Consider the following 288358-nt stretch of genomic DNA (forward strand, 5'->3'; position numbering starts at 1 on the left):
CACAGGGTCTTGCTGGGTCTAGCTCTAGAGTAACAATCCAGGCTATAACTCGCTCTTTGAAGAGCTTCCCTTCCTCCTGTGCTGAAGCTGAGGCTCAGTCTACTTATGCTGCAGCCTGTGGTCTACCATTATTTCTCTTTCCCCTTTGCCCATGCCTAATTGGTAAAGGAGTCAGGAGTTGTTTTCCTTCACTACTGTGGCAAGTACCTTTAAACTTCCTCTCATCTGTCTTTGGCTGAAAGAGCAGTCTACTACCTTCTTGTGGACTGGAGAGACCATGATGATATGGTTAGGCTTTGTGTCCCCACCCAAATCTCATTTTGAATTGTAACCCTTTCCCCACAATCCCCATAATCCCCACGTGTCAAGGGAGAGACCAGGTGGAGGTAATTAAATCATGGGGTCAGTTACCCTCATGCTGTTCTGGTGATAGAGAGTGAGTTCTCATGAGAGTCGACGGTTTTATAAGGGGCTCTTCCCCCCACCTTTGCTCTGCACTTCTCCTTGCTGCCACTATGTGAAGAAGGATGTGTTTGCTTCCCCTTCTGCCATGATTGTAAGTTTCCTTAGGCCTCCCCAGCCATGCAGAACTGTGAGTCAATTAAATCTCTTTCCTTTATGAATCACCCAGTCTCAGACAGTTCTTTATGGCAGCGTGAGAACAGACTAATACACATGGGTTCCTTAGAGCAGGGTCTATTCCTAAAAATCAACCTTCCTTTAAGAACAGGACCAATCTCCTGCTCCACCCCAGTCCATTTTTCTTTCTTTCTATTTTTTTTTTTTTTTTTAGATGGAGTCTCGCTCTGTTGCCAAGGCTGAAGTGCAGTGGCACGATCTTGGCTCACTGCAACCTCCACGTCCCGGGTTCAAGCGATTCTCCTGCCTCAGCCTCCTGAGTAGCTGGGATTACAGGCAAGTGCCAACATGCTCCGCTAATTTTTTTTTTTTTTTTTTTTGTATTTTTAGTAGAGATGGGATTTCACCATGTTGGCCAAGCTGGTCTCCAACTCCTGACCTCAAGTGATTCACCCACCTCAGCCTCCCAAAGTGCTGGGATTACAGGCATGAGCCACTGCGTCCAGCCAGACAGGTATTATTATTACTCCCATTTCGATTTCACAGGTGTGGTCTAGAGTAGTTTGTTAACATACTCAAAGTTACATCATTAAATAAGTTGTGGATCCAGAATTTGAAACCAAGACTAAGCAAAAACTGAAGATCAATTGTAGTCCCTGTGGGGTCTACTTAAAATGCAGATGCTGATTCAATGGGTCTGAGGTGGGCCTAAGATTTGGATTTCTGAAAAGCTCTCAGGAGATGCTGATTCTGCAATCCTCAGACCACAGTCAAGGCTCTGGAGTTTTCTGTATCCCAGAGGAAAAACACAATAATTATAGTTCTACTGTCTTAGAATCATAAAGACTTTTAGCCTATAGATCTTCTGTGATCCACCAGTCAGTGATGTCATGTATCAAAAGCTATGATGGGCAAGAAATGGGCATGATTCCCCCAACTTTCCTAGGAAATAACACAGAGAAGAAGCTAACAGGAAAGGAACCACCTCCAACACCGCCCCCCACCCCCAATTTATGGCCATTCAATGTTTCTTTCATCTCCCTCAAGCAAATCTCTTACCTCTGCTCTAAGTCACAGTGAAACCAGGACTAAGAATGAAGTTATAAGTAATCCTCTCTTTGAGCTGCAAAGCAAGCACTCGGATAGCTTACTCCTTTCACTCACAGCTGCTTAGATGGCCGCAGAGTACACACCAGAGGAATGTTAGGCTCTATATCGTAAAGAGCTCAGACCGACACAAAATTCCACTGAGACAAATCATCTTGCTAGCAAGGCCCATTTATACAAGTCTGGAAATCAGTGAATAACCAGGCAATTGCTATAAATGTGCCTTTCTTGAATGCGGTCTTAGAAAATGTCAGATGAACAAAGTAAGTACTTTCACGGTAGCAGAAGGTCAGGTGAATGTTCAGCTTCACAAGAGTATTCACCATGACCTTCAAAGTTTTCTTAGCTAGTTTACGTACAGGTGAGCACCAAATCCTTCTTTAAAAAGTATGTCTCTTAACTTCTAGAGGTCACACTTCCAAACTGGAAGTTAACAATAGAGCCCAGTCATCTTTTTGTGGGTCTTTTTCTTTAGAAAACATAAAATAACCTTTCAAATGTTTCAGAGACATATGGACAATGAAACACTCCCATTTCTTACCCAGCCATTATGCAAGGAGCAAACCATAGATAAAGGCACTTCAATGTGAAATCTCAATAAACCCATTGCTGCCAGCAGAGGCAAGTATGCAAGGGTTTCAGCAGACTTTGATAATTAAGGGTATTTTATTTCCTCTAAACAATGTTTTTGTAATATCTCTAAAGGAAGGATTCTACAACTTGCCTGAATCTTCCAACGAGTCTCTGAGTTGACAACTAATAATTAACAAACAACGAATAGTGTCTTGCTGTCCATCACAGTGACTGGTACTGTCATCTCTGAGAAGAGGAAGATGTGCTAATGTGGCATGCTTCATAATACCCAACTTTTAGCTCAGCACCTGATGTGCTGGGCAGTCCATTCTCAGGAAAATTTGGCAAGTGGGGGTTGGAGGGACAAGTGACAATTCTCTGGAGCCATTCCAGAGAAGCCACTTGCCAAGAGAACAGAAATTCATGGCCCAGAAGCTCCTTTAATTCAGTTATTTCATCATCTTTCTTTGCAGTGCTACTCTCACTAACTTGGATCAATTCTACTCATACTTACTGAGCACCTGCATGTGCAAAGCCAGGAGAACTCTGGAGACTAACAGGCCAAGTGCTTCAAGGGATCTTGGCTGCTGAGCTGGGCTGTGATCAGTGGACACAGAAAACTAGTCCTGTTAAGTGTCACTAAGCTGTATGGCCCTAGTCCTGGCAGGATCATTTTCTATTCTCCCCTCTTAAGACATTACCCACCTCATTTCAAGATCTATGAGCTCAAATATACATACACATGTGGGCAGACCTATTGCAGTCTTTCCAGGTAACTAATATCCAGAGTTATCTACCTACCTGGCATGGAACCTGGCTTTTTTTAGGATGAGAGGAGAGGGAGCTGGGGAAATTTGCTCAAGTCACTTAGGGGAATCTGTCCAACCATGGGTATAACACAATCATGGATAACAGCAGAGTTAAGACACAAATGACTGCTATCTGGGGACCAGGAGCCTTGGGTTCTAGCCTCACCCTGCCATGGATTGCGTGACCTTGAGAAAGCCCCTCCTGTCTTTGAGGAAGCTGAAGTGCCTATCTGCTAAGAGAGGGAATTAGACTGGATGATGTATGCTCTTCGCTGCATTCCTAACCCTCAGCTCAGTACCTGAAAATGTTTATTGCCTGAATGATCTGCCACATGCTCTTCCATTGCTGACATGCCAGAACACTGTGGAATCATCCCCCCTGGTACTCTGAATCTGCCTTCACAGCTAGGCTATCTAATGACAGAATCTGCACTTGAATGGGGATTTAAAAAAATAATAAAGTGACAATCATCTGAGTTTCTCTTTTACTTTTTAAATCATTCCTCAGCTCACAGTTGCTTCCTCCCATCACCCAGGAGACAGAAGCTCACACCAATCATGCTCCCTTCACTGGTGGTACGTGCCACTGTACACAGAAATTGGTAAGGTCTGTGAACATAAGGAAAGCATTAGAGACAAAACCCTGAGTCCCATAATCCCCAGCTCAGACAACACAGCGCATAGCCTTGCTGCCAATTCGTACAAGGAAAGAAGGGAGCAGACAGAAGAATATTAACACTGTCAATCTGAATATGAGGGTTTAAAATTAGTAAAGGGAAAAATATGTCATTCATGATTCAGGCGGCATTGCCTATTGCTTTGCACATTCAATTCAACCAACAAACCACTTGGAATTCTTCATATCCAAAATGTCTACTGACAAAAATCAGTGCTAAGATCAAGCTTCAGTGAACCAAAAAGCTCACAGAGAAAATGGGGAGGAGAGGCTGAAAGGAGAAATTGAAATCACAGATTAAATTGGTGATTTCTGTAATTCTGTTTACTGATTACCAGATAATTCTGGATGTATTGGAAAGTGGCCAAAAACAAAAGGAAGAAAAGAAAAAAGAACCATGGCAAAATATGCCAAGGAGAACACCAAGCAGGCAGATTTTGTGACATTAAAAATTCTTGAGGCTGCTGTCACATCTGTTCTGAAAATATAGCTGGAGGCTGGGATATAGCAGCAAGAGAGAAATCCATCACTTACATGACAGCCACCACCCCATGCCTTAGTCTTGTTGGGAGTGGAAATGGAACACCTGAGGGAGTCCAGTGAGCAAGACCAGGGCAGGCAGGCTAGTCATCACTCTGGGGGCTATGGGGAGGGGAAGGAGAAGGGAGAGAGGGGAGCAAGTTCTGGCACTTCACTGGGATGAAAGGATAAGAGTGAAAAGAGCATGCACTTGAAACCTATCCACTCACTCTCCTCAATACTCAGAATGTGGCAGGGTGCCAGGGAAGAAACCACAACACTGACCATGAGCAACGGAGCCCCAAAGGCTATAGGAGCTCCCTGACCACGGCCCCACCCCCCAAAACACACACATACACATTTTTTACATTAGGTGCAGCACAAATATTTGGAACAGAATCAAGTTTGTGAAGCTCAGTCCTACCTCTACCATGTGTTCTTTCTTGAGCAAATACCAGCTCCTCCCTAAATTCAGTGTCCTTAATTAGGGGCTACAGCAGCTGATCTCATAGGACCATCTGGATCTGTCATGACAAGGCTAAAACAAGCTCAGGGGGCATGGGAACACAAGAAGAGCCCCCTAATCCTTGCCTGGGCCAGGTGAAATTGAGGATAAGTACACCAAGCAGAGGGCCCAGCAAGTATCAGCAGGGTTGTCGTGCAATTGCAGTGGGCATGACAGAAGTTTCTAGTAGTCCTGGCCTTAGAGATACTTGATTAGCCCTGAACAAAGTGCGCATTACCCAAGTGACCAAAGGCATTCTTGCCTCAATCATGACAGTAATGTCCTAGCCGATGCAGGCTCACTCTGTCATTCCACAGACAGCCTGTCAGCATCTCATAATTAGGAAAAAATCTGTTTCTCCCATCATCAAGAAGCTTAGTTTTTCAGATAGCTGCCACAAGAGAGACAGTATTTCAAACAAAAAGGTTTTAAATATCAAAATCCAGATACTCCAGCAAGTCGCATCTCAACATCATGGCCTTAGATAACCCAATATTCTTAAACTTCCCCTCTTTGTGCTCAAGACAAGAAATTGCCCTTCTTTTTCCAAGATCAGAACCATGCAAACTTTTAAAATAACACATGTCAATCTGGCTAGAAAGAACATTTTGCATTTAGCAAGAAATCCAACATAAAAGGCAAATATCTAATCAAAGTGAATGTCACTGAAATCATGACCAGCTACACACCTGTTCCTATAGGATATGCAGCAAATGGAAACCACTGTGACCTGCAAAATGAGTGGTAAAAGCTCTGGAATGGGTATTGGAGGTTTAAACAAGAACCATCAAAAGAGCAAAAGAAACTGCCCACCTGACTTTCATTTTTGGTCTATAAATCATTGCACAGATGAAACACTGAGGGCTTTCAGCTACTAATCTTTTCCAGTGAGATCTAGTCACATGATTTAATCTGCCATATCTAAATAGTGAGACATCTTAACCTAAGCTCTCAATATTCAAACTGGCTAATTAGAGAAAGGAGAGTGGAGGCAAATCAAAGGGAGCAATAATATTTTTCCATCTGAATATGAAAAACCATAGTATTGTTTGCCACTAAACTTTTCTTACAAGACTCCTGTGCACAGAAGTGATTACTTCCTCCTGCAAGGACTTGAAGGCAAACAACTAAAGTGCTTCATTTATTTCCTTTCCTTGTCCATGCTTACTATACACAAATGAGGCTTCTGGCTCACTAGTCAAAGGGAAATAAAATGGAGGCCACTTGGTTAGAAAAGATGAATGGGGTTTCCATTGGTGTTCCCATGTTTAATAACAATTCCATTGGCAGTGTTTCTACTCTAAGAGTAACAAATGCTCATTATGAAAAATTTGGAAAATCTAGAGTATTGTACAAAAAGAGAAATAAGTTCTATCCCAAAATGACTAATGTAAACATTGATACGGTTCTGCTATGGTCTGAATATTCATGTTCCCCAATTATTATGTTGAAGCTTAATCCCCAATGCAATGGTATTAGGGGATGGGGTCATTTGTCAGGTGATTGGGTCAAGAGGGTGGGGTCCTCATAAACGGAATTACTGTCCTTATGAAAAAGGCCCCAGGGAGTTTGTCTCTTCCACAGTGTGAGGACACAGCAAGAAGGCATCGTCTATGAGAAAGTGGGACCTCACCAGACATGGAAACTACTGGTGTCTTGATCTTGGACTCCACAGCCTCCCAAACTGTGAGAAATACATTTCTGTTGTTAAGTTACTCAGTGTATAGTATTTTGTTATAGCAGCCCAAGCTGACTAAGAGTAACAAATGCTCTGTCTTTTTGGTTATAAATAAGTCCTGTTTGTTTTATAATGTTGTAATTGAACCGTGTCCACAATTGTATTTAAAAAATACATACAACTTAAGTATCTTTACATGTTACAGCCATCATTTTGAGAGCCACACGAAATGGATGTGATAGAGACAAAAAAGTGCACCATAGGTGGTTAAGAGCATGTGTTCTGGGATTAGATGCAGCTGGAGTCAAATTGCAACTCTACTATTTACTGGTTCTGTGGTCTTACATGAGTGATTCAACCTCTAAGCTTCAGCTTCCTTCTCTATAAACTAGGGATGACAATAGCAGAGTACCCATTATCAGGTTGTTTTGAGGCTTAATGAGATAATGCCATAAAATACTTAACACGGTGCTGGGAGTAACTCCTTAGTACATGTAGCTGATATTACTACTCTTACCATTTTTTAACTTATCCATTCTCTTACTGTTTACCATTGGATTGCTTCCAAATTTTCCATTTGGATAAATTTGCAATGTGTACGTACACAGTTTGAATTTTTTTCCTTGGCATATATTTTCCAAAAGTGAAACTCCTGGACATTCTATGGTCATTAATATGTATTTTCAAATTTGTTGGTTAATGATTTTGTCCTACTGGGAATCAGTGTGAAGATACTGCCAAGGACTGGAGAACAGAGTGAGACTAAGGGACCCTTGAAGTCCTTAAATATCTTAAGATTATGAAGGCCCTTGAGGACCACCAAGTGCAATCCTGCTTAGACTACTAATGGGAGACAGCTGCCTGTATCAATGACTTTGGCCTCATTTAAGATAGGCATAAACCATCAGAGCAATGTGCATATGAAGCAGCATGCGGTCAGGCACTGCGGAGAGTTTGTATCATCCATGCACACAGGCAACTGAGCATTTAACATTGAATCCTGTTCCATGGGTTCTAGCCCTATCCTGAAAGTCAGGAGCATCTTCTCACATCATCATCATCTCACCTGTCATCATCAGGAAAATTTATAAGCATGGTAGTGGGGTAACCTGCCTGAAGTGCTTTTCTCCAACTTCTTGAATAGCCACCTCCTTCTCATCCTTTATGCCTCAACTCCCATGCCATCTCCTCCAAGAGTTGAGAACACCAAGTTTTGAGTAGCTATCTCACACACAATTCTGTGTAAATTAATTTCCTTCCAAGCATTCATCATGGCTTGTAATCATTTACTTGTTTGTTCACTTATTCGCAGTGCATCTCCCTAATTTGACTGTCTCCTTCAGGAGGGTTGGGACAATATTCAGTCTTGCTACTGTTGTACCCTTATTCCCCGGCTAGCAAAGGGCCTGGCACAAAGTAGGTACTCATGCTCCCATTACCTGTTTGTCTGATGCTCAGGGGCCTCTTGGCAACATAAGCAGCTTGACCTTGAGCTGGAAAGAGGGAATACAGAAATGAGGTACATATAATCCCTGCCTTTAAGGAGTGCCTATGGCAGGTTTCTTTTCACAGTCATCTTAGAAAGAACCAAGAAGCCCTTTTACAAGAGCTACATACTATAATGCTGAGGAGGCAGCTCGAAGCTGGAACTCAACAATCGATACCCAAACATAGGAATTGTTATTCTACCACCCCAACATGCGCACTTGGACTTTGCACCTGTGTAGATCTTTTCTGCTTTAGATAGCTCTCAAAAACATATTCCTCAGGAAGCCCTCACAACATCCCATAAGCCATGAGCTGAAAGGGCTGGTGAAGCAGAGCAAAAATAAAGAAAAAAATGGGGCAAGAGACACAGGGCCAGAGCCTCAAAACTGGGCTCTAATCCCAGTTGTGCCCCTTAGGATGAAGGATGGGTCATATCAACCCTGAGCTTCAGTTACCTCCTGAATAGTAGTAGATAGTACACTCTGCCCTGCCTTGTGGAAAGCCTCATTGACCATGTGTATGAAAAACAATAGTGCAACAGGGAGGTTAAGAGTTAGTAGAGAAAGCTGGAAAGATAAAGAATATGCCAGCCTGGTGACCCTCTGGGCCTCCTCTGGCACATATCAATGGTGAAAGCAGAGAAAGAACCACATCTTCTGTGCCTAGACCTGAACTTCCCTGGCAGAGGAATTTTTAGGCCTATTTAAATAGCCCACCTGACTTTCATTTTTGGTTGTACCTCCTCCTGAATGAACACCCAACAGCTACTTTGTTCTTCAAGGCAAGTTTTCTAACCAACTAGGCAGTATCTCCATAGCAGCCAAAAGAGATCTTTAACTGTTAAATACAAAAGCTCAGACAAACCACAAATGCCGTATTCACCTTGTCAGTCCTACAAAAAGAAGTTGGGGTTCTGTCAATTTCCCCTGCCACATACAGCTGCAACACTGGCTTATATTATTAGTTACATGCAGTATGTGTGTCTCTGGTTATAACAGATGGTGTTTGCACTGCACGCAAAAGCTCCGGATAGTCCAATAGTACAGCTATGGAGATTTTCCAAAGAGAAGACAAAACAACAACAGAAAATACTCCCACCAGTGAAAATCTGAAAAGTGTTTATCTTGCTTTCTACTTTGGCAAAATAGAGAACATCCGATTTCTGCAATAGCTTTACTGACTGAGAAAAACCAGCCTAGCACAGAGAGAGTGATGCCAATAGAAGACTACCTAAGCAGCATGCTGTCACCCTTCTAGAAGGGCTATTAGTTAAAAGAGGTGAAAGTACACAGTCTAGGCCTCCTTGCCCTGCCAATAGATCTGCAAGCTGCCAAGATTGCCAGCTCCGTGAATGGACTTTTCTAGATGGGAGAAAACTCTGTTTTAGTAGAATTCCCAGTGTTTCTTTCCTGCTAACTTTTAAACTAGAGCTTAAGGGATGCTGGAAACTCATTTTCTTCAACCTCCTTAATTCCCATTTGAGGCAACTGAGGCTTAATTATGAGAGGATATTTAGCCAAGTTTATGGCTGAATAATGACTTAGCTCTCTAAGCTGGTGCACCTCACCAGGCTCCTTACACACTTGGAAAAAAACAAAAAGAGCCTATTCATGTTTTACCAATTTCTCAAGACCCATCTGCTCCCACTTTTTCCTGACCTGCTCTTGTTCCAATACCCTTGCGACTCTTGCCTTCCTTGTGACTATAACCTTGGGCCTGTCTCTGGACCTTCGACTGGGGTCTGGATTTTGCCTCAAGCTTTCTGTAAAACACTAAGGCTTGCCTCCCCATCATGACCCACAACTTTGGCTCCACTGACTCCACCCCACAATCCCAGCAATCTCATCTGAACCATGGCCCAGCCAGTTCAAGCCATGGCTGAACAAACTCCAACAAGGAGGAGATTCAGATAGAGGCAAAACCAAGTCAAAGCCCAGGTCTTCTGACCCTGAAACCAATGAACTTTCTACTACTTTCTACTACCTACTCCTTGCCTCTGCTTTACTGTTAGTTTTACATTCTGTATTAGCCAGTAAATCTAGCCCCTCTCCATTATATGAAGACAGTTTTCACGTCCCTGTACCACCCCAACCAATTTTCCTGAGCCTTCTCTCCTCTACATGAATCATCCACAGCTTCTTAAAACTGACCTCATAATTCATGGTTTCCAGACCTTCAGAGGGCTCATAAACTCAATCATCATCCTCTTTGAAAGAAAAAGTGATAATACTTTGGATCACCACATCCTTTGCTTTAGACAATCTGCTCATATCAATGCAGCTCTGATCATGGTCACATTTGCATCAGCTGCAAGTCATATTATACCAAGTTGTGGCCAATTAATACCCCAGGTTTACATTCAAAGTCAGAATTCTCCTTGGATATTGTTCAAATCACAATAAGAGAACAAAGGTGCATTCTCTTTTCTCTGGGGCCTCTATGCTGGGATTTTGTAAATCCAAGGATGCCAGAATCTATGTTTTCCACCAAGTGAAAAAAGCTCAACTGCAGTAGAAGAGTTTGAAGCCAGGAATAAATGAGCAGAGCTCTCTCTCTCTCTCTCTCTCTGTGTGTGTGTGTGCATGTGCGTGCGTGTGTGTGTGTTTGAAAGAGAGAGAGAGAGAACTAGTCCATACTAGCATATGAGCACACAGTCACTGGTGTTATCAGGTCTCCAATTCCCCAAATCACTGAGGTCTCCTGAGCTGCTTTAGTTCCTGAAGCTCTTCCACTTGTTCTGGGAGCTACACCAGTATTCTGCCAATACATTTTCTTGCATGCTTAAACAAGAAAGGAAGATTGCTGTCACTTACAACCAAAAGAAATTTGATCCTGAATTTCCTAAAATCTTCACATTACAGGCTTCTTCTTGTCCATTATTCATTGTTTTATGGCCCCAGTGTGAAGCAGTTCCCTGTTGAATGAAACTTGAGATCAGGAATCTGGACAGCCAGAGGGGTCGAGAGAAGAGGGGGCACAGTAATGCTACAGACCAAGTATTCTGCTTACCACTTTGCTGAGCACCAGCCCAAGCCTTCTCTAGGATGCTCCAGTGATCCCTCCCATCCCATAAAGCTCAGATGAGAATGCGCAGGAGTCTATAATCTTGCTGTTTCCTGAAATCTTTTCTCCAGAAGGCAGGCTTTGCGGAAGATGGGTTCCTGGGATAGACAAGAAGTTATTGGGAAAATTATAAGTCTGTGACACAGTGTGAATCTGTTTTGTTCCTGGGCCCTTTATGATGCCATTCTACCCATTTGTATTCTGCCATGGAGAATCTAAGAAATCTTGAGCTGAAGGTAGCAAAACTCATCATAATCAAGTTGAATCTCAAAACTGCCTTGGACTCCTCCTTTTAAAAAGTGTTCTGCGCACACATAAGAAAGGGATTTAGCTTAAGGCCCAGCAGCTAAAAAGTAAAACAAACAAACAAGAAATCCACAAAACTTCCAAGCCAGCTATTTGCTTATATGGGCAATATTGTACAGGAAGATCATTAATATGATGTTGGTTAGAGAGCAACGTTCCTGGCATTACTCTCCTCAGTGTGGCTAAGAGGCTCTCCAGCATGTACTATTAGTATCTGGAGGAACCATGGCCAGTTAATAGCCTTGCAGATGTAAACTCACTCAGAAGGAATTATGTGCTTCTACTAACACAGTACTGTTGGAGCGAGCTTTGCTTGGTTACGTACTTGGCCACAAGCCTTCAATTCAAGGCATTACAACAGCACCTCACAAATTCACCTACCAGTAAATCTGTGTATTCTCTTATAATAATAGTAAAAAAACTACTAAAGAAAGATTTTATTGGCTTACTGGTTTCCACTCTCCTGCTTTATTTTAGGAAATAATGATGTTTCTGGAACCACAAAAGTATGAAAGCATGGGAACAAAATGTCACCTGTTTAACTATGGAAAACATAGTTCATATATTTAATATATATATAAAATAATATATATGTATTTTATAAATGTAATAGTGTACATTTATGTAATATGTATGTGTACATATATGTGTATATACACATATATGTACACATTTAGCACAGTAATTGATTACTAATCTTTTGGAGGAAATGCAAACTGTCCAGATGGCAATAATCTGAAGGAGTGAGAGCTACTAAATGGCTTTCGATTAAGCTGCTAAGTAAGAATGAAGAGGGACTTACAAACACATTTGGGTATACACCTAGAGTGAAAGAAAGAATTTCTCAGTAGATTTTTGGCCACTACCTTCCCCCTAAATAACCTTTGATGAAGCAGCCTGCTCACCTAGTTACAGATCATCTTAGAGCCCATTCTTAGCCCCTTGAAGCTATTTTAAAAAGCACAGAAAATAAATGGGTAGTGCTTATTAAATTAGCATTGATTTTGGAATGAGGCATTTTATAACTCCTTCAAAAATGGTGTCCCAAGAAAAGTGTGAGACAGTCACAGATAGGGACTGGGACTTTGACAAGTGTTCTAAGCATTGTCCTTCATATCATTGGTGCTGTACAACCAAAGCCACTTAAAGAATGGATTTGAAACTGCTTGAGCAAATAAGTTGCAGGAATAGATTAACACTGAGGTCTTCTGGTGCTAGATTGTGTAGTTTGCTTCACATCCAAAAGACAAGTTGTAGATCTCTGCTTTCAAGGCAGATAACAACTACCCTTAATAAATGTGCAGTCATCCTAGAAACAGAACGCAGCCAAGTACGTGAGAAAGTGCGTTGGAAGAATGTGAGCCCTTGCTAAATAAGCAGTACAGACACAGCAAATGTCTGTCTCCCTCTTTCCGGAACTGTCCTGGCCTTAAATAACCTAGTAGATGGTATCCACATAAACCCCTGAAGTGTCCTAGAAATACCAACATTTCAGCAAATAGTGACAAAATTAAGTCAGTAATTGTAGCAACACCAACTTCAACAGGTTACAGAGATCACATCACAGATCACGTGTCCCTGGTCCTCTATTGATATTGATAACACAGTACTACGAATTTAAGAGGCATTTCTATAGTTTGTTGTTTTAGGTGGAGGTCTTTGATTATAAACCACCACAAGGAATTCTTGGTAACTTAAGCAAAACTGAGAAAGTATTAGATGGCCATGGGGAATTTTTATCAGATCATAGAAAACTGAAGAACTAGACTTGAAACAGACAGGAACCAGGAGCTCCAGAGGGTTTGGGAACACCCAGCAGCTTCAATCAAGTATATGCCACCACTGGAATTCATTCACTCATCCAACACATATTTGCAAGTACTTATCATGTGCCAGGCACATGATAACAGATAGAGGATGCTGTTATATCCTCTACATGGTGAGGATATAGCATTAAACAAAACAGACAACATTCCTCATTCTCAAGGAACATTCCTTCTGGTAGTGGGAGATATAAAATAGCAAAAACTGATAACAGTAGTAATATCTCCAACTTTTAAGCATCTACTGTGTGACTGGCACTGTGCTAAGTGTTTTACATATTCATACATTTATTCAAAAAATATTTACTGAGTCCTAGTATGCAAGAGAACATCCTAAGTAAGGGAAATACAACCATGAACAAAACTGATAAGAATCCTTGCCTTTGTGAAGCTGATATTGTGGTGAAACAAATAAATTCAAAACCCTCAAAGATTAAAATCTTAGGAAACAGCACACAATTGGCCGTGCTGAGGTTATGTATCTGCCCCCAGCTTCATAAGGGCAGTGAGGGGGATGATCTGATAGAAGGAATCTCCATACACCCTGTCCAGCCTTGAAAGTGGGAGAACTGTCCCATATCTACTGCCCAACCAAGGCTGAACACGGTGAGAGAAGAGTCCTCAAAAAGAAATCAAGGATCCTGAGCAAAGGAAATGGAATGCAAGGCAGAAAAAACAAACCCATTCCTTTGCATAAGGCATGGGACAATGAAGACTACTTCATCTAGGCCTTATTAATGTGTCTTGGTGAAAAAAAAAAAACAGAAACTAGATTATATCTAGAACACAAAGTGAAACTATGTTTTAGACCACTTGAGCTTAATTTCAGCTCCATTATTTACAAGGCTATCTCTAGGACCATGGGCAATTACTTAACTACTCTGTATCTCAGTGTCCTCTTCCATGCAAAGGGGGATGTTATTAGTATTTACCTAATAGTGATGTCATGAGGAATAAATAAGTTAATATTTGTAAAATGCTTAGAACAATGCCTGAAATACAGTAAGCATTATATACATGACTGTTAAGCAAATAAAGTAGAATGCTTAATTGATAGAAAGACATTCATGGCATATTATGTGAAAAAGCAGGTTGCTCAATAAGTACACAGCATAATCCCAATTCTTATATTAAAAATTAACAGTTATTAGAAATACCATTTGACCCAGCCATCCCATTACTGGGTATATACCCAAAGGACTATAAATCATGCTGCTATAAAGACACATGTACACGTATGTTTATTGTGGCATTATTCACAATAGCAAAGACTTGGAGCCAACCCAAATGTCCAACAATGATAGACTGGATTAAGAAAATGTGGCACATATACACCCTGGAATACTATGCAGCCATAAAAAATGATGATTTCATGTCCTTTGTAGGGACATGGATGAAATTGGAAATCATCATTCTCAGTAAACTATCGCAAGAACAAAAAACCAAACACCGCATATTCTCACTCATAGGTGGGAATTGAACAATGAGAACACATGGACACGGGAAGGGGAACATCACACTCTGGGGACTGTTGTGGGGTGGCGGAAAGGAGGAGGGATAGCATTGGGAGATGTACCTAATGCTAGATGATGAGTTAGTGGGTGCAGCGCACCAGCATGGCACATGTATACGTATGTAACTAACCTGCACATTGTGCACATGTACCCTAAAACTTAAAGTATAATAATAATAAATTTTAAAAAAAAACACAATAAGAAATGAAACTTTCATTTTAGCTAATCCTGTAATACCTGCTACAGTAAAATGCTCTTTGCAGTTTTGTATGCATGTGTTTCCATTTATTGAAATTACTTTATATATAAGCATATATGTAAATGTTTACACTTATTTTATTAAAATCAAATCTATCAGGCTGGAAAAAAAATAAAAATAAAAAAATAAAAATTAACAGTTATTATAGAAGGTTATATATATAAGAAATATGTGTATCAAATAGTTCAAAGTATTTATCTCTGACTGGGGTTGGGTGATATGAATAATTTGTATTTTCTCATTTTTTCTTGTCTGCTTTTTTCAAATTATTAACTATGAATATGTATCACTATTGTAATTTTTAAATTATTAAAATATCATATTCAAACATGTATAAACACCTAAATATCACTAAAAGGGGATGTGTTGGCAGAAGGGGAAGTGACCAATTACAAGCATGTCTTAAACTGTTAAAAAATTAATGTTACGTAGTAAGTCACACTGAAATAATATAAAACTCAGGAAAATTCCTTCTCAAAAATAATTATAATGAAGACCCTGTAGTTATTACTTGGAGGCGAATATTACATTGGAAGAAAAGCAATCACTAAGAAGAACCACACCTGAGTACTGGGCTTGACAAAAGGCTACTGAAGACTCTCCTGCTTAAGTGGAAAAAGCCTAACACTCTTTAAAGAAACACAGAGTTCCTGGTAACCTGAGAGAGAATATCAAATGATTCAACATATATGTAATTGGGATCACAGAAATAGAAGGGAAGAAATAATTAGATAAATAGATAGATCTATAAAAGAAATAATGTCTGAAAATTTTCCAAATTTGATGAAAACAATAAACAAGAATCTAAAATCTCAAACAAAATAAACACACAAAAATTTACACTAATACATACCATAATCAAATTTTAAAATTTAATGATGAAAAAAATCTTAGCAGCCAGAGAAACAGACATACAGTTATTACATACAAAAGAACAAACATAAGAACGACAATAACTTCTCATCAGAAGCTATGCAAGCCAGAAGGCAATGGAACAAAATCTTTAAAGCACTGAAGAAATTGTTTACTTAGAATTTCAATCTTGAGAAAATATCTTTCAGAAATAAAGGCAAAATAAAGAATTCTCCAGTCAAGCAATATCTAATATAATTAATTATCATCAGACCTGTGCTACAAGAAATATTGAAGGAATTTCACCAAGCAGGAGGAAAATAATACCAGATGGGAAAATATGGATTTATACACAGAAATAAAGAGAATTGGAAAGTTTAAATATATGGGTAAATATTTTTTAAATGTCTTCACACTTTATTGTTAATTTACTTAAAAGCTAAGTGACTGTTTAAAGCAACAATAATAACTATGGATTGTGTGGTTAATAACATATGTAGAGGGAAATCTATGAAAATAATAGTGTAAAATAGAAGAGAAAATGGAAAAGTATTGTTGTAAGGTTTTTACAGTTTACATGAAGGGATATAACATCTTTTGAGGAAAGACCATGATAAGATAAAGATGCATATTGGAAATATTAGGGCAACTTGTGATAAGATAAAACAAAGAGGTAGAGCTAATAAGTCAAGAAAAGAGATTAAATGGAATGTTAATGAAATACCTAAATAATGCCAAGAAAGGCAGTAAAGCAAAAGCTGCACAAAGAACACATGGGGAAAACAGAAAACAAACAACAATGTATTTAATTCCAAACAAATTGAAAATACATTAAATGAAAATGATGTATTATAAGATGCTATCACACTGCAAAAATAATTAAATGCTCCATATAAAATATACAATTTAAATATGAAGACAGAGATAGAAGAATGGAAAAAGATGTAGCATTCAAGCACTGATCATAAGAAAGCTGGATTTTTATATTAACATCAGATAAACAAGACTTCAGAACAAAGAATATTGCTCAGGCTAGTGAGGAACATTTACATTTTATAATTATAAAAGAGCCAATTGATCAAAAATATAATAATTCTAAACATATAAATGTGTATAACAGATCTTCAAAATGCATGAAGCACTGACACAAAGAAAATGAAAAATAGGCAATTTCACAATTACATTTACAGATTTTGATATTCTATCTTCTGTAATTGATACAAGTATACCCTAAACATTAGTAAATATATAGAAGAATGGAACAACGCTGTCAACCAATTTTACCTAAATGGCATTTATAAAGCATTCCATCCATTCCCTAACAGCACAAAGCACATTATTTTAAAAGTCATATTGGACATTTCACCAAGATAGACCACATATTTGGGCCATAAATCATATCTGCATATATTTAAAAGAATTGAAACCATACAGAGAAGGTTCTGTGATGCTTAATATTAGGTGTCAACTTAACTGGATCAAGGGATTTCAAGATGGCTGCTGAAGCATTGTTTCTGGGTGTGTTTGTGGGGGTGTTTCCAGAGAAGACTGACATGTGAGTTACTGGACTGAAAGAAGAAGACCTGACCTCCATATGGGCAGGTACCATCTAATGACCGCTGGTGCAGCTACAAAAAAGCACATAGAAGAAGGGGGGACATTTGGTTTGCTTGCTCTTTTTTCTTTGTTCACTTTCTCTCTTTCTCTATCTTCCAGAGCAATATGCCCTTTTCATCCTTCCACCTTTGGATATCAGACTCCAGGTTCTTTGGCTTTTGGTCTCTGGGACTGGCACCAGTGGCTCTCAGGCCTTTGGCTTCAGACTGGAGGCTGCACTTTCGGCTTCTCTGGTTTTGAGGCTTTAGGACTTGGATTGATCCATACTAACACCTTCCCTGGGAGTCATGCTACTGGCTTCTCTAGGAGCCATGCTACCAGCTTCTATATTTCTCTAGTTTGCAGACAGCCTATTGAGGGACTTAGTCTCTATGATCCTGTGAGCCAATTCTTCCTAGTGAATTCCCATACACACACACACACACATGTGTGTGTGTAAATATATATATATAATATACATAAAATGTTTACACACACATGTATTTATCCCCTATTAGTTCTGTCCTTATGGAAAATCCTAACTAAAACAGGTTTCATGGCCACAGTGGAGTTGAATTAGAAATAAATAGCAAAAATACAAAAATATCTGGAAATGTCTCAAATATTTGAAAAATTTTAAAACCTACTAAATGTTACTTTTACTTCAAATCAAGACAAAGTATCATGGAGAGGAGTTATCCTCCTTTCTAAAACAACTAAAAGGCTAGACTGAACATGCAAATAATGGCACTCAAGACATTGGACATCAGGCAATGAAAAATAATTATCCTTGAAAAAAATGAAAAACAAATGAAGTGAACCCTAATATTGGCCCAGACTACTATTTGGAGAAAGTTTCAGAGTGCAACACAGAAAGGGGTAACTTAGGAAGCCTCCTTTAATTAAGTAGACACAGGTGGGAATCTGAGAAAATTAAGGTGGTTAGAGTTCATATGAGAGGGTACCAAAGAGGAGAGAGATGCACAGAGAAAAATTTCAGAGATCTGCAGTGGTCTCCCTCAAGTAATCAAGAGAGTGCTACTCTGTGTATGCAAGTGAAGAAACCGTGCAAGGCTAGGGAAATAACCACCCACAAGGATTGTAAAGAACAGTGCTCAGAGATCATACATATTCAGAAAAATTATCTACTGTCAATAGTCAATGTGTAACATCTTACAATTCAGGCAGCATTGGTTAGAACAGTAGTTCCCAAAGGAAGGCAATTTTGGCCCCAAGGGGACATTTGGCAATGACTGGAGAAATTTTTGGTTGTCACAACTGGGAGCATGCTACTGATATCTAGTCTGAAAGTTAAACAATGCACAGGAAAGCTCCCACCACTAAAAGTTATCTGTACCAAAATGTCAGTAGTGATGCAATTGAGAAGTCCTAGGTTAAAGTACTAAAAAGGTCTTGCCTCAGTAATAGTCAAAAATTAACCCTAATCCAGGCATGGTGGCTCAGGCCTGTAATTTCAGCACTTTGGGAGGCTGAGGCAAGAGGATCACTTGAGGCCAGAAGTTCAAAATCAGCCTGGTCAACATAATGAGACCCTATTTCTACAAAAGAAAAGTTAAAAAAAATAGACAGTCCTGGTGGTGCATGCCTGTTGCCTCACCTACTGGGGAGGCTGAGGCAGGACGATCCCTTGAGTCCAGGAATTTGAGGCTGCCATGAGCCATGATCTCACCACTGCATTCCAGCCCGGATGACAGAGTGACACCCTGCCTCAAAAAAAAAAAAAAAAAAAATATTAACCCTAAACTAAACTCTGTTCTTGTTCTTGTCCCAACTAAGAAAACTTTTGTTTCTGTAAGACCTGAAAACAAACAAACAAGCAAACCAACAATTTCCACAGAACTGAATCCCAGAGCAAAGATCAAAAACAAGCTCAATTTGTAGAAATGTAAACATATTAGTAACTAGTAAGGCAAAATATGCAATGCCTGGTAGCCAATAAAAATTTACCAGACAGGCAAAGAAGCAGAAAGCACAACCTACAAAACCTATTTTTCTTTTCATCAAAAGAAAAATCAATCAAAATTGACAGAAAAATTAAAAATATGATAGATTGATAGAAAAAGATATTAAACTATTATTATAACTATATTCTATATATTCAAGAAGCTGGAGGAAAGATTAAACATGTTAAGTAGCAAAATGGAACATATGAAAAGATCCAAACCAACTTCTAGACATGAACACTAAAATCTCTGAGATTTTTTAAAAAGTTAGTGGATGTGGTTAATGACAGATGACTCACTGGAGATGAAAAGATTATGAAGACATACCAACACACACAAATACACACAGAGTAAAAAACACTCTAAAATAAACCATGGAGTGAAAACTAACTAAAACATAAATAAATAATTAATAAACGATGGTGCAAACTGCCAGCAACAAAATATACATTCAATTGATGTCTACGAAAGACAGAGGAGAGAGGGGAAGTCCAAAAATATTTGAAGAAAAAATTGGCAAAATTTTTCAAAAGTTGATGTAAACTGTAAACCCACAGATCTATGCAGCTCAACAAACTGCAGCACAAGGAGCATGAAGAAAGCTATACTAAGACATAATCAAATGGCTTAAAACCAATGATAAAAAGAAAATCTTAGAAGCAGCCAGAAGGGGAAAATTTGACATATAGAGGAACAAAGACGAAGATAATAGAAAATTTCCTAATAGAAACAGGGAAACTAGAAAAGAGTAAAGTGAGATATTTAAAGTATTGAAATAAAAATAATTCAACCTAAAATTGTTTATACTATCTTAAACTATCTTTCAGAAATAAAGGCAAAATAAAGCTTTCTCTGACAGAAAAGTTGAACAGCAGATGTGTACTACAAGGAAGAAAAACAAAACCAGACAGAAACTTAGAATCTAAATAAAGGAATAAAGAGTCCTGGAGCTGGTAACTGCATAAGTAAATATAAGTAATTTTTCTCATTATTTAAATCTCTTTAAAAGATCACTGGAATCATGAGATACCACTTCGTGATCCCCAGGATGGCTACCATCAAAAAGTCAGATACCATCAAGTGTTGGTGAGGATATGAAAAAATTCCAAGCTTCATAAACTGCAGGTAAGACTGTAAAGTGGTGCAGCCACGTTGAAAAATACTCTTGCACTTCCTCAAATAATTAAACGTGGTTACCACATAATCCAGCAATTCCACTACGAGGTGTATAACCAAAAGAAATGAAAACACATGTCCACCTGTATATAAGTTTATATACAGATTGTTATAGCAGCATTATTCATAATAGTAAAAAAAGCTGGAAACAACACAAATGTCAGTCAATGGATGAATAAACAAAATGTTGTAGAGCTAGACAATGGGATATTAATTCATTCTTAATAAAAAGTGAAGCACTGATATGTGCTACAATATGGATGAACCTTGAAAACATCATGCCAAGTTAAATAAGTCAATCACAAAAGACTACATACTGTATGATTCCATTCTTATAAATGTCCAGAATAGGGATCTAAAGAGACAAATAATAGAATAATTGTTGCTTAGGACTAGGTATGGGGAATAGGGATGGGGACGGGGTATAGAGGGGTGACAGATAAAGGATACAGGTTTTTTCCTTGAAGTGATGAAAACATTTTCAATTGACTGTGGTAATAAGTATATATTTCTGAATATAGCAAAAAACAGAATTTTACACTTTAAATGAGTGGACTGTGTAGTATATCAAAGACATCTCAATAAAGTAATTAGAAAAAGAGAATTGGCTCTTTTAAAGAAAAAATAAAATGTATCGTAGGATTTATAACATATTGAAATAAAATGAGATCACAAAGGCCAAAAGGGGAGAAATAGAAGTATACTATGTATGGTTCTCATATTTCATGTGAAACAGTATAATGTCACTTGAAGATAGATTGTGATAAGTTAAAGATGCATATTATAAAACTTACAGGAAATACTAAGTAACAAAACACTTGTTATAATTAACAAGCCCACAAAGGAGATAAAATAGAATCATAAAAAACTCAGTTAATCCAAAAATGACATGAAAGAGGAACAAAGAACAGATGGGACAAATAGAAAACAAATATAAAAATGGTAGATTTAAACTCAGCCATATCAAAAATTAGATGAAATATAAATATTCTAAACACCACACAAAAGGGCAGATAAATCAGATTAATAATGCAGCAAAACCTAAATATATGCTACTTAAAAGAAAGCCACTTTAAATATGAAGACACAAATAGGTTCAAAAATGAAAGAGTGAAAAATGATATTTCATGCTGACGTCCAGCTGTCCAAAGAAAGCTGGAACAGCTATATTAGTATCAGGCAAAGTGGATTTCAGAGGAAATAATATTGCCAGAAGTAAAAAACGATCATTTTCTGATGTTAAAGGTATTGATTAATCAATATAATGTAACAATCTAAGAATTTATGAACTTAAAAACAGAGCTTCCAAATATATGAAACAAAAACTAATAAAAACTAAAATTAATGAGAAAAATCTGCCATTAAAATAGGAGATTTCAATATTCCTCTACTAATAACTAATAGAAAATATAAACAGAAAGTCAGCAATGATATAGAAGACTTGAACAACAAAATTAGTCAACTTAATCTAATTGCATTCATAGAACACTCCACCCCACAACATTAGAATACACATTTTTTTTTCAAATGCACATGACACGTTTACCAAAATAGGCCATATTCTGGGTTGTAAACAAGTCACATTAAATTTAAAAGGATTCAAGTTATACAAGCTATGTTCTCTGACACCTATAGAATTAAATTAGAAATTAATAAGCGGTGTGTACTTTTAGAAACTAGTAAATAATACACCCATGACTAGATATCTCTTTCAAATAAAAAAATCAAGAAGAGAAAGGTATCTGAAAAAATTCCAAACATTTGTAAACTAATAAAAAAAATAAAAAATAAGAAAATTTTAAAAAATAAAAAAAATAAATAACTCATGGATCAAAGAAAAAAAATTAAAAGGGATATGTAAAAGTATGTTAAACTAAATGAAAAGAAAACACAATATAACAAAATTTGTGGAACACAAAGTAGAATTTGGAAGAATATTTATAGCATTATAGACCTCTATTAGACGAAAAGAAAGGTCTCTAATCAATGATATTAGCCTATTCCCTAACAAACTAGAAAAGAAAGAGAAAATGAAAAATAAGCAGAAAAAACTAACAAAGAACAGAGCAGAATCAATGAAATAGAAAATAGAAAAACAAAACAATAGAGAAAATCAGTAAAACCAAAATCCAGCTCTTTGGATCAATCAATAAAATTGATAAACATCTAGTCATGTTGATCAGGGAAAAAAGAGACAAGACACAAATTACCAATATCAGGAATGAGAAAGGTGACATCACTAAAGATTCTACAGATATTAAAATACTAATAAGAGGATATCATGTTTCATCATATGTAAATAAATCAATGTAATATGCCACATTAACAGAGTGAAGGGAAAATACGTGATCATCTTAATTGATGCAGAAAATTCATTTGACAAAACTCAACACGCTTTCATGATAAAGACATTCAACAAACTAGGAATAGAAGGAAACTACCTGAATATAATAAAGGTCATAAATAACCCACAGTTAACATCACATTCAGTAATGAAAGACTGAAAGATCTTTCTTGAAGATCAAGCACAAGACAAGGATGCACTCTTTTGAAATTTCTAGTCAACATAATACTAGAATTCCTAGCCAGAATAATTAGGCAAGAAAAAATAAAATAAATCCAAAATGGAGGGGAGGAAGTTGAATTGTCTTTGGTCGCAGACAACATGATGTTATATGTAAAAACTCCTAAAGATTCCACAAAATACTGTTACAACTAATAAATCTAGCAAAGATGCAAGATGCAAAATTAACATGCGAAAATCAGTGCATTTCTCAACACTAACAATGAACAATCTGAAAAGGAAGGTTAAAAACTAATTCCATTTACAATAGCATGGAAAATAATAGAATACGTAGGAATAAATTTATCCATTGAGCCAAAAGTCTTGTACACTGAAAACTACAATACACTGGTGAAAGAAATTAAGGACAGCAAAAATAAATTTTAAAAAATCTCTTGTTCATGGATTAGAAGACTAATATTGTTAAAATATTCATACTGTCCAAAGCAATCTACAGATTCAATGCAAACCTTATAGAATCCCAACAACACTTTTTGCAGAAATAGAAAAATCCACCATAAAATGCCTATGGAATAGGAAGGAACCAAGAATAGCCACAATAGTCTTGAAAAAGAACAGAATTGAAGGTCTCACACCTCCAGATTTCAAAACTTAGTATAAAACTACAGTAATTGCCAGGCACAATGGCTCACACCTATAATCTCAGCACTTTGAGAGGCTGAAATAGGAGGATTACTTGACCCCAGGAGTTTGAGACCAGCCTGAGCAACATAGGGGGACCCCATCTCTACAAAATATTTGAAAGTTAATTGGATGTGGTGGCATGCTCCTGTGGTCCCAGCTGCACTCCAGCCTGGGCAACAGAGCAAAACTCAGTCTCAAAACAACAACAACAACAACAACAAAAAAGCTACAATAATCAAAGCAATGTAGTACTGGTACAAAGACAGACATATAGACCAATGGAATAGAATAGAAATCCCAGAAACAATTCCTCACATACATAGTCAAACGATTTTCAACAAGGATGCCAAGACCATTGGATGGGGAAGGACGATCTTTTCAACACATGGTACTGGGAAACCTGAGAAAAAATTAAGTTGGACCCATACCTTACAACATATACAAAAATTACCTCAAAATGGATCAAAGGCCAAAAGAGCTAAAAACCTTTAGGAGTAAACATAATGGGAAAATTTCATGACATTGGATTTAACAATAATTCCTTGGATATGACACCAAAGGCACAGGAAACTAAAGGAAAAATAGGCAAATTGAACTACATTAAATTGTAAAGACTTTTGTGCATCAAAGGACGCTATCATCAGAGAGAAAATATAACCCACAGAATGGGAGGAAATATTTGCAAGCTATATATCGGAGTTAATATCCAGAATATATAAAGAACACGTATAACTCAACAACAAAAAATACATAAATAAATAGTAAACACTTTTGCCAATAAAAAATGGGCAAAATATTTGAATAAACATTTCTCCATAGGATATATACAAGTGGCCAGCAAGAATATAAAAAGATCCTCAAATCATCAATTATTAAAGAAATGCAAAGCAAGACCACAATGGGCTATCACTTTGCACACAGTAGGATAGCTATTTTTAACAAAGAAGAAGAAAAGAAAATGCTAAATATTACAGGATATGTAGAAATTACAGTCCTTGTACAAGCATTACTGGTAGGAATGTAAAACAGTGCAGTTTCTTTGGAAAATAGTATGACAGCTCCTAAATAATTTAAAAATAGTATTACCTTATGATTCAGCAATTTTAATTCTGACTATATTCTAAAAGAATTGAAAGAAGGCACTTAGAAAGATATTTGTGTACCCATGTACATAAAAGCATTATTTACATTAGCCAAAAGTTGGAAGTAACCCAAGTGCTTCTTGATAGATGAAGAGATATGTGTAATGTGATACTGTATACATAGAATGGGATACTGCTCAGCCTTAAAATGGGAAAAAATTCTGACACACTTTAAAACTTGGACAAACTGAAGACATTATGAAATAAGCAAGTCACAGAATGACAAATACAATATGATTTGACTTATATAAGTGACTTAGAGTAGTCAAATTCATAGAGACAGAAAGTAGAAAGGTTGTTGCCAGAGGCTGGAGAAAGGAGGAGTTGTTTAATGGGTACAGAGTTTCAGTTGTGCAAGATAAAAAGATTTCTGGAGATGGATGATGGTGATGGTTGCACAACAATATGAATTTACTGTATCTCACTGAACTTCACACCTATAAATGGTTAAAATCATTTGTTTCAAGAAACTTTTTCATTTCCTTCTTAATGTCTTCATTGACCCACTGGTTATTCAGAAGCATATTGTTTAATTTCTGTTTGTACAGTTTCCAAAATTCCTCGTTATTGATTTCTAGTTTTATTCCATTGTGGTCAGAGAAGATGCTTGATGTTATTTCCATTTTTGAATGTTTTAAGACTTGTTTTGTGACCTAACATATGGTCTATCCTTGAGAATGACCCATGTGCTGAGGAAAAGAATGTGTATTCTGGAGTTCTTGGATGAAATGTTCTGTAAATATTAGATCCATTTAGTCTACAGTGCAGATTAAGTCTGATGTTTCTTTGTTGATTGTCTGTATTAAAGATCTGGTCAATGATGAAAGTGCAGTGTTAAATTATCCAGCTATTATTGTATTGGGGTCTATTTCTTTAGCTGTTGTAATATTTGCTTTATATATCTGGATGCTCCAGTGTTGGGTGCATATATTTTTACAGATATATATTTACAGATCTGTGGGAGCAAGGTTTTGGAAATGACTGGAAAGAGACAGAAGGTAATCTTGTAGAGTGATGGAAATGTTTTATATCTTGATGGTGGTTGTGGTTACACAGGTGTACACATTTGTCAAAACTCATACAACTGTACAATAAAATGCACTAATGTTTAATTTATGTAAAATACATTTCAATACATTTAAGGGTTTTCAAAAAAGTACATGTATTAGAATGGCCAAATATTAAAAACTGACAATACCAATTCTTGGTGAGGCTGTAAAACAACAATAACTCTCATCCATTGCTGGTTGGGAATACAAAATGATATAACCACTTTAGAAAGTTTGGCAGTTGCTTACAAAGCTGAACACAGTTTTACTATACAGTTCAGTAGTCATGCTCCTATGTATTTACTCAACTGATTTGAAAACTTGCATCCACACAAAAACCTGCATTTCAATGTCTATAGCAGCTTTACTCATAATCACCCAAAACTGGAAACAAGCAAGATGTCCTTCAATAGGAGAATGGATAAACATACTGTAATATATCCATACAGGTGGAATATTATTTAGTAATAAAATGAATGAGCCAAGAAACCATGCAAAGATATGCATGAATATTAAATAAATATTTCTAACTGAAAGAAGCCAGCCTGAAAGGCTATACTGTATGATTCTATTTATGTGACATTCTGAAAAAGGCAAAATTGTAGAGATAACAAATAAATCATGATTGTCAGGGGCTTGTGATGAGATCGGGGCAGTTGAATAGGTGAATACAGGGGAATTTTCAGGGCAGCAAAACTGTTCTGAATGATATTGCAATGGTGGATATATGACGCTATTTTTTCAAAATCCACAGAACTTTATATTACAAAGAGTGAGTCAATGTACACAAATTTAAAAAATCATTTGAGGTCAGTGGATCCCAAGATGAAATACAGAATGTGAAATAAAGAATTGAACTGTGATATCGTTTGGCTCTGTTGACCTAAAAGTTATGATACCTCAGTAGTAAGAAGCACCCAAATCTCATCTCAAATTATAATCCCCATAATCCACACATATTGAGGGAGAAACCAGGTGGGAGGTGATTGTATCATGGGGTTAGTTTCTCCTATGCTGTTCTCATGATAGTAAGTGGGTTCTCATGAGATCTTATGGTTTTATAAGGGGATCTTCCCCCTTGGCTCCTTATTCTTCTCTCTCCTGCTGCCATGTGAAGAAGGCCCTCGCTTCCCCTTCACCTTCTGCCATATAGTAAGTTTCCTGAGGCCTCCCCTGCCATGCAGGATTGTGAGTAAATTAAACCTCTTTTCTTTAAAAATTACCCAGTCTTGGATATTTCTTTATATCAGTGTGAGAATGGACTAATACAAACCGTATTACAAATGTGTGATGAAAGGAGATGGGAGAAAAGTTACCAACTTAAGTAACTTTGGAAATGAGTGTTTTTTGCTTTAGATTGTAGGACTAAAGACAGTAAGAACTGCACATAAGCCTTGTACTCTAGTTGATACATTTGTTTTCCACAGGGATATGGGTTAGCAAATTTGATACTACCATACATGTTTACTGGAATTCAACAATCAGGTAAATGGAGGCATATGGTGGGAGCCAGATTTCTCACAATTGGAGTGGGTAGGTACACATATGTAAAAGGACAAGGCTAGAATGACCTATGTGGTAATGAAGACTTGAAGACATCAGTAGGAGCTTATCTTCAGCTTAAATTATATAAATGTGGTTATATAGAGAAATATGGAAAGATATGTGCATGTAAATACTCAAGTTAGTGTATATACATATATTTTGTTGTTCTGTCGGCCTAAAAGCTATGATACCTCAGTAGTAACAAGTACACTTAGTGCCCAGATCTTGGTCTCTAATACCATTTTTCAATTAAAAGAACCAGTGCTCCCTGAAAAAATGTCTGATTCTAGGAATGAGTCAAGATATATTCAAGATGATCCTTGGGCATCCCATAGTACAACAACATAAGAAAGTACTAAGAAAAAAACCCACTACATTATACGGGTATGTCAAAGGGATAGACATGTCAACTGAAAGAGCTTCTGATAGGCAGAGATAGAACAAGTTAAAGAACAAAATAAATAACTTATTATTGGATTATAACCTTGTAAGATACAATTAATTTTAGCCTACTAACTTCCTTGTCTTTTGTTCTCAAACTCAACTTTCCTGTTCCTCCTTGCCCCTAGTTACTGTAAAACAGCCTATCCTTTCCCATCAGCTCCAATGAATAACTCACATCTGTTCCCTTGGTTACCTTCCCCCACCCACTGTTCTCCCGAAACTACATATCTCACATGCTCCACCTCTGTACCACACATCCCTCTCCCCTTCTATATTTAGAAAAATATGTACAAGTAGCCAATCGGGTCAGCTCAGATTGTGCAGTCTGACCCCAGCCCATGGGGGAGGGACACAGAAGTAGGGATTGTGTTAAGGATATAAAAAACTCCTAGTCTCCTTTGTTCCGTGTGCTCTTATGATCTTGACTGACGCAGGTAGCATGCTTCTGCAGAAGTAAATTGCCTTGCTGAGAGAATTAAACTTTTGCTTGAGTGCTGGTTTCACTTTGCAGCACCAAGCATTTATTCATAGAGGATTTTTATAGCCAACAACCTGAAGTATAACATACATGTGCATGAGTCCATACTTATGAAATCAAATAAGTGTAATAATAAATAAGAGAAAAGACACAAATCTTTCATGTAGAAGAACTAGAACTGATTCATACAGGTACTTTCCTCTCGATGAAGTGCAGCATAACTCCCCACTCCTTAAAAGTGACTTCCTTCCAAAGAGTACAGTGTGGAAAAGGAGGAAATAGAGTAACTTTATGGTAGACAAACCTAATAAACACTATTGCAACCATGTCAGCATCAAAAATTATGAGTCGTGTTGATAGTATGAACTTTTGATGTGACATGAGGAGAATGCCACTTCATCTCTGTAGTCTTCCTCCCCAAACCCATAATCTCAGTCTAATAATGAGAAAAATATCAGGCAAACCACAATTGAGGGTCATTAAGCAGAATACCTGACAATTATTTTTCAAAACTGTCAAGGTCATGAAAAATAATGAAACTGTTAGAAACTGACACAGCCAAGAGGAGCCTAAGGAGACATGTTGACTAAATGTAATGTGTTATCTATTCTGAATAGGATCCTGAGACCCAAAAAATGGCATTAGGTAAAAAGTAAGGAAATCTGAATGAAGTATAAACCTGAGTAATAATAATGTATCATATTGATTTATTAATTGTGACAAGTGCACCAAACTAATGTGAGATGTTAATAATAGAGGAAACTGGATATGAAATATATAAGAACTTTGTGGTATCTTTGCAATTTTTCTGTAGTACTAAAAGTATTATAAAATAAAGTTTATTTTTTAAAAATCTGATAACTGCCCCCATCACCTGAGATTCTGATTTAATTGATCAGTTTTGTGGCCTTAGCATTGGGATTTTTAAAGACTCCCTAGGTTATACTAGGATAGGCTTGCAGCCAGGTTTGAGAAATAGTGGATGAGTGCCTGAGGCTGAGGACACTGAGCAAGTGCCAGGAACCACTTGCATATTGACAATGCTTATTGGCCGTAATTTAATCTCATAAAATCATATTCCCTCAACAGATACCATCTCCCTGCTTCTTAGGATAAGTGAATGGCACCATACAAAATACACTGATGCCTTTAATATTGTTTTAGATTAAAGAGCACTATTCAAAAGAACTTTTGTGATGAAAATGTTCTACATATACACTCTCCAATATGGTAACCACTAGTTACATGTGGCTATTGAGCGCTTGAAATGTGGCTAGTGTGACTGAAAAAGTGAAGTTTTAATTTTATTTAATGTTAATTAATGCAAATTTAAATATCAACATATGACTAGTGGCTACCATATTGGACAGCATTGCTCTATAAAAATGCAATCAGGTTCCTAAGAGACTTCTTAATGTTCTTTTTTGGGATATGGACTAATTTTTCTCATTCCGACTTTTTTCTTCCTACAAATTGGAGTCTCCTACTTTCTAGGAGACATTTTTACTTTAAAACAGCAGTACAAATGCTATGCCACTCCCCCAGATTTGCAATAGAAGGGTCTGGCATCATCCCTGGGTCACCCCCACCTGCAGTGCCTGCTGCTGGCTGCAGAAAGCAACCATTGTGCCCTCGGAGAAGAACGTTTCTTGTGAGCCCCTGCCCTGCCTCCCTTTCTTGAGTATTTTGGTTCCTTCTAATGCTAATTTTTCAACTGCTCTCTCTAGAGTTAATTCCAAACTCCTAAAGTTAAAAGGAAAACAGTTTCTCCTGATGGAGAGATGCAGCTGTTCTATTATTTGTCTTCATTTAAAAAATAGCTATCCCCCAGCCCATTACCATATCCATGCATTTCTACTATGCTGCACAGCTAATGACTACATTAAGCATTTGGAAGGTCTGCATTATTGTATTGCTGATAGCTCAGTGGCTGAATACAATTATACTATGGATTGCTTAGGCTGTTGGGGTGATGGGAAGAAATAAACTTTCTGGAGGGGCAGTGTAGATTCAGTGTTACCACGGTGGTGGGGTGCCACCGGAACTGCCAGATCTACATCCCTATTATTGAAAGCGAAAACCAAAGATGAGATTTTAGAAATACTGCTTCCATGTTGGGGCTACACGCATTATCACTTACACACTATAGAGGAAGTTCAGCTGTCTTTGTTTTTTAGTAGATATGGGGTTGTGTGGTTTTAATGATGCAAAGAAATGGAGGAATTATGGATTTTCCTAAAATGTAACAGCTTCAGCAGTCGAAGGCTGTCCCAAGGTCATTTCACTGATCAGGAAAAAATCTAAGTTATCATGAACAATTAGCAGACGACAAGAAATTGAGATTAGCATTAAAATTAGAAATTCTAAATTGGGAACTGATGGCCAGCAAGGCCTCACTTCCCCAGTTTTGCCGTATCCCTAGAACCAAGTTCAGGGTCCACAGCTTTAGGATTTTGTGTGTTTGCTTATTTTAACAGCTTCATTGAGATATAATTTACATACTATGAAATTTATTAATTTTAAATGTACAATTCAATTGTTTTTATTAAATTCACAATTGTGCAACCATCACCACCCTCCAGTTTTAGAAGATTTCTTTCACCACAGAGAGATCCCTGGTGTGCCCATTTATAGTCACTACCTATTTCCCCCAACCTCTCCCAAGACTTAAGCAACCACTAATCTACTTTCTGTCTCTACAGATTTCTCTCTTTTGGATAGTTTATACAAATGGAATCACTCAGATGCAGTATGTATAATAGTATTTTGTGACTGGTTTCTTTCACTCAGCATAATGTTTTCAGGGTTCATCCATGTTGTAGCATTTATTGGTATTTCATGTCTTTTTATGGATGAGTAATATCCCATTGTATGGATACAACACATTTTGTTTATCTATTAATCAGTTGTTGGATATTTATAGCTTGTTTACATTTTTTATATGTTATAAATAATACTGCTATGAACACTTGTGCTGGGATATTGACAGAGATATGTTGAATCTACAGATCAATTTGGGGAAAATTGTCCCCTTACCAATCCATGAACATGGAATATTTCTCTATTTAATGTTCTTTATTTCCTGTGAACTGTGTTTTGTATTTGCCAGTCCACAAGTCTTGTACTTCTTTTGTTAAATTTATTTCTAAGTTTTTTATTTTCTGGATGCTATTATCAAGTAGATTATTTTCTTAATTATTTTTACATTGCTGATTGCTAGTGTTTAGAAATACAACTGATATTTTTATACTGATCTCTCATCCTTTAATATTGCTAAACTCATTAATTAGTTCTAATAATTTTATTGTATGTGAATTCAGAGGATTTTTGTAAAAAGAATTATGTCATCTGTGAATGAACATATTTTTATTTTTTCTTTTCCAAGCTTGAAGCCTTTTATTTCTTTTCCTTGCCTAATTGGACTGGCTAGAACCTCCAGTATGTTGTTGAATAGAAGTGGGGAGAACAGACATCCTCACCTTGTTTCCAGTATTTTCCTGACATGCAGACAAAGCATTCAGTATTCACCTTAAGTATAATGTTAGCTGTACGTTTTTCATAGAAGTTCTCTCCTATTCCTAGCTTCTTGAGAATTTCAATCATGAATGGTTTTTGGGTTTTATCAAGTTTTTAATCCTTCCATTAAGATGATCATGTGATAAAATGGGGAAAGGACACCTGATTCAACAAATAGTGCTGGGATAATTGGCAGGCCACATGTAGAAGAATAAAACTGGATTCTCATATCTCACCTGATACAAAAATAAACTCAAGAGGGATCAAGGACGTAAATCTGAGACCTGAAACCATAAAAATTCTAGAAGACAACATCATAAAAACCTTTCTAGACATTGGCTTAGGCGCAGACTTCATGACCAAGAACCCAAAAGCAAATGCAACAAAAACAAAGATAAATAGATGGGACTTAATTAAACTCAAAAGCTTCTGCATAGCCAAAAAAAAAAAAAAAAAAAACAGCAGAGTAAACAGACAACTCACCAACTCACACAGTGGGAGAAAATCTTTACAATCTGTACATCCAGCAAAGGAATAATATCCAGAATCTACAAGGAACTCAAACAAATTAGCAAGAAATAAACAAATAATTCCATTCAAAAAGTGGGCTAAGGACATGAATACACAACTCTCAAAAGAAGATATACAAATGGTCAACAAACATATGAAAAAATGTTCAACATCACTAATGATCAGGGAAATGCAAATCAAAACCACAATGTGATATCACCTTACTCCTGTAAGAATGGCCATAATCAAAAAAAAAAAAAAAATAGATGTTGGCATGGATGTAGTGGAAAGGGAACACTTTTACACTGCTTGTGGGAATCTAAACTAGTACAACCACCAGGAAAAACAGTGTGGAGATTCCTTAAAGAACTAAAAGTAGAACAACCATTTGATCCAGCAATGCCACTACTGGGTATCTACCCAGAGGAAAAGAAGTTATTATACGAAAAAAGATACTTGCACATGCATGTTTATAGCAGTAAAATTTGCAATTGCAAAAAAATGAACCAAGCCCAAATGCCCATCAATCAATGAGTGAGTGGATAAATAAATTGTGATATATACATTATATATATATACTATACACCATGGAATACTACTCAGCCATAAAAAGGAATGAAATAATGGCATTTACAGCGACCTGGATGGAATTGGAGATCATTATTCTGAGGGAAGTAACTCAGGAATAGAAAACCAAACACTGTATTTCTCACTTATAAGTGGGAGCTAAGCTATGAGGATGCAAAGGCATAAGAATGATACGATGGACTTTGGGGACTTGGGGGAAAGAGTGGGAATGGAGTGAAGGATAAAAGACTACAAATCGGGTACAGTGTAAACTGCTCAGGTGATGGGTGCACCAAAATCTCAGAAATCACCACTAAAGAACTTATTCATGTAACAAAACACCACCTGTTCCCTCAAAAACCTGTGGATATAAAAAATAAAAAAAAGATGATAATGTGAGTTTTGTCCTTCATTCTATTGATACGGTGTATTACTTCAATTGATTCTCATATGTTTAACCAACCTTGCATTTCTGGAATAAATCCCACTCATTCATTGTGTTATAATTCTTTCTATATGTTGCTGGATTAATTTTGTAATATGTTGAGAATTTTGCATTTATGTTTATAAGGGTTGTTGGTCTGTAGTTTTTTTTCCTTAATATTTCATTGTCTGGCTTTGGTATAAGAATAAAACTGGACTTTTAGAATGCGTTGGGAAGTCTTCCCTCAGCTTCTATCTTTTTTTTTTTTTTTGGAAGAATTTTTATTAACTCATCTTTAAATGTTAGGTTAAATTCACTAGTGAAGCCTTCTGGGCCTGGGCCTTTGTGTGGGATTTTTTAAAAATGCTAATTTGATCTCTTCACTTATTATAGGCTTATTCACATTTTTTATTTTCTATTCAGTCAGTTTTCATAGTATGTCTTTCTCGGAACTTTTCTATTTTATTTAACTTATCTAATTTATTAGCAAAATTATTCAAAACAATTAGTAACCTTGTTTTTGTTTTGTTTTGTTTTGTTGGTTTGTTTTGCTTTGTTTTGTTTTTGAGACAGAGTCTAGCTCCGTTGCCCAGGCTGCTGTGCAGTGGCGTGATCTTGGCTCACTGCAACCTCTGCCTCCCGGGTTCAAGCGATTCTCCTGCCTCAGCCTCCCGAGTAGCTGATTTTTATTTATTTATTTATTTTTGAGACAGAGTCTTACTCTGTCACCCAGGCTGGAGTGCGGTGGTAAAAGCACAGCTCACTACAGCCTCTACTTCATGGGCTCAAACAGTCACCACACTTCAGCCTCCCAAGTAGCTAGGACCACAGGTGTGTGCCTCCATGCCTGGCTAATTTTTAAAATTTTTCTGTAGAGATGGGGGTCTCCCTACATTGCCTAGGCTGCTCTTGAATTCCTGGGCTCAAGCAGTCCTCCCACGTCAGCCTCCCAAAATGCTGAGATTACAGGTGTCAGCCACTGCACCCAGTCCTTATTTTCGTAAGATCAATATTGATGTTCCCTTTTTCGTTCCTGATTTTAGTCTTTCTTTTCTCTTTTTATTTGTCAGCCTGTCTAAAGATTTTTCAGTATTGTTGATCTTTTCAGAGAATCAACTATTAATTTTGTTGATTTTTTTCTGTTTGTCTATATTCTCATTACTTTCCACTCTAGTCTTTATTTATTTCCTCTTGCTGGTTTTGGAATGTTTATGGATTTTTTTTTTTTTTAGTTTTTTTTTTTAAATGAAAGGTAGGTTATTGATTTGAGATCTTTCTTGGTTTTTAATATAGGCTTTTAAAGCTATAAATTTCCTTCTAAGCACTGCTTTATAGCTGCTTCTCACACATTTTTATATGTTATGCCTTCTTTTCACTCATCTTAATTTGTTTTCTAGTTCTTGTGATTTCTTCTTTGAATCGTGAGTTGTTTAGGAGTGTGTTGTTTAATATCTGCATATTTAGGGATTTCCAAATTGTTTTCTGTTAATGATTTCTGATTTAATTCCGCTGTTGTCAGATACTTTGTATGATTTAAATCATCTTAAAATTATTGAGGTTTGTTTTATAGACTAACATACGCCTCTCCTGGAGAACATACCATGTGTAGTTGAGAAAAATGTATATTCTCCTGATTTTAGATGGTGTGTTCTATAGATGTCTAAAAGATCTAGTTGGTTTATAGTGTTGTTCAAGTCTTAAATCACATTGTTAGTTTTCCATCTAGTTGTTCTTAGAGCTTCAGACTTAACTGATGACTATGAGTGACCTCTATTTGCTGTCATGTACACTTTCTCCAAAATTCATCACAACAAACCTCTATAGTGGGTAGTATTATGACTATTTTTACACATAAGAAAATTGAGGCTAAGAGTTTAAAATGGCTTCTCAAGGACAGTCATGATAAGTGGCAGAGCCAAGAATCAATCTGACATCTTCTGAACTGACATCCATTGTTCATTCTACTGTATCATGTTGCTCTTCATGCACACCTTCCCTGTTTATGAACTGAGTGGTCTCCAGTTCTGACTTTCTCCTGACATACTGGGAATCCCACTTGACTCTGGAAGACTGAAATATTCTGTGTAGACAGAGACAATCCTGAGGGCCTGGAGTAGCCATGAGGACCTCTTCTTGAAGGAAATGAAAGGTAAAACTGGTATAGAGAGTACCACCTTTAAAAAAAAAAATCCCAGCCTGTTTTCCTGAGGTTTTTCACAGTGACTATCATTTTTAAAGAAGAGGCCACTTACACTTTCACCGGACATGAGGCTTGGGAAGAATTTAGAAAACTGGTCTGATCTGACAAGACCCTAAGGCAGAAGAGCATATGGTGGCAGTGAAAGGTGAATCTGCTTAGGTCAGCTCCTAGCATTTGCAGGATGTGACAGTTGATTTTGTGTCAACTTGGCTAGGCTATGGTGCCAAGTTGTTGGGTAAAACATCAGTCTATATATTCCTCTGAATGGATCTTTTAGATTTAATATTTATATCAATAGACTTTGAGTAAAGCAGAGTACTCTTCATAATGTGGGTGAGCTTCATCCAGTAAGTTGAAGGCCTTAAGAAAAAAAGACTGAGGTCCTCTGTGGAAGAAAGAATTTGCCTTCAGATTGCCTTAAGATTCAAGCTCCAATATCAACTCTTCTTTACCAACCTACAAGCCTACCCTGCAGATTTCAAACATGCCAGTCCCCACAAGTGCATGAGCTAATTTCTTAAACTAAACCTCTTGGGAGAAACTTGACTAATCCACAGGGCTCCAGATAAGATTATAAATGCAGGCTCAGACACCATATCTAAATATTTAAAATTTGTACTAAATATTTAAAATTTGTAAATCAAGCTAACAAACTGTTCTATATTTCTACCTAAACAAATATATGTGTACAACAACCTGGAAAGCCACATTCAAATTTAAAATCCTTGGATTCCTTAGAGTTCTGTACCAAAATATGGTGACATGAAGAGGACCAGACCCCAGCAACTGGCCCACCTGTCCCTCTTCTCTTCCTACTCTGGGTTCACCCTTCATTGTGAGGGGCCTTACACATGTTTATATGGGCCCCTATAGCCCATGCTTCTAAGTTTCATCCACACTCTCCCCAAATAACAAACAGCTGCCTCCTAGAAACCCCTTAAATATACAGGTAATCATACAAATGTGTGTGTGTGTGTGTGTGTGTGTCCCCAGGAATACAGAACCAGGAATGGAGTCTGTGAACTCTCTGGAAATAGGAATGGGCTTGTGAACATTTAGGCAGGGAATTCCAGCTTCCCAGGTGCCCACTCAGATCTAGAAGGTGAACCAAGGATTCTGTGTGGTTACATCTCCTCAGGTCCACTGTCTCCTTTTCAAAGTAAAGTTCTTTAAAGCACAGAGACCATATAGGGGTTATTTTTGCATGTGTCTAAATGTGGTGCTAAACCTTCAAATCCTCAGGGGAGAAAGATAAGGTAGAGCAAATGGCTAGTGGTTCCAGGGCCTTGCCCACAGGAGGCGTTGCTCTTCCAAGGGCTCCTATCCAATCCTGAAAATAGAAACGGGAAGTCTGGGCAGTTTGTGCCAACAGGATAACCAATTAAACCATTTCCAGTGAGGCAAGGAGGGGAAACAATCTCAGAGGGAATAACTCATTCGTAGGCTTGGCAAACCTAGACTACTAGTACTATGATTTGAATATGTCCTCCAATTTTTATGTGTTTGAAAACTTAATACCCTAATTCACATGTTTATTGGAGGTGAGACATTTGGGAGTTACTTAGGATTACATAAAATCATCATGGTAGCTTTATAAGAAGAGCAAGAGAGACCTGGTATGACGTGCATGCTCTTGCCCTCTCACCATGTGATATCCTACACCATGTTTTGACACAGCAAGAAGGCCCTCACAAGATGCCAGTGCCATGCTCTTGGACTGTTCAGCCTGCAGAACTGTAACAAATAAATTTCTTTTCTTTATAAATTACCCATTCTTGGGTATTCTGTTATAGTTACAGAAAATAAAATGAGACAACTAGTTACCTCCACTTTCCTGTCTTATTTTCTCCAGTCAGGTTGCAACCTGCATCCCAAAAATTTCATCCATAGACCTATGGTTTAATAGGTCTACAGGTCTCCAAGATCCTGTGGCTGGGACAAAAAGAAACCTATTCTGAGTCAAGGACTTCCTGGCTCAAGGATCTCCTCACTGGTTTATCCAAAGGTAATTCCCATTTAAATGGTTAGTGAACACCAAGACAACTGCTTAGTAGCTGTTCCCCTACTGGTATAGATTACCTAAAGTCTCTCCCAGAATAGAGTTCCAGCACATTTCCACCTTTCCAATGAGCTGCCAGGTTTGACTGGAGCCAGTAACTGTTTATTCATGCATGACCAGGCTGCTGATAGAGAAGTAGTGCAATGCAGAAAGGCATTCAGCACTGGACCACTCATGAATGAGTGTGCTTATGTGTTGTAATTCCCTTGGTGCAGGTGGGCATCTGATACTCATTCATTCAGCACCAAGGGCTAGGCCAGGGCTCAGGACCAACTCAGCAGCAGCAATCTGTCATCTGTCACACACCTTCTTGTGTTGCCTTTCTCAGGTTGGCTGCAGCCTCTGAGCCATGACCCCGTAACCATTTCAAAGATAGCCATGGACACTAGAACTCTGTTTCAGAAGCTTTAAGATGTCTCTAGGAGAGGGGTGGCAACCAAGTTATTTTATGCATGCTAACACCAGGTAGCACAGTATAAACAGGCACAAATTAGAAATATTTTGAAGAAAGAGAAGGGATTGAGTTAACCTATGAACAGTGATGTGGACAGTTGCTTTCATGAAAAAAGAAACATACAGCAAATGAGGCCCCAGCTAACTACCTATTGTATGTGTCTACATTACAAAGAGAGAGACAGAAAGGATTGAATTTGAGAGTGTGAAAATAAATAGGGAAGAAATGTGTTGGGCCACAGCTTCCCAGAGAGTGGCTCCCTAGGTCCCATTCACAGCACTGATTTAACTTCCTTCAGGATTTTTTTCAATGCCTATTTTCCTTTCCACTGCTCTGTTTAAAAAGAAATGTAATAACATTTCTTTTTAATAACAGAAAGGAGGTTATTTTTGATAAGTTTGGGGCTTTTAAACCACTAGTTCATTTAACAAACACTTCCTGAGTTATACTGTGTGCTAATCCATATGCCAGAGGTTGAGACTATCTTGCTGAATAGAATAATCATGGCTCCTGCTCTCATAGGGTTTACCTTCTATTGGATGAGAGTGAGAAAAACAAAAATAAACACATAAGTATAATAAAAATGTTATCAAATAATAATAATGCCTATGAAGACAAAGTGGTAAAATGGCCAGCAACTGTGATGAGGTAGTCAGAGAAGGCTTCTCTCAAAAGATAACCTGTGATCTGAGAATTGAATGATGAGAAGAAGAAATCTGTGTAAATACCTGGGGGAAAAGCATTGCAGGTAGAGGGAACAGCAGATAAAAATGCCCTGAGGCATAAATGACCTTAAAGTGTCCAAGGAGATGCAAAAAGAAGAAGGAGAAGAAAGAGAAGAGAATGAAATTGGAGAGGCAGGTGAAAATGGGCCATCTAGGGCCTAGTAGTCTATGGTAACATATTAGGATTTTATTGTAAGTAAAATTATAATTTACTGGAGGAGTTTATACATTCGCCCCACCTTCTTTTAATAATAGCACCTCAGTTTTTTATTGTAAATATCTTATTTCCTCCATTGAAAACAGTCCAGTGGGACTAACAGTCTCAATGCTCTGCTAGATCCTAGCCAAAGCAGAAGCCTAAATCAATATGTATTTTGTCTAGACATGTTTTTCTTTTGATTTTATGACAGCTTTATTGAGATATAACTCACATATCATCCAATTTATTTATTTAAAATGGACAACTTCATGGTTTGTAATATGTTCACAGATATGTGCAATCCTCACTCCAGTTAAGAACATTTTAATTACCTCAAAAAAAAACCCTGAACTCTTTAGTTATCATCCTTCTACTCTCTTTCCTCTCCCTCTCCCATTCTAATCAACAACTAATCTACTTTCTGCCTCTGTAGTCTTGATTTGATGGACATCAAATATAAATGGAATCATATGCGATCTTTTTTGACTGGCTTCTTGCACTTACCATAATGCTTTCAAGGCTCATCAACACTGTAGCTTGTATCAGTACATTGTTGCTTTTATGGCTGAATAATATTCCATTGTATGTATACCACATTTTGTTTATCCATTCTTCAGTTGATGAACATTTGGAATGTTTCTATCTTTTAACTGTTACAAATAATGCTTTGTGGACATTTGTGTATAAGTCTTTGTGTGGCCATGTTTTAAATTATCTTGAGTGAAAACCAGATTTGCTATCATATGGCCACTTTGTGTTGAACATTTTGAGGAACTACCAAACTGGTTTTCACAGTGGCTGTGTCAATTTAAATTCTCAACAAAAATGCATGAGGACTCCAATTGCTCTATATCCTCACCAACACTTGTGCAGGATGGACTGAATGTTTATGTCTCCCCAGAATTTTTATGTTGAAGCCTAATCATCAATGTGATAGTATTAAAAGTTGGGGCCTTTGGCAGGTGTTTAGCTGATAAGGGCTCTGCCTTTATGAATGAGATTAGTGCCTTTACAATAATAACTCTGGGGAACTAGCTAGCCCCCTTCCACTATGTGAGGATACAGTGGGAAGTCATGAACTATGAACCACAGAGTGAGCCCTCAACAGACACAAAATCTGACAGAGCCTTATTCTTGGACTTCCTAGCCTCCAAAACTGTGAGCAATAAATTTTTCTTGTTTATAAGTTACCCAATCAAAAGTATTTTGTCATAGCAGACCAAACAGACTAACACAACTTATTTTCCTCTTTTTTCAAAAATTACAGCCATCCCAGGAGTTGCAAAGTTGTACCTAATTGTGGTTTTGATTTGTGTTTCCCTGACGGCTAATTATGTTGAGCATTCTTTCATGTACTTACTGGCCCCTGTGTATTCTTTTTGGAGACATGTCTATTGAAATCCTTTGCCCATTTTTAATTGCCTTGCCTTTTAATTGTTTTTCAATTGTTTAACTGTTAAATTCATCAAGTATTGTTTCCAATCATAACAGTATGAAACTACAAATCAATAACAAGAAATTTTGGAAAATTGACAAATATATATAAAGTAAACAGTATGCTCCTGAACAACCAATGAATCAAAGAAGAAATTAAAAAGGAAATTTAGAAATATATTGAGACAAATGATAATGAAAACAACATATCAATCCTATGATGTGCAGCAAAAGCAGTTCTAGGAGGAAAGTTCATATCAATAAATGCCTACATTATAAAAAGAAAGATTACAAATACAGAGCCTAACATTATGCCTCAAGGAGCTAGAAAGGGAAGGAAAAAACTAAACTCAAATTTAGCAGAAGGAAAGCAATCAAGATAAGAGTAAATATGAAAACAAATATATTGTGGGTGCTATATTATTATCAGATATACAATTTGCAAAAATTTTCTTCAAAGACTTTAATTATGATATGCCAAAGATTTTACTCATGATGAATTCCAATTTACTTTTTTTAGTTGCTTGTGCTTTTGGTGTCATATACAGGAAACTATTACATAGTTCAAGGTCACAAAGATGTATACCTTTGTTTTCTTCTAAGAGTTATATAATGTTAGTGCTTATATTTAGGTTTTAATATATTTTGAGTTAATTTTTTTATATGGTGTGAGGGAGGAATTCAAATCCTTCTTTGCATGTGGATGTCCAGTTGTCTCAGCACCATTCACTGAAAAAAACTAGTTGATAGATCATAGATACAATTTTTACCATAGACTTCTCAATTCGGTTCCATTGATCTATATGTCTATCTTTAAGACAGTACCATATCTGTTGATTACTGGAGATTTATAGTAAGTCTTAAAATAAAGAAGGGTGTATCCTTCAACTTCCTTCTCTTCCAAAATAGTTTAAATTATTCTTTGTTCCTTGCATTTCCATGTGAATTTTAGGATCAGCTTATCCATGTCTAGGAGTATCTTTTTCATTCTTTTACTTTCAATGAATTAATGTTTTTGAACCTAAAGTGTCTCTTATAGACAGCTTATAGCTTGATAAAGTTTTGAACTAAGTTCTGCAAATCTCTGCCTTTTAATTGCAATGTTTAATCTGTTTACATTTAATGTAATTATTGATAAGGCAAGATTTATGTCTGCTATTTTGCTATTTATTTTCTATATGTAATTTATTTTTGTTTCTCAATTCCTCCATTACTGCTTTGTATTGTGTTAAATATATATTTCATAGTGTACAATTTTTATTTGCTGTCATTTCTTTTACTGTATATGTTTTAGTTATTTTCTTAGTGTTTTTCCTGAGGATTACCCTTAACATATCAATTTATAAAATTCTAGTGCAAATTAATTCCAACTTAATTTCAATAGTGTACAAAGACCTTACTCCTTTATGGAACTTTTCCTTCTTATACTAATATAGTCAAAAATTATATCTTTATATTTGTGTGACTCTCAACTAGATTTATAATTATCACATCATGCAGTAGTCTTTTAAGTCAAATAGAATAGAAATGGTATTATACTGAAAAATGCACTTATACTGGTTTAGATCACCTACATAGTTATCTTTAACAGTTTTTTAAATTTCTTTATATGGATCTAGGTTGCAATCTAGTTTTCTTTTATTTCTGTCTGAAGGTCTGCCAGTTACAAATTCTCTCAACTTCTTGTTTACCTGGGAGTGTCTTACTTTCTTGTCTTTTAATGACAGTTTTTCTGTGTACAGAATTCTTGGTTGACAGTAGTTTTTATTTTTTCTCAGCATTTTGAAAATGTTATCACAGTTTTCTGCCTCCATGGTCTCTAATAAGAAATCAGCTGTTGATCTCATTAAAGCTCACTTGTAAGTGATGAGTCACTTCTCTCCTGCTGTTTTCAAGATTCTTTCTTTGTCTTTGGATAATTTTATTATGCTGTGTACTGGTGAAGATCTATTTGTGTTTCTCATATTTGGAGTTCATTGAGCTTCTTGGATGGGCAGATTAATTTCATCAAATTTGGGATGTTTTTTCATTGCATCTTCAAATACTATATTAACATCTTTCTTTCACTCCTCTTCTGGGACTTCCATTATGCATATTTTGGCACACTTGCTATTATTGCACAAGTCACTGAAGCCTTGTTCATTTTTCTTCATCTTTTTTCTTTCTGTTCCTCAGACTAGAAAATCTCAATTGAACTAATTTCAGGTTACTTATTCTTCTGCCCACTCATATGTGCTGTTGAGCCTTCCTTATGAATTTTTCATTTCAATTATTTCAATTCAATTATTTCACACCCCAGAATTTTTATTTGGCTCTTTTTAACTTATATTTCTTTACTGATGGTCTCTATTTGTTGTGACATTGTTCTTATACTGCTCTTTAGTGATTTAGACATGGCAAAGTTTAGCTTTATGAATATATGTAAATAGGAGATCTAAAGCTTTTGCCTAGTAAGTCCAATTTTGGGGCTTCTTCAAGGATTATTTCCATTGATTGCTTTTATACTTGTATATGGGTCATACATTCTTATTTCTTTTATGTCACATAACTTTTTGTTGAAAACACAAGAGTTCAAGTAATAATATAGTTTAGATATTTGCTCTGCTCAAATCTCATGTTGAAATTTAATCCCCAGTGTTAGAGATTGAGTCTTGTGGGAGTTGTTTGGATCAAAGGGGCGAATCCTTAATTAATGGTTTGGGCTATCCCCTTGGTGATAAGTGAGCTCTCTCTCTGAGTTCACACAAAATCTAGTCACTTAAGAGTTTGTGGCACCTCCTCCTCAACTCTCTTTCACTCTTGCTTTCACCATGTATGATGCCTGCTCCCCCTTCATTGTCTACCAGGATTGTAAGCTTCTTGAGGTCCCCCTAGAAGCTGAGCTGATGCCAGCACCATGCTTTGTGTAAAGCTTGATGGGCTGTGACTCAATTAAGCCTCCTTCCTTTGTAAATTATCCAGTCTCAGTTATTTCTTTATAGCGATGTAAGAACAGCCTAACACATACAAAAAGTTGGTAATGAGGAGTAGGGCATTGCTACAAAGATACCTGAAAATGTGGACACTACTTTGGAACTGGATAAAAAAACAGACGTTTGAAGAGTTTGGAGGGCCCAGAAGCAGACAGGAAGATGATGGAAAGTTTGAGACTTATTAAAGACTGATTAAATAGTTATGACTAAAATGCTGATAGAGATACAGACAGTGAAGGACAGGCTTATGATGTCTTAGAAGGAAACGAGAAATTTATTGGGAACTGGAGCAAAGGTCAAGCATGTTATGCTTTAGTAAAGAGCTTGGCTGGATTTTTCCCATGGCCTGTGGACTATGAAAGTTTAAACTTGAAAGCAATGACCTACAGGATCTGGTGGAAGAAATTTCTAAGTGGCAAAGTGTTCAAGATGTGGCCTGGGTGCTTCTAACAACCTATGCTCAAATGTGGGAGCAAAGAAAAGACTTAAAATTGGAACTTATATTTAACAGGGAAGCAGAGCATAAAAGTTTGAAAAATTTGCAGCCTAGTCATGTGCCAAAGAAAAAGCTTTTTCAGGAGAGGAATTGAAGCAGGCTGAGGAGCAACCACTTGATAGAGAAATTTGCATACCTAAAAAGGAGCCAAGTGTTAATAACTAAGACAATGGGGAAAAAGCCTCTAAGGCATTCAGAAATCTTTCAGGCAGCCCCTCTTATCACAGGCTCTGAAGCCTCGGAGGACTGAATAGTTTCATGGGCCAGACCCAGGTTCCTGCTACACTGCACAGCCTTGGACACTGCTACTTGCATCCAGGCTGCTCTAGCTCCAGTCATAGCTCAAAGGGACCCAGATGCAGCTCAGGCTGCCACTTTGGAGAATGCAAGCCATAGGCCTTTGTGGTTTCCACATGGTGTTAATCCTGACGGTGCACAGAGGGCTAGAGTGAATGAAGCTTGGGAACCTCTGCCTAGATTTCAGGAAATGTATGAGTAATCCTGGGTGCCCATGCAGAAGTCTGCTGCAGGAGTGGAACCCCAGAGAGAACCTCTACTAGGGGAGTGTAAAGGGAAAATATGAGGTTGAAACATCCACACAGAGTCCTCAATGGGGCCCTGCCTTGTGAAGCTGTGGGAAGGGTGCCAACTGCTCTTTAGACCCAAGAATTGTAGGTCTTCTGGGAGCTTGTACCCTCAGCATGGAAAAGCTACAGTCAGTCAACTCCAGGCCTTGAAAGCTGCCTCAGGGACTGAACCCTACAAAGCCATGGGGCAGAGCTGCCCAAGTCCTTGGGAGCCCACTCTTTGCACTAGTGTGCCCTATATGTGGAACATGGAGTCAAAGACAATTATTTTGGAACATTAAGGTTTAATGACTGCCCTGCTGAGTTTTGAACTTGCATAGGGCCTGCAGCTTTTCTTTTGGCTTATTTCTCCATTTTGGAACAGGAATGCTTACCCGATGCTTGTACTTCCATTGTATCTTGGAAGTAAAGAGCTTGTTTTTGATTTTACAAGCTCATAGGTGGAAGGGACTTGCCTTCTCTCAGATGAGATTTTGGACTTTGGATTTTTGAGTTAATGCTGGAATTAGTTAAGACATTGGGGGGACTATTTCTCAATAGCTAAGTATACTTTAAAATGTGAGAATGACATGAGATTTAGGACGAGCTGGGGTGAAATGATATAGTCTAGATATTCTACCCACCCAAATCTCAAGTTGAAATATAATCCCCAACGTTGGAGGTGGTGCCTGGTGGGAGGTGTTTGGATCACGGAAGCAGATCCCTCATGAATGGCTTGGGCTATCCCTTTGCTGATAAATGAGCTCTCATTCTGAGTTCACACAAGATCTGGTCTGTGGCCTCACATGTGACATTAAAAGTGTGTGGAGGCCTGCACAGTGGCTCATGCCTGTAATCCCAGCACTTTGGGAGGCCGAGGCAAGAGGATCACCTGAGGTCAGGAGTTCGAGACCAGCCTGGCCAATGTGGTGAAACCCCATTTCTACTAAAAATGCAAAAATTAGCTGGGCATGGTGGTGGGTGCCTGTAATCCTAGCTACTCAGGAGGCTGAGGTAGGAGAATTGCTTAAACCCAGGAGACGGAGGTTGCAGTGAGCCAAGATCGCACCACTGCATTCCACCCTGGGTGACAGAGCGAGACTCCGTCTCAAAAAAAACAAAAAAAGTGTGTGGCATCTGTTCCTCCCCCTACTCTCTCTCTCTCTTGCTCCTGCTTTCACCATATGTCTTCCTTGCCCCCCACTTCACCTTCCGCCATGATTGTAAGATTCCTGAGGCCTTCCTAGAAGCCTAGCAGATGCCAGCACCATGCTTTCTGTGAAGCTTGCAGAACTGTGAGCCAACTAAAGCCCCTTTTCTTTATAAATTACCCAGTCTCAGTTATTTTTATAGCGTTTCAAGAACGGCCTAACACAAATGATATAATGTGGCAATTCTTGAAATCAAATTATCCCTATTTCCTTGGCGGTTTTTGGTGTTGCTTAATGTTTGTTTGCTTGTTTAGTGACTTTTCTTAACTATTTCTGTAGTCAGTAGTTTTTCTTGTATGTAGCCACCACAAAAGTATCTATTCTTTTAGTTTAACAGTTGGCTAGTGATTGGACAGATATTTTCTTAACCATAGTAAGATACTGCTGCATCCCAAATTTTCTTAGCAAAAAATATGGCATATTCCATATTGGGGCTGTGGCATTTAAACACCATTATTTCCGTGTTTGGAAGTTTTGTCAAATTTTATTAGGGTTAGTTTTGGGTCCTTTCTTAGATCATTTAATTGCTTGTTACATAGTCTGAAGGAAAGCAAACACCACTATGAAATAGGTGGCCTGGAGATGGTTTCTTTGTCCACCTTTTATAGGAAGTGATACTGTCACCCAACACACATTACACTTCTCCCCATTTGTGTTCTGGCAACCTAAACCCTAATGTTATCCCCATGCACATATGCACAAATAGAAACACCAAGCCCATTTCTCTTCTTGCCTATGGGTTATAATGTTAAGAATGGAAATTTTTCTTCAGTGCTCAATCCTCACCTAGTCCTTATCCCCAATGTTTGGCTCATGGTAGGCCTGCAAATATGTCTACCTGTCAGTATATAAACCTACTGGCAGGTCAACCCCCTCCAATTCTCCTGGACCTCACTTTGCTTCTGTCTCACAAACTTGCCTCTTCCCTTCCTTCTCTCTTTTCCCACAATCAGATAACTTACAGAGATACATACACATGTTCTGAAATAAAGGGTTTTTCATAACATGTTGATTTTGTTTTAATTACCACCATCGCTGTTTCATTATGCTGTTGTATCTTGTAGGAGTGTCATTTTTTTTTTACAGCATCTTGGGCCTGGCCTGAGTGCTTTGGCTCCTACTCAATCTTTGCTAGTGGCCGAAACTTCTTGGCTCTTTTCACTCTTTTTACCTTTTGTGGAATTTCTGTACTAGTACTAGACGATTTTTTTCTTGAACTCCCATGATGCAGTCGTTTTATCACCCTCTGTATCTTCTTCACCTGAAAGGGCAATAGAGTGATCACAAAAGGACCTTGTGTTCGAGGAAGGAGATAGGCACTGAATGAGAAGAGGAGCTTTGTAAAAAGGGACATGGGCTAATGAGGGGGTTTGTGCCAGGCAGGTAAAGCGTAGGAGACATAGGGGAGGGTGGATCAAGAGAAAAGCTTGAGTGAGGTGGTCTCACCTTGCCCCCTTTTCTGGCCCTGGGTTGACAGGATTTCTTCATCTTGTTCTTCCCTTTTGTGCTTGAGATTAATTGTTCTGTGCTTGGGTTTGATTGTTCCATAACTTTGCTAGATCCCTTCAATTTTCTGGTAACTTTAGCCATGTTGAAACCCCACAGTAGTCTTCTCTACAAGCATATAAAATGCCCATCATCAGGACAATGAGGAGCCACACCCTTTAGCTTTATTTGTTCATCTAGGCACTTCCCCTGGCCAGTAGGGGTTAAAGGAGCTGTAGACATCACAAAGCACTCTTGGCTTCTGCCTAATGGTGGGGATGCTGGGGAGATCCATGTGCTCTGGTTGGAGACAGGGGCATTTCCTTCACATCCCACTAAAAAGCCTTCCGAAAATGACCTGTAATCCCTTCTCATCACTTGTACAGATGGCAAGAAAAAAGTGATGCCTCCAAGTCTTTCTCCATAGCCACTCCCATTCCATTTTTATTTTGTTCTCTCCCATCCTTCATCATGACCTAATATTTTGGATATCTTACCTAAAATCTCTCCAAGAAAATGTGATTATATTTAAGTTTCTGTGTAGATATAAATCACCTCATTCCCCTTCAAAAGATTTATCTTATGCACCTTGAAGACAATTTCATTCTTGGCTACTACACAAAACTTCCCATCTCACCTTCTTTTTCCAATGTCTGTATAGACCTCTTCAGTTTTCTAGTTTCAGATTGACATAGCAGCTCTTATCAGTCATGAAAATATTGTGATACTGGCATAAGGACAGACATATAGACTAATAGAATAGAAGTAAGAGGCCAGAAATAAACCCACATATCTATGAAAAATTGATTTCTAACAAGAGTTCAAAGACAAGTCAGTGGAGAAAGAATAGTTATTTCAACAAATGATATTGTGGCAACTGGATATTCACATGCAAAATAGTGAATTTGGACCCTAAATCACATCATATACACAAATTAATTTAAACTGGATCAAAGAGCTTAATATAAGACCTAAAACTATAAAATTATTTGAAGAAAACATAGGCAAAATTCTTCATGACCCTTCATTCAGCAATAGTGTCTTATAGTATAACACCAAAGGCACAAGTAACAAAAGAAAAATTTGATAAGTTGACATCATCAAAATCAAAACCTTGTGATTCAACAGTTAAAATTAAGAAAGTGATAGACAATGCACAGAATGGGAAAAAAATTTTGCAGATCACACATCAGTAAGTGAAATTCATGTAAAATGTATAATATAAAGAACTCTTACAATTCAATAATAATAATGTTACCCAACTTAAAAAGTGGACAAGGGGTAGGAAAAACATATCTCAAATGGCCAATAAGCAGATAACGATATAGTCAGCATCAGTAGCCATCATGAAAATGCAAATCAAAACCACAATGAGATACTGCTTTACATGCACTAGGATGGTAATAACAAAAAAACGGCAGATAATAAGATTTGGTAAAGTTGTGAAAAACATTAGCCCTCATATCTAGTTTGTGGGAACATAAAGTGGTACAGAAGTTTTAAAATATAGTCAGCCAGGTACCCAAAAAAAGCTAAACATAGAATTATCATATGATCCTGAATTCCCACTCCTAGGTATGTACCAAGAAAAATGAAAATTATATTCTCACAAAAACTTGTACAGGAATGGTCATAGCAGCATTATTCCTAATGGCCAAAAGGTGGAAACAACCCAAATGCCCATCAACTTGAAAAATGGATAAATAAAATGTGGTATAGGAATATAACAGAATATTGTTCGGTCATAGAAAAAATGAAATACAGATATATGCTGCAACATGCATAAATGTGAAAATATTATGCTAAGTGAAAGAAGCCAGTCACAAAGGATTACATATTGTATGTTTCCATGGGTGCAGCACATCAACATGGCACATGCATACATATGTAACAAACCTGCATGTGGTGCACATGTACCCTAGAATTTAAAGTATAATTAAAAAGTATATATATAAAAGAAATATTCACAATAGGCAAATTTATAGACAGAAAAGAGATTAGTAGTGCCTTAAGGTGATCAAGTAATGAGGAAATTTAGAGGTGACAACAAAGGGATGAAGTGGTGTTGTTTGGAATTATGAAAATATTCTAAAATTGATTGAAGAGATGGCTGCCTAACTCTGTGCATATATTAAAAGCCATTGAATTGTCCACTTTAAATGATTGCATTGTATAATATGTAAATTATATTTTAACAAAGCTGTTAAAATTAATATGAATTTTCCTCATGAAAGGAATTCAATAGGCTTCAGGCTGGATGTGGTGGCTCACGCCTGTAATCCCAGCACTTTGGGAGATCGAGGTGGGCAGATCACTTGAGGTCAGGAGTTCAAGACCTTCCTGGCCAACATGATGAAACCCCATCTCTACTAAAAATACAAAAATTAGCCAGATGTGGTGGCACATTTCTGTAGTCCCAGCTACTCGGGAGGCTGAGGCAGGAGAATCTCTTGAACCCTGGACGTGGAGGTTGCAGTGAGCTGAGATTGCACCACTGCGCTCCAGTATGGGCAACAGAGCAAGACGCCATCTCAAAAAATAAACAAACAAACAAACAGAAAGTAATTCAATAGGGTTTGAATCTCGGCTCTTCCACTTACAAGCTGTGTGACCTTAGGCAAATTAGTTTCCTTATCTGTAAAAGGGAGTTAATAACACCTACCTTATAAAGTTATTGTAAGGGTTAAATTAAATATTTTCAAACGTGAAAATATGAAGACCCTAAAAATAAATCTGTGGACTCTTGAGAACATGTCTTTTGGACTCAAGTTGGAAAAACACTGCCACTTTAGTTCATAACGATCACAAATACCAGTGGTAAAGCAGACGCTGAAGTCATGTGTCACAATTCATTTATGAAGTGGTGCCCCAAATAATCCAGAACCCATGTATGCATTAAAATGTAAATAGAACATTTTATACTTACCATAGAGAACTCACTGACCCTAACATTCCCCTTAAGAATATATGCACAACAATTGAAATTTTTATATACTGCTGGAGGAGGGAGTGTAATGTGTTATAATTACTTTGGACAACTGGTTGAGCCAGTATCTACTAAAGTTAAAAATATCCATGCATTGTTATCAAATAATTCCACTCCTAGGGGGAAGACATATATATATATGTCATATATATATTATATATATTATATTATTATATATTAAATATATTATTATATATAACATATTATATAATATATATAATATATATTATATATTATATATGTCTTATATATATTATATATATTATATATGTCTTATATATAATATATATAAGACATATATATTATATACATCACATATTCTGATATATATATATCGCATATTCTGATATATATATATCAGAATAATAGATACATATTAACCTGAAAATGTATGAAGACAAAAGTATAAAAGTGCATAAATCATAAGTCAACACTCGTATGTAACCATGACCCTGGTTGACACTGCCAGCATCCCAGAAACCACCCTCACACCCTCAGATGTCTCCAAATCACTACTTCTCCTTCCTCCCCCAAAAAAATCAATCTTAACTTCTACAACATAGAGTAGTTGTGCTTTCTTTTAAACTTTATATATATGGAATTGTACAGCATATATATTTTTTATGCTTGGCTTCCTTTGTGCAATACAATGTCTATGAGGTTGATTGATACTGTGTGTATACTGGAGTTCAGTTTTGTCATTGCTGAATAGAATTAATTTTCATGTGACTGTATATGCATTTATTTATTCTACTATTGATGAACATTGAGTTTGTTTTCAAACGTCATGCAAAAACAAAATTGAAAAAAAGACATGTGCTGATAAAAGACCATGAAAATACTTCATTGCCAACAAATCAGCACTACAAAAACTACTTTTGAAAAAGTTCTCGTCATTAATCATTAGAAAAATGCTTAAATCAAAACCACAATAAGATATCACCTCAATTAAGTGGATTAAATTATCTAATCAAAAGATAGAGTGGTTAAATGGACCCCCCCAAAAAATAAGAGCCAATTATATGCTCCCTGCAAGAGACCCACTCTACCTTAAGGACACATATAGGTGAAGGAATGGACAAAGGTATTCCATGCAAATGGTAACCAAAATAGAGCATAGGTGGCTATACTTATGTCCAATAAAATATACTTCAAGTCAAAAACTGTCACAAGTGACAGATAAAATCATTATTTAATGATAAAGGGCTCAATTCATCAAGAGGACATAATAATTATAAATACGTATGCACAGAACATTGGAGCACCAGCACCTAAATATATAAAGCAAATATTAATGAACATTAATTAATAGATAACAATACAATAATAGTAGGGGATTTTGGTACCCAACTTTCAACAATGGACAGAAAAACTAGACAAAAAATTAACAAGAAAATACTGGAATTGAACTGCACTTTAGACAAAATAAACCTAACAGATATATACAGAACTTTCCATCCAATGGCAGCAGAATACACCTTCTTCTCTAGTCCACATGGATCATTCTTCAGGATAGAACACATGTGAGGCCACAAAATAAGTCTTAACAAATTTAAGATCAAATTCATCAAGTATTGTTTCCAACCATAATGGTACGAAACTAGCAATCAATAACATAAAATTTTAGAAATTTGACAAATATGTATAAACAGTATGCTCCTGAACAGCCAATGAGTCAAAGAAGAAATCAAAAGGGAAATTTAGAAATATATTGAGATAAATGACAATGAAAACAGCATATCAAATCCTATGATATGCAGCAAAAGTAGTTCTAGGATGAAAGTTCATATTAATAAATGCCTACATTATAAAAAGAAAGATTACAAATACAGAGCCTAACATTATGCCTCAAGGAACTAGAAAGGGAAGAAAAAGCTAAACTCAAATTTAGCAGAAGGAAAGCAATAAAGACAAGAATAAATATGAAAAATAGAAAATATAAAACCATAGAAAAAAGCAATAAAATTAAAAGTATTTTTCCTAGCTAAACTAGAAAAAAGAGAAGTCTTAGATATATAAAATCAGAAAACAAAGTGGTGATATTACAATAAACATCTCTGAAATAAAAAGAATCATAAAAAACTATTATAAACAATTATATGCCAACAAATTTGATAGCCCAAAGAATGGATAAACTCCTAGAAACACATAACTTCCAAGATTGAATCAAGAAGAAATAGAAGGCCTGAATAGACCACTAGCAAAAAAAATGAGGTAGTAATTTAAAACCTCCAGACAAAGAAAAGCTTAGAACCAGATAGCTTAACAGGTGAATACTACCAATCTTCAAAGAAGAATTAATACCGATACTTCTTAGATTCTTCAAAATAATAGGATGCATGGACTATTTCCTAACATATTTTATGAGACCAGGGTCACCTTGAAAGCTAAGAATACAAAGACAATGCAAGAAAACAATGCTACAAGCCAACATATCTCATTAACATTGATGCAAAAATCCCTAATAAAATATTAGCAATTGTATTTCAACATCACATGAAAAAGATTATACTTCATAGTAAAGTGGGATTTATCCCTGAGATCCAAGACTGATTTAACATTCTTGAATCAGTATGATACATCACATTAACCAACGTAAGACAAACCCACATGATTATATCAGTTGATGCAAAAAAGTATTTGAGATATGGGAGGAAAATGGCAGATAGAAGACAGGACTAACATGCAGCTCCCATTTTGATGGACAAAACAGCATATGGAGAATCACACTGTGAATTTTTGATCCAAGAACCACTGCAGGAATATACCAGGACAACTGAAAGAATTCACAGATGCTTTGAAAGAAGTGGCTTGCCACGGCAAACTCCATGAGACAGCTGAAAAACTGTAAGTTCCCAAAGTGTGAGGGGTGGGGGGATGTATGCCTCCAAAACACACATCCCCACTGGAGAACCTGAAAATCCAAATCACAGGAAAGGATTTAACCTTACTTAGAGATGAAACGGATTTAGGGAGCCAAGCAAAATATAAAAGTAGAAGAAGCAGTGAGAAGAGTCCTGTAGGCCCTTCCAGTCCCCAGCTCAAGCCCAGGGAAGCCATTTCTGACATTATCTCACAGGTGTCCTTGGGGAGGGCAGCCAGTATAATCTGGGAGGGGACATAGGGTGAAGGAAGCTTCTAGTTTAACTTTGTAATGATTTCAACTGAGCATGAATTTTCCTAAGCAGGATACAGGAATGGTGCAAATGAGAAGTGCAGATATGAGTGCAGAAGCTGCAGCTGATGGTGCAGGCAAGTGGGGAGGGGTGAAGCCTGAGAGGCCTGCTTGCTTTCTCAGCAGGGTGGCTTGTAGCCTGGGGCAAGATCTTAGCCCTGCTCACCAGCTGCCTGGATATAAACTCAGTGCTATTGATGGAGCATGGCAGGAGTGAGACTGGCCTTGCTAGATGCATAGGAGCTGGGTGAGGCCTGTCACTGCCAGCTTTCCCCTACTTCCTTGGTGACTTATATTACACAGCACAGGCAGCCATAATTCCCCTGGGATCATAACTCCATTGGCCTGAGAACCATGCCCCCATCCCCCACAGTGGCCACAGCTAGCCCCACCCAAGGAGAGTCTGAGCTCAGACCCACCTACCCTGTCCCACCTGATCATTTTTCTCTATCTACCCTGATAGCCAAAAACAAAAGACATAAATGCTTGGCAGCTCTAAACTCATAAACTATGGTTCCACCCATTGCCCAAGAAACCCGATTACTTATCCTGACCAATGTAGTGTAAGCTCATATCCCCTTCTACTACCACAGCTGGTGCTCTCTTGAGAGTACCACCTCCTGGCTGGTGGCCAACAAATTCAAGCCATTATGGCAACTCATAACAGTACAACCCTGCTCCAAAGAAGGAGTAAACAACAGCTAATTCAACTGCCTGCAACACCATGGTATGGCTAACCAGGGCTTCTGAGTCTGTTTAGGTGACAACATCACTGCTAGCATAATCAGCATTCCAGAACAACAGTTCACTGAACAAAACTACAGCCAAGGACTCCCACTGAGTCCACTTCACTCCCCTGCCACCTTCACCAGAACAGGTGCTGGTATCCGTGGCTGAGAGACTGGAAGACAGATCACAACACAGGACTTTTTGGATATATTCCCCAGCAGCAGCTGGGAGCCCAGTAGCCCTACTGGGTGGCTAGACCCAGTAGGACAAAAACAATCACTGCAGTCTGGCTCTTAGGCAGCCCCACCCCAAGGGGAAAGGGGAGAGCACCACATCAAGGGATCACCCCATGAGACAAAAGAATTTGAACAGCAGCCCTTCAGTTTGATATCTTTCCATTGAAAACAGTCTCCCAAATGAGAAGGAACCAGAAAAGTAATTCTTGTCATATGACAAAACAAAGTTCTATAACACCCCCAAAAGATCACACTAGTTCTCCAGCAATGAATCTAAACCAAGAATAAATCTCTGAATTGCCAGATAAAGAATTCAGAAGGTGGATTATTAAGCTACTCAAGGAGCTACCAGAGAAAGGTGGAAACCAACTTAAGGACACAAAAAACAATACAGGATATGGATGAAAAAGTCTCCAGAGAAATAGATTTCCCAAAGAAAAGACATGCACAACTTCTGGAAATGAAAGATACACTTTAGAGAAATGCAAAATACACTGGAAAGGTTTGATAATACAATTCAAAAAGTAGATGAAAGAACTTCAGAACTTGAAGACAAGGCTTTCAAATTAACCCAAGCCAACAAAGATAAAGAAAAAAGAATTTAAGAAAATGAACAAGGCCTCCAAGAAATTTGGGATTATGTTAAATGACCAAACATAAAAATAATTGGTGTTCCTGAGGAACAAGAGAAATTTAAAAGTTTGAAAACCTTATTTGAGGAAATAATGGAGGAAAATGTCCCTGGTCTTTCTAGGGATCTAGACATTCAAATAGAAGAAGCACAAAGAATACCTGGAAAACTCATCACAAAAAGATCATCACCTAGGCACATAGTCATCAGGTTATCTAAAGTCAAGACAAAGGAAAGGATCGTAAGTGTTGTGAGGCAAAAACATCAGGTAATCTATGGAAAAAAAAAAACCTATCAGATTGACAGCAGATTTCTCAGCAGAAACCCTACATGCCAGAAGGAATTGGGGTCTTGTCCTAAACCTTCTTAAGGAAAATAATTATCAGCCAAAAATGCTGTATCCAGCAAAACTAAGCATCATAAATGAAGGAAAGATAGTCTTTCAGACAAACAAATGCTGAGAGAATTCACCACTATCAAGCAAGCACTACAAAAAAAAAATGCTAAAAGGAGTTAAAAATCTCGAAACAAAACCTCAAAATACACCAAAATAGAACCTCCTTAAAGCATAAATCTCACAGGGCCTGTAAGATGATAATACAATGGAAAAACAAAACAAAACAAAACAAGGTATTCAGGCAACAAGCAGCATGATGAATAAAACAGTGCCTCCCATCTTAACATTAAGTTTGGAAGTAAAGGGCCTAAATGTTCCACTTAAAAGACACAAAATGGCAGAATGGATAAAATCCACCAACCAAGTATCTGCTGTCTTCAAGAGACTCACCTAACACATAAGGACTCACATAAACTTAAGATATAGAGGTGGAAAAAGATATTTCATGTAAATGGAAACCAAAAGCGAGCAGGAGTAGCTTTGCTTATATCAGGCAAAACAGACTTTAAAGCAACAACAGTTAAAAAACAAAAAGAGGGACATTATATAATGATAAAAGGATTAGTCCAACAGGAAAATATTACAATTCTAAATATACATGCACCTAATACTGGAGCTCCCAAATTTATAAAGCAATTACTACTAGACATAAGAAATGAAATAGACAACAACGCAATAATAGTGGAAGAATTCAATACTCTTCTGACAGCACTAGTTAGGTCATCAAGACAGAAAGTCAACAAAGAAACAATAGACTTAAACTACACCCTAGAACAAATTGACTTAACAGATATTTACTGAGCATTCTAGCCAACAACTGCAGAATATACATACTTATTCCCCAAGACAGACCATATGAGAGTCCACAAAACAAGTCTCAATAAATTTAAAAAATTTGAAATTTTATCAAGTACTCTCTCAGACCACAGTGGAGTAAAATTGGAAATTAACTCCAAAAGGAACGCTCAAAACTATACAAATACATGGAAATTAAATAACCTGATCATGAATGATCTTAGGGTCAACAATGAAATCAAGATGGAAATTTAAAAATTCTTTGAACCGAATGATAATATGACACAGTCTATCAAAATCTCTGGGATACAGCAAAAGAGGACTACAAGGAAAGTTCATAGCATTAAATGCCTACATCAAAAAGTCTGAAAGAGCACGAATAGAAAATCTAAGCTCAAATCTTAAGGAACTAGAGAAATAAGAACAAACCAAACCCAAACCCAGCAGAAGAAAAGAAATTACAAAAATCAGAGCAGAACTAAATGAAATTGAAACAAACAAAAATAAATACAAAAGATAAATGAAACAAAAAACTGGTTCTTTGAAAAGATAAACAAAATCGATAGACTGCTAGTGAGATTAGATTAACCAAGAAAAGATGAGAGAAGATCCAAATAAGCTCAACTAGAAATGAAATGGGAGATATTGCAACCAATACCACAGAAATACAAAAGATCATTCAAGGCTACTATGAACACTTTTATGCACAAAAACTAGAAAACCTAGAGGAGGTGGATAATTTCCTAGAAATATACAACCCTCCTAGATTAAAACAGGAAGAAATAGAAACTCTGAATAGACCAAAAACAAGTAGCAAGATTGAAACAGTAAGAAAAAAAAATTGCCAACAAAAAAAAAAGTCCAGGACCAGATGGATTCACAGCTGAATTTTATCAGACATTCCAAGAAGAATTTGTACCAATCCTACTGAAGCTATTCCAAAAGATAGAGAAAGGGGAAATCCTCCCTAAATCATTCTACAAATCCAGTATTACCCTAATACCAAAACCAGGAAAGGACATAACAACAAAAAAAGAAAATTGCAGACCAATATCCCCAATGAACATAGATGCAAAAATCCTCAACAAAATATTAGCTAACTGAATTCAACTGCATATCCAAAAAAATAATACACCATGATCAAGTGGGTTTCATACCAGGGACACAGGGATGATTTAACATACACAAGTCAGTAAATGTGATACACCACATAAACAGAATTAAAAACCAAAATTCTATGATCATCTCAATAGATGCAAAAAAAGCATTGACAAAACCCAGCATCCCTTTATGATTAAAACACTCAGCGAAATAGGTATAGATGAGAAATATCTTAAGGTAATAAAAGCCATCTATGACAAGCCCACAGTCAACATTATACCAAATGGGGAAAAGTTGAAACATTCCCCCTGAGAACTGGAACAAGACAAGGGTGCTAATTTTCACCACATGATGAATAGAACCATACCTCACATAGTACTGGAAGTCCTAGCCAGAGCAGTCAGACAAGAGAAAGAAATAAAGGGCATCCAAATTAGTAAACAGGAAGTCTAAGAGTAACTGATTACTGATGATATGACTATATACCTAGAAAACCCTAAAGACTCATTCAAAAAGCTCCTAGATCTGATAAATGAACTCAGTAAAGTTTCAGAATACAAAATCAATGTAAAAAATCAATAGCACTGCTATACACTAACAGTGTCCAAGCTGAGAATCAAATTAAGAATTCAATCCCTTTTACGATAGCTGCAAAATAAAATAAAATACTTAGGAATATACCTAACCAAGGAGATGAAAGATCTTTACAAGGAAAACTATAAAACACTGCTAAAAGAAATCATAGACAACATGAACAAATGAAAACACATCCTATGCTCATGGATAAATAGAATCAATATTGTGAAAATGACCATATTACCTAAAGGAATGTATAAATTTAATGCAATTCTCATCAAAATGCTATCATCAATCTTCACAGAACTAGGAAAAACAATCCTAAAATTCATATGGAACAAAGAAAGAGCCCACATATTCACAAGACTAAGCAAAAAGAACAAATCTGGAAGCATCACATTACCTGACTTCAACCTATACATGGCTATAGTTACCAAAACATCATGGCACTGTTATAAAAACAGGCAAGTAGACCAATGGAACAGAATAGAGAAACCAGAAATAAAGCCAAATACTTATAGTCAACTGATCTTTGACAAAGCAAACAAAACATAAAGTGGGAAAAGGACTCCCTATTAAGCAATGGTGCTGGGATAATTGGCAAGCCACACGTAATAGAATAAAGCTGTATCCTCATCTCTCACCTTATACAAAAAGCAACTCAAGATTGATCAAAGACTTAAATCTAAGACATGAAAACATAAAAATTCTAAAAGACAACATCAGAAAAACTCTTGCAGACACTGGCTTAGGCAAAGAGTTCATGACCAAAAAACCAAAAGCATATGCAACAGAAACAAAGATTTAAAAAGGGGAGACTTAATTAAACTCAAAAGCTTCTGCACAGCAAAAGAAATTATCAGTAGAGTAAACAGACAACCCACAGGGTGGGAGAAAATCTTCACAAGCTATGCATCCAACAAAGGAATAATATCCAGAATCCACAAGGAACTCAAATAAATTAGCAAGAAATAAACAAATAATTTTATCAAAAAGTGGACTAAGGACATGAATACACAATTCTCAAAAGAAGGTATACAAATGGTCAACAAACATGAAAAAATGCTCAACATCAGTAATGATCAGGAAAATGCAAATCAAAACCACAATGTGATAGCACCTTACTCCTGTAAGAATGGCCATAATTTAAAAATAGATAAATAGATGTTGCCATGGATGTGATGAAAAGGGAACACTTTTACACTGCTGGTGGGAATGTAAACTGGTACAACCACTATGGAAAACAGTGTGGAGATTCCTTAAAGAACTAAAAGTGGAACTACCATTTGGTCCAGCAATCCCACTACTTGGTATCTACCCAGAGGAAAAGCAGTCATTATAAGAAAAAGACATGTGCACATGCATGTTTATAGCAGCACAATTCTCAATTGCAAAAATATGGAACCAGCCTATATGCCCATCAACCAATGAGTGGATAAAGAAAATGTGGTGTACATATATGCCATGGAATACTACTCAGCCACAAAAAGAAATGAAATAATGGCATTAGCAGCAACCTGGACAGAGTTGGAGACTATTATTATAAGTGAAATAACTCAGGAATGGAAACCCAAATATCATATGTTCTCACTTATAAGTGGGAGCTAAGCTATGAGGACACAAAAGTGTAAGAGTGATATAATGAACTGTGGGGAATTGGGGGGAAGGGGCTGAGGGATTAAAGACTACACATTGGATGCAGTGTACACTGCTTGGATGATGGGTGCACCAAAATCTCAGAAATCACCATTAAGGAACTTATCTGTGTATCCGAACACCAGCTGTTCCCCCAAAACTATCAATATAATAATAAGAAGAGAAACAAAAAATATTTGACCAAGTTCAACATTCATTCTTGATTAAAAAAAAACTTTTAACAATTTAGATAAAGAATAAAAGGTCATCAAAATAACAAAAGTCAATTATGAAAAACCCACAGTTAACATCACAATCAATGTTGAGAAACTGTAAACTTTTTCTCTAAGAACTACTACAAGGCAGGGTGCCCATTCTTGAAACTTTCATTCAACACAGTACCAGAAGTACTATCATGAGCAATTAGACAAGAGAAAGAATTAAAAGATATACAAATTGGGTAGGAAGAAATAAAATTATCTCTATTTGCAGATGACATGATACTATATGTAGAAAAACACAAAGACTCTGCCAAAAAACTGTTAGGCCTAATAAATGAATTCAGTAATGTTGCAAGTTATAAAATTAACAAACAAAAATTTATGGCATTTCAAGCTACAGTGATCAAAACAGCATGCTACTTGCATAAAAGCAGACACATAGACCAATGGAACAAAATAGAGTAACCCAGAAACAAATCCACACACCTACAGTGAACTCATTTTCAACAAAGGTGACAAGGACATACATTGGGGAAAAGACAATCTCTTCAATAAATAGTGCTGGCAAAATTAGATATCCATATGCAGAAAAAGGGATCTAGACCCTTATCTCTTACCGTATACAAAAATCAAATCAAAATGCATTAAATACTTAAATCTAAGACCTCAAACCAAGAAGCTCCCACAAGAAAACATTGGGGAAAATCTCTAGGACATTGGTCTGGGCAAAAAATAGTTGAATAATACCCCACAAGCAGACAACCAAACCAAAAATGGACAAATGTGGTCATAACAAGTTAAAAAGACTCTGCACAGCAAAAGAAACAATCAACAAAGTGAAGAAGCAAACCACAGAATGGAATAAAATATTTGCAAAGTACCCATCTGACAAGAGATTAATAACTAGAATATTTATGGAGCTAAAACAATTATATAGGAAAAAACCTACTAATCCAATCAAAAATGGGCAAAAGATTTGAATAGACATTTCTCAAAAGAAGACATACAAATGGCATATGACCTAAAACCATAAAACTCCAAAAAGAAAATAAAGGGGAAAATATTGAGATTGGCCTTGGCAATGATTTCTTGAGTATCACAACTTAAGCTCAGGCTACAAAAGAAAAAATAAATAAATGAGACCACATCAAACTAAAAAGCTTCTTCACAGCAAAGAAAACAATTACCAAAATAAAAAGGCAACCTACAGACTGGGAAAAATATTCACAAACCATGTATCAGATAAGAGGTTAATATCCAAGCTATATAAGGAACTCATACAACTCAATAAGAAGAAAATATATTACCTGATTTAAAAATGGGCAAATGGCTGGGCTCTGTGCTGGGTGCCTGTAATCCCAGCTACTGGGGAGGTTGAAGCAGGAGAATGGCTTAACCCCGAACCCAGGAGGTGGAGGTTGCAGTGAGCCAAGGTCGTGCAACTGCATTTCAGCCTGGGCGACAGAGTGAGACTTTGTCTCTAAATAAATAAATAAATAAAACCTGGCAATGGACTTGAATAGACTTTTCTCCAAAGATGACATTAAAATGGCCAACAGGTACGTGAAAAGGTGCCCAACACCACTAACCATCAATAAAATGCATATCAAAATCACTAAGAGATACCACCTTACACCTGTGAGGATAGTTATTCTCAAAGACACAAGCGATAACAAGTGTTGGCAAAAATCTGGAGAAAATAGGAACCTTGTACACTGTTGGTAGAAAGGTACATTGGTGCAGTCACTATAAAAAAAACAGCATGGAGTTTCCTAAAGTTCATCTCCTCTGTTGACGCATTGTGTCCAGCTTCTCACCTGAAGTCCAACACAGTGGGCCTCCACCTTGGTTGCATATTGGAATTACCAGAGGCTTAAAAATTACTGATGTCTGAGCTTCATCTCTGGATATCCTAACAGACTTTGTCTGGTAATCAGAAGAAAAGAAAACAGTTGATTCTAATGTATACACAAGATGGACAACCACTAATCTAGAGAGATTCAGAGTGGGGGACTTTGATGAAGTCTGCCAACAAAAGGGGCTAAGATAAGGGGTGCATTTTAAGGGGCTGAAATAAAGTGGCTGGCGAGATTGGAGAGGACATTGAATCAGCTGAGCTTGGTGATGATGGGGGTCAGGGCAGGGAGTCCAGCGTAGCTTCCAGGGTCCTGGCTTAGACAGCAGGAAGGATGAGGCAGGGAAGACTGGAGATAGGAAAAGTACTTGCAAGGGGAGACATATTACACTTGAGATGCCTGTTAGAGTTCCATATAAAGATGGTGAGTATGGAGTTGGACACAGTAGTCTGGAGCTTGGGGAAAGAGCCACTGCGCAGGTAAATTTGCATATCATTTAAAGGCTGAGGGATTGGTGAAACCACCCTAGGGAGGAAGTATAGAAAAGAAGAAAGCTCAGAAACAAACCTTTTGAGTACTCCAATACTGGCTTGGGAAACTAAAACACAAAGTGATTTTTAAAAGCAGCCAATATTTATTAGACAATTTGGGCCAAGCACTGTTCTAAAGGTTTTACTTGCTTTAACGCATTTAATCCTCTCAACAGGTCTATGAGTTAGGTCATAACTAACTCTAAAAGTTAATTTTAGAGAGAGAACGTTCTCCACTGAGAACTTTCAAGTTCAGTCCCTATTCCTTTCCCTTTGCCCCATATCTGAGCAAGACAGGTGCTTTGTCCCTTGGTACCAGTAGAAATCGCAAACCATTAAAAGACCAACCCCATGCGTAAACCTTCACCCCAGCTCCACCCTTAACCACAATAAAAACCCAAAGCCACCCACCACTACTTCACTCCTAATTCACTCCAGACAGAGCCTAAGGCTTTCTCTTTGGGGAATACTTTTGCTGTTTACTATGTGAGTAATAAACCGTATGCTTTTCCTATGGCTGCTGTAAATTACCACAAAATTAATGTCTTAAAACAACAAAAAAATTATTTTCTCGCAATTCTAGAAGGCAGGAGTCCAAAATGAGTTTCACTTGTCTGAAATCAAGGTGTTGACAGGACTATACTCCATGCAGAGGCTCTATGGGAGGACCTGTTCTTTGCCACTTCAAGCCTCTGATGGCTGCTTGTATCCCTTGGCTTGTGACTGCATCACTCTAATCCTCAAAACCAGCATCTTCAAGTCTCTATCTGCTCGTCTTTATATTGGTGTCTCTTCCGTGTGTTTGTAAAATCTTTCTCTGCCTCCTTCTTATAAGGATACAAGTCATTGCATTTCTGTGTCACTCAGATAATCCAGGATAATCTCCCTATCTCAAGATCCTTAATCACAGAAAAATCCACAAAGACTCTATTTTCAAATATGTTGACGTTTTCAGTTTCCAAGGATTAGAATCTGACGTATTCTGGGGCTCTATTTCAGCCTACTGCAACATCTATTGGTGCCTATGTGTCATTTGTCCCAACATCCATAAACCTTTGGGGTGAACATTACATAGTGTCCAGCAGGGGATTCTAAGCCCTCAAACAAAACAATAATATTAGCAGTTCCCAGATGATTGAACTGAAGGAACACTGGAGGTTGGGGAATTGGAGAAAGATGGGTTTGGTTTTGTTTTCTTTCAACAGGACTACTCCCTCATTTCCTAGAAAACTCTTGAGTCCTTAACGGCAAGCCCAGAAGAAGTGAAAAGGCTATCTGGGGTACAATACGCTGGCTTGGAAGTGTTGGGGGGAACTAAATAAAGAGATGTCTAGACTCAAAGGAGCATACCAATTCATAATTATAGAATTAGCTGATTGCACTGTGACCAGAGAAAATACTCTGAATGCATTCAGGGAACTAGCAACTGTCTACAAAGCTGGAGTGGATTTTCAGGTCTATTTGTATGGAATTAAAGCTACAGTTGTTCTATATCATCCTACTTTTAAGAAGCAGCAGATATTCAATTTACATCAGTAGTTACCTTGACAGTAGTTACTTTTGAGTTCTGTTTTTCCTAATTATTAGGCTTACTCTGACATTTTGTTCTTTATAATTCTTTATCAGCACCTCCTGCAGTTTCCTGTGACAGTTTATCTAGTGCATATGATTAGTTGTATCCTTCAACAGTTTTCAATGAGTTTAGATTAAGTTCACTTTCCCCACGAAGTCAGAATACTGGGTCCACACTGCCACTAACTTACTATGTGACATAGAATAATCCCTTCTTCTATTCAGGTTTCAAGTTTTGCATCTGAACAGCAAGGGAAGTGTACGGCCCTGTTTGAAAGTGTACTGTCCTTTATGGCTGCTGAAGCATCCTAGACTCACCCCAGAGAGAGATAATTATAAACAAGCGTCATGATGCAAACGGAAACGTAAGCATGCCTCTTAAACCACAGTACTGCTGACCAACATAGGAGGCTGGTGCCTCTGCAAGGTCTCAAGGTGATCCTAAATTCTACTACATGGCATTAGGCATAGAAAGGCAGTCATTCTTGGAAGGACTGTAACAGATCTCATTCTTGGCAATTACTGTAGGTGGGAATGAGAAAATTCTTTTATGTTGAACAAAAGCCTTTAGGTCTTTTCCAAGCAGTGGAAAACTGCCTAGATGGACACACCAAACCACCCTGATGGAAGAATTTGGAATGTCTAATTTAAAAAACAGGCACATGGCAATGCAATGAAGGCCTCTGCCTCTTTTCCATTTCTTTTCCTCTACCCTGCTTGCTCCACTGTGTTTAAACAATGTTCTCTGGAAATTTGAAAGCTTCACTGTAATCATTTTTATTAGGTTTAAGCAAGTATTAAATTAATTAGCAAAATACAGCAGTCAAATAACCAGCTTAATGTGCTCATGGGGTATACAGCCTTTAAAGAGTCTCTTTATTCCACTTGAATTAAGCCACCTCCCTCTAGCATAGGACAGTAAGGAGAGCATGGGTTTTGAGCCTGATAATGCTGGGCTGGAATCTCAGCTCTATTGCTTTCTATGTGACCTTGGGCAAGTTGCTTAACCTTTCTGGGCCTCCATTTTCTCATTTATAAAATCAGCTACTCACTATGTTAAGTGGTTTACATGAATTGTATCATTTAATCTCACAGTAACTTCTGAGTTGAGTGTCATCTGCTTTTTGCAACAATTAAGTGAGATCACTCAGGTGAGCATATACTCAGGTGAGATACTCAGGTGAGTACATAGTAGGTATTCAAGAAAATTGTAGCCAGTTGTTACTATATGCTCAGCTTTATGCTGTGGAAAAAAATCATGAAGTATTTACTCATCAAGTATAAATTGAACACATCATATGTGCTTATTTAAAAAGCAGAGAAGCAATGTCCAAAGGAAGACCATGACTCAGTTTCTGAATCTTGACTGGTTCTCTTTTTGGAAGGGTTTGAATGAGGTTGGATTAAACACCCCTGCTGGACAGATGAGCCCCAAGAGTCACAGGGCTAAATATAAACCAAATGAAAGGCAGACAAGACTTGAGACATTCAAGTAGTCTCTGCAAGAGAAGACAGGGGCTTGCATTCCTCTCCCACAAAATCTTTACAGCATGATCTCCCCTCAAGTTGGCCTCGATTGATTGACCACATCCCTCCCCTCTCACTGTCTGTCTCAAATGCTCCTTGCAGAGCTTGCCAACCACCTACTCTTTGATCTTCCTGGCCTTCTTCAGGTTATTCCCCAGTTCTGACGGAAGACTTACATTTACATTGAAATTCAACTCATCCTACAAGTTTGAATGGCACCCCCCTGAGGATGGTATCAAGATTGAAGATTGAGGCTTTATATGGCATATGGTGAAAATAATTGCTCTTTAATATAATGAGAACTGATTGGAGTAGTCTGATCCCTATTAAAAGCATCACAAATGTATGGTTAATTTTCTAAATAAAAGCAAGAGTGATACGTATGTAGTATGCATAAACCAATTATAAACACAAAGCAATTAATAAAATGTTAGCACTACCCATCAAATGTCAGCTTATTGCCAGATACCAATAATGTGTAACCTTAGGTATCTATATAATATACATACTGTGCTGCATAGATTAACATACAAATACTTTTTAATTACATGATTACCTGTGACTTATAGATTTATATATGAAGAAAACACAGTTAACCAATGAAAAAACTATAAAGATGGCTGAGGCACTAAATAGCCTAAATAATAAAGGAATGTCAGAGGCTAAAATATGGTACCAATAGCATCAGTAATTTAAAATGAGAAATGCAGGACTGCAGCCAAGATGGCCGAATAGGAACAGCTCAGGTCTACAGCTCCCAGCGTGAGCGACGCAGAAGAGGGTGATTTCTGCATTTCCATCTGGGGTACTGGGTTCATCTCACTAGGGAGTGCCAGACAGTGGGCGCAGGTCAGTGGGTGTGCACACCATACGCGAGCCGAAGCAGGGCGAGGCATTGCCTCACTCGGGAAGCGCAAGGGGTCAGGGAGTTCCCTTTCCCAGTCAAAGAAAGGGGTGACGGACGCACCTGGAAAATCGGGTCACTCCCACTCGAATACTGCGCTTTTCCGACGGGCTTAAAAAACGGCGCCCCACGGGATTATATCCGGCACCTGGCTCGGAGGGTCCTACGCCCACGGAGTCTCGCTGATTGCTAGCACAGCAGTCTGAGATCAAACTGCAAGGCGGCAGCGAGGCTGGGGGAGGGGCGCCCGCCATTGCCCAGGCTTGATGAGGTAAACAAAGCAGCCAGGAAGCTCGAACTGGGTGGAGCCCACCACAGCTCAAGGAGGCCTGCCTGCCTCTGTAGGCTCCACCTCTGGGGGCAGGGCACAGACAAACAAAAAGACAGCAGTAACCTCTGCAGACCTAAATGTCCCTGTCTGACAGCTTTGAAGAGAGCAGTGGTTCTCCCAGCTCGCAGCTGGAGATCTGAGAACGGGCAGACTGCCTCCTCAAGTGGGTCCCTGACCCCTGACCCCCGAGCAGCCTAACTGGGAGGCACCCCTCAGCAGGGGCACACTGACACCTCACACGGCAGAGTATTCCAACAGACCTGCAGCTGAGGGTCCTGTCTGTTAGAAGGAAAACTAACAAACAGAAAGGACATCCACACCAAAAACCCATCTGTACATCACCATCATCAAAGACCAAAAGTAGATAAAACCACAAAGATGGGGAAAAAACAGAATAGAAAAACTGGAAACTCTAAAAAGCAGAGCGCCTCTCCTCCTCCAAAGGAACGCAGTTCCTCACCAGCAACGGAACAAAGCTGGATGGAGAATGACTTTGACGAGCTGAGAGAAGAAGGCTTCAGACGATCAAATTACTCTGGGCTACGGGAGGACATTCAAACCAAAGGCAAAGAAGTTGAAAACTTTGAAAAAAATTTAGAAGAATGTATAACTAGAATAACCAATACAGAGAAGTGCTTAAAGGAGCTGATGGAGCTGAAAACCAAGGCTCGAGAACTATGTGAAGAATGCAGAAGCCTCAGGAGCCGATGCGATCAACTGGAAGAAAGGGTATCAGCGATGGAAGATGAAATGAATGAAATGAAGCGAGAAGGGAAGTTTAGAGAAAAAAGAATAAAAGGAAATGAGCAAAGCCTCCAAGAAATGTGGGACTATGTGAAAAGACCAAATCTACGTCTGATTGGTGTACCTGAAAGTGATGGGGAGAATGGAAACAAGTTGGAAAACACTCTGCAGGATATTATCCAGGAGAACTTCCCCAATCCACCAAGGCAGGCCAACGTTCAGATTCAGGAAATACAGAGAACTCCACAAAGATACTCCTCGAGAAGAGCAACTCCAAGACACATAATTGTCAGATTCACCAAAGTTGAAACGAAGGAAAAAATGTTAAGGGCAGCCAGAGAGAAAGATCGGGTTACCCTCAAAGGGAAGCCCATCAGACTAACAGCGGATCTCTCGGCAGAAACCCTACAAGCCAGAAGAGAGTGGGGGCCAATATTCAACATTCTTAAAGAAAAGAATTTTCAACCCAGAATTTCATATCCAGCCAAACTAAGCTTCATAAGCGAAGGAGAAATAAAATACTTTACAGACAAGCAAATGCTGAGAGATTTTGTCACCACTAGGCCTGCCCTAAAAGAGCTCCTGAAGGAAGAGCTAAACATGGAAAGGAACAACCAGAACCAGCCGCTGCAAAATCATGCCAAAATGTAAAGACCGTCGAGACTAGGAAGAAACTGCATCAACTAACGAGCAAAATAACCAGCTAACATCATAATGACAGGATCAAATTCACACATAACAATATTAACTTTAAATGTAAACGGACTAAATGCTCCAATTAAGAGACACAGACTGGCAAATTGGATAGCGTCAAGACCCATCAGTGTGCTGTATTCAGGAAACCCATCTCACATGCAGAGACACAAATAGGCTCAAAATAAAAGGATGGAGGAAGATCTACCAAGCAAATGGAAAATAAAAAAAGGCAGGGGTTGCAATCCTAGTCTCTGATAAAACAGACTTTAAACCACCAAAGATCAAAAGAGACAAAGAAGGCCATTACATAATGGTAAAGGGATCAATTCAACAAGAAGAGTTAACTATCCTAAATATATATGCACCCAATACAGGAGCACCAAGATTCATAAAGCAAGTCCTGAGTGACCTACAAAGAGACTTAGACTCCTACACATTAATAATGGGAGACTTTAACACCCCACTGTCAACATTAGACAGATCAACGAGAAAGAAAGTCAACAAGGATACCCAGGAATTGAACTCAGCTCTGCACCAAGTGGACCTAATAGACATCTACAGAACTCTCCACCCCAAATCAACAGAATATACATTTTTTTCAGCACCACACCACACCTATTCCAAAATTGACCACATAGTTGGAAGTAAAGCTCTCCTCAGCAAATGTAAAAGAACAGAAATTATAACAAACTATCTCTCAGAGCACAGTGCAATCAAACTAGAACTCAGGATTAAGAATCTCACTCAAAACTGCTCAACTACATGGAAACTGAACAACCTGCTCCTGAATGACTACTGGGTACATAACGAAATGAAGGCAGAAATAAAGATGTTCTTTGAAACCAACGAGAACAAAGACACAACATACCAGAATCTCTGGGACGCATTCAAAGCAGTGTGTAGAGGGAAATTTATAGCACTAAATGCCCACAAGAGAAAGCAGGAAAGATCCAAAATTGACACCCTAACATCACAATTAAAAGAACTAGAAAAGCAAGAGCAAACACATTCAAAAGCTAGCAGAAGGAAAGAAATAACTAAAATCAGAGCAGAACTGAAGGAAATAGAGACACCAAAAACCCTTCAAAAAATTAATCCAGGAGCTGGTTTTTTGAAAGGATCAACAAAATTGAGAGACCACTAGCAAGACTAATAAAGAAAAAAAGAGAGAAGAATCAAATAGATGCAATAAAAAATGATAAAGGGGATATCACCACTGATCCCACAGAAATACAAACTACCATCAGAGAATACTACAAACACCTCTACGCAAATAAACTAGAAAATCTAGAAGAAATGGATAAATTCCTCGACACATACACTCTCCCAAGACTAAACCAGGAAGAAGTTAAATCTCTGAATAGACCAATAACAGGATCTGAAATTGTGGCAATAATCAATAGCTTACCAACCAAAAAGAGTCCAGGACCAGATGGATTCACAGCCGAATTCTACCAGAGGTACAAGGAGGAACTGGTGCCATTCCTTCTGAAACTATTCCAATCAATAGAAAAAGAGGGAATCCTCCCTAACTCTTTTTACGAGGCCAGCATCATTCTGATACCAAAGCCAGGCAGAGACACAACCAAAAAAGAGAATTTTAGACCAATATCCTTGATGAACATTGATGCAAAAATCCTCAATAAAATACTGGCAAACCAAATCCAGCAGCACATCAAAAAGCTTATCCACCATGATCAAGTGGGCTTCATCCCTGGGATGCAAGGCTGGTTCAATATATGCAAATCAATAAATGTAATCCAGCATATAAACAGAGCCAAAGACAAAAACCACATGATTATCTCAATAGATGCAGAAAAGGCCTTTGACAAAATTCAACAACTCTTCATGCTAAAAACTCTCAATAAATTAGGTATTGATGGGACATATTTCAAAATAATAAGAGCTATCTATGACAAACCCACAGCCAATATCATACTGAATGGGCAAAAACTGGAAGCATTCCCTTTGAAAACTGGCACAAGACAGGGATGCCCTCTCTCACCACTCCTATTCAACATAGTGTTGGAAGTTCTGGCCAGGGCAATTAGGCAGGAGAAGGAAATAAAAGGTATTCAATTAGGAAGAGAGGAAGTCGAATTGTCCCTGTTTGCAGACGACATGATTGTATATCTAGAAAACCCCATCGTCTCAGCCCAAAATCTCCTTAAGCTGATAAGCAACTTCAGCAAAGTCTCAGGATATAAAATCAATGTACAAAAATCACAAGCATTCTTATACACCAACAACAGACAAACAGAGAGCCAAATCATGAGTGAATTCCCATTCACAATTGCTTCAAAAAGAATAAAATACCTAGGAATCCAACTTACAAGGGATGCGAAGGACCTCTTCAAGGAGAACTACAAACCACTGCTCAAGGAAATAAAAGAGGATACAAACAAATGGAAGAACATTCCATGCTCATGGGTAGGAAGAATCAATATCGTGAAAATGGCCATACTGCCCAAGGTAATTTACAGATTCAATGCCACCCCCATCAAGCTACCAATGCCTTTCTTCACAGAATTGGAAAAAACTACTTTAAAGTTCATATGGAACCAAAAAAGAGCCCGCATCACCAAGTCAATCCTAAGCTGAAAGAACAAAGCTGGAGGCATCACACTACCTGACTTCAAACTATACTACAAGGCTACAGTAACCAAAACAGCATGGTACTGGTACCAAAACAGAGATATAGATCAATGGAACAGAACAGAGCCCTCAGAAATAATGCCGCATATCTACAACTATCTGATCTTTGACTAACCTGAGAAAAACAAGCAATGGGGAAAGGATTCCCTATTTAATAAATGGGAAAACTGGCTAGCCATATGTAGAAAGCTGAAACTGGATCCCTTCCTTACACCTTATACAAAAATCAATTCAAGATGGATTAAAGACTTAAACGTTTGACCTGAGACCATAAAAACCCTAGAAGAAAACCTAGGCATTACCATTCAGGACATGGGCATGGGCAAGGACTTCATGTCTAAAACACCAAAAGCAATGGCAACAAAAGCCAAAATTGACAAATGGGATCTAATTAAACTAAAGAGCTTCTGCACAGCAAAAGAAACTACCATCAGAGTGAACAGGCAACCTACAAAATGGGAGAAAATTTTCGCAACCTACTCATCTGACAAAGGGCTAATATCCAGAATCTACAATGAACTCAAACAAATTTACAAGAAAAAAACAAACAACCCCATCAAAAAGTGGGCGAAGGACATGAACAGACACTTCTCAAAAGAAGACATTTATGCAGCCAAAAAACACATGAAAAAATGCTCACCATCACTGGCCATCAGAGAAATGCAAATCAAAACCACAATGACATACCATCTCACAGCAGTTAGAATGGCAATCATTAAAAAGTCAGGAAACAACAGGTGCTGGAGAGGCTGTGGAGAAATAGAAACACTTTTACACTGTTGGTGGGACTGTAAACTAGTTCAACCATTGTGGAAGTCAGTGTGGCGATTCCTCAGGGATCTCGATTCAGAAATACCATTTGACCCAGCCATCCCATTACTGGGTATATACCCAAAGGACTATAAATCATTCTGCTATAAAGACACATGCACACGTATGTTTATTGCGGCATTATTCACAATAGCAAAGACTTGGAACCAAGCCAAATGTCCAACAATGATAGACTGGATTAAGAAAATGTGGCACATATACACCATGGAATACTGTGCAGCCATAAAAAATGATGATTTCATGTCCTTTGTAGGGACATGGATGAAATTGGAAATCATCATTCTCAGTAAACTATCGCAAGAACAAAAAACCAAACACCGCATATTCTCACTCATAGGTGGGAATTGAACAATGAGAACACTTGGACACAGGAAGGGGAATATCACACTCTGGGGACTGTTGTGGGGTGGGGAGAGGGGGGAGGGATAGCATTGGGAGATATACCTAATGCTAGATGAGGAGTTAGTGGGTGCAGTGCACCAGCATGGCACATGTATACATATGTAACTAACCTGCACAATGTGCACATGTACCCTAAAACTTAAAGTATAATTAAAAAAAACAAACAAAAGATTATAGAACTAAAAACCGAAAAAAAATAATTTAAAAAAATAAAATAAAATGAGAAAAGCAGTGCATAAGACCTGACACTCAGGTTTCAGATTACCATGACTAAAACAGGTTCCAAATTACAAAAATAAAATAAAATAAATAATAATCTGCTTAATTTTAATGAGCCACTGTACTGGGTTGAAGAGTGTCTACCCAAAATTCATTTCTACCTGGAAGCTCAAACTGTGATCTTATTTGGAAATAGAGTCTTTGCAAATGTAACTAGTTGAGGAGCATATGGTGAAATCATTTTGGATTTAGGGTGGGCCCTAAACCCGATGACTTCCTTATAAGAAGAATAGAGGACACAGAGACACACAGGGAAAAAGCCATGTGAAGATGGAAGCAGAAATTGGAGTGATGCATCTATAAGTCAAGGAACAAGTCAAGAATCTTAAGAACCACCAGAATCTAGGAAAGAGGCATGGAACAGATTTTCCCTCTGAGCCCCCAGAAGGAATCAACCCTGCTGACACCGTTATTTCAGACTCCTGGCTTTCTGAATTATGAGAGAATACGTTTCTATTGTTTTAAGCTACCCAATTTGTGATAATTTGTTACAGCAGCCCCAGGAAACTAGTACAACCACCTTAACTTTGATATCAAAACCTGACAAAGTACCAAAAATAGAACTGAAAACCAATATAATTTGAAAATATGGATGCATAGCAGCATAAATTCTAAATAAAATACTAGCAATGCAATTACTGAAGAATAAAAAGTATTAAAAGACTAGTTCACCATGACTAGGTAGGTTTTATGTTAGGCATGCATAGGTGTTCGATTGTTAGGAAATCTATGAATAGCACTCATCACATCAGTATCAAAGGGATAAAGTCATCTTGATATATGTCAGGAGGACATTTGTTAAAATCCACAAGTTCGTAAGAAATATTCTTAATAAAATGTGTTATAAAAACATTTCCTTAGCAAGACATATAATATGCATCTGAATGTGTATATGTTTGTGTGTATATACACATATACTTTGCAGCTCTGCTCACTAAGAAGACCCCAGAAGCAATGGCCCTGGTAGCAACTAACACACCTAGTTCCCAGATTTTGATTTCAAAATACCGTTCTCCTTGGAGAAGTGGACTGGATCAGGGAATGGACAAGATGAGCCTGAAGCATCTCATAGTACCAGAAAGTAAAGAAATGCTCAAAGAATGAAGGGATGGGGACATGCCAAAAGGACTCAAGAGCTAACCTGAAAAGGCACCCAATGGTTACAGTTCAAACAATTTGTGTGACAAAACAAATAACATAGTATTGAATTATAACCCAAAGTATGAAATATACATGAGTCCATACAAAACGTAATTGAAATAAATAAATGAGGGAGAAAGGAAAGCTCTTTCATTTAATAAATATAGAAGGAGTAACGGAAACAGAAAAGCACCATTTGCAAACACCACAGTGATACTTGTTTCAAGAAAAACCATCAATGGATGCTAAAATTAGTGGATAAAAGCATGATGAAAAACAGGATGTTTACATATTCTCAAAATATCTCCCCACAGGATACTTATACTTACGAAGGGAAAATAGTACCTTGACAGTGGAGAAAGCAGGCAAACAACAATCAAAGTTGTCATCAATATTGGAACATATCGACATCATATCTCTCCAGACAGGATGCCCTATGAAGCCTCAGACAAACTCAAGTTGAACAACATTCTACAAAATAAATGGCTAGTTTTCTTCAAAAGTCTCAGAATCACTAAAAATAAAGACTAAAGAAGTGTCTCGGATTACAGGAGACTAAGGAGACCTGACAACTAGATGCAATGTGTGGTGATGGATTGGATCCTGGATCCCCCTCAAAAAAGATATTAGTGGGATAATTGAAGTCTGTATAATGTCTGTAGATTTATTAATAGTACAGATGGTCCTTGACTTAACAAAGGTTCAACTTATAATTTATTTTACTTTACATATGGTGTGAAAGTGATGATATACATTAAATAAAAACTGGTATGAAAGTGACAATATGCATTAAATAGAAACTGTACTTGGAACATTGAGTTTTGGTCTTTTCCTAGGCTAGTGATATGTAGTGCAATGCTCTGAGGATGCTGGGCAGCAGCCGTGAGCTGCAGCTTCCAGCCAGCCACGTGATCACGAAGGTAAACAACCCATATTCTACAGTGTATTAAATGCATTTTGTACATATATTTTCAATGTATGATGGGTTTATCAGGAGGTAACCCCATTGAAAGTTGAGGAGCATCTGTATTGCATCAATGATAATAAGCTGGTTTTGATAATTTTACTGTGGTTATATAAGATGTTAATATTTGAGGGAACTGGATGAAGGGCATATGAGAATGCTATGCATTCTTTTTTGAATTTTTGTAAATCTGAAATTATTTTAAAATCAAAAGTTAAATAAATATTTAAAAATGAAAAATAATGTAAAAATAAATTATAGTGCACCTTATACAATGCAATTTTATGCAAATATTAAAATTAGGATTTTCTCAAAATAGTAGAGTGCCAATGAGGAAATTCTCACACTATATTAAATTATCATACTATATTTAAATTATATTAAATCCTACATATATTACATTATATATGTGCATTGTGTGAATTTTATGTTCTATATAATCCCAAATTTATAGAATATATTTACAAACATGCATATAGCAAATCAAGAAGAAGAAATTAGGTAATATTGGAAATTAGAAGACAAAATCATCTTTGCAGATGCTGTCGCACTCTACTTAAGACATGTAAGAGAATCAACTATAAGAACTACTAAGACAATTCAGTAGGTGGTTACAAAATAAATGTATAAGATTTATAGTACTCTATATGCCCGCAATAACATGTTAGAAAATACAATTTTAAAACGAGATCCCATTTAGAAACAAAACCTATAGAACACTAGAAATAATACTTCCATTTTATTTATTTATTTATTTTATTCATTTTATTTATTTTAGAAATAATACTTCCATTTTAGCAAGAGGGATTTGAAATCCAAGTTAGTAAGGAGCTTGTATGGAGCTAGTACGATTGGTTAAATATGGGGAAAAATGAAGTGAATAGGTTTATTGCAATGCATGTCATTATAAATAATCTATGAATTAAATAGTTAAATGTGAAATATTTCAATACTGGAGGCAAATAAGCTAGAAATAAAATAGGTGAATTTTTAATCTCAGAGGAAGGAATAATTCTTTGAGCATAAATAAGAAGTTACGAAGGAAAAGACTATATCAAAAATTTTAAATTTATTTCAACAAGACCATAAATAAGAATAAAACATAAATGACAAATTTGAAAAAAAATATGGTTGTAATATTTCTGATAAGCAAGAATCAATACCTTAATGTATAAAGAGGTCTTAAAAATAAGCAGAAGGAAAGATCCCAACAGACCAAAAAATGGTACATACAATTTTATTTTATTTCTCTAAAACTGGCAAAAAGGAAGTATAGTATGTGAAGTGAGTTTGGTGATGATACAGAGAGATAAGGCCATTTGCATAATATGTCATGGATGATGATATAAATTAATACAATTTCTCTGAAGTGCCTACAGTGTTACTGTAGCACTGTGGCATAGTTTGAAGTGGGGTAGCATGATGCCTCCAGCTTTGTTCTTTTGTTTAGGATTGTCTTGGCTATTCAGGCTCTTTTTTGGTTCCATATGAAGCGAAATTTGGCAATATAACAAGAGCCTTAAAGAACTGCATTCACTGTGATCCAATAATTTCCAATTATCCTAAGCATGTATCAGAACTGTTCCCAGAAATATGGATAACACACCCTACTATTTATAAGAGCAAAATATTGAAGATAGTATAAATATCCAAAAGTAAGGAAATGGTTAAATAAACTCTGATCTATCTATTTATAAGACAGCATACAGCCATGAAAAATTATGTCAGAATTAGTAATAAATGTACTTAGGAAATATAGTAAAATACAATATAATGTAAAGTAATAAAAATCATGCTGTAAAATAGTAATAAAGTATGATCTCAACTTTTTAAAAATATATATTTACAATATATAAATACCCCTAACATTTGGCCTACTTTGAATGTAACAAGAAAGTCTATTTTGAATATACTGGGAACCTGCTAAGAAGAAAAGAAATGTAAATATAATTTAAATTGAAATGCTGTGATATTTTAACAAAAGAAAATTCAATTATATGACTTGGAATCATGTTCGTGTGCATGTGTGCGTGTGTGTCTGTGTGTGTATGATTAATTCATTTATTCAATAAATATATGTTTTCTGATTTTTAAATTTTAAGTTCTGGGGTACATGTGCAAGTTATGTACGTTTGTTACATAGGCAAATGCACGCCATGGTGGTTTGCTGCACAGATCATTCCGTCACTTAAGTATTAAGCCCAGCATCCACTAGCTATTCTTCCTGATGTTCTCCCTCCTCCCCACCCACCCTCCAACAGGCATCAGTGTGTATGGTTCCCCTCCATGTGTCCATGTGTTCTCATTGTTCAGCTCCCACTTGTAAGTGAGAACATGCAGTATTTGATTTTCTGTTCCTGCATTAGTTTGCTGAGGATAATGGCATCATCCATGTCCCTGCAAAAGGACATGATCTTGTTCCTTTTTATGGCTTCATAGTATTCCATGGTGCATATGTACCATATTTTTTTATCCAATCTATCATTGATGGGCATTTAAGTTGATTCCATGTCTTTGCTATTGTGAATAGTGCTGCAATGAATATACGTGTGCATGTATTTTTATAATAGAATGATATATAGATTTATATTCCTGTGGCTATATACCCAGTAAGGGGATTTCTGGGGCAAATGGTATTTCTACCTCTGGGTCTTTGAGGAATCACCACACTATCTGCCACAATGGTTGAACTAATTTACACTCCCAGCAACAGTGTAAAAGGGTTCCTTTTTCTCCACAATCTCACCAGCATCAGTTGCTTTTTGACTTTTTAATCATAGCCATTCTGACTGGTGTAAGATAGTATCTCATTGAGGTTTTGACTTGCATTTCTCTAATGATTAGAGATGTAGAGCTTTTTTCATAGGTTTGTTGGCCACATGTATGTCTTCTTTTGAGAAGTGTCTGTTCATGTCCTTTGCCCACTTTTTAATGCGTGTTTTTTTCTTGTAAATTTAAGTTCCTTGTAGAAGCTGGATATTAGACCTTTGTCAGATGGACAGATTGCAAAAATTTTCTCCCATTCTGTATGTCATCTGTTCACTCTGATGACAGTTTCTTCTGAGGTGGAGAAACTCTTTAATTAGAACCCATTTGTCAATTTTTGCTTTCGTTGCAATTGCTTTTGGCATCTTCATCATGAAATCTTTGCCCATGTCTATGTCCTGACTGGTATTGCCTAGATTTTCTTCTAGAGTTTTTATAGTTTTGGGTTTTACATTTAAGTATTTAATACATCTTGAGTTAATTTTTGTATATGGTGTAAGGAAGGGGTCCAGTTTAAATTTTCTGCATATGGCTAGCCAGTTCTCCCAGCACCATTTATTAAATAGGAAATCATTTCCTCACTGTTTGTTTTTGTCAGTTTTGTTGAAGATCAGATGGTAGAAGGTGTGTGATCTTATTTCTGGGTTCTCTATTCTGTTCTGTTGGTCTGTGTGCCTGTTCTTGTACCAGTACCAAGATGTTTTGGTAACTGTAGCTTTCTAGTATAGTTTGAAGTCATGGCATGTGATGCCTCCAGCTCTGTTCTTTTTGCTTAAGATTGTCTTGGCAAAGACTATACTTTCAGGAATCATTTCTATAGTTCGTTACTAGAGAAGTTTCTCTGAACGTGTAGAGCACCGCTTCCTTACACCTTATACAAAAATCAATTCAAGATGGATTAAAGATTTAAACATTAGACCTAAAACCATAAAAACCCTAGAAGAAAACCTAGGCATTACCATTCAGGACATAGGCGTGGGCAAGGACTTCATGTCCAAAACACCAAAAGCAATGGCAACAAAAGCCAAAATTGACAAATGGGATCTAATTAAACTAAAGAGCTTCTGCACAGCAAAAGAAACTACCATCAGAGTGAACAGGCAACCTACAAAATGGGAGAAAATTTTCGCAACCTACTCATCTGACAAAGGGCTAATATCCAGAATCTACAATGAACTCAAACAAATTTACAAGAAAAAAACAAACAACCCCATCAAAAAGTGGGCAAGGGACATGAACAGACACTTCTCAAAAGAAGACATTTATGCAGCCAAAAAACACATGAAAAAATGCTCATCATCACTGGCCATCAGAGAAATGCAAATCAAAACCACTATGAGATATCATCTCACACCAGTTAGAATGGCAATCATTAAAAAGTCAGGAAACAACAGGTGCTGGAGAGGATGTGGAGAAATAGGAACACTTTTACACTGTTGGTGGGACTGTAAACTAGTTCAACCATTGTGGAAGTCAGTGTGGTGATTCCTCAGGGATCTAGAACTAGAAATACCATTTGACCCAGCCATCCCATTACTGGGTATATACCCAAATGACTATAAATCATGCTGCTATAAAGACACATGCACACGTATGTTTATTGCGGCATTATTCACAATAGCAAAGACTTGGAACCAAGCCAAATGTCCAACAATGATAGACTGGATTAAGAAAATGTGGCACATATACACCATGGAATACTATGCAGCCATAAAAAATGATGAGTTCATGTCCTTTGTAGGGACATGGATGAAACTGGAAACCATCATTCTCAGTAAACTATCGCAAGAACAAAAAACCAAACACCGCATATTCTCACTCATAGGTGGGAATTGAACAATGAGATCACATGGACACAGGAAGGGGAATATCACATGCTGGGGACTGTGTTGGGGTGGGGGGAGGGGGGAGGGATAGCACTGAGAGATATACCTAATGCTAGATGACGAGTTAGTGAGTGCAGTGCACCAGCATGGCACATGTATACATATGTAACTAACCTGCACAATGTGCACATGTACCCTAAAACTTAAAGTATAATTAAAAAAAAAAAAAAAAAAAAAGATTGTCTTGGCAATTTGGGCTCTTTTATTGGTTCCAAATGAATTTTTAAATAGTTTCTTTTAATTCTATGAAGAATGTCAATGGTAGTTTAATGGAAATAACATTGAATCTATAAACTACTTTGGGCAGTAAAACCAGTATCTTTTTTTGTTTGTTTCTTTCTTTCTTTTTTGTTTGTTTGTTTGTTTGTTTGTTTGAGACGGAGTTTCGCTCTTGTTGCCCAGGCTGGAGTACAACGGCATGATCCCAGCTCACTGCAACCTCTGCCTCCCGGGTTCAAGTGATTCTCCTGCCTCAGACTTCCAAGTAGCTGGGATTACAGGCATGCACCACCACGCCCAGCTAATTTTGTATTTTTAGTAGAGACAGGGTTTCTCCATGTTAGTCAGGCTGGTCTCGAACTCCTGACCTCAGGTGATCCACCCGCCTCGGCCTCCCAAAGTTCTGGGATTACAGGCATGAGCCACCGTGCCTGGCCTCAGTAGGACCATTTTCACAATATTGATTTCTCCTGTCCATGAGCATGGAATGTTTTTCCATTTGTTTGTGTCCTCTCTGATCAGTGGTTTATAGTTCTCCTTAAAGAAGTCCTTCACTTCCCTTGTTAGCTGTATTCCTAGGTATTTATTCTTTTTGTGGCAATTGTGAATGGGAGCTCATTCATGATTTGGCTCTCTGCTTGTCTGTTGTGGTGTATTGGAATGCTACCGATTTTTTGCACATTGATTTTGTATCCTGATACTTTGCTGAAGTGCTTATCAGCTTAAGAAGCTTTTGGGCTGAGACAATGGGGTTTTCTATATATTGGATCATGTCATCTGCAAACAGAGATAGTTTGAATTTCTCTCTTCCTATTTAAATACCCTTAATTTCTTTCTCTTGCCTGATTGCCCTGGCTAGAACTTCCAATGCTACATTGAATAGGAGTGGTGAGAGAGGGCATCCTTGTCTTGTGCCAGTTTTCAAGGAGAACGGGCTTTTGTCCATTCAGTATGATATTGTCTGTGGGTTTGTCAGAGATGGCTCTTATTATTTTGAGGCATGTTCCTTCAATATCTAATTTATTGAGAGTTTTTAACATGAAGGGATGTTAAATTTTATCAAAGGCCTTTCCTGCATCTATTGAGATAATCATGTGTTTTTGTCTTTAGTCCTGTTAATGTGATGAGTCACATTTATTGATTTGCTTATTTTGAACCAACCTTGCATCCTGGGAATGAAGCCTACTTGATCATGATGGATAAGCTGTTTGATATGCTGGTGGATTCGGTTTGCCAATATTTTGTCGAGAATTTTGCAGTGATGTTCATCAAGAATATTGGCCTGAAGTTTTCCTTTTTTGTTGTTATCTGCCAGGTTTTGGTATGAGGATGATGCTGGTCTCATAGAACGAGTTAGGGAGGAGTCTCTCCTTTTCAGTTGTTTGGAATAGTTTCAGTAGAAATAATACCAGCTTTTCTTTGTACCTCTGGTAGCATTCAGCTGTGAATCTGTCTGGTCCTGGGCTTTTTTTGGCCAGTAGGTTATGTATTTCTTTCTCAATTTCAGAACTTGTTATTGATCTATTCACGGATTCAATTTCTTCCTGGTTCAGTCTTGGGAGGGTGTATGTATCCAGGAATTTATCCATTTCTTCTAGATTTTCTAGTTTATGTGCATAGAGGTGTTTATAGCATTCTCTGATTATTGTTTATATTTCTGTGGAGTCAGTAGTGATATCCCCCTTATCATTTCTGATTGTGTTTATTTGGATCTTCTATCTTTTCTTCTTTATTAGTCTAGCTATCTAGCTAGCAGTCTATTTTGTTAATTTTTTCAAAAAACCAGCTCCTGGATTTACTGATTTTTGAAGGGTTTTTCATGTCCCTATCTCGTTCAGTTCAACTCTAATCTTGGTTATTCCTTATCTTCTGCTAGCTTTAGGGTTTGTTTGCTCTTGGTTCTCTAGTTCTTTTACTTGTGATGTTAGGTTGTTAACTTGAGATCTTTCAAGCTTTTGAATGTAGGCCTTTAGTGCTATAAATTTCCCTCTTGACACTGCTTTAGCTGCACTCCAGAGATTCTGATATGTCATTTCTTTTTTCTCCTTAGTTTCAAAGAACTTCTTAATTTCTGCCTTAATTTAATTATTTACCCAAGAGTCATTTAGAAGCAGGTTGTTCAGTTTCCATGTAGTTGTGTGGTTCTTAGTGAGTTGCTTATTCTTGAGTTCTAATTTGATTATGTTGTGGTCTGAGAGGCTGTTTGTTATGACTTCAGTTATTTTGCATTTGCTGAGGAGTGTTTTATTTCCAATTATGTGATCAATTTTAAAGTGCCATATGGTGATGAGAAAAATGTATAGTCTGTTGTTTTTGGGTGGAGAGTTCTATAGATATCTATCAGGTCTGCTTGACCCAGAGCTGAGTTCAGGCCTTAAATATCTTTGTTAATTTTCTATCTTGATGACCTGTCTAATATTGTCAGTGTGGTGTTAAAGTCTCTGATTATTATTGTGTGGGAGTCTAAGTCTCTTTGAAAGTCTCTAAGAACTTGCTTTCTAAATCTGGGTGCTCCTGTATTGGGTGCACATATATTTAGGATAGTTAGCTCTTCTTGTTGAATTGAACCCTTTCTCAGAGGTTTTGTTCATTCCTTTTCATTCTTTTTTCTCTATTCTTGTCTGCCTGTCTTATTTCAGAAAGATAGTCTTCAAGATCTGAGACTCTTTCCTCCACTTGGTTTATTCTGCTATTAATACTTGTGATTGCATTGTGAAGTTCTTGTACTGTGTTTTTAAGCTCTAATAGGTCAGTTGTGTTCCTCTCTAAATGGGCTATTTTTGGCTGCCAGCTCCTGTATTGTTTTATCGTAATTCTTAGCTTCTTTGCATTGTGTTACCACATGTTCATTTAGCCTCAGCAAAGTTCATTATTACCCCCCTTTTGAAGCCTACTTCTGTCATTTCAGCCATCTCAGCCTCAACCCAGTCCTGAGCCCTTGCTGGAGAGGTGTTGCAGTCATTTAGAGGAAAAGGGGCATTCTGGTTTTTTGAGTTTTCAGCGTTTTCATGTTTTTTTTCTCATTTTTGTGGGCTTATCTAACTTCAATCTTTGAGGTTGCTGACCTTTGGATGGGGTTTTTTTGTTTTGTTTTGTTTTGTTTTCTTGTTTTCTATTTGTTTCTTTGTTTGTTTGAATAGTCAGGCCACTCTTCCATAGGGCTGCTGTAGTTTGCTGGGGGTCTGCTCCAGATGCTGGTTGCCTTAATTTTTCCCGTGCCTGGAGGTATCACCAATGAAGGTTATGAAACAGCAAAGACGGCAGCCTGCCCCTTCCTCTGGAAGCTTCATGCCAGGGGGGATGAAGGAGGTGGCTGGAGACCCTGGTTGGCAGGTCTCAGCCATTCAGGAGAAATGGGATCAGGCATCTGCTTAAAGAAGCAGTCTGGCTGCTTTTTGGTAGAGCAGCTCTGTTGTGTTGGAGATCCCTTGAGCCCTTGAATTGGGCTTTCCAAGGCCCACAGATTGGAGCAGCTGAGAAGCTCAAATGGTCAAGGTAGTGGCCTGCTCTGCCCTCAGCCACTCCGTCCCAGGGAGAACACTAGCCGAGGTAGCCGGTGGCCCCCACTGGGAGGACTCCCCTTCTCGCCCCCCCACCACCCCCGCAAGGAGGAGTGGGATTGGGATCCCGCTTAAAGAAGCAGCCTGGCCATGCCTCCACGAAACAGCTGCGTCGTGGTGGGGAACCACCTCTGCCCCTGTTGGCTCGGACTCTCCATAGCCTGAAGGCTGGAACAGCTGAGTTGTACAACCAGCCCAGGTGGCAGCCCTCCCCTTCCCCGGGCAGTCCGTTCCATCTATTTAATAAATATTTATCAGATGCCTATTGTGTGGTAAGCACTCTGATAGGCTCTAGAGATACATGTTATCTCAGTCTGTTTGTGCTGCTATAACAGAGCACCACAGACAGTAATTTATAAAGAACAGGAATTTTATTTTCTCACAGGCCAGGAAGTCCAAGATCAAGGTGCCAGCATCTGGCACAAGAACACAAAATTCTCTTCATGGTATTTACATTCCGGTGCAGCAGATATATTAAACATATAAATACCAAAATAAGTACTGTTTAAAATTACAGACTTAAGTACTTTGAAGAAATATTACAGGTTTACTACTACAGTACAAAATGGGCTACTGATTTGTTGGGAGGGTGAGAGTGATAGGCAGAACATACAGAAAGTATTAAAAGTTATTTTCCAAAATTGTAAAAGTGGTTGTTATTTTAATATAATCATTAATGATTATTAGCAATTCTTCCTTTTTATCATTTTTGCTATATTTTCCAAAATTTTAGCAATTAACATATGCTATGGTTTAAATGTGTCCCCCAAAATTTATGTGTTAGAAACTTAGCCCTCAATCCAACAGTGTCAGAAGATAGGACCTAATGGAAGATATTTAAGTCATGAGGGCTCTGCCCTCATGAATAGATCAATGCCATTATTAAAGAGAAAGTTTGGCTCCCTTTGGCCTCTTTGCCCTTCCACCACATGAGTACACAGTGTTATGGAGCATACAGCAGGGAGACCCTCAAAAGATGCCAGCACCTTGATCTTGGACTTTCTAGCCTCCAGAACTGTGAGAAAATACGTTTCTATTCTTTATAAATTACGCAGTCTGTGGTACTCTGGCACAAACAGATTAATACAACATGTATTACTTTTATAATCTTAGAAATAAACAGTAAATGTAAAAGAAAACATAACAAAAATAAACTAGATATTTTAAATATTGCTGAATAGTTTGCCAAGGCCCCAAAAGTCATACTGTCTAACAAGGGCAAGCTGACCTTTGGGTCCTTGAGTACACTCACCCTAGTGGCCTGATGAAGTGGCCGCCAACATGAAGGAACACCTAAACAATAGCTTTGTCCAAACTACTCTTCGAGTTCTCTTGTAAAGTTGATGTCAGGACATAAATACCTTCATCATTTATTTACCTCAAATGCAAAAATGAAGTCTATTTTGAATATAATAGGGACCTGTTAAAAACAAAAATTTTAAAACATAATTGAAATTGAAATACTATGACATAGACCAAAAGGAAAATTCAGTTATATTATACTATCTGAAATCATCTTTGGAGCAACCTCCAATTGGATGAAAAAGATACTGGGATGATTTGTGTACACCGGTGTCTTCCTATGTTTATAGAACATAGATTCAAAAGAGAAATGTGACACATGCTAGATAGAAAGGAGTCTGGTTCAAATAAGGTGTGATTCTTAAAGATCAGTTAATGCCACCAGACAAAAATATATTGTAGCCCAGGCAATGCAAAAGTATGGTGTAGGACCATTTATCATAATCTCAAATTGAAAAATGCACAGTGAAAAAAGGACCAGAAATCAGAAGGCTTTTAATCAACTGATCTAGTTGCTGCAGTAACTAGGGGTAGGCCCAAATATTGTGGTTCTCCTGCTGGATGCACATATAAAATTGAAATTTCCTAGCCCATTTAGAAAAATTAACTTTAATCTTCCAATTTGGATTGATCAAGTCCTTGCTTCGGCCAGTGAAATGTGCGAGGAAGTGAGGAGTGGCCAGTATCACTGTGATCATGGAAGCCTGGGTAGGGATGGAGGCTCCAGCAATGAGTCATCACAATGAGCAGAGTTCCCGTGACCTGAGTCAGGCATGCCGCATGGCCAGTAAATATGTTTTGTTTTTTGTTTTTTGTTTTTTTCTTTTTGGGCAAGCCATTGAGATTTAGGGTTATTTGTAACTACAGCAAAACCTGACCCATACTGTTATTAATGCAAACCACCAGCTGTCCTTGATCAAATTTACTTAAACCTTTATTTCTAGAGATAGGAAGTTTAGTAGCTGGTATCCAGCTAGTTACAAAAGACAGACTGTTCCAAGCTTCACAGGACAGTGAGAAAGAATAGCTCATAAAGAATAGCACAGGCTTTGAAGTCAGAAAAAAATTTTAAAAAGAAAAGAAAACTGTGTTCAGGTGCTGGCTACTACTACCTCAGCACAGGGACATGTCATTAACCTCTCTGAGCACCAATTCTTTTTCATCTGTAAACAGTATAATATTGGCAAGTATTTATCAGGGTCGTTGTAAAAATAAAATAAGTCAATGCATGTAAAACATTTGACACATTAGGTGGAAGATAGCGAGTGGTCAATACATGACTATCAATATCATTATTATTATTATTACTTCTCAGTATGTATTTATAACCTTACTTTTTAAAATACCATAAAGCCAATAACTTGTTAACTTTATGGCTCTCCACATGGTAGGGATGCACATTTTTTGCATACAAATATACATTTCTTGATTCCTCTGTCCCTCCTCAATGGAAGAAAATAGTGTTGGTAGAAACAAAGTATCAGCCTCAATTTGTACATATACTCAAGTTCATGTAAGTCATTACAATGTGTTTTTGAGAGTTGCCACTTCACTGCTCTATAAAAAGCTTCCTGGAAAAAGTATTAACAGATGGCCTCTTACTCTCGGAGACTGTTAGTAGCACACCAGATGGCAACCCAAATGAGAAGATTCAACTTAAATTCTCCAAACTGAAGGAAATGTGACACTAGCTTTTTTAATAGGTGTGCAGCAATAGAGGTAGCAAAGAAATTATCGGTTAAAATAGAAACTCATTTTCTTGCCTTATTTCAATGTGGAATCCAGCCTTCATTGTCTTATCAGTTTGCAGACAGTTCACGTGAAACACTGGAAATAGTTTTCACAACATAAACAGAAATTTTATTTGAAATGACTGACAGATTTATGAGGTGTAAGGCTAGTCTAAAGAATGAGAATGCAAGGCAGTGCCCCAGGGATGAGTGCTCTATGCTGCGGACATTCCTTTCTCTCCAGGATCAGTCATTAGTTTGCAACATTTTGGAATTATTGTTAGAAATATTAGGTTTCAGCTCAACTGTCAAACTTTTGACAGGGAAGTAATAACTGTTTTAAGATACTTGTCATCCTTCCAGAAGTCCAACTCACCCACTGATGAATAAAAGCCTGGACTGGGTGTGGTTCCCTTCCCAGGCATTGGTACAGTACAAATTCTACCAGATGCCTTTGCATTCTGAAATAATGTTGTCCCATTAGGGTTTAAGAGAGGCCAACAGTTTTCATGTTAGGGTAGAGACGTGTCCTTCTGCCGTATTAGATTATATGAGTCAATGAGGATGTTTTGGCCATCAGAGAACTCCTAAATATAAACATTTTAAGAGGATTATGAACCAACTTTGGGGACAAAGTTGACATTCAACTATTCCATTCAAACCCCCTTGGATCTTCAGACATTTACACCAATGGGGGCACATTGTAAAGATAGTTTTTTGGCAAAGTGGCTGGAAATATGGTCCAATGCATGAATACACAACATTAAAATATGCATATACACTCTGAACCAGTCTTTTGGGAAATGTGAATCACAGCCTCCCTGACTACACAAAACTTTAACCGGGAGTTAAACCTGGGAATTTTTCAGCCTGGACCACTGCTGTCTTCTCCTGTCCAAGTTCTAGCTCAGGGCTGGGGTAGACACAAACAAAACATGACTGCCACAAACCAAATCAAATTTACAGGAACTCCTTCAACTTTTCTTGTGAGTTCCTGGAACAACTAGAGTCAATGAAAAGCACAGATTGGGTCCATCTCTGCTCTCATGAATCCTCCATACCTGTGGAGCTAAGATTGCAGCATCTTAAAATTAGAAGAAACACACGTGGCTCCAGGGCTTAAGGGAACAGGTACTGTCTAAAGAAAGAACGTATCAATTGAGCGGGCTAACCAGCATGGAAAACTGAATTCAAAGAAGCACAAGTTGTCATGTGTATATCCAGCACTGTCTAAGGGAGAGAGATCCTGGATCTGGAGGCCACTGAGAAGAGGATCTTTACTCTAGGACAGGGACAGATCACTGAGTTCCCTCATTGATGGAGTAAAAAGTTCACCCTCAGGCCACTCACCTCTCCAAGTAATATTTGGCTAAATGATTCTATTTCCCATATCTCTGGATATTGAGAAGTGAACACAAAAGCATTCTGGTTATTGGAAAGAAGGAAGCCCTGTTATAAATTATTTTGCCTTATTCATCGCTTCTGTCTGGTATTTCAGTTAGCATGAGTCTATCCTCATCTCTGGCACCCCAAGACGGTTTAAAACTAAGAACCAGGCCTGAGAACTGGAGTTTTTAACCTGGAATCCATGGTCCTTTAGGACAAGTCTTTGGAAGCTCAGTGGACGCCCCACTTAAACTATATGTATAAATGTGTGTAGATGAGCATATAAGCATGTGGGAGTGTGGGGCAAACCATAGGTTCTCTCAGATTTCCAAATTGGTCCAAGACTCAAGAAAGATTAAACCCACTTCTCTAGAATGTGGTGACCTAACCAAGAAGGTTACTCAAGAAAGGTTAAACCCACTTCTCTAGAATGTGGTGACCTAACCAAGAAGGTTACTCAAGAAAGGTTAAACCCACATTCTCTAGAATGTAGTGATCTAACCAAGAAGCTGCTCTTAAGAAACCTTTCTTACCACCAACCATAACCCTTAGATGGCACCTATGTGCCTAAATGGCATCATCATTGCATCCCCCAAATTGCAACAATGCAATACCTAAACCAAGCCAGTCATGATAATTTTGATTATGTCTAAACATTGTCATAAAAGATTTTACCACTTTCCTCAGTTATTCTTCCTCAAACTCAAATAATTATCCTTTTATGTGCTACCAATTCCTTGCCTTACAGATGAGTTTGTGGTTTTTGTACTGCTAAGTCTTGGTATAATTGGCTGATATTTCAGGAATTAGAAGAGAGGTCTGGTGGCAGGCTAGTTCTGTTCAACCCAAAAATGTCTGAGTTTTATTTGCCATGTGATGTATTAGGGCTCAAAAAGAGGTTACATTAATCTCATAAAATTAAATAAAAACATGATTGCCAATTAACAGCGTAGGATAATGTATAAACATGCAAACAGATATCCTCTTAGACAAAGAAAGCATTTCATTAGAGCCAAATACACTGATGACAACATCACGTGCTTACCACGGTGGTGGATGCAAGCAACATCCCACAGAGACAGCCTTCCTCTTGGCTTCAGCATTGGCTGCCATCCAAAATTCACAGACTATAAACAATTAAAAAAAAAAACTTTCCATAGAGAAAAGTTAGGGATAGAACTCACTTGGGGTCCCCAACTTTCTGAGGAAGTGCTCATGTCATAAGTCAAAGCAACATTTTCATCAGCCCAAGGTGGCAGGCAGGATAAACGACCTGGCCGTGAATGCACACGTTGAGAGGGAACAGTGAAAAGGGCCCTCAGGAAATACCTGTCGAATGCTGACTCCTAACCCAACAGGGCTGGGCTGGAGAGGAAGGCCCCATTGAAGGTGTTAAACCACAGTGGGAAGCTTAGCTCCTCCAATCCTGTCTCACTCCAATGAAACACAACGGCTTCATTGTTGACTTTCTGTTGAAACAAGTCTCTGGTTTTACCAGCAGCCTAGTTCAGGGAATGTGCTGGCTGGACTTTTATGTTATATAGAACTAAGAAGGTTGAGGATGGCCCTAAGTCAGGTCCTAGGCACTAAAGCCTAATGCTGGTCTAGTCCAGGGGATTACAATTTTCTCTGTGATTACTGCTGCTTCAGGTGAGCAGATGTCCACATATTTTACACCATATTTTTCTGAGGTGTTGATATTTTCTAGCTTTTGAAGATGTAAATTTGTGATGTGTGAAATGAAAAGTACAGTACCAGCTTCTTTGAAAACCTGAAAAAAAAATCATTTCAGAAATTCTTTCCTCTTGAGGTCACTGGGTTGAATCCACCTCAGTCTGGTTGTTACCAAACCGCATTACTAAGGTTTAATTTCTAAATACCAAAGTTTCAGGGCATCGAGAGAAGAGGGGAGAAAGTGGTACTGAGGCACTGAATGGAGACAGAGGGGAGATGGGTTGACCAGAACTCTCAGCAGCTAGGCCAATTGGGTTCTAGATTCCAAAGAAAGAGGTCCATTATTGCTGGGATGCGCAGAATTATTGTCCCAAATCCACTAGAAGCTTGTGGGAATTAACACTCTTTATTCTTTTTTTAAGCTGTGAAATATCTGCAGCGTGTTCTTGGGATAAAGAAGGAGAAAGAGTCACCTCCTCCTCCCCAGTGAATCACAGTCATGCCCTGCGCAAGAATGTATTCAGAGGTCTGGTCTCTGGGAGCAGAGTGGAGAGTGGAGAGTTAGAGGTAATGATGGGAACCCATTCGTAATGATAGAGTTAGGGATTAAAGAAGGCTATACATAATACAGATCTCCCCATGAAAGGAAGTATTTCTGGAAAATTTCATGGGCACTTTTGGATCCCAAATTAGAACTTCTTCTGTGGCAGTGATGGATGGAGAAGATCAAAACCATGTGAATCTGCAGATACTGGGTATTGGGCTATAGACTTTTTCCCACACGCCAACCTCCAGTGCCTCCATCAGTTACAAATGGCTACGTGTTATTAAACAGTCGCTGAAACCACATATTAAATAAATACATATGCAAAGGACAAAGGGCTACTGAATATGTAAAGTGGCTGGCACAGTATAAAGAGTCAACACATGGTTGATTGATATTGCTATTATTGAATAATCGATTGAAACTGTGAACAAGTTCTAACACTGCACTGAGCTCCCTGAGAGCAGAAACCTCTTGGTATCTCCTACAGTACAGAGCACAGTTCCTGAAAGATCCCATTAATATAGTCAGTGTTCAGTGAATGTATTTCAGTGAATACATGGATTGAAAAGAAAGAATAAATAAATGAATAAAAGAAAAAACACTGCATCAGCATAACATGAAAAGAACATTCATCCCCCTTATTGAATCAATGCTGTTGATTTTACCTCCTGAAATTTTAAAAGACATTCTTCTACTTTTCTTTAACATCACTGCCACCATCCTATCATCAAGTCAAGCCTGGCCTCTTCAAAACTTTCTTAACTGGTCTCTCTTCCACCTATCTCAATTCTCCTTCCAATTTATGCTCCACTCTGAAGCTAAAGAGATATATTTAAAATTTATCTGATCATCCTGTCACCCTCATTCTAAAAACACCACAATAAGTTCATTGCACTTGGGACAAATACAAAACTCTTTATCGTGGTGTGACAGAATAAAGATGGATGCAAATTCTTTGCAACCTCACCCCCACGCAACCTCATTGAGAGGTGGAATCTACTTTCCCTCCCCTTTTATCTGGCCTGGACTTATTGACTTGCTGAATTAATAGAATGTGGCAGAAGTGATGTTCTGGGACTTCTGAAGCTATGTCACCATCTGCCCAGCTTTCTTAGAGAGCTCACTCTGGAGAAAGCCAGCTGTCATATAAAGAGGCCAAATGTCCTGAGATGGCCATACCGCAGGGTAAAATGCAGTGTGGAGACAGAGGTCAAAGAATCCTGAAATTTCAGATATGTAAGCAAAGAAGCCAACTGAAAAGTGGATTCTCCAGCCCTATCCCCCACAAGATGATGCCATGTGGATCACAGGCAAACCAACCAGCCACCCTTCCGAGATTTCTGACTCATAAAATTATGAGCAAAATAAAATGGCTGCTTTAAGCCACTAAGTTTGGGGGTAGTTTGTTATACAGTGATAGATAACTAGAACGAATGTCTTAAAAGATCACACATGACCCAGCCCCTGTTCTTTATCCCCAGACTTGTTGCATGCCATTATTCCCTCACTCCACATCCACCCGTACTGGTTATCTGTGATATCTTCTGTCTCAAGGCTTTGCACACACAATGTCTCACTGCCACATAACCACCGTTGTCCTCCACCATTTGTCTGACTTTTTCTTCCAGGTCTTAATATTATTTCAGGGAAGCAAGCCCTCCCTAAACCCCAAGACTATGTCAGGTCTCACTGTTCTACTCCCATAATAGCACTTGCCACACTATCTTGTCATCATTTATAGGTCTGCCTTCCTCTCTCAGATGAAAGTTCTTCAAGAACAAAAATTGTCTTCTTCATTAACCCAGCATTGAGCATACTGCTTAATACACATAGCTGCTCAACAAATGTTGATTAGTTAGCTGATTTGAGGAATGAATTAATGTACAGATGCATGATGTAATTCCTGGAGAAACAGAGGAACAAATGTCAGAAAATGCCAGGATCTAATCTGAGCTCAGTGATCCCTTTCTGGTGGACCTGGAGGAAATTATCAGCCTCCTCATGTGCACAGCACTTTAATGTTTGTAAGTCACTATTCCATCCATCATTTCATTTCCTTTAAGTTAGCCTCTTTGGCCTGTTTATCTCTCAAATGGAAACAATACTTACAAATTATCTGTCATATGGGAGGAATATTATAGAATTGGTATGAAAATGAAGTAAGATTATGAAAATGAATATGATTTTCTTTAAAAATACAATATTTTCTAATGGATGTGGAATATCTCCACAAATATATCCCATAGGCACCTCAAACTCAATGTATCCAAAACATCATCTTCCCACTAAACCTCCTCCTTCTTTTTCCTCTGTCTCAGAGATTGGCCCCACCACGTACCTAGTCACCTGAACCAAAAAGATGAGCATAATCTTAGAATCTTCTCCCTATTCTTCAGGATGGAAAAAATTGATAAACTCCATCCATAATTGAAAAACTCCAGCAGATAGCTCTCCATAATGGGATCTGTACAAAGGCATATCATCTAAGGCTGAAGTCTTTGTTGTATTTGAATCCTAAGTAAAATGGACTTTGAAGATTCACCTATCCTAAAAGTTCTCTAGACCAGGCAGAATTTGTAGTGTCTCCATGAGCAAAGTCTGGCTAGCAAGGGTTTTTTTTTGTTTGTTGGTTGGTTTGCTTGTTTTTGTAAATATCAGGCCAACCCCTGGAACACTAGGACTACAGAGACTTTCCAAGATCAGCCAGTGCAACCCCTTCTCCATTTTACATATGGCAAATGAGGGCCAAAGAGGTGGAATGACTTGTTCAGGATCATTGCACAAGTCAGTGGCTGCCAATCCAGTGGCTTTCTTCCCATTGCACTAACATAGAAACAATAGCATTAAGTTACCACTTTAGTCATTTAAAATGGAAGTCTGGCTGAACAAGAGAAGGCAAAGGTGTATTTAGCAGAAACAGGATAATAAAACATATTGAAGGGGAGGAATGGATCGTCTAGGAATGTTATTATTCCTTTGTCCTTAAAAAGGGAATCACTGGCCATCTCTTCTAGAGAGTCAGCCACCTGAAGGCAGGCCCTCACTGGATGATCACCGATATCCCTTCTATCTATGTGATTTTAGTGAAGACTTGGTATACCTGAGTCATCAGTGCCAAGTCTCCCCTCTCACAAGAAGTAAACCGACTAATGTTTCCAAATGTGTAATACAATTTGGGGTCTGTTTTTCAGGTTCTGTTTCTGTGGTTGTTCTGGAATCTGATATCTGTATGTGGGTTGGAGGTGGGTCTGAGGGGTGAACAGTTGTTGACAGGGCAGGGAACCATCCTCTTTGTCTGTGCGATGCTGATGTCATTTACTTAAATAAGGGCTGAGAAGTGTCCACTGTATGTTGTGACAAGGTCATTTGGAGTGGAGCAGAGTGCAGTGATGGGAGTTGATGGCAATGGTCCGAAGGCTGAGTCTCAGCTATGGGGAAGTAGAAGACCAGCATAGCCACATGAGAGACTCATTCGGCTCCTGAGGAATAAGACAACCCAGGCAGTTGCTGCTGAAGAAGGCCACACTGTGCCCAGATGTTGAGAATCCCTGTGGCTAAGACAGAGGAGAATACAGCATTATAATACATTTTGGACTTTAATTTCTCTGGATATAGAAATTCTAAGCTTTTGACTTTCACTTACAAGGAGAAGATATTTCAGTTTTGAACCTTAACTTCTTTAGGTCTTAACTCTAAAAAATAAGAAGATTTAATTGTGAGCTTTAATTTCCCTCCATGAATTAGATCATGGGGGAGGAGGATTACATGCAAATTCAGGACATCTCAATGTTGCCAGCACTTCACTGTTAGAGAATCTTTACTTTGCCATTTGACACCAATAAAGAATCTCTAAAGAGCTCTCCTAGATAAGATGAATGAACATAATTTGTAATGGAAAATAGGCAGTTAATTTTCATCCTTGACTATCCAGCAGTCTTGAAGTGAAGTTAATTTGCCTATTGTTCTGACCCATTCTAGAGCCTTCTGAAAGCAAAAATCTACATTGCTCCCCAAGAATCCTAGGAGGTTACTCAAAGGACCAATGGTTGGTATTGGGGGAGTGTGAGCTCAGGACTACTGAGAGACTACTAATCTGCCCTTCCTGACTGAGGAGGACAGCTGCACCTCAGATGACCTCAACAATAACACAAACTTGTTAAGAGAGCAAAAGCCAGGAAGGATTAACAGGGAATAAGAAGGAGTAAGAAACGGCGACAAGTAACTCAGTCTGTCAAGGAGATGAAACTAAGGGTTAAGGAATCGTCAAGAGGTGAGAAGGGGCAGTTATTATCCTAGTTTCTCCTGCTTTGCAATGTCTGTAGCAGTCTCTCTCTCCTTCCTTCCTCCAGACACCCCATGCACTGGAATACTCTATGTAACAGACTTACTTAAGGCTTGGGGATAGTGGAGGGGAATTACTGCACAGAACAGAAAAGGGAACAATGCAGAATTGAAGATTAGACATCTCAAAGTTCCTTGGTTTCCCTACCACAATGTTTGTCCTTGGGTATCTTTCTTCTTAGACTCCAATCTCCTCTCTTGTTGCTTGTGTCTGTTCTCTCTATAGAAATCATTTTCCTACCTCTCCTCTTGTACAAATTTCAGAGCCCCATCTCATCCACTCTCTATGACATTTGTCAGCAAACTTTTTCTGTAAAGGGCAAAACAGTAAATATTCTATGTTTTGCACACCATAAGATCTTTGTCATCACTGCTGAACTCTGCTTTTATGGAGCAAAAGCAGCCAAAGATAATGCATAAATGAATCGACCTGGCTGTGTTCCAATAAAGCCTCATTTACCGAAGCAAGTGGTGGGCTACATTTGGCCCTTGGGCCATAGTTTACCATCCCGTGCTCCAGCAGAAAATTGAAAATTGAAAATTCTCCTCAAGTTCTTCAGTTCCTTTATTACACATGGTGATTGAACTCTTCTTTATCTCAACTCCTCTCATTACGTTCTTCCTTCTGGGGCCTCCCTGTGTGTACTAAAGGGGAGTATAAAAAGCTTTCCTAGACCAAAGATCCTTTTATTTTTTGTTGAGGCACCTTCATTCCTTAGTGTGTTGGTCAGCTTTTCTGCAGTAACAAACAACCCCAAAATCTCAGTGGCTTACAAAGGAAACATTTATTTCTCATATACAGTATAGGTCACTGGTTTGGGTCAATTCTGCTCCATGTGTCTTCTCATTCCAGAACCCAGCCTGAATGATGCAATCTCCCTTTGGGAGATGATGTTCTTATTTCTGGCAGAAGGAAAGAGAAAGAATGCTGGCAGAAATCCACAATGGCTCTTAAAGCTTCTACTGGGATGTAGTCGGTTATATCCACTCACATTCTTTAGCTAAAGGAATGGACATGGCAGGTTAAAACTCCATGGGACAGGAGTTTATGGTCCTTCCATATGGGGAGGAGTTTACTGCAGGTAACATGACAATCATAGATGATGTTTCATCCCCTTACAGGTAATTAAGAAGAGAGAATAAATAATACACTCTACCAGAGGTGTGGTAGAGTGTATTATTCTCTCTTCTTAATTACCTGTAAGGGGATGAAATGCAGAAGTTGTTTCACTTGTTCCATTTATAAAATAGCTTTTTTTTTAATATAATGCGGCACTGAGGAAAAACTCTTGTCGCCCTCATTACACCCAGTGCTTTCTGAAGCCTTTATCAGCAGCACATTTACAGGTCCTGTGAGAGGATGGGACACTTCTGCAGATGGCTCAGTTCCTCCAACATGCGTTGATTCTTATGAGCTCTACTTACAGAAAGAGATCTTATCTCTGATTGGGAGACTCTGATATACTGATGAAATCAGCCAAACTTCATTTACGTATATTCTATGATTTTGGAACTTGTGATATAAGATACAGCCTAGCCTGGAATTTACCTTTGGAGTCTATGCCATTAAGGCTATTCACTAAATATTTCTGGTACTCCTTCTGGGAACCTGATCTCCAGAAGTTAAGTATGGATAACCGCATGACCATGTCACTCTCTGGCAGAAAATTGAAAAGGCAGCACATAATTCTCCATGTTCCTTGTTCCCACCATGGTGATTGTGAAAGCAAATTTTGACAAGAGGGCCTCTACCAGCCTGAATTCCTGAATGAGTGTGAGGAATGAAGCCCCCTGCTGATCTGCTTTGGAGAAATCATGTGAATAAGAAGTAGAACTTTGTCATGTTACACCACTAAGATGTGTGGGGTTGTTTGTTACCACAGCATAATGTAACTGATACCGACTAATAGACTATGATGAAAGAGTTTCCCACTGAAATTAGTAGTGTAAACATAATTTCAGAGGTCAGACAATCTACTTAAGAAAGTACTTTTCCTCAAGTGCTTTAAAAGCACCTATTTACTTATGAATAATTGCCATATTGATAAAAAATCATTCTTTTCTCTTCATTAAGGCAGTTAGGTTCCTAAAGATACTTTCTCAATGTAGTATGAGTCATAGTATGAATTTAGTTTACAGTATTCAGTAATTCATTATGGATTTCAAGAAAGGTTTTCGGCCATATCTCTTTAATTTTTTAATCAAATATTTATTGAGCACCTACTAGGTGTTCTATATGTTTAGGTACTCTGCTAGATGTTGGGGAATTATTAATAAACAAGAAATATATGGTCCTTTCCTTCAGGGAGCTGGGAAACGTTCTGAAGGAAAATAAAAGAACATGGGGCTTTGAGAGTGTATAACATAGAACCTGACATGGCTAGAGGTGACAGAGAAAGCTTCCTGGAAAATATGACATCCTCACTAAGATTGGAAAGATGAATAGAAATTAGCCTCACATGGCATTTGTCAGCAAAATCTTGATTAAATGGAATATTCATGAATTAGGGTATTTATGTTAATTTGAAATTATAGCTTTTGAAATAGTCTTTTTTATTTAAATGGTTAATATCTCATTTATAAAAACTAAAATTCCAGTATTTTCATGTCTATTTTTCTCATCTTACCATTAGAAATGAAATAATAAAGTTTGAGAATGCATGTTTTTCTCTATTTTGTAGACACTTTCTGTGTCCCACCCATGTCCCTTAGCCCTTGCCATTTCCATATACATTGGCCCAATTTCTGACTGTCAGTATGTGAGTCTCTGCCTAGACACTGTCTCTGACCACTAGTGTCAGCTTCACCTGCCCACATAGCATCCCTGTAGGATGAGGAATTGACCTCCACACTGTAAGCAGCTCTGGAACATTGACTGATGGAAATTAGTATATTAATGGCCCAATTCTTTCCTACTGTGGGCAGGGTGACTCTGAGGGATGTATTCTACTCTGGTACTGTATTCGTCCATTTTCATGCTGCTGATAAAGACACAACCAAGACTGGACAACTTACAAAAGAAAAAGGTTTATTGGACTTACAGTTCCATGTGGCTGGGGAGGTCTCACAATCATGGCAGAAGGTGAAAGGCATGTCTCACATGATGGCAGACAAGAGAAGAAAAGAGAGCTTGTGCAGGGAAACTCCCCTTTTTAAAACCATCAGATCTCATGAGACTCATTCACTATCATGAGAACAGTGCAGGAAAGACCCTCCCCAGTAATTCAATCACCTCCCACTGGGTTCCTCCCATGACATGTGGGAATTACAATTCAAGATGAGATTTGTGGTGGGGAACTGTGGGAATTACAATTCAAGATGAGATTTGGGTGGAGAAACAGCCAAACTGTATCAGGTACCCAGAGGTCTCCACAAGGATTCAGCTCTAGTTGTCCACAGTAGTAACTCACTTGACAACACACCCTTTATTGTCTACTTTCCCTTCCCTTTATCACTTCTTCGCCTTCTACCAATGTTTCCTGAGGTCACCTCTGTAAGGGTTGTTTTTATGTTTCAACTTGGCTAGGCAAACACCAGTATAGATGCTTTTGGTCAAACACCAGTCTAGATGTTGCTGTGAAAGTTTATTTTGAATGCAATTAACATTTAAATCAGTAGGCTTTCCTTGAATAAAGCAGATTCCCCTCCATAATGTGGGTGAGCCTCATCCAATCGGTCGAAGGCCTTAAGAGAAAAAGACTGAGGTCCCCCAAGAAAGTAGGAATTCTGCCTCCTAGCTGCCTTTGGACTTGAGCTGCAACATCATTTCTTCTCTGGGTTTCCAGCTGACCTGCACTTCAGATTTTTGACTTTCCAGCCCCCAAGGCCTTGCATAAGTTAATTCCTTAAAATAAATCTCACTCTCTCTCTCTCTCACATATACACACATGTATATACATATACATATACATATCTACACACACACACATATACGTATGTGTGTGTATGTGTGTGTATATATATAGTTGTGTATATACCATGTGGTGTGTATGTGTGTGTGTGCATATATAGATGCACACACACAGTTTACCCTTGAATAACATGGGTTTCGAGTGCACAGGTCCACTTATATAAGGATAAATTGACACCAATAAAATTTACACCAAGTGTGCCTGCCTCCCTTTCCACCTCCTCCACCTTTTCTACCTCTTTTACCCCTGAGACAGCAAAGTCAACTCCTCATCTTCCTCCTCCTTCTCAGCCTACTCAACATGAAGACAATAAGGATGAAAATCTTTATGACAATCCACTTCCACTTAATGAATAGTAAATTAATTTTATCATCCATACGATTTCCTTAATAACATTTTCTTTTCTCTAGCTTACTTTGTTGTAAGAATACAGTATATAATATATATAACCTATAAAGTATGTGTTAATTGACTGTTAATGTTAACCATAAACCTTCCAGTCAACAGTAGGCTATTGGTAATTAAGTTGTTGAGGAGTCAAAAGTTATACATGGATTTCTGACTATATGCAGGGTCAGCGCCCCAACTGCATCATTGTTCAAAGGTCAACTACATACACACATATGTGTATATACATACATATATGTGTATATGTGTATATACATACATATATGTGTATATGTGTATATACATACATATATGTGTATATGTGTATATACATACATATATGTGTATATGTGTATATACATACATATATGTGTATATGTGTATATACATACATATATGTGTATATGTGTATATACATACATATATGTGTATATGTGTATATACATACATATATGTGTATATGTGTATATACATACATATATGTGTATATGTGTATATACATACATATATGTGTATATGTGTATATACATACATATATGTGTATATGTGTATATACATACATATATGTGTATATGTGTATATACATACATATATGTGTATATGTGTATATACATACATATATGTGTATATGTGTATATACATACATATATGTGTATATGTGTATATACATACATATATGTGTATATGTGTATATACATACATATATGTGTATATGTGTATATACATACATATATGTGTATATGTGTATATACATACATATATGTGTATATGTGTATATACATACATATATGTGTATATGTGTATATACATACATATATGTGTATATGTGTATATACATACATATATGTGTATATGTGTATATACATACATATATGTGTGTATATACACACAATATATACATATGTGTGTATATACATATATGTGTATATATGTATATATACACACATACACACATATATACATATACACATATCTGTATATATACATATATACACACATATATGTATATATGTATATATGTGTGTATGTGTGTATATGTGTATATACACATATGTGTGTGTGTGTGTGTGTATATATATATTTTCCTATTGGTTCTGTTTCTCTGGAGAATCCTGACTAATAAAACCTCCCAAATAAACTTCTTGTATCTGAATCCTTGTCAGGGTCTGCTGCTAGGGGAGCTGAACGAAGACATCATCTTATAGATGAAGATTCAGATTCCACAGCAGAGAACAGGTAGGTGACTTGCTGAGGTCACAAGACTACTTAGATGTAAACCTCAGACTAGAAACCCTATCTCTTGACCTGCACTGCTTCCACCTATAAAGATCAGGCCAACACTTGCCTACTGATCCCCCACCCGGGTCCATGACAGCCTTTGTGGATTGGCCTTTTCCTCTGGGCCCAGTTGCATCCTCTGAATACACTGTCAGCAGTCTTTTGCAGTCAACAGGGCTTGGCATGCAAGAAGAAATCTACTTGCCATCCCTCTTCTGGACTGTATTCCAGTCCAGACTGAATTCAATTATGCTTTCCAAGCCTGCTCCACCTTATCCTACCCCACACATACTTACATGCTGATTGAAGCCTATTCCATTTCCTGATAGAGGTCCCCTCCCCAGCCCCATCAAAAATAAATAAATAAAACCCACACACATCAAAGGGACTGGAGCTTGAAATTAAGTATCACTCCTAGAGCCCAGATCTGATGATGCATTCACAGCTGAGGATCTTGCCCCAGGCTCCTTTGAAGCCTTTCAGCCTAGTGTGTGCATGGCCAAGAGTAGGTGGTACTCTGTGTTGATGGATTAAGAAAATGAGCAAATGAATGAATGTACATCTTTAGGTAAAGTGAGTTATTTTGAAGTCTCTTATTCCAGTGGCCTTTAGGGGAACTGGCCAAGAAAAGAACAAAAAAATCACAATACTCGTTATTCCTGAGTCCTCACACGTGAGCTCCGAGCTCATTCAAATATTTGCCAAAGTGCTTACAGATGCTGCAACTTCTCTTGTTACAGAATCTAACTAAAGCCATTGATTTAGGAAAGTGGATTGGCAAGATAAACTTGGCAAAGATGGCAAACCCTAGCAGGTTAGTAGCAGCAAAACTAGCTGGTGCAGGGACTTCTGGCCCAGTCAGGTTTCTTTGGACTGTCTCCTGGGACAAAGCTGTCTACATTGGTCTGGGCAGCTCCTAGAAGAGAGAGCCTTGGACAGGGTCTGCATTTAGCCTTAGCAAACGTGTACCCCTATCCCCATGAATGCTGCAGCTCGGCAGCATACACAGCTGCAGCCCATCAAAAGAAGGATGAAAACCAAAGGGGCCTGGGCTGCATGTTGAGTGGGAAATGCTGACAGAGACAGTGGAGCCTTCAACAGAGGAAACGTTTTAGCAAACAAGTCTTGGCCTCTGCTCCCTCACCCCCACCTTTGACCCATCATCCTGTGAGAAGAGTGGCTCAGGGCCAGCTGGGGAAGCAAGGATGCTGGGAACTAGAAAATCTGAGTCCGGTTTTTCTTCTACATGAGTACGGACAGTTTGCCAAGGTCACTCAGATGGGGTCATTAACTGTGAATCAAAAGTCGTCTGGGCCAGGGATGAGGGGACCAGATTCCTAGTGTCAACATCACCACTAACCCCTAAGTGCCTCACCCAAGGTCAAGGGCTATCCAAATGCATGACAATATTGCAGTAGTATAACCGTTCTAATACCTTGAGTTTAGTCTGAACAGTTCACATAGTCTGATCATATCCCAACAACAACTCAGTGAGATAGATAGTACTATCATGCCCTTTTACACATGAGGAAACTAATTAAGGCTCAGAGAGGTTCATGCACTTACCCAAAGCCACACGGCCAGTCAGGGTTGGAGTCAGAATTCACACTCCAAATTCAGGGCACATTCTCATATGCCACCGTTTCTCTCACGAGCTTTCAAATGAACATTAAAAAGTGATGAAATACATATTTTTCACACATTTGTCAGGACCTATTCTAAGTGTTGAGAATACAGTGGTAAGTAAGATGCCACAAGGTCCTTGCTCTCTGGACTTGACATTCTAGCAGGGAAGTGTACAATGACCCATTAACAAGAACAGAACTCAAGTTCAGAAAACGGTGGATGCTATGAAGGAAATGAAGCAAGGTAATCAGAGGGAGATGTGGCAGGTCTAAAGACTTGATGGCCAGGGAATGAGGCAGATGGTGCTTTCCACAACCCAGCATCTTTGGAGGAAATCCTGCTCCCCTAGGCTGTATTTGTGTGAGTGTAAGAGCAGGTCCAGCTGTCCAGATCAAGGTCTGGCCGCTGAAGGTGATAACCTGTGGGGTGATCCCACATCTCCATACCTTCTGCCAGGAAGTGTTCCCCAGGCCTGGTCCTCATCATCCTGGAAGTGGCTGTCAAGCTACAGGCTGCCCTGGTACCACATAAGTCTGGGATTCTCTGCCCCTGAGGATGTCAGGAAATGTATATGTCTATGAGGTTGGAGGTGGAAGATCCTTCAAAGCCTAGTGTCTATAAAAAGAAGGAAAGTAAATGCATAAGACGTATATTGCTGCTCACAATGAACACAGCTCCTATGTCCAGAACAGCTGGCTTCTTACAGGACTGTAGAGTATGACAGCTGGGAAGGATGGCCCCTAGATGGGAAGACCCAAGCCCAGAAAGGAGGCTTATCCAGGGTCACCCACATGGCAGGGTCAGGATCAGGGTCACTTTCAGGTGGATCACACCCTTCTCCACGGCTCATGAACAAGGAAAAAGAGGAGAAGGCACACTTATGGAACAGATGCCAGACACTGCTCAGGCATCGTATGTTCTCAATACCCGCTCACTGAGGGCTCAAAAACCCACTCAAGAGGAGCACCTACTTTCCCCAATCCACTGAACAAACAGGCCCAGAGAAGGGAAGTGGCTTGCACAATGTTGTCCAGCTCTCAAGTGGCAGAACAGGATCAATCTGGGGCCACGAGGGCTCTTCCCTTGCTGTTGCTCTTGAGATCCCCCGGCATTTTTTTCTGGGCTGCCTGAATTGCCAAGCAGACCCCCAAAAGGGAGCCAGAGATTGGAGGCTCTTCAGTTGCTCTTGTTTATCCACCAAGCCATAAAATAGAAATTCCAGGGATGCAGGTCACCACCGACTCATGGAGAGCTCCACCCAGAGTGGAGAGCCTTGTGAGGAGTTGGGGGAGGTGAACATTAATATGTTGGGACCTCGGGAACTTAAGGAGCCCCAGGTCCGAAATGCTTGTTGTGCCACCTATGATACAATGAAAATCCCCCTCTGCTGCCCTCCACTTCCTTCTCTGGCTTCCCAGAATGAAGTCTACTGCTGGCCCAGTAGTCTAGGAAGTCTACCTGCAGACCCAGGTTCACTCTGGGACCTGGGGTGATCACACCAGGGGCAAGGCCTACATCAGCGCAGTGTGTGTGTGCTCCACCTTCCAGAACCAGGGCATGGTGGCGCTTGGTTGAACTCAATAGAACTGAACTCTGCCTTTCAGTGAAGCTTGGACTAATGCTACTCGAAGCTCGTGTGCCTATGTAGGTATTAGGGTGAAGGCAATAACCAAAAAGTGAAAAATGGAACATTACCTCCAGTTACTGTACAGATCTCTTCCTCTGAGACCCCTTCCCAACAGGCAGGTCTAAGAGCCTATTTGTTCTCTGTGAGAACATGTGACACACATTACCACCCACATTGGAATAGAACTCTGTGCTCAGCTTCAGTTCTGACCACTTCCCAGCTCTGAGTGCCCTCAGGGCACCAGGGTACCTCCTTGCTACCTCACCGGAGTCACGCTTTCTGTGAAGGGAGGCCAGATTTTACAGATAAAAACACAGGACTCCCAATTAAATTTGAATTTGAGATAAACAATGAATAATTATGTCGTATAAATATGATCCATGTACTACGTGGGACATACTTATATTAAGCAATTATTTATTGTTCATCTGAAATTCATATTTAACTGGGCATCCTGCATTTTATCCAGCAGCTGTATTCCTGCGGCCCACGTGGTGGTTGGCACCTGCCGCCAATACTGCTTGATGGAGAAAATAGCATAATATTTTGCAGTAGTATTTGGGGATGAATACTATAGGCTGCAAGGGTAACATTTGTGCATTTGTGTCATTTTTGGAAGACGTTTCCATCATGTATAAAGCCTGTGCCTCGTGGATTGCAAATGAGACCCAGTTCCAGAGGGGGGTGGGAATGAGAAAGCAGTTAGAAAACAACCCCAGGGGATCTGAGACCCGAGCTTCATCTGCCGAGTATTTTATTCTCGTTAATTCATAACAGTGTCTTTAAAATCCTGGACTAGAATTTGAGAACAGTCAGTGTGTGCGACAGTCATTACTCCTTGGAGACACCCACTCCGCCAGCCGGGCGCCCTTCGTGCTTTCTTGGTGCCACAGCGGCCTCCAGTGGTTCTCTGAGGAACCACACGCTGTCTCCACCGCCAGGCTCCAGCTTGTCCCTAAAGCCAGGGCGGAAGGCGGCGGCGCCCTGTGGCTGCCCAGGGGCCTGGGCTGTGTGGCCGGATCAGAGCTGGAAGGCACAAATCCAAGTGCGCGCCGCCGTGGAAACAAAGCCCTTCCCTGTTGCTGTGAAGCTCAGACCAGACAGGGTTCTATTTCATCTTCCACGCCAACGTGTAACGTATCTGCTGACCCAATTTTACAGATATTCTCTTCAAAACGGACTCGGCTTTGTGAATATTTTTCTCTATCAAGCTGTGGTGATAGAAATGTCAAAAAGCGGGTTGAGGGGGGGCTTGAAATAGAATGAGACACTGTTCTGCTCAGAATTGATTCTTATTCTATCAATTGGTTGGACTGGAATGAATAGTGGGAAAGGTAAAACCACTGGAATTAGGACCCCCTACCCCTGCCCAGTGCCTCTTACCGCCAACCTAGCAACAGCCTCGCTTCATTTCCTAGAAAGGGCGGCACCAGCGATCCATTATTGAAAACACGCGACTCCCATAACCTTGTTCATTTTCATATGTGTAGCTCAGGGCAAGAGGTTCTCTGCTACGGCTTCCCTTTGATTTGAAAGCAATACAAAGAATAAAGGAAAATCAAAACTGTGGCCATAGCAAGGCTGACGCTTGATCCTTCCACACACATGTGTGCCCCCCAGTTACTACAAAGGCAATTTTCCAAACGGGTGGTCGCCAGCCTTCTTCCTTTCACAAAGTGATTTTCTGGCGGTTTCATAGCTTTGAGGTGGCTCCTTTGCACATCATTTCAGCTGAAATCTACTCCCTGGATCGGGAGACCCAAGAAGAGAAACCTTGTGGAAGCAGCAGACTCCTTGCAGAAGACTGGACTTGGAGGTGGGCTGAAAATAGACTTGGTGGACTTGGATCTGAGGCTGCTTCCACTTGGCTAGCTGTGTCTCCTTGGTGGAGCTGCTTGCCTCCTCTGGGCTTTAAGCTCCCACCTCAGAATAAGGAGCTGCAGTGGTGCATGCCTGTAGTCCCAGCGACTTGGGAGGCTGAGGTAGGAGAATCGCTTGAGCCCAGGAAATCGAGGCTAGCTTGGGCAACATAGGGAGATCCTGTCTCTAAAAAAGCAAAAGGAAAATAAACAAATAAGGAGGTGGATGAGTGTCCTTCCAACTCCCAGTCTCTGATTCAAGCTACGGTACCTTTGGTCTTTCTCAAACTCTTTAAAGACAATTATTTTCATTCATTCATTTAGCAAACAAGTGCCTAAATTTGCCAGGCCCTAGGTTAGAGGCTTAGTCTAGAAAAATGAATAAGAAATGTCCCCTTCCTTAGAAATAGGTCATTGCAAAGCAACGTAAGAAGTACTAGAGGGAAGATAGGAACTCAGGTTCTGTGCACTCTGCTGATGGGAGTGTGAATTTGTGCTACCTCTCTGGAGGAAATTTGGCACTAACTTCCAGATTTTCAAATGCAGACACTTCATCAATCAGGAGCCCTGGTTGTTTTACTGACTAGTTAATTTAAGCAGAAAGAAAGGTTTTTTCTTTTTTGTCTGTTTGTTTTTGAAAGGCTTGAGTAGCTCATAGAATCCCAGAGAAGGCCAAAGTCTCAAACCTAAAAAACAGGTAAGGACAAAGGTGACCAGGCAAGCTGCCATAACCACACAAAAACAGTTTGGTAACCATAGTGACACTACCAGTGCTGGACACTGGTGGTTAACATCACCGCAGAGCCTTCCTCTGGGGGAAGATGAATTCACACTGGTTCCTGCTTTACCAACTCAAGGAGGAAAGCATCTTGCGGAGTTGAGTCAAAGTCATATGCCTGCTCTCTAGCCACAAGGAAGTCATGGGAAAATGAGCTCCTGGCACTTTGCACCTCTGCAGTGGCAAGAGGGCTCTCCCTGCCTGCCACTCAAAATAATTGAGTGCAGAATTTCCCAAGTAGAGAAAGGCACTTAGGATGCTGGTGTCCAACATCATGTCAAATGTCCTCTACACATGCTTTTGACCCAAGAATTCTATTTCTACAATTTTATCCTTTAGAGATACATTAATACACAAGTGCACAAAGATGGCTGCATGGTGATGTTCTCTGCATCATAGTTTGTAATAGAAATGACACTGGAAACAACCTAAAGAGTCAGCAATAGGAGCTTAGGGAAATGACAGAAAACAATGCGGCCATTATGAACACTGTATTCATTCATTCCACAAACATTTGTTGTGGGTGTTACTGTGTACTGGGCACTAGGAGGCAATGATGCAAAAATAGACACTCTCTACCCCCATGGAGCTTTCTGGGGAAACAGATACAAATGAAATAATTACACAAACCAGTGAAAAAGTACAACCAAGCTGAGGACTATGAAGAAGTGGTATGTGTGTGATGCAAGCTGCTATGCAACCTAGTCAAAGGCATCAGGGAAGGATGCCCTTGGAAAGGAAGGGTTAAGTTGGCCATGAAGATGGAGTAGGAGTTAAAACAAGGAGGTGTGGCAGGTCAGCAGGGGGCAAACCATGAATGGTCTACACAAAGGGCAGGTTCAGGTGTTTTCTGCTTGTCCTCATAGTAATGGGAAGCCATTGGGAGGGAGGGAGAGCAGGGAGGTACAAGCGGTAGGCAGAGACACAATCAGGTCTGCATTTTGCAAAGATCATATTCAGAACTGTGTGAACTTGTTTGCAGTGTAGCAAGAGTAGGAGATCAGTTAGGAAGTGGTTGCATGTCCAAGTGATAGGAGATGGCTTCAGAATGGTACCCGGTGGAGGTAGAAACCTGGATGGATACACTGATACACAAAGTATCAGTGGATGCATGTATCAGATGGATACATGGATACACAAAGAGGTAAAATCCACAAGGCCTGGTGATGGATGTCTCTATTCCATAGAGTTTCTGGGCTATCCAGGGCACTCTGTGAGCAAACAGAGTCATGAAACTCAAGGCTAGGAAAAGCAGCATCCTCAGTATTATCTTTTGTGGAAACACTCACATTTATTAGACGTCATGGGAGAGGAAGGAAACTCAGAGGTTTCTAGTTTTGTCCTCCAGGAAATGGCCTCACATGTTTATATGGAAATTCTTCCAATTTGTGTGTCACAGAAATTTGGAATTGGGGAAGCCCTTAGAAATCACACAGTGTGAAAAGCAGACTAGAGGTGCCATGCCACCACACACCCAGGTTGTAAAACAGGATGTAGAAAAACCAATAGGAGATAGAGTATGAACCATTTTTTTATATATGTATTATTCAGGGGAAGGACTATGCCAAGTAAACAGTGGTGTTAGATTATTTTCTTTGCTTTTGTATATTTTTCTAATTTTTCTGTGATGAATATGTAATACTTTTTCAACTGAGAAAAAATGCAATATTATTTTTTAAAAGAAATCACCTATTTAACATCTTTCCTATGAGTGAGGAAACTCAGATGGGAGGGTCTCTCCACTGAACAGGAAGAAAGAGAAATCCAATCTACTACTACTACATGAAATGGTTTGTTATTAAATCTTCATCTTGATTTGAAAGCTCCTTGCAATCTTTAAAAATGTATTCAAGGCTATATGCAAAGGGCCAATCACCTGATATAGTCAGCATGCTATTTTAATAATTGAGCATGCATTCTCCAATCACAGAAGTCTCAGAGAAAGAGGGGATTTTAGTAGTTTTTCTTTCTGTAGCAAATGTTTGCCTATGTTAGAGTTTCTCAGCCTTGGAACTATTGCCATTTGGGCCAGATAGTTCTTTATTGTTCTGGGGGAGGGGGTGCTGTCTGTGTGTGATTCCTATCATCCCTGGCCTCTACACACTAGATGCTAGTAGCAGCCTTTCCCCAGTTGTGATAACCAAATATGACCCTAGACACTGACAAATGTCCCAAGAGGAGAACTGCTCTCTATTGAGAACCTCTTGCCTACGTGATGCTTACATACCTCAGATGACAGCTCACCACACTTAGGAGCAGGCTCCTTCAATGGTAAGCTGCTATGTTAGAAAGTTCAGCCTCTGTTTTTTAATTTTTTTTTTTTTTTTTTTTTTTTTTGGCGGAGTCTCACTCTGTCACCAGGCTGGAGTGCAGTGGCACGATCTCAGCTCACCACACCCTCCACCCCCCAGGTTCAAGCAATTCTCCTGCCTCAGCCACCCAAGTAGCTGGGACTACAGGTGCACGCCACCAAGCCTGGCTAATTTTTTTTTTTTTTTTTTGTATTTTAGTAGAGACAGGGTTTCACCAAGCTGCCCAGGCTGGTCTCGAACTCCTGAGCTCAGGCAATCCACCCGCCTTGGCCTCCCAAAGTGCTAGGATTACAGGCATGAGCCACCACACCCGGCCGAAAGTTCAACCTCTGGATGGCCATCTGTCTCCCTGCAGGGTCCAGTGCTGGATCTTCCCTTGGGGCTCTAGATATCATGTGTTTAATCTCTCTTGCCTCTGATGGTTCTTCAGAAATTTCAAGATAGTGCCATGCTCTCCCCCCAACCCCCTACTTTTACCCACCCGAGTCTTTTCTCTCCCCATTTGAACACTTCTTCAACTGTTCCTCACATGACATGCTGGGTCTCACCCATCTTAGGGCTGTCCTCTGAACAGGCTCCAGTTTGTCCACATTTCCATGACAGCTCCATGTTCGCAACTAAACACAATTCTCCAGGTGCTGGCTGACCGTGACACGTAGGCAGAGCAGCTTACCTCCTCCTTCCTCCTGGATATCCATTTATGTAGCCTGAGATGCCTTTCACTTCCTGGCAGCCACATCACACCGCATCCCCATTCTGAGCTGTTGGCCACAATGTAAAAGAGTTGCATGTGCAATACTGCTCCCTTGGGTCACCCCTCACTAGCACCTTGGTTCTGGGGCCTTCCTGTTAGGTCTCCATTTATCCTTTTCAAACTTCAGCAGTTTCCAAGAACTGGTAGGCATGCTTGCCTCTGAGGATAATAGGGTAGCTGGCAACAGAATGGAAGAGGAAATGACTCTTCATTGTATACATGTTTGTGCCTTTGTTTGAGACAAGGTCCCACTCTGTCACTCAGGCCAGAGTGCAGTGACATGATCAGAGCTCACTGCAGTCTTGAACTCCCAGGCTTAAGTGATCCTCCTGCCTGTGCCTCCCGAGTAGCTGGGACTAGAGGTGCCATGCCACCACACCCAGCTAATTTCTTTAAAAATTTGTGTAAAGATGGGTGTCTTGTTATGTTGCCCTGGCTAGTCTTGAGCTTCTGGCCTCAAGCAATCCTCCCTCATGTTTGTGCCTTTTAAACTTCGCACCATACATAATAAACAAGCCAGTAAATGAATACATTGAAGTTACTTCACCTGCTGAGATTTACTCAATCCTTCCAGCCTGCCTTTATCTATTTGGAAATGTATGTCTTCCAATGTCCTCACCAATATAAGAAGCACTGCCTTCCGAATTTTTAGTCGAAACCAGTAGGATAGGTAGAAAAAGATAAACTAAGGCTCATGAAGACACTAAGCCAAGACCACTAAACAGGCAAATTTCCAGTTGGAACCCCAAGAACCCACTAATTTGCTTCCTTTACCTTGTTGCTATTGCATATATGGTTTCCCTAAGCCTACCTAATTGGTCAGCCCACTTCCTCTTTCTTTCTGGGGAGTCTCTGTACTGTAACTGCAGGGCAAGCTGAGAGACATACCACTGCCCAGAGAAGTGTGTCTATGGTCAAGTGCAACTCACCATCTACCCTCAAGAATTCAACTCCCTAACAAAACCCACGCCACAGCTGCCTTGGCCCTCACATGGGGGGGGAACAGGTTGGATACTTTAAGGGGGCACACCTGTACCACGGTATCAAGATCTGTTAAATGGCTCCTTTTATTTTAAGGCAGCACCAAGCGGTCCCAAACCAGCAGCAAGAATTGCACACACGATAATGGCAAATTTAATGTGATTTATTCATATAATAACTCATGCTGCACTTAACACAATACAAAAGTATGTTTTTCAATAGTGTAGAAGATGTGAATTCATAAAACCTGTAAGTTAATGAGTACTGAATAAAAATCACCTGCAAAAGGTTCTTTCAGAAACACACCCAAAACTACAATAAATTAGGGCAAGGGTTTTGTAAATGGCAGCTTCAGTCCTACTCCAAACCTTCTTACCCATATAAATCATAGTCCCTGACTTTTATAGAGGAAAAACCAAAAGCAGTTAACCCCTGGCCTTTGCTCCTCTCCTTGTCCACGTCCCAACTCTTGTTTCCTAGCATGTGCTGAATACACTACTAGACCTTGAGCTTTTGTTCCTCATTGGCAGTGGGAGCCCTCTTGCCTGGGCCGTCACATTACTCAGAGCCAAGTACCTGAGGGTTGGCTCCCAGCCACCTCATCTGGAACCAACTTGTCAGGTTTGTTCTCTCCCACCCAAACTCTTCCCCCATCAGAGGATAAGGACTATCACCTAGAATCCAGAATCAAACAAGGGCATCCTTTGGTGATTAGCACCATACATGACAGTGATGTCAGGCAGGGCATGGAGTAATAGCCGGGAAACTCTGATCCCAAAGAAAACCCTTGAGTGTGGGCTCCCCACAACAGACTGTGTTTTATCAGACACTCAGAGGAAAGTGGCATCTGTCCCATCAGGTGAGTTAGTGGACAGGGACACCAATGGGAGCTTTCAGTAACATGTGGAAAGGCAAGACCCAAGAGCAGTGAGGGCTCTTGGCCATTATGGCCAAAGGATTGGTGATGTGAAGGCAACAACTGACAGTCCTCTCTGCTTGAAGTTCTCATGTGCAGAAGAGAGAAACTGTCCTGAAGTACCAGGGGACCACTGAGTGCAGTGGGGCTGATGGCAGGTTCCACCACAACGGGCTATGCCTAAGGCCCCAGGGGACACCCTGGGTTCTACTTTAATCCCAAATCCCAGGCCAGGATTCAAGAGATTCCTCTGAAGAGCTATAACCTGCAGGATGGACTTGGGAAAGGAAAAGGGGCTGAGCCTCTATTTGGGAGTTTATACCCAAAGCGCTTCACACAGTAAGGTATGGACAGCTTGGGAACCTGACAGGCGGCAAAAGATTGGGCAGAGAGGGAAGAGTCAGTTTCCCTCTGTAGCTAGGGTGAGGCTGCTCCAGAGTCACTTGGTTACCTCCCAGCACAAACCCCAACATCTTAAGTGATTAAAGATTAATGTAGGTTGGGTGTATACCCAAAACAATTAAGAGCAGGGACTCGAACAGATATTTGTACATCCTTGTTGACAGCAACATTATTGCAATGGCCAAAAGGTAGAAATGACCCAAGTGGTCATTGGTGGATGAATGGATAAGCAGAACGTGGTACATACATTTCAGTCCAAAAAAAAAAATTAATGAAGCAGGGCTGTGCAGCCATTACAGCTGTTAATCAAGAACTGTCAATGACATAAAAAACCAAGCTAATATTGTGTTAGATCAAAAAAACAAGATAGAGATTATATGTGGTAGTCTGCATGTATGTAAAGCTAAATATGTCCATATCTGCATATATGTCTTTAGGCAGGTAAAAGAATGAAAGGAAATATACAAATGTCAGCAGTGGGTATGTCTCAAATGCTGGGCTTCTTTTCATCTCCAGTTTTCACATGTTCCAGATTTTATGCAATGAGCATATATTACTCTGATAATGGGGTGGAGAGACACAGTAAGCATAAAACCAAACCCCAAACAATGCAAAGGAAAATGAATATTCAATCTCCAGATTGGGGAGGGGTCTGTGTGTTTAACAGGAAAAGATACAGAAAAAAACCTATCACACAGGAAAAGATAAATATGTTTGATTATTTTAAAAGGTGAAACCCATAACCAAAATTTAAAGGCAAATTCACACAAGTGGAAATACAGATGCCCAACTATCGTACAAAGAGAACCATGATCAAGGTCACTAACAAGCAAAGAATTTTAAGTTTTTTTTGTTTTTTGTTGTTTTTTATTTGAGACGGAGTCTCGCTCTGTCACCCAGGCTGGAGTGCAGTGGCGCGATCTTGGCTCACTGCAACCTCCGCCTCCTGGGTTCAAGCAGTTCTCTGCCTCAGCCTCCCAAGTAGCTGGGATTACAGGCGCCCGCCACCACGCCCGGCTAATTTTTGTATTTTTAGTAGAGACGGGATTTCACCATCTTGGCCAGGCTGGTCTTGAACTCCTGACCTCGTGATCCACCCGCCTCAGCCTCCCAAAGTGCTGGGATTACAGGCGTGAGCCACCGCGCCCGGCAAGAATTCAAAGTTAAAACAGGTTACCACTTTCACCTATTACCATCAGGTTGCTTATTTTTGTTCTATGTTTTTTATTTGTATGCATGTTTACTTTATGTTTCAGTTTACTACCCCCTAAGGCAGCAAGAGAGCAGGAAGATAAGCAAAATAGAGATGTTTTTGACAACTTGGCACTGAGAGACTATCCTAAGGGAATAATCTGAAATACATAAAAACATTTTATTCACAAAATTGGTCATCACAGCATTATTTACAATACTGAAAATCTGGAAATAGCCTAAATTTCTAACAATTGAAAGAAGGTTAAGTAAATTATAAGACTACACAATAAAATATATTACCAGCAATATATCTTTGTGAAAATCTATAATAACCACACATAATACTTAGTAAAAAAGAACATAAATTACATGATAAAGAATATGATCAGAACAATGCAAAAAATTCACACCCCCAAAAAAGACAAGATATTATATGGCAATTTTGTGGTAAAATATTCATGTATTTGTGCTGCATTTCTAATTTTTCCATAACTGACACATCAGTTTTATAATTAGGAAAAAAATACCTTTTTAAAGTAAAGCGAACACAAGATTCTTTAGCAATGTTCATTCCATCCCACAATAGAGTCTAGAGAGTCACAAAAACCTCAGCCTCCTTCGGGAGGGGGGGAGCTTGGTAGTGAAAAATGGTCATGAATGAATGGGTGAAGAGAGGGACGGGACAACCTAGTAGGAGGGAGGTACGGATAGGCAAGGGAAAGGTGGGGACCAGTAGTCATACTGGTCAGCCAAGGAAAGGGGCATTGTGGAGTCAGGGAAGACTCTGACTGCTCAACAGAGGTCTGTCTAGACCCAGTAGTAGGCACTGACGGTGTTATCAAAGGACAGGATCAAAGAGAGATTTTAGGAAGACACGTGGATTATTTTAGGGACAGGGGAGGAAAGAGGAGGGGTGGGTAAACTACTTGGAAAGAAAGGGAGAAGGACTGAGAAGATGGCAATGGGAGTGGGGAGGAAGGGGCTGATTGCCTTTGTGACCTCACTACCAAACATACTTTGCTCACCTCCAGATAAGTCTTTGTGGGGCAAATGCAGGATAAAGAAACAGCTCATAAGAGGCACTTGCCAACATCCAACAAATTCAGTTCAAAACCACAGAAAATCTAGGAGTCTCCAAAGAAAATCACAGTCCTGCTGTGTTGCCGAGGCTGGAATACAATGGCACGATCTTCATTCACTGAAACCTCCGTCTCCTGGTTCAAGCAATTCTTGTGCCTTGGCCTCCCAAGAAGCTGGGATTACAGGCATGCACCACCACACCTGGCTAACTTTTGTATTTTTAGTAGAGACGGGGTTTCACCATGTTGGCCAGGCTGGTCTTGAACTCCTAACCTCAAGTGATCCGCCTGCCTGGGCCTCCCAAAGTGCTGGGATTACAGGTGTGAGCCACCGCATCCGACTTCTAACGCACTGGGTTTTAACAAGCCCCTCAAGTAGTTCTCATGCTCCCTCATGTTTGTGAGCCACTGAATGAGGGCCATGCAAAATGTCTAGAATCACTAGTTCTGCTGTCAGCTAAACCACATGAAAGAACCCCTGCTCATGTGAAAGAGAGATTTCTACAAATAAAGTGACGGGAGGACCACTAATAAGTTATGTCCAGCTTAGTGGGGTTGGGGAAAGGTTATATGAAGCAACAAAGATACGGTTTCTCTAAGCCAAGTAAAGGTAAAGAACTGTGGAGCAGGCGATAAAGCCAAATGCACTGAACTATGTCATAAGGAATTTACAGGCTGTATTGTAAAAGCCACAGTGAACATGATGACAGCAACAACGAGGATGAAGAACAGCAAAGAAAAAGCTGAGGGAAACCATCGACCAAAGCAAGCGGAGGCTCAAAAGAGAGACGAGCTTCAGGATCAGGAAATGAACAGGGCCCTTCAGTCACGGAGAAGTCGTTGTTGCCAGAACAGTCAGTCACTTAACTGCTTAGAAGATCACCGTGTTACCGTATAACCTCTATTGTAGGCTAATTAATTTTAAAAATCTGTCTAAAATTTACTGATTTTAATATAATATCTTGTCATTTTTGGCAACAATACACTGAAGTAACTTAATGTAGTTTGCTGTATTTTGTTTCACAAATATTTACCTGGAAACACTGGAGACTTTGTAAAGAGAAAATTACTAAAAATTACTCCTTCACTACAGGACAGTAGATATTTAATATTTATTTAGAAAGCTATTGACACTTCTGATGACTACTGATAACTGAGAAGATTCAACATGTTATAAATATGAGTTGTAAATATTCCACCCCTTTTGAGATTATATACACTAAGCTTTTTACTACCACTGGCCTTTCTGGATACTTTCATATTTAGAGAATATAGAACTACATTCTGGGAGATTGACAATGACCTAATATTACACTAATGAAAAGTCTTCACAGTCCTCAAAATAATTTAGAATTTAATGTTTTCTTTAATAAGCAATTAAAATGGAATATTTTCTGCCTCCTGAATAAATACATGTCTGTAATCAACCATCCCTAAAGAAGGATACTAATATATTTTGAGTGATTCAATCCACCCATGGATATAGTCACATCTTTAAATGTTTTCCAGTGTGAACAACAGTCTTTTAATAGATGGCTATTGAGTTCAAGGGTCATATTATTTGCTAACAAATTATTATTTGGGCCAGAAAGTATCTGAAAAAAGTTTAACCAAATTTCCTACACATCTCATATCTCTACTTTATTAAGCATTATTTATTATTTGATGTAAAAATTCTACATTAATTACTTCATACATATTTTATCTTGAGATTTTGAAATCCCATGGTCTTAGAAACGAAAGATAGACTTTAAGACACTGGCTTCTGCTTTTTTTTTTAACTTTAGATTTGAAAAAGAAACATGGATTACATGTTAACATAATATTTTGAATATATAGGGCTCATAAGATATATTATTAAATTATAAACAAAATAATCAGGAACTTAGTGTGGTGCCTAGTTTGATATATGATTACTTTTTGAAATGCACTAAATTCCACAAATAATGAAAGTATTCTTTGTGTATAATGTTATGTTTGGTTATTATGTATGGTCTTCGTATCCAAAGGTATGACATAACTTGAGTTTGTTTGCTTTGTATTTATTCAGTAAATAAGCCGTAACTGTTTTAAAAAGAGGGAAATTAAAAAAAAAAACTGGTCCAATTACCAATTATAAATTTTAATAAAGACTAAACGAAAAGGTTTGGCTGTTACATATTCTCAGGCCAAATTGTTGATGCATGTCTGGATTAACTAGCCCTCAGGCTGCTTCCAATATTATGGGTAATCACAAAACGACCAGCTCTAACTCCTCCTCTCACCAGCTGGAAGGGAGCACATCACATTTGCCATCCATGGTTGGCAAAACTCAAGGCATCAACAACTGGAAAAGATCTCCACCTTGGGAATCATTATACATATTGTGATCCTGCAATGGGTCAGAATCCACAAAATACAGTTCCCCTGCATGGATGTCAGAAAAGTTAGCTAGAAATTCATCAGGATTGAAGCCAACCCACACAGTGTACCTATAGTCTATGGTGCGTATGGAATAGCCCATGATCTTTATATCTTTTAAACTCGGCTTGTCAGAATTCCACTGAGGGATGTCTGAAGGCCGGGGATACTGGCTATAGGCAATCAGTTCACGGGGATTACCAGGGAGGTACGGATCCTCTTCCAAGTCACGGAATCGAAAATGCTTCAGAAGGTTCTTGCCTTCTCTGCACAGCTCAACGTGAAATGAAGGAACGGGGCAGCGAGGTGGAACCTGCAGTCCTGCAAGTCCAGCCAGCGTGGGAAAAAGAGACACAAGTTCCACAAGGTCCATGGATTGCCTGCCTGAAACAGGAAGCGACAGAGCAGAATGGGTTACATTATAAAAGCCTGCCATGGCCAGGCAGGAGCAGTAAAGGAACCTGTCTGGGCTCCATATGTTTTCTTTTTTTAATTTACATTTATCTTTAGCAACAGACATTTAGAAACACCACCTCGGCACCTCACCCTGCATTAATTACTCATCCAATCAAATAGCAGGATGCAAAATTAGGGCCCCACGAGGCTGTTGGCGCTTTTTAAAACAACCTGAATTTTGGAACCACCGATTTAATAACTGACTCAGACAAGGATCATCAATTAAGGCTACAACCACTAGGTAAAAGAGTCTGTTGAAGAACAGGATATTCTGACTCCCACAGGATCACCTCACACATTACTCCCTTCTGGATGTCTGCATTAGAGTTATCTTTGCATTTTATTACGGTCAAATACACACACCATAACATTTACCATCGTAACCACTTTTTAGTATACAGTTCAGTGGAATTAAGTACACTTACACTGTTGTGCCATCATTACCACCATCTATCTCCAGAACTCCTCTTAATTTACACAACTGAAACTCTGTCCCCATTAAGTAACAACTCCCCTTTCTCCGTCTTCACCCAGCAACTGGAAACCACCATTCTACTTTCTATGTCTATGAACTGGACTACTCTAGATACCTCATAGGAGTGGGATTATACAGTATTTGTCCTTTTGTGACTGACTTTTTTCACTTAGCATAATGTCCTCAAGGTTCATCCATGATGTAGCATGTGTCAGTTTCCTTCCTTTTTAAGACTGAATAATATTCCATTGCATGGACGGACCACATTTTGTCTATTCTTCTGTCAATAGACATCTGAATTGCTTCCACTTTCTGGTTACTGTGAATAGTGCTGCTATGAACATTAATGTACAACCTTTGATTGAATACCTGTTTTCAGCTCTGTGGATATATACCTAGGAGTGGAACTTCTGGGCCATAGAGTAGTTCTATGTTTAACTCTGAGGATCCACCAAATTATTTTCCACAGTGGCTGCACCATTTTACATTCTTACCAGCAATGCACAAGTGTTCCAATTTTTCCATATAATCACTAACACTCTTAACACTTGTTTCATTCTTTTTTTTTAGACGGGGTCTAGCCCTGTCTCCAGGATGGAGTTCAGTGGCGCAATCTCAGCTCAGCTCACTGCAACCTCCGTCTCCCAGGTTCAAGTGATTCTCCTGCCTCAGCCTCCTGAGTAGCTGGGATTACAGGCATGCACCGCCACGCCCAGCTAATTTTTGTATTTTTAGTAGAGATGGGGTTTCTCCTTGTTGGCCAGGATGGTCTTGATCTCCTGACCTCCTTGATCCGCCCACCTTGGCCTCCCAAAGTGCTGGGATTATTGGCGTGAGCCACCACGCCCAGCCTTTCACAGCTTTTGTTGTTGTTTTTTATTAATAGCCATCCTAGTGGGTATGAAGTAGTATTTCATTGTGGTTCATCCATAAAGTCTAAATACTGTACTTTATATTGATTCCTGTTAAAATTGAAATTGGATTTGCACTATCATTCTGGCCCTTCTGGATCTTTAAGACAGTGCTTTATCATGCTTGATTTCATTTTCTAGACACTTAATTTTTAAGTAAAATAAAAAGAAAACAAGTAAAGAAAGTTGAAAAAGGTACCTTTACAATGGCAAGATCTGGCTGATGCTAGCTAGCTCTTTAACCGAGTGTTCAAACTTACAATACTAGTAACGCTGGCCATGAAGTGCCCCCACCATGTGACACAATGGGAGAATACAACAGCCCATGTAGCACACGTGTCAAAAATGTTACCCTGAATGTAGTCATGTGGAAGCAATCAGATAAATCCAGGCTGTGGAACACTGTTATAGGACAACTGGCCTGGATACTTATAAAAAGATGAGGTCAGGGAGATAATGGGGCCAGAACATGTAAGGCCACTGTGACGACTTTTACTCAGATCAAGAAGGGTACATAAGAGGCTCCTGTGCCGGGCTGTGACATGACTTGACTTGGGTTTTAATGGAATCACTGTGGCTGCTCTGAGGAGGAAAACCTCCAAGGGATCCAGGGCACAAGCAAGGTGACCATTTAGCAAGCTGTTGCAGTACTTCAGCACAAGACAGTGGCAGTCTGGTCCAAGACAGTGGCAGGCGAAGTGGTGGGAAGTGGTACACAGAGTCTGAATGGAGTGTGACAGGCTTTCTCATAGACTGAATATTGCATATGGAGTAAGAGAAGAACAGGGGTTGAGATTATTCCATGATTTTTTGGCATGAGTGACTATTCTCATTTCTTGAGGACAAGAAGAGTGTTGAAGGAAAAGCTGAAGATGAAAGATGTGAAGTCCAGCTTTGATATGTTAGGCTGGCTAAGTGGGAAAGACTATTGGAAACAAAAGTCTGAAGTTCAGGGAAAAGACACAGCTAGAGATAAAATTTGGAAATAAACTGAAAGGCCGTGCAGTTACATCAATTTCTAAATTGCTGAACACTTCCCAACAAAAGTTTCAGAAAAGATTCTCAACCAATCAGAAGATCTTTCCCAGCAAACAAAGGGCTAAAATCACGCCTTGAAACCGTTTAACCTTTCTATCAATGACATGAAAGAAGACAGGACATGCAGTGCACAAAAATCAAATGTGCAAAAAATAAAATTGGGTAGTATAAAGCAAGCTCAGAAAGATCCAGAAAGGCCCGAATGATGGTCCAGAACCAAGACAAATTTAAACAGGAATCAATATACAGTACAAGATTTAGATGTTAAGGATGGATTAAATGCTTAAGTCCAGAAAGGGGGCAATCTGGTTTAGCATAGTTCATAGAAGAGGCACTCCAAAAAGAGCAAACGTCATACGTCATTTCAGAGACAGTGTACAACCTGTCCCTGAAATGCACTGGGCAGATCAAGTCAGGATAGAACTCACAAGAACCCATACAGGTTGCCCACACATCCAGGAGGGGTATCTGGTCCAACTGGTATTCTGGAAGTGCTTTCTCAAACTGAAACTTTTTGGAAGACAGAGACCAGGACAACCACGGGTCTAAACACTACCTTGTGACGAATGGTTGAAGGGCTGGGGATTTCAGCCTAGAGAAGAGAAGATATTGGTGGATGGACAGGGTCGGGGGCATCAGTGCTGTTTTCAAAGCTTTGAAGGACTGGCACATGGAAGTCAAAGTAAACTTGCCCTTCACTGCTGGGGAGGGCAGAGTAGAATCACCTGGTAGATTTTACAGATCTAGTGGTTCACTAGATTGATGAGCTGTCAAAATGGAAAATGTGCCCCCCACAAAGAAGGCTGAGTCCCTACCAAAAGTGCACATCGAGGGAAAGGATTCTCCTCGTCTGTTACGGGGGCAGCCCCTTACTCTAAGCTCTGGAGCAGGCTCTTGTAGACTGTACCACAGCCCTCCCCATCTTGGGGATGCACCTGTTCCTTTGTCCATCGTCATCCCACAAGGCTCCTTGTGGACAGGGGCCATACTTGTCAATTCTGGTTCTGTCACTCTTTCCCCGCCCAGAGTATGGGAGATGCTCAGAAAGCGTGTGCTGACCACAAAATGTTGAGAAGAAATTCCAACACAAGGCAGGAAGGGGGGGTCTGTGTAACCCCCAAAGCCTATGATTCAATAAAGTGGTTCACATATAAACTAAAGGTGATCTTACTGTCAAGCAATATCATTTCAGCATATTTTATACCTGGCTCCATCAACTGTGAGGCGGAATCAAAAGGGTCGAGGTAAGGGAAAAGCTTCTCGCCTGCCTCCGGAAGTGAAGCCGTCCTTCCAGGAACATAGAACATCAGGGGAACATGGGTAGCAACATCAAAATTGCTGTATTTGGCCCATTCTCCATGTTCACCTAGAGCCCACCCTAGTTCATAAAAAGCACAGAATGACAGAAAATGAATAATCATCATACCACAGCTTGTTTATTTTAGATACCATTTCATTTCCTGTTGTAAAAACCAGAGGAAGTAGAAACTCATCACCTAGAAGAAAAATATTCACTTGGAATTACCACAGAAAGGGTTATTTCAACTGAATGCTGCTTTATTCAAAATCAGGTATTTGTCCTCATGAGGAAACCTTTAAAAAAGAAAAAATAATTAAATTCCCAAACTCAAATATCTTAACAAACTACTAGCAACATATACCTAACGTAGGACTCTGTGGCGGTTCCCACACATGCGTTCCTCCCCTGCTAAGACATGCTCATTGTTGACAGGCTGGGAACCCTGAAAGCTGTAGTGTCACCACTGCCCTGTCCTGTGCCTACCTGTCTTTTGACTCATGCCCTACGAGGTCAGGTTTTCAGTTTGGGGTATGTGCCACCTAACACTGAGCTGTGGAACTGCAACACACTCGGCAAATTCAAAAAAGACAAGGACATCTTCGTTGATTTTTAAGACATACCATAGATAGGGTAAACCAAAACCTCTCATTTCAGATCCTTAACCTCAATTAAAAACAACCCTTCATGCCTATTTAAAACATCCCTTGCAAAAGATGGTTTGAATATTCCAAGTTGGAAATACCCAGTCTTTTAAAGTTACAGCACCCTTTTTGATACAAAAAATGTGCATGACAGAAATTGTACAGTGAGTAGTGTTATAAAAATAACCAAACACACCAAAAGCTGCCACGGGTAAATTTGAGAAAGTGTTGAAATATACCGCACAGCATGAGACCTTGCTGGCTCCGTCTAATAGATGACGCTGGGGCTGCAAATGATGTCCCAGCCTTCCAGGGCCTGTGGTCTCCAGAACAGGGCTGAAACCTGTTCTGAGTTGACAGTGCTTTCCTAAGGAGACCCCAAGTTGAGAGGACCCTCTTACCCACTCATCAATAATCAAAGCAGACTTGATGCCCATCAGAGATGCCCAATGATTCCGGTGAGCCGTTCCTCCCTCTGGCTGTCAGTACTGGGGAGTATGGCGGGGACTTTCAGATAGCTCAGTGGAGCTCAGAAAGAGAGGGAGCTCCCCCTGACACCCGCCCCAGTCAGTAAGCCCCGGGGCCTGAGGGGCATCCCCACTGCTCGACCTCTCCACCCTCTCGGGGAGGACGAGGCAGCCTTGACCCACGAGGGCCGATGAATGGGTAGGTTATCGGCAGGCTCCTAGGCCACCAGCTGAGAGGTCACATTGTCCCTTTTAGATTCAGTGTGGCGGGAATCTAAAAGGTCGAGGATCGAGAAGCCTGCAGGATGGCAAAGTGAGGGACCCCGGCAGTGCGACCTCAGGAATCCACTCCCGGAACTCTGACTGGGGTGCCTGTGGAGGCTCTGAAGGTACAGCAGCCAGGCGCTCTGTGGCATTCTGAATACTGGCACGCAGCCTTCGGCCTCTGCCAGCTTTTGTGAGCTGCCCTGCACCAGGCAGAGGGGGCCCCCAGGCCTGGCACAGGGTCTGACACATGGCAAATGCTACAGAAATAGCTGTGGACCGCCTGACTGCAAGATCGTATTGAACATCTGGTGCCGGGCCTCAGCCTGTGCTGCTGCAGCCAGGAGCAAATACGGGGAAGTCTGGCTAAGGAGAACGCATGCCTGTGTGGGCCCCAAGGATCCATCTGCAGATCAGGAGGAAGAAGAGCCCAGTGACCTTGACAGCCAGCTCAGGAGGTTTCTGGCTCCTGCCCCAGAGGCCCAAGATGAGGACGTGGCAACATAGGGAGGCCCAGGGAATGATGAGCTCAGGGAGAGGTGGCCAGACCACCTGAGACACCTGTTAAAGTGCACTTTCCCATGCCCAGAACTGCGAGCTCCTGAGACCAGTTGCAGAAACCAGCATGTTTTACTGGCTCCCAGGCGGTTCTGATGGAGGATGTCCCAGGAGGGGACTCTGAGATGGGCTATTTGTCATCTACGGCAACTGCCTCACAACAGAGTGTGTTCGTGGAGAAGAGGAAACTGGGCACTGAGGGCTCAGAAGCAGATGGCAGATAATCAGGAATATGTGAAAAATTATGGCACCTCCATATATAATAAAATATTACAGACATTTCTAAGGGAAAAGGTAGGCTTCTGAGAAATGACACAGAGATTGCCTATGACATTAAGTGTACAAAACCAGGGAACGTTAACAGTACACACAGAACAAGAAATCACATCTTGTGACATACATGTTACAAACATACACATGTATAACATATATCCCTGTGTGCATATGTGCACAACTGATGGCTGGCAGATGGATCCCTAATCCGTTGGCATCTGTTAGCCCTGAGCAGGTGGGAGAAAAGGGCAGGATGTTCTGGCCCTGAATTACATGCTCTGTATCCTTTTTTCTTTTCATGATAAGCACATGTTATGATTTACTATTATCCTATTTCATATTTGATGATATGAAAATTATTTTCCTTTCTCTAAGTATAACAGTATTATGGTTATACTTCAAAAGAGGCAATATTTTTCAGAGACAGTGATCGGAAAATGGAACCATCTGGGATTTGCTTCGAAACAATTCAGAGATGGGGGAGTGGGTGAGGATGAGAGGAACAAGACTATGTGAGTGGGAAACGGGGGGAGCTGCTGTTTTATTCCCTGCTCTTGGAATGTTGAAGAATTTTAAAAATGCTTTTAAAAAGATAGTTTCATTTTTGGAAAAGTAGGAAACAGCCTTAGGAGGAGATAAAGACTTGAAAAGCCCAGGCTCTCGGCAGAGAAGACAGCGGGGATAGGGGTGGGAGGGCTGGAGCCAGGCGTGAAGAGCTTGCTGGGCTCTGCCAGGATTGTTCTGGATCCTCTCCACCCAAACTAAAAGTCCTCCAACCCTCCAGGTTAAAAATGGGGGTTACAAGAGCTCTGCCACACAAATGGAGGGTTCCTGCTGCATTCATCAAGAAAAAAAAAAAAAGTTGCTACAAGTCCCTCCCCCACCCACCCACACCTATCCGTCAAGCATCTAAGATAGAGGTCTCCGGACTAACAAGCTGATCATAAAAATGCCCCAGGATCCCACTTTGTTTGTGAACCACTGGTTCACAAAAGAGAACACACCCATGTTTATGTCAATGGCAATTTTGCAAAGCATGTTTCACAGGAAAGTTCAGATGTTTTGACTCACCAGGGAATTTCAAAATGCTTACCATGATCCGAGGTAAATGCAATGATGGTGCTGTTGGCCAGCTGAAGATCGTCCAAAGCACTCAAGAGGCGGCCGACCTGTGTATCCAAATATGACACAGAGGCAAAGTAGCTCTGGCGGATTTTCCGCTGCAAATTAAAAAAAAATAAAAATGACAGTGACTGCAATTTAAATTGCCAAGGCATAGAGATAATGCTTGCCTGTGCATCTCTCCCAATCCCTACCCCTTAGTTGATGCCCTTAATGATTTTCTCAGCCAAAATGTAACACTCCTTTCCCTACCATCAGCATCACTTCACCCACAGAGTCACAGCAAAATCTGTAGGTCTACAAATAAGATACATTTCTAAGCAAATCAGATTTCACTTTAGGGCACAGATCACAGTGGATGAATGTGTCACCTACTGCTCCTTTCTGTCTCCCTCACATATTCTGATGGGTTCCAAGAGATGAACATGTACACAGAAACTGATCCTTCAGTCCCTTGAAACACAGGCCCACACATGCTCTGATAAGGGCCACAAAGATACAATTCAGCTCTGTTAATTTCCTGTGGCTGCCATAACAAAATATCACAAACTGGGTGGCTTAAAACAACAGAAATGTATTGTCTCCTAGCTCTGGAGGCTAGAAGTCCAAGATCAAGGTGCTGGGAGGGCCATTCTCTCCCTGAAGGCTCTAAGTAGAAGAATCTTGCCTCTCCCTAGCTGGTGGTGGTGGCTGTCAGTCCCTGGCATTCCTCAGCTTGCAGCTGTATCACTGTGTCTCCATCTTCATGTGTTCTTCCCGTGTCTCTCTCCCCTCTTCTTAAAGAACACCGATCATATTGGATTAGGAGCCCACCTTACTCCAATATGACCTGATCTTAACTAATTACATCTGCAATAAACCCATTTCCAAATATGGTTACATTCAGCAGTACTGGGGGGTTAGGATGTCAACAGCCCTTTTCAGGGAAAAAAAAATTCATAATTTAACACATAACAGCAACCCTGACTGAGCCTTTCCCTCTGATCACTTTCTAACCCAACAGCAGATTACAACTGCATATCTTCATGAACTATGGCCGTTACGTGGAGCTCATTTCTAACAAACTGTCAGCAGGCAGGAGAAGAGCAAAGGAGATACCAGAGAGCAGCACGTCCTTCACAGTCCCTGAACCCAAGAGGCACTTTGGGAACAGCCAGATCATGCCCTGAAGTAAATGAGCCACCGGCCCCTCCTGGGCTGACTCTCATTCCCAACCTGGTTCACAAATGCTAAGGACAAAAATTAATCTTCCACCCCAAAGAGGGGTGAGAAGAGAGCCGTGACTTCTCAGACCAGCCCCTGACTTATCAGCTGGACCCACCAGCTTCTTCTCATCACTGCCAGGGTGAGGACAATCATGAGACTCACCCGTTCTCACTTGCAGTCAAGAGAAAAGATATACATCTAGCCTTCCAGCAGGATTATGCTGAACCCTGGCCTACTTATACTTTCTGGTAGATGAAGTCTTCAGTCTGAAACCTGTGGAACTTTGGTCCTCCTGGGGACGAAAGACACCTGTCAGGATGGCTATGTCCTATACAAAGGTATTCCCTCCTTCCTATGCTAGCCCCTGGACGTAAGGCAATAAGCAGACAAGGTCCTCACCCTTGATGAGCCACCCCATCCAGTGAGGACACAATCATGGAGATAAGAAAATGCTTAATTATCAGTGAGGCCTGCTGGGTCTGTCCTGCAGACCCTGGCCTATGGATGAAATGAGTACTCAGACACAGGTATGCAGCATAAGAGCAGCTAGGTGACTGCCTGGCTCTAGTGGCCAGAGAGCAGCCCCAAGAAGCCGGAGCTGCTGGCTTTTATTCAGTGCAGGCATAATGCCAAAAACCTAGAGCCAACCTGCAGGTAATTAACATTTATTGTTCCCCTTTCAGGGAACCTCACAAGCACAGACGATCAAAGGTCAGTTCCTGGTCAACATAAGTAAACAAGCCTGTTTAAGATAAATTCTCCCACACTCCCTTGTACCTACTCCTTGCCCTCTGCCTCAGGGTTATAGAACAGCTATTCTCCCCTGGGGCTCTGCAGAACCTTCTGACCTTTCAGAAGGTTTGCATCCTTTCCCTATAGTTTTTCCCACCACTCTGACCGATCCCCCACAGAGGCCCAGGGGTGACACAGGGGAATAAGCCCTCAAATCTGCCTGGGAGATTCAGGGAAGGCTTCACAGAGGAGTTAGAATTTGACAAGAAGCACCTGCAGTCAGACAAATGGGGCTCAGATGCTCCAAGCAGGGGCTGCAGGGCACGGAACAGTGTGGAGTTGTGACAGAGCAGGTTGCATTTGGGGCCAATGAAAGGCCCATGTGACTGGAGAATCAAATGGGAGGGCAGAGGGGTGACTAGAAAGTTAGGTCCAGGCCAGATAATATGGACCTGGTGGGTCTATCCAGGGAGTGGAGACTCCGAGTTCTAGGCCAATGGAGTCACTGAGGTCTTTCAAGGCGAGAAATTGACATGATCTGGGCTTCAAGTTATTAAGAGTCCTGTTGCAACAGGACACAGACACAGATTCCAGAGGCTTTAGACAAAATGGTACTAGGCCACTGCTGGGTACATAAGAGGTGCTCACTACACTTGCTGAATGAACAAAACAAAGCAAGGCCCACTGAGGTGGTCCAGAACAATGTGCTGAAGGATCCAGAGGACTGTGTGGATGTGAGAGGAATTCAGGGGCATCAAGCAGACATGGGGGCAGGGAGCAGAGGAGGAGGAGGTGTTGAGGAACCCAAGGGTGACTCCAGGTTTCACATTCAGCTGGTGGCATAATTCGCTGGCATTTGGGGGCAGGGGGCGCAAGAGGAGGAGGAGGAAGGAGAAAAGCAGGGCAGGGGTGGTGGCCTGACCACGCGGAAGCCTATGGTGCTGAGGTCTCCAGGGTCATCTGCCTAGGGATGGCTCTCACAGGCACGTCAACACACATATCTGAAAATCAGGAGAGACCTGGGCTGAAGGGGTAGTTCTGGAGTCATCTGCCAAGGCTCAACTGAGCCCAGCAGGGGAAGAAGAGGTGGAAAGGATATAGTGGGGGGCCTGGGAAGTGGCACCTAAGTGGCAGACACAGAAAGGATTGGGAGGCCAACAGTCCCAGAAGGGGTGGAGCTGGCCAACAGTGAGGAAGTGACACAGAGCTCAAGGAAGGTCAGGACCTACACAGATAGATTTTACTGGCCACCAAGGTCAGTGCTGAGGTGAGAGTTTAGTGGATTGGGGAGGTGGAAGCCTGTGTAGAGGATGGTGAAGAACAAATGGACAATGAGGCCACAGACACAGCCAGAACAGCCCAGTGTGCACTCGCTCGGCCTTGGAGGTCAGGTGAAGGAGTGGAAAGCAGAAACAGGCAGGGGCAAGGGGGCTGGCACTTTTGCAGCTGGGAGGGATGAGAGTGGATGGAGAGGCTGCAGGGAAGGTAGGTGAGAAGGAAGATCTTGCTCATTCTGCTTGCAGACGTGGGAAGCAGGGACAGTGGTGGGGAGTTGAGGGAAGAGGCCTCGAGCCCAGAACATGCACACACAAAATTCCAGGTCTCAGTGACAGAGATTATTAATAGAGCCCATTCAGCAAGTACACACTAGGTGGCATCTGATCCTCTGAACGGCACATTAAGGACTCCAAGACTCAGAAAGGTTAACTTGCCCAGAGTCACACAGCTGATAAGGGGCACAGCCAGGATGCGTACCCACATCCACCCTGTCCGATCCCCTACCTCTGGCTGTCCACCGGCTTCCATTTCTACAAGAGGAAAGGTGCTATCCACTGAGAAATGGGGCACAGGGGTGGCAAAGGCCTGGAGGGGAGCAGTGAAAGGGAGTAGAGAAGAGGTCATGCAAACGGAGCAGCTGCAGAGGACAAGTGAGGTGAGCTGAGCAGAGAGCTTGCCTGGGCTGCTGGGGCTGGAGGCGGGGCATCTGAGGGCCTCCCTGCTTCGTGGGGGCATGGATTTTCTCCAGCAGCTTTCAGGACTTGGACTACAGAGCAGAGGGTGTGGCTGGAGTGTCTGACGATAAAGGTACTGCAGGAGGGGCAAGGATAAATGGACAAGTATGGTGAGCTGAGCGGCTGGGAAGAACAGTAAGTCACCTGCCACCAGGCCTTAGCTATTTAGGGAAGCAACAAAGCCAACAGGACCTGGACACAAGGGGGAGATAGAAATCCATACTCTAGCAATCCCCGTGAGGTAGAGCAAGGGAAGTGCTAGGAGAAGAGGTTGTGGTCAGTATGGTGACTCGGAAGGAGCAGGCAACAAACTCCTGAGTGTGGCCCCTGAGGTCACTGGCTCATGTAGAGATGAGTTAGAGGGCTGGAGCTGAAGAGATCCCAGAGCTGAGTCTCAAGGGTGCAGTGAGATGGGCTTGGATGTGGACATCCAAAGCTACAAGAGGACAGTGAGCAGGCCAGAGTTCAAGGGGAACACAGGGCTGAGACCAGCACATGCATGCATCAGGGAGGCCCTCTGAGTCATGCTGTCCACTGTGTGTAAGGAGGGGACTAAGAGAACTTGAAGGAGATAGCTCCATGCAGCCGACACGGTCCTAGATACTTCTACATGCTCTCTTTGGTTCTTGCTGAAAATCTCTAAAGTAGGTGTTATCATGGAAAAACTTTACCTACCTTGTTTCAGTTTTATAGAGAAGAAAACTCAGGGAGGCTCAGGGAGGTAACATGACTTGACAGAGGTTAGGCAGCTGGTATGAGGTAGAACATGAATTCGAACCCACACTGCTGGGAACCAACAGATCCAACCATGGGGCTTTGGAGTTACAGTCCCTGGGGATGAACTGGCTCCACCCAGCACTAATTTTGTGCTGTCAGACAAGTCAGCACACCTCTCATGCCTTGAGTTTCCTCACCTAGACAACAGAGAGCAGGTACCTCACTAAGTCCCCATGAGGACTAAAGGCGATACCACACATGAATCAGCGCCCTTCCTGGCACACAGTCCATTTTGAAGGGTCATTTTAAGTGACCATCACTAATAAAGCATCCAGGTGCAGCCTCAGAGCCAGTTCAAGCCACTTCACCATCAGGAGCCCAGAAACACAAAATTAGAAAACAAACAGATGGATGCATTGCTTTCCAAACTCTCAGTGAAACAGGAATCAAATAGATTTGAGGAATGTACACCTCTCACCAACCAAACTCTTCTTGTGCAAACTCAGGGGCCAAGTAAGTTTGGATAGCAAGGGATATCTGTATGCAGTGGTTTTGTTCTGTGTTTGCTTTAAACAATACTCTACAGCAGAGGCTCTCAAACTTCTGATGAATCAGAATCACCTGGTGTGCTTTTTTTTTTTTTTTTTTTTTTAAGAAATGTCGGTTGTCAGGTCAAGTTCCACCTCCAGCTTCCAATTGTGTAAATCTGAGTGGGCCAAGACTTTGCATTTCCAACAAGCCCTCCCAGAAATTCTAAGGCAGGTAGTCCAGGATGCACACTTTGAAAACACTGCCATCTTCCATCCGCTATAGCTTGCCTGCCACAGCATTCATGTGGTAAGAGAAGGGCAGGGTTCTGTGTGGAATATTCCAGAAAGAGCATTAGTCAATGTGTATTCTGCTCTCCAGGGAGAAAGGGTGACTGATGAGTCAGTGTGAGGATTCCAATTGTGTGGTTGCTCCGCCCCTAAATCATGGCAAAGGAATGCCGGACATCACAGCTGGGTGGCACTGGCCATGATGGTGTCCCAGTTCCCTCTGCACCAAGGGCCTGCTCACCAAGCCACCCCCTGAGAGTGACAGCTAGCCAGGATGGGCTTTCCCACAGAGGGAACCTGCAAGTACCAGCAAACCAAGCATTCTGGGCTGCTCGGGAGTTGCCCATCACTCTACAATTAATGAGCTGTCACCTGAACAGTATCCCCTGGGTTAGGAATGGTCACCCAGGCTGGTTCCCCACCCCTGTGTCCACACACAACAAGTCACCAACTCTCTGGACATTCCCTTCTTTAGAAAGTAAGACACTGGTTGGGAGAGTCCTGATCCAGGCAACACTGCCTGTGTCCTAAATACCTATAGGACACCTCCACCCCAGCACTTTGCCTGATAACTCACACAAAGAAAGCTCTTAATAAGACATTATAGGTGGAGTTGTGTCTACTGAGAAGAGTGGTTTCACCTACGACACTATGTCATCAGTGTCCAATACATCCCCAAACTATGTCCTTGATACCTGAAAGTCCACAGGAATTGGGCCATACGGCACACTGATGTTTAAGGCTTGGACGTCTTCCCGTTGCCTGATGTCCATCCAGGGGTTGTAGGCCACAGGGGGTAGGCCATCAGGGACCTCGGGATCGGGGGCCAGGGTGATGTTCTCCAAGGGATACAACTTCTGAAATTCCTTGGGGAAAAACACAAAGCCACAAAGTTGTCACTCTTTTAGCAAAAGCACAAGCTTGTGGCTCTATCACTGTCTATACTGCCTTTTCTCTAAGCCTGGGATGCATTTGAGTGGTGGCTCACTAGCATTCCCCACGTGCTCGGCCCTGACCTGGAAGTCCAGCCTTAAGTTACTCTCATGAGATGCCAATGGCAATGAAATCATACGACTTCTGTTTCCTACAAACTGAGCAGCAACAACTCTCTTCCTTCATACAAACAGACGCCCTTCTGTTCCTGTCCCCACCTCCTGCCTGGCTAGAAAAGTGTGGTGAGGTGTTGGGTTCCCAAAACCACCCTCAGGTTCAGCAATTCACTAGGGGAACTCATAGGATTCAGCATTTAGTCTCACTCACAGCTATGACTTATTACAGTGAAACACACTCAGCAAAGAAAAAAGGCACATGAGGCAAAGTCTAGAGGAAACTAGGCACAAGCTTCAAGTCCTCTTCCAGGGAAGTCACATAGGATACTTACTTCTCCCAGCAATGAGTTGTGTGACAATACATGTGAAATGCTGCTAACTAGGGAAGCTCATTAAAGCCTCATTACCCAGTTTTTATTTGGGGCTGGTCAGGTAGGTACTATCTGTCTGGAACATATCAAAATTCCAGGCTCCCAGAAAAAAAAAAAAAAAACCCAGGGGTTTATCATCAACCATAATGTTTGTCTAAACGGTTTAAGCATAGTAAGCCAATTCTGGGAATAGTGGGAACACTTCGGAAATCAAAGTTCCCAGATGCCAGCCAAGGGCTAGACTTATAAGCAGGCCTTTCAAAGAATCACAGCCAGGCCAGCTTTGTTAACTGTTTTCTGCAAAGAGGCAGGAGAGGTGAACCTCACAGCCTTCTTCTATCAAGGGGGCTGACAGCTCCTACTAGGAAAGCAAGATCCCCTGGGCCAATCAAAGCAAGATACCTGCAACATCAAAGAGCATACTGCTGGTCTCCACTGTCATTACATGTGAGGGGCATTCTCTGCAAAGTCAAAAGGATGGGATGCTCAGGCCCTCATAAAACATGATAGGGAAAAATGGAAAAGGATTCTAAAACAGAAAAGACTACATGCTCTAAATGACATACAAGCAAGTACAGGATTTGAGGTTCCAAGAAGCAATGCAGTGCTTTGTGTTTAGATGATCTAACCTGACAGGCTCAGGCGGAACAGGCAGTTTTTGAAGAGAGTTTCACATTCCCTGGGGCTGTTTTGGAAGGGCCATCCCTTATTACAGGCTTTGGCAGCCAGCTCTGATTCACTACTCTGTGGTGATCTCACCATCCAACCCAACATCTGCTCAATAAGTTCAAGGAAAGGAAATCAAACCCTCCAGTGGAGTGAAGCGGAAAGCCAAGCATTTCTTACAAGATTCTTACATGTTCTTGGCCTTGACCTCTAAATCCCATCTTTACTCCACTGAGGACACTAGTACCCATCAGGCAACCATGGTGCCTGGCGATGGCAGGATGTAGCCACCTTCCCTGTGCAAATCCCTCCCTCAACAAACAACACAGCTGTCGCAGCTGTGCTGGATCAGCCCTCAACCAGCTCTTCACCTTGGGGTATCTGAAGGGGATGTGTGGCTTATGATACCCAACGGCCAGGAAGAAAGGACTGGCTGACGTTTTCATCTTTTCCAACAACCGTATGGCTTGCTCAGTGCTCTGTTTGTCAGGCAAGGTGCCCTCGGGAACATCCAGCACATCCACAGGGCAAAGCAGGTTGGCATGGAGTTCTCCATCTGGCCCTCGACACGTCTTTCAAAACAAAATAATATAACATCAGCTTTTTAAGTGCAAGAAATGGAAGCCATGAAGGCTACACACACAGATTTAATGTTCACATAATCAGCCCTTCACGTGTTAGTCACTCAGACTGAACAGAGACATCAGAAGTAGAACTAAGACAGAAAAGTGTTTCTTGTTTTCCAGGCAGGGGCCAGAAATCCACTAGCACTTGGTTTCTTGCTACTAATACTCTTTCTCCAGATCATAACTAATTAAAAGAAACCCCGATAGACTAATTATAAAAAAAAAATCCATCTCTAATTCAACAATAAAAAAATGCCAATTAAAAATGGGCAAAGGATTTGGATAGACATTTCTCCACAGATGATACACAAATGGCCAATTGAACATGGAAATGTGGCTAACATCATTAGTCATTAGGGAAATGCAAATCAAAACCACTTCACACCCAAAAGGATGGTTATAATTTTTTAAGATGGAAAATAACAAGTGTTGACAAGGATGCAGAAAAATTAGAACCCTCTCACATTGCTGGTGGGAATGTAAAATAGTGCAGCCACTTTGAAAGCCAGTCTGGCAATTCCTCAAACAGTTAAACATAGTTATTATACCCAAAAAAATTAAAAACATATGTCCATAAAAACACTTGTACAAAAATGTCGAAGGCAGCATTATTCCTAATAGCCAAAAGTAGAAACAACCCAAATATCCATCAAGTGATGAACTGATAAACAAAATGTGGTACAATAGACAATTATGCAGCCATAAAAAGGAATGAAAGGCTGGGTGCGGTGGCTCACACCTCTAATCCCAGCACTCTGGGAGGTGAGTGGATTGCCTGAGGTGAGGAGTTCGAGACCAGCCTGGCCAACATGGTGAAACCCCGTCTCCACTAAAAATACAAACATTAGCTGGGTGTGGTGGTGGGCACCTGTAATCCCAGCTACTCGGAAGGCTGAGGCAGGAGAATCATCGCTTGAACCTGGGAGGTGGAGGCTACAGTGAGCTGAGATTGCGCCATTGCACTCCAGCCTGGGTGACAAGAGTGAAACTCCATCTCAAAAAAAAAAAAAAAAAAAAAAGGAATGAAGTACCAATTTATACTGTTATGTGGCTGAACCTCAAAAACATTATTCTAAGTGAAAGAAGCCAGAAACAAATGGCTACATAGTGTATGACTCTACTTATACCAAATGGACAAAATAGGCAAATCCATGGAGACCAAAAATAGTTCAGTTGTTGTCCCACGCTGGGTGCTGAGACAAAATGAGGAACGACTGGTAATGGGTACAGGGTTTCTTTTGAGAGCGATAAAAATGATCTAAGATCGATTTGGCTGATGGCTGCATAGCTCCGTGAGTATACTAAAAACCATTAAATTATATACTTCAAAAGGGAGAGTTTTATGGTATATGAACTCTATTTTAATTAAAAAATTAAAAAGAAAAAAAAACCCGTTTCAAATTTCAAAGACAGGCTAAGGCTTGTAAGTGACAGGGTCCCAATCAACTTGATAAGGTGACAGTCCATGGAATTTCCAGATCTTCAGCTACACTAGGCACAGAATGAAACCTCCTGCTTTGCTTCCTAAAGTAGACATGCTGGCCGTGAGACCAAAGTTAGTTCTGACCATGATTTGTATACCACAAAGACCGAGGGGCTGTGTCAGCTGCTGTTCCATCTCAAAGAGTGTTGCCTTTTCACAGCCCTGCCTTGCTCACCCCACCCTTTGGCAGGACAGCCCAGCACCCGCCTCAGACCACTTGTTCATCATCTATATATACACGATTTGCAGCACTCGAGGGAGATTTAGTATTGTCAGACCCACCACTTTGAGAAGAAATGGGTAGGGGGCAGTTAGGGCAAGGACCTGGCATTCGTAAGTGACGCCACTAAAAAGAAGCAAGATGGCTTCAGGGAATTAAGATGGGATCTTCCCTATTCAAGCCACAAGCCAAAGGCCAGAGCTCACGGTTTTCACTGTATGCTGAAATGGAAAGCTGTCAAGAATTTAGAACAATACCTTCCACCTCACTTCCAAATCCTCACCCTTCCCAACATGATGTTTACTAAAACCTCAGAGATACATTTCATGTCTCAGTTCCCCAGCTGGTTTTCTGAGTTTCTTAAATGTGGGTTTTAGTTTCATTTATACATTTGGGATTCCTCTAAACCAAGATTTTCTTTGTAGGTTACTTTTTTTCATAATGCTCTAAAAATTCAAAACCCCTATCAGAGGTCTCAGCTGCTGAACATACACATTAGGTCAGAGAGAGATACACGGCATGCCTTTCTCCCATTCTGGGCTGAGGCTCCTGGAGCTCAGCCTCTTTTCTCCCTCCCATGTCTCAGCATCTCCTACAACTCTCAGTCTCATCCAGCGTGAGCACTGGGGAGCTATTCAATGAGTCTGACACGTTAGAGCCCAAGGTTTTAGAACAAGTAGCACCCACCAGCTTCTAGAATGAAGCCACTGCTCCTGTCGGGCCTAATGCTGAAGATCCCAACACTTACTTCTGTCAAAACATTATCACAAATGAAACCCACAACTTCGTGGTATATAACCAGCTTCACAGAACATGCAGTATACCCAGTAGTTTATGTGACAAAGGAAAAAGTGGTTCCTCTTCAGAAATGTCCCTTTCACAGCCTTACCTTAGTGTTTTCATACTTCTCAGAGGAAGGATGATAAGGTGGAAAAGACCAGCTATACGGAGAATCATCGGTATGGTTAGAAGATATCCCTTGGAAAAAAAAAAAAAAGGTTGTTAAAACATGATGAGTCTTTCAACACCCCACTCCCCATAATTAAAACTCTGTAAACAAATGGGCAAGTGGAACCTCCCTTCTTTGGGGCTCAGTTTCCTCATCTACAAAAGTCCCCTCTAAAGCCAAACTCTCTAGTTTCTATTTGAGAACTAAGCATCTGACTTCCTGGTCCCTAAGCCCTGATGATTTGTGCTAGGCTCTGTGGAAGGGACCCACAAGGACAAGATCAGTCAGCTCCTTAGAGCCCATGCTGAAACCTATCTCTCACCCTATGAAGGAGGCAGCAGAGGCATCAGCACCACCAGGGAGCCGATGGGGGCAGGAGAGGGAGGCTCAGGGAAGGTATGTGACTTACCTATGCTAACCAGATATTAGATAAGGGAGCCAGGACTCAAAACCTTGTTTTAGAATTCCAAGTTCAAGTGCTCATTCATGAAGCAGAAACCCACCCTTAAGCTTAGTAGTTTATAGTTTATTGGTGAAGACAGTATAACAGCACTGGAAACCAAGGAAGGACTGCCAGCTTTCAAAAGCATCGAAGTGCCAAGTGGGGGATCCTCCAAGCACAGAGGTTATTGTGAGTCAGGTGAGGACTGGCAGGGAGGACTTCTAGGAGCCAGTGAGGCCTGTGAGGGATCTGAAGGGAAGTGCTGCCTATAGTGGTTAGCTGGGAGTGGAGGGGATCACAGGCAGAACCTGGTGAGAAAGCATCAGCAGCAGTCACACAGTGGGACTCCCATAGGGAGTACCAGAAGAGACAGGAATGGAGAGAAAGAGGGCAGCGGGTGGAGGGCCTATGAAGACAGCAAGCACTGTGGAAAGAGCACACAGGAAGCCAACAACCACAGGTCCAAATCCTGATGCTGCCTCTTAGCATCCTTGCAACCTCTGGCAAGCTACTTGACTCCTATGAGCCTTCATGTCTTCCTTGGGAAATGATGATGATGATAAAAACCCACCTTGCTTGCTGTTGGGAGGATTAAAGGAGTGGCCAGCATGGTAAACGGTACATACCTGGCACACAGTGGTGGCTACTGTCATCTTGAAGCAGGCCCAATGCTAACAGAAAAAGGTCTTGAGAACAAAGATTCAGCTGAAAAATGTGTTCCCACAAGGGCTGCAGGGAAAGGTTTATTCTCTGAGAAGGACATGGTGCTTAGAGCCTGATGCCAAAATCCAATCATCAGGAGGGAGGAGGTCAAGCAACATCACTCAGTCCTTGCCTGGTTTCCCCTCCCAAAGCACAATCTCCTCCCTCTGCTGTGTTTCCTCCTCTCTCCAAAATCATCACTTCCCTCCAGCTGCATTTGGGCAAGGGGTATGGTAATGAGAACACCAAACTGCAGAAAGTTCTCCTGACACTGGACTTTTGGCTGTGCAATATGATTCCTGACAGGTTCACCTCTGAAACTGGCCTGACTTAGTAGAGCTGAATGTCACTCTCAACCTGGGCTGGCCAGCTGAGTTCCTGCAGAAGACTGCCAAGCCTGCCGGTGTAACCACTGAGCAAAGGGAAAGAGACTGAAAACATTCGTCATTCCCAAATGATAAGCATTATTGTCCCTATGGTGCTCTTGTTTTCCAATACTTTTTTCTCCATTTTTTTTTCTCAAACACTCATGCATTACTTCTATAAATAAAAAGTTTTAAAGTTCGTTTGCTTTTCACTATCCCCATTTTGGCATTAAAGAGAGCCAGTTTATCAGGCAGCATTTGAGGTAAGGAATGTCCGTCTCCGGGACCCTATAGATCCTGGGTACCAGATTACACTCATCTTTCTGACTTAATTTCCAGAGTGGATAGCAGCCCCCACCTAAGCACAGCCCCCTCACTGGGCAATAAGTCAGCAACAGCAATGCTGGCCACACGGGAGGCCCTCAGGTGTCCTCACCCCACCCCTAGGTTTACTGACAGGTACCCTGCAGGGGAGAGGGTGGGGCCCTGAGCTGGACTCCACCCAACACTGCCACCTCCCCAGCCTGTGTCCTCCCTACCACCCGAGGAGCTGAAGGACCCAACAGCACACCCTCAGTGGTTTCTGAAAGGAAGCAAAGCTCTTTCTACCCTTTTTCACTTTGGGTGAAAACGTGGCTGGGTTGACAAGTCAGTTTTTTAGAAAGGAAGCACTGACTAGCGAGGGACTCGCCCAGCCAGAAGAGGGCTCTGCAAAGACAGCCCCATCCCCAGGATGGGAATGCTGGATTCAGACACCACAAACCAAGAGAACCCAGACTCTGGACATGGAGCAGTACCAGGGTGAAAGACTTTTCCCACCGACATGGTCACATAGCCATTCTCCTTGAAGTACTGGGGGATGGTGGAGAAGTTTCCAGCGTGCACCCTCCAGTAGGAGTTGAAGTCGTACAGGCGGGTGGTGTCAGGTCTCCTGCCAGTGAGGAAAGAAACGCGGCTCGGGGCGCACACTGCCTGCTGTTAGGGAGCAGAAGCAAAGGTAAGCATCGCCACAGCAAAACATGTCTGCCATCTCTTAGGTAACCAAGCAACCGCCCTCCCGAGGCCCCTAGCAAACAGCTTGGTAGCTGAGTCATGCAGAGCTCAAACCAGACACTGGGATTTGGGTGTCACCTAGGCAACAGACGCTTCCGGGAGAGAAAAGGGAAGCAATCAGCCCCTGAAACCAGCAGATGCTTATCTCCTCCTACGCAATGGCAAACAGCTTGGTAGCTGAGTCATGCAGAGCTCAAACCAGACACTGGGATTTGGGTGTCACCTAGGCAACAGACGCTTCCGGGAGAGAAAAGGGAAGCAATCAGCCCCTGAAACCAGCAGATGCTTATCTCCTCCTACGCAATGGCCTCCCCAGGCACACAGAGCGGCCAGTGTTGCTGGGGGCAGAGCCATGAGGGGGTTCAGGGAGCAGAGCCACCCTGGCTAGCTCTCACCTGAGGCCCAGTCTGCAGACCTGTGGGTGCCCTTCTGCAGCACCCCTTCCTTCTGAGCACCAGGCAAGCGCCCGTTCTGGGAGAAAGCTGGCCAGGGCTGCCATGAACACATCAGGGCCAGGGCGCACCTTGCACCCAAGGAGAAGGCCACCCTTGAAGGTCAAGCTTTCCCATGAGTGGAAAACCAGATTTTCTCCACTACCATTTTCCAGACTATGCTTCCCTCTAACAAGATGTCCCGCACAATCTGTGCCATCTGACAATAGCTGAAGCTCCCCGCCCCCAACCCTCAGTGCACGAAGCAGCACACACCCACAGCTAGAGGTTCCCAGACATACCTGCGCAAAGGCATTCTGGAAGAGGAGGCTGTGGGATGCCAGTTGGTCAATATTTGGGGACCTCACCAGCTTATCCCCATAACAGCCCAGGGAGGGGCGCAGGTCATCCACGATGATGAGAAGAACGTTCAGAGCATCTACACAGGAGGGAGGGGCTTTGGTGAGGTAACCTGCACTGACACTGAACCCTCCCTCATGGTAGGTGCTAGGTTACTAAGAGGCCCAAGGCTGGACCCTGCACCTTAACAGCCTAGCCAGGGAGGGCGCTGTGCCTCAGCAAGGGTGGGAGTGGGGCTCGAGGAGGAAGCCTGAGTCCTGGGTGGCAGGGTTAGGCTTTGGTCATGGCCTCCAACCTGGGTGAGGAAGCGAGATAGTGAGTGAAAGATGGTGGAAAGGAAAGATGAATTTAGGAAAAAAGGAGAATGATGTATGCAGGAAAGGACAGATGGTTGGATAGAGGAAGATAAGGAGGAAAAGATGAATAGCTGAAGGGAAGAAAGGATGGAGAGAAGGAGGGGAGAAGAGAGAGAAATATGAATGGACAGAAGGTAAAAGGGACGGATGGACCAATGGAGGGAGGAAAGGAGGGGGAAAGATGGATGGATAGAGATGGGAAAGATGGGGGGAAAGAGGAAGGGAAGCACGGAGGGATAGGAGGAGGATGGATGAATAGATGGAAAGAGGGAAGGGGAGGGATGAAGGGACGGTAGGAAGGAGTGAAAAATGGAGGGAGGGAACGAATGATGGATGAAAGAAGGAATGGTAGGAGAGAGGAAGGGTAAAAAGAATGGATATAAACAAAGAAGGAAGGAAAGAAGGAAGGAGGAAGGAAGGGAGGGAGGAAGGGAGAGGAGATGGCAGGGAGGGCGTGGGCGGCACCTGTGGTCGAGTTGGCCTGCGTTTCGGATCCGAGGGCGACGCAGACGGAGCTCAGAACCAGACCCAGCCAGAGAAGGCCTCGGCCGGTCCGGGGTGGCGGCATTTCGGCTTCGACGCGGCCGCTTCGGAGCGGCGGGGACAGGCTGCAGCAGGTGGCGCAGTTAGCAGCCGCCGCCGCAGCCACAGAGACCTCCTCGTCGGGAACCCTTGAACACTGCGCAACACAGCCGCCGCCCGGGCCCGCAGGCCCGGGCGCTGGCCGCAGCGCGAGTGCGTCTGTGCGACTCTTCCCTGCGTCCCTCCCCTCCGGGGCGGGTTCTAGAGGTGCGCGTCATCCTGCGGCAATAGGCGTGGCCGAGAGACAGGCGCAGAGCGGGGGCGGGCCAGTTGCCTTGCAAGCTTCGCAGACCCAGCGGCCCGCAGGCCCCTAGGGGTAGAACTGCTAGGGGTATAGCGATTCAGCCACTGCCCTTAACAACTAGCAGTTACCCGTCTTTTTGCCTTTGCTTGTGCTATGCCTTTCACCTGGAAGCCCTGCCCTTCCTTCTTTTTATAAAAGACACACTTCTTGTAAGCCAGCCTCAATGCCATTCTCCTTCCATGAGGCCTTTTGAGAAAGTCCCTTCCTCCATCTAAACGGACTCCCTTTCCTATTCATTTCTTCAACTAATTCTTATTCAGTATCGCAAATATGTATACCAGGCGCTGTTGGTGGCACTGGGGCTCTATGACCCTGCTTTGGCGGAGCTTAAAACAATAAAAAAATATAGAGAGAGTGTCGGTGGGCATACCCGGTCTGGAGAAAAATAAAGCGTGGGTGCGGGGCATGCTTGTTATTTTCTATGGGGTGGCCAGGCAGGGCCTCACTAGTGAAGTGGCATTTGAACAAAATTTTGAAGCAAGTGAGGGAGCAAGCCGCATTGAGGTCTGCAAGAAGGGTGCGCCAAGCAGAGAGAGCAGCAATTGTGGGGAGATGGAATCCTAGCCCTACACTGTACTGTACTGAATACTATTATACCGTCCTAATACTGCAAACACAGTTTGATTTTCAACTTCGAGAATCAATCTATAACAAAGCCCAGATGACTTAATTATGACTAAACAACAATGGACAATGGGAAGGTACAAATACAGCTGTGATGGTGCTGTGGTGCACTGCTCAGATCTCCCTTCAACACCAAAAATTTTATTTCCCTAGCTGGCTTGAGAGCTGTTAGCTGTCGTTAGCCCTCATCAGAAATTGTCTTAGAAAAAGATAGGTACCTCAGCCAAGGTCACCCCTGTTCTCAGGAAGCCCACATCAATGATTCAACTTGAAGGTACAAAGGTGCAGCCCCTTACCCCAACTTGGGACATCTCTGAAAGGCCATTTCAGCTTCAGAGCTCCCTGTGGGGTTAACTGAAGCCTTTTTTGAGACTGCCCACTTTCTCTGTCTGTTGAATTTTGATTTCTTCCCTCCCCTCCCCTTCTACAGGTGTTGATCCTAAGAGTACTCCCTAAGAAACTTCCTGCACATTACTCTCCATCTTAGTCAGCTTCCTTGGGAACCTGGCCTGCAGCAACAGTTGACAAAAAGCTGGGAGGAGGAAGGGAGATGGCAGGAAATGTAGGCACATTAATTTAGGGTTAGCAATTTAGGATTGTCTCCTTTGCCCCAGCCTATCGCAAAAAAATAATAATAATAATAATAATAATAAAAAAATCAATAGTCGCTGTCCCCAGTTCATAGAAAGAGAAATACAGATTTAGGGATATTATTTAAAGATACAAAAGTAAACAATAGAAAACTTAAAAATGGCAATAAATCTATATAGTAAAAGGAGAAGGGAAAATGGCAGGGAGAGATGAAACAAAATTTGTCATGAGTTGATAACCAATGAAGTTCATTGATGAACACCTGGGGTTTATTATACTATTTTCTGTAATCTTGTATAGGTTTGATCAATTTCCAAAATCCAAGGTTAAAAATATGTACATAAAAAGAGGAATGGATAAGTGATCTCATCTATCATAGGAAGAAGTCAGCAATGTCTAAAGTTGAAAACATTAGAAAGTTGATATAGAAATAGCATAGTATTTAGAAAGGCAGGGACAATCTACTAGAAGAAATGAAAGTAGAAACATTTAAAATGAGAACAGAAAAGGGAAGGTGCAGGGCAGAGGGCCTTTGCTTTGTATGGTATGTCTTTTGGTCCTTTTTGACTTAGGTGTTAGTGTCCTCCCCCCAAAAATTGTATGTTGGAGTCCTAACACCCAGTACCTCAGAATGTGATCTTATTTGGAAACAGGGTCTTTAACAGGGTAATCAAGTTAAAAGGAGGTAATTGGGTTGGGCCCTAATCCAATATGACTGGGGTCCTTATCAAAAGAAAAAATTTGGACACAGACACAAACACATAGAGAGAAGACATCCATGTGAAGACAATGGATTGAAGTGATGCATCTACAAGCCAGTGGATGCCAATGATTGCCAGCAAACCACAAGAAGCTAGGAAGAGGCAAGGAAGCATTCTTCTTCTATAGGTTTCAGGGGGTGCATGGTCCTGCTGGCACCTTGATTTAAGACTTCTGGCCTCCAAAACTATAAGACAATGCATTTCTGTTGTTCTAAGCCATGTAATTTGTAGTACTTTGTTACAGCAGCCCTAGAAAACTAACACTACCTATAAACAATTCAAAATTTAACAAGATTGATTGTCTCAGCTGGGATAGAAAATTATATATGCCACTTGGCACAATTGTGTGTGTTTGTTTTTGTTGTTTGTTTGCTCTGGTGTAAGCTCGAGGTTTTGCTGGGGCTCATAGCAGCAGAAGGACAAGAGTGGGAGCAAGTGGAGAGAGCCAGTAAGAGAGCAGTTCAGGTGGCTGACAGTGGTTAAGAAGACTGGTGGACTGGGGACAAACAAAGATCTAGGAGATGGGTGAGGATATAGAGAGGCAGCAAGGGTGTGAGAGTACTGGTTTTAGTCCCAGAATGAGACCCTGAAATTTAAGATTTCTGAGGTAAAACAGATCCTGGTGATTTAAAGGTCAAGGATGTGGCCTTGAAGCTGGGAGGCTGAGGTGGGGAGGAAGAGATTGCTAGAGGTTAGAGATGAGGAAGAAGTCAAGGGTCTGTGAGTGGCACAGGCTGCTGGTGAATACACTGCAGTCCCCCAGAATGATGACAGGACACAGGGTACCAAGGTCACCTGTGAGCCTGGTACTTGAGTCTTCAGTGAATGAGGGATAAGGGCCAATCAATGCTATGTAACAAATGACCACAAGCTTAGTGGCTGTAAACACTACTCATTTGTCACCTCCTACTTTCTGTGGGTCAGAAATCCAGGCACAGCTAAGCTGGGTCTTAGGTTCAGGGTCTCAAAAGGCTGCAGTGAAGGACTACATTCTCACTTAAAGCTCGGGATTGTGGATAGCACAATCCACAGGTGCTCAAGTCCTTTATATAAGATGGTGCAGTGTTTACATATAACATACATACATCCTCCCATATACTTTACATTACCTCTAGATTACTTATAATTCCTAATACAATGTAAGTGCCATGTAAATAGTTATTATACTGCATTATTTATGAAATAATGACAAGGGAAAAAAGTCTGTACATGTTCACTGCAGAGACAACCACCCATCTTTTTCAAATTCAACAGTTGGTTGAATCCACAGATGTGGAACACATGGATAAGGAGGCTGATTGTAGTACATTCTACCCATACACAAGGGGTCACATACACTAGGAGGCAGGAAACTTGGGGGCCATCTAGAATGGCATCTACCACAAAAGAGCCCTATCTTGAGTCTCAACTCCAACAGATAACAGAAAATTTAATCTAGTCAATTCCACATTTTCCCAGTTACTTCGGGATTGTCTTACTAATTACCAATTATTGTTATCAAGCAATTTAGGATTGTCTCCTTTGCCCCAGCCTATCACCTAAATTCTGTGAGACTCTTAAATTCGGAGACAGAGAGCAAGAGAGAAGATAATCTGCTTGTTGTCAATGGCAACCTGTCCATGCCAGCATCCACTCCCAATGTACAATCCCATCCAGCGCTCAGAGATGGCATACCTTCATGCTGTCTTCCAATGTGGTGTCGTCATTCTAACCTGGTTCCTAGCTGCACAGTCCATGCCATTTTCTATGTGACATTTTTTGGAGATGTGCTCTCCCTCTCGCTCTCTCTCTCCCCCTCTCCCTCTCCCTCTCTCCCTCTTTCTCTTTCCCTCTTTCTCTCTCCCTCCCTCTCTTACCTCCTTGGAGGCACGGGAAAATTCAACTGCTTTCCCATGCCACTTTAGTGTCACAGGAAGCTCAGGGGACTGCTCCAGACACTTCTGCAGCTAAGATATGTGGATTTGGTGTGAGAGGAGTTCTAGGACTCTGGACCTTCTAGGGTACCATGCAGCAAAGGGAGTCCCCTTGCTCTTGGACTTCTACCCTACCCCCGCCTTTGAGCCTAACTCCAGGAGGAGGGGACAATGCACATTGGCAAATTGGTATATAGTCCCACACAATGGTAGGATGACGATTCAGGGGAGAATTCAAGATTTGTCTCTCATTCCAGATCCAGGGATCCTTGGATGGGCACCCCTCAAGGGCAGGCTCTGCCCTGTCCATTTACTACTGTATCCCAGGGGCTAGTACCTTCGTGGGGTTTCAAGGGCTTGGGATGAGAACCATGATGAGAACTACATGGATGAGGAAAGGGAGTGTCCCAGGCTGTCCTCAGCCCAATGCCAGTGAGGGCTCTCTCCCCTGCAGAGTCACAGGCAGGGCCCTGGACTCTGTAGGCACGTGAAATGGTGTTCCAAGGAGGAGCCTAACGTGGGCTGTGAATGTTACCCAAATGCGCTGGGCACGGAGGGCACTGTTCCCAGAAGAGACTATCTCAAGGTGCGTGAGGCAACGTGCTAGAACTCTGCTCTCAATCTGAACTCTGGAGAGTATAGATGGTCATCCATAGGCATCTAGTTCCGTAGCCAGGTCTGCGCTACCCTGAGGACTAAGGTGCAGCAGTAGCAGCCCTAGGCTCCCTGGGGTTCCAGAGGAGTGAAAGTGAATGGCAACACAACCAGAATCTGATTCTGTTTTACTTCCCAGGAAGAAGTGAAGCCGCATGGAGCATGAGGGGGCAGCCAAGGGGCTGGGCATCACAGAAGCCCTGACATTTGCTGGGCTCCTACCCTGCATCACATACTATATCAAAAACTTTAGGAGCTGAGATATTCTCTCACAATGGAAGAGGTTAGTCCCAGTCCCGTTTGCCTGTGGACATCTTGCATCGTCCTCTGAACAATCTTTCCCTTCCTTCCTCTTCTTTCCAGTTCTCGTCCCACCGTCTTCCCTCTCTTCTTTTCTTTTTTTTTCTCCCCTCAAGCCCAAGACTTTCCTGTCATGCCAGGCAATGATTCAGCCACTTCAGTTCTGGGTGGATGGATAGGCAGGGCTTAGAGCAGGCAACCCTCATGCTGTCAAAGCCAAAAAGTAGAGAAATTATAAAAGCCTCCACCAGGGGTTGCCTAAGCTCTGGTGTTTTGCCCCCACTACTTTAAAGGCGATTCGTTTAAAACAAAACAAAACGAAAAACAACAACTTACTTTGTAAAGCATAAGCTTAAAATAAGAAAAACAGAAGTGCCTAATCAGATCTTTGGAAGTATTGCATTGCACTGTCACTGAGTGATGTATGACTGGCTGTCTTTCTGTTTGGACTGCATTCATCTGAATGGAGTGGGTACATTGGCTATCGCCTTTTCTCCTGGTTTTCGCTGTTTCTCTTTGATCTAGAAACGATTTATTCTTACTCCCCCAGATCTCTTTATAAAGAACCACAGGGAAGGGAAACAATGATGGCCGTTTGGGAATAAAGGAGGGCTCTCACAGTTGAAGTTTTCTCCATCTGGGCTTGGGTAAGGAGAAGGGCTTCTGGTCCCTCAGGCCTGTCAGTCATATACCTGGGACCTGTCCCATGGTCATATAGACCAGACCCTGCACACCTGCAGTCTCAGGTTCTGACAAGCAGATATCTTGCAAAGCGGAGCCCACAGCTGGAATTCAAGGCAAAGCCCATCCCCTCTTGCCAGCAAGGCAGGAGTGTCCCTTCTGAAGTAAAAGCCAAAGGACAAGATGGACTGGGAAACACTGCAAAGACATTGCTCCTCGGCCTTTGGTGACGTTCCTCCAAGGTCCCCTCTCACAGGTGTGTTATGAGACATACCTCAGGCATGAGTGGACGCATCAACAAAAGGAATAGCTAAACACAGCCTGAAATAGGACGCCTTCAAGGGGACAAACAGAAGTGTAGGAGGAAGGATCTTCAAAGACATGCCAAATTACCGTGACTCATTACCATGGCCCTCTTAAGATCAGTGCTCGCAAGAAGTCAGTAGTTTATGCCAAACAAGTATAGCAAGAAGAGCAACCTTGCTGGGTGGGTGAGGAAAATCAGTCCTCTTTTCTATGACATGAGACTAATTATTAAAAGAATTTCAATTTTGTCTTTACCAAGACATGAGTTCCTTATGTACTGCATGCTGTCTTCTGCTTTTTATTTGAAGAAATGTGGCATTTGGGAAGCAGCAGATGTCCCCCCGTGGAATCAATGTGAAATGATATTTTTGTAACATCATTAAAAAGTCTATCAAAATGGGAAATTTCTCTAACACTTTCTAAGGGACCAATAAAAACACTCAGAGGAGGAAGGCTTATCAGCGGGGATTCTTGCTAAAGGGCAAGTGTATTCACATATGAAACATAGTTTTCAAAGTCCTCAGAGCCCACAGCTGGGATTTCTTTCCATCGAATCTTGGAGCCTAAGCATTGCAGTTAAATCCTGGGCAGGAGCAAAGCCTCGAGGCCCCCAGTCTTAACCCTTACTTTGTATCCCAATGCAGAAACCACCAGCTTGCCCCCAACTGGCTGCCTGGTTCCCACCTTTCTGATTGATGGTGGCTAAGCAGTCACATGATAGGGCAGTCTAAAGAGTATAAACTCTGTTGGCACAATGTCTCACACCTGTAATCCCAGCAGGCGTGGGAGGGCAAGGCAGGAGGATCACCTGAGGTCAGGAGTTCAAGATCAGCCTGACCAACATAGTGAAACTCCGTCTCTACTAAACACAAAAAAATTAGCGTGGCATGGTGGTGGGCGCCTGTAATTCCAGCTACTTAGGAGGCTGAGGCAGGAGAATCGCTTGAACCCGGGAGGCAGAGGTTGCAGTGAACCGAGATTGCACCACTGAACTCCAGCCTGGGCAACAACAGCGAAACTCTGTCTCAAAGAAAAGAAAAAAAAAAAAAAGTATGAACTCTGAAATCAGACAGGCCTGATTTCAACCCTAGCTCCTCTGTGACCCTGAGCCACTGCTAAACTTCCCTGGGCCCCATCAGGAAATGTGAATCCCACAAACAGCCAGCAGAGGGACCCACTCCCAGCCTCCAGAAAGTATTCAATCAACTGGGCCTTTGTGAAGCAGGTTCTGCCTGCCTGGCCAGAGACTAGCTTGTGGAGTTCCAGATCCCAGCCTTCTTAGCCTGCTTCAGCTCCAGCCCAGATGAGGCAAAGCTGTAGCAATTGCTGGCTCTCCTGAGCCCCACATGGCTTGTATCATGGCTAGTGAACTTCAGAGAGATGCATAAGGGCCAGTGAAATATTTTCAGTTCTGAAGCCACAGCCTGTGCCATGTGGGGGTTTTCACCCTGCACTGAGGTGATGCATCTGGCTAGGCTCCAGGGCTTTGTGAGCATTTTCCTGAGGGCCCCATCTATGGCTACCATCATGCAGTGTAACTTGTTTTCAACATCAACAACGAGCTGCTCAAAGAATAAGTTCTCTTTTGAGACCAGCCTGGCCAACATGGTGAAACCCTGTCTCTACTAAAAATACAAAAATTAGCCAGGCATGGTGGTGCAAGCTTGTAATCCCAGCTACTCAGGAGGCTGAGAAGGAAGAATCACTTGAACCTGGGAGGCAGAGGTTGCAGTGAGCCGAGATCGTGCCACTGCACTCCAGTCTGGGTTACCGCGTGAGACCCTGTCTCACAACAGCAGGCTGGAGGCAGGGTGACATTAGCACTCTTCATACCACTGTCAGTCCACAGTGGGGTCCAAAGTCAAACAAAAGACCCCAACACCAGGAGTGTTTTGGTATTCTTTTCCGATAACATCTTTGTGGATCAAATTCATCCCAGACTTTTCAACTCATTGAATCCTCACTGCTGCCCGAGGGACTGTGCACTACTTTTCTCTCCAGAGTAGCAGTGCACAAACTGAGGCTTGGAGAGGGTCATTGCTGGCCCAAGGTCTCATAGCCCCTGGCTTCTTAATCACTATGCAACACTGCCACGGGCCAGGGCTCTGGGCTGGGCTGCTAGGCCCTGTGCTTTAAGGGTAACCATGATCTGCTCTCATAGGCAACCAGGGCACATGGAAGGTCACAAGGCTGAGAGCAGGGGTGGATAGGCAAGAGAGTTTCCAGAACATAGGCTGTCAGAAAACCCCAATTTTACATGGGGGAAAAGTACATTTTACAATTCAGGATCCAGATTAGTTCTAAGTTATTACTGTTAGCTACCAAGTCTGAGTGAGTAAGCCCTGAGCACCACTGTCTAAAGAACTTTATGGCCCTACAATGCTGAGATGTGGGTTCTACCATCCTCATGTTACGTGATGAGAAAGTGGACGTAAGCTGTCTAAGGTCACACAGCTAGTAAGTGACAAAGGCAGGACTCAAACCCAGTTTCAGCTAGTGAAAAGCCACCTCACTTATCCCCTGTGCTCTACACAGATTTGGTGAAGAAGGAAACGACAGAACACGTGACCACAATAAGCACCATGAAGAGACCCTGGGCCATGCACTTGCTACAAGCCAGATCCTGTGCTAACTATTTCAGTTTTGTGGCCAAGTCGTGTCACCTAGCCATCTTGCCTCCTTAATGTTCACCCAAGTCAGGTGCTAGTCATGATAAGGTCTGCATTCGGACTCCTGTCAGGGAGAAAAACGGAGACCACAAAAACAAAAGCAAGACTTCCCTTGAAAAGCTGCTTTCAGGCATCTTTCCATCCTGCCAAAAATTAACCACAAACTTCCTAGGGACAAAGAGAGCTGCCAGCAGAGTAATGTTGAGAAGGCTGCCGCACAGCATCCTGTGACTTCATCTCCTGCAATTAATTGTGTCTCCCACTCAGCACCTGTGAGGAACATGCTATGATAGTAGCAACTGGGTGTCATGACCACATTTCAAAATTGGACTCTTAAAGCAAGTGACACCCCAGAATTTTGTGGGTGGACCCAGGCTCTGTGTGATTGCACTGGGAGGCCACACAGAGTGCAGGATTTCCCGACAGAAGACTTTGCGGGCAGATTTCAGTTATCTGAAATGACTGGTGTACACACATGCTTGCCAAGGGCTCTTCCTATTTTTTTAGCCCTATGTTCAGCCAATTTCCTCCAAGGAAAACCGTGGATGGAACTAAATGAGATTTCACCCACTTGGTGCAATTTGGTCAGAGGGTGGAATATCCAGCCATCCAGGTTGACCCGGGGCAGGGCCTCAGTCTCACCTGTCCTGGGAAGGGCGTCCTCATGAGGTCAAGGCTGGAGAAAAAGCACATATCCAGGAACTCTAGCCCTCTGCAAGGCCTCAACAAATGGTGGCTCTTACTGGTGTTAGTATCACATATGCACAGATAATTTTCAGAATCCAGAAAGGGGATGAAGTGTACAGATCAGTAAGTAGCACCTCTCAGAGTCTAGCCAACACATTGACATTTAAGCAGTGAGATGTATGAATATTAATACAAAATATGATAAATGAAGAAAATTCAGTATTTTATAAACAGTTTTGTATCCTCCATTTTAGGTTTTACTAGCAAGAGAATTTAGAGCAGGCTTATGAAAAAGCCTTGCCAGAGCTTTATGGATTAGGGTTTTGTGAATAACAGATCATGGGTCTGTATTGCCCTAGGCATCAATTTCCACACAGATCAAAAAAGAGGCTTCCCGCCTTACAGATTCCTGGTACTGAAATAGCCTTCAATTTTCAAACCTGTCAGTTTACCCAAGTCAGAACTCTCACTGCCTCCCTATTGGCCCGGAGCCACTACACATATTTGGTTATAAGCCATGGATGGAATCTAAGTCCCCAAACAGGCCATATCCTGTAGGACCTTCAGGACGGGAAACCTATGGTCTCACGGCTCTTCTTCCTTCTCTCCAAGCTGGAGGCTTTTCACTATCTGCCCATTTCCCATCTACAGGCTTTGAGGCTCAGGCCAGCATCCCCACACGCTTATTCAAAGGTCATTCCTGGGAAAACAGAAATGTATCTTCACCACTATTAGTAATACTGTGCTTTATAGTTTACAGATCGCTCCCACGGGAATCTCATCTCCCAGGAGACAGACTGAGAAGTTTCATTACTCCTGCAGGTAGGTGGTTAATATTGTACCCATCTTCTGGATGAGGTAATTATAACTCAGAGAGGTATAGTGACTTTCTCAGAGTCACACATCCATTGAGTGATGGAGCCAGGGGTCAATTCCAGGTTTATAACTACAAAGTCTGTGCTTCCTGCCCTACTTCCCCTGTGGAGGACAGGAGCCTGACTATCTTTATCTGGGTAGCTTTCTCTCTCTCTCTCTCTCTCTCTCTCTCTCTCACACACACACACACACACACACACACACACATACACACACACACACAACTTTCCTTTATAGGACGAAATCTCATAGTTTACCAAAATCTCTAAAGCTCCCTTGCCAGCAATCCCTCAGTGGACTTGAACTGATGGTGCCAGGTTTGGGTCATGGGGTAGCATAAAAGCAGGCACCTCCATCAAAGCAGAGCCCCTCTTCCATTTACTCTCTTTCCATCATGAGGATGATTTTATCTCATCTGTCAGAGTGACCACTTCCTTTCATGGAGATGGCAGGAGGCAAGTTGCTAAAGAACCTGACAAAGACTTAGAGAAGCCTAGAAACTCAGTCCCAGGGACCATCCCTCCTCTACCTCCACACAGACTCACACACACACACCTATACTCACACACACTCCCAACAAATTGGGAGCCTACATCTCCCAGGCAGTTTCCACAGCAGAGCTGTGCTGAGAGCCCATGTCTCCCAACTCCCAGGACAGGCTCAGACACAGGAGCCAAATTCTTCTTGCAGCCACATAAAGGCTGTGGTGATAAAAGAGAGATGTTTGGCGAGGCACAGCATGAAGCAAATATATCCTTTAACCAAGTTCTGGCCTTACCCTTTGCAGAAAGATATGGAAACAAATAATCATTTGACTACAAGAATTGGCCCTGTGGGTTCTAAAGTGGGAAGTGGTGGGAGGAAGCCAAGAACAGGGAAGTGTAACAGTGACACTTGGACCCCTCTTCCCCCCTCATAGGTAAAGTACTCTGCCGATTCTGTTTTACCCATGTATCCGTCAAACAGGGGGTGATATCTGAGTCCTCCACCATTTTCTTAAGTGGGCTTGTAAGTGTCCAAACAGCAGGTGCCCACAGGGCAGGAGACAGCTAGGGACAGGCAGAAGTGTCGAAGCTTGTCCTTGGAGTCTATCCCACTTGGCCCCTAATACATGCCATGTCAAGCTCTAGTTCTCCTTCCCATTCCAAAAATTCCTTAACCTTTAGACCCTTTTCTTTCTCCTGGCCAAGTCACTTCTCTCCCACCTCTCCCTGCTTCCCCGAGGTCCGGGCTTATCTAGTCTCTTGCAGGAGCAGTTTCAAGAGCAGGCATCAGAGACTTTTGGTGTTAGGTCAGCAGTTTCCTTCAATCTTTGTTTTTGTCATAGTGGGGGCTGGAGGCATGATATTCAGGATAAAAGTAAGAGCAACATGTTGGGGGAGAATACACAGTAAAACAACCAGATCAAGTCTTCATGTGTGACCCTCCAACAGTCCTCCCACAAGTACAGCTTTGTAACCTCCAGAAAAAGATAGCCTCTTCTATCTTAGGTGTTTTATCCTAAAAAAATAGGGGCTACATAGGCTCAAAGTAAAGGGATGAAGAAAGATCTATCACACAAACAGAAAACAAAAAAACAGCCGGGGTTGTTATTCTAATATTAGATAAAACAGACTTTAAACCAACAACAGTAAAAAAGGACAAAGAAGGGCGTTATATAATGATAAATGGTTCAATTCAAGAAGACTTAACTATCCTAAATACATATGAACCCAACATAGAGCACACAGATTCGTAAAACAAGTACTTCTGGACCTACAAAAAGATTTACACAGCTACACAATAATAGTGGAGGAGTTCAACACCTCACTGACAGCATTGCACAGATCATTGAGGCAGAAAACTAACAAAGAAATTCTGGACTTAAATTTGACACAAACAATTGGATCTAATAGACATCTACAGAATACTCTATCCAACAACCATAGAATATCTATTTTTTTCATCTGTACATACTCTAAGATTGATCACGTGATCAGCCATAAAGCAAGTCCCAATACATTCAAAAAAACTGAAATCATATGAAGCAGGTTCTTGGACCACAGTGAAACAAAAATAGAAATCAACACCAAGAGAAACTCTCAAAACCACACAATTACCTGGAAACCAAACTTGCTCCTGAATGACTTTTGTGTAAAAAACAAAATTAAAGCAGAAATCAAAAAAATTACTTTAAATAAATGAAAACAGAGATACAATATACCAAAATCTCTGGGATGCAGCAAAAGCAGTGTTAAGAGGAACGTTTATAGCACTAAATGCTCACATCAAGAAAATAGAAAGATCTCAAATTAACAATCTAATATTGCAGCTAGATGAACTAGAAAAACGAGAACAAATTAACCCCAAAGCTAGAAGGAAAGAAATAACTAAAATCAGAACAGAACTAAATGTAATTGAGGCTCAAAATCCAGACAAAGAATCAATGAAACAAAAAGTTTATTATTTGAAAAGATAAACAAGATTAATAGTCTGCCAGCTAGATTAACAAACAAAAAAAAGAAAAGATTCAAATAAGTATAATCAGACATAGCAAAGGTGACATTGTAACCCACAGAAATACAAAAGATCCTCAGAGACTATTCTTTTTTTTTTTTTTTTTCAATAGAGACAGGGTCTCACTATGTTGCCCAGGCTGGTCTCAAACTCAAGCAATCCACCTGCCTCAGTGTTGCAAAGTGCTGGAATTACAGGCATGAGCCACCGTGCCCAGCTGTTCAGAGATTATTAAGAACACCTCGATGAACACAAACTAGGAAATCTAGAGGAAATGGATACATTCCTAGAAACAGAGGAAATGGATAAATTCCTAGGAACAGAGGAAATGGATAAATTCCTAGAAAAACACAACCCCACAAGATTAAATCAGGAAGAAATTAAAAGCCTACACAGACCATAACAAGTTCTAAAATTGAATTAGTAATGCAAAAAAACCTGCCAACAAGACTGGGCACAATGACTCACGCCTGTAATCTTAGCACTTTGGGAGGCCGAGGCGGGCAGATAACTTGAGCTCCGGAGTTCATGACCAGCCTGGGCAACATAGTGAGACCCTGTCTCTACTAAAAAGACAAAAAAAAAAAAAATAGCCAGGCGTTGTGGTGTACACCTGTAGTCCCAGCTACTAAGGAGGCTGAAGTGGGAGGATGGCTTGAGCCTGTGGGTCAGAGGTTGCAGTAAGCTGAATTTGCACCACTGTACTCCAGCCTGCGTGACAAAGCGAGACCCTGTCACAAAACAAACAAACCAAACAGACAAAAAAGAAAAACACCTACCAACAAAAAAAGTCCTGGACCAAATGGATTCACAGCCAAATTCTACCAGACATCCATAAAACAGAGCTGGTATTCATCCTACTAAAACTATTCCAAAAAACTGAGAGAGACTCCTCTTTAACTCATTCTACAAAACCAGCATCATCCTGATACCAAAATCTGGCAAAGTCATGACAAGAAAAAAAAAGAAGGCCTGGCACAATGGCTCATGCCTGTAATCCCAGCTACTTGGGAGGCTGAGGCATGATAATCACCTGAAACCAGGATGCAGAGGTTGCAGTGAGCCAAGATTGCACCTTGCGCCACTGCACTCCAGCCTGGGCGACAGAGTAAGACTCTGTCTCAAAAAAAAAGAAAAGAAAAGAAAAAGAAAACTACAAGCCAATATCCCTGATGAACATAGACACAAATATCCTCAAAAAAAAAAAAAATACTAGCAAACTGAATTCAGCAGCACATCGAAAAGTTAATTGTGCATAATCAAGTAGGCTTTATTCCTGGGATGCAAGATTGGTTCCACATACATGAATCAATAACTGTGATTCACCACATAAACAGAAGTAAAAGCAAAAATCATTATCATCTCACCAGATGCAGAAAAAACTTTTGATAAAAATCTAACATCTCTTCATGATGGGCAAAAGCTGAAAGCATTCCCCTTAAGAACTGGAACAAGACAAGGACGCCCACTCTCACCACTCCTATTCAACATAGTACTGGTAGTCCTAGCCAGCAATCAGGCAAGATAAAGAAATAAAAGGCATCTAATTAGGAAAAGAAGGGCTGGAAGGGCCAGGCGCGGTGACTCATGCCTGTAATCCCAGCACTTTGGGAGGCCGAGGCGGGCGGATCACCTGAGATCAGGAGTTCGTGATCACCCCAGCCAACATGGCGAAATCCCATCTCTACTAAAAATACAAAAAATCAGCTGGGCGTGGTGGCGGGCACCTGTAATCCCAGCTACTCTGGAGGCTGAGGCAGGAGAATTGCTTGAACCTGGGAGGCAGAGGTTGCAGTGAGCCAAGATCGCACCACTGCACTCTAGCCTGGGCGAGAGAGCGAGACTCCATCTCAAAAAAAAAAAAAGAGGAAAAGAAGAAGTCAAATTGTCTCTCTTTGTTGATGAGATGATTCTATGCCTAGAAAACCTTAAAGACTCAGCCAAAAGTCACCTAGAACTGAAAATGATTTCAGTAAAGTTTCAGCATACAAAATCAATGTACAAAAATCAGTAGCATTTTTATACACCAAAAATGTTCGAGCTGGGAGCCAAATCACGAACACAATCCCATTTATAATAGCTGCAAAAAATTAAAATACCTAGGAACACATCTAACCAAGGAGGTGAGAGATCTCTCCAAGGAGAACTCCAAAACAGTGCTGAAAGAAACTATAGATGACTTAAACAAATGAAAAATCATTCCATGCTCATAGATTGGAAGAATCAGTGTTATTAAAATATGCGTATATCCACATTCTACAGATTCAAAATTATTCCTATCAAAATACCAATGTCATTTTTCACAGAATTAGATAAAACTAGCCTAAAATTTGTATGGAACCAAAAGAAAAAAAAAAGTCCAAATAGCCAAAAGAATCCTAAGCAAAAAGAATAAAGCCAGAAGCAACACATTATCCAACTTCACGCGATACTACAAGCCTACAGTAACCAAAACAGCATAGTACGAGTACAAAAACAGACACACAAACCAATAGAAAAGAATAGAGAGCCCAGGAATAATGAAGCACACCTACAACAAAGTCTTCGACAAAGTCAACAAAAATAAGCAATAACGAAAGGAATTACTACTCAATAAATGGTTCTGGGAAAACTGGCTAACCATATGCAGAAGAATGAAACTGGACCCTTACCTATCACCTTATACAAAAATTAACTCAAGATGGATTAAAGATTTAAATGTAAGACCTAAAACTACAAAAATCCTAGAAGAAAATTCTGGACATCAGCATTGGCAGAGAATTCATGACTAAGTCCTCAAAAGCAATTGCAACACAAACAAAAATTGGCAAGTGGGACCTAGTTAAACTAAAGAGTTTCTGCACAGCAAAAGAAACTGTCAACAGAGTAAGCAGACAACCTACAGAACAAGAGAAAATACTTACAAAGTATGCATCCAAAAATGTCTAATATCCAGAATCTACAAGGAACTAAAATCAACAAGCTAAAAACAACCCCATTAAAAACCAGGCAAAGGACATGAACAGACGCTTCTCAAAAGACGACATACAAGCGCCAACAAACATGATAAAATGCTCAACATCACATCTGAGAAATGCAGATCAAAACCACAATGAGATACCACCTCACACCAGTTAGAATGGCTATTATTAAAAAGTCAAAAAACAGCAGATGCTGGTGAGGCTGTGGAGAAAAGAAAACACTTATATACTGTTGGTGGGAGTGTAAATTAGTGCAGCCACTGTGAAAAGCAGTTTGGAGATTTCTCAAAGAACTTAAAACAGAACTACCATTTAACTCAGCAATCTCATTGCTGGATATATATCCAAAAGAAAATAAATTGTTCTACCAAAAAGACACATGGACTGGTGTGTTCATTGTAGCACTATTCACAATAGTAAAGAGATGAAATCAACCTAAGCTTCCATCACCAGTGGACTGGATAAAGAAAATGTGGTGCATCTGTATCACCAGTACTTCACAGCCATAAAAAGATGATATCATGTCCTTTGCAGCAACACGGATGGAGCTGGAGGCCGTTATCCTAAGCAAATTAACGCAGGATCAGATACCACATGTTCTTGCTTGTAAGTGGGAGCTAAACATTGGGTACACATGGACATAAAGACGGGAACAACAGACACTGGGAACCGCAAGAGACGAGAGGGAGGAAGGATGTGGGTTAAAAAACTACCTATTAGGTACTATGCTCACTACCTGGGTGACAGGTTCAATCGAACCCCAAACCTCAGCATCATGCAATACATCCTTATAACAAACCCACACATGTACCCTCTAAATCTAAAATATTTATATAAGTTGAATGTTTTTAAAAAGAATAGGGGCTAGTGGGGCAATGATTGTACAATTATGTGAAGGTACTGAATGCCACCGAACTGGACACTTAAAAATGGTTAAGATGGTTACTTTTATAAGATATATATTTTAACACAGTTTCAAAAAGAATAGGAGCTGGGGACACTGTCCAAGCTCTGTTCGGTGGTATAACCCCCAGTGCCCCACAGGCACCACAGCTGCACATGGAGCTATGTGTTATCTTTCCTGGATGCTTCCACCAGCTGAGAATATGTCAGTTTTGAGGCAGATGTGTTTGTTGGAGGACTGGGGGTAGGTATCATCTATATGTCTTCTCCCGGCCCTGTCCTGGAGCAGGGGCCCTTATGTAGAAATTGGGTACTTAGCTCTTCTGGCCCTCCCTGCACCCCATGGCATCCTTGGTGTTCCCCTGGGTCAGGGACTGAGGACAAAGTCATGGGTAGGCCTGTTTCTCAGCACTGCAGGTCATCATTCTGTCCTCTGTTCACTGCCTGTCTCCCTATTCTGACTCACAGCTGGACTCGCACCTTCCATGAAATCAAAGTTAGCTGCTGTTACTTTTTGCTTGGGAACGTGTCCTTCCTGCCTCTGCCAATCTCTTTGACATCTAGGTGCTCAAGGGAAGCTTCCCTTGTAAGCTCTCTGAGGAGCCATAGGTTATTTCTGCAGAGTCCCTGAACTGCTCCTGTTCCACCCACTCTGGTTCCTTATTTTGTCCCCAACCACACTAACATGGGCAGTGTCTGGGCCTCCAGCTGTCAGCTTATATGTCCTATTCCTCACTCTCCATCCCATAGCTGTGGCCACCATTGCCTAGCTTGATTTTGGCAGTTTGTCCCTAAGACTAGCAGTCCCCAAGAAAGGTTCCAATACATGTGTCATCTCTATCTTTCACCCCCGAACTAGAATCAATGGCTGCCAAACATCAAAAGTACGAGGTAAAAATCCAATGGTCTTGTTTCTGGCCCACTGTGGGTATGCAACAGGAAATTCATGTGCGCCTTCACTGCTCTTTTTCTCAGGGACATTCTCCCAGCATGTTAGCAAGGCCCAGTTAAATTCCTCAGGGTGAGGGTCCCCTTGGAGAAGGGAGTGAGTTGGTGTGGATTTCTGTACTCAAGGTAGAGCACTTCCAATAACCAGGAGCTCTGGGCATCCCGCCCCTGATCTGGGCAAATCTGGCATGAAGTCTACACACTAAAAATAGCTTTCCCAGCACAGGAAAGCAATGGTAGAGGCTTCCTGATCTGGCTTGCACACCACAGGTGAAGTAATTGGTCACTTACCAGTGTCTCCCCACTTAGGTTCTAAAGTCCACTGTATCAAAGACATCATGCTAACAACTGGATGAGCAAGACATGGCAGAGATTTTAGAGGCCTTTGAAAGACATAAGCACTTCAGACAGTGGTAGATTAAGCCCACGAAAATTCAGAGACCTTCCATATCAATGAAGTATTTAAGGGGCTACTGGTCAGGGGCATGCTAGGACCACCCCTCCAAAGTCAGAGGCAAATGATTGTATCTCACACCTCCTACAACTAAGAAGGAAGCACAATGCCATGTAGGCCTCTTTGGGTCTGGAAGCAGGGGACCAAGGGGTGAAATGACCCCACTTATTATCTCTCCTAGTGATCCACATGGGAATTTGTGCTTCCTGTCCCCACAATACAGTCACCACTAGCCAAATTCATCTATTTAAATTTAAATTAAGATAAAATTAGTTGTTATTTTATCTGAATTTTAGATAATTAAAATTCAGTTCTTCAGACACACCAGGTACATTTCAAGTACTCAGTAGGCACATGCAGCTAGTGGCTACCTTATTGAACAGTGGATCCTGGCTATTCAAATGGAAATGCTTCCACCAGTAGACACAGTAGGAGTCCCACTGAATTACGAGCCATGGCTGATAACTGAATTACAAGTCATGGGAACCTTGGGTTCATTCCTCCTGCTATGGCTGTGGGACTAAGCAGGTGTAAAGAAGAGTAGCCACTCTGTCAGGGGTATTGGCTCTGATCATCAGGAGGAGGCAGGGTTGTTCTTACACACTGTGAACAGAGAAGGATATATTTGGCACCCAGGTGATCCATTTGAATGTCTCCTAATAATTCCCTGCCCAATTTTTATGGTAAATGGACACATGCAATTTCCACAGTCTGAGAAGGGCACGGGGACCATGGGCTCAGAACCAATCCTCAGGGATAAAGGTCTGTTAATCGACTAGCCAGGTCACTGAGAACGGCAGACATGGTGGCTGAGACTGAGGGTACTCTAGAATGGATAGTAGATGAAGAAGACCATGAGCATCAGTTGTGGCTTCAAAGCCAGCTGCAGTCATGCAGGCCATACACCGTCCCACTACCCTGCCTCATGTTCACCTCCCTAGGAAAAGGGCCAAGCCAAACCCTGGAGAAGTTATTCCCAAATGAGGGGAGCATCCTGTGTGAAGCAAGCCCATCTGAGGCCTGCAAGGCATGGGCTGTAGTCGATGCTGTGGTCGTTCCACAGCCCAGCCTAATGGCGGAGGTAATCATTCCACTGCCTGCCAAAGGTGTTGCTTGATGATGGCACATAACTAAGTCTCTCTCCAAATATCAGTCAAGGGGTCAATGAAGGGTGGAGAGTACCAACACCTGGACTCCAGCCTCTACTTGCAACATCTCTATAGAATCTTCCCAACCATAGAGCTCCCTCAGGGACTGACTGAGACGTCGATTCAACTGTCATAAAACAACTCCACTTTCCTCCCAATTCTACTTCCCTCACTCTATTACAGGTGGTTTCTTTTTTTTTTTTCTTTTTTTTGAAATGGAGTTTCACTCTTGTTGCCCAGGCTGGAGTGCAATGGCGCAGTCTCGGCTCACCACAACCTCCACCTCCCGGGTTCAAGCGGTTCTCCTGCCTCAGCCTCTTGAGTAGCTGGGACTACAGGCATGCACCACCACACCCAGCTAATTTTGTATTTTTAGTAGAGATGGGGTTTCTCCATGTTAATCAGGCTGGCCTCGAACTCCTGATCTCAAGTGATTCACCTGCCTCAGCCTCCCAAAGTGCTGGGATTACAGGCATGAGCCACTGTGGCTGGCTACAGGTGTTATTTTCTAGAGCACATGTCTTATCCTTTCAAGTTGCAGGGATGAACTAGTGAAGGCCCCAAACATTGACCAACTGGCATCCCACAGCCTCCTCTTCCAGAATGCCTTTGCGCAGGTATGTCTGGGAACCTCTAGCTGTGGGTGTGTGCTGCTTCGTGCACTGAGGGTTGGGGGCGGGGAGCTTCAGCTATTGTCAGATGGCACAGATTGTGCGGGACATCTTGTTAGAGGGAAGCATAGTCTGGAAAATGGTAGTGGAGAAAATCTGGTTTTCCACTCATGGGAAAGCTTGACCTTCAAGGGTGGCCTTCTCCTTGGGTGCAAGGTGCGCCCTGGCCCTGATGTGTTCATGGCAGCCCTGGCCAGCTTTCTCCCAGAACGGGCGCTTGCCTGGTGCTCAGAAGGAAGGGGTGCTGCAGAAGGGCACCCACAGGTCTGCAGACTGGGCCTCAGGTGAGAGCTAGCCAGGGTGGCTCTGCTCCCTGAACCCCCTCATGGCTCTGCCCCCAGCAACACTGGCCGCTCTGTGTGCCTGGGGAGGCCATTGCGTAGGAGGAGATAAGCATCTGCTGGTTTCAGGGGCTGATTGCTTCCCTTTTCTCTCCCGGAAGCGTCTGTTGCCTAGGTGACACCCAAATCCCAGTGTCTGGTTTGAGCTCTGCATGACTCAGCTACCAAGCTGTTTGCCATTGCGTAGGAGGAGATAAGCATCTGCTGGTTTCAGGGGCTGATTGCTTCCCTTTTCTCTCCCGGAAGCGTCTGTTGCCTAGGTGACACCCAAATCCCAGTGTCTGGTTTGAGCTCTGCATGACTCAGCTACCAAGCTGTTTGCTAGGGGCCTCGGGAGGGCGGTTGCTTGGTTACCTAAGAGATGGCAGACATGTTTTGCTGTGGCGATGCTTACCTTTGCTTCTGCTCCCTAACAGCAGGCAGTGTGCGCCCCGAGCCGCGTTTCTTTCCTCACTGGCAGGAGACCTGACACCACCCGCCTGTACGACTTCAACTCCTACTGGAGGGTGCACGCTGGAAACTTCTCCACCATCCCCCAGTACTTCAAGGAGAATGGCTATGTGACCATGTCGGTGGGAAAAGTCTTTCACCCTGGTACTGCTCCATGTCCAGAGTCTGGGTTCTCTTGGTTTGTGGTGTCTGAATCCAGCATTCCCATCCTGGGGATGGGGCTGTCTTTGCAGAGCCCTCTTCTGGCTGGGCGAGTCCCTCGCTAGTCAGTGCTTCCTTTCTAAAAAACTGACTTGTCAACCCAGCCACGTTTTCACCCAAAGTGAAAAAGGGTAGAAAGAGCTTTGCTTCCTTTCAGAAACCACTGAGGGTGTGCTGTTGGGTCCTTCAGCTCCTCGGGTGGTAGGGAGGACACAGGCTGGGGAGGTGGCAGTGTTGGGTGGAGTCCAGCTCAGGGCCCCACCCTCTCCCCTGCAGGGTACCTGTCAGTAAACCTAGGGGTGGGGTGAGGACACCTGAGGGCCTCCCGTGTGGCCAGCATTGCTGTTGCTGACTTATTGCCCAGTGAGGGGGCTGTGCTTAGGTGGGGGCTGCTATCCACTCTGTGAATTAGGTCAGAAAGATGAGTGTAATCTGGTTTCTGCACCTGGTCTCAGGAGCTCCCAGGTCTGGAAATGGGAAAGCGCACTTCAACAGGTGTCTCAGGTGGTCTGGCCACCTCTCTTTGAGTTCATCCTTCCCTTGGCCTACCTGTGCTGCCACATCCTCATCTTGGGCCTCTGGGGCAGAAGCTAGAAACCTGGGCATGGGATTTAACAGGCTGCCTGAGCTGGCTGTCAAGGTCACCGGGCTCTTGTTCCTCCTGATCTCAAGATGGATTCTTGGGGCCCACACAGGCATGCGTTCTCCTTAGCCAGACTTCCCCGTATTTGCTCCTGGCTGCAGCAGCACAGGCTGAGGCCTGGCACCAGATGTTCAATACGATCTTGCAGTCAGGCGGTCCACAGCTATTTCTGTAGCATTTGCCATGTGTCAGACCCTGTGCCAGGCCTGGGGGCCCCCTCTGCCTGGTGCAGGGCAGCTCACAAAAGCTGGCAGAGGCCGAAGGCTGCGTGCCAGTATTCAGAATGCCACAGAGCGCCTGGCTGCTGTACCTTCAGAGCCTCCACAGGCACCCCAGTCAGAGTTCCGGGAGTGGATTCCTGAGGTCGCACTGCCGGGGTCCCTCACTTTGCCATCCTGCAGGCTTCTCGATCCTCGACCTTTTAGATTCCCGCCACACTGAATCTAAAAGGGACAATGTGACCTCTAAGCTGGTGGCCTAGGAGCCTGCCGATAACCTACCCATTCATCGGCCCTCGTGGGTCAAGGCTGCCTCGTCCTCCCCGAGAGAGTGGAGAGGTCGAGCAGTGGGGATGCCCCTCAGGCCCCGGGGCTTACTGACTGGGGCGGGTGTCAGGGGGAACTCCCTCTCTTTCTGAGCTCCACTGAGCTATCTGAAAGTCCCCGCCATACTCCCCAGTACTGACAGCCAGAGGAAGGAACGGCTCACCGGAATCATTGGGCATCTCTGATGGGCATCAAGTCTGCTTTGATTATTGATGAGTGGGTAAGAGGGTCCTCTCAACTTGGGGTCTCCTTAGGAAAGCACTGTCAACTCAGAACAGGTTTTAGCCCTGTTCTGGAGACCACAGGCCCTGGAAGGCTGGGACATCATTTGCAGCCCCAGCGTCATCTATTAGACGGAGCCAGCAAGGTCTCATGCTGTGCGGTATATTTCAACACTTTCTCAAATTTACCCGTGGCAGCTTTTGGTGTGTTTGGTTATTTTTATAACACTACTCACTGTACAATTTCTGTCATGCACATTTTTTGTATCAAAAAGGGTGCTGTAACTTTAAAAGACTGGGTATTTCCAACTTGGAATATTCAAACCATCTTTTGCAAGGGATGTTTTAAATCAACATGAAGGGTTGTGTTGTTTTTAATCAGGGTTAAGGATCTGGAATCAAAGGTTTTGGTTTACTCCATCTATGGCGTATCTTAAAAACTGAGCAAGATGTCCTTGCCTTTTTTGAATTTGATGATTGTGCTGCAGTTCCACAGCTCACTGTTAGGTGGCACATACCCCAAACTGAAAACCTGAGCTTGGAGGAAATGAGTGAAAAGATAGGTAGGTACAGGACAGGGCAGTGGTGACACTACAGCTTTCAGGGTTCCCAGCCTGTCAAGAATGAGCATGTCTTAGCAGTGAGGCATTTCAACGTCTTCTCAAATCCACCTGTGGCAGTTTTTGGTGTCTTTGGTTATTTTTATAACCCTAAATACTTATATACAATTTATGTACATGTACAAAAGGGACATGTACATTATATATTTTGATACAAAATATGCACAAGTATATATTTTGTATCAAAAAAAGGTTCTCAGGAGAATTCCACTTCCATAAAGCTGGAGTAGACATACTTTTCCCTATTCTTCCGACTAAGTGACCTAAAACCCCTTGATAATATACACAAAACAAACATAAGACTCTGAAAGGTGGAGTGAAGGCAGATCAGACGGGGACCTTGTGACCTGAGGAACAATGGAGTTAATTAGTTCTCTGGTGTGTCTCTCTCTCTCTCTTTCCCTCTCCTCTCCTTTCCCATTCCTCCCTTCCCCTCTCTTTTTCTCTTTCTTTTCCTCTCTTTCCCCTTCCCTCCCTTCCTCTCTCTCTCCCTCTCCTCTCCCCTTCCTCCCTTCCTCTCTCTCTCCCTCTCTCTCCCTCTCCTCCTCTCTCTCTTTCCCTCTCCTCTCCTCTCCCCTTCCTCCCTTCCTCTCTCTCTCTCCCTCTCTCTCCCTCTCCTCTTCTCTCTCTTTCCCTCTCCTCTGCTTTCCCCTTCCTCCCTCCCTCTCTCTCCACCCTCTTTCTTTCCCTCTCCTCTCCTTTCCCCTTCCTCCCTTTCTCTCCCTTCCTCTTTCTCCCTCTCTCTTTTCTTTGCCCATATATACCAGACATGGAGCTGAAGGAGCTGGGATCCAGAAATGTCAACAAACACAGAGGAAAGAAGAAAGAAGGAATGAAGGAAAAGAGGGAGGAAAGGGGGATGGGAAGGGAGGGAGGAAAGAAGGACCAAAGCCAGAGGACCAGGAAAGTTGTGACTTAGCAAGATAGAAAACTTTTAGACAGTGAGCTGCTTTACTCTAGTTAACGCCACAGAAATATAGTTTGATCCCCACTTCCACACATGCCAGCAAAGGCCAACTAGGGGGCTCAGTGTAACATGCTTGCTCAGCTGTAACATCCCTCCTGTCTACCTTGGTGCTGTCGGAGGTGGCCAATTAGGGAGCTGGCACTTTCATCCCTGCCAGGCAACAGCAAGTCCCCATCCCCTAAGGTGTCTGTGCAGGTGATATTGGATACAGTGCTGAAAAATATCGAACCCTCCCAGCCACAAAGGTATGAGTACAGCCCCAGATCAGATCCAAAAAGTCCACTCCTGCCCAGCAGAAACAAGAAGCCCCTCACCCATTTCAGGGATCAATGGAGGCCATGTGGCGAAGGTAGACTACTGCACTCACCACGCAGTAATGCAGCGTGTTCCTTCCCTTTCTTCTGCTGGAGTGATGTCAGAGGATGCCAGCTAAAACAAAGTTTAAATAACACCTTCAACCTACTAACATAATATGAAAATCTCTAGATTTCAATCAAAAGTTACACATCATACCCAGAACCAGGAAGATCTCAAATGGAATGACAGGATACAATCAAGAGATGTCAACACTGATGACAAAGATGTTAGAATTATCTGTAAAAAAATTGAAAGCCACCATTATATGCTTCATTAAGCAATTATGAATGCATTTGAAACAAACTAAAAATAGAAAGTCTCAGCCAAAAAATAAATAAATAAATAGAAGACATAATGAAGAACCAAATGGAAATTTTAGAACTGAAAAATACCATAACTGAAATTTTAAAAACTCTATAAAGGAATCACTGGCAGAATAGACAGAACAGAGGAAAGAACCAGTGAACTTGAAGACAGAACAGAAATTTCCCATTCTGAAAAATGAATAGAAAATACATGGGAAAACAAGATGGACAGAGCTTTAGGGACCCGTGGGACTATGAACAATGATCTCACATCTGTGTCATAAGGGTTCCAGGGGAGATGAGAAAAAGTGTGGGGCTGAAAAATCAAAGAAGTAATGGCTGAAAATTTCCCAAATTTGACAAAAGATATAACTCTGCAGACTTCAGAAGCTGAACGAATCCCAAAGAGAATAAATCCAAAGAAATTCCACACTAAAACACTTGAGTTAAACTTCTGAGAACTATTAAATAAAAACAAAAAAAATTAACTGAGCATGGTAGCTCATATCTGTAGCCCTAGCTACCTGGGAGGCTGAGGTGGGAGGATTGCTTGAGCCCAAAAGTTCAAGGTTACAGTCAGCTATGACTGCAATGCTGCTCTGCAGCCTGGGCAATGAAGGGAGACCCTGTCTTTAAAATAATAATAATAATGATAATCATTTAAAAAAAAAAAAGAAAAATCTTGGAAGCAATGCGAGAGAAATGACACCTTACCAAACCATGGATACCAAAAGGAAGTGGCACAACTTTTTTCAAGGGCTTACAGAAAATAGCTTTCACCTGGGTGCAGTGGCTCACACCTGTAATCCCAGCACTTTGGGAGGCCAAGGCAGGCGGATCACCTGAGGTCAGGAGTTCAAGACCAGACTGACCAACATGGTGAAACCCTGTCTCTACTAAAAATACAAAAATTAGCCATGCGTGGTGGCATGCATGCACCTGTAATCCCAGCTACTTGGGAGGCTGAGGCAGGAGAATTGCTTGAACTCAGGAGGCAAAGGTTGCAGTGAGCAGAGATTGCCCCATTGCACTACAGCCTGGGCCACAGAGTGAGACTCTGTCTCAAAAAAAAACAAACTTTCAACTCAGAATCTTACATCCTGTGAAAGCATCCCTCCAAAATGACATTCCATGGCCACATAGGTTTGAAAACCATGTTCTAGACTAACCAGTTCATTTTCTAGATAGCACAACTGAGATTATTCAAAGAACATACAGCATTTTTCCAAGATTACATTGCAGTCCCTTGAACACTGTTGGAAATCTCTGAAATTTGCAAAGCTGAGAGACCAAAAAAAAAAAAAAAATCTTTCATCAGTGTTGCTGGAATAATCTCCAACCTGTAAATGTAGAAGCAAATCTTGAGAACCTGAGTCCCAGAAAGAGACAACACAAGGTGCAAGGGTATGTCCCAGCAACAGCCCTGTGACATGAGTGGCATTTGTACCTCCTGGTTTATAGGAGTGGAGGAGACACAGAGAGACGAGTAACCAACAAGGTCACACAGGAAGACAAAGAGCTAACATTCAAACCCAGGTCTGCTAGACACCAAAGCTCAGGCTCTGGGCCTCATTGTTACATACCTCATGGCCATTCTCAGCCTTTCTGTGTGTCTCTATGCATTGCTCCAGCATATGAACTACAAGGACCCAGAGGATGCAAACAATGGGCTCCTATGTCAATGCCTGGGCTGACCCATACAGGCCATTTGTAAAGAAAATGCAAACGGTGTTGCCATGTTTTCATGGTACCAAGCATTAGGAATTGGGGTTTGTTTTAACATCCATTGTTCTATATCTGAAATCTGATGTAAAATGCCTTGGGAAAGTTAGAAAGATGAAGAAGGCAGGAATGGTTAGAGGAGGGAAAGGACAGAGGAAATAGTTTACAATGTATGGACATATTCGTCTTAGCACCTCATACTTACACTCACATCCCCCAAGAACTACACAGAACTTTCTGCCATGGAAGCCACTCACTGATCATGACTCTCATCACAGCCCACCTTTAATTAAAAGTGAAGTTGTATGAGTCAGCCAGCAGATGGCAAAATGAGGAACCAAGGAACATATGACTAAGGTCAAACATTAGCTGGTGTCATTTCATAAATGAAGTGGGCCTCTTTCCTAAAGCTTTTTCCAAGTATCATCTGCAAATGTCCCAGTTGGGTGCTACAACATGCAGAGGCCACCCTGTCTCATCGTCTTGTCTTCATCACCCACCCTCCTCTTTCAAAGGCAGTACGATCAGACACAGCAGACGGGGGGCCTATCCTACCAAATCCCACCTGGCCCTGGATGCTGCAGCTTAGGGCATCCAAGAGCCCACCAGGGCAAGCCTGCACTGTACCTTCTTTCTCTGGGTTGTCAGTGGCAGGCCACTCTGCTCAGGCCTGCCAAGTGAGGGTGGTACACTGGGCAAATCAACTTTCTGGTAGAAGCACAGGAACATCTGGCCCCAACACTCTTCTCTCCCTCTGCCCACCCCACAGTAATCCTCAGAACCTAGAGACCTAATGACAACTCTCCAAACTTCATTCTAAAGTCAGGAACAAGAATTGGAAACCTCATCACAAGTCAGAAGATTGAGACATGCTTAAGGTTACTACCTATGTGTTCAGATTAGCAAGGACAGGAGCACACTGTAGGTACCAACCGCTTATCCATGGAAGGCTGCTCCTGAGCTGCACTGGGCTGCATGTTATATTTGTGTGCCTGTTGTCTACAAACACTCCTATCCCATCAGAAGTACACAAGGGTTTGTCAGATGACTTACTGGCCACGAGTGAATCAATGAATTCTTCTCAGGAAGAGAACCAGTTTGCCTTTTAAAAATGCTGACAGTGAAACCCAAGTGAGGAAGCTCACCTGCTGCACCCAGCGTGCAGCCCACACTCCTTCAGTGGTCCTTTAGGAGTTGGACCCAATCTAGTTTCCCAGCCTCTTCTCCCATGACTTCACTCTACGAATGCGTCTGCTCCAGCCACGAACCTTCTCTGGGCTCCTCGAATGTACCTAACCCTTTCAGACTGTCCTTCCCCCATTTCCCACCTAACAAAACCCTTTTGACCTTCAAGGCCCAGCTCAAACACCCCCTCCTCTACGAAGCCTCCCCCAGCCCCCTGCCCAGAGTGAGCAGTTCCTTCCTCTTCACATTCACCTAACTCCTCTTGCCTGTAAGATGCCCCCTTACAAGTAACAAAGACATGAGTGTGCACCTACCTTCAAGGAGCCTCTTTCAGGAGGGGGCCTGGCTTCCATCTGCTTTCTGACATACTTTGCACGGAAATCTGCCCTCTCCTGCCAGGCTATGCTCACACCAATACCAAGAAATCACCAGACGCCCTGCCAGCAAATGCCCTGGAAGCACATCCCCTTCGTGCCCCTGGCAGTCGTCTAATGCACACACAAGATCAAAGCAGCTCTCAGGTGGCCTGTTGCAGGGCACAGCACAGTTCTGCCTATGCCAAGGCAGATGCTGGGCCCTTCCCTATTGTGTTCAGCACACACCCATTCTCCAGGGCACCTTTTCTGGGCATTAATTTATCCAGTCAGTTAATATGGATTGCACAGCCTGCTATATGCCAGGTACCATGTGGACCCCATCACCCGTACCCAATGCAGGCCCCTCTAGTGGGCAACCCTTGCTCCACACCTCCCTGTTGGGCTGCTCGAGACTGTCAGGTCGGGCTCAACCTGCTCTCCAGCCCTGTTTCCTTCCTATCCCTTTCCTGAGTGTTAGTTAGCCCCAGTAAATCTTTGGCCCTGCCAACTCCCTCTCATGGTCTGCTTCCTGGAGGACACAATCTGAGACAGTGGGTTCCAGAGTGGTCTGAGAAAGCAGGTGGTAAAATGGGGTCTTGGTACAGGATTGCCCCGCATCTGCCCAACTGGCAACAAGGTTCCCATCTTCGGGAGTAGGTGGCACGCAGGCGGCTCCAGGCACAAGATGGCAGGCTAGTTGCCAGACCTTTGGTGTTAGAACTTTTGCTGGGATGGCCGGCTTGTGGAGAGGAAGTTCCTGGCAGGTGAGGAGATCCAGGCAGGGCGGATGCCTGGAAATGAAAACTCAGAGAACAGACAGTGGTGAGTATGTTTCCTGGATGACCCACAGGGGATTAATGAGAGACCAAGAGCAATTAACAAACATCTAAAAATTAAGCAGAAACACTGGAGTCTTCCTGGTGGTTTACAAAGTAGCCCCCGATCCAGGCAATGGGCGAGCAGCGAAGTCTGAAGAACAAACCCAGGACTTGCTAAGGTGGCTGAACTCCAAAGACGGGTGAACGCTCAGCCAAGGCAGGTCTGTCATGCCAATGACACCAGCCCTGTTGGGAAAACCTGCGTCCCTGATACATGGAACAGGCACATCTAGGAGAAGGTCTCTGAATATCTGGTCTCCCCAGATGCCCTTGAAACTTCTGAGTCCGCAGCATCAGCCCACCCCCTCCCATGAAGCGCTGCAGGCACCCTATCCCGAAGGAGAAATAAATAACACAAGAATTTTCCCCACAGGTGTCCTCCCTCCCAGGAGTGGCCCTCACCTTATCACTGGCTGCCAGGTAGGGTGACCAACAGTCCCAGTTTGCTGAGTGAATTGCAGTGCTAAAAGCCGGCGAGTCCCAGGGAAGCAGGAGGAATTGGTGAGCCGACTGCCAGACCCGTGACCAGAGTGAAGGTGCAGCACAGCGCCATGCAGGCAGGGTGTGCTGGGTCTGGGAAGGGGGAAAGCGATGACACCCTTGAGGAGCTGCAGGATCAGCATGCACCTGCAGCGGCCAGGGGGGGTCCCTGTGGGATGGGACCCGGATGCAGCTCAACCAGTGGGGACTTGGAGACACTCTGCTGCTCAACACAACTGAATGCCCTGGTAGGGAGCCGAAGGGATGGGGCAAACCCGTTGATGGCATGGGATGGGCAACAGTGATGGTCCAGGCCTGAGTGACGGTGAAAGGCCCGAATTGTCACGGCAGACAGTGAAGGAAGGGATTCAAAGGCTAAGCAAAGTGAGCTTGCTGGAACTGGACAGAAGAGGTGAGGCCAGAAGACACCCCGGAGGATCAGGTTTCAGGAGAGGACCCAGAGGACACATGTGTCAGCAAGGGCATCAGGAATGTGCTGCAGAGAGGGCGCCAGCATCCCTCAGAGATCCAGCGCGGGAATCCTCTGCAGGCCAGGGCTGACCACAGGAGAGTGTCTTGCAGAACGGGGCGCACCGAGAACTGGAACCTGATAAGGGTGGTGCAGCCTCGTCCTCCTCCTCGTTTCCTTCTCCTCCTCTCCTCCCCTCTTCCTCCTCTCCACCTTCTGTCCTTCTTTCTTCCTCATTTCCTCCTCTTACTCTCCTCCTCCTCCCACCTCCTGCTCTCCTTCTCCTCTCCTCCTCCTCATCCTCTCCTCTCTCTCTTTCTTCTTCCTACTTTTCTCCTGCTCTCCTTCTCCTCTCCTCCTCCTCATCCTCTCCTCTCTCTCTCTTCTCTTCTTCCTACTTTTCTCCTTCTCATTTCCTTCTCTCTTCCTCTCCTCCTTCTCCTCTTCTCTCTTCCACCTCCTGCAACTCTGTTCCTCCTCCTCTCCTCTCCACTCCTCCCCACCCCCTCCTCCTTTTCCTCTGCTCCTCTTATTCCACTCTTCCTCTTCCTCCTTTCCTCCTCCTCCTCTCCTCCTGCTCCTTTCTCCAGCCTCCTCCTCTCTGCTTTCTCCTCTTCTCCGCCTCCTCCTTTCTTCCTCCACCTCTCCTCTTCCTCCAAATCTCCTCCCCTTCCTCTCCTTCTCCTCCTCCTCTGCTCCTCCTCTCGTCCTCTCCTCTTCCTCCTACACCTCTCCTCCTTTCCTCCCTCCTATTTCTCTCCTTCTCCCTTCCTCCCCGTCCTCCCCCTCCTCTCCTCCTCTTTTCTCTCACTCCTCCTCTTCTCCTTCTCCTGTTCTTTTCTCTTCCTCCTCCCCCCATCCCTCTCCTTTTCTCCTCCTCTTTCTCATCCCCTCCTGTCCTCCACCTCCTCTCCTCCACATCTGCCTCTCCTTCTCCTGCTCTCCTTCTCCTCTCCTCCTACTCCCCCCTCCTCCTCCTCACTTGCTCTTCTACTCCTCTTCCTCTTCTTCCTCCTTTGCTGCTCCTCCTCCTCTTCTCCGTCTCCTCCTCTCCTCTTTCTTCTCTTTTCTGTGTCCTCCTCTCTTCCTTCACCTCTTCTCCTTGGTCTCATCTCCTCCTCCTCTCCTTCTCCTCCTCCTTCCCTCCTCCAACCCACTCCCTCTCCTCCCCCTCCCCCTCCTTTTTTCTTCCCTCCTCCTCCCCTCCAGCTCCTATTCCTCCACTTTACCTCTCTCCTCCTGCTACACCACACGTTCACACGACCCTGTGAGAGTCAGGGCAGAAAAGGAAAGCTAAAAGGCGGACAAATGAGTGCAAGAGAGCAAAAAAGGGAACCCTCCCTAATCTAATGGGCAGGGCACTGGACGCATGCGAGCACCTCCTCTGTGGGAGAGGGGTCACTGCCTCCAGATGGAGGGGCAGTGGGACACTCCATGACCTCTGGGGTTACTTACAATTTGGAGTGCTTAAGCGAATACTGAGTTCAAAACAGCCCTGCAAAAGATGTAAGAACAAGCCCCTGAGCAGACGAGGTCTCTGAAATACAAAAAGCCAACATGGGGTTAGAGGCAGAATTCAGAAAGAGCTCCTACCACTCCATACCAACAAGGCAAATGACTCAATAGAAAAATGGGCAAGCCAGGCACGGTGGCTTACGCCTGTAACCCCAGCACTTTGGGAGGCCGAGGCGGGTGGATCACCTGAGGTCGAAGTTCGAGACCAGTCCAATCAACAAGGAGAAACCCCATCTCTACTAAAAATACAAACTTAGCCAGGCATGGTGGCGCATACCTGTAATCCCAGCACTCAGGAGACTGAGGAAGGAGAATCGCTTGAGCCCAGAAGGCAGAGGTTGTGGTGAGCCGAGATTGCACCAGCCTGGGCAACGAGAGCAAAACTCCGTCTAAAAAAAAAAATGAAAAAGAAAGAAAGAAAAAGAAAAATGGGCAAAAGCCATTTCCTAGACGAGGAAAGCAGGCTGACCAAGAAGCATCTGAAGGGAAACCATGAATCAGGGTCAAAGCGGTCCCAGACTGGCTGTGCCCCGGAACACTAGGCAGAATCAAACGTGAACCCTCTCCAGAGGAGGGCAACTTCCTCCTGGGCCTCAGAGACAAAGAAGCACAGTGAGGGGAGGTGGCTGCACTCTGCAAAGTGTCAGTGGGGAGGCAAGGGAAGAGGAAGGGGGTGACAGGCTCAGAAAACAGGAGGAGTTGCACGGAAATTAGGCTGAGCAAAAAGAATGCTTCTCTAGGGGAGCACGTGGGCAGAAGAGAAGGACTGCACAGCCGGGGATGCTGAGCACAGAGAGGCAAGGTGATGGCAAATTCGCAAGGGACAGCTCTAGCCAGGGAGGCTAGCCTGCCATGGAGGGAGAGGACAGAGCAGGAGAGGGCAGGGTTGGGGGCAGGGGGTGGGGGGGCAGGGTAGGGTAGGGTAGGGAAGGGGGGAGAGGGAAGCGGGGAGAGGGAAGGGGAGGGGAGGGGAAGGGATGGGAGGGGAAGGAAGGGGAGGCGAGGCTCAGAAGGCCACCGGGATGGACAGGGAGCTCTGCAGGGGGCTCCCTGGTGATGAGGAAGGAAGGAAGACCTGAGCGGGGGCTGTGGTTTCAGGAAGGAGGCAGTATCCTGGGGGAGGCAGGCAGAGGGTACAGTCAGCTGCAAAGCAGGATCTTTGGAAAAGGCAAGGACTTCCTAAAAGAGATATGATGTGTGGCATGATAGGCATGCAAGCAAGGCCTGAAGAAGCAAGCAGAACTTGAGGAAACACACCGCTGGCCCCAGGAGTGGGGGGTCAGTTGAGTGTGTGCTACTGGGGTGCAGCCAGGCACAGTGGTTTCAAGGGAGCACAGCAAGGAACCCGAGAGGGCCCCGCATGCCTGCAGTTGGCTGACTACTGCCCGGGACTCCAGAGCATCCACGGAGGGCCCCACAGGGGAAGGCAGGAGCAGGACGGGTCTAGGGAGGTGAAGGCCGACCTGACCTGCTAAGAGACGAGAAGAGAGGGAGGGGAAAGTCTTGTTCCTGCCAGGACATTGTTAATGAGAGGAGTGAGAAGGCAGCAGGTGAAGAGAGTGTGGCATGGAAGGCAGAAATCAGAGCGTTTTTGGGTTTGGTGCTGACCTGCTATTGGGAATGAAAATCAAGACTCAGGTGCATTCTGGTCCCTTTCTCAGGGTTAGCCGAACACCACCCACATCCCTGCCTGGCCTGTTGATGCCATTCTTCCTAGGCCCACTCACCGCTGCAGCTGCTTTACTTGCACTTCCTCTCCTCATCCGACCACAGATCAGACCTCTGCTGCTCGCTGCCGCCCAGGGAGCGTGTGCACCTACGTGCGCATTGCACCCCACTGCCCAGCACACCCAGGAGTGAGAGTGAGGAGCAGCTGAGAGAGTTGGAAAAGGGAGCCCTTATGTGGCCACCAAGGGCTTCCCTGCTAGCAGCCACATGGTGACTATCCAGCTCATTATGCGAGTTCTAGTTCTTCAAACAAGAGGCCACGGGAGGAGCAACGGCCACCCACCATCCCGGGGATCCTCATTCATGATTTGAAACCACTCTAAGCAGGTTCTGGGGTGTTCGGCAGAAGCTGGCAACCATTCTTGGGGGGAAGGAACCCAGGAGGGGATGCTAGCATGCATAGGAATTGGAACTGGTGATCTGAAGGTCCCCTGCAGCCCTACGGCCTACATCCCATAAAGAGGGACCCTCTCCTCCTCACCTCATCTCCAGCATTCCTGCTTCCTCGAGCTTCTCCAGGGAGAAGTAGGCGCATCTCACTAGAAAAAACAAGAAAGCAGCCCTTTGCTCATTCAACACTTACTAAGCAGATACTGTGCCCTGGGCACCCAGTTTCAGAAATGAGTAAAACACCGGCCTTGCCTTCAAGGAACTCAAGAGACCCTGCGGCAGCCACAGAGTCTTACAGAGCAATTACCACCCTGGGTTGCAAGAGCCTAACGTGGGGTGGGGACGGGGGAGGTACAAAATGCTATCAGAGCTGGAGACGAAAGTCTCTAATACTCGGGGTGGGGCTGTGAAGGTGACGTTAAAGTTGTGACTTGAAGGAGGCCAGGAGCGCACCAGGACAAGGCCATGGGAACCGCCGGTGCAAAGCAGGGAGACCTGGAACAGCAGGCTGGTGGGGACCAGTGACTAAACAGCACAGCGTGAACCCAAAGAGTGTTCGGCTTAAGGGTGGGGAGAGCTGAGCCGACTCCCTGAACTGCTAGGACTTAAACCTGAGAAGGCCCAGCAGCGTTTTCACTAGAGGATTGCTGGGGACAGATTTGTGACTTAGAAACTGAGCCGATGGAATGTGGACGACAGACCCGAGGGAAGAAAGACAGAGGCCTCCAGGTTGGTCAGGGGGCTCATGGAACAGTGCAGGCTCCAGACCACGAGGCCTGAATTCTGGAAGTAGCAGCGGGGATGCAGGACGAGGAGCCGTTTTGTCTCATCAGGCACTCCAGAGGCAGGGACCCAGAACTTGGTTATGAAGTCAATGCGGGAGACTAGATAAGGGGAGGGACAGAGGAGTAAAGCATGGCAGCCCTACAGAACCTGAGCCCGTGACTGAGATAGAGAAGAGAGTTTGAAAAGCAAGTTTGCCAGGGAAGTTGGGCTGTGTGCTGGGCGACTTAGGTCGGAGGAGGCAAGACATTAAGAGTGGGGATGTTTCTCATCACCTGCAAAAGAGACGTTAAAGAGACGGTTCCTCTGGACCCCACTGGCAGGCACTGACAGAGCGGCTAGGACACATGAGAGCAGGCCTGGGGGGCTCAGCCCTGCAAGACACAGCCTAGAGCTGCATGGACCCCAGTCAAGTGTTCCCGCCCTTCTTGCTGCTTCCGTGCCCTATGGGGGTAGACACTGGAGGTGCAGTTAGGTCGCGGCGGGCAAGTTTTGACTCTTGCCTAAGGGTGCATCACAGAAGGGCCTCAGCTCCCTCCCCCAGCTCCACCCACAGCTCCACCCCCAGTTCGGCTCTGCTTCATTTCACCAGCATCTCCACCCCCAGCTCCTCCTCCAGCAGCTCCGCCCCAGATGTTCCGCCCCCAGCTCTTCCTCCTCCCAGCACTTAACCAGTTCCACCCACAGCTCTTTCCCACAACTACGCCCTCCTCTTGCAGGCGGCTCCTCCAGAAGCTCTAACCCAGTTCCTGCTGCAGCTCCACCCCCAGCTTCGTTTCCCACAGCCCCACCCTGCTCACCCTGCATCTCCAGTCCCAGCTCCGCCTCCTCTAGCCCCGTCCCGCTTCTCCTACCCCTCTGCCCACCCCAGCACCTTTCAGCTCTTTCCTCCAGCTCTGCACTAACTCCTCCCCCGCCATTCTCACCCGCCAGCCTTGGTGCAGCTTGGCTCCCCCTTCTCCAGCAATTTCCCGCAGCCCCGCCCCATCTGCTCCCACAGCTCTTTGCCACAGCCCCGCCCTGCTCCTCCTCCAGGAACGCCCGGCTTTCCCTCAGCTCCACGCTGCAGCTGAGCTGTGCACCAGGCCCTCCCACAGAGCTTTCTCGTGATTCCACCCTACACCTCCCCAAGCCCCCGCTCCCCTAAGCTGGTTCTCAGGAGTCCGAGGGGTCCTCCGGCAGCTGCTCCTCGCTCAGTTCTCCCATTGCCCCGCCCTGCTCTTCGCGGGGCTGCTTCCAAAGCCCCGACCTCAGCCAGCAGTTTCTCTCAGCCCCGCCCCTCCCTGCCCCGCCCCTCCCCTCCCTGCCCCGCCCCTCCCCTCCCTGCCCCGCCCCTCCCCTCCCTGCCCCGCCCCTCCCCTCCCTGCCCCGCCCCTCCCCTCCCTGCCCCGCCCCTCCCCTCCCTGCCCTGCCCCGCCCTGCTTCTCCCGCGGCTGCTCCCAAAGCCCCGCCCTCGGCCCCTCCCCAGCAGTTTCTCTCAGCCCCGCCCCACCCCGAGCCCCGCCCGCAGCCCCGACCTGCTTCTCCTGTGGCTGCCTCCAAAGCCCCGCCCCCAAACCTTCCCCAGCACTCTCAGCCCCCCCCAGAGCCCCGCCTCTCCCAGCCCCGCCCTACTTCTCACGCAGCTGCGTTTAAAACCCCGCCCCCAGCCCCTCCCAGTGATTTCTTTCTCCCCCTCCCTCCTTCTCTCAGCGGACACCTGCCTCCCCCTGCTGATTCTCAAGAGTCCGCGAGCTCTTCCTGCAGCTTCTCCTCGCTCAGCTCTCCCACGGCCCTGCCCACAATGGTTTCTCTCAGCCCCGCCCGGCCCTGCCCCACACCCCGCCTCTTATCCCAGCCCCGCCCTCAACCCAGCTCCAAATTGTTTCTGTCAGTCCCGCTAGGCCCCTCCCCCAGCTCCGCCCTCCTCCTCTCAGCCCCGCCTCCACCCCCTCCCCAGCGGTTTCTCCCAGCTCCTCCCTGCTGGTATAGCAGCTCTGGGCCCAAAACTCCTGCCTGGTGTCCTCGTCCCACCCTTCCACTTACTCTTCCTCCTTCCCGTTCCTCTTCCTCCTTCCGGTTCTTCGTCGAGGCTGCCGGTCTCGAGGTCCCCTGGCCTTGGCCTGGTTGGCTGGCGCGCATCAGGGCCAGGTAAAGAGAATAGCGTCTCCTAGCAGCCAGGGCGTGCGTACGTGCGTGATGTCGTCAGTGCGTGTCTTCGAGAATGCGAGATTCATAATGTTTGCTGTCTATATGCCTGGCTGAGTACGTGCCTCCCGCGTACGTGCGTGGTGTGCATACATGCGTGATTGCGCGCCCACGTACGTTCTTCGTGAAAGGGATGACGGGAGCTGTATGAAAGCGGAAGAGTTATAGACCGCTAACACCTGTCACTGGCCACTGGTTTCCCGGAGTTAGCGGCAACGACCTTGCAGCCTGGACACTAGCCAGGCGCTCCCTCTTCTCACAGCGGCCCACGTCTCCTTGCTTGGGAGCCCATCGTCCTGGCTCCGGTGGCCTCGCTGGGTCTCGGGGAGGCAGAGGACTGTTCTTTCCTGTGGCGAAAAGCCGGAGTCGGCCCTAGACACCCACGACTCGCAGGGTCCGTGGTTCCGGAGGCCGTGAGACCTGCCGGGGCTGACAGGTGCCAGGGCCCATGGTGCGGGAGCCTGTGTGCTCAGCCTTCTTGCGGACGGTACCTGAGGGCTGGGGTTTCCCTGGATGTGGGGCTGGGAACCCGTGCGGGCCGCGACCGAGGCGCCTTTTCCTGTCCCCTGCTGTCGGCAGGGTCTCGGCTCCGCTCCTTCTAAGCGCGTGTACCCGCGACGTGCGTCTGCGAGTGGAAAGCCCGTGTGCTGCTCCACACACAGCGGCCCCACCTCAGTCCGGTCTTCCCTGCCTCCCGTTGGCCCTTCTGCTGTGAGCTCGCCTGGACCTGAGGCCGGGCGGTGCACAGCTCTGTGGCCTGTGGCGCCGTGCTCAGCGTGACCTACCCAGAATTAAGCTGAGGACAATGGGATTTAGAGTCACAAACACTCGCCCCGTGACAATGGGAGGGGAAGTGTCATTTTTCTCCCTTCGAATGGAGCATGCTTGGCTGCAAGAATGCTGCTCAACATGGTGAAATGATTTTCTGCCCTGCGGGCTGGTGCACCCTGTGGTCCTTGACCCAGACAGGTGCGGAGGGTCCCACTGCTGTGATTAGCAGAACCAAACTGTGATGTGCACCTGTGTGTTACTGATAAGACCAGGCCTCCCAGCTCTTCTTGGTTTCCAATGCCTGCTAAGTACATGACCTTCTTAGGGCCATTAACCAGCTTTGCTGTCTTGTACTTAATGACCTTTCCTCTTTATCTTCCTTGTTGTGCAGGTAAAGAAGCTAAGTGGAAGAGTGTTTCCTCCTCTGGCTGTAAAGCAGGTACTCTCTGCAGCACCAGGTAGGAGGGGACTCAGTCCCCTTCTTGCCTTTTCAGTTACATCAGTTCCTACTAGGGATTCCACACACACACAGTTGGCGTTTGTTGTGATTTTGTGGTGATGACGAGAAAAGGGTTGGCTAAGAAACTGGGCGGCAGAAAAGAGGCAAACATTCACTGTAGCCATTTATCCCGATGGAAGTGGCCAGGCCCTGTGGGGGACATTCAGCCTCCGTCAGAAGTAATCCAGAACCAAGGAACCTGGTTATCTTTGGTCACTCATCAGAAGAATAATCATGCTCAGGGGCCACAAGTGTGTGAGGAAATGGCACCATGGATGGGTTGGTGGAGGGTACACGGGTGAGTCTTTGTGGAAAGTCATTTGCTGGCAGATATCAGCATCTTAGATGGGCGTGCCAGGCGGCCGAGGCATTTCCTTCAGCATGTCTTCACACAGCGAGTGTTAGAGGTAATGTCATTTCTAGTGGCAAAAGTGGGAAGCAACTTGTAACTCTCCATCAGTGGAGGAATGGTCAGGCAAATTATGAGACGACCAACAATGGGATATCACCCAGGCAGTGAAAAACAAGGTAGATGAAGATTGTCAGGTGGAAAGAATGGGCTTGATGTGCTGTCAAATGGCAAACTCGTGCCCTAGCCTGTGCAGATGTGTTGGGAACAGCAGTTTGCCAAGATGGCTGAAACAAAGGACCATAAAGGGGCTGGCTTAAAGAACAGACAATCATTGTCTCGCAGTTCTGGAGGATGGAAGTCTGAAATCAAAGTGGTGGCCAGGTTCGTTTGTTCTGTGGGCTGTGAAAGACAATCTGGTCTGTCCCTTTCTCTTAGCTGCAGGCGGCTGGCCGGCAATCTTTGGCACTCATTAGCTTGTAGAAGCATCTCCCTTATCTCTGCGTTTATCTTCTCATGGTGTTCTCCCTGTGTGCGTGACTGTCTCTCAAATCCCCCTTTTCATAAGGACGCCAGCCACATTGGATGCGGGTCCGCCCTGATGGCTTCAGTCTCACTTGATTGCCTCTGTAATGACTCTGTTTTTATATATAAGGCCACATTTTGAGGTGCTGGGGTTTAGGACTTCAACATACGCATTTTAAGAGGACACAATGCAACCCATCACAACTGACAAAGGCTCTGAGGTAGAAACAAGCTTGGCATGTTCCCTCAGGGGATGGAAGGCCTGTGTGGCTTCAGGGTGGTGAATAAAGGGGAGAGGAGAGGACGTGGCTGGGGTGGGAAACCAGATCAGGAGGGACCTTGAGTGCCCTGAGAGGAAGTGTGGATTCTGTGCTAGTTGGGGCAGGGAGCCCTTGAAAGGTTTCAGTAGAGGAGTGACATAATCTCATTGTCCCTGTACCAAGATCATTCTGATGGCAGTGTGGTCACAAGAGTGCAGAGGACAAGTGCTGAGGCGGGGGTGGGGGTGCTATCAGGAGACTTCTTCAGAAGGCAGGGGGTTTTAGGGGATTGGATTGGGATTGTGGCCATAGAGATTATGGAAAGGGATCAGATTCAGTGTCGGTTTTGGACACAGTGCCACGGGATGTGGGCCGCAGATGTGGGAAAGAAAGGCAGGGCAGAGAGCAGCTAGGTCTGGGGCAGGAACACTGTAGCTGGTGATGCCACTCACAGAGGTGGAAGGGAGGTGGACTTGGTGGTGATGGTTGGGGTCCTGAGTATGTACGGGCCTGTCCACCTAAGGCTGTCTGAAGGGGGGTGGCCTGCACCACGGGATTCAGAGCAGGACGGTGAGCAACGTGGGGGTCCCAGAAGGAGGGAAGGAGTGTGCCCAGCCATGCTGGGGCTGCTGAGCATGGACTAAGATGAAGACAGGACTGGCATGAGGCCGGCCATGGGTGCTTGTGGGGATAGGTCAGTCAGTGGAGTAGGTGGTGGGGGGGTGGGGAATAAAGGGAGAAAGGTGGGGGTGGGGGCAGAAGGTTCAGAGAGGAAGTAGAGACTGCGCATGTAGACAGCTCTTCTGAGGTCTCGGCTGTTCAGGCTTGAAGAGAAGGAAGGCAGAGCGGGAGGCGCGCGTGTGCTCAGAGTAGGGATGCCGAGCGAGCATAGATGGTGGCTGGTGGCACCCAGGGCCCGGAGTGAGCCAGAGGAGCAGGGTCCAGAGCACAGCAGGCAACCGGCTCGGCTGAGGCAGCTCACCCCAGAGGCGGGAGAAAAGCAGGAGATCTGGAGCTCAGAAGGCTGCAGTGCAGATTGGGAAAGGAGTGAATACCAGGCAGCTTTGGCCCTATCAGGGCTTTGTCTCATGAGGGTGGGTATATTTTCTTAAAATCATAGAGCGTACTAGAGGTTGCGTTTATGTGTTGAAAGGAAGGACAGAGAGAGGAGTAGGGGCAGCTCAAGGGTGGAGTTCAGGGCCAGGGGGCGGGGCCACGGGCCTGAGGGGTGAGGGCAGCCACTATTTCTGACTGTTCTGTTAGGTGCCACGTACTGAGCTGGGTGCTCTTGGTGCCTTATCTCCCATCCTCACAGCCATGTGGAAACTGAGGCATCTCAAGAGTCTGTGACTGGGCTGAAGTTCTGGTTTCAAGCCCAGGGTTCCTTCCAAGGCACAGGGCTGTCCTCCGTGCAAGAGGAGGGGACCCTCTCCCAAGCCACACACGCAGGAGGCTGGGCAAGAGTTGTGGGAAGTCAGAGCCCGTGTGACTGTGGGCTGGTGCCTCATTCTCCTCAGCCATAGAGTGGGCCTCACAGTACCACTGACCCTGCTGGGTTACTTGAAGATTCAATTTGATGATCCGAGGATCATGCCATCCCAGAGGCTGGCACGTGGAAGGCATGTGTGGGGGGTTGCCAGTTGTTCTGATTATCATTCTTCTTTTCTCAGCTCAGATTGGGACAGGGGCGTCTGCTGACAGTGGAGAGCAGTGGTGGGGGAAGGGGCTTGAGGAAGGTGGCACCCAGAGGGGTGGAGAGGAGATGTCTGACTGAGGGCCATCTGAGGTCACGGTGCATCCTGAGGACAGAGCTGAGATTGGATATCAACGATGTGGGCTCAGCAGCCCTGGAGTAGGAGCTGGGAAGGTCAGTGCCTTGGTGGCGGCAGGGCCAGGGCACTGAGAGTATTGGCAGGGCACAGCAGGGGAAAGGGAAGAGAAGCAGAGCGTGGGACTATCCCTCTGTGCTGGAAGAGGGCTAACACCAGCCCCGACTCTCCACTCTGGCTAGGCCGAGGGGGCCCTCTGTCCTCTGTGTTGCCCTAGGGCTCGGTGACCTCTGTCATAGCACTGACCACATGCTATCCTGCCTGTGCCTTCCTCTAGCTGTCCCCACCCTACTCCGGACCGCCCCAAAGACTCCATGGGATGGACCTGAGTCAGCCGAATCCCAGCCCCTTCCCTTGGGCCTGCTGTGGTGCTCGACATCAGTGACAGACGGAAGCAGCAGACCATCAAGGTCAGTGCGATTTAGGCCACCTGAGAGACACGGGGGGAAGGTCAGGCCACTGCCCATGAGCTTGAAGGGCTGGCGTGTGATGCGCTTCTGTGCTTCCGCAGGCCACGGGAGGCCCGGGGCGCTTGCGAAGATGAAGTTTGGCTGCCTCTCCTTCCGGCAGCCTTATGCTGGCTTTGTCTTAAATGGAATCAAGACTGTGGAGACGCGCTGGCGTCCTCTGCTGAGCAGCCAGCGGAACTGTACCATCGCTGTCCACATTGCTCACAGGAACTGGGAAGGCGATGCCTGGCAGGAGCTGCTGGTGGAGAGACTCGGGATGACTCCTGCTCAGATTCAGGCCTTACTCAGGGAAGGGGAAAAGTTTGGTCGAGGAGTGATAGCGGGTAAGTGACAATGTACCAAATGCGCAGACAACGCCTAGGGCTGCCGCCCAAGATCTTGCTTGGGAATTTGGGGGCTTCTCTTGTCATCTGAACTGATTGGTGTGTATAACACAGTTTCCTTTGGCACCACACCTTCAAAGGGGCGGCAAGGACCTTGGGCTGGGGGTTGGTATGGCTGGCTTCCGCAAGCTCTGGTAAATCATTTCTCCACTCTGGGCCGCAGTTCTGTTTCTGAGCTCAGTGAGAAGCCTGGTCAGGGCCATGTGCACGTGGTGTTTGTGGTGTTTGGCTGTGTGTGTTTGCGCATACATGCGTGAGTGCACATGTGTGGCAGAGACCATGAAAAGCAGCCCAGCCCGCCGAATGGGTCAGGTGGCCTCTAGAATTGGGCTGCCTGCCTGGCTTCATGAACCTGCCCCAGCCCCACCACTCACAGCACCCTGGGAAAGTCCCCTAACCTCTAGGTGACTGAGGCCTGACATCAGCACCTGTCCCCTGGTGACCTGCTCAGGCATCACCTGTAGCTTCGCAGGCAGTGGCTGGTGCCCTTCCAATCTGCAACCGCTGCCCTCAGAAGTCTGGCTTGGACCTGCCTCTTACTTGTGTGGCTTCGTGAGGACAAGGCCCTCTCCTCTGCCTTTCTGGAGCCCTCCCTCTGCCTCTCCCAGCATTTTCTGAATCGGGTTTGGTTCGTTATCAAAGCTACGGAAGAAGGACTTGACTCCCTTCTTGTCATTTTGCTGATGCCGTCTTACTCTCTATTGATTGTGACTTTGAGTAACTGTGTTGTCACATGGGCAGGCCTTGGGCTATGGAAGTGAAAGGCATTCATGTGTATCTCTCTTTGTGTACAGGACTCGTTGACATTGGGGAAACTTTGCAATGCCCCGAAGACTTAACTCCCGATGAGGTTGTGGAACTAGAAAATCAAGCTGTACTGACCAACCTGAAGCAGAAGTACCTGACTGTGATTTCAAACCCCAGGTGGTTACTGGAGCCCATACCTAGGAAAGGAGGCAAGGATGTATTCCAGGTAGACATCCCAGAGCACCTGATCCCTTTGGGGCATGAAGTGTGACAAGTGTGGGCTCCTGAAAGGAATGTTCCAGAGAAACCAGCTAAATCATGACACCTTCAATTTGCCATCGTGATGCAGACCTGTATACATTAGGTTAAAGATGAATTTCCACTGCTTTGGAGAGGCCCACCCACTAAGCACTGTGCATGTAAACAGGTTCCTTTGCTCAGATGAAGGAAGTAGGGGGTGGGGCTTTCCTTGTGTGATGCCTCTTTAGGCACACAGGCAATGTCTCAAGTACTTTGACCTTAGGGTAGAAGGCAAAGCTGCCAGTAAATGTCTCAGCATTGCTGCTAATTTTGGTCCTGCTAGTTTCTGGATTGTACAAATAAATGTGTTGTAGATGACTGGTTAGTGTTTGAGGCTTCGTTCTATGTTTTCCCCTGATTTGTTCTGGTCAAAACTCATCAAATGTGTAACTAGCATCCAGGCGACATTACAGAAAGTCTGGGACCTGGCACTGAATGTTTGCCTGGTAGTGACTAGCCGTTAATCAACCGACTCATCCAGGATGAAGAGGACGTCAGACTTAGAGCAGCTGTCTGTCCTTTCAGGTTACTCTCACTCTTCTGAAAGTGTCTGTCAGTTTCTGAAGCATGTGTGTTACCTGCATCACACAGCTACTTCCTATCCTAGCAATACATCCAAAATACAGCTCTAGTAGAGAGAGGTTAACTTGGAAATGTGATCAGTAGTGTTGTCTTATTTTGTAGTAATTTTTTTTTTTTTTTTTTTTTTTTTTTTGGTGATTTAGCAAAGTTTCTAGTTGTTATCCATGAGGATGATGGGCATTTCCCCCCAGGAATTGACTGCAGTGGCCCTTCTCTTCTGAGCCAGGATGTTATGGTGGTTGTACATCCCATGGCAGATGGGGTGGCCTGACTTTCAAGTGGGCCTCTTTGGAGGCCCCTGGATGCTAGGCTAGGGATGCTGAGCTGCTGACCAGACACTTCCTGGCAACATTGGGAGGGACCCATGAGGAAACAATCTCCTGTTTGAAGATACAGGAAGATATTGCCGGAATCAGGCGTCTATTCTTTCTCCTGACCAGCAGGCCAATCTCAGGGGACCAGGTCTTCCTGGGCTTGGCCTCGACACTTCCTAGCAACATCCTTTGCTGAGTGTGTGAAAATGCTGCTTCTCCAAATAAACAAGGACAATGGGGACCAAAGCCTGTCTTGGACAGGATTTCCAGCCTCCCCTGGTTTCTGCCAATGAGATGTATATAATATAGAAGGTTAAAAAAAACACAGACAACAGTTCTCATTTAAATTGTTTATTATTTATTTCCATGGAATTTTGTTTTTCTTTATTAAGACCAAAAATGTGTTTCTCATTAAAAAATGGCAACTTTTATGGGCCATTAGTGGCCTGTGAGTTCACGAATTTGCAGTGTTTCTGAACTGTTCACAGAGTCTACGCTTGTAATCTGAGGAGCCTTCCTACTCCTCCTCATCGTCAGAGGGCTCATTTGGAGACATGACTGAGAGGGAGGCCAACAGAGCGTAGTAACAGATATTGTACAAAGACATTTCACTACCATTATCTGAGTAAACCAGACTACTAGGAATCCCTGTGCCTTCCATCCAGGTAGTAGCCGAAGATGTAAATGTGACATTCCCAGAGGTGCCCTCCCAACTTGGGCCATTTGGTTCCTGAGGGGGCCCATTTCCCAGGGGATGCCTAGTGGCACTCTTCTTGGACCACATGCCAGAGCGCCTGAAGGACTGGGTGCCACTGGACCCCTGAACACTGGGGGCTCCCTGCTGACACATTTTGATTGCTGCTTTCCTGGCATTGATGTGATAGATACGTAGGGAGCGTCTTGTAGCTACCAGATTCTTTCTCTTTGTAGTTGGGACACGGGTCGCTTGCTGAGCGGTGTTTCTGCGGGCATCCTTTCTCTGGATATTCTCCAGGAGCCTGGGCTTGTCTCTCTGAAAATTGGAGTTGCAGTAGATCTGAAACAAAATGAAACATGTTAGTTGTTCTGGGATAAATTATTCCTTTCCCACCTCTCAAAATTATGATTTTGTTTTGCAATGGAGAAAAGAATGCTTTAAGTGGCAGCAAGTGTGGTTATGCTCTACAGCATGACCTGACTAAAGATAAACAATTCATAGATCAAGGCAGTAATATATAAATAGCATGGATTTTGATATTAAACTGCAACCCCGTAGAGGTAATATGCAGGTCTGCAAAAGATGATGCTTACATTATCTCTAAGGGGGTTGTAGTTTAATATCAAAATCCATACTTTTTAAGTTCTATACTTTTCATCTTTCAATAAACAATATTTCACATTTTCAAATGCTATCTTTGACACTTAAGCTCTTACAGTATATTATTTAAATTGGTGTCCTATGAAGATATGTTTGAGAAAGAGAGAAAAGGGATTACAGAAATGCTTTCTACTTTACCATCATTTTCTTGTTTCCTGGAGAGTTGCTTGGGCGTGTTTTGCAGAATCCATAGAGGTTCAGCTGGCGAATGAAACTCGTCAAGCTGTCTGTTTTGAAGATCCTCTCTGCACCTCTCCGTTGAAGAACCTCCCTCTGGAAGAGATCCTTGTCGATGATCACGGCGTCTCCATCATCGTTCCAGCTCACAGACTTGAATGTGTCTTCCTCCACAATCGTCCAAAGCTTTCTTGGGAAGAAGAGCCTAAAAAGGTTGTGGTTGTCTTCCACGTTGACCACGCGTTGGTTTCGGTCTTCTGGTGGTGAGTTATCTTGGGAGCCTGGATCTTGGCTCATGGCTTGGTCCTCGTGCCTGTCCAAAACCTCGCTGGAATCTGGATTTGGATCAGGTGAAGAACCAGATGGGCCCCCGCTTGTTGGCTCTCCACCAACAGATGGGGCCAGCTTGGCTTCATATTCCTGTTCAGTGTTCTGACTCGCCATGGAGCTACACCAGAATCAGGAGCATTTTGTACCCAAGGCCCTTATCACTGTCCTAGCAAGTCCAAAATGCCTTCAGTCAGAGTAGGCGTGCCCAATAAATACTGTCCACAAAATTCTAGAGTCTCGGTATCAGGGCAACCAGTGGCTTAACTCATCATCTGCTGTATTTGTCACATGATGTCACAAAGGTGGCTCTCAGCCAATCTGGAGAGGGGGCCCTGGCCAGGTGTTGGGGGAGTAGACAGGTGGCATGGCCTTCAGCTTCTCCCTCTTCTAAAAGTATAAACAGGCATGGTTCAAGGTCCCAGAAAAGTCTCCCATCTTCTGACAGTCACATTGTGTCATAGGGCCAGGCCCCAGATGAGCTGAGAAACCATGGCTCTATGGCCACTCCCAACCCTGAAGACAGGGGAGGCCATTTGCTGGCCTCTAATTTGCTCAAGAGCCAGCCCCTAGTTATCCCTAGCTTGGGTTTCACCAAGACTGCCTGACTCAGATGGACCCCTCATGGGTGACTGCCTTCTAGGAGATGGTGGTCCCTACCAGGCTGTTTGGCCTGATCTGTGTGGTAGCACCCCTCTTTTCCAATCCCCCCCCCCCCATCTCCTTCCTGCTTTGGTCTCTTCCAGGTACTCCTAATGATTGGTTGGATGTGCTCCAGTGGGCCCAGATAAAGTGTTTCTTATTCCCCTTGGTCAAGTTGTCCCCAGAGTGGTGCTGTGCCTGAGCATGGTGGGAGCACTCCCCTCACTCCTCTACCACTGTGTTACCCAGAGCACCATTTGTGGTTGGATGGCCACATCCTCAGCTGTGCTTTGGAGTCTCCTGTGGAGCTCTGCTTGCCCCTGCATCTCACCCTCTTGCAGATCACAACAGGAGATTACCTTTAGTTTCATTTTTGCCCATAAATACTGTTTTCATTGCCCAAGACATGTTCATTTCTGAGGCCTGCTTTACACAGACTAGCCTAAGAAAAGTTTCTGCTTGTCTAGTTAGACCTGATTAAAGTAATCCATCACAAAAGTGCCATCATTATGTATTTGAAAACAGATGAGCGTATGAGTGTGTGTTGGGGTGGGCAGGAGGAGGGAGAAAACCCAAATGAAAGCCATGTTCAACCCCAGATGAGAGGATACGACAGTCTTTTTGGTGATACATTTTCTCTAGCCATTAAAGACAACTTTGTTCTTAATATTCACTCTGTATAGGGAGACAGAGTGATACAGTGGAAAGGCCCCAGACTGAAAGGACCCTGGGTCCTTGTCCCACTGAGTAGCACCCTTTGCCCACTCAGGGTCGGCCCTGAGTGCGAAGAGGGTTGGAAGAGGCTCTTCCAAGGTGCTTTTCAATCTCAGGGCTCTCTAGTCCTTCATGGTGCCCCCAGTGCCTGAATGCAGGCTTGGTTCATGGTCACCAAGCTTTTTAAACAGGTTTACAAAGGTTTTGTTCAAGGACTCAGTGTAACCTGTAGGCACACACACTCTGAGGCTAAATATTAAAATAGAGGCCATTGGTGACATCTCTAAATGAGGATCCTTGAGTATGCAATTAGACAGCTGGTATCTTTCACTTACATACCGAAGTGCTTTTTCATAGGGGAATTCTTAAGACTGAGAATGACATTTTGTTGTGGCTTTTGCGAACTTATAAACTCTGCTGATTACTTATATAAAGGCTTTTGGCCACTGGGTGGGAGGGGAACGATCATGAAGAAAATTACTAGGGAAACTACACGGTGGCATTCAGCCAAGAGCTGGTATTGATTTGATTTAGTCACACTATGTCATGTGGCTTCTATAGGACCATTAGCGACCATTGTCCTTTGTTTTAAGTCACAGAATGTACACTGGGATTTCGAGTCTAAGACATCAAGCTCCTCTTGTCCCCTGGAGGGAATATTCAGGGCACTGACTTAAGTCTAGTCCAGAAGAGTCATGGTGGGAAATCCAGCCTCCTCCGGCTAAGCCTCCTCAGTCCCCAAAGATGAGCTCTGCAACCTTCCGCAACCATTCAGACATTCTTTATGAGTCACCTGCCACCTGCAAGCCACTTTGAGGAAAATGGTTGGTCTTCTCTTCCATGCTCCAAAAGCCCCTGAGATGGCCCCTCTGCGTTGCTGCATTATGAATAAAATCATCATGGTCAGGCGACCCAAGCAGAGCACAGCTGACTATGGTATGAGGACCAGTGGCCCTGTGGAAAGCGGTCTCAGTGCTGACTCGCTGCAGCTTCTTTGTAGCTATGCAGCAATCAAGAATAGTGCTGAGCTCTTGATGGTGGGGCCCCAAGGTATGAGGCCAGCCACAGGCCAAGACTTGCTGTGTAGGCCTTGCCTGTCGCACGATCCCCCAGGCCCTCTTCATCCTCCCCGTGGCCTCTCAGGATCTTCTTCCCTGCTGATTTCTCCCAGGCTCCAGGATGTGTCCCTGCAGTTGGTTCATCCCACCCCAGAGGAGTCTTTCTAAACTGTGGCTCGGAACTTGTCAGTTGCTTAGGCACCAACTCCTCACACCTCCAAGGCCTTCCTTTCCCAGCCTCGTTAGCCACTGGGCTGCTCTTTCTCACACACTCAGGTATCCGCCATGCCACCTGCCCTTAACCCTCCTTCACTCAGCATTTGCTTGATGCTGGGTCCTGGGTAAGACAACTCTCAACCTATTGCGGGATCTGGCCAGCAGTCTGCAATGCAACGGTGCTCTCTCTTTGTTCCCAGGCAGATCGGCAGGTCGAGAAATAATAGACACACGCAAGATAGCAAAATCTGGGTCCAGGGGGGTCACCGCCTTCTGCTCCCACGGTGCCAACAACGCACTGGATATACCGGCATTTATTATTAAGTTTAGTGAGAGGGCAGGGGAAGGTTAGTGAGGGATTTAGGGTCATTTGATTATGAGGTGAGATGGTCACATGGGGATGAAGTAATTCTTTAACATAACATCTGTATGCAGAAGTACAGTATACAGGGATAAGAATTTATGATATAGTGTGTGCATCAGTAGTTTCTAACAGAGCCTTAAAACAGAAACACAGTCTTTCCATGACCTATGATTAGCAAGATACTAATCAGCAGTAACAGTTGCAGCAAAAGCTGGTTACAAACAATCCATAGAAACAGGACGTGAAGCTAGACAACCGGTTAGACCAGAAATTCTCAGAAGGGAGTATGCCTTCACCCTGAAGAGGCCTAGAAGAGCCGTGGCAACGTGAGGGAGTTTGTAGCCCTAGCTTATCCATATGGACAGGTGCTCCTCATGCATCCGTTTATAGGCTCCCCACAAGGATCGCATTCCATTCCCAGAGCTATGAACATCTGCTTTTCTAGGCTAGGAATCTTGGTGATGTGAAACCTCCCTGACTGCACGTCCATTCATAGGCTCTCTGCAGGGGAAAGCACATCACGTGCTGTTGGCTCATTCTGGCAGTCCAACCTGGCATTGTCTTTACACAATCCTGCATGCAATTATGTATTTACAATAATCAGGAGCATTTCATCTTTTATTCCATAGCAGTAGTTTCAGGGGGTCTCCCTACATCAACCTCTGGTTCCCTCTGGTGCTGTTTTCTGAGCACACTGTGAACTTCCTTGCTGGTAAGGGTGCTTGTGCTGCCTCCCCTATGGGAATGCCCTTTTCAACCCAGAAGTCACTCAGCTTCTCAGGGTCCAGGTCACTCCATGAGGTCAGCTGGCAAGGCTTATTCCCAGGGGCTGGCCTAGCACAGCTCTCCACCATTGGTTGGGTGGATCCCGAACTCCTATGAGGTTGGGCATGTTGATGAGCCGTCTCCCCTCTGGACTAAGAGGCCCATGAGGATGGCGGAGACCACAGTGCAAATGTGGCCCTCAATACATGTTGGATGAGGAAAGTTCTATGTCACCAGGAGCTCAGTGGGGTTTAGCATCCTTGGACATGGCTCCACATTAGAACAGTGATAACAGAACAATTCTTGTGAGCTCCTATTGAGACAGGAAAATAGGGTCTAGAAACAGGGAACTTAAGGCCACTCTGTGCTAACTTCCTAAAAGAGAAAACACCAGGGTCTGGAGGCAGGAAATCTAAGGCCAATTCACTCTGACTTCCCAAAGCTGGATCAAAAGGAAAACACCGGGGTCTGGGGGCAGGAAACCTAAGGCTGATTAACACAAACTTCCTAAAGCTAAACCAAAAGACAAAAACCCCATCTCTCCATGCTGAGTAACAAAGGATCAGAGGCTACTCTCCCTACAACCATCCCTCTTCCACCACATCTCAGATGGAAAGGGAGGGGAGGGTGCCTTGTTGACCGTGGGCCAAGCAGGGACCATCCCTTCATCTGCATAGGGTGCCAGTTCACCTCAGCCTTTAATTAGCCACAGACCAAATCCTTCATCCAGATAAGGGGTAGTCATTAAGAACCTCAAATAGGGCACTTAAAGCCCAGAAAACTTTGTAACTGGGCCCTTGAGCCACTTGCTCAGACCCACTCTCACCTTGCAGAGGGCTTTCTCACTTTAATAAATTCCTGCTTTCACTGCTTTGTTCCTGCATTTCATTCCTCTGCTACTTTATGCATTTTGTTCAATTCTTTGTTCAAAACGCCAATGACCTGGACAACTCATAGTCAATCTGCTGTGCTAAGTGCTCTGCTAGTCTGTGTCATTTACTGTGCACACCCATCTCTTGGGTGGATATTAGGAATGAGCCCATTTCTCCAGTGAGCCAAGCTAGGCCATGGAGGGGTTGAGCCATGGTGCAGGTTCTGCAGTGAGGAAGCAACAGGGCCAGAATAGGCCCACATGGTCAGACTCTCAGACTTACAACCTTACTCAAGTACAATGAGTGTTCCAATGATCTGAGCAGAAGAAGTTGTCTTTGTAAGCAGAAAATGGCTGAAGAAAGCAAAAACAGAAGACAGAGCAGATTAGTCATTGATGTGGTTTGGCTGTTTTGTCCCTCTAAATCTCATCTTGAAATGTGACCTTCAGCGTTGGAGGTGGGTTTACTGGGAGGTGTTTGGGTCATAGAGGTGGATCTCTCATAAATGGTTTGGTGCTGTCCTTGTGGTAATGAGTGAGTTCTCTGTTAGGTACAAACCACCCCAAAGAGCTTCTTGGTACTGCCAACACTCCCCGCAAACCTCCCCGTGCTGCCCACCCTTCCCCCAAACCTTTTTACATTTCCAAGCCCTTATCTAGGCACCGCAGTGAAGCCAGCCTGATAGAAGACTTTACCTATCAGGCCTTGCTGCGATAAAGCAAACCCCAATTACAAACCGTCCGGACCGAACAGGGGGAGGTTGTGGGAAGCATAAACAAACTTTACCTACACCCTCCAGTACCGTAAACATCACAAGGTGATATGTGGCAGAATTAACCAGCAAACAACCCTGGGATGCAGCCATACCAAAGGACTCCCTCAAACTCCCTGCCCCAATGTAAACCCCCTATTCTGTAAGCTTGGGGCTGCTTTCCTTGACTGTTAAGGGGGCAGCCGACAGGTTAATAAAGGCTTGCCTGAACTTGGGGCTCTCTCTCTCTCTCGTCCTTTCTCTCGGCTAACCTTACATTCTCACTCTCTTAAGTTCACATGAGATCTGGTTGCTTTAAAAAGCCTGGCAGCTCTTTGTTCTCTCTCGCCATGTGATATGCTGATTACCCTTTTGCCTTCTGCCATTGACTGCAAGCTTCCTGAGCCCTTCCCAGAAGCAGATGCCAGTGCCATGCCTCCTGTATGCCCTGCAGAACCATGAGCCAAAATAAACATTTTTCTTTATAAATTACCTAGCCTCAGGTATTCCTTTATAGCAATGCAAAACTGACTAACATATAAAATTGGTACAGGAGTTGGGTGATGCTATACAGATATCTGAAGATGTGAAAGCAGCTTTGGATCTGGGTAATGGGCAGAGATATCAGAAGATATCAGAAGAAGACAGGAAGATGCAGGAATGTTTCAAACTTATTGGAGATTTGTTAAGTGGTTTTGACCAAATTGCTGACAGAAATATGGACAATGAAGGCCAGGCTGATGAGGTCTCAGATGGAAATGAGGAATTTACTGGCAAAGGTCACCCTTGTTATATCTTAGCAAAGAACTTGGCTGCACTGGGTCCATGCTCTAGAGATCTGTGGAAGTTTGAACTTAAGGGTGATAAATTAGTGTATCTGGCCAAAGGGATTTCTAAGCAGCAAAGTATTCAAGATGTTCCTTGGCTGCTTCTAACAACCTGTCTCAGATGTAGGAGAAAAGGAAAGACTTAAAGTTGGAATTTATAATTAAAAGAGAAGCAGAGCATAAAAGTTTGGAAAATTTGCAGCCTGACCATGTAGGGAAAGAAAGAGCATTTTCGGAGAAGAAACCAAGCAGGATGCTGAGGAACCACTTGCTGGAGAGATTTGCACGACTAAAAGGGAGCCAAGTGCTACTATCCAAAACAATGGGAAAAAGCCCTTGAAGGCATTTCAGAAATCTAGGCCCCTCCCATCCCAGGCCCAGAAGCCTAGTGGGTAAGAATGGTTTTGGGGGCCAAGCCCAGGGCCCTGCTGCTCTCTGTAGCCTTTGGACACTGCTACCTGCATCTGGCTGATCCAGCTGCACCCATGGCTCAAAGTGCCCCAGATACAGTTCAGGCCACTGTCTTGGAGGACACAAGCTATAAGACTTGGTGGCTTCCCCATGGTGTTATGTCTGCAGGAGAACAGAATGCAAGAGTGAAAAAGGCTTGACAGCTTCCACCTAGGTTTCAGAGGATGTATGTGTTGAAAAGCCTGAGTGCCCAGGGAAAAGCCTGCCACAAGGGTCGAGCTCCTACAGAGAGACTCTACTAGAACAGTGCTCATGGAAAATGTGGGGTTGGAGCCCCTACACAGAGTCCTCATCATGGTACTGCTGAGTGGGATTGTGGGAAGGTGGCTGAGAATGGTAGAGCCACCAGCAGCTTGTACTCTGAACCTGGAAAAGCAACCGGCACTCAACTCCAACCAGTGAGAGTAGCCATGGGAGCTGCACCCGCAGAGCCACAGGGATGGGTATGCACAAGGCCTTGGCATCCCACCCCTTCCATCACTGTGCCTGGATGCAGAATATGGAGACAAAGGAGATTATTTTGGAGCTCTAAGATTTAATGACAGCCCTGCTGGGTGTCAGACTTGTGTGGTGCCTGTTGCCCCTTTCTTTTGGCTGATTTATCTCTTTTGGAATTGGAATATTTACCCAATGCCTGGATCACCATTGTATCTTGGAAGTAAATAACTTGTTTTTTTATCTTACAGGCTCATAGTTGGAAGAAACGTGCCTTGAGTCTCAGATTTTGGAATTTTGAGTTGATGCTGAAATGAGTTGAGACTTTTGGGGAACTATTGGGAAGGGATGCTTGTATTCTGCAGTGCAAAAAGGATGTGAGATTTGTTGGGGGGTCATGGGCAGAATGAAACAGCTTGGGTATTTTGTGCCCTTCAAATATCATGTTGAAATGTGAACTCCAATGTTGGAGGTGGGCCTAGTGGGAGAGGTGTTTGGGTCATGGGGGTGGGTCCTTTATGAATAACTTGCTGCTGTCCTCACAATAATGAGTGAGTTCTCTCTGTCTGTGAGTTCACATGAGATCTGGTTATTTAAAAGAGCCTGGCAGCTTCTCCTTTTCTTGCTTGCTCTCTCACTCGCCATGTGATATGCCAGCTCCTCTTTTGCCTTCTGCCATGAATGGAAGCTTCCTGAGCCCTCACAAGAAGGCTATGATGACGCCATGCTTCCTGTACAGCCTGCAGAAATGCGAGTCAAAATGAACCTCTTTTCTTGACAAATTACCCAGCCTCAGGTATTCTTTTATAACAGTGCAAAAGTGACCAACACAGTTATTTCAAAGTTACTTTCCTTCTAGAGTTAAAGATGAGGGGACACGCTTATAACACTGACTCAGGTTGACTGAATCTTCTGAGTATTTTTGTATTTTTTTTTAATTGGCCCCTTTGAAAGTTCAGTATAATTATGTGGCATTCGGCACAAGTGACCCCATTCTGGTTGGGTCTGGTCAGCCAGGGCTTAGGGAAGGAGGCTAGTCCACAGCAGTGGCATCCCCTGAAGTTTGTTTCACACAGGCCCCTGAGTTAATGAGCTTTGCTTGGTTTGCTTATCAGCCATCTTTCCACTCTTGCTGTAGACAGGGACACCTGGATGCTCATAATTTGCTTTTTTTTTTTTTTTTTTTTTTTTTTGAGACAGAGTCTCGCTCTGTAGCCAGGCTGGAATGCAGTGGTGTGATCTTGGCACACTGCAACCTCCGCCTTCCAGGTTCAAGTGATTCTCCTGCCTTAGCCTCCCGAGTAACTGGGATTACATGCTGGGATTATGTGCCAGCATGCCCAGCTAATTTTTGTAGTTTTAGTAGAGATGGGGTTTCACCATGTTGGGCAGAATGGTCTCGATCCCTTGACCTCATGGTCCACCCGCCTCAGCCTCCTAAAATGCTGGGATTACAGACGTGAGCCACCACGCCTGGCCATGGATGTTTGTAAAAATTAATTAGTTTATCCTGTTGCCCTGCTCAGAGTAAAATATGCTGGTTTTCTTTTCTACAGTATCTTAAAAGCCTTTTGTAACAATGTTTGTGAGCAATTGTGTTAAAATTATTCTGAATTAATATCTAATGCTTGAACACACACTGTGTGTGTGTGTCTGTGTGTGTGTGTTAAACTCAAGTATAGCACATGGAGCCTCTGTAGGTGATAATTCTTGCCTCTTGGGTTCCCTGGAAAAAGGAAGTCCATATGGAAAAGAGAGGCAGTCTCCAGGTAGAGATACATCTTCAGGGATTTTAAAGGAAGTTTTCAGCTTGTGTTCTATAAAAGCACCAAAGGTGACTTGTGTGTATAGCCCCTAGGTTGGAGGAAAGCCTTGCTGGTTTTTCTTTTTCTTTTTACCTTGCTGGTTTTTGCTGGTTTCATTGCAGCATTTCAGCTCTCCTGCAACACCACTGACATTTCTCTATTGTTTTTCTCCTCCACACTGAGACCTATTGGCTCAGAAGTCCACCAGCATAAAACCCAGATTTTCATACTTCTAAATTGTTTTCAACATAGCTCAACCAGGAAGATTGTTAGGCATTGGAGGCCTTCCTGGCTTTCATACCCTGGTAAACCTCACCCCACATGTGCTAACCATAGATAAGATGGAGCCTTGTGGTTAGAAGACCCCCAAGACACTGTCTAGCTGCTGAGAAACATCACTCAGACCCATAAGCTCCTTCTCCAATTTCCATCTCCCCCAGCAGTTCTCTTGCCTTCCTCCCCATTTGATGGTGATCCCACACCCATAAACTCTGGACAGTCTTTTACTCTGAGGATGTCCCCGCTTCTGCTACCCTATCCAAGCACCACCCAATAAAGTTGTTTGTGTGGTACTGCCCCTGGTTGGTCATAGCATTTTTCTTGATCAACCCCCTAATCCTGCACAGTGTGCAATGAACTCTGCTGAACTTGGAGTCTCGCACTTAGAGGGTGATGATTATCTGAGCTGAGGTGTGTGATTTTAGGGGGTCTGTTTGGACTGTTACACTGATAAGGCCAGAAGGCCTTAGAAAAGCACACCAGGCAGCCTTCTCACTGGGACATGGAATGCTGCTGTTGTCTGGTCTTGAAGCATCTCAGCTTTCCTGCTGCAGTAGAAAACTCTCTGACTGTTTTGGAACCCAGAAGTCACAAATTACAATAGGCTTGTCTCGACTCTAAGCTAAAACCCAAAAATGTCCACTCTGGGCTGTTTCAGACTCATGTCAAGCTGTGCTGAACAGAAAGCAGGCATAGCTCGATGCACTGGAGGGGTCTTTGACCCTGTGATCCTGGTAGGTTTTGAACACCCCTCTCTGGAGTTTGAAACTGTCACAACCTAGATGCTGTCCTGGACTGTCTGCCTCCCTTGCAGATGCCCATGATGAGGGGATTGTTCTCTGGTGGGGCCAGCGAGAGTGGAGCTGTTCATGAACACTGTATTTTTGATGTAGACAGGTTGCATTTTTTACTGGTAATGCTGTCAAAAGCTGCACATTGAGGGAGGGCACCCAACAGGAATTGTGATCCCTCTGCCCAATTGTGACAGATCAGTCTTAGACCTTCTCTCTGTGATGTCCACTGCTGGTGACTTGTGTCCAGCGATCCACATTAGTTTCAGTTTGGGAAAGTGGACAGACAGCCTGGCTACTTTCTTTCCTTGCTTCTGGCCTACAAGTCAGGCAGTAGGATTATCAAATGCAGCTGTGCCCAGGGAGGGATTATTATTTTTTAAATTGTTGTTCTACACTGCTCACTGCATGAATGAGCAGGATGAAAAGAGTAAACCCACTTTGGAATCTTTTGGAAATGCGGGATTTCTTCCTGACTGCTTCCTAAACATGATGGGCCTTTCTGTTCTCATGATGCTGTATGACAGTGTTTTTCTGTAAAAACAGTGTCATCTCTCTTTCATATAGCCCTGCCAGGCAAGAAGGCCAGGGGGAGGGTAAGAGATGACTGAAGCAATGTAAAGCTTTTATTGTTGAGTGGGCCATGCTGATTTTATAAGGATGGAGGAAAAAGAGAATGAGACATCTGTAGAGGTGTGGGAGAAGGCATTGTGATCTTGGTGTTTCAGAACTATTCCTGAAAGCTTTCGCCTCTTGCTGAAGGAAAACACCCCATGCTGCCTTTGAAAGCTTCTGCAAGTTTTGTGTATCCAAAATGATGGCCATGCCTGAGACCACACCTGACCCCACCGACTAGGGGACAGAGGAGGTGGCCCCAGCTTCTCCATGTTCCCCTTAGAGCACCTCCAGGTGTCCTCTGGATCTGTCATGCACAAGCCAAACTGTCTGCAAGGGAAACCAAGGATGGAACTGGATTATGTAGCCTGTACTGGAAAACCTGTGACTGGCAGGAGGTGCTAAAGTGGGAGGCCACAGTGTGGCACTGTTAACCTGTGCTGCCTGACTTAGGTACACCCTCTTGTGTTGCCCAAACTATGGTACACTCTAAGTTTGCAGGGAGACCATGTGTATGCTCGGGTATTGTACAGCTTATGTGCCCTGCCTGTCATCACACTGCCTCAGCCCTGGATGGCTTCCAGGTCAGCTCGAACTTCCTGTGCAGAGCTGTGTTTTACCTGAATTGATGCCCCAATTGATTGAATTGGCCAAGTATAAAGAAAAAGTACTGAAATTTAAGAGGGAAGCCACGTGACTGTCTAAGATACATCTCTTTGGTTAATGGGGTTTGTGTTAACTGGTTCAGTACAGGACCCCTAACAGGCACAAGTGACACCTATATGCAGCTTGGTTTCCACCCTGTTGTGTCAGGTCCTGTGATAATTTTCCTGTAATATGCCTTGGCCAGTGGGGTGCACTGTGAAGAAAAGAGTTCACACAGCAGGCCTCACTGCTATCTTTGGCAAAGCCTGCTGCTTTCAATGTTATCCATTGGCTGGATTCTCAGGACTTGGATTTGGGAGGGATTCCACCTTTCTCAGAACTGATCAGGGTGGTTCACTATACCCAAGCTGCTTATGCAAACAAAAAGCTGCACACTGCTTTCCTCCTGGGAGTCTGGAATTTTGGTTCATGCCAGGCAGAACTGCTTATGTGACCAGTGCCAAGTTCAACTCATGGATGATGAGGTTTTACTGAGCTCCACTGGTTGGCAGCATTTTACATGTGTGGTCACACCTTGTTGTGAGGGAATTAAGTGCGTTCTATGTGACCCTACTGGGAGATGAGATGACTCTGGAAACTTGTGTCTGGTCTCCTGCACTTCTCCCTGTGCACCCTTTCCCTTTGCTGATTGTGCTTGGTATCCTTTCACTATAGTAAGTTGTCGTCGTGGGTAGGACTATATCATGAGTCCCATGAGTTCTCCTAGTGAGCTACTAGACCTGATTCAGTGGTCTGGGTTCCCCCATTTCATTTTGGGGACCCTGACACACCTATCCATCCCTTTCGTCTCCCACTCCAGGGAATTTCAGATTAGGACGCTGCTGAGAAGAATCATAATGGCCAAGCTTGCTTAAGTGCTTCTTAGGTCTCAAGGACTGTTCTCAATGCTTTGCAAACATCCATAGATTCTATTGTTCCACCCATTTTGTGAAGGAAACTCCGAGTCCTATCTATGCAGCTTTTCTGTAAATCCAACTCTGTTCTAAAACAAAATGGTTAGGTTTCTAAAAAGTAAATAGTAACAAGAGCATTGGGGAAAGAAACCAGACTTGAAGTAAGATCAATATGGCAGTGAAAATTCCTGTACCATGTTCTCCTGTTGTATCTCTAAGCCTGGAGTCACAGTCAGCCCAAATATGAGAACTGCACAAGAGGTGTGGACAGGAAGACATCTATGAGAAAGATTTTGTTTACTGACCAAGAGCTAGGAAGACAGGCCTTTACAGCATACAGATAATGAGGGACAGAACCTTTTTATCTTGCTTGCTCTGCCTCCAGGCCAGCCTCTGTCCTGAATCTGTAACCTGTGGCGGCAGCATCAACCACAGCTGGGCAGGCACATAAACACTCCAGGCAGTGATTCCTACTCTCTGATAAGAAATTTCATCCAAAAACCCTGGAAGGATTGCAAGGAGGAAATGAAAAGCACTTGTGCAGGTCACAGCAAGGGGCACAGGCTAACAAAAAGACTGAGGCCTACTCATAGGTGTGTAGAACACTTCCTCTCCTCCACGCCTTACCACTACGTCAGGAGGGCTCCTGTGTAATAGCAGGAGAATGGCACTGAAACAACTGTGCATCTCAAACTTCACTTAAAAAGTCTCTGGGGAAACCCAAGATGACAGGGGCAGACCAAAAAAAATGGAAACCAGAAGAAAGTTCAACCTCTGATGCCTCTAGCTCCACAAAACAGTAAACACAGTCTAACTCTTAGTCAAATAAAAATAAACTATCACTGTAAAGGCCTATTTTCCTCAATTCCATTTACCCAGTACATTATATGTTTTTTAAAAATAATAGAAATGTTTCTTTATGGAGGTAATGTTTTGTGTGTTGATTTTTTTTTATTGAACAAGTAATATTAAAAAAATGGTAATGGAACACACATAGTCCCACAACCTTTACACATATACCATTGCATTGTGTAACAGCAGTAGCAGTAGTAGCTAGCATTGATTGTACATTTACTGTGTGCAAGGCACAAGCTAAAAACTTTAGGAGCATTGCTTCCTTTAATTCCCATGACGATTATGTAAGATAGTTATTTTACTATCTCATTTTACGGATGAAGAATTTGCAAGACAAAGATAATAATGGGTATAGTACACACTTATAACCAGAGCATGAAGTCAACTTTGCATTAAGCTTCTTTCACTTAGTACAATGATGTATTTTCCATATTGAATAGACCATTCCAGTATATTCACATATCAGTTTTCTTCTCATTAGACATTTAGATCATCCCATTTTTCACAATTATATTTAACATTGTAGTGATCAATTTCATTTAGTGCTCGTCTTGAATTATTTTTCTTAGGATGGGGTCTCAAAAGTGATCTTCCTCAATCCAAAGGTAAAATCACCTAGCTTTGATAATAACATACTAAAACAAAAAACTTTTTTAAGAAAGCCCACATTTTGTCAGTGTTTATAAAACCAAACCATTCTCTTCATAGGTTTAGATAGTCATACATTTAAAATAATGGTACTGTAATTTTAAAATTATGAAGGTATTTTTATATAATTCAGTCTCATTGCAAAATCACTCCATGGAGACTATCTTCCAGGCAGCTAGGCACTTCAAGAAAACTTCCAGATTTATGAAGGCAAGACGTTTCTGCCTTCTTCTACTGAATTCACCCCCAAACCACAAGACAATGAGAACCAGAATCACAACTCAATTTTGGACAACACCAGAAGACATTTGTAACTCAGAACTCTGTTGTACAAGCAGAGGACAGTGGCAGGAAAAGTCAAACCAAGTGTCTGAAGAAAGGCTCAGGAACCCAAGGCACCAGCTACTGCAGAAGGTGAGCAAGAAGTGCAGGCTGAAAACAAGGGAGTTATGTGAGTCTATGTAAGGGACAGAGTCCCCCAATTTTCAGTCCTATTAGCAAGAAGCAGGACGGCATCCTTCAGAAAAACTGAAAAGAGAGCCTCTGGATATAGAGTCACAAGGCACAGAGTGGGGCATGGTGTACCAGACCAGACCCAGGGGACTGGATGAAGTCTGCATCTTGAATGGAGAGACCTCCAGATGTCTGGTTTTCAACAACAACAAAATTACAAGGCATAGTAAAAGAAAAATAACATAGGTTGGAAAGAATGAGTATCACAAACAGACTCAGCATATGGCAGAGCTGTTTTGTGAAGCTAGAGGCATTGGAGGTTGAACTTTCTTCTGGTTTCCTTTTTTTTTGGTCTGCCCCTGTCATCTTGGGTTTCCCTAGAGACTTCTTAAATGAAGTTTGAGATGCACAGTTGTTTCAAATTGACAATTTTTCATTTATTTTATTTTTTATGGACACATAGTACCCATAGTAGGTGTATGTATTTATGGATTACATGAGATATTTTGATACAGGCATGCAACATGTAATAATCACATCAGGGTAAATGGAATATTCACCACCTCAAGCATTTACCATTTGTGTTATAAATAATCCAATTATACTCTTAGTTATTTTAAAATGTACAATTAAATCATGTTTTACTATAGTCACTGTTGTGCTATCAAACACTAGATCTTATTCTTTCTATTTCTTGTATCCATTAATCATGCTCACTTCCCCCTTCCACCCCCAGCTACCCTTCCCAGCCTCTGGTAACCATCCTGCTACTCTCTGTCTCCATGAGTTCAATTGTTTGTATTTTTACCTCCCACAAATAAGTGAGAACATGCAAAGTCTGTCTTTCTGTACCTGGCTTATTTCACTAAACATAATGTCCTCCAGTTCCATCCATGTTGTAGCAAATGACAGGGTCTCATTAGTTTTTAGGGCTGCATAGTACTCCACTGTGTATATGTGCCACATTTTCTTTTCTTTTTTTTTTTATTATACTTTAAGTTCTGGGGTATACGTGCAGAACGTGCAGGTTTGTTACATAGGTATGCACGTGCCATGGTGGTTTGCTGCACCCATCAACCCGTCATCTACATTAGGAATTTCTCCTAATGCTATCCCTCCCCTAGCCCCCCACCCCCTGACGGGCCCCAGTGTGTGATGTTCCCCTCCCTGTGTCTATGTGTTCTCATCGTTCACCTCCCACTTATGAGTGAGAACATGTGGTGTTTGGTTTCTGTTCTTGTGTTAGTTTGCTGAGAATGATGGTTTCCAGCCTCATCCATGTCCCTGCAAAGGACATGAACTCACCCTTTTTTATGGCTGCATAGTATTCCATAGTGTGTATGTACCACATTTTCTTAATCCAATCTATCATTGATGGACATTTAGGTTGCTTCCAAATCTTATCTATTGTGAATAGTGCTACACTAAACATGGGAGTGCAGATATCTTCTTCAATATAATGATTTCTTCCTTTTGGGTATATACCAACCAATGAGATTGCTGGATCATATGATAGCTCTATTTTTAGTTTTTTGCAGAACCTCCAAACCTTCCCATAGTGGTTGTACTAATTTACATTCCCACCAACAGTGTTCCATTTTCTCCACATCCTCACCAGCATTTGGATAAATGTCATTTTAACTGGCATGAGATGATATCTCATTGTAGTTTTGATTTGTATTTCTCTGATATCAGTGATGTTGGGCACCTTTTCATATACTATTAGCAACTTGTATGTCTTCTTTTGAGAAATATCTATTCAAACTTCAGATCTTTTACTCATTTTGAATTGGATTATTACACTTTTTCCTATAGAATTGTTTGAGCTCCATATATATTCTGGTTATTAATCCCTTATGAGATGAATAGTGTACAAATATATTCTGTGGGTTGTCTCTTTACTTTGTTGATTTTTTTCCTTTGCTGTGAAGAACATTTTTTACTTGATGTGATCCCATTTATCCATTTTTTCTTAGGTTGCCCATGCCTGTGCTTGCAAAGATTACTCAAGAAATCTTTGCCCAGATTGATGTGCTGGAGAGTTTCCCCCAATGTTTTTAGTCTTTTCATAGTTTGAGGTCTTAGATTTAAGTTTTCAATTCATTTTGATTTGATTTTTATATATGGCAAGAAATAGAGGTCTAGTTTCATTTTTCTGCATATGGATATCCAGTTTTCCCAGCAGACATTTATTGAAAAGACTGTTTTCTCCAACGTATCTTCTTGCCACCTTTGTCAAAAATAAGTTGACTGTAGATGTATAGATTTAGTTCTAGGTTTTGTTTTCTGTTACATTCATCTATGTGTCTGTTTTTATGCCAGTGCCATGCTATTTAGGTTACTGTAGCTCTATAGTATAATTTGAAATTGGGTAATGTGATTAATCCAGTTTTGTTCTTTGTTAGTAGGATAGCTTTGGCTATTCTGGGTCTTTTGTGATTCTATATAAATTTTAGGATTGTTTTCTATATTTATGTGAAGAATATTATTGGTATGTTGATTGAGATTGCATTTAATCTATAGATAGCTTTGAATAGTATGGACATTTAACAATATTGATTCCTCCAATCCATAAACATAGAATATCTTCCTATTTTTTTGGTGTCCTCTTCAATTCCTTACATCAGTGTTTTATAGTTTTCATTGTAGAAATCTCACTTCTTTGGTTAAATGAATTTCTAGTTATTTTATTTTATTTGTAGCTCTTGTAATCAAGGATTACATTCTTGATTTCTTTTTCAGATTATTTACTGTTGTCATATAAAAATGCTACTAAGTTTTGTATGTTGATTTAGTATCCTGCAACTTTACTGAATTTATCAATTCTAATAGTTTTTTGGTGGAGTCTTTCGATTTTTCCAAATATAAGTTTGTATCATCTGCAAACAAGGATAACTTGACTTCTTTTACAACTTAGATGCCCTTTATTTCTTCTTGTCTGATTGCTCTAGCTAGGACTTCCAGTGATATGCCGAATAACACTGGTGAAAGTGGGCATCCTTGTCATACTGCAGATCTTAGAGGAAAAGCTTTCAGTTTTTCTCCATTTAGTATGATACCAGCTGTGAGTCTGTCGTACGTGGCTTTTATTGTGTTGAGGCGTGTTTCTTCAATACCCAGATTTTTCAGTTTGTTTGTTTGTTTTTTGAGACGGAGTCTTGCTCTGTCGCCAGGCTGGAGTGCAGTGGTGCGATCTTGGCTCACTGCAACCTCCACCTTTTGAGGGGTGTTTTTTTAAATCATGACGGGATGTTGAATTTTGTGAAATGGTTTTTCAGCAGCAGTTGAAATGATTATGTGGTTTTTGTCCTTCATTCTGTTGCTATAATACATTACATTGATTTATTTGTATATGCTAAACTATTTCTTGCACCCCTGGGATAAATCTCACTTGGTCATAATGAATGACCTTTTTAATGTGTTGTTGAATTTGGCTTACTAATATTTTGTTGAGGATTTTTGCATCTATATTCTTCAGTGAGATTTGCCTGTAGTTTTCTTATTTTGGTGTGTCTTTGGTTTGGGTATCAGGGTAATACTGGCTGTGGAATGAGTTTGGAAGTATTCCTTCCTCCCCTACTTTTTGATTTGAAATGGTTTGACCAGGATTGGTACTAGGTCTTCTTTATTATATAAATATATATATTTATGGTTATAAATATGTAAATATGTATATTTATGGTTATAAATATATACATATGTATATTTATGGTTATAAATATACATATACTTATGGTTATAAATATACATATATTTACATTTATAAATATATATACATATATAAATATATATATAAAATATACATATATATTTATAAATATATAAATATATATAAATATATATAATATATATAAATATATATAATATATATAATATATACAAATATATTTATATATATATATAATATATATAATATATACAAATATATTTATATATATATAATATATATAATATATACAAATATATTTATATATAATATATATAATATATACAAATATATTTATATATAATATATATAATATATATAATATATGTAAATATATTTATATATAATATATATAATATATGTAAATATATTTTATATAATATATATAATATATGTAAATATATTTTATATAATATATATAATATATAATATATAAATATATTTATATATAAATATATATAAATATATTTATATATAAATATATATAAATATATATTTATAAATATATATAAATATATAAATATATATTTATAAATATATATTAATATATAAATATATATTTATAAATATATATTTATAAATATATATAAATATATTAATATATATATATATTTATAAAGATATATAAATATATCTGTATAAATATATAAATATATATTTATACAGATATATAAATATATCTGTATAAATATATATAAATGTATAAATATATATTTATAAATATATAAATGTATAAATATATATTTATAAATATATATAAATATATAAATATATATTTATAAATATATAAATGTATAAATATATATTTATAAATATATATAAATATATAAATATATATTTATAAATATATATATATAAATATATATTTATAAATATATATATATAAATATATATAAATATATAAAAATATATAAATATATATTTATAAATATATAAATATATAAATATATATTTATAAATATATATAAATATATAAATATATCAATATATATTTATAAATATATAAATATATCAATATATATTTATAAATATATAAATATATCAATATATAAATATATATTTATAAATGTATATAAATATATCAATATATAAATATATATTTATAAATGTATATAAATATATCAATATATAAATATATATTTATAAATGTATATAAATATATCAATATATAAATATATATTTATAAATATATATAAATATATCAATATATAAATATATATTTATAAATATATATAAATATATCAATATATAAACATATATTTATAAATATATATAAATATATCAATATATAAATATATATTTATAAATATATAAATATATCAATATATCAATATATATTTATAAATATATATAAATATATCAATATATATTTATAAATATATATAAATATATAAATATATCAATATATATTTATAAATATTTATAAATATATAAATATATATTTATAAATATATATAAATATATACATATATTTATAAATATATATAAATATAGAAATATATATTTCTAAATATATATAAATATATACATATATTTATAAATATATATAAATATAGAAATATATATTTATAAATATATATAAATATGGAAATATATATTTATAAATATATAAATATAGAAATGTATATTTATAAATATATATAAATACATCAATATATATTTATAAACATATAAATATATAAATATATATTTATAAATATATATGAATATATAAATATATATTTATAAATATATATGAATATATAAATATATATAAATATAAATATATATAAATATATAAATATGTATTTATAAATATATATAAATATATATAATATATCTAAATATATATTTATAAATATATATTATATATAAATATATATTTATAAATATATAAAAATATATAAATATATTTATATATAATATATATTTATAAATATATATATTTATAAATTTATATTTATATATAAATTCATTTATATATAATATATATAAATATATATTTATATATTTATATATATTATATATAATATATATTTATAAATATATATATATTTATATATTATATATATATTTATAAATATATAAATATATATGATATATAATATATATTTATAAATATATAAATATATATGATATATAATATATATTTATAAATATATATATTTATATATAATATATATATTTTTATATTTATAAATATATAAATATATATGATATATAATATATATTTATAAATATATATATTTATATATAATATATATATTTTTATATTTATAAATATATAAATATATATAAATATATAAATATATAAAAATATATATAAATAAATATATAAATATATAAATATATATTTATATATAATATATATTTATAAATATATATTATATATAAATATATATTTATAAATATATATATTTTTATATATTTATATATAAATATATATATTTAAATAGATATAAATATATATATTTATAATATATAGATATATATTTATAAATATATTTATATATTTATAATATATAGATATATATTTATAAATATATTTATATATTATAATTATAACATATTTATATATTAATATATATATATTAATATATATATTATGTATATATATGTATTTAGAGACGGAGTTTTGCCCTTTGTTGCCGAGGCTGGAGTGCAGTCGTGGGATCTTGGCTCACTGCAACCTCTGCCTCTCAGTTTCAAGCGATTCTCCGGCCTTAGCCTCCTGAGGAGCTGGGACTACAGGCCTGCGCCACCACACCTGGCTAATTTTTGTATTTTAATAGAGATGGAGTTTTGCCATGTTGGCCAGGCGAGTCTCAAACTCCTGCTAGGTCTCCTTTAAATGTTTGGTAGAATTCAGCAATGAAGCCAGTGGGTTCTGGGCTATTTTTACTGGGAGACATTTTAGGTAATTAGCTGAGGTCGTATTTTCCTGGATGATCTTGATGCTCATTGATGTTTGCCTGTGTTTAGACATCGAAGAGTTAGGTATTGTATTCTTCACAGTCTGGGCTTATTTATACCCCTCCTTCTTGGGAAGGCTTTCCAGGTATTTAGAATGACTTGGGTGTTGTAATCTAAGCTGTTTCTGCATTAGGGGCCACCCCAAGCACAGTAATGCTGTGGTTCTTGCAGACTCATAGAGGTACCACACCTAGGTGGTTTTGGATAAGATCTGCAAGAATTCATTGGATTACCAAGCAGAGACTTGTTCTCTTCCTTTCTGTCAAACAAACAGAGTCTCTCTCTATCTGCTGAGCTGCCTAGGGCTGGGGTTGAGGTGACACAAGCACCCATGTGGCTGTTTTAGGCCGGAACTGAAGTTAGCACAGCACAGAGTCTTGCTCAAGGCCCACTGTAATCACTACCTGGCTACCACCTAAGTTCACTCAAGGCCCCAGGGCTCTACAATCAGCAGGTGGTGAAGCCGACCAGGCTTGCATCCTTCCCATTAGGGTAGTGAGCTCCCCCAGGCCCCAGGCTGGTCCATTAATGCCGTCCAGGACCTAGGGGCTAGAGTAAAAAACCTCAGAAGTCTGCCTTGCATTCTCCTCTGCTGTGGATGAACTGGCCGTCAAACCATGAGATACAGTCCTACCTGATCTCTCCCTTTTCCATAGGCAGAGGAGCCTCATCTCATGGCCACCACTTCTATAGGCCCATGGGAGTACTGACAGGCTACCATTGATGTTCACTTAGGCCCAGTGGCTCTTTAGTCAGCTTGTGGTGAATTCTGCCATGTCTGGAACGTACCCTTCAGGGCAGTGGCTCCACCTCTGGCCCAGGGCAGGCCCCAAAATGCCATCCAAGTGCCAAGACCTGGAACTAGGGACCCAAAGAGCATGCTTGCTACTCTACCCCACTGTGGCTGAGCTGGTACCTAAGGTGCAAGTGAAAGTCCCCTTTTCCCTTTGCTTTCCTCAAGCATAAGGAGTCTCTTACCATAACTCCCACAGTTGGCAATGTTCTGGGTGTCACCTGAAGCCAGCATGTCTCAGAGTCTCATGTAAGGGCCATGGCATACTACCTGGGAATCACTGCTGGTTATTCAGAGCCAAAGGGATCTTTGGTTAGCAGCTGATAGATTCTGCCTGAACTGGATACTTCCCTTCAAGGCAGCAGATTCCCTTCTGGCACAGGTTGTGCCTAGAAATGTCATCCAGGACCTAGGGCCTAGAAGGGGCCACTATTGAACAATGACAAGCCAGGAAATAACAAGTATTGGCAGGGATGTAGAGATACTGGAACTTTTGTGTTGTTGGAATGTAAAATGATATAACTGTTGTGAAAAACAATATGTGATTTCTTACAAAATATAAAATAGAATTACCATATGAGTCAGCAATTTCACTTCTGAGTATATACCCAGGATTACTGAAAGAACACTCTGAAGGAGATATTTGTATATCCATATTTATGGCAGCCATATTCACAATAGCTAAAATGTAGATGCAACCCATGTGTCCATTGATTAAAAAATGAATTTAAAAATGTGATATATATGTATGTATATGCACAATTCTCAAACTGCAGGGTATATATATGTATACACACACACACACACACACGGTGATATTATTTCGCCTTAAAAGGGTAGGTAACTGTGGCATAGAATACAACACGCATGACCCTTGAGGACATTAGGCTAAATGAAAAAAGTCAGTCACAAAAAAGTACTGTATGATTCCACTTACATGAGGTACTTAGAGTGGTCAAATTCATAAGGACAGAAAGTAGAAAGGTAGTTGCCAGAGGTTGTGGGTAAGAGGGAATGGGGAAGTAATACTTAACAGGTAGAGTGTTTCAGTTTTGCCGGAGGAAAACAGTTCCTGAGATGAATGGTGGTGATTATGAATGTACTTATTACCACTGAACTGTATACTTAAAATTGTTAGGAGGATAAATTTTGTGTGTATTTTACCACAATAAAAATGTTTTATTAGAAAAATAAAATAAAATAATTCATTGTAACAAAAATGAAGAATGTCTTATTTAACTCCTCAGTAGATAGGACATGGCTGAGGAAACAAGGAAAAAGCCTGAAGAAATGAAAGCAGAAACTTTCAAAACTGGAATTCAAAGTGAAAAAAGGAAGGAAAAAGATGGAACAGAATATTCAAGAAATGTGGGACAACTACACATGGTGTAACTGTGCATAATTGGAATACCAGAAGAACAAGAAAAGGAGAAAGGAACGAAATAAATACTTGCAGTGGTAAAGGGTATAATTTCCCCCAAATAAATGACAGACATGAAAACACATATTCAGGAATCTCAAAACATCAAGCAAGATAAATGCTGAAAGTATATATCTATGCATATCATATTCCAACTGTAGAAAACCAAAGGAAAAAAACATGAAAGAAGCTGTCAGAAAAAAACTAGTGTGAGAGGAATCCCTTCTGTTATTTTCCTCTCTCTATTCTCCTGCCACTTGGCTACCTAGCCAGACCCTTTCAAGGGAAATGCACAGCTGTGTGAGGAGATGAAAGATCCATGTTTTAGCTAGAGGATCAGAGGGAGTCACCTGGGACCAAGTGAGCATGGAGGAGATCACTAAGAATAGCAAATGTAAGAAAAGGAACACACTAAATTGAGTAGAATTTCCCGGTCTCAACCTAAGGTGCCATGTAGAAATTTTTATATTTACCAAGGACTGGAGAAATGATTTAGGGATAGATCATCATTCAGCTCTCAGCCTTGGCCCAGGGTGACTCACAAACACTATGGATAGAAATATCATGGTACCAACAACATCTGAATATGCATTTTTTAAAGCACACATGGAAAACTCACCAAGGTAGATCATTTCCTCAGTCATAGAACAAACAACAACTTTTTAAAAATTCAAATCACCAAAAGTACATTCTTTGAACTTTATGGCATCAAATTAGAAAACAACCAATAGCATAAGTACAACAGAAAATTCTCAAACTGCAGGATAATTACACAACAAAATCTTCAACAATCCAAGGGTCAAACATAGTCTCAAGGAAATTAAAAAATCCATAGAACTAAATTAAAATGGAAAAGTAACATATCACAACTTGTAGGTTGCAGCTAAAACAGTTTTTTTAAGCCTTTGATTTATGGTGATGGTATAAAATTACATAATAGAAATCAATAAATTATAAACAAAAACCCATAGTAATGTAAAATAAAAACATGTTTATGAAGACCAAAGTGCCCCAGGTTAACTAAATATTAGTCAAGATTAAATGATCAGATAGACTTTATGATTCATGAACCATTTTTAAGAAAGCAATTTTTATGAAAAATGTAGAGAAACTGAAAAAATCATAAACTACAATTTAAATTTATGAAGTATAAATAAACAAAATGTTTAAATTATTTGAGAACTACCAAAACACCTCCTGAGCCCTCCATAGATGACCTCAGAGCACACTCAGAACTGGCTCTTTTGCTTCTCAGAGCATTTTCAGAGTCACCTTTTCCATGTGCCTGTGTACCACAACTGCCTAAGTAGCTTTTTTAAAAACATGCATTTCCACATCTAACTTTTTTTTCTTGTATTATACTTTAAGTTCTAGGGTACATGTGCACAACATGTAGGTTTGATACATAGGTATACATGTGCCATGTTGGTTTGCTGCACCTATCAACTTGTCATTTACATTAGGTATTTCTCCTAATGCTATCCCTCCCCTAGCCCCCTACCCCGCAAAAGGCCCCGGTATGTGATGTTCCCCGCCCTGTGTCCAAGTGATTTCATTGTTCAATTCCCACCTATGAGTGAGAACATGCAGTGTTTGGTTTTCTGTCCTTGTGGTAGTTTGCTGAGAATGATGGTTTCCAGCTTCATCCATGTCCCTGCAAAGGACATGAACTCATCCTTTTTTATGGCTGGTTGCAGCTAAAACAGTTTTTAAAGAGAAAACTATACCACATAATACTTATATTAAGATAAACAAAGATCTCAAATAAATAATCCAGGCTTGTACCTTAACAGAAAAAGAAGTAAACAGATTTATCCAAAGCAAGCAGAAAGAAAGAAAACAGGAAACAGAAATCATTGACACTGAAATCAGAAAAGAGATAGAAAAAATCTGGGAAACCAGAACCTGGTTTTTTGAAAGGACCAAGACAATGGATGGAACTCAAGTCAGCCAGACAAAGAGAGAAGACACAAGTTATTAAGGTTATGATGGAAACAGGAAATATCATGACAGAAACTGCAGACATGAGAAGGATAAAAATTAAATACTAAGAACAAATCTATGCAGAAAAATTCAAGAACTGAGATGAAACTTAAGATGAAATGAAATTCCCCCCAAACTCAAAATATCAGAACTCACCTTAGGTGAAATGGATAACCTGAATAGTATCCTAGCTATTAAAGTAATTGATTTCATAGTAAAAATCTTTCTGAGAAAGAAATCTGTAGATCCAGATAGGTTCACTGGAGATTTCTTACAAATATTTAAAGAAAAAGCAACACTAATTTTTATACCCTCTTTCATAAAATAGATGAAAAATGAATGTTTCCAGAATCATCAGGTTAACATCATCGTAATATCACCAGGCTGACAGTATAAGCAAACAAACTAGGAAATACAAAGAAATGAACATACTCGAGGCCAATATGCTTCATAAACATCGATGCAAAAATCTCAAAGAAAATATTAGCAAGTAGAATTCAGCCATATCTAAACAGTGAGTTTTATCTGGGGAATGCAAGTTTTGTTCAATATTTGATAATTTATCAGTGCCATCCACCATATAAATAGACTATAAAATTTATGATAATCTTAATTGAAGCAGAAAACAGCATTTGAGGAAGTACAATATAATCGTAATAAAAACTCTGAGAAAGCTAGAAGTTTAAAGGAACCTATTCAGCAATGCAGTGGGATTCTTATCAGTGGAATAAATCAAGAAAAATAGGAGGCATTCAGAATGGAATGGATTATATAACATTGTAGCCTCACAAGACATGACTGTCTATGAAGAAAATCCCAAGGAAACTGCACAAGAACTCCTAGAACTAATAAGTGAGTGCAAGCAAGGTCGCAAGATAGATATAATGGCACTAAAAATGGAAAGTTGCTCTTGCGTTTCCTCAGGCTCACTGATTGTGTCCTTGGCTCTGTCCAGTCTACTGATGAACCCATGAAAGGTATTCTTCATTTCTGTTACCTTGTTTTTATTTTTAGCATTTCCTTTTGACTCTTTCTTAATGAGTTTCCATCTTTCTGCTAATATTACTTATTTGTTCTTGCATATTATCCACTGTTTCCTTAGAGCACACAGCATATTCCTCATGGTTTTAAATTCCTGGTCAGATCATTCCAAAATCTTTACCATATCTGAGCCTGTTTCTGATGCCTGCTCTGTATCTTCACACTATGGTTGTGTGTGGTTTTTTTTTTTTTTTTTTTTTTGGTCTATTATTATACTTTGAAATTTTTTGTTACAAACTTGACATGATGTAGTGGGTGAAAAGAATGGAGTTAAATAGGCCTTTAGTGTGAGGTTTACCTTCATCTGGCTGTGTTTACTGTTTGCTGTAGCTGTAGGTGTCAGAGGCTAAACCTCCCTGTGATGTCCTTCATTTTTCCTCCTTGGTTGTGTTTGGTTTTCTTTGGGAACCTGTTCAGTATGGTCTAGCATGCACAGTTCTTTCAGTTTTTTTCCCCCAGTTGACGTGGTAGTAAGCTGTGGAGAGAGGAGAAACTGTCTATCCTTCTATGATAGAAGGCTTGAGTCAGTATGCCCTGAGCTGTAGCTTTCACTAGTGCTTCTCAGTTTTGTTTTCTTTTCCCCTTAGAGATACAAGAAGGCTGGAGAGTGTTGTAATTGGATATTTCCCTTACTCTGGGTGGATTCGAGTCTGAAAAAACTCAATAGGTTAAACTGTAGAAAAAGAGTTTCTCTTGAGATCAGGTCTAGTTAAGAAGAACAGAACCCTCTGGGCATATTTGCAAATGACTGCTTTCCACTCCCCCTACAGGAAGTAGGTAGGGATTTGTCTCTGGTCTTTACTGGGACAACCCGATAGGGCTCCTGGAGATAAAACTCCCAAAAATGTGTTAGCCCCATTAAGATTACGCCCCCAGGAGTTGTTAGCTATCAAATTTACCTATGCTGAGCCTCCAGCCATTCATCTTGTGCAGAGGAGGTTTGCCTATCCTAGTACTTGTTCCTGGGTATTTAGCTCCTGGTCTCCAGGGTTGTGACTGTATCTGTATGTCTCTTGAACTTTGGGGCAGCAGTTTGCCCTATGGTCTCAGTTCTCTGAGGGATCAAAGAAAAGTTGTTTTTCAATTTATTCAGCTTTTCTCTTGTTTGTGTCAATAACAGAGAGACTTCAAGCTCCTTACATGCCCAACTGAAAACAAGAATGGACAATAAAGATGGAAAAAAACATTTAGAAAAATATCAGTTTTAAGAGAATTAAAAAATGAAATGCTTTGTTACATATCTAACAAAATATGTACATTATCGGGACGTTGAAACTACAAAATGCTGATGAAAAAAATTTCAAAGAAGGCCCAAATAATAAATGGACATACTGTGTTCATGGACTAGAAGACTCAGTGAAGATGTATCATCTATACAAAAGTGATCTATAGGTTCAGACAAACTGTGGTCAAAGCAGCAGCAGGATTTTTTTCTAGATGTAGACAAGCTGATTTAACAAGTGTGTGGAAATGCAGTGGAGCTGGAATAGGTAAAACAATTTTGAAAACACAGAATAATAGGGAAATCATACTACCCAATTTTAAAATCTGATGTAAGCCTATGGTAATCAAGACAGTATGGAATTGGCTAATGGATACACACAGACGCATTTATATAAATATGGAATAGAATGCAGAGTCCTTCAATAGACCCACACAAATTAGCCAAAAGAGTTTTTAGAAAGGAGTGAAGGCAATTCATTAGAAAAATGTTAGTGTTTTCAGGCTGGGTGCGGTGGCTCACGCCTGTAATCCCAGCACTTTGGGAGGCCGAGGCAGGTGGATCACTTGAAGTCAGGAGTTTGAGACCAGCCTGGCCAATATGGTGAAACCCTGTCTCTACTAAATATACAAAAATTATGCAGGCATGTTGGCTCACACCTATAGTCCCAGCTACTTGGGAGGCTGAGGCAGGATAATTACTTGAACCCGGGAGGCGGAGGTTACAGTGAGCTGAGACTGAGCCACTGAACTCCAGCCTGAGCGACAGAGCAAGGCTCCATCTCAAAAAAGAAAAAGTTAGCATTTTCAATCAGTTGTATTGGAACAATTGAACATCCAACTATTTAAAAAAAAAAACTTTCACCAAAACCTCACACATTATACAAAAATTAACTCAAAGTTGATCATAAATCTAAATGTTATGTGTAAATACTTTAAAACCTTTAAGGAAAACATGGGAGGAAATATTAATGGTCTGAAGTTAGGCAAAGAGGTCTTAAACATGACACTAATAGCATAATTCATAAAGGAAAATATGATAAATTGGGCCTCCTCATAATTAAAACTTTTGCTCTGTGAAAAACTCTGATGAGAGCATGTAAAGTCAACCAAGAGATTGGACAAATATTTGCAAATCATATGGTCTTTTATGAAGATTATATAAAGAGTCCTAATACCTCAAAAATTAGAAAATACGTGTCACAAGACAAATTACACTATATTTAGCTCAATTATCTAATTGGCTTTTATTTGTGATTCTAGAATGTGCAACTGCTAATTCTATCAAATAGAGTGGGTGTTCTGATGAGCTAAGCAGAAGAGGTTGACTTTATATGCAGGAAAGGGCTGAAGAAAAGTAGAAACAAGGGACAAAAAGTTGACTGGTCATTTTGAAGTTGATTTCCTTATATGATAAAAGTGGAGAAAACTTTCTTTCCATGCCTGCTCGAGCACACTGGGCTCTTTGTCATTGGATGCTGTGACTCTCCTGTTTCTTTTTAGTTTTTGGAAAACTGAACCATTTCAAAGTTCATTTTGATTATATGGCAATTAGGATGAGTGATTCCATTCTGGTTTCGTCTGTTCTGCTGTTGCCTATCAATGGAGCTTAGTCCAAAACAATTGTCTCCCATGAATTCATTTAACACAACCAACCAAATTTTTTTTTTTTGGGGGGGGGGGCGCCAAAAGATATCAATAGACACTTCACTTAAGTGAACATATGCATGACAAATAAGCACATGAAAAATCATTCTACATCACCTCTGTTAGGGAAATGCAAATTAAACCATGATGAAATACCATAATACTTATTTGAAAATGACTGAAACTTTTTTTAAAAAAATTGCTAAGTGCTAACAAGGATGAAGAACAACTTGAAATCTCATACATTGCTAGTGGGAATTATGATACAACCACTATGAAAAATGATTTCCAAATGTCATATCAACACACTTAGCAATCCCACCCAAGGAAAAAAGAAAAGCTTATGTTCACACAAAAGCTTACATACATGAACGTTTATAACATTTCTGGTCATATTTGCCAAAATCTGGAAATTACTCAAATATATTTCCATGGGTAAATGGAAAATGAAATTTTGGTGCATCCATACTATGAAATACCACTCAGCAATAGAAAGAAATGAACTATTGATACACAACAACGTGTAGTATATCAAACTCAAAGGTGTCTTGCTCTATGAAAGGAGCCAGTCTCAACAAGTTACATATTCTATTATTCTATTTACCTTATATTCTTGAAAGAGAAAAATGAAATGACAAAGTACAGATGAGTGGTTGCCAGGGTTAGGTGTGAAGGGGTGGGTATAACTATAAAGCTTTAGTAGGTGGAGGGGATTTTGGGGGGAGGAGGGTGATGAAAGTGTTACTATCGTGATTATGGTGGTGGTTTTATGAATCTACATATGAGCTAAAGCCCACAGAACAGAACACCAAAAGCCAAAAAAAAACCCAAAAATTTACTGTTTGATAACTTAAAGAAAAAAATTAAAAAGTAAGCTGCAGTGACTATATTATATAATTTTTTTTGACTTTATAAGAAGGAAAATTACCATGGATAGAGACATTATGCAATGATAAAAAAGTCAATTAACAAAGAAGACACAATAGTCCTGTTAATTTACTTAAAAGCAGAGCTTCAAAATACACAAAACAACATCTAATAGAACTTAAAGGATAAGTAGTTAAATCTGCAGTTATATTTGGAGATGGCAATGCTCCTTTCTAAGTAATGATGGAAGAAGTAGACAGAAATTCTGCAAAGTTGTAGAAGGAATGGAAGAACAAAATGAACCAACTTGAGCTGATTGATTTTTATTGCACACTCCACAGCACAGCAGCAGGATATACAAGGTTTTCAAGTGTATGCGGAATTTTCACCAAAGTAGACCCTAAATGAGCCCATAACGAATTTAAAATAATTGAAAATGTACAAAGTGTATTTTAAAAATCTAGAATGGAATAAAAAATAAAATATAATAAAGGAGATATCTGTAAAGTCCCCATGTAAATGAACCACATATATTTACTGATCTATGTTTTAAAAAAATTCTTGAAGAAAATTAGAAAATATTTTCAAATAAATGAAAATGGAAATATGTTTTAAATTTTGTGGAATTCAGCTAAGCGAGTGGCTAGAAGAAACATTGTCATTAAAAGCTTATATTAGAAAGTAACAAAGGACTAAAATAAAAAATCTAAACTTTGATCTTACATAATTAGAAAAAGAAAAGAAAGCCAAAGGCAAACAAAAATATGTGGATGATATAAATAAGGAGAGAACAATTAATGAAATAGAAATTTCAGAAGTTTCCAAAAAACAGTAAATGATGTTGATGGAACCAAAAATTATTTCTTTAAATAGATCACACAAGCTGAAATGTCTGATGTCAATCTGAGAAAAATTTTTAAAACGTGATGGAGAAGTAATGGCTTTCAACACAGCTAGAAGTAAAGGACACTATATGGAAACTATTTTTTTATGACGACAGCACTCCATTTTTAGAGAAACTTGTGAGAAAACCAGATTTGCCTTAAAATTGTCTGAATTTTTAAGTGCCTACTATGTGACAGATGCTATCAAATGCATTAATCCATCAAATTTGAAGAGGATCCTGTAAGGTCAGCATGGAGAGTTCACCTTCTACACTCCATAGCATTTTCTGCACTTCACTTTGCAACACCATCTATCATCTCGGGAAGCTGAAGATTTCCTCCTTCCATCTGATGCAGGGGCAGAATCTTACCCATCATTTCTGCTACCCTCCACATGATTTGTTCTTGTCTGAACACCTGTATAGGTGCCACTAGTCACACTGAAAGCCAGTATGTTCCTGGGGGCAGATGCCAGACAGAAGGCAGTGGAAGGCTGGTTCTTTTCAAATTCCAGCTGGCATGTTCACCAAGGAACAGTTTCTTATGTCCTAGGAGGAGCCCAGGATTTGTAAGAACTCAGCTTCAGGAGATGGCTGCTCTTCTTCTACCTTTTATCAAGGAATGGGATTCCTGAGCACCATCCATTTGCCTGTTCAGTCCCCAGCTTCAGACAAGAAGCTCACTAAAAATCCTTCTGCAAATATGCTAGTGGCTTAGACAAACTACTCTCTACATTCAGTGATGTATCCCAAGAATCAAGAGATTATGGGCAAAGCAGACTCCACTCACACCCCACTGGGAAAACAAAGAGTATTTAGAGGACTCCCAGGGAGAGAGGACGAGGTGTCTAAAGTCACAGTCCAGAATGGCTGTGGCTATGGGACAGGACTGAGGGTGCGTGGTGGAAAAGTCAGGGAACTTTTGCAGGGCTAGGAATGTTCCACGTCCTGGGGAGGGCAGGTGATTCTGTGCAGCCTCCAGAGGTAGCAGGGAAGAGCAAGCAGCGGGCTAGGTTCCCAGAGGTGGAACAGAGGGTACATGAGGGGGACCAGATGAAGGGTGTTGTAACTCAGGAAAGTGTTGGAGCCAGACAGAAATGCTGGCTAGGAGTGTACTTGTCCCATGTGCTGAAGGAGAGAATCCAATATGTGGATGAGCACTTGTAGGCTTTCCCATAACGTGTTTCATAGTAGGTGCTCAACAGAAAGCACCCAACAGTCAGCTCCCAGGGGAACCATCATGCCCCTAATGCTGTTTGATTCTCATTGTCACCTTCTTTTGGCCTGCTTTTACTACCTTGGCCTGAGGGTCCTTCTTTTTGTCACCTGAGAGACATGATGCAGTGCTGAGAAATGAACTACTTACTATTCAGGAGGTGGGCCTCAGGCTGGCAGGAATGGGAAGAGCATGAGCTCCAGAAGAATCACACTAGAGATCTGGTTCCAGCCCTATTACTAGCCATGTTATCCTGGGAAATGCCCAAGCCCTGTGAGCCTTGGGTTCTTCATCTGTGAAGCAGGTGTGATAAGCCCTGTTCAACAGCACTGTTGGAGTGTATGCAATGTAAATGATGCACCTGGCTCAGGGCCTGGTGTAATTTAGAAGTTTAAAGAATGGCAGATGACTATATTTCTACTATTTGACCCCAGGCCCTAGCACTCTGAGATTTTGTTCTTGTTGATTTCTCCAGGACTTATCAGAAAATATGCAGCTTATTAGGACCTGGAAGAATTACTTAGCCAAAAAAAGAAGTTTTGTCAATGAATTTCAGTAAGTTTACCCACTCAGAGGGTATACTTCAAAATTTCAGTGTGCAGGGGTCTTCCTCAACTGGAATGCAACTCAGAGCTCCTAGAATATGAGTCAAGAATAAACTCCTTCCCTCTCAGCTTCTTTTCCATCTAAACCACTATTTTCATTCATTATATCACCACCCCAAATCTTTTCCCTTGTTTTAACTGGCCAAATTGCACTTCAGATAAGCTAGTTAGAATGTTTCTTTAATAGAGTCAGCTCTGGCTCTCACAACCAGGAAAAAAAGCACCTGGCCAGTGGCATCTGGGCCTCACATCCCAGCAGATTCATGCTTCTCTCTCAGGAAACCCATGTGTATGATGGGTATCCATCACCAACTTCGTGTGCTGTGTTCAACCGCACTGAGACAAGAGTGCAGGACACCTCCCATTCCTGCCCCAGGAGGAGATGCCTCTCTGTTTCATCCACCATCCAAAAGGAACTGCTGAGCAGGTTTCCCTTCCAAACTTTTCTCTCGTCCTCTGAGAATCTGGCTCTGGCCCCACCCCACTTCATTAGAATCAGCTCGCCCAAAAGGTACTGCAGTTTCCCAAAGCCCAAAAGGCCTTGGTTCAGGGCATGTACACTCCACCACTTCCTGTTGCTCCACACGCTCATCCCTCTCTTATTTTTCCTTTAGATCTTAGAGGATACCTGGCCACCATAGTTATGTGGCTGCAGATACTAGACTCTACCACCCTAAGGTCAGGGGTGGGCCTGGCTTACTGTAGCATCTCCAATACTAACCCAGGGCCTTCCAAATAGCGGAAGCTCAATGAATATTTTGGGAAAAAATGAGCCAGTGAGCAGGGGGACTTATTTATTCATATTTAATTCAGTTTCATTCTCAAAGAAGCCAAGCAAATTCAGGTACATAGGGTACACTAAGAGGTACAGGTAAGGCAAGAATTAACTATTGTTTAATTTCTTTATGTCTTTATCTCATGTATTTTACTGCTATGTTGTTTCACATTTCTAAAAAAACCTTAATCCTCTGCTCTTGTAGTGTCTGAATTCGAGAAATAACATGGGTTTCCCAGTATAAATGAAAAGCAAGACTCTTACTCCTAAACTATATAAAAAGCAGTAAGTCTGTCTACTGTCATACATAAAATGAATGTTGAAGTTCATTACACCATCCATTAGAAGGAACATTGGAACAATTCCAAAAGGAAACAAAGATAAACCTCCAAATCGCCCAATAGAACAGGAACTGAGAGATGGTCCACACTGTGTTCCCTCACACCCAACATGCTCCCCACTACTGAGAACTGTGACTGCTCTCTTCAAACATAGAGTGAAGAATGGGCCTCATGTAACAGAACAGGGAAAGTGGTGGATGTGGCCCTGGAACATGCACTGGCCCAGGCCCTCCCACAACCTGCCCCACTGGCCCTAGCTGCAACTCCTGCTCAAACTCCTTTCTCCTCTCCCAAAGCCTCTTCATGCAGGGATGGGTAGGAAATGCGAACTCTTGCATTGACCCTGACCACATGCTCCAGGACTTTCACATAGCTGGTTTCAGCAAGGGCCCTTGGACCCCACAGGAACTCGTAGCGCACAGGATCACTGCCGGGCGCCTGGCGGTACTCCAGGTAGTTCTCCTGCACCCACTCTTGGGTGAGCAGCTTCCTGAGCTTCCAATAGACACTGTGCTCCCTCCCATCATACAGCCCCATCACACTCAACGCTTCCCAGATTGCCTCCTCCGGGGCGCGGCTGCCCTCCATTAAGATCATGCCCAGGACGATTATCAGGAGGCCGGTCTTGGGCGTACTCTGATCATCACCCAGCAGGCCATCATAGGAGAGGCCCAGGCAGGTGACAAGGATGTAGGAGTGGCCGGCAGGGTCCACTTCCTTCACATCAATGCCAAAGATCACCTGCATGCACTCAGAGGCTTTGCTGAAGATATCAGGAAAGTGGTTCTTGTAATTTTTGATGACACTCTCAAGCATTTCTGCCTTTGTGACCGGCTCCTTAATTTGATATTTGCGGAGCAGGAAACGAACTAACTCAGCCACTTTCTCATCAAGTGCTTCCCGGAACAGGGACTCCAGGTGAGCTGGGTCCGGGGAGGTGCTCGGCCCCTCCTCTTCATTGATGCTGGAACCCTCATCGGATTGGCTCCATAGAGTGCTGTCGGTGACAGTCAGGGAAGAGGAGGCACCCTCAGGACTCTGGGGAGGACTTGGTGACCCAGAATCAGTCACCTCCTCAAGGGTTCCCATGATCAGAGTAGAGGAGGAGGATGCAGCCTTCTGCTCCTCAGCTGTGGGAATCTGCACATCCATAAGCCCTGGTGCCTCTCCTTGGGCCTGAAGGCCTTCCTCAGCCTTGTAGCGCTGACTCTTCTGCCCAAGAAGCATGATGACTCAGGTCAGGGCAGCAGGAGAGTGTGGGCCGGAGCTGGGCAATTGAGACCCACAGGCCTGGGGAGAGAGGAAGCGTGTGAGAGGCCTCAGCTGGGTACTACACCCTGGATGCCCTAACAAAGGTCTACTTACAGGTCTTCTTCAGTGCTTCTCTGGGGCCTCCTGACCTCCTGGCTGGCCTGTTCTCTGCGAACCTGAAGGAGAAATTGAGAGGGCATCTCAGGGTGCAGCCTCCTGGCAAAGGCCAAGGCTCCAGGACTGACAAAAGGGCTGGTAGGGCCAGGAACTGTGGGGTTCCTGCTGTTCTGATGCCAGAGGGGCCTCTGGTATACATACAGGGGAAACACCACCTCAGCTTGACTGCTACTACTGCCTGGGCCTCTTATGCTCTGTGATTGAAGATACTGCCTCAGACCAAGACCTCACAGCCTGGTTCCTGGAGCTCCTAGAAGATAAATCGAGGGGAACTCAGGCTGCAGACTGCAAGCACAGCCCCAGCACCCCAGTGCTGTCAGGAGGGTGAGCCTGACTCTGTGAGCTCCCCACTATTTTATGTGGATGGTCCTTTCTGTGCTCATTCAGGGCCCTCATCTTTCTCCTGGCAGGGCCTGGATCTGGCCCTTTTGCTGGCCTGAGAAACTTTCAGATCAAGAGTTTACATCCCTGATATGGAAGACAAGGACATGAAGGGACCCACATCTGGCCCCACATGCCCAAGGCCTCCTGGGAAAAAAGCAATAGCTACACAAAATACAATGGGGCCCACGTGTCCTGTCCTAGGGTGAGAAAAAAGCAATAGCTACACAAAATACATTGGGGCCCATGTGTCCTGGGCTGACCTGAGGCCACTTCCTTAATCCAAGGACCTATCTCCAGGAGACACTGGAAGAGCAAATGAGGGGATTCCATCCACCCACCTTTCCCTGCACTTCCCATGGCTGACAGAAGGTGCAGGGTGGGGTTTGGTCCTGTGTGTTTGGTGAGTGGTGTCCTCTGAGTCCCTGACTCCTGGCAGGGCCTTGGACCCCCGCTCTGCTGACCTGAATGCAGTGCCCTCAGACCAAGGCCTTCTTCTCCCTGAGACCAATGAGTCTGGTATAACACAGGGGCCTCAGCTGATAGTCCTGCTCATGCTCTCAGGGGTGACAAAAGAGGCCGGGCAGATTTCTGTTGGGCCCCCATCTGTTTTTTGCCTGCTAGGAGAACCATCGAGGGTACCCTCAGTCTTCCCTCAGTGTTGTCACCTAGACTCTTGGTAGATTCTTGGACCGCTGAGTCTGTTGCCCACATGGGGGTCCCTGTTTTGTCCTGAGTTGCCCTCTGAGAACAAGGTCCTCACTTCCCTGAGATCTCAAGAGAGAAATGAGGAGCCACCACATCTGATGACCACTGGGTGGGGTGTCCAGGGGTGACACTAGGATCTGTCCCTACTTGTTCTTGAGTGGTGGGTTCTAAGATCTTCAGGAGGTTATTCATCTTTCCCCTGATGAAGCCCGCCCTTCCTCAACCCACAACACCCTGATATGAGCAGACATCTCCCCTTACCACCAAGACCTTATCTTCCTGCGTTTCCCCAACTTCCTGCCCACAGTACAGATGAGATCTCCACTTAGGGCCACCCTTGATCGGGTTCCCCCAGCGATAATAACCAAAGTTAGCCAGACTTTGTGGGGTCCCTTCTTTCCAGGCCAGGAGTACCCCCAGTCATCACAAAGTGAGCACATCTTGGGTCCTGCAGATCCTGTGACCCCGTCCCTCTGTTGAACAGGTGTGGCTCCCTCTGCTGAGCTGAGGACGCCCTTCAGACCCAGGTTGCTACCTCCCTGAGACCCAGGAGGCAGAAGTAAGGAGGCACTACATGGACAACCCTGCATGGGATTCCCACGGCTGACAGAAGTAGTAGGTTTCATGGGGTCTTTCTCTGTCTGGGTGTCATCCACGTATTCATATTTACTCCACGACAAGGCATGGCCCTTTCCTTCCTGCTGAACCGTGGATGTGTCTTGCATGCCAAGGCCACCATCTCCTTGAGGCCCCCTACCAGAAAGTGGGGGGGCCACTTCCCTTCCCCACTGTCCTGCCTTGGGTGCCCAGACCTGAGAGCAGGAGCAGGTTTCCTAGGTCCATGATGGGAGGTCTGCTGAGTCCTCCTTAAGGGCTCTGGGGCACCTCTCTCCAGTGATCTGAGACTCCACTCCTCAGACCACAGCCCTCTCCTTTCTGACACCCTGAAAATGCAGCAAGGATGCGCCACATGCAGCCACAGATCCTGGGACCTCCCAAGGCTGAGATCTCCACTGATCTGGAGTCCAAGGACCCCTGAGTCCTCCCTCTTCTTCTTCTCCTTGACTCCTGGCAGGGCTGTTCACCACCCCCCTGCTGACTTGAGTTTCAGTCCCTCGGATTCCTGAGGCCAAATGTGGAGGCCCCTCAGTCTCAGACAGGTAGGGTGGGCCCCCTGTCCTGGGGTCCTGGGTCCCCTCGGGCCTCCCTCATCTCCCAGCATAGCCTGGGCCCTCCCTCTGCTCCTCTGAGTCCGTGCTCATGAAGCCCCTTTGCTGCATCAGCCCCGGATGCGGACGTCAGAATCAGCGAGCCCGGCCGCCATGCCCGGCCGCCATGCCCGGCCGCCATGCCCGGCCGCCATGCCCGGCCGCCATGCCCGGCCGCCATGCCCGGCCGCCATGCCCGGCCGCCATGCCTAGGGCTTCCCAGGGCTGACAGTAGGGGCAGAGATGTGCTCTGTGGAGCCTCAGCCCTCCCTCAGGGTCCTGCCCTTGATGCCTGGCAGAACCTGGGCCCTGCCCTCTGCTAACCAGCCCTGCTCTGGTCACACCAAGCTCTCACTCCAGATTCCCCTGGGGCTTAAGCGCAGGGCTGGCGAGGGTTGGCCCAGCCAGACAAGTCTGCCCCCTGGTGGTCCAGGGCTGGCAGCAGGGGCGGCGCTAGATTATTTTGGGTCCTATATGAATGAGGGGTGGGGGCCTCCTCAGTCCTCCCTCAGGGTCTCACCTTGCCTCCTCACAGACCCTGAGCCCGCTTCCCTCAGCCGATCTCAAGCCGACCCCTCAGAACCAGGCCCTTGCTTCTCTCTGATCCCCGCGGCCACGTCAGTGGCGTCACATCCGTCCACCCAGGGCTCACCTGGGTGGACAACAGGGGCGGAACCGGATTCTAGTGGGGCGGGGGATGAGGGAGGAGCGGTTCAATCATCCCTCAAGGTTCTCACGTTGAGATCTGGCAGAGCCTGGAGCTCCGTACTCTGCTGATGGTGTCTGCTTCCCTCAGACCAAGGTTCTGCTTCCGAGTCCCCTGAGGTGGCAGTGGGGGGAAGGGTGTGGTGGGGGGACAAGGCTGCTGGGGTCTTTCAGGGCTGACATGAGGGTCTGAGCTGAATTATGTGGCCCCTCTATGTGGTGTGGGTGGACCCTCAGTCCTCACTCAGGAGGGTCCTCTTCTTGACTCTTGGCTCTTTTAGGAGATACTCTGTTTCTGTCACCTCTGAGCATTTGCACAGCTGCACCCCTTGCAGAGAATGGCTGCGGGTCCCAGGCCAGATTCTCCCTGTGGGTTTGCAGCACCTACGATTGTAGTGACCTCTGGGAGAAGAGGCACACCTTCCCACGGGGGCTCTTCCCCAGTTAGAAGAGGATTTTGCAAAACTTTTGTACTAAATGATTTATTTTTACACTGAAGAAACTGAGTAGCTGCAATAAATTTGTGGAAGTCCTGAGTTTTGAAGTTACCTAACAATTCCTATTCCACTTTAGTGATTTTCATAATTTAATTCGCATTCGTATAGTAAGAAACAAATTTTAAATCTATGCCAATTGTATATGTGCATTATATTTATGTTTATATGCATAAACACATATATGTATGTATATGTTTATATTATATATGTATAATTATATGTATGTACGTGTATATATCTTTACATATATTTATACATATATGTATGTCGACTATATGTACTTATTTTATCAAACAATATCTACTCATACAATGTGTGATTCACTCATACTATTCTATTTCTAGTTCATTATATATATTTGATTAAAATAATAGTATTTTGGAAGGTAGTCCTAACCTACTCTTTGTTTCTAGTTGTTATTGGCAGAATTCTGGAGCCATGGTGTCTCAATCAATCCAATTTTCCTGGTGTCCTGATATTACCCCTGGGCTACTGGCCTCGTGTTTTGAGGTGCAGACTCGGATCCTACACTGATGTGGGGTGGTCCTTTAAAACTTTTCCTGCAACTCACCCTGTCGTCTGCGGTGGCTGCAGACCTCCTCAACCTCCCTGCCTCTCCACCTGCCCAGAACACAAGTACCAGTTCAACACAGTTTTCAATTTTCCCCAGGGTTTTCTCTGTTTTGTTGTTTAGACTTTGTTGCTGATATTGTTGTTTTATTTTTCTTTTTCCCTTCTATATTTTTACACAGTTCATTTTGGGAGTAGAGCACAGCAGCCTGGGCTTGATTGTCACTTTGGCAGCTACAGGTAGGCATTAACTGTTTATTTAATTTAAGTAAGATTTACACCTTTGCCGTATTCTATTCCTCATCAGTGAACATCATATACTACTCCATTTATTTGGGAATTTTTTCTCTGAATCTGTCAGCAAACTTGTACAGTTGCTTCTGTAAATGTCTTGCATATTTTGGTTAGGCTTCTTCTTCTTTATATTTTGGATTTAAATGCTGTTGGGGATGGTATATTTTTCATTTTATGTTCTAAGTTGCTCATCTGTGACAAGTCTCTTGTATTCGCTGCAGTGGTCTTTGTATGCTGTCTTCTGAAGTCTCTTATTCATTTGAACGTTCCATGTGTCTCTTCCTTTGAATTTTCTTGATGGTCATATTTTGAAAAATATGATCTATTTCTTTTCAATCTTCATACCTCTTTTTCATCTTGATATCCATAGCTCTCTTTTTCATTTCAACATTCACTGCAGCTGTGAACGGTAGCAGTGAAAGCATACATCAATGACTTGCTCCTGACGAGAATGGGAATGCTTCTAACATTTCACATTCAAGTATGTTTCCTGTCAGTTTTAGAAAATTAAAGTGCCTTTTAATCTTCATTTGCTAAAAATGTTAATTTGAAAATATCATAAAATTCATTTCAGAGGCTTTTTCTGTATTTTTATTCCTTGCATACGAGCTGCTTGTTCATTAGTCCACTGTTGTGTTGAATATACAATTATCTATTTAGGACATTTGCTGCAATATGAGTGAACACTTGGCTCATATGTTCTTTTTATAAAGGCTGGATGTCTTTATCTTTTTTTTCCCCCCAATGCAGGAGAAGGAGCCTTGGAGAATTCGTTGAATAATTGCCCGTATTTTGGGATTATTTGGAAGAGTTAATATGGTGATTCGTTTTCCCTGAACACTTGGGGGAACTGACCCACAAAACTGCCTGCCTTAGAACGGTAGAGGGTGGATTGAGCTTTAAATACATTTTCAGTTTGTGGACGTACCATTGGTTTTATCCGTTCACCAATTGGAAAAAGTATTGATTGTCAATTTCAAATAAGCTGCTATATATGTTTTTGTGTACGTGATTTTGTGTGTATGAACCTGTTTCCAATTTTCCTTGATAAAACCTAGGAGTACAATTGCTGTGTGTAATGGTAAGTCTAAGTTTTGCTATATTAGAAATAGCCAAAGCCCCTTCTAGCGTGAATGTGTTCTTTTTCTTCTCTACCAGCAATGAAAGAGAATGCCACATCTTTTGTACAATTTGGTATTTTCAGGTTGATGCATTGTATCCATTGTAACAGGTGGGTAGAAGAATGTTACTGCTGTTTACATTTGTATTTTTATTGAATAATTATGGTAATCATCTTTTCATATGCTTTTTTGTGATCTGTGTATCTTCATTGGTGAAGTCTCGAAATCATTTACTATTTTATTGGACTCTTCATTTTTATGTGGTTGCATGTTATAAGGTGTTTATTCATTCAGTATATGAATCCTTTATCTGACATGGGGTTTACAAGTATTTTCTCCCCATTTTTGGCTTTTTTCCCCATTCCTTTAAGTGTTTTTTTTTTTTTAGTAAACATTTTAGAGTAATTTTAAATTTACAGAAAAGTTGCGAAGACAGTTAAGAGGGTTTTCCTATACATCATGTCTAGTTTCTCCTATTATTAACATCATGCAATAATATGATACATTCTTCATAATTCATAAATCAATATTCACCTGCACATTCCTGTCATTGTTTGAAGATCCCATCTAGGATACCATGCTACTTTAGTCATCATGTCTCCTTAGAATCCTCTAAGCTGTGATAGTTTCTCAGACTATTCTTGTTTTTGATGACTTTAACAGTTTTGGGGAGTATCGATCAGGCTATTTGTGGAATTACCCTCATTTGGTATTTGTCTGAGTTTTTTCATATATAGACTTGAGTAATGGCTTTGGGGTAGGAGACCAGAGAGGCGAAATGCCATTCTCATTACACGATATTTTAGCAACATGACTCATCGCTGTTGATGTTGACTGATGAACTGGCTGAGGTAGTGTTGTCAGGATTTCCCTCTGCAAGGTTATTACATTCCCCCCTTTCTGTGTTGTGCTTTATAAAAGAAAGTCACTAAGGGCAGCCATTGGGTAGTAGGGAAGTATGGTCCACCTTCTTGGGAAGGGGCAGTATTGACATGAATGATTTGGGATTCTTCTCAATGGGAGATTTGTTTATTCTCCCCCATTATTTGTATTTATTTAACCTTCAATTTATCTCGGCTGAACTCATGGTAATTTATTATATGTTTGGGGTTATAATTCAACACCAACACCACTTTTATTTTTCTGCTCAGATTGTTCCATCTTTGTCCATTGGAAGCTCTTTCAGTTGGCTCTGATGTCCCCTTCACGTAACTGAGCCATTACATTTGTTTGTAGCTCTGTCTTACTTTATGGTATGACAAGATGATGCAGGCTCATTTTTATATTTCCTGTTCCAGTCATAGAAGAGTCAATTTTCCATGGTTTCTGCTTCCTTTTATGGGAGAAGAGTATTGGAATGTGAGAGGTGGGTGCTTGGCATGCTCATTGTTCCTGAGGATTTGTTATTCCTAGCCACCTCAATTCTCAGAGTAAGGATATATATTTTGGTATATTAAGCTGTGTATATACACATATCTATAATCAGAATTCTTAAACCCAGTCCCTTTGAGAAATAGCTTTAGAAGCCAGACAATACTGCTTCAGTACAGTTTCTTTTAACTTCGGTCCCAGAGACTAACTTCCACAGGTACTTAGGCCAGAACCATATCCGCAGATACTCATTAGAGGTTGTTTCATAGATTTGTAACACAGTTATATTGTTTTGTCATATTCTATACTCCACCTTGGCATTCCTCGACCTCCTAATTTTTTCAATTTTGCATACATTGAGGTTTACTCTTTGTGCTTTAAGGTTTTATGCTTTTTGACAAATGCATAATATATTCCATTTTTTGACAGCATGTCATCAATCATGACATGACAAAATCAATCATTACAGTAGCCTAGAGAATAGTTTCACCTGTCTAATAAATTCCTTCTGCTTATCCTAGTCATACCTTTTCCCCACCCCTGATCCCTGGCCACAACAGGTATTTTTACTGTCGTTATAGTCTTGTCTTTCCAGAACGTCAAATAAATTGCATCATATACTATGTAGCCTTTTTGGACTGGCTTCTTTTACTTAGAATTAAGCATTTAAGATTTATTCATGTTTTTGTGTGCCTAGATAGGTAAATATTTTGGTTGATGAATAGTGTTCTGTTGTTGTTGGACCACAGTTTGTTTATTCATCTGTCTCTTGAAGAACATCTTCGTTGTTTCCAGTTTTGGCCAATTATTAAATAAGCTGCCACACCCATTCATATGCAGGTTTTTTTTGTGGGCATAAATTTGCAAATTAGTTCAATGTATACCTAGGAGTGTCAAGAATTTGTTCAGCTTTGTAAAAAAATCAACTGACAAACCATCTTTGAAAGTGGCTGTACTACTTTGCATTCCCAACAGCAACAAATGAGAGTTCCTTGTTGCCAGGAATTGGTATTGTCAGTATTTGGATTTTGGACATTCTAATAAGTGTGTATCTTTGTTATTTAATTCATAATTCTCTAATAAAGAATGACATTGACTATGTTGTCTTATGCTTATTTTTTATGTGTACATGTTTTTTGTTAATTTGTCTGTTCAGAGCTTTTGCACATCTATTAATAGAGATTTCTTGTTTGTTTTCTTATTTACTTTTAAGCATTTTCTGTATATTCTGAATAGTTCTCATTGTTTAGTTTTATACTTTCTCTGTAGATTTTGGATACAAGTCCTCTATGAGATGTATGTTTTGCAAATATTTTCTTAAAGTCTGTAGCTTATCTTTCCTTTTTCTTACCAGTGCCTTTTACAGAGCAGTAGTTTTGTTTTTAATTTTTAGAATGTCCACCTTTTCAATTTTGTCTTCTATGGGCATGCTTTTGATGTTGTATGTAAAAACCCATCACCAATATCAAGGCCATGTAGATCTCCATTTATGTTTTCCTCCAGAAATTCTATAATTTTACATTTTATATTTGAGTCTGTGAAGTATTTTAAGATAATTGTTTGTGAAAGTTGTAAGGCTCTTTCTAGGTTCATTTCTTTGCATATTGATATGCATTTGTTCAGGTACCTTTTGGTGGAAAGACTGTCATTTCTCCATAGAATTGAATTTGCACCTTTGTCAAAAATCAGTAGACTGTATTTGTGTGGGTCTTTTTCTGGGCTCTATTTAGTTCCATTGATGTGTATCTGTTCTTTTGCCAATAGCATACTTTCTTGATTACTGTAGGTTGACAGAATAACTGTATATCAAAGCTAACATCAACCATGAGAAACCATTCATATGTCTAGTGATTTCCTTTTATATGATGTAATGAGAATGACATTTTACCTCTGAGATCTTCTCCTAAATGTCCCTATCTCTATTCTTTTTTTTTTTTAATTTTTATTTTCAGTTCAAGGGTACATGTGCAGGTTTGTTACATAGGTAAACTGGTGGCATGGGGGTTTGTTGTACAGATTATTTCATCACCCAGGTATTAAGCCTAGTGCCCATTAGTTATTTTTCCTGATCCTCTTCCTCCTCCCACCCTCCACCATCTGAGAAGCACCAGTGTGTGTTGTTCTCCTCTATGTGCCCATGTGTTCTCATCATTTAGCTCCCACTTATAAGTGAGAACATGTGGTATTTGGTTTTCTGTTCCTTTGTGAGTTTGCTAAGGATAATGGCCGCCAGCTCCATCCATGTTCCTGCAAAGGACAGGATCTCATTATTTTTTACGGCTGCATAGTATTCCATAGTGTATATGTACAACATTATCTTTATTCAGTCCATCATTGATGGGCATTTAGGTTGATTTCATGTCTTTGCTATTGTCCATGATGCTGCAATGAACATACATGTCCTTGTGTCTTTATAATAGAATGAGTTATATTCCTTTGGGTATATACCAATAATTTGATTGCTGGGTCAAAATGTATTTCTGTTTTTAGGTCTTTGAGGAACTGCCATACTATCTTCCACAATGGTTGAACTAATTTACACCCCCATCAACAGTTTATAAGCGTTCCTTTTTCTTTGTAACCTCCTCAGCATCTGTTATTTTTTGATTTTTTAGTAATAGCCATTCTGACTGCTGTGAGATGGTATCTCATTGTGGTTTTGATTTGCATTTCTCTAATGATCAGTGATGTTGAGCTTTTTTTTCATATGCTTGTTGGCCGCATATATGTTTTCTGTCTTCTTCTGAAAAGTATCTGTTCATGTCCTTTGCCCACTTTTTAACGGGGTTGTTTATTTTCTTCTTGTAAATTTGTTTAAGTTCCTTATAGACGCTGGATATTAGATCTTTGTAAGATGCATAGTTTGCAAAAATTTCCTCTCATTTTGCAGGTTTTCTGTTCACTTTGTTGATAGTTTCCTTTGCTGTGCAGAAGCGTTTTAGCTTAATTAGATCCCATTTGTCAATTTTTGCTTTTGTTGCAATTGCTTTCAGCATGTTTGTCATGAAATCTTTGCCCATTGCTATGTCCTGAATGGTATTGTTTAGGTTATTTTCCAGGGTTTTCATAGTTTGTAGTTTTACATTTAAGTCTTTGATCAATCTTGAGTTAATTTTTGTATATGGTATAAGGAAAGGGTCCAGGTTTTTTTTTTTTTTTTTTTTTTTTTTTTTTTTTTTTTTTTTTTTTGAGACGGAGTCTCACTTTGTCACCCAGGCTGGAGTGCAGTGGCGCAATCTCGGCTCACTGCAAGCTCTGCCTCCCAGGTTCACGCCATTCTCCTGCCTCAGCCTCCTGAGTAGCTGGGACTACAGGCACCCGCCACCACGTCCGGCTAAGTTTTTGTATTTTTGGTAGAGACGGGGTTTCACCATGTTAGCCAGGATGGTCTCAATCTCCTGACCTCGTGATCCGCCCGCCTTGGCCTCCCAAAGTGCCGGGATTACAGGCACGAGCCACCGCGCCTGGCCAGGGTCCAGTTTTAATCTTCTGCATATGGCTAGCCAATTATCCCAGCACCATTTGTTGAATAGGGAATCTTTTCCCCATATCTTGTTTTTGTCAGGTTTGTTGAAGATCAGATAGTTGTAGGTGTGTGGCCTTATTTCTGGGTTCTCAATTCTGTTCCATTCATCTATGTGTCTGTTTTTGTACCAGTACCATACTATTTTGATTATTATAGACCTGTAGTATAGTTTGAAGTTGGGTAGTGTGAAGCCACCAGCTTTGTTCTTTTTGCTTAGGATTGCCTTGGCTATTTGGGCTCTTTTTTGGTTTTACATAAATTTTAAAATAGTTTTTTTTCTAGTTGTGTGAAGAATCTCAATGGTAGTTCAATAGGAATAGCATTGAATCTACAAATTGATTTGAGAAGTATGTCCATTTTTATGACATTGATTCTTCCTATCCATGAGCATAGGATGTTTTTCCATTTGTTTGTGTCATCTTTGATTTTTTTGAGCAATGTTTTGTAGTTCTCATTGTAGAGATCTTTCACCTGCCTGGCTAACTGTATTCCTAGGTATTTTATTCTTTTTGTGGCAATTGTGAATGAGAGTTCATTCCTGATTTGGCTCTTGGCTTGACTGTTGTTGGTGTGTAGGAATGTTACTGATTTTTGTACATTGATTTTGTATCCTGAGACTTTTCTGAAGTTATCAGCTTAAGAAGCTTTTGGGCTTAGACTATGGGGTTTTCTAGATATAGGTCATGTCATCTGCAAACAGGGATAGTTTAACTGACTGCCTCTCTTCCTATTTTGATGCCCTTTATTTCTTTCTCTTGACTGATTGTCATGTCCAGGACTTCCAGTCCTATGTTGAATGGGAGTGCTGAGAGAGTGCATCCTTCTCTTGCGCCGGTTTTCAAGGGAAATGCTTCAAGCTTTTGCCCATTTAGTATGATGTTGGCTGTGAGTTGTCATAGATGAGTCTTATTATTTTGAGGTATGTTCCTTCAATACCTATTTTATTGAGAGTTTTTAACATGAAGAGGTGTAGAATTATATTGAAAGCCTTTTCTGAATCTATGAAATAATCGTGTGATTTTGTCTTCAGTTCTGTTTATGTGATGAATTACATTTATTGATTTGTATATATTGAACCAACTTGTATCCAGGGATGAAACCTACTTGATCGTGGTAGATAAGCTTTTTGATGTGCTGCTGGATTTAGTTTGCCAGTATTTTGTTGAGGATTTTTGCATCACTCTTCATCAAGAATCAGGGTTCTTGCACTGATTCTTATTATCCTTATTATCTTTGTGGGCTTATGTACCTTCAGTCTTTGAGGTTTCTGACCTTTGGATGGATTTTTTCTTTTATCCCATTTGATGACCTTGAATGTTCGATTGTGGTGTAAGGTGAAGTGAGACTCCAGCCTGGGTGACAAAGTGAGACTCCATCTCAAAAAAAAAAGTCAGCTGGCTGGCTTTGTTTCTGGGGGCCAACACTCAGCACTCAACACCTGGACTGTATGTTCTAATTCTGGGGGACTTGTATTGGGTCCCATCTTTGTTCTCTGGCTCCTCGAGGTTTGGAATCCACTGCACTGTGCAGGCAGAGGTACAACAGCTGTGGTAGAGTGTTTGTGGGTGCCAGGGTGCCTACCTCCCTGCGTGTGTTCACCACAGTGGCGGAGGCAATGCAGCTGGATGGGGGATGGGGGCCCCCTGCTGGAGACTGTGTGCGTGGTCACACTGGAGGTGGTGGTGGCTCAGGGGTGGGGTGCTGGTGAGTGCAGGTCTAGGTGCCTTCTCTATGCCCCACAAGCAGGAGTGATCACTCATGGTGGGGGAGGATCTGCTGTCATATCCCCATTCTAATCAGGAGAAAAAGATAAGACAAATACCACTGGATGGATTTTGTGCTAAAGAGCTGACCAATATTCCTCAAAAGTGTTAAGATCATCAAAAACAGGGACAGTCTCAGGAATTTTTACAATTAAGACAAGACTAAGGAAGCATGACTAGCAATGGAAAGAATTAAACTTTTATTCTGCCCTTCCTGTGTATTTTAAGATTACTCTACAGGCACAGTTGAAGAGGGAGAGCTGTTCCTCACTGAAAAATTTAAGCCAAGCCTAGTGAAGGCTATGTTTAACAAAAGAAACAATATCTAGAACCCCAGTGACTGAACTGATGTAGGTTGAATGAAACACTTTGGTTAAAGGTCAGTGAGGAATCAGTCAAAGGAGGAATGAGACTGTCATCACCTGAACCCACGATCAGTGCTGATATGGTAAAGAGTGAAAAAACCAGAACTCATGTGCTTCATGCTGGGATGCTGTAGGAGACATGGCACCACTGATGAAGTCCTTTTATCAGAAGAGTGAGACCTGCCTCTAACCTTGACACAGAGGCTAACTTCCTATGATCAGAAACACTGGGAAAGAGCAACAAGTTAAATGACACAAGAAGGCAGCATACAGACAAATGAATGGTGGTGAGACATGCTGCAGGACCACAGGCCAGTCTGCTAAAACAAGCCAATAGAATGAAAAAGGACAATGGGATGAAGGCAGACATTGTGGGCAATACGTCTGCTGGAGACTAAAAGAGACCCAAGAGTATGATCTAAAGCAGAACATCCATACACCCTAAGCTCCAGAATGTCCCCTCTGAGGTATGTACTAGTGAAAAGGCATACATTCATTTGGCAAAAGATGTGTCTAAGCATGCCCTCAGTAGCACGCTAGAAACAGCCCCAGTGTTCATCACCCTAGCATGGGTAAATACATTGGAATATATACAAAGGAATACTATACAGCCATGAGCATGAAAAAACCACTGTTACTTCTACAACATGGATGAAGGTCACTAATCTATTTTTGATCAAATATAGCCAGACCCAAAGAGTATCAGCTCAATAATTCCATTTAAATAAAGATCAAAACAGGCAGTACTACTCTATCCACTAAAGTTAGGATAGTGGTTACCTTGGGAGACAGTGACTGGGAGGGGAATGAGGGGGATTCTCAGAGAATATGTTAATTTCTTGAGAGACGATGGGCCCTCCAGGGATGTTCACATGTGAAAATTAAGCAAGTCTATGTTTGTGATCTGTGCACTTCGTCAGCAGGGAGAGGGAGAATTAGAAGACATGAATGAATACAGTGTGCGAATCTAGTGGGTTTGGATCCAAACAGACACAATCCCATATGCCACAATTCCAAATGTTGAAACCCCAAAAGGTCAATCTTTCTAAAGTCTAAATTCCAAAATATCAAAATCCCTAAGCAGAAGATGAGAAAGGTTAATAGAGAATGCTCATGTCAGTGTAACATAGAATTTCAATAAAGCAGTGCCATGAAGAAAACGAATGTGAATATATTCACTGAGGATACCCATGTCCTAAAAGAGAAAAAAAAAAGCAGCTATATGATGCGATGCATGACTTCAAAATATAGTAAATGATCGTGAAATCTGGCCAGTTCTTAACCACTATCTCCATGCAATTGCCCATAATTTATACCTGTGATGCACTTTTTCTTATGTCATTTTTTAAAGTTTTTGTTTCCTATTTCTTTTCTTTTTTTCACTATGTTAAATTGTCAGCATTATTTTTTACAATGTGTCATATTTCTTTCATCTTGGCATTGCTTCCAGTACTAGAGGCATAAATTGTGTAGAGACTTTTAAAGAGTCTAATTTGTTTTATGCATTTTTTCAAATTAGATTCCACAAAAGTACATTATCACAATGCTTTGTGTGTAAGCATTGTGATGCATGTATAATCTTGCTGAATAAATGAAGAGATGTCTTTTTTTGTTCATGTGCATTTTTGAAAGATAAAATTTCTCAAGATCTTGACTCTAGGTGAAGGTGTGTGCAGTGGTGATCCGTAATGGTTTTTGATTGTAGTTGTAAAAGACTTAGGTTGTTGGTCACAGTATTTCATATGACACCAAACTTATAAAATGAGTTTACAAAATTATCAACTATAGTAATATTTGTTGATACATTTCCTTGTGTGACCTATTTCTTTATGATTATGGTTTGTCCGCTTATAAGAGTTATACCTGTGTGACTGTCATTGGTGTAACTGTTTGTGCTTGCAAATATATGCATGTTATTGTTGTCTATTTCATTATATAAAGTGGCTTATGAAGTATTCTATCATGTTTTTACATTTCTCAAATAAGCCTACATTTTTAAAGGTAAATAAACATCTTCAATGATTTTTAAAATTATTTTTCCCAGAAGTGCATTTTTGGCATTTTGATATTTTGGGATTTCAGCATTTAGGGTTATAGTGATTGGCATTGCATCTTGTGGGATTATGGTGGACTCCTCACTGTAGGCATTGTATTCTGGCCTGCTGGCCCTAGTGTGTGGCCAATGGTCAGCCTGCCCAGTGGGGTTGGCCTACAGGTGACCTTTGGGCCACCCAGTCAGCTAGGAATGAAGGAGATGATTCAGGGCAGGTATATGGGAGTGTAGAGCCCACCCCTGAACAGGAGCGCAGCCTCTGGAGGGCAGAAGGGACCTGCACCATCCATGTACAAGTGGAAGCTTCTCCATCCTCACTCACTCTGTCCTAAACCCCAACTCTCCTCCAGGGCCCTTGTCTGTATTTTAGAAAAGGCGGTGTCCTAATGGAGATGGGGAGAAGACAGGTGGGCCAGGTCCAGTGACAGTCTCTCACTGGCTTCCTTGCAGGCCTCAGCCATGTGGCATGGGGCATCTGGCACTGGGTAACTGTTGATTACAGCAACCCTTCCCTGGTCATGGGGTAGACAGCTGAGGCCAGGGTGAGGGCAGAGCCCTGTTAAATGCAACTGTTGCTGGTTATAAGCTGAGCCAATCACGTACCTTCTCTGCCTCAATTCTTCATCTGTAAAGTGGGAACATAATAGTACAAGTTCAGAGAACTGATGTGAGTTTTTACCTGATGTCACCCACCTGCATGTAAAATGACTGGCCCAAATGATGTGGTCAGTAAGAAGTAGCTTCTGTTACAGTATGTCTAAAATATGCTTTCCCTCATATTTTAACATTTCTAAACCTGTATATGTCTTCAGATCCACTTGTACACTGATTAATGCATTTATTTTCATTTCCTCCTGAAAATCTGTTATGATGGATGGTTCATCTCACATCTCGGAACTGTGAAGACATGGTATAACTTGTTCCAGGTCTGGCTGGGTAACAGTCAGGGCTACTGGACCAGGGCCTGGATTACTACATGAGTCTGTGGGACTTGGCCCTGGGAAGGTTTCCAACACATCTTCCAGGACCACACTCCCTGCACCCAACCCCAGACCTCAAAGTTTTGCAAGGGACAGTCCTCCAGCTGGAAACCCTGAATGCCCACACTGTGCCTGTCCCTGGACTCCCAGGTTCATGTTTCTAGAGAATGCTGGAGCCACATTCCAAATTCTTCCTGCCATAGCTTGGATTTGCAAGGAGCCTTCCACATAGATATGTAAAAACCATTTTTGCTCACACAATTGTTTTCAAGGTTTGACTCAGCCTAGAGCTACCTACTTAGAAGCTGCAAGCCTCTCTTGAGCCCAAGATATTTACAATTTCCTTTTCTGAATTTCCTTCCAGAAAGCAGCCAGAGGAGGAATTATGTCCCCAGGACACAATTATGTGCTAAACCATGGCTAGGAACTTGTTGATTGCGTAGACATCAACCTTTCGTATGTCCAAGGCCTTGCCCTCTCAGCTTTGTCATCCACTGCACTTTTCTTTTTTGCACACTCAGGAATCTGCCACACCACCTGCCCTTCACCCACCTTCTGTCAGCATTCAATGGGTGACAGGAAACTGCTGCACAAAGTGCTCTGGGGGTCTGTGTCATTTGCTATGTGCAACCCTCCCTTCAATGGGTATTTGGAAGGAGCCCATCTCTCCGATGAGCCAGACTAGACCATGGAAGGGTTCAGACATGGCCCAGGTTCCACAGTGAAGAAGTAAGAGGACCAGAATAGGCTCACATAATCAGACCCTCAGACTCACAACCTCTCTCAAGTAGAATGAGTGTTCTATTGAACAGAGGAGAGGAAGTTGTCTTTGTAGCCAGAAAAGTACTGAAGAGAGTGGAAACAGAAAACAAAAAGCAGGTTGGTCATTTCAAAGTTGCTTTCCATTTAGGACTAAAGTGGAAGAGACTTCCTGATTATGCTGACTCATGTTGATTGGAATTTTCTTTTTTTTTAAATATATATATATTTTTTATTATACTTTAAGTTCTAGGGTACATGTGCACAGCGTGCATGTTTGTTACATATGTATACATGCGCGATGTTGGTGTGCTGCACCCATTAACTCGTCATTTACATTAGGTATATCTTCTAATGCTATCCCTCCCCCCTCCCCCCACCCCACAACAACTGGATTAAGAAAATGTGGCACATATACACCAAGGAATACTATGCAGCCATAAAAAATGATGAGTTCATGTCCTTTGTAGGGACATGGATGAAGCTGGAAACCATCATTCTCAGCAAACTATCGCAAGGACAAAAAACCAAACACCGCGTGTTCTCACTCATAGGTGGGAATTGAACAATGAGAACACATGGACACAGGAAGGGGAACATCACACACCGGGATTGGAATTTTCTGAATTATTTTTAACTGGCCCATTTGAAAGTTCAATTTGATTTCATGACAATTAGCGTGAATGACTCCATTCCGATTTGTTCTTCTGGGGCCTAGTACAGGAGGCTGGTCTGACACAATGGCCTCCCATTAACTTTGTTTCACAATCCCCCCATTTTGGCCAGGGTGAGAGTGTGGCCAAATCAGAGGGCATGAGTGCTACACTCAGTTACCATCAGTTTTGGATTTTTGGTGTTAACATGCCATTTGTACATTACAGTGTCCTTGTTGTCATGTGTTTCTTGGAGCTTTCATCATTCCAGCTGGAGAGAGGCCATTTAGCCTTCAGCAGATGGCTGCATGGAGATTTCTAAGCCTTTTCGAGAGGATGCAGTGAACTAGGGAGAGCACTCTTATGACTGTCAGGAGGATAATGCCAAGAGTTTGGAGTATGCTCTTGCAATGGGAATGACAGAGCAAAGGTTGCTGCCTAGCCAATTGAAGTAGAACATCACACCCAAATGTCTCAAGCCTCTGGTCAGAGATAAAAATTTAGAGGTGTCTCTCCCACCTAAAAGACTGGGCTTCCCCTGTTTTTCCCTCCATATCTTTTACTTTAAAAGGACCATTCAGGCATTTGCCTGTGAACTTAACATGACCCATGTCCTATTTTTCTATATTTATACTGCTCTCTCTCTCTCTCTCTCTCTCTCTGTCTCTGTCTCTCTCCCTTCCCTCTCTCTGTGCCTGACTCTTTGCTTCTTCATTCCTGCCTCATATCATTAGGGAATAGAGAACCGTCCTCCCAACTCTTTGAACCCTCTCTGACCAGGATCTGTAAGTAATAAATCTTTGAACTTATTTCCCGTCATGGTGGTAATTTGAATTTTTGCCTTCCATTTGAATATCCTGTGTCTAACCAAGGCCAGGCTTTACCTGGGATGTTGTGGGGAACACAAGATCAGGGTCCATGTGACAGAACCGTGGTCAGGCAGGCATAAACGAAACACAGATTAGACAAGAACCACAGTGACATCTGCCATTATAAACAAATTTCCCACATGAGGGGCTACCTGATCAATGGTTGGACAACTGGGCACAAGAATTATCCTGTGAAAGGCATACTGGAAACACCTACCTTCAGCTCCCCTTCATTTCCAGTTATGCAAACCTTACCAGCTACTCTGGTACTGGAACCTCAGTTTGGCTGGGAATTTTAAAAACAGCCCCTTAGGCAGGCTTCCCATGAATTAAACCAACTGAAATTGAACAGATCAAAGAATGAGCCAGATGAGGAATCTACTTGTTTTAACCAAGCAGCCTGTTTGTCCTATTTATCCACATGCAACTGAAAGTGTTAGCAACTGCAGAGATCCCTCCATTTTGAGCTAGAAGGTTGCAGTTCTACGATCTACTATCCTATCACAGGGCTAAATTAAAGCAGAGAGTGAGGTCAAGTGGGTCTGGAAGTCTGACTCTATAAAAGGGATTACTAGTAAAGTTTGGATAAACAATTGCATCAAGGATGTTGATAAAGCTAGCTACTGGGTGGATTAAAAATTCTCTTAGGTCATGTAAAAATATGGGTTTGGCATGGCATATCCAACTTTTTATGGAATCTAATCATTGTAAAATTCTAACTACTTTTGACCCTTGAACAACGTAGGTTTGAAATGTGTCGGTCCAGTTATACATGAACTTTCTTCTGCTCATGCCATTCCTGAGACTGTGAGAATAACCCCTCCTCTTCCTTCTCTTCCACAGCATACTGAAAGTGTGGATGATGAGGACAAAAACCCTTATCATGACCCACTTCACTTAATAAATAGTAAATATATTTTACTAAAATATACAAATACGTAAAATATATAAATACAAAACCCTTATGATGATCCACTTTCACTTAATGAATAGTAAATATGTTTTGTCTTACATAGGATTTTCTTAATAACCCTTTCTCTTCTCTAGCTTTCTTTATTGTAAGAATATAGTACATAATGCATTAAACAGAAAAAAATATGTGTTAATTCTTACGGTTTCCAGTCAGCCGTAAGCTATTAGTAGTTATGTTTCTGGGGAGTCGTATGTTATATGTAGATTTTTGACTGCATTGGGAGTCAGTGCCTCCAACCCTCACTTTATTCAAGGATCAGTTGTACAGGTATTATCCTGACAAGTGAATGAGGTAAGCATAAGTAAGAAAAAATTAAGAGAGGTAAGGGTGTCATTGTGATAGAGAGTCTTATTTCAATAAGACTTCAGTAAGTCAATAAGTTTTATTTCAAGTGTGACTTCATAAGAAGTCATACCTTTTTAACTTTTATGTTAGGTTCAGGGGTACTTGTGCAGGTTTGTTATACAGGTACATTGTGTGTCATGGGGGTTTGGTGCACGCCTCATCCAGGTAATAAGCATAGTACATGATAGATGGTTTTTCAATCCTCACCCTCCTCCCACCCTCCAACTTCAAATAGGCTCTTGTGTCTGTGTTCCCTTCTTTGTGTCCATGTGGACTCCATGTTTACCTCCCACTTATAACTGAGAACATGTGGTATTTGGTTTTCTGTTCCTGTGTTAGTTCACTTAGAATAATGGCCTCCAGCTCCATCCATGGTGCTGCAAAGGACATGATCTCTTTTTATGGCTGTGTAGTATTCCATGGTGTATATGTACCACATTTTCTTTTTCCAATCTATTGCTGATGGACATGTAGGTGATCCTATATCTTTGCTTTTGTGAATAGTGCTGCAATGAATATATGCATGCATGTGTCTTTATGATAGAACAATTCCTTTGGGTATATACCCAATAATGGGATTGCTGGGTTTAATGGTAATTCTGCCTTAAGTTCTTTCAGAAATCACGACTGGGTTTTTCACAGTGGCAGAACTAATATACATTCTCACCAGCAGTGTATAAGAATTCCCTTTCCTCTGCAACCTCACCAGTGTCTGTTATTTTCTTCACTTTTTAGTAGTAGCCATTCTGACTGGTTTGAGATCGTATCTCATTGTGGTTTTGATTTGTATTTCTCTAATAGTTGGTGATGTGGAAAATTTTTTCATATGTTTGTTGGCCACGTGTATGTCTTCTTTTGAAAAGTGTCTGTTCATGTCCTTTGCTCACTTTTTTTGGGGGGGGTGGGGTCGGGGAACAGAGTCTCACTCTGTCGCCTTGGCTGGAGTGCAGTGGCGCAATCTCGGCTCACTGCAACCTCCACCTCCCAGGTTCAAGCAATTCTCCTGTCTCAGCCTCCCAAGTAGCTGGGATTACAAGCATACACCACCACGCCTGGCTAATTTTTTTGTGTTTTTAGTAGAAGCAGGGTTTCACCATATTGGCCAGGCTGGTCTCGAACTCCTGACCTTGTGATTTGCCTGCCTCAGCCTCCCAAAGTGCTAGAATTACAGGCATGAGCCACCGTGCCCGGCCCCTGCTCACGTTTTAATTGAGTTGTTGTTTTGCTTGTAAATTTGTTTAAGTTCCTTATAGATTCTGAATATTAGACCTTTGTGAAATGCATACTTTGCAAATATTTTATCCCATTCTGTAGATTGTCTGTTTATTCTGTTAATAGTTTCTTTTGCTGTGCAGATGCTCTTCAGTTTAATTAGGTCCTATTTGTCAATTTTTGTTTGTGTTGCAATTGCTTTTGGCATCATTGTGAAATCCTTGCCAGGGCCTAGCTCTAAAATGGTATTTTCTTGGTTCTCTTCCAAGGTTTTTATAGTTTTAGGTTTTAGGTTTAAGTTTCTAATCCATCTTGAGTTGTTTTTTGAATATGATGTAATGAAGTGGTCCAGTTTCAATCTTCTACATATGGCTAGCCAGTAATCCCAGCACCATTTGTTGAATGAGTAGTCCTTTCCCCCCTGCTTATTTTTGTTGACTTTGTCAAAGATCAGGTGATTGTAGGTGTGTGGTTTTATTTATGGGTTCTCTAACCTGTTCCATTGGTTTATATGTCTGTTTTTTGTACCAGTACCATGGCTTCTTGGTTATTGTAGCCTTGTAGTGCAGTTTGAATTCAGGCAGTGTGACGCTTCAAACTTTGCTCTTTTTGCTTCAGATTGCCCTGGCTATTTGGGCTGTTTTTGGTTCCATATGAATTTTAAAAATAGATTTTTTTTCTAATTGTGAGAGAAATGTCATTGGAAGTTTGATAGGAATAGCATTGAGTCTCTAAATTACTTTGGGCAGTATGGTCATTTCAACAATATTGATTCTTACTCTCCTTGAATGTGGAATATTTTCCATTTGTTTGTGTTATCTCTCATTTCTTTGACCAATGTTTTATAATTCTTGTAGAAATGTTTCATCACTCTGGTTAGCTGTATTCCTAGATATTTCATTCTTTTTTTGTGGCTGTTGTGAATGAGATTGCATTCTTGATTTGGCTCTCTTCTTGGATGTTGTTGGTGTATAGAGATGTTACTGATTATGGTACGTTGTGTATCCTGAGACATTGTAGAAGTTGTTTATCAGAACTAGAAGTTTTTGGGCAGAGACTATGGGTTTTCTAGTTATAGAATCAAATTGTCTACAAACAGGTAGTTTGATTTTCTCTCTTCCTATTTTGATGCCTTTTATATGTTCCTCTTGCTTGATTTCTCTGGCTAGGACTTCCATTACTATGCTGAATACGAGTGGTGAGAGTGGTCATCCTTGTCTTTTTCTATTTCTCATGGAAAATGCTTCCAGCTCTTGCCCATTCAGTATGATGTTGGCTGCAAGCTCGTCACAGATTGCTGTCATTATTTGGAAGTATATTCCTTCAAAGCCTGGTTTTTTTTGGGTTTTTAACAAGAAGGAATGTTGAATTTTATAGAAACTCTTTTCTTCATCTATTGAGATCATCATGTGGTTTTTGTTTTAGATTCTGTTTATGTAATGAATCACACTTACTTATTTGCATATGTAGGACCACCTTTACATCCCAGGGATAAAGCCTACTTGATCATGGTGGATTAGGTTTTTGATATGCAGCTGCATTTGGTTTGGTACTATTTAGTTGATGATTTTTGTCTGTGTCATGGATATTGGCCTGAAGTTTTATTTTTTTTTTCTTGTGTCTCTGTCAGGTTTTGGTATGAGGATGATGCTGACCTCATAGAATGAGTTAAAGAGAGTCCCTCGTCCTCAACTTTGTGGAATAGTTTCAGTAGGTATGGTAACATCACTTCTTTATAATCTGGTAGTATTTGACTGTGACTTTGTGTGGTCCTGAGCTTTTTCTAGCTGGTAGGCTTTTTACTACTGATTCAATTTTAGAAACTATTATTGGTTTGTTCAGGGATTCAGTTTCTTCCTGTTCAATCTTGGAAGGTTGTATGTTTTCAGAAATTTATCCATTTCTTCTAGGTTTTCTAGTTTGTGTGCAAAGAGGTGCTCATAGTAGTCTCTGAGACTTTTTTTTTTGTATTTCTGTGGGGTCAGTGGTAATGTCCCCTTTGTCTTTTCTGATTGTGTTCATTTGGATCTTCTCTCTTTTTTTGTTAGTCTGGCTAGTGTTCTATCAATCTTATTTATTTATCTTCTCAAAAAATCAAGTCCTGGATTTGATTTTTTTTAATGGCTTTTCACATCTCAATTTCCTTCAGTTCAGATCTGATTTTGGTTATTTTTGCTCTTCTGCTATCTATGGGGTTGGTTTGCTATTGTTTCTCTAGTTCCTCTAGGTTTGACATTAGGTTGCTAATCTGAGAACTTTCCAACCTTTTGATGCAATACTATAAACTTCCCTCTTAACACTGCTTTAGCTGTGTTCCAGAGATTTAGGTATGCTGTATCTTTGTTCTCATTAGTTTCAAAGAATATTTCAATTTCTAAGTTAATTTTATTATTTACCTAAAAGTCATTCAAGAGAAGCTTGTTTAATTTTAATGTAATTGTATAGTTTTAAGCGATTTTCTTTGAATTATCTTTTTATTTCACTGTGGTCTGAGAGTGTGGTTGGTTGGCATGTTTTCTTTTTTTTTAAACTTGCTAAGGATTGTTTTATGTCTGATTGTGCGGCTTATTTTAGAATATGTGCCACGTGCAGATGAGAATAATGTGTATTCTGTTGTTTTTTGGTGGAGAGCTCTGTAGATGTCTGCTGGGTCCATTTTGTCAAGTGTCGAGTTCAGGTCCTGAATACCTTTCTCTGTTTTCTGCCTCAGTGATCTGTAATACTCTCAGTGGATTGTTGAATTTTCCAGCTAGTATTGTGTGGTTATGTCAGTCTCTTCATTTATCTCTAAGTACTTTCTTTATGAAACTGGGTGCATATATATTTGGGATAGTTAAGTCCTCTTGTTGAATTGAACCCTTTACCACTTTATAATGCCCTTCATTGTCTTTTTTTCATCTTTGTTGGCTTAAAGTCTGTTTTGTCTGAAATTAGAATAGCCACTTCTGCTTTTTTTCTGTTTTTCATTAGTTTTATAGGTTCTTCTCCATCTCTTTACTTTGACCCTATGGGTGTCATTGTATGTGAGATGGGTCTCTTGAAGACAGCATACCATTGGATCTTGCTTGTTTATCTTGCTTGTTTAGCTAGTTTGTGGATTTTAATTGGGGGAATTTAGCACATTTGTATTCAAGGTAACAATTGATATGTGTGGAATTGTTCCTGTCATCATGTTGTTAGCTGGTTATTAAGTAGACTTGTTTGTGTGGTTGTTTTATAGTGTCACTGGTCTATGTATTTAAGTGTGTTTTAGCAATGGCCAGTAATGGTCTTTCCTTTCCATGTTTAGCATTTGCTTCAGGACCTCCTGTAAGGCAGCCCTGGTGGTAACAATATCCCTTAACACTTGCTTGTCTGAAAAGGAATTTATTTCTCTTTTGCTTATGAAGCTTAGTTTGGCTGGATATAAAATTCCTGGTTGAAAATTATTTTCTTTAAGAATGTTCAATGTAGGCCTCCATTCTCTTCTGGCTTGTGCAGTTTCTGCTAGAAGACCCTCAGTTATTCTGTTGGGGCTCCCTTTGTAGGTGACCTGCCACTTTTCTCTAGCTGCCTTTAACATTTTTTCGTTTCATTTCTACCTTGGGGAATCTGATGACTATGTGTCTTGGGGATAGTGCTCATGTGTAGTATTTCACATGGGTTCTCTGCATTTCTTGAATTTGAATCTCGGCCTCTCTAGCAAAGTTGGGGAAATTTTCATGGATGATATCCTAAATATGTTTTCCAAGTTGCTTGCTTTCTCTCTCTGTCTTTCAGGGACAACAATGAGTCATAGAATTGGTCTCTTTACATAATCTCATATTTCTCAGAAATTTTATTCATTCTTCTTTATTGTCTAAGTTGTTTTGGAAATCAGGTCTTCCATCTCTTAGAATCTTTCCTCAGCTTGATCAATTTAATTGTTAATACTTGTAATTGTATTTTGAGATTCTTGAAGTGAATTTTTCAGCTTTATCAGCTTGGTTTGGTTCTTTATTAAGATGGCCATTTCATCTTTCATCTCCTGAATTGTTTTATTGCATTTCTTAGAATCCTTGGATTGAGTTTTGCTCTTGAAGGTTGATGATTTTCATTCCTAACCATATTCTGCATTCTATGTCTGTCATTTCAGCAATTTCAGCCTGGTTAAGAACTATTGCTGGGGACCTAGTGTAGCTCTGACTTTTTGAGTTTCCAGAGTTCTTGCACTGTTTCTTTCTTATCTGTGTGGGCTGGTGTTCCTTTAGTCTTTGAAGTTACTGTACTTCGGATTTTTTTTTTTTTGCATTTATCTTCTTTTTTGCTCTTAAGGGTTTGATTGTGGTATCAAGTGTGTGCAGTCAACTGGCTTCATTTCTGGATGATTTTAGGAGGCCAAGGCTCAGCTCAGCACCCATGAATTGTGGGCTCTAACTGTGGGGGGCTGAGACTGGGCCCCTAGCTTTGTTCTCCAGCTGCTCAAGGTTAGCAACCTGCCATGCCAGAGGAGAAGAGGTGTTGCTGGTCTGCTGGTCACCACACTCCCATGAGTGGTGCTGGCTAAAGTACATTGTTAGGGAAGTGACATTGGGATCCTTGCCTCCTTACACATGTTAGCAGCCACAGAAACACAGCATGGTACATGCACCATGGCTGAGGCTGAGTACTAGCAGGAACAAGGCTGAGGCATTACAGTGTATACTCATGGCAGTGGCAGCAGCTGTGGTATGACAAGGTATGGGATGTCGACAGGGGCAGGGTTGCTGGAGTCCATGTGTCCGCTCATGCCAATGTTGGCAACAGCAGGGGTGGGACACAGGCGGGCCTGGAGCTGCTGGCTTCCATGAGTGTGTTTGCACCAGTAGAGGTGGCAGTGCAAGGTGGTGGGGCAGAGCTGCTGGTGTCCATGCCTCTGTTCACACCTGTGGCGGCACGGGGGAGGGGGGCTGGTGTTGCCAGCATACGTTTGCACATTCACGCCAGAAGTGGCAAGATATCTAGGTGCCAACACGTCAGCAGGTGGTGTGGTGGGATGTGCTCATGCCAGCAGCAGTGGCATGACATCCTGTTTGCTCATATGCATATCAGCCAAGGAGGGGAGTTGAGGTCTGCCTGCATGTGTGCATAAGCAAAGTGGTATGGTGGTGGCTGTGGGTGAGTATATGCCAGCAAAGTGGTGTGGGGGAGGCTGCAGTGGGGAGAGTGTACAGGTGGGCTGGGACACTTTGATGGGGGCCACTCTGCTGCAGTTATCAAACATGTTCTGCTGGTGAAGGAACTACGATAAAGACCCCGGGAAGCACTGTGGTAGGGCATCCCAGGCTGTACTGCAAGCAGGCAAGGCTAGGCTGGGGCCCTGGGAGATGAGAGCAGACAGGGTGGCACTCAGATTGGACAGGTCCCATGTCACAGGCAATATCATGCTGGTCTGTCCAGGTCTGACAGTCGCCCCAAGGCTAAAGTCTTCTAGAGGAAAATGGTGAGCCTTGTGGAATGGGCATCCCTGGTGGTTCTCCACTGCAGACATTTCAGCACCAAACCATCTGGGCTCTGCACAGGCTGGAGTATTGACCCTACCACCTCTCTAAGTAGCTCTCCCTGCCAGCTCAAGTGCCTGTGGGGGTTGTGGGGTCTCCTGCTGCTAGGATTCCTCAGGTCTATGGCAAGAGCAGACCACTCCCTGCCTGTTTAACTCACCCCTTCCCCAGTTGTCGCTGGTTGCCAGGAATGAGTCCCGGTGCATGGTAGCCTTGTGCAGGGTTCCCAGCTTCCTCCCCCTTCAGCCCAGCATCTGCATCCCATCTCCATCCACTCTCAGTGCTTTCCCTCTGAAGGTCTGCTTGGAGTGTGACAGTCTTCCATATGTCCTAGTCTCTCGGTGGCAGATGATCCTCCTGGCTGTGTCTAGTTAACCATCATGACTGAAACTCTGAAGTCATCAACTTCTTACCCTGGTTTGCAGTTTGAATGTCCCTGGTTATGGCTTCACGGATTGTAGTGAACTCCTGATTGGCTCACATATCAGGCAGGAATGTTGTCCCTTGACACTTACATTGAGGGGTTCACCTCCAGCCTATAGAGGAATGGAGCAGATTTTGTTGTTAGTACAGGACTTGTAGCCAGGTAATGGAGAAAACGAGAACAATTTGGAATCAAGTATGGTCTACAAATAGATAATAATAACTCAAAAACAATGAACAGAGATACAGTCTAATAATAGGTGCACAATAGTTTTTTTTTTTAATTTTCCCAAAACATATTTTTTCTGTCTTCGGTCATCCCCGTTTCTAAGAAAGATAATCAGAGTATGACTATTTTGATAGCAAAATAAGTTTAGTATCATCAAACTTGGCCTGATTATTTACTTAAGCGCAGTAAAGATTGTGATTAGCCAAATAAGCTCTTTTTAAAGGTTGCTCTGCTGGAGCTTTTAATAAGGATTCTCAGATTACACTTTTCAAAGCCTCTTCATGCTAGGAAGCCAAACCAAGGCAGACTTCAGACTTTGCCTGCTGTACAGATTTGGGTGAATTCCTCTCTTCTCCGGGTCCCCAAAATATTTTGAGGTCCCTGGGCCTTCAGGAAGTGACTTTTTTTTCTCACTCAGTATAAGGCTAGGAACCCTCAAAGCCATGAATTGTATGGACTTTCCCAAATGTGGTGTCCCAATGACTGTCTTGGTAATATAACTAGTATTGCCAACTGTATCCTGTTATAAAGAGAGCAGATTGTGAATGAACTTATGCAAACAATATCGCCATAAAAACTAGAAAATATGTATATTGTTTCTGATTCCTAGAGGGACCAAGTAGACAGAAAAATTAAATGATTTCAATTTTGTTCACAAAATTATACTTTACCAAATTATAGTGAGCCCTAGATACCTTAAAATAAAGAAGTTTCCTTAAATCTGGAAAACAAAACATTAAAATAAAGAAGCAAGAAAATTCCAAAATAAAAAACATGAAAACATTATCCTCATCAGTTCATTTATTCCCGTGTAATTAATTCTTGTTCTGCTTGATGTTGGAGCAACAGTTTCATGAAGTCATCAGTTTCTTCATTAGATTTATGGACATTCTTATCAAGTCCAATGGTATGATCTTAAAGTTACCAGAATCCTGTACTTTTCAGGATCTTTTCCATGAGTCTTTTTGAAGACAAAGCACTTAAGGATTACAGTTGCTGGGCCAGGTGTGGTGGCTCATGCCTGTAATCCCAGCACTTTGGGAGGCCGAGGCGGGTGGATCACCTGAGGTCAGGAGTTCGAGACCAGCCTGGCCGAAATGGTGAAACCCTGTCTCTACTAAAAATACAACAATTAGCTGGGCGTGGTGGCAGGCTCCTGTATTCTCAGCTTTTCAGGAGGCTGAGGCAGGAAAATCACTTGAACCTGGGAGGTGGAGGTTGCAGTGAGCTGAGATCACGACACTGCACTCCAGCCTGGGCGACAGAGTGAGACTCGATCTCAAAAAAAAAAAAAAAAAAAAAAGGAAAAAAAATAGGATTACAGTTGCTTGAAAAAGCATTCAAAAATAATTAACTGTGGGTGACAAGACTCGAAATGGTCATGGTTTAAAATCTGATGAGCTCATTCTCAGCAAACTATCACAAGGACAGAAAACCAAACACCACATGTTCTCATTCTTAGGTGGAAATTTGACAATGAGAACACTTGGACACAGGGCGGGGAACATCACACACTGGGGCCTGTTCGGGGGTCGGGGGCTGGGGGAGGGATAGCATTAGGAGAAATACCTAATGTAAATGACTAGTTGATGGGTGCAGCAAACCAACATGGCACATGTATACCTATGTAACAAACCTGCATGTTGTGCACGTGTACCCTAGAACTTAAAGTGTAATAATAATAATAAAAATCTGATGAGAGTGCATTATAATGATGACACTGTTGATAAGGAAATTTGGTTATTTCTGTGACAAACAACATTTTAACATAATGGCTGAAATGATGACTGATAACATATCAGTTTTCTAGGAATCTCATGCAACTTTTGGAGTGCATATTAGTGACATCTATAAAAATAGAGTCAAAGAAGGTTAAATATCACTTTTTATTTGACAATGTGTCCCAATAATTTAACTTATCAAATAAGCCTAATTGGTTTAATATCTCCCTTCCTTTGAAGAGGTTTAGGAGCCCTTTGGAATGTTCTAACATTAATTTAGGATCAAGAAAGACTTAATTTAGGATATGATTTTGAGAAGTTTTTGAAAGACGTCACAAGGTTTAAAGCACTTCACTAAACAGTATCACCAATCATTATGAAACAAAGACAAATACAGATATGTTACATAGCTTTCAAAAGACTTAGGTCTCTGAAGATTTATAAGACTAATTTTTTTAAAAAAAATCAAAATACCTGATAAAAGACCCATAAAAAGACAAAATACCTTATAAAAGACGACAAAAAAATCCTGACAAAACACTGAATTTATTATTTTTTTGTTCCTTAGGTAGATCACTGAAAGGATATGAAAATGTTTCCTAGTCTCTTATCAACACTCCAAGGAAATACCCATTTTCAAAAGCAAAGATCCGATTCTAGTTTTGCATCAGGGTACTTTTGATATTAAAGCTCATTCAAAAAAACCTCTTATAATAAATTTATTCCGTTTTAGCATGCTTGACCCCACATGAAATTCTTTTCACAATCCTATTATGTTCTTGTATCTCTTTGGTCTTTCATATACTTTTTCACATTGTGGAACAATCAGTCATTCTGTTTTAGGGTAAAAATTGTTCTCTTTTTCCCTTAAGGCAAACACAGCATCATACATATGCCTTTTTTAAAAATAAAATATGCCTTCCTTTCCTCACTTATAGAGTTGTTTTCCTTTATTTTAGTTTTAGTTACCACATGTTAGAATTTTCAAAATCGCTTATGATCTTAATTTTTATGTGAAACTATACAGGAGGCAATTTTGAACTGTCATATGCTAACATTTTATAGATATACTTTTCATATCACAATTTTTTTGTTTAACAACAGACTCAAATATATTAAACTTCACTATACCTATAAAAATAAGCTTCCAAAGTATTGATACTTTATATTTATGTTCAGCAATTAATGTTTCAATAATTTAACTTACCTAGGAATGACTTAGACATTTTATGACTATTATTTCATTTAACATAACATAATATTAAGATGCCCAGTGATGAAACAAGATTTTTTTTTCAAGTTTTATTTTACTTTCAGGGGTACATGTGCAGGTTTGTTATATAGGTAAACTTGTGTCATGGGGGCTTGTTTTACAGATTATTTCATCATCCAGGTATTAAACCTAGTACCATTAGTTATTTTTCCTGATCCTCTCCTTCCTCCCACCCTCTACCCTCCAATAGGCCCTAGTATGTGTTGTTACCCTCTTATGTGGCCATGTGGAAAAATATTTTTGAAACTATGAAAAGCTTACTTATAAAGTTTATTCCATTTATATTTACCTAATTTACTCATTCTTAACAATTCAATTGCTCATTAAGCAAAGCTAGCTATTGGAGGAGTTCATAAAATGCCAACCTACAATGCGTTGCTTTGGTATACTAATCACTTTGAGCTTAAGGCTCTTGAAGAATAGCAAAATGTAAGGCAAGGCTCTCTGAATTCCCCTTATCTATCTAAAGACAGATCCTTCAAAAGGAACTCAACTGTCATGAGTCCTCTGAAGATGACTCTTATCACATAATAGGAGGTCAGAAGTCGACATTACACCCAGACAGACCTCCTCACAAACCACCATCTGTTCTTCTAAGAGACCATTAATCTTCCCTCCAAATCAGTTACTCTGAGGATGTCTCTTCTTCATCCCCTGACCATTTTACCCACTCCAGTGAGGGGGTTGAATCAAGGGACCCTTGCCCTATTCTTGATCCACCTACCTGATTGTTGCCCTGAGCAATTCTTACCTGAGCACTTCTTACCTTGTCATCTCTGCCTTGTGGTTTTTAAAATTTTTACAGAAAGGGAGAAACAGAGCACACTTGTTTGGGGTACTGCAAAGTTGGGGAACTAGCAGAGAGTTTCTCTGGTCCATTCAACTATTACTAGATTTAACCTTTTTTCTAACTGCATTACTGTCGTTTTAATTCATCCAATTTTTAAGAAAGAAAAATTATCCTAAATTTGCATCTCAAAAGGGATAGTTCTTAGGTAAATCAAAGTAGGAAACTTACATGTCAAAGGCACAGGACTTAGATTTCAGGACTGAGTTCCTTTACTTGCCAGACTGAAAAGGAACAGTTAGGAAGTCCAGTAAAGACAAAATGGTAAAAGGTGAGGCTTGTCTAAAGCAATACTTTCTCCCACTGCAAGAATTTCTGGTGATTTTCTAAATGCCAGAAAGTCGTGTTTTGGAGACTGATTTAGTTCGACGTGTGGTATTTTCAACTCAGCTTCTGTTTCTCAACTAAATGACCGAGTTTAAGGCAATGTTCATTAAGGAATAGTGCAGGCAAAGCATTTTCTATAGCTGGAATCATCAGCATGGATAGTTCTGAAAAAGAACCAAGCCTGCTTGTCCTTGACTTAACTTATAAACGCCTTATCTAGCTTCCTTTCTATCTTTGGAGCAGGAAAGTAACTAAGTGAAAATGTTGGCACATTCCATTTTCCTGTTAATTACCTACTTAAACTTTGCATTTGTTTTCTATAAGGGATTTCTTAAAGAGGCAAGGCTTAAAAAAATCTTTTTAGAAGTTTGTGCACATGAATAGTCATCCGTGTGGGGGCCTATTTCAGGAGGCCTAACTTTCTTTTGACAGGTAATTTGGATCTTTATTTCAGTAATTGTCCACATATTGTGGTAAACACTCTTGTTTCTAACAAAATCGATATCTGCAGAAACATTGCTTGACACTTTGTTAGAAGCAAAGTGTCTTTTTCTAATATGATGGATACATATTATTCCATTGAAATAAACAATTGAGAGTCAAGTTTGATAATTGAAAGACCTTGTTGATTCTAATAGAATCTAAAATAACTGCTTTTTTCTAATGATCAGTGATCTTGAGCTTTTTTTGTTCATATGATTGTTGGCCGCATGCGTGTCTTCTTTTGAAAGTGTCTGTTCATGTTCTTTGCCCACTTTTTAACGGGATTGTTTGTTTTTTTCTCGTAAATTTGTTTAAGTTCCTTATAGATGCTGGATATTAGACCTTTGTCAGATACACAGTTTGCAAAAATGTTCTCCCATTGTATAGGTTTTCTGTTTACTCTGTTGATAGTTTCTTTTGCTGTGTAGAAGCTCTTTAGTCTAATTAGATTTTGTCAATTTTTGCTTTTGTTGCAATTGCTTTTGGCAACTTCATCATGAAATCTTTGTCCATGCCTATGTCCTGAATGGTATTGCCTAGGTTGTCTTCCAGGGTTTTTAGTTCTGGATTTTATGAGATATCATCTAATAGCAGTCAGAATGGCTATTAATAAAAAGTCACAAAACAACAGATGCTGGTGAGGTGGCAGAGAAAGAGAAACACTTATACACTGCTGGTAGGACTGTAAATTAGTTCAGCCATTGTGGAAGATAGTGTGGCAATTCCTCAGAGACCTAAAGACAAAACTACCATTTTACCCAGCAATCCCATTACTGGGTATTTACCCAAAGGAATATAAATCAGTCTACTATAAAGACACATGCATGTGTATGATCATTACAGCAGTATTCACAATGGCAAAAATATGGAATCAACCTAAATATCCATCAGTGAGACTGAATAAAGAAAATACACCATGGAATACTATGCAGCCATAAACAAGAATGGGACCATGTCCTTTGCAGGGACATGGATGGAGCTGGAGGAGGAGGCCTAATTTTTAAGCACATTTTTGGGGTGAACAACCTTGTTCATCTGAAATGTTCACATGATGGCCACTGTAAGTCTAAATTATCCTTATTAAGATTGTGCCATTTTTTAAAGAGCTTGCAGATTCTGCTGCCTAATACTTATACACATAAAAAGCAAATATAGCCAGAAGGTGGAGGACACAGGTCTCTGGAAAGTAAAGATCTCAGTAAAAATTGTTTTTTCCATAGGTTATTGGGGTGCAGGTGGTGTTTGGTTACATGAGTAAGTTCTTTAGTGGTGATTTGTGGGATTTTGGTGCACCCACCTGAGCAGCATACACTGCACCACGTTTGTAGTCTTTTTTTCCTTCGCCCCCTCCCACCCTTCCCCTACAAGTCCCCAAAGTCCATTGCATCATTCTTATGCCTTTGAGTCCTCATAGCTTAGCTCCCACATATCAGTGAGAACGTACGATGTTTGGTTTTCCATTCCTGAGTTACTTCACTTAGAATGATAGTCTCCAATCTCATCCCAGTTGCTGTGAATGCTGTGAATGCATTCCTTTTTATGGCTGAGTAGTATTCCATCATATATCTATCTATCTATCTATCTATCTATATATCTATATATGTATATATATCTCATATATATCAGATATATATGAGATATATATATATATATATCTCATAGTTTCTTTATCCACTCATTGATTGATGGGCATTTGGGTTGGTTCAACGACTTTGCAATTGCGAATTGTGCTGCTACAAACATGCGTATATAAGTATCTTTTTTGTATAATGCCTTCTTTTCCTCTGGGTAGATACCCAGTAGTGGGATTGCTAAATCAAATGGTAGTTCTACTTTTAGTTCTTTAAGGAATCTCCACACTGTTTTTCAAAGTGGTTTTACTGGTTTACATTCCCACCAGCAGTGTAGAAGTGTTCCCTGATCACCGCATCCACGGCAACATCTACTGTTTTTCGATTTTTTGATTATGGCCATTTTTGCAGGAGTAAGGTGGTATCACCTTGTGGGTTTGATTTGCATAAGGACATGAATAGATGATTCTCAAAAGAAGATACACAAATGGCCAAGGTCTCATTTTTTATGTTGACTCTTGGGTCTTTCAGAGCTGACATCAAAGTCTAAGAAGGAAATGCCTTGGGATTGGGTCCTGGATTGCTTTCTAGTGAACCTTCCTGCATGGATGCTGTCTTGAAGTTGGTGGGTGACATGGTATTAAACTTGTTTCATGACCAGTTGATCCTAACATGGATGTCTTATTTACAGGTGGTGAGTGCTCTAATCGCTCCTAAGTGCCTAAACCATGCCCACCAGTCAGATCATGGCTGTGACTCTGAGGTCCCCTTGACTAATGTAGCCAATGAATCTCTCATACTATGCACACACACCAAAAGGAACTGGAAGAACCAAATCTCTGCAAATTTCCAAAAGCCAGAGTCACACACTGCATGTGGTAAGCTTCTCCCACCATCAGTTACCTTTAAAACTGCAAGTCTTGTCAGTGACTTGTCAGCCCCACAAACCCCCAAGAAACTCATGTGCTCTCTCACCGGACACATGAATCCTGGAATCAAGAGCCAAAAGTATCAGGGGAATCAATACAAAAATGTGACCCTAGAGGAACTTATAACCCTTGTGTCTGTGAGAGTGAAAGGGGACTCAAAAGCTGTCAGCGGCATCTCCCCTGCATTTGTCAAGGGGTCTCCAGAGTCATCAGAAGTGCCTTTTGGGTCCTATCATGGGTTGCCAGAAACTGCTAAAAGAACAAATAACAGCAAATCAATTTAAAAATCAAACTGGCTTTTATTTGCAATACTAGAATTGGGCAACAGCACATTCTATAAAATAGAATGAGTGTGCTAATCAACCGAGAGGAGGAGATTGGCTTTGAAGGCAGAAAAGGGCTGAAAGAAGCAGAAACAGAAAAAAAAAGAAAGCAGGTTAGTCATTTTGAATTTATGTTCCATTTAGGGTTAAAGAAGATATTCCGCTGACTCAGGGACTCAGGTTAATGGGAAGATTCTGTTTTTTTGTTTTGTTTTGTTTTTTGTTTTTCCCCATTGGAAAGTTCAGGATCATTACTTAACACTCAGCACAAGTGACCCCATTCTGGTTGGGTGTGGTCAGCTGGGGCTTAGGACAGGAGGCTAGTTCACAGCAGTGGCCTCTTGTGTAGGTTGTTTCACTCAAGCCCCTGAGTTAATGGAGCTTTCTAAAGGAGGCTGTGCTAGCTTTCCTAAACAGCCAGCTTTCCTCCCCCTCTGTAGACAGGAACATCTGGATGCTAGTGGTTTACACTGGTTTTCTTTTCTACAATATCTTAAATGATTTTCATAGAAAAGCTTGTCTGTGAGGAATTGTAGTATTAAAATTCTCAATCGATATTTAGTGCTTGGATTTGCCTTCTCTCTCTCTCTCTCTCTCTCTCTCTCTCTGTATGTGTGTGTGTGTGTGTGCTAAGCTTTTCAAGTATGGAAACTAGAACATGTCTCTGTAGGTGATAATTCTTGCCTCTTGGGGTCCTTGGAGAAAGGAAGTCCACATGGAAAAGAGAGGCAATCTTCAGGTGGAGATACATCCTCAGAGATTTAAAAGCAGTTTTCAGCCTGTGTTATATACACGTACCAAAGATGACCTGTGTGTAATCCCTAGGCTGGATGAACGCCTTGGTTGTCGTTTAGACATGGGATGTTGCTGTTGATTGGCCTTGAGGCTCCTCGGCTATCCTGCAGTACCGCTCGTGTTTCTCTACTCTTTTTCTTCACAAGACTGAGACCTGTTGGCTCCGAAGCCCACCAGCACAAAACTCAATTTTTCACACGTTTGATCGTTTGAAACATGGCACTGCCAAGCAGATTGTTAGGCATTCAGAGCCTACCTGGCTTCCATACCCTGCTAAACTTCACCCCACATCTGCTAACCATAGATAAGATAGAACCTTGTGGTTAGGAGACCTCAAAGCCACTTTGTCCAGCTACTGATACACAGCAGCTAGACCTGTAAGGCCCTTATCCAATTCCCACCTCCTCCAGCAGTTCTCCTGCCTTCTTACATGTCTGATGGTGACCCCTGAACTATAAACTCTGGACAGCCCCCTGCTCTGAGGATATCCCCTCCCCAGCACCCTATCCAATCACCACCCAATAAAGCTGCTTTGTGTGGTACAGCCTCTGGTGGTCCTATCATTTTCCTTGATCAACCCCCCCAGGCGCACACAGTGTGAAATGAGCTCTTATGAACTCAGATATCTGACCCTTAGAGGCTGATGATTGAGCTGAGTTGCATGATTTGAGGGGGTCTGTTTGGACAAGGCCAAAAGGCCTTAGGAAAGCACACCAGGCAGGCGTCTCATGGGGACATGGAATGCTGATGTTGTCTGGCCTTGCAGCATCTCGGCTTTCTTGTGCTGGAGAAACCCCCCTGACTGTTTTGGATTCTGAATTCACAGATCTCAACAGGCTGGGCTTGACTCTAAGCTAAAACCCAAATTGTCCACCCTGAGCTGTTTCAGACTCGCCACAAGCTGTGCTGGACAGAAAGCAGGCATAGCTCAATGCAATAAATTAGTCTTTGACACTGGAATCTTGATTGTTCTGGGCCCTACTCCATGGGGTTCAAAACTGTTGCAACCTGCATGCAGCCCTGGGCCATCCACATCTCTTGCAGATGCCCATGATTTAGGGCTTGTTCTCAGGTGGGACCCACTAGAGTGGGACTGCTCATGGGCACTGTATTTCTGATTCAGGCGGATTGCACTTCTAACCAGTCATGGTGGCCAAAAGCTGCACATCGGGAGAGGGCACCCCACAGAGACTGTGATCCCTCTGCCGACTCATGACGGATCAGTCTCAAACCCCCTCTCTGGGATGCCCACTGCTGGTGACTCGTGTTTGACAACCTACATCAGTTACAGGTTGGTATAGCAGATGGACAGCCTGACTTCACTTCCTCTCTCTCCTCCTGGTCCACATGCCAGGCAGTGGGGTTATCAAATGCAGCGATGCCCAGGAAGGGATGAGTTTTTTCTGCTCTGCTCACTGCATAAATAGGGGGGATGGAAAGGGATATGTAAACCCATTTTGAAATCTTTTCAAAATGCAGGATTTTAAATATGATGGGTTTTTCTGTTCACATCTTGTTTTATGACAGTGTTTTTGTCCCTGTTACATACAGCCTTGCTAGGTGAGAAGGCCTGAGAGAAGGTATGAGTGATTGAGGGAATGTAAAGTTTTTATTACTGAGTGAGCCACGTTGATTTTATAAGGGTGGAGAAAAACACAAGATATCTGTGGAGGTGAGAGGGAGAGCACTGTGGTCTTAGTGTTGCAGAACTGTTCCTGGAAGGTTTCCTCCGTTGCTGAAGGAAAACTCCCCATGCTGCCTTTGCAAGCTGCTGCAAGCTCTGTGACTCCAAACTGATGGCTTCACCTGAGCCCATAGCTGACGCCATACCTGACCCCACTGACTAGGGGAGAGAGGCAGTGGCTCCAGCCCCTCCATGTTCCCCACGGAGCACCTGCAGTTGTCATCCACAGCAGTCATGGACAAGCCAAATTGTCTGCAATGAAACCAGGGACTGAACTGGATTATGTGGCCTGTACTGGATACCCCGTGGCTGGCAGCAGCTGCCACAGAGGAAGGCCACAATGAGGCCTTGATGTCCTGTGCTTCCTGACTTAGGTACACTCTCTTGGGGTGCCCAAACCATGGTACACTTGGTGTGTGCAGGGACACGATGTGTGCCCTCATGTATTGTACATCCTGTGTGCCCTGCCTGTCATGACACTGCCTCAGGCCTGGATGACTTTCAGATCAGCTCCAACTTACTGACCAGAGTTGTATTCTACCTGAATTGATGCCCTCGGCTAGGTAAAAGGAAACCATTTGTACTAAAATTTAAGGAGGGAGCTATTTGGTTGTCTAAGATAGTCCTGTGTGGTTAATGGGGTTTGTGTTGACTGGTTCAATCCAGGACTCCTAACAGGCATAAGTGATATCTGTATGCAGCTTGATTACACCCTGCTGTGTCCGGTCCTATTGATAATTTCCTGTAATATGCCTTGACCAATGCGGTGCACTGTGCAGAAAAGACTGCACACAGCAGGCTTCATTCCTCTACTTAGAACAGCCTATTACTTTCAACGTTGTCCATTGGCTGGATTCTGAGGACTTGGATTTGGGAGGGATTTCACTTTTCTCAGAACTCATTATACCTAAACTATGTATGGAAACAAAAAGCTGCACAGTGCTTTCCTCCTGGGAGTCTGGAATTTTGGTCCATGCCTGGGAAGAACCACTTGTGTGACCAGCCCAAGTTCAACTCATGGGTGATGAGGTTTTACTGAACTCCACTGGTTGGCAGCATTTTACATGTGTGGTCACACCTTGCTGTGAGGGAATTAAGTGCGTTCTATGTGACCCTACTGGGAGATGAGATGACTCTGGAAACTTGTGTCTGGTCTCCTGCACGTCTCCCTGTGCACCCTTTCCCTTTGCTGATTGTGCTTGGTACCCTTTCACTGTAATAAGTTGTAGTCATGGGTAGGACTATATGGTGAGTCCTGTGAGTTCCCCGTTAGTGAGATACTGGACCAGATTTAGTGGTTTGGGGTCCCCCATTTGGTCCACATGCCCCATATCTGGCATATCCATCCGGCCCCTCCATCTCACACTCCAGGAAGTTCAGATCAGGACACTACTGAGAGGAATCATAATGGACAAGCTTGCTTGAGTGCTTCTTAGATCTCAGGGACTCTTCTCAATGCTTTTTAAAACATCTAATATATTCCTCATCACTCCCCGTTGAGATAGATTCTATCGTTTCACCAATTTTGTGAAATAAATCCTTGGTTTTCTCTACGCAACTTTTCTGTAAATCCAAATCTCTTCTCATACCAAAAGTTCATGCTTCTATAAAGTAAATGGTACCAGGAGGTTTGGGCAAAGAAACTAGAAGTTGAAGTAAAATCAGTATGGTGGTAAAATTTTTGTGCTTTTTTTTCCTCCTCTATCTCCAAGACTGAACTCAAAGGCTGCCCAAATTTCTAAATTGCACATGAGGTGTGGACAAAAAGAGTTTTATGAAACAGGTCTCTGTCTATGGCCCAAGAGCTAGGAAGGCAGGCCCATACAGTATACAGGGAATGAGGGAAGGAACATTTGGATCCTGCTGGCCCAGCTCACAGATTAGCTCCAGTCCTGAATCTGTATCCTGTGGCTGCAGCACCAACCACAGCTGGAAAAGCATCTAAAAATCTCAAGGAGGGGAATCCTACTCTCAAACAAGAGATTTTGTCCAAAAAGGTGTGAGAAGATTGGAAGGTGGTAATGAGTAGCACTTTTGCAGGTCTCAGCCCAGGGCACAGGCCAATAAAAAGACTGAGACTTACTCATAGGTCTGTGGAACACTTCCTCTTTGCCACACCTTACCAGTATGTCAGTAGGACTCCTGGGTAATAGCAGGGGAATAGCACTGAAACAACTTCATATGTCAGATTTCATTTAAGAATAAATATCTAGGGAAACTCAACACAAGAGCAGAAAGTTTAACCTCTGAAACCTATGGCTCCAGGAAACCGTAAACACAGTTGCACTCCTAAACAGACAAAAATAAACTGTAACTATAAAGGCTTATTTTCCTCAATTCCGTTTACCTAGTACGTTATGTCTGGCTTTCAACTGAAAAAGGAGTTACAAAGCATTATAAAAAAAGAAAATACCCAGTTTGAAGAGACTAAATATCAAACAGACTCAGGTACGGAAGAGATGTTGGATTATCAGTCTGACAATTTAATACCAGTATGGTGAATATGCTAAGGGCTCTAATGGCAAAAGTGAATAGCATGCAAAAATAGGTTGGTAACATAGGCAGGGAGATGGAAACTCTTTGAAGCAGAGTCAAAAAGGATATGCTAGAAGTTGAAAATACTATAAAACCATCAGTAAAAGAAAATGTATACCTATTGGACTTCATAAAAATTAAAAACTTCTGTGCATGAAAAGATATTAGGAAGAGAACCACAATGCAATCCACAGACCAGAAACAAATATTTCCAAATCATATATCTGATAAGAGATGCACATGCAGCATATATAGAGGACTCCTAAAATTCAACAACAACAGAAAACAAACCAATTCAAAGCTGTGGAAAGTATTTGATTAGAAATTTCTGCTTAAAAGCTATGGAAGTGGGCAGTAGGCACATGAAAAGATACTTAATGAAACTAATTGTTAGGGAAATACAACTCAAAACCATAGCGATATACCACCTCACGCTCACTAAGATGGCTACTATTTTTTTTAAAAAATGAAACATCAACAAGTCAGGAAATAAGTGTTGGCAAACGTGGTGATATTGGAACATTTGTGTCTTCTGGAATGTAAAACGATATGACTGTTATGCATAACCCTGTGTGATTTCTCAAAAAATTCAAAGTAGAATTACTATATAATTCAACAATTTCACTTCTGAGTATGTGTCCAAAATAAACAAATACACAGACCTACATTTTTGTGTACTGAAAAATATGGCATTATTACTCACAATAGCTAAAATGTAGAAGCAACCCAAGTGTCCATTGCTAAATGAATAGAGAGGCAAAATGTGGTATATGCATACAATGGAAACTTATTCAGCCTTACAAAGGAAGGACATTCTAGCATACATTACAACATGCATGAACCTTGAAGATATTATGCTGAATGAAATAAATCAGTAACAACAAGACAAATACTGCATGATTCCATTTACACGAGATACTTAGAGTGGTCAAATTCACAGAGACAGAAACTAGAAAGGTAGTTGCTAGGGGAGTTGGGAAAAGTGAATGGGGAGCTATTGTTTAATGGTTATAGTGTTTGTTGTGCCAGAGAAAAGAGTTCTTGAGATGAATGGTGTAGATGGTTGCATAATAATATGAATGTACTTAAATATCATTGCTCTGTAAACAAAAACTGGTTGAGAAGGTCAATTTCATGTTATGTATCTTTTATTAAGAAAAGAAAGAAACCCCTACTGTAACAAAAATGAATAATGCCTTTGATTGGCTCATCAATAGACAGGACAGGGCTGAGGAAACAAGCACAAGCCTGATGAAATGTCAATATAAATTTTCAAACCTGAAATGCAAAGAGAAAAAAGAAAGGAAAAAGACAGAACAGAATATTCAAGAACTGTGTGACAATTACACATGGTATAAATATGTATAATTGAAATACCAGAAGGAAAAGAAAGAAAGAAAGGAACAGGAGAAATATTTGAATTGGCAATGGCTGAGAATGCCCCCAAATTAATGACAGACATGTATTCACAGGTCTAGGAATCTCATAGAACACCAAGTAGGATAAAAACTAAAAAGTATACATCTACACAAATCATAGACAAACTGTAGAAAATCAAAGAGAAAAAAATATTGAAAGGAGCTGGAGGGAAAAACAAGTATCAGAGGAATTCCTATTGTTATTTTACTCTATCTTCCTGCTTCCTAGTTTCCTAACCAAGCCCTTTAAAGGGAAATGCACAACAGTATGAGTAGACAAAAGACCCACCTTCTAGTGAGAAGGTCAGAGGGCGGTCCCTGGGATCCAGTGGACATGGTGAAGATCACTGAGAATAATTGATGTGGTTTGAATTTGTGTCCCCACCCAAATCTCATGTCAAATTGTGATTCCCTAGTGTTGGAGGGGGGACCTGATGGGAGGTGACTGGATCATGAAGGTGGGTTTCCCCCTTGCTGTTCTCATGATAGTGAGTGAGTTATCATGAGATCTGCTTATTTGGACGTGTGTGGCACCTCACCCTGCTCTCTCTTCCTCCTTCTCTGACTGTGTAAAACATTCCTTCTTCCCCTTTGCCTTCTGCCATGATCGTAAGTTTCCTGAGGCTTCCCTAGCCATGCTTCTTGTACAGCCTGTTAATTAGACCTTTTTTATTTATAAATTACCAAGTCTCAAGTAGTTCTTTATAGCAATGTGAGAATGGACCAATACAGAAAATTGGTACTGAGAGTGGGGTATTTCTATAAAGATATCTGAAAATGTGGAAGTGACTTGGAACTAGGTAATAGGCAGAGGTTGGAAGAGTGTGGTGGGCTCAGAAGAAGAAAAGATGAGGGAAAGTTTGGAGCTCCCTAAAGACTTGTTAATTTGTTGTGACCAAAATGCTGATGGTGATATGGTCAATGAGGTTTAGGCTGAGAAGGTCTCAGATGGAAATAAATAACTTACTAAGAACTAGAGCAGGCCAGGCGTTGTGGCTCATGCCTGTAATCCCAGCACTTTGGGAGACTGAGGTGGGCAGATCACCTGAGGTCAAGAGTTCGAGACCAGCCTGACCAACATGGAGAAACCCCATTTCTACTAAAAATACAAAATTAGCCAGGCACGGTGGTACACGCTGTAATCTCAGCTACTCGGGAGGCTGAAGCAGGAGAATCACTTTAACCCGGGAGGCGGAGGTTGCAGTGAGCCGAGATCACACCCTTGTACTCCTGCCTGGGCAACAAGAGTGAAACACCATCTAAAAAAAAAAAAAAAAAAAAAAACTAGAGCAAAGGTTACTTTTGTCATGTGTTAACAAAGAGTTTGGAAGCATTGTGCCCCTGTTCCAGAGATCTATGGAACTTTGAACTTGAGAAAGATAATCTGGAACTGGTACTTATATTTTAAAGAGAAGCAGAGTATAAAAGTTTGAAAACTTGCAGCCCAGCCATGTGGTAGAAAAGAAAAACCCATTTTCTGGGGAGGAATTCCAGCTGGCTGTAGAAATTTGCATGCGTAAAGAGGAGACAAATGTTAATTGTCAAGACGATGGGGAAAATGCCTTGAAGGCATTTCAGAGACCTTCCTGGCAGCCCCTCCAATCACAGGCCTGGAGGCCTAGGAGGGAAGAACAATTTTGCCACCAGGCCCAGGGCCCTTCTACCATGTGCAACCTCAGGACATCGCTCCCTGTGTCCCAGCCACTCCAGCTTCAGCTGTGGCTAAAAAGGCCACAGATATGTCTCAGGATTCTGTTCCAAAGGGTGTAAACCATAAGCCATGGCAGCCTCCACATATTGTTAAGCCTTCATGAGCACAAAGGGCAAGAGTTGAGGCTTGGAAGCCTCTACATAGATTTCAGAGGATATATGGAAATGTCTGCTGCAGGGCTGCAGCCCTCGTGGAGAACCTCTGCTAGGGCAGTGCAAAGGAGAAATGTGGGGTTGGAGCCCCTACACAGAGTCCCCACCGGTGCACTGCCTAGTGGAGCTGTGAGAAGAGGGCCACCATCCTCCAGACCCCAGAACAGGAGATCCACTGACAGCTGGCATCATGTACCTAGAAAAGCCACAGGCACTCAACACCAGCCTGTGAAAGCAGCCGAGGGGGCTGTACCCTGTAGAGCCACAGAGGCAGAGATGCCCAAGGCCTTGGGAGCCCACCCTTTGTATCAGTGTTGCCTGGAAGTGAGACATAGAGTCAAAAGAAATTATTTTGGAGCTTTAAGATTTAATGACTGCACTGCTGGATTTCAGACTTGTATGGGGTCTGTAACCCCTTTGTTTTGGCTAATTTCTTCCTTTTGGAACAGGAGTATTTAGTCCATGTCTGTACCCTCATTGTATCTTAGAAGTAACTAACTGGTTTTGGTTTTACAGGCTCATGGGTGGAAGGGACTTACCCTGTCTCAGATGAGACTTTGGACTGTGGACTTTTGAGTTAATGCTGGAATGAGTTAAGACTTTGGGGGACTGTTGGGAAGGCATGATTGTATTTTGTAATGTGAGGAGAACATGTGATTTGGGATGGGCCAGGGGTAGAATGATATGGTTTGGATTTGTGTCTCCACCAAAATCTCATGTCAAATTGTGATCCCCAGTGTTGGAGTGGGGCCCTGGTGGGAAGTGATTGGATGATGGGGGTGGATATCCCTCTTGCTGTTCTTGTGATAGTGAGTGAGTTCTCATGAGATCTGGTTGTTTGGAAGTGTGTGGCACCTCCTGCTGCTCTCTTCCACTTCTCTGACCATGTAAGACATGCCTGCTTCCCCTTCACCTTCCAGCATGATTGTAAGTTTCCTGAGGCCTCCCCAGCTATGCTTCCTGTATAGTCTGCAGAACTGTGAGTTAACCTCTTTTTAAAAATAAATTACCCAGTCTCAGGTGGTTCTTTATAACGACACAAGAACAAACCAATAATGGCAGCAAATGTAAGAAAGAACACTTTAAATTTGATAGAATTTCCTGCATCAACCCAAGGTGCCCATGCAGGAATCTTTCTATTAATCTAGGATTGGAGAACTGGACTAGAGATAGAGCATTACCCAGTTCTCAACCCTGAGCAGGACCACTCACAACCCATGGATTCAAATATCATGACAGCAGCAATAGCAGAATGTATAATACATTTTTTCCAGCACACATGCAACACTCACCAAGCTGGATTATCTTCTGAGTAGTGGAACACACAATAAACTGATCACGAGGTCAGGAGATCGAGACCATCCTGGCTAACACGGTGAAACCCCGTCTCTACTAAAAATACAAAAAATTAGCTGGGCGTGGAGGGTGCCTGTAGTCCCAGCTACTCGGGAGGCTGAGGCAGGAGAATGGCATGAACCCGGGAGGCGGAGCTCGCAGTGAGCCAAGATCACGCCACTGCACTCCAGCCTGGGTGACAGAACGAGACTCCGTCTCAAAAAAAAAAAAAAGAAAAATTGAAATCACCGAGTATGGTCTCTGGCCTTTCATGGCATCAAATTTGCAATCAAACAATAACATTAATACAACAGGAAAATCTGAAACCACTTAGAAACTAAATCACACAATCTTCAACAATTCAAGGATCACACTTAATCTCAACAAAATAAAAAATCCACAGAACTAAGTTAAACTGAAAAAGCAACATATCACAACTTGTAGGATGAAGCTAAAACAGTGTTTAGAGAGAGAATTACAGCAGTTAACACTTAGATTAAGACTTTTTAAAGGTCTCAAATAATCTAAGCTTCTACCTTAACTAACTAGAAAAAGAAGAAAACAAATTAATTCAAAGCAAGCAGAAGTAGAAAGTCAATAACTGATATTAAAAAGAGAAAATACATAGGAAAAAAATTAAGAAACCAAAATCTAGTTCTTTGAAAAGATAAAGAAAATGGATGGAACTCTAGTCATCCAGACAAAGTAAAAAGAGAGAAGACACAAATTATTCAAATCAGGAAGGAAACAGGAGTTATCATTACAGAACCTGCAGACATTAGAAAGGTAAAAATGAAATACTGAAAACAAATATATGCAGAAAAATTCAAGAATTGAGATGGAATTGGTGATGAAATTAAATAAATTTCCTCTAAACTCAGAAACTACCAGAACTCATCTTAGCTGAAATGGATAACCTGAATAGTACTCTAGCTAATAAAGTAATTGATTTCATAGTAAAAATGTTTTTGAAAATTAAATATGTAGACCCAGATATGTTCACTGGAGATATCTTACAAACATATAAGGAAAACGTCACACTCATCTGGACACTAATACAGCAAATAAAAGAGAATGGAGTGTTTTCTGAATCTTTTTATCAGGTTAACATTACTGAGCTATCACCAGGCCAGCAGTACAAAAAAAGAAAAAAAAGAAATATAAAGGAAAAAATTAGAGGCCAATATGCTTTATAAACATAGATGTGAAAAATCTCCATCAAAACCTTTTTGAATAGAGTACAGCAACATCTAAAAAGTGGGATTTTTCTGGGAAATGGAAGGCTGGTTCAATATTTGATAATTAAGCAATATAATTCACTATCTCAACAGACTAATGAAACTTATGATGATTTGAACTAAAGCAGAGAAGAGCATTGAAAAAATACAACACATTCATAATCAGAAGTCTCAGAAAACTAGATGTAGAAAGGAACTTAACCTGACAGAGTACATATACCAAACCCTAGAGCAAATATCAATGTAGGGAAAGACTAAATGCCTTCCCCTAAGAGCATAAACAAGAAAAGTATGTCTCCTCTCACCACTCCTATTCAGCAATGTAGTGGGATTCTTACCAGTGAAATCCAACAAGAAATATAAATAAGCAGCATCCAGAATGGAATGGATTAGACAACACTATTTCTAACCTCAGAAGACATCCCTGTCTATGCAGAAAATCCCAAGGAAACTGCACAATAACTTCTCAAACAAGTGGGTGCAGCAAGCTCACAAGATAGAAACTCAATATACAATAATCATATTTCTATGTAATGGCAAAAAAAGTGGAAAATTGTTCTTGCCATTTCTTCAGGTTGTGTCCTTTGCTCTGCCTAGTCTACTGTTCAGCTCATCAAAGTCATTCTTCATTTTCGTTATAGTATTTTTTTTTTTATTTTTAGCATTTCCTTTTGACTCTTTTTTACAGAGTTTCTATCTTTCTGCTGATATTACTTATCTGCTCTTGGACATTATCTACTGTTTCCTCAGAGACCTCAGCACATCCCTCAAAGTTGTTTTAAATTCCTAGTCAGGGCTGGGCATGGTGGCTTGCGCCTGTAATCCCAGCACTTTGGGAGGCTGAGGTGGGCAGATCACGAGGTCAGGAGATCAAGACCATCCTGGCTAACACGGTGAAACCCTATCTCTACTAAAAACACAAAAAATTAGCCAGGTGTGGTGGTGGGCATCTGTAGTCCCAGCTACTCAGGAGGCTGAGGCAGGAGAATGGTGTGAACCCAGGTGTGAACCCAGGAGGCGGAGCTTGCAGTGAGCCAAGATTGCGCCACTACACTCCAACCTGGGCGACAGAGCGAGACTCCATCTCAAAAAAAAAAAAAAAAATTCCTAGTCAGATTATTACAATATCTCTACCATATGAGTCTGTTTCTAATGAATGCTCTGTCTCTTCACACTGCATTTCTTGTGTATTATGGTTTGAAATTTTTTGTTGCAAATTTGACGTAATGGAATGGATAAAAACAATGGAGTTAAATAGGCCTTTAGTGTGAGGCTTTATGTTCATCTGGCTGTGTTTACTGTTTGCTGTAGCTGTAGGTGTCAGAGGCTAAACCTCCCTGTGGTATCCTTCATTTTTCCTCCTTGGTTGTGTTTGGTTTTCCTTGGAGACTTGCTCACTACGATCTGGCATGTACAGTTCTTTCAGTTTCATTCCCCCATTGATGTGGCAGTGAGCTGTGGAGGGAGGGAAAATGTTCTATCCTCCTATGACTAGGTGTCAGGCTTGAATCAGTGTGCCCTGGGCTGTAGCTTTCACTAGTGCTTCTCAGTTTTGTTTTCTCCTTGAAGACACAAAAGGCTGGATGGTGTTGTAGTTGGATATTTCCCTTCCCACAGGTTGGTTAAAGTCTAGAAAAAAACCCAGCAAGTTAGACTCTGGAAAAATAATTTATCTGGTAAGAAGAACAGAACACTCTGGGCATATTTTCTAATGAATTCTTTCCAATCTTTTTACAGGAAGTAGGAAGGGATTTTTCTGACCAACTCTACTGGACTTGGCCAAATCCAAAGGAAAGTTCCAAATTATGGGGAACAAGGTCTCTGAATTGGCTAAATTCATGCAGCTGGAAAAAAAAAAAAAAAGAAAAGAAAAAAAAACAAGAATTTGATTACCTGTGGTGCTTTATTTACATAAGAAGGCCACCTTTTAGTAGACAAGCCAAACTGAAACAGCAATGGTTGTAGTACACTAGCTAAGCTTCTGCCTTTTTTTCACAAGACAGCCTGCATTTGTTCCTAAATCAAGTCCTTTCTGGTTTGATATTTTTGTTACTTTTGAAATATCAGCAGTTTGTCCCAGCCAAAATATGGTAATGAGATTTAAAAGGATTTTTTTTAAAGAGCACAATGGTTAAAAATCAGCTTAATTAAAAGCTAAGATCCAAGATATATATGTTTGTGTGTGCCTGTGTGTGTGTGTGTGTGTGTGTGTGTCTGTGTATGTGTTATATATAAAGTTTCGGTGCCACAAAAGGAATAGCACTCAAATATAAAATTTTCTTTTTAATTCTCAGCAAGGCAAGTTACTTCTGGTGAGCGCACACTTGGACAAGGGAGGGGAAGGGGTTCTTATCCCTGATGCACGTGACACCTGCTGTGTCGTTCCCCTGTTGGTTAGGGTTAGACTGCAGAGGCTAAACTAATTCCGATTGGCTAATTTAAAGAGAATATCGGGTTGAGTGCTTTGGCAGGAGTCAGGACAGAGCAGGTAGCAGGTAATCTGAATGAGTTAGGGTGGAGCAGGTGATCAGAATGAGTTAGGGTGGAGCAGGTGATCAGAATGAGTCAAGGTGGAGTGGGAAATCGAAAAAGGTTGCTTTACGAGGAAGTTAAGTTTAAAAGTAGAAGGCAAAGAATTGAACATACTGACATATTATTTGAAAAGAAATTTAGAACTCATATCTAACAACCCCTCCCCTTGTATTTCCTTACAGCTTTCTTTTCAAACTTTTTTTTTTTTTTTTTTTTAACATGTCTTGGCTTAGTTGTTTTGCTTGATTTTCCAAAGAAGAAGCGTCTCCGGATAAAGTGGAGGATAGTTAAGGGAGGTTTTAGTAAGTGCCGTTTTTATGAGCCTCTGCATCAACTTACAGATGCATGGTATGACACAGCACCCGACAAGAATAAGTACACCTATTACGCTGCAAGGGAAATAAGAATCGAGGCTATTATTCCTTTCCATTTACTGAACTACTTTTCTAGCCATCCTGTAAAGGGACCATTTACCCAAGTTGCTGGCTAGCTCATTGGATAGAGCAGTCAGACCTTGCAGTGCCTTTGTTATACTTCCACTAGGGGTGGTGTTGTTTGGGATGAAGGTGCAACACTGAGTTGTCATCATGATGCAAACTCCTCCTCTTTCTGCTAATATCATGTCTACGGCTATCCTATTTTCCTAAGCCATCTGGCCAGTAGCCCCATTTGTTCAGCTATTTCTTTAACAGCATCTCCAGTGTAGTTAATAAATTGCTGTTGGTTGCAATAGATGTAGTTTATCCAATCTACATTTTTATTAATTGTCATCCACCAAAGTATTGACTCAAATCCTGCAGCTATTTGATTTCGGGCTTTAAATTGATCTGGTATTCCCTGTGGGACTTTAATTGTGTCTCAATAGATGTGAGAGTCAAAAGACCCATAAGGGGCTTCTCTTGCTTTATGGTGTCTTATTTTTTCCTTCCTCTGGTTGATGAAATGCCAGGGTGAAAGGGAGAGCCAATTGGACTAAAGCACAAGTGCCACTCCAGTTATTCGGCAAAGTGTTCAGTAAAGGTCCACCACAATACCACCACACATCCGCTCGGGGATGAACAAGGGCTGACTGATTGATAAGCTCTTGAAAATTCTTAAGCTCACTGCATCCCTTCAGGTCCCCGAGTAATGCTAAGTTTCCTCCCTGTAGTGAGAGACACGAAGTGAACTTGGTGTTGGGAGACAGAAGCTGGATGGCCCTCGGGGTCTCACTCGCAGGGTGCTGGACTTTGGGATATAGCAGAGAGGGAGCTTGGCACGACTTATTACTCCAGGCTGTAGGATCCTGGAAAAGAGCTACCATGCAGCCCATACCTTGTCAACTGGAGGACCACCTTAGTGGAAAAGGGACAATCTGGGCCTCTGGCCTGCCGTGTGCAAAGCATACCAATTGCTTTTGTTTAACATGTGGACCGAATATTTGATCCATTCCAACCAGGCATTTGCATCTTGGTATCCTGTCTTAATTGCCAAAGTTTGTTTTAAGTCTTTAACTTCTATGATCCTCTAGTAAAATGAATGTATAGTTTTAGGAAATTACAAAAACCGGTTGGGGCAGTCCATCCTTGCTCTTTAGTGGTCCAGAAAACGTTGGACCAACTACTGCATAAAAGCTGTACATCAGGGAGCAAGACTCCTGGTTGGCACTGGGGTCTTTATCGAAATCTCCCCGGATTAAATGGTCCTAATTTACTAATGCCCAGTCTGAGGAGAGTCAGGAGGGACAGAGGTACTTTTCTGAAGTAGAGAGCTGTCTTTGACTTGGCAAGTCCCCACAGGGTGTAACAAGGCAAGCATCAAATCCAATAGTTTGAGGTGAAATTGACTTGGTTATGTTAATAACTAGATGGTCAGCAATAGAGTGAGGAAAGAAGAAAGAGTAATAGAAGAGGTGAAAGAGAGTTAAATTTTTCTTAGCTTTAGTTTGGTAGGGTTTTTCCCTGAGACTATGGCCCACAACTCTGGAGGGGGTGGCACTTTCTTGACTTGGGTGTGATGAGTCCATCCCTTTTTCGCTGTACCAACAGCAGTCTTGGTGGTTAGCAGTACAAGGTAGGGTCGTTCCCAGAGTAGCTCGAGTTTTCCTTCTTTCCACCCTTTGATGAGATCATGATCTTCAGGCTGGTGCTGGTTTACTGTAAACCAGGGGTGGTACCTGTGCTAAGACTTTTAGTTTTGAGGGAAAGGAAACTGGAAGATAAACCAAGTATATAATTTCTAAGAAACTGACCTTTTGTTTTAAATGTGAGGACATCAGCAGTGGACTTTATAGTCCTTGGTGCCTTCTTACTGAGAAATTTCTTTTCGCACCCATTTTTATTAGTTTTTAGACCAAAGAAAGCCAAACATCATTTTATATTTGACAATGCTTCCTGTATGATTTTTATACCAGATAAGCTAAATTTCACCTTTATATTAGTGTGTTATTAATGTTAAACTTAGTTTTAATAAAACTTTGTAGACATACTTATTCGATTTTTAATGTCTGACCATAAGGTAAGATTTTTATAGACTCTTTAACCTTTTATATTTTTTGTTAAAGAGCAGGTTAGTGCTTTCAGAAAAACCTGCTGTGCTTTTATTTTGCTGTTGTTTGAAATGCTTGTTCCCCAGTGCTGTAAAGAAATAGCACTTGAACATAAATTTAATTTATTTAATAAGGCCATTTTTACTTCCTACAGAAAGGGTACACTCGCCAGCAGTTTTGCCATGAGAGTACACCAAACAAAGGAGACAGGGTCATTTATAACCTGACATGTCCACCCTACTGCTGTGTCTGGTTTCCATTGGCTGGAACGGGACCTCACATTCTTTATTTGTCCCGATTGGCTAGCAACTTAGAGCTTTTTAAAAGAGGCAAAGGTAGAGAAGAACAAAGGAAGGAGGAAGTAACTTGTGGAATGCTGAGAAAGGTAAAAACACTTTTAAATAAGGAAGAGGAACAGGCTATGACCTGATGCTTGCTTGGACCAGCATAAGCATGCCAGGGCAAATACTTAGGAGCACAGGTCTTTGAATAAATTTTGCTTCTAAGAGAAGTTACTATTTATTCCTAATTAGATAGGGAGGAAAGTCTTTGAAGAGGAACCTCTACTTTACTTTTTACAATATTCCCCCTTTTTATTTCATAATTTCTCTTCAAACGTGTTTAATATGTTTTGACTTAATTGCTTTGTCCCTGTAAAAGAAGTAATTTTTTTTTTGAATAGGGTGGAGGAGAGTTAGGAGTTAACTCTATAAGAGTGGCAGAGACAAGTTTTTGCATAAAACTTTGAAGGCAGGGAATAATATAACAGTCTACAAGAATAAGTACACCAATAATAAGAACGAACAAGGTGAGAATTGAAGTTAAATTTTTTTTTTAATTTATAGTTACCTATTAGAACAACGTGGATTTAAATTTTGCATCTATTTGATTTTGTGCTTTAAAATTATTTGGCAGTTCTCACAGGACCTTAATAGCATTTATATAAACCTGAGGATTAAAGGACTTACAAGGAGTTTTCCTTGGCCTGCGGTGCTTTGTTTTTACCTTTTTAGATGGATGAAATGCCAGGGTGAAGGGGATAGCCAATTGGATTAGAGCACAAGTACTGCTCCAATTATTTGGCAAAGTGTCTAGTAAAGATCCTCTACAGGATTACCATACATTTGCTTGGGGATGGCTAAGCATGGACTGATGGGCAAGCTCTTAGAAAGGCTTGAGCTCTTTATATCCTTTTATGTTTCCAAGAAACACCAAATCTTCCCCCTGCCATGAGAGGTACAAAGTAAACTTGGCATTTAGAGGTGGAAGCTGGATTGCCCTCGGGGGCTGGCCCACAGGGGGTTGAACTTTAGGAGACAGCAGAGAGAGCTCAGTAGGATGGATTATTCTAAGCAGTGGGATTTTGAAAAAGAGCCACCGTACAGTCCGTATGTGGTCAATGGGGAGACCATTCGAATGGAAAGGGGATAATCTGGGCCTCTGGCCTACCGTGCATACAAGCGTCATAATCGCTTTTATTAACGGATTATTTAGTCAATTTCAGCCAGGCATTTGCATTTTGATATTTTCTCTTGACGGCTGTTTGTCTTAGGTCTCTTATTTTTATAATAGACACCCTAGTTTTATTAGACGTAGGAGCAACCGGTGTGAGATCTAGAACTGAGGCTACTGAAGAAGGGGAAGACGGGGGAATAATGCATATTTTAAAAATACTTATGGGGGTCTTTTCCATTTACGTCAATCCTTATACTATAGAAGCGACTAAGGGCAGGTTTAGAGTTAGTTAAGGTGGAGGTGGTGACAGAGAGAAGGACGGGGTTATATTGATAAGGCTGACAGTTAGAAGGGGTAGTCCTTTTAGTGAAATAGATGAGGGATTTTAGATCTGCACAAACCTTTTTCGTGGAAGTTTAACTTTGCTCCTGAGTAGTTTAATGGATGTAGTCCCATTTACTACAAGGTTGCCAGCCTGTAGGAGCAGAAAATTGGCATCTTGGCTGCATGTGATTACAACAATGAGTGCTAGGGGTAACCGTGTCAATTAGAGGGCTGGGACATAAATATTTGTGTGAAAAGACTAGCTGTTGTTGGTCTTTTACATTTCCACAAGGTATGACAGCGCAAGCATTAAAGGCAATGGTTTGAGGTGAGTTAGATTTAGTTACATTAATAACAAAGGAGCTAGTAACAGAATAAGGAAAGGAAAGGAAGCAATATAGAAGGTATATGAAAATTAAGCTTTCTTTAACTTAGTAGGGCTTGATCCTAGTACAGTAACCCACGATTTTGAGAGGAAGTTTTTTTTGACTCGAGTATGGTGGGTCCATTTTTTTTTGTCTTGGCTGTGCGGACGGCAGTCTCAGCAGTTAACAGCATAAAATAGGGTTCTTCCTAGGCTGGCTTGAGTTTTTCTATCTTTTGATGAGGACGTGGTTTTCAGGCTGGTGCTGATGTACTGGAAATTCTAGGGGTGGCACCTGTGCTAAAAGACTTTTAGTTCCAAGGGAAGGAAAAGTGGAAGATAAGTATATAATTTTTGCTGCATATTCTGGGGCTTGAGGCCTCATGGTGACACCTCCTGCTCCATTCTTGCTCAGTGCCACCTAGGGGACGCTGCGGTCCTGCCCCTTCTTAATGTCTTGGCCTTCTTGTGGCCTTCACTGCCCCTGTGCACTGTGACCTTGAGGATGAGGGGCCTTGTGACTTACCTGGCTGCCTTTGGGCCTTAAGAAAGCTAAACACCATTTTATATTTGACAATGTTTTTTATATGATTTTATACCAGATAAGTTAAATTTTATCTTTATATTAATATGCTATTAATGTTAAACTTAATTTTAATAAAATTTTGTAGACATTATCTAATTTGAATGTCTGACTATAGTTAAATTTTATCTTTATATTAATATGCTATTAATGTTAAACTTAATTTTAATAAAATTTTGTAGACATTATCTAATTTGAATGTCTGATTATAAGGTAAGACTTTTATAGACTCTTTTTAACTTTTTATAATTTTTGTTAAAGAGCAGGTTAGTGCTTCAAGAAAGATCTATTGTGCTTTAATTTTAACGTCCAGTTCAGAAAAACTGGATGATACCCCTTTAACTTTAGCCAGTATGTTTACACACAGAATTTCCTTTACAATTAACTTTTTAAAACTTGCTTAAACCTTTAAAACAAAAAAAATTTTAAACCTTTAATGTAGGTAAAAATCCACATTCTTATGCCTCCTTAAAATCCTGTTATTAAAAGTATATTTTATGTTTCTTACATACCTTGTACATAAACTTTTTAAAAATAATTTTACATTCAGGAGGCCTAATTACTTTTAAATTATACAATATTTCTTGCATAAATTCCCTTTTATAGCTTTTCTTACAACTTTCACAATCTGCAACATGTCTTAACTTTGTGCCTTCCTTTTACACTATTTCTTTTTCTAGTTTCACCCTCTATGTCTTTGATTTCTGTCTCTTCCAGTTTCTCTTACTTACCCTTTCCATTTCTCTTTCTCTCTCATTTGCACTGTATTTCTCTCGGTCTCTCTCTCTCTCTCTCTCTCTCATCCTCTGTCATCCTTTGTCATCCTGTTTCCCTTTCTTTTGCCGAGTTCTCTTGCTCCTGCCGTGAGCGGGGACCAGCCACGGCCGCCCCCCATGCGTGCGCGGCCAGCTGTTTCTCCTGTGTTCCCCCCCCTTTACTTTCTTTTTTTTCATTTCTTTTTACACTTAGTTTCTCGGGCTGGGTGAGATTTGCGTGGCTGCAGTCTGGGCCTCGGGCAGTCACCAGCCTGGAGGCTTGGCAGATGCCTGCCGCAAATTGCAAGAATTATGCCCTATTCACCTCCTCTGCTCTCCTCCCAGCAAGGGTCCACCGCCCTCTTTTTCACATAGACTGGGGCTGGGGAGAGGGACTTAACCCTTGGCGTGCCTGCCTCGCTGTTTGGCTCTGTGACTGCTGTTTTTGCTTGCTTTCTCTCTTCTCTCCTAAGTTCTTTTTCTTCTCTGCTGGTCTTTCCTTAGTCTCTGCCAGCCACCTATGCTGCTGTTTTTCCTTCTCCTTTCCCTTCCCTTAGGGGAGGGACCGGCGGGAGTGGAGCTACTCTTTCTTCCCCTGAGAAGAAAGGAAAGGGCGGTTTCTAAATATTTTTCTTACTTCCGGAGGTTTGTGTGAGGTTCAACTCCCCCACCATGGGGATTTCTCACCTGTTTCTGAGGTTCAACCCCCCCCCCCCAAGGAATTCTCAGCTCTTTCTGAGGTTCAACGCCCCTGGGGATTTCTCACCTCTTTCTAACCTCCAGGACATCCTGACTAAGGAATACTTTACCACCCCTGCAGTTTTTTTACTTTACCGGTTGCTGCGGCTTCTCCTTCCTTGGTCTGTGCACAGAGTCATCACTGCAGTATGTGAGGATCCTTTAAGTTAGGTTGCTGGCCAGTTTCTGTTTTCTCTCTCTCCCTCTCTCTCTCTCTCTTTTTATTTTTGCATTGCTGAGAGTACAAGTTTATTCATCACACCGGGTGGGTCTCAATTTCTCACCCATGAGACGCTTGCAATGAGGTAAGGGAGCACGCTCCATCATGAGAGACGACTGGAGACCACCCCCAGAGGAGAATGTATCCCCATAAGGCCCATCAAATTGTTTGAAATGCTTGTTCCCTAGTGCCGTAAAGAAATAGCACTTGAACATTATTATTTAGTAAGGCCATTTTTACTTTCTGCAGAAAGGGTACACTCGCCAGCAGTTTTGCCACGAGAATACACCAAACAAAGGAGACAGGGTCATTTATGACCTGACGCATCCACCCTACTGCTGTGTCCGGTTTCCATTGGCTGGAACGGGACCTCACAGTCCGTATTCGTCCCGAATGGCTAGCAACTTAGGAGTTTTTAAAAGAGGCAAAGGTAGAGGAGAACAAAGGAAGGAGGAAGTAAATTGTGGAATGCCGAGAAAGGTAAAAACACTTTTAAATAAGGAAGAGGCACAGGCTATGACCTGATGCTTGCTTGGACCAGTATAAGCATGCCAGGGCAAGTATTTAGGAGCACAGGTCTTTGAATAAATTTTGCTTCTAAGAGAAGTTACTATTTATTCCTAATTAGATGGGAAGGAAAGTCTTTGAAGACGAACTTCTACTTTACTTTTTATTTACAATGTCCAGTTCACAGAAAAACTGGATGATACCTCTGTAACTTTAGCCAATATGTTTACACACAGGACTCCCTTTACAATTAACGTTTCAAAACTTGCTTAAACCTTTAAAACAAAATTTTTTTTTAACCTTTTAATATAGGTAAAAATCCACATCATTATGCCTCCATATAATCCTTTTACCAAAGGTATATTTTACTTTCCTTATACACTTTGCACGTAAACTGTTTCTTCAATAATTCTACATTCAGGAGGCCTAATTACTTTTAAATTATACAACATTTCTTGCATAAATTCCCTTTTATAACTTTTTTTTGGTCATGACTTTCACAGACAATTCTTCCATATGCCTCAACTTTCTGACTTGCTGCAAACATCCTTTTCTTTAAACAACCAGTTAATTTACTTTAGGACAAAAATTTACCATATAACATTCTTTTTACATAAATTCACCCCCCCCCACCCTTTTTTTCCTAAAGATGATAACCATTCTTTTCCAAAGCGAACTTCCTTCATGTCTGTGGACTAGACTGCCTAAGACCATAAGATTAGAAGTTAGGATAATACATGTTACACTGTTAACTTTTAACAAACTTTACTTTTGTTGAAAACCTTGTAAGTTTGGGATTTCAATTATCCTTTGCTGTTAACAAGACCTTGTTTAGGCCAGATTTACTTAGAATTGGTATAGATGGTTCTTTCCTGGTTCTTTAAGTACTTTAAGGCTTGGCTGAGTGGAAACAGCTCTCAGGTTTGATTAGACCAATTATTAGGCCATTTTCGTAACTCTGCTTTTACAAGAGTTTCCCCATCAGTTACTGAATACCTATTGTGTCTTTTTCCCTCAGTCACCAGGGAGGAACCATCTATTGTCCTGTCCTGAAGGGAGTTCCTCCTAGGTATGGTCAGACCTTTGTATGGTAATTAATTAAGATTTAGAGCCCCTGTTAGGAAACCTGCTGGGTTAAGGGAATTATCCGTGGTTAATGTTAAATCATCTTTTTCTAACAGAAGAGTCCCATACTTTAAGATTTTTGAGTTAGTAAGCTACCTTTCTGCTTTTTTTTTTTTTTTTGACTTAAGATAGTTCTGAACTTGTGAGGTGTGCTCACAATGAAGTTTCCTCTAAAAGCGATTTTTCTACTTTCTTCTGCTAGCAAAGCAGTTGCTGCTACAGATTAAATGCATTTGGGCCATCCGCAGCTTAAGGATTTTAGATAGGAAGGCTACGGGTTGTCAGTGGCCTAAGTGCTTTAGGGCTATGCCCTTGTTTACACTGACAACAAGGTGGTATTGGAGTGTTATAGGGTCGTGGAGAAGACCTTCAATTATCAATTATAGGTTTTAAATTTACCCTGGCTTTTAAAGGAATAGGGTACACTGTTTCTTCTTCACTACTTCTATCTTTCTTTCTTTGACTTTCTGTCTCTCTCTTTCTCTCCCTTTGACTCCCTCTCTGCCCTCTCTTTCTCTTTGACTCCCTCTTTGTCTGTCTCTTCCTCTCTCTCTGCCTCTCTTTTTCTGTCTCTCTTTGACTTTCTGTCTCTCTCTCTCTCTGACTCCCTCTTTGTCTCTCTTCCTGTCTCTCTCTGACTCCCTCTTTCTCTGTCTCTTCCTCTTTCTCTCTCTCTCTCTTTGACTCCCTCTTTGTCTCTCTGTCTCTTCCTCTCTCTCTGACTCCATCTTTGTCTCTTCCTCTCTCTCTGCCTCTTTCTCTCTCTCTCTTTGACTCCCTCTTTGTGTGTGTCTCTCTCTCTTTCTCTCTTTGATTCCCTCTTTGTCTCTTCCTCTCTCTCTCTCTTTCCCCCCTCCCTCTCTTTCCTCTCTGCTGTTCTTTCCCTGCCTCTGCCAGCTGCTTATGCTGCTGTTCTCCCCTCTCCTTCCCCTTTCCCTAGGGGAGGGACTGGCAGGAGTGGAGCTACTCTTTCTTCCTCTGAAAAGAGGATGCCCAAGATGGACATTAACTCGACCCAGGTGTACAACTGAGGTCCTAAGAATTGGTCAATTTGGTCTGCCACTCTGTAAGGGTCATCTAGTAGTGATTTAAGCTCCTTTTTTAAAACTGTGGACTTCTGAACTCGGTAGGGTAGCATTTACCAATCCAATGCCCCCTTCCCCCCTCCCCCCACCCTCCTTGTGGTACCTCTTTCAAAGGTAAGAGGATCAGGGCTAACCCCTTATGTACAGAGGGAAATGGGAAATTCTGAATATCTTTTTTACGTCGTTCTACCTCATACTGCAGTCCTTTTAGACAGGGGTATTTAGGTCGGGAGGGAACAGACTGATGGAATGGTAATTCCCAAGAGTCAGGGTTATTAAGGAGGAGGGATAACATGAGTAGAGGGGGATTTGGAATGGGATCTGAGGTGTCAGTGGCTGTGTGAGGGGAAAGATTGGGGACACTGAATGGGGGAAGATAGTCTAGAGGATCTCATGCGCTGGAATGTTTAGGCGAGAGAGCTGGCTCCTCTGACTTTTCATTTTGAGGTGCCAGATTGAGTTCTTCCCTATTTGTTTTTAAGGGAAAAAGGAGGGCAGGTCCTTGTCTCCATAGCCTAGTTCTTCTTGAGACACTGGACTTTTATCATTAACATATCGGATTAGAAGCTGACACATTACATCCTCATTCGACCTAAACTTTAGCCAGAAGATTGAGGGTTTGAGGATGGGTCCCTGAGTTCAAATAAAACAGCAATATTGTATCATTTGTTGCTTTTTCCTTTTTTCTTTTAGTCCCTTCATTATCCTTCCAGTGTTTTAGCATGAGACCTAGGGGGCTATCCGGGGGGATATCTTTGTTACCATCTTTATCCTCCTTGCTCCCTGTCTTGCTTGGGGCATTTCCCATCTTGATGGTTTTGGGGTAAGGTTCAAGGTTCAATTTCCCTTACTGGGAATTTCTCACCTTTTGGGGTGAGGCTCAATGTCCCCACTGGAAATTTCTTGCATTTTGGGGTAAGGCTCAATTTCCCCACTGGAAATTTCTTGCCTTTTGGGGTGAGGCTCAATGTCCCCACTGGAGATTTCTTGCATTTTGGGGTGAGGCTCAATTTCCCCACTGGAAGTTTCTTGCCATTTCTACTACTGGAGATTTGTGTGAGGTTCAATCCCCCACTGGAAGTTTCTTGCCATTTCTACTACTGGAGATTTGTGTGAGGTTCAATCCCCCACAATGGGGATGTCTCACCACTTTTTAACTTCTAAGCCACCCCAACCAAGGAGTACTTCACTGCCCCCGCCCCACTGCAACTTTCTTACCTTGGTCCTGACCACCAAGGAAATATTTTTCCAGCTCCCACAGCTTCTCCTTCCTTGGTCTGTGCACAGAGTTGTTGCCACACTATGTGAGGATCCTTTAAGCTAGGTTGCTGGCCAGTCCCCTGCCCCCACGTTGCTGAGAGCCCAGGTTATTCCTCACACTGGGTGGGTCTTGATTTCTCACCCCTGAGGCTGCCACAAGGGGGCGGGGTGTGCCTCCTCACAAGAGAGAACCAGACAACGTCCCTAGAGGGGAATGTAATCACAGGCAGCCCCTAAATTGTTATATATAAAGTTTCAGTGCAGCAAAAGTAATAGCACTCAAATATAAAATTTTATTTTTAATTCTCAGCAAGGCAAGTTACTTCTATAAAAGGGTATGCCCTTACAGATGGAGCAATGGTGAGCGCACACTTGGACAAGGGAGGGGAAGGGGTACTTATCCCTGACGCATGTGGCCCCTGCTGCTGTGTCATTCTCCTATTGGCTAGGGTTAGCCTGCACAGGCTAAATTCAGATTGGCTAATTTAAACAGAATGTTGGGTTGAGTGCTTTGGCGGGAGTCAGGGCAGAGCAGGTAGCAGGTAATCCGAATGAGTTAGGGTGGAGCAGGTGATCAGAATGAGTTAAGGTGGCACAGGTGATTGGAATGAGTCAGGGTGGAGTAGGTAATTTGAATGAGTCAGGGTGGAGTAGGTAATCGAAAAAGGTTGCTTTACGAGGAAGTTAAGTTTAAAAGTAGAAAGCAAAGAATTGAACATACTGACATATTAATTATTTGAAAAGAAATTTAGAACTCATATCTAACGTCTGAGAAAAAAAGAAACAAGAATTTTAAAAGGTAAATATAGAGCAGTTTCAAGATGGCCGAATAGGAACAGCTCCAGTCTGCAGCTCCCAGCTTGAGTGATGCAGAAGATGGGTGATTTCTGCATTTCCAACTGAGGTACCAGGTTCATCTCACTGGGGCTTGTCGGACAGTGGGTGCAGTTCACGGATTGTGAGCTGAAGCAGGGCGGGGCATCACCTCACCCGGGAAGTGCAACGGGTAGGAGAATTCCCTTTCCTAGCCAAGGGAAGCCATGACAGACAGTACCTGGAAAATTAGGACACTCCCACCCTAATACTGCACTTTTCCAACAGTCTTAGCAAACAGCACACAAGGAGATTATATCCTGCGCCTGGCTTGGAGGGTCCCACGCCCACGGATCCTTGCTCACTGCTAGCACAGCAGTCTGAGATTGAACTGCAAGGCAGCAACAAGGCTGGGGGAGGGACGTCTGCCATTGCTGAGGCTTGAGTAGGTAAACAAAGCAGCTGGGAAGCTCGAACTGGGTGGAGCCCACCGCAGCTCAAGGAGACCTGCCTGCCTCTGTAGACTCCACCTCTGGGGGCAGGCCATAGCTGAACAAAAAGCAGCAGAAACTTCTGCAGACTTAAACGTCCCTGTCTGACAGCTTTGAAGAGAGTAGTGGTTCTCCCAACACAGAGTTTGAGATCTGAGAATGGACAGACTGCCTCCTCAAGTGGGTCCCTGACCCCCGAGTAGTCTAACTGGGAGACACCTCCCAGTAGGGACTGACTGACACCTCATACAGCCCGGTGCCCCTCTGAGACGAAGCTTCCAGAGGAAGAATAAGGCAGCAACATTTGCCGTTCTGCGATATCTGCTGTTCTGCAGCCTCCTCTGGTGATTGATACCCAGGCAAACGGGGTCTGGAGTGGACCTAGGCAAACTCCAACAGACCTGCAGCTGAAGGTCCTGATGGTTAGAAGGAAAACTAACAAACAGAAAGGACATCCACACCAAAACCCCATCTGTACGTCAAAGACCAAAGGTAGATAAAACCACAAAGATGGGGAAAAAACAGAGCAGAAAAGCTGAAAATTCTAAAAATCAGAGTGCTTCTTCCCCTCCAAAGAAATGCAGCTCCTTGCCAGCAACAGAACAAAGCTGGATGGAGAATGACTTTGACGAGTTGAGAAAAGAAGGCTTCAGACGATCGGTAATAACAAACTTCTCCAAGCTAAAGGAGGATGTTCAAACCCATCGCAAAGAAGCTAAAAATCTTGAAAAAGGATTAGATGAATGGCTAACTAGAATAAACAGCATAGAGAAGACCTTAACTGACCTGATGGAGCTGAAAACCATGGCACGAGAACTACGTGACATATGCACAAGCCTCAGTAGCTGATTTGATCAAGTGGAAGAAAGGGTATCAGTGATTGAAGATCAAATGAATGAAATAAAGCAAGAAGAGAAGTTTAGAGAAAAAAGAGTAAAAAGAAACAAAGAAAGCCTCCAAGAAATATGGGACTATGTGAAAAGACCAAATCTACGTCTAATTGATGTACCTGAAAGTGATGGGGGGAATGGAACCAAGTTGGAAAACACTCTTCAGGATACTATCCAGGAGAACTTCCCCAACCTAGCAAGGCAGGCCAACATTCAAATTCAGGAAATACAGAGAACGCCACAAAGATACTCCTCGAGAAGAGCAACTCCAAGACACATAATTATCAGATTCACCAAAGTTGAAATGAAGGAAAAAATATTAAGGGCAGCCAGAGAGAAAGGTCAGGTTTCCCACAAAGGGAAGCCCATCAGACTAACAGCGGATCTCTTGGTAGAAACTCTACATAGAAGCCAGAAGAGAGCGGGGGCCAATATTCAACATTCTTAAAGAAAAGAATTTTCAACCCAGAATTTCATATCCTGCCAAACTAAGCTTCGTAAGTGAAGGAGAAATAAAATCCTTTACAGACAAGCAAATGCTGAGAGATTTTGTCATCACCAGGCCTGCGTTACAAGAGCTCCTGAAGGAAGCACTAAACATGGAAAGGAACAAGTGGTACCAGCCACTGTAAAAACATGCCAAATCGTAAAGACCACTGATGCTAGGAAGAAACTTCATCAACTAACAAGCAAAATCACCAGCTAACATCGTAATGACAGGATCAAATTCACACATAACAATATTAACCTTAAATGTAAATGGGCTAAATGCTCCAGTTAAAAGACACAGACTGGCAAATTGGATAAAGAGTCAAGACCCATCAGTGTGCTGTATTCAGAAAACCCATCTCAAGTGTAGAGACACACATAGGCTCAAAATAAAAGGATGGAGGAAGATCTACCAAGCAAATGGAAAACAAAAAAAGACAGGGGTTGCAATCCTAGTCTTGGATAAAACAGACTTTAAACCAACAAAGATCAAAAGAGACAAAGGCCATTACATAATGGTAAAGGGATCCATTCAACAAGAAGAGCTAACTGTCCTAAATATATATGCACCCAATACAGGAGCACCCAGATTCATAAAGCAAGTCCTTAGAGACCGACAAAGAGACTTAGTCTCCCACACAATAATAATAGGAGACTTTAATTCCCCACTGTCAACATTAGACAGATCAAGACAGAAAGTTAACAAGGATATCCAGGAATTGAACTCAGCTCTGCACCAAGCCGACCTAATAGACATCTACAGAACTCTCCACCCCAAATCAACAGAATATACATTCTTCTCAGTACCACATCACACTTATTCCAAAATTGACCACAAAGTTGGAAGTAAAGCACTCCTCAGCAAATGTAAAAGAACAGAAACTATAACAAACTGTCTTTCAGACCACAGTGCAATCAAACTAGAACTCACCATTAAGAAACTCACTTAAAACCACACAACTACATGGAAACTGAACAACCTGCTCCTGAATGACTACTGGGTACATAACGAAATGAAGGCAGAAATAAAGATGTTCTTTGAAACCAATGAGAACAAAGACACAACATACCAGAATTTCTGGGACACATTTAAAGCAGTGTGTAGAGGGAAATTTATAGCACTAAATGCCCACAAGAGAAAGCAGGAAAGATCTAAAATTGACACCCTAACATCACAATTAAAAGAACTAGAGAAGCAAGAGCAAACATATTCAAAAGCTAGCAGAAGGGAAGAAATAACTAAAATCAAAGCAGAACTGAAGGAGACAGAGACACAAAAAACCCTTCAAAAAATCAGTGAATCCAGGAGCTGGTTTTTGAAAAGATCAACAAAATTGATAGACTGCTAGCAAGACTAATAAAGAAGAAAAGAGAGAAGAATCAAATAGACACAATAAAAAATGATAAAGGGGATATCACCACCAATCCCACAGAAATATAAACTACCATCAGAGAATACTATAAACACCTCTACGCAAATAAACTAGAAAATCTAGAAGAAATGAATAAATTCCTGGACACATACGCCTTCTCAAGCCTAAACCAGGAAGAAGTTGAATCCCTGAATAGACCAATAACAGGCTCTGAAATTGAGGCAATAATTAATAGCCTACCAACCAAAAAAAAGTCGAGGACCAGACAGATTCACAGCCGAATTGTACCAGAGGTACAAAGAGGAGCTGGTACCATTCCTTCTGAAACTATTCCAATCAATAGAAAGAGAGGGAATCCTCCCTAACTCATTTTATGAGGCCAGCATCATCCTGATATCAAAGCCTGGCAGAGACACAACAAAAAGAATTTTAGACCAATATCCCTGATGAACATCGATGCAAAAATCCTCAATAAAATACTGGCAAACTGAATCCAGCAGCACATCAAAGGATTATAAATAATGCTGCTATAAATACACATGCACAAGTATGTTTATTGCAGCACTATTCACAATAGCAAAGACTTGGAACCAACCCAGATGTCCATCAATGATAGACTGGATTAAGAAAATGTGGCACATATACACCATGGAATACTATGCAGGCATAAAAAAGGATGAGTTCATGTCCTTTGTAGGGACATGGATGAAGCTGGAAACCATCATTCTCAGCAAACTATCGCAAGGACAAAAAACCAAACACTGCATGTTCTCACTCATAGGTGGGAATTGAACAATGAGAACACTTGGACACAGGGTGGGGAACATCACACACCGGGGCCTGTCGTGGAGTGGGAAGAGGCGGGAGGAATAGCATTAGGAGATATTCCTAATGTAATAGGAATGTAAATGACGAGTTAATGGGTGCAGTACACCAATATGGCACATGTATACATATGTAACAAACCTGCACGTCATGCACATGTACCCTAGATCTTAAAGTATAATAATAAAAAAGGTAAATATACATACATATACACATACACATACATATATATATGTATAAAGCAAGCATATATATATATATATCAGGCCTTTATGCTTTCTTTCTCTTCTAGGATATTATTTTTTTTGACAAAAAGGGATTTTTTTTACCCTTCTCAGTCAACTGAATTCTGTTTTCTCCATTTATTTCTGCCTGTCTCTTTCTTCTTGCTACTCTCTGCTGCATAATGGACCTTAAATAATTTTGAGGTTTGTAAAATTAGATTTTTTTCTAATTTCAAAACAGCTCATTAGTTATCTTATGTATGATTATATATTATATATTTTATATGCTTATATATAATTTATATGATTTAATTTTCTATATTTAATTGACTTAAAGACAAAAAAGTGCTAAAAGACTTTATCAGAAAAATAGAAGCCCAGATGCTTTTTTTTTTTTTTTTTGAGACCGAGTTTCACTCTTATTGCTCAGGCTAGAGTGCAGTGGCGCGATCTCGGCTCACCGCAACCTCCACCTCCCAGGTTCAAGCGATTCTCCTGCCTCAGCCTTCCTGAGTAGCTGGGATTACAGGCATGCGCCACCATGCCCAGCTAATTTTGTATTTTAAGTAGAGACGGGCTTTCTCCATGTTGGTCAGGCTGGTCTCGAACTCCCGACCTCAGGTGATCTGCCTGCCTCAGCCTCCCAAAGTGCTGGTATTATAGGCGTAAGCCACCGCACCTGGACCCAACTGCTTTTTAAAGTTCACAGGCAAAAATCTCTAAATGGACACATTGACAAAAAACATATGCAGATGGAAAATAATCATAAGACAAGATAATCAACATCATTCTTCAGAAGGAAATTGTGAATTAAATAAAAGTGAGATACACACGTATGAGGATGACTAAAATCCAAAAAATCGAAAATGCCAATGGCTGGCAACGAGGAACAAAAGACACTGTTGGTCATCACTGCTGGGAATGCAAAGTAGTAAAGCAACTTTCAAAGACAGTTTGTCAGCTGTTTCCATTACAAAACTGAGCACAGTCTCTTCAATCCTAGGTATACATCCAGCTGGTTTGCAAACTTATGCCCACGCAAAAATCTTGCATACAAATGTATGTGGCAGCTTACTTCATCATTGTCAGAAACTGGAAGCACACAAGATGTTCTTCAGGAGGTGAATGGAAAAACTGTGTTCCAACAACAACAGAACATTATTCATCAACCAAAAAAATGACCCCTGAGGCACAAAAAACATGAATGAATCTTAAGTGCTTAGTGTTAAGTGAAAGAAGCCAGTCTGAAAATGATAGATAGTATATGATCTAATTTACCTGACATTCTAGAAAAGGCGAAGCTATAAAGACAGTAAAAATGTCTGTTGTGGCCAGTGATCTGGGGTTGGGAGAAGGTATGCCTTAGATAAGCAGAAGGGATTTATTAGACTGGTGAAATTATTCTCTAGGATACTGCAATGATGAATTACATTATGTATTCTAGAAATAAACAGTCCTAGCCATGAGTGATCAGATAAAACCCAAAACCAGAAACTCATTTTTTTCTAAAATGGTGATATGGTTTGACTCTGGTCCCCACCCAAATCTCATCTTGAATTATAATCCCCACATGACAAGGGAGGGACCTGGTAGGAAATGATTGGACCATGGGGGCAGTTTCCCCCATGCTGTTCTCATGATAGTGAGTGAGTTCTCATGAGATCTGATGGTTTAAAAGTGTTTGGCAGGTCCCCCCTTGTGCTCTTTCTCTCCTGCTACCATGTGAGAGGTGCCTTGCTTCCCCTTCACTTTCTGCCATGATTGTGTTTCCTGAGGACTCCGCAGTCATGCGGAACTGTGAGTCAACTAAACCTCTTTTGTTTATATATTGCTCAGGCTCAGGTAGTTTGTTATAGCAGTGTGAAGGTGACTAATACAAATGCTTTGTCTGAAAGATTTTCAGAAGAAAAGAGGGAGAAATGTGAAAGAAACATAAAAATGTGGGACCCTAGTTCACTATGCCAAAAGAAGAAAATGAATCTGAAAGGTGAGTCATGTAAGAAGCTGCCTTTCCTTTTGTTCCTAAGCAGATAGCTACAGATAAAAGGTTAAATATATCCACAGGTAGCTACTCTACGTTCACTTTATCTTACGTAAAGTGCCAGTTTAATGAGGGAGAGAGGAATACATAACTGGTTATGCCCCTACCTGCTCCTATTCCTCTTGCAACATGTGCATTCAGTAATGTGACCATGCCCTCCCTCAATGTCCTCCAGCTTGCTTTTCCCCTTTAAATATTGAAGCCCTCAAAATCATCTCTGGAGAAAGGCACAGACCTACCTCCTGGGCATGCCCTTAAGATTGGCAAAATAAACTTCCAAATTGATTGACACCTATCTCAGATACTTTTTAGTTTTCAGATGAAATTCAGGGAAACAAACTAAATGTAAGAAATTCCCAAGACACATGTCTTTTCAAGAGCATACCTCTCCTAGTCAACAGGAGATCTACCAAAAGAAATGTAATAATAAAAAAATAAACTGAGGACTCTTTTCTCACCCTCACAAATAATTTTAAGATTAAAAAAAATTAGACTAGTGAAGAGAAGGGAAGAACAAGGAACAACTTTAATCTCTCCCTTTCATTTTTTATTTATTTTGGTTTAGCTTATGCAAGATTTTGTATCCATGAAAGAATTTAAGTTTATTCAAAAAAAAGTATTAATGATTTAAAGCCATTAAAGCAAAATAAATTGCTAATGGGGTATCATTGGTTGAGTTAAGCAATACAAGTTTTTCTGTATTAGTAATTGATATACATTTAATTTTTTAAAAGACACCATTTGAATAAGGTCACCACAAGACAGATTTACATACAACTGTTTATTGGAAAAAAAACATAAGAAAGTATATTATGTGATCTGTACAGATGTACTCTTTCCTTGATCATATGAAAATGCAGTCTTTTTAGAAGGTTATAGTTATTAAATTTAGAGAAGTACCAAACAACAAATCACTTTAAGCAAAACTCTTCATTTTTCAGAAAACAGTATGATTTCACATTTTCTATTTTGGCATAGATTTTAATTCTTTCCAGTGGAACCTAAACCTTCTGAAGGCCTTTCAGCTTCATCCAGAGCTTGAACTTCTGTTTACGGATAAAAAATCCATTCACAGAAAACTTGTGCAATTTGATCACTTTTTTTGACTTCAAACCTTTCTTTACCCAAATTAAGCACTACAGCCCCACCATTTCCTCTATAACCTTCGTCTGTGACACCAGCTCCTGTATCTATAAAGTGTTTTGCAGCCAGGCCAGACCACTGAGCCACTCATCCATTGCAGCCAGCAGGAAGAGCAGTTTTCACAAGCGCTTACTCCGTAGATGGTATTGTATAATCGTAGGCGCTATACAGGTTATAGTCTGCGGTCAGCCAAGACCCCTGGTTCAGGGCCATAGCATGCTTGGAGAGCAGGCAAAGCACAGCTACATGCTGCCCTCCTGGCAGGTCAGGCCTGCTTGCTGGGGGAGAAATGGCAGGTGTCTTTTCAGAGCAGGGCATAGCAGAGCAAAAGGAAAGCAGAGGAGACAGTCCAGGGAACAAGAGAATACAGGATGAGCCAACATTTGCTTTGATTAAGTGACAATTAGCACCAGTGTCTCCATTCTGTATAGGTCTGTTCTGCTAGGGCCTGGAGACAGACCTTAGTCCAAAACAATCACCTAACATGAGTTCACTTATCACAAATAACTAAATTTCGTAAATGGGGAAAAGATATCAATAGACACTTCCCCTAAGTGGACATATGCATGACAAATAAAGACATGAAAAATCATTGTTCATCATATCTATTAGAGAAGTGAGAATTAAACCATAAAGAGATAGCATAACACATAGTTTAAAATGACTGAAAATTTCTCAAAAAAGATATTACTAAGTGCTAGCAAGGATGAAGACCAATTTAAAATCTGATGTGTTGCCAGTGGGAATTATGAAATAGTACAACCACTGTGGAAAATGATTTGGAAATTTTTTTTCTGACTTTACAATCTTTACTGCATTTATTTTTTAAAAAAATTTAATTATGTTTTGGTTCTTTGGTTCTTCCCAACTTTTATTTTTGTTTCAGGGGGTACCTGTGCAGACTTGTTGCATGGGTATATTGCGTGTCTCAGAGGTTTGGTGTACTGACGACTTATCACTCAGGTAGTCATCATAGTATCAGATAGGTGGTTTTCAAATTGTCACCCTACCCCTAGGCTCCACTCTCCACATTGGTAAAATAGTTTCCAGTGCCTATTGTTCCCTCCTTTGTGTCCACATATGCTCAATGTGTAGCTCCTACTTATAAGTGAGAACATGTGGTATTTGGTTTTCTGTTCCTGCATTAATTTGCTTAGAATAATAGCTCCAGCTCCATCCATGTTGCTGCAAAGGTCATGATTTTGTTATTTTTAATGGCTGCATAGTATTTCATGGTCCATATATACCACATTTTCTTTATCCAGTCCACCATTGATGAGCATCTCAGTTAATTCTATGTCTTTGCTACTGTGAATAGTGCTGTGATGAACATATGTGTGCATGTGTCTTTATGGTAGAACAATTTATATTCCCTTGGGTACATATCCAGTAATGGGATTGCTGGGTCGATTGGTAATTCTGATTTAATTTCTTGGAGAAATTTACAAACTACTTTTCACGATAGCTGAAGGAATGTACATTCCCACCAGTAGTGTATCAGTTTCCTCATGACCTCAGCAGCATCAGTTTCTTTTTTGACTTTTTATTAATAGCCATTCTGACTGTTGTGAGATGGTATCTCATTGTAATTTTAATTTGCATTTCTATGTTAGTGACATTGGACACTTTTTCCTATGCTTGTTGGCTGTGTGTATGTCATCTTTTGAGAAGTGTCTGCTCATGTTCTTGGCCCATTTTTTAATGGGGTTGTTTTTTCCTTGTTAATTTGTTAAAGTTCCTTATAGATTCTGGATATTAGACCTCTGTTGGATGCGTAGTCTGCAAATCTTTCTCCCATTCTGTAGCCTTTCTGTTTGCTGGGTTGATAGTTTCTTTTCACGTGAAGAAGTTCTTTAGTTTACTTAGGTCTTATTCTCAATTTGGGGGTTTTTACAATAGCTTTTGGAATCCTCATCATGAAATCTTTGTCAAGGCCCACATCCAGAATGGTATTTCCTAGGTTTTCTTCTAGGACTTTTATCGTTTTAGGTTTTTCATTTATGTCTTTAATCCATCTTGAGTTGATGGATTAAAGATGAATTCATCTTGAGTTGAAACTGGAAGGGGCTCAGTTTCAATCTTCTGCGTATGGCTAGCCAGTTATGCCAGCACCATTTATTGATAGGAACTCATTTCCTCATTGCTTGTTTTTGTCAATTTTGTTGAAGATCAGATGGTTATAGCTGTGTGGCTTTATTTCTGGGTTCTCTAACCCGTGTTAGAGAAGACTATCATGTTTTGGTTACTGTAGCATTATAGTATAGTTTAGAGTCAGGTCCTGTGATGCCTCTGGCTATGCTCTTTTTGCTTATGACCTGTGTTAGAGAAGACTATCATGTTTTGGTTACTGTAGCATTATAGTATAGTTTAGAGTCAGGTCCTGTGATGCCTCTGGCTATGCTCTTTTTGCTTATGATTGCTTTTGACTATTCAGGTTTATTTCTGGTCCCACATGGAATTTAGAATAGTTTTTTTCTAATCTGTGAAAAATGTCATTGGTAGTTTGTTAGGAATAGCGTTAAATCGGTAAATTGCTTTAGGCATTATGGCCATTTAAATATTATTGATTTTTCCTAAGCATGAGCATGTAATGTTTTCCCATTTGCCTGTGTCATCTCTGATTTTTTTCAGCAGTATTTGTAACTGCCACTTTAAAGGCGTTTCACCTCTCTGATTCGCTGCATTCCTAGGCATTTTATACTTTTGTATCATGAATGCGATTATGTTTTTGATTTGGCTCTCCACTTGGATGTTGTTGGTGTATAGAATTGTTGCTGATTTTTGTACCTTGATTTCGTATCTTGAAACTTTGCTGAAGTTATTTATCAGATCTAGGAGCTTCTGGGCAGAGACTATCGGGGCTTTCTTGGTGTAAAATCATATCATCTGCAAGGAGAGATAATTTGACTTCCTCTCTTCCTATTTGGATGCCTTTTATATCTTTGCCTTGCCTGATTGCTCTGGCTAGGACTTCCATAATATGTTGAATAGGAATGGTGAGAGTATGCATCCTTGTTTTGTTCTGGTTCTCATGGAGATCACTTCCATCTTTTGTCCATTCCATATGATGTTGGCTGTGGGTTTGTACATAGATGGCTATATTATTTTGAGGTGTGTTCCTGCAGTGCCCAGTATGTTGAGGGCATTGTCCAGTGTGGACACATGCATGACAAAGAAGCACATGAGAAATTATTCTACATCACAGCTATTAGAGAAATGCATATTAAGGCATAATGAGCTACAGTAACATATATTTGAAAATAACTAAAAAAAATTTTAAAAGACATTACTACATGAATGTTTACAGCAGCTCTAGTCATATTTGAGAAAACCTGAAAATTACACAAATATATTTTTGTGGATAAATGGACAATGAAGTTTTTGTGTATCCATACTATGAAATAACTACTCTGCAATAAAAGGCATGAACTACTGGTATGCACAACAAGGTGTATCAAACTCAAAGGTGTCTTGCTGTGTGGAAAGAGCCAGTCTCAACCAGGTACATATTCTATTTTTTCTATTCATGTGACATTCTTGAAAGAGAAAACTGAAATAGTGAGTACAGATGAGAGGTTCCCACTGTTAGTTGTAGACATGTGGGTATAACTGTAAGTGTATAGCAAGTAAAAGGGGTTTCTTTAGGAGAGGAGGGTGACGGAATTGTTTGTATGAAGATTGTGATGGTGGTTCCATGAATCTACACATGAGCAAAACCCACAGAATTGGACAGAAAAGGAAAAAAACACTGTTTGTCCATTTAAATAATAAAATTGAAAATTAAAAAGAAAGCTGGAAAAACAGAAAAGTAAACTTCTAAAAACTTTATGGGAAGGAAAATTACCCTGGATAAATAGGGACATTATGCAATGATAAAAGAGTCAATTAACAAAAAATACATCATAATCCTGTTAGTTCACCTAAAAGC

At 41.6% G+C, this 288358-nt stretch overlaps 7 protein-coding genes, 1 long non-coding RNA gene and 1 pseudogene across 25 annotated transcripts; 3 read left to right on the top strand and 6 right to left on the bottom strand.

Annotated features, from left to right (window-relative positions):
- Positions 1-46673: 46673 nt before the first annotated feature.
- On the bottom strand, positions 46674-47304 carry LOC129395338 (spermatid nuclear transition protein 3). The gene is made up of 2 exons (XM_055106568.2): positions 47133-47304; positions 46674-46947 (listed from the first exon to the last, which is right to left on the bottom strand). The coding sequence occupies exons 1-2, from the start codon at positions 47274-47276 to the stop codon at positions 46804-46806; spliced, it is 288 nt and encodes a 95-aa protein (XP_054962543.1). The 5' UTR covers positions 47277-47304; the 3' UTR covers positions 46674-46803.
- A 30335-nt stretch (positions 47305-77639) lies between these two features.
- On the top strand, positions 77640-77712 carry LOC112438651 (small nucleolar RNA U3; annotated as a pseudogene).
- Positions 77713-103065: 25353 nt separating this feature from the next.
- On the bottom strand, positions 103066-108391 carry LOC134729831 (uncharacterized). Its single transcript, XR_010111315.1, has 2 exons — positions 107947-108391; positions 103066-104370 (listed from the first exon to the last, which is right to left on the bottom strand). It is a non-coding gene; the product is annotated as an uncharacterized LOC134729831 (long non-coding RNA).
- Positions 108392-110932: 2541 nt separating this feature from the next.
- On the bottom strand, positions 110933-137951 carry IDS (iduronate 2-sulfatase). 3 transcript variants are annotated; one of them, XM_003806827.5, is made up of 9 exons: positions 137528-137951; positions 136649-136785; positions 135660-135837; positions 133294-133382; positions 130447-130647; positions 128685-128855; positions 122476-122602; positions 119084-119257; positions 110933-115383 (listed from the first exon to the last, which is right to left on the bottom strand). In XM_003806827.5, the coding sequence occupies exons 1-9, from the start codon at positions 137628-137630 to the stop codon at positions 114911-114913; spliced, it is 1653 nt and encodes a 550-aa protein (XP_003806875.1). In that variant the 5' UTR covers positions 137631-137951; the 3' UTR covers positions 110933-114910. The 3 variants fall into 3 exon arrangements, with proteins under 3 accessions (XP_003806875.1, XP_034805636.1, XP_008956157.1); XM_034949745.3 differs by lacking the exon at positions 119084-119257; XM_008957909.5 differs by lacking the exons at positions 110933-115383; positions 119084-119257 and adding an exon at positions 119290-119472.
- Positions 137952-138088: 137 nt separating this feature from the next.
- Positions 138089-173912, bottom strand: LOC100982139 (uncharacterized). Of its 8 annotated transcripts, XR_010111314.1 has the most exons (8): positions 173772-173912; positions 171055-171112; positions 169123-169234; positions 168786-168867; positions 164168-166954; positions 162092-162172; positions 161946-162007; positions 160197-160958 (listed from the first exon to the last, which is right to left on the bottom strand). XR_010111314.1 is itself a non-coding variant. In XM_063601948.1 (5 exons), the coding sequence occupies exon 1, from the start codon at positions 167147-167149 to the stop codon at positions 166496-166498; it is 654 nt and encodes a 217-aa protein (XP_063458018.1). In that variant the 5' UTR covers positions 167150-167433; the 3' UTR covers positions 138089-142998; positions 161946-162007; positions 162092-162172; positions 164168-164245; positions 164896-166495. The 8 variants fall into 8 exon arrangements, 7 of the variants coding, with proteins under 7 accessions (XP_063458018.1, XP_063458016.1, XP_063458017.1 ...); XM_063601948.1 differs by lacking the exons at positions 160197-160958; positions 168786-168867; positions 169123-169234; positions 171055-171112; positions 173772-173912 and adding an exon at positions 138089-142998 and having other exon boundaries at positions 164168-164245; positions 164896-167433; XM_063601946.1 differs by lacking the exons at positions 160197-160958; positions 168786-168867; positions 169123-169234; positions 171055-171112; positions 173772-173912 and adding an exon at positions 144054-159668 and having other exon boundaries at positions 164168-164245; positions 165462-167433.
- Positions 142377-158647, top strand: LOC100982799 (iduronate 2-sulfatase-like). The gene is made up of 3 exons (XM_034949709.3): positions 142377-142423; positions 157455-157536; positions 158348-158647. Exons 1-3 carry the CDS (start codon positions 142377-142379, stop codon positions 158645-158647), a joined length of 429 nt encoding a protein of 142 aa, XP_034805600.1.
- A 165-nt stretch (positions 173913-174077) lies between the features above and the next one.
- On the top strand, positions 174078-183868 carry LOC100969417 (protein EOLA1). 9 transcript variants are annotated; one of them, XM_034950646.3, is made up of 6 exons: positions 174078-174420; positions 175096-175162; positions 178444-178576; positions 178844-178959; positions 179814-179992; positions 182504-183053. In XM_034950646.3, exons 1-6 carry the CDS (start codon positions 174382-174384, stop codon positions 182510-182512), a joined length of 543 nt encoding a protein of 180 aa, XP_034806537.1. In that variant the 5' UTR covers positions 174078-174381; the 3' UTR covers positions 182513-183053. The 9 variants fall into 9 exon arrangements, with proteins under 9 accessions (XP_034806537.1, XP_034806536.1, XP_003804299.3 ...); XM_034950645.3 differs by lacking the exon at positions 182504-183053 and adding an exon at positions 180792-181419; XM_003804251.7 differs by lacking the exon at positions 182504-183053 and having other exon boundaries at positions 178678-178959; positions 179814-180384.
- Positions 181298-183335, bottom strand: LOC129395378 (heat shock transcription factor, X-linked member 3). The gene is made up of 2 exons (XM_055106643.2): positions 182458-183335; positions 181298-181998 (listed from the first exon to the last, which is right to left on the bottom strand). The coding sequence occupies exons 1-2, from the start codon at positions 182938-182940 to the stop codon at positions 181480-181482; spliced, it is 1002 nt and encodes a 333-aa protein (XP_054962618.1). The 5' UTR covers positions 182941-183335; the 3' UTR covers positions 181298-181479.
- A 31070-nt stretch (positions 183869-214938) lies between the features above and the next one.
- On the bottom strand, positions 214939-220766 carry LOC100970690 (melanoma-associated antigen 8). The gene is made up of 3 exons (XM_003804407.4): positions 220639-220766; positions 217759-217820; positions 214939-217683 (listed from the first exon to the last, which is right to left on the bottom strand). Exon 3 carries the CDS (start codon positions 217618-217620, stop codon positions 216664-216666), a length of 957 nt encoding a protein of 318 aa, XP_003804455.1. The 5' UTR covers positions 217621-217683; positions 217759-217820; positions 220639-220766; the 3' UTR covers positions 214939-216663.
- Between the last annotated feature and the right edge of the window lie 67592 nt (positions 220767-288358).

The sequence above is a fragment of the Pan paniscus genome, chromosome X, assembly GCF_029289425.2.
Source record: "Pan paniscus chromosome X, NHGRI_mPanPan1-v2.0_pri, whole genome shotgun sequence".
NCBI classification, from domain to species: Eukaryota; Metazoa; Chordata; class Mammalia; order Primates; family Hominidae; genus Pan; species Pan paniscus.

Coding starts and splice junctions, on each gene's coding strand:
- LOC100982139 (XM_063601948.1), bottom strand. CDS start 167,149: ATGCCATCAACGGGTTTGCCCCATCCCTTCGGCTCCCTACCAGGGCAT.
- LOC129395338 (XM_055106568.2), bottom strand. CDS start 47,276: ATGGCTAAAGTTACCAGAAAATTGAAGGGATCTAGCAAAGTTATGGAA. Junction 46,948..47,132: donor GGGCCAGAAAAGGGGGCAAG/GTGAGACCACCT, acceptor TTGCCCTTTCAG/GTGAAGAAGATACAGAGGGT.
- LOC100969417 (XM_008974292.6), top strand. CDS start 174,382: ATGGTGCGGGAGCCTGTGTGCTCAGCCTTCTTGCGGACG. Junction 174,421..175,095: donor GCTCAGCCTTCTTGCGGACG/GTACCTGAGGGC, acceptor CTTGTTGTGCAG/GTAAAGAAGCTAAGTGGAAG. Junction 178,960..179,813: donor TGGTCGAGGAGTGATAGCGG/GTAAGTGACAAT, acceptor CTTTGTGTACAG/GACTCGTTGACATTGGGGAA.
- LOC100982799 (XM_034949709.3), top strand. CDS start 142,377: ATGCGCTGGGCACGGAGGGCACTGTTCCCAGAAGAGACTATCTCAAG. Junction 142,424..157,454: donor CCAGAAGAGACTATCTCAAG/GTGCGTGAGGCA, acceptor TATCCTTTCAAG/TTGCAGGGATGAACTAGTGA. Junction 157,537..158,347: donor TCCAGAATGCCTTTGCGCAG/GTATGTCTGGGA, acceptor GCTCCCTAACAG/CAGGCAGTGTGCGCCCCGAG.
- IDS (XM_003806827.5), bottom strand. CDS start 137,630: ATGCCGCCACCCCGGACCGGCCGAGGCCTTCTCTGGCTGGGTCTGGTT. Junction 130,648..133,293: donor AGAAGTATGAAAACACTAAG/GTAAGGCTGTGA, acceptor TTGTTTTGAAAG/ACGTGTCGAGGGCCAGATGG. Junction 128,856..130,446: donor TCCCCTTCAGATACCCCAAG/GTGAAGAGCTGG, acceptor TTTTTCCCCAAG/GAATTTCAGAAGTTGTATCC.
- LOC129395378 (XM_055106643.2), bottom strand. CDS start 182,940: ATGGCGAGTCAGAACACTGAACAGGAATATGAAGCCAAGCTGGCCCCA. Junction 181,999..182,457: donor CAGGAAACAAGAAAATGATG/GTAAAGTAGAAA, acceptor ATTTTGTTTCAG/ATCTACTGCAACTCCAATTT.
- LOC100970690 (XM_003804407.4), bottom strand. CDS start 217,620: ATGCTTCTTGGGCAGAAGAGTCAGCGCTACAAGGCTGAGGAAGGCCTT.